The 288,358-nt window shown below is 40.3% G+C and overlaps 11 protein-coding genes, 10 pseudogenes and 10 gene segments (V, D, J or C); 21 read left to right on the top strand and 10 right to left on the bottom strand.

The window, feature by feature from the left end:
- The first annotated feature begins 1,720 nt into the window (after positions 1 to 1,720).
- LOC146609166 (Ig kappa chain V region K-25 pseudogene) lies at positions 1,721 to 2,211 on the top strand (annotated as a pseudogene).
- Positions 2,212 to 4,139: 1,928 nt separating this feature from the next.
- Positions 4,140 to 12,158, bottom strand: LOC146609167 (Ig kappa-b4 chain C region-like). The segment is given in 4 exon segments: positions 4,140 to 4,465; positions 5,732 to 5,839; positions 11,702 to 11,786; positions 12,096 to 12,158. Coding segments are annotated over 4 exon segments (582 nt in total).
- Positions 12,159 to 14,001: 1,843 nt separating this feature from the next.
- LOC146609168 (Ig kappa chain V region 2717 pseudogene) lies at positions 14,002 to 14,483 on the top strand (annotated as a pseudogene).
- Positions 14,484 to 15,918: 1,435 nt separating this feature from the next.
- LOC146609169 (Ig kappa-b4 chain C region pseudogene) lies at positions 15,919 to 17,311 on the bottom strand (annotated as a pseudogene). Its single transcript, XR_014905087.1, has 3 exons — positions 17,255 to 17,311; positions 16,886 to 16,967; positions 15,919 to 16,278 (listed from the first exon to the last, which is right to left on the bottom strand). The product of XR_014905087.1 is annotated as an Ig kappa-b4 chain C region pseudogene (transcript).
- A 3,839-nt stretch (positions 17,312 to 21,150) lies between these two features.
- LOC146609170 (Ig kappa chain V region K-25 pseudogene) lies at positions 21,151 to 21,641 on the top strand (annotated as a pseudogene).
- A 2,829-nt stretch (positions 21,642 to 24,470) lies between these two features.
- On the bottom strand, positions 24,471 to 128,379 carry LOC146609171 (Ig kappa-b4 chain C region-like). The segment is given in 2 exon segments: positions 24,471 to 24,826; positions 128,368 to 128,379. A coding segment is annotated over 1 exon segment (255 nt).
- On the top strand, positions 33,670 to 34,151 carry LOC146609172 (immunoglobulin kappa variable 1-16-like). The segment is given in 2 exon segments: positions 33,670 to 33,721; positions 33,829 to 34,151. Coding segments are annotated over 2 exon segments (375 nt in total).
- LOC146609173 (Ig kappa chain V region 3547-like) lies at positions 44,926 to 45,416 on the top strand. The segment is given in 2 exon segments: positions 44,926 to 44,977; positions 45,085 to 45,416. Coding segments are annotated over 2 exon segments (384 nt in total).
- LOC146609174 (Ig kappa chain V region 120 pseudogene) lies at positions 48,613 to 49,103 on the top strand (annotated as a pseudogene).
- On the bottom strand, positions 60,820 to 62,828 carry LOC146609175 (Ig kappa-b4 chain C region-like). The segment is given in 2 exon segments: positions 60,820 to 61,138; positions 62,797 to 62,828. Coding segments are annotated over 2 exon segments (351 nt in total).
- On the top strand, positions 63,144 to 63,625 carry LOC146609176 (Ig kappa chain V region K-25-like). The segment is given in 2 exon segments: positions 63,144 to 63,195; positions 63,303 to 63,625. Coding segments are annotated over 2 exon segments (375 nt in total).
- Positions 65,757 to 128,759, bottom strand: LOC146609177 (Ig kappa-b4 chain C region pseudogene; annotated as a pseudogene). Its single transcript, XR_014905090.1, has 2 exons — positions 128,731 to 128,759; positions 65,757 to 66,317 (listed from the first exon to the last, which is right to left on the bottom strand). The product of XR_014905090.1 is annotated as an Ig kappa-b4 chain C region pseudogene (transcript).
- On the bottom strand, positions 75,002 to 78,729 carry LOC146609178 (Ig kappa-b4 chain C region pseudogene; annotated as a pseudogene).
- On the bottom strand, positions 86,199 to 86,620 carry LOC146609179 (Ig kappa-b4 chain C region-like). The segment is given in 2 exon segments: positions 86,199 to 86,524; positions 86,596 to 86,620. Coding segments are annotated over 2 exon segments (351 nt in total).
- Positions 89,116 to 89,597, top strand: LOC146609180 (Ig kappa chain V region 3547 pseudogene; annotated as a pseudogene).
- Positions 94,284 to 95,638, bottom strand: LOC146609181 (Ig kappa-b4 chain C region pseudogene; annotated as a pseudogene). The gene is made up of 2 exons (XR_014905088.1): positions 95,503 to 95,638; positions 94,284 to 94,814 (listed from the first exon to the last, which is right to left on the bottom strand). The product of XR_014905088.1 is annotated as an Ig kappa-b4 chain C region pseudogene (transcript).
- Positions 102,525 to 103,015, top strand: LOC146609182 (Ig kappa chain V region 120-like). The segment is given in 2 exon segments: positions 102,525 to 102,576; positions 102,684 to 103,015. Coding segments are annotated over 2 exon segments (384 nt in total).
- Positions 107,766 to 108,312, top strand: LOC146609183 (immunoglobulin kappa variable 6D-21-like). The segment is given in 2 exon segments: positions 107,766 to 107,811; positions 108,005 to 108,312. Coding segments are annotated over 2 exon segments (354 nt in total).
- On the top strand, positions 110,286 to 110,767 carry LOC146609184 (Ig kappa chain V region BS-5-like). The segment is given in 2 exon segments: positions 110,286 to 110,337; positions 110,445 to 110,767. Coding segments are annotated over 2 exon segments (375 nt in total).
- Positions 128,760 to 142,566: 13,807 nt separating the features above from the next.
- LOC146609185 (Ig kappa chain V region 3374 pseudogene) lies at positions 142,567 to 143,057 on the top strand (annotated as a pseudogene).
- Positions 143,058 to 152,680: 9,623 nt separating this feature from the next.
- On the top strand, positions 152,681 to 154,345 carry LOC146609186 (E3 ubiquitin-protein ligase TRIM21-like). The gene has a single exon (XM_085346967.1). It carries the CDS (start codon positions 152,681 to 152,683, stop codon positions 154,343 to 154,345), a length of 1,665 nt encoding a protein of 554 aa, XP_085203093.1.
- A 5,249-nt stretch (positions 154,346 to 159,594) lies between these two features.
- Positions 159,595 to 170,190, top strand: LOC146609187 (uncharacterized). Its single transcript, XM_085345971.1, has 6 exons — positions 159,595 to 159,842; positions 161,318 to 161,440; positions 163,383 to 163,553; positions 163,795 to 163,961; positions 164,242 to 164,357; positions 168,662 to 170,190. The coding sequence occupies exons 1-6, from the start codon at positions 159,734 to 159,736 to the stop codon at positions 168,840 to 168,842; spliced, it is 867 nt and encodes a 288-aa protein (XP_085202097.1). The 5' UTR covers positions 159,595 to 159,733; the 3' UTR covers positions 168,843 to 170,190.
- A 6,280-nt stretch (positions 170,191 to 176,470) lies between these two features.
- Positions 176,471 to 182,018, top strand: gnb3b (guanine nucleotide binding protein (G protein), beta polypeptide 3b). The gene is made up of 8 exons (XM_085347007.1): positions 176,471 to 176,539; positions 177,432 to 177,577; positions 178,180 to 178,243; positions 179,058 to 179,214; positions 179,323 to 179,389; positions 180,320 to 180,521; positions 180,670 to 180,886; positions 181,912 to 182,018. The coding sequence occupies exons 1-8, from the start codon at positions 176,471 to 176,473 to the stop codon at positions 182,016 to 182,018; spliced, it is 1,029 nt and encodes a 342-aa protein (XP_085203133.1).
- A 3,572-nt stretch (positions 182,019 to 185,590) lies between these two features.
- On the top strand, positions 185,591 to 190,814 carry tpi1a (triosephosphate isomerase 1a). Its single transcript, XM_085345865.1, has 7 exons — positions 185,591 to 185,702; positions 187,021 to 187,144; positions 188,276 to 188,375; positions 188,549 to 188,666; positions 189,913 to 189,998; positions 190,456 to 190,543; positions 190,696 to 190,814. Exons 1-7 carry the CDS (start codon positions 185,591 to 185,593, stop codon positions 190,812 to 190,814), a joined length of 747 nt encoding a protein of 248 aa, XP_085201991.1.
- A 2,900-nt stretch (positions 190,815 to 193,714) lies between these two features.
- On the bottom strand, positions 193,715 to 203,824 carry eno2 (enolase 2). The gene is made up of 12 exons (XM_085346771.1): positions 203,740 to 203,824; positions 203,335 to 203,430; positions 202,445 to 202,503; positions 201,495 to 201,564; positions 200,222 to 200,355; positions 199,825 to 199,916; positions 199,499 to 199,629; positions 198,713 to 198,910; positions 197,117 to 197,318; positions 195,582 to 195,690; positions 194,723 to 194,781; positions 193,715 to 193,784 (listed from the first exon to the last, which is right to left on the bottom strand). Exons 1-12 carry the CDS (start codon positions 203,822 to 203,824, stop codon positions 193,715 to 193,717), a joined length of 1,305 nt encoding a protein of 434 aa, XP_085202897.1.
- A 15,472-nt stretch (positions 203,825 to 219,296) lies between these two features.
- On the top strand, positions 219,297 to 238,510 carry LOC146609191 (cell division control protein 42 homolog). Its single transcript, XM_085346499.1, has 6 exons — positions 219,297 to 219,334; positions 224,690 to 224,794; positions 233,363 to 233,435; positions 234,046 to 234,155; positions 234,435 to 234,632; positions 235,418 to 238,510. The coding sequence occupies exons 2-6, from the start codon at positions 224,690 to 224,692 to the stop codon at positions 235,505 to 235,507; spliced, it is 576 nt and encodes a 191-aa protein (XP_085202625.1). The 5' UTR covers positions 219,297 to 219,334; the 3' UTR covers positions 235,508 to 238,510.
- A 3,752-nt stretch (positions 238,511 to 242,262) lies between these two features.
- Positions 242,263 to 246,022, top strand: LOC146609192 (cell division control protein 42 homolog). The gene is made up of 5 exons (XM_085346544.1): positions 242,263 to 242,367; positions 242,804 to 242,876; positions 244,426 to 244,535; positions 245,148 to 245,345; positions 245,936 to 246,022. The coding sequence occupies exons 1-5, from the start codon at positions 242,263 to 242,265 to the stop codon at positions 246,020 to 246,022; spliced, it is 573 nt and encodes a 190-aa protein (XP_085202670.1).
- A 6,821-nt stretch (positions 246,023 to 252,843) lies between these two features.
- On the top strand, positions 252,844 to 257,430 carry LOC146609193 (cell division control protein 42 homolog). Its single transcript, XM_085346543.1, has 5 exons — positions 252,844 to 252,948; positions 253,577 to 253,649; positions 254,301 to 254,410; positions 255,942 to 256,139; positions 257,341 to 257,430. The coding sequence occupies exons 1-5, from the start codon at positions 252,844 to 252,846 to the stop codon at positions 257,428 to 257,430; spliced, it is 576 nt and encodes a 191-aa protein (XP_085202669.1).
- Positions 257,431 to 262,041: 4,611 nt separating this feature from the next.
- LOC146609194 (cdc42 homolog) lies at positions 262,042 to 282,137 on the top strand. Its single transcript, XM_085346473.1, has 6 exons — positions 262,042 to 262,077; positions 265,634 to 265,738; positions 266,416 to 266,485; positions 280,756 to 280,865; positions 281,038 to 281,235; positions 282,048 to 282,137. The coding sequence occupies exons 1-6, from the start codon at positions 262,042 to 262,044 to the stop codon at positions 282,135 to 282,137; spliced, it is 609 nt and encodes a 202-aa protein (XP_085202599.1).
- Positions 268,310 to 270,055, top strand: LOC146609195 (uncharacterized). Its single transcript, XM_085346472.1, has 2 exons — positions 268,310 to 268,651; positions 269,542 to 270,055. The coding sequence occupies exons 1-2, from the start codon at positions 268,392 to 268,394 to the stop codon at positions 269,810 to 269,812; spliced, it is 531 nt and encodes a 176-aa protein (XP_085202598.1). The 5' UTR covers positions 268,310 to 268,391; the 3' UTR covers positions 269,813 to 270,055.
- On the bottom strand, positions 273,505 to 275,248 carry LOC146609196 (uncharacterized). The gene is made up of 2 exons (XM_085346471.1): positions 274,907 to 275,248; positions 273,505 to 274,016 (listed from the first exon to the last, which is right to left on the bottom strand). The coding sequence occupies exons 1-2, from the start codon at positions 275,164 to 275,166 to the stop codon at positions 273,746 to 273,748; spliced, it is 531 nt and encodes a 176-aa protein (XP_085202597.1). The 5' UTR covers positions 275,167 to 275,248; the 3' UTR covers positions 273,505 to 273,745.
- Positions 282,138 to 288,358: the final 6,221 nt, after the last annotated feature.

Below are 288,358 nucleotides of genomic sequence, written 5' to 3' on the forward strand. Positions count from 1 at the left end.
AGCTTTGTGTGACAGAAATGAAGGAGGAAAAATGTCTTGTTGGTCATTCATTTCTTCACTCAAAGACAAGTATGACAGTGTGACAGTGTATATATAGATGTATTATATACAAGAGACAACTATTGTTCATTTAATATGTTGGCATTATTACATTTGGCTCAATGCTTACATACATGTGTAAAAAGAAAATGTACGAGCTGTGGTAACTGTGTCTGATAGAATGAAGAGTCGACTGATATAGTAAATATTCCTTTATTGGGTGAGAAAATCAGACCATGTCATAACTGCTGTAAGTCATACAGAATAGATATCAGAGCCTTAAACAGGCTGACTTCTGCTAAATGGGTCAAACTGGGCAGAAAGTCTACAAACACATAACATCCTTATAGAATATGATGTAACACTATAGATCAACTTAGCTCAGAATATATAAAGCATATAAACAATTACAGCAATATGATGCAACAAACACAGCAGCTACTGATCCAAAATACTCAAAGCTTCATAGAACTGAAACCAACATTTATTTTAGCTCCATTCTGCTGCTGATACAGACTTTAGGTTTCTGAACATTAAACTTGTTGCTGCCTTTCATAGTGTGTAACTTGAAGGCCCTGAGTACTTTCTCCCACACTGAAAACACTGGGATGATGAAATTATTTGAACATTACCTAATAAGACTGATTCAGGACAGACAGTTATGTTAAACTTTTCTAGCAGTCCTTCACAAACAGGGAACAGTCTGTCTATTCTCTCCATCTGTCAGCAGACAGGGTCAAAAAAATCAGATTTGATGCGCTTTCGCCTGCAGTGTGAACGTAGCCTTAGTTCTGTCCTTGCCATCCTCACTTTTGTTGTGTGTTTTCACCTGTTGGAATAAAAGCTCACTCGCATCACAGCCTGTGCCTGAATCTTGGGTCCTTCATTCATAACACCATGCAGCTTGCCTCAGAAACCGTGACAATAAGAATTATATTGGACTAAAAAATTAAAGTAATAAATATAAAATGGCCTGCATTTGTATAGCGCTTTTCTAGTCCCTAAGGATCCCAAAGCACTTCACACTACATTCAGTCATTCACACACTGGTGATGGCAGCTACATTGTAGCCACAGCCGCCCTGGGGCGCACTGACAGACGCGAGGCTGCCGGACACTGGCGCCACCGGGCCCTCTGACCACCACCAGTAGTCAAACATGGGGTTAGTATCTTGCCCAAGGATATTTGGCAGCCAGGAAGCAGCCTGGGATCGAACCACCAACCTTCTGATTAGTGGCTGACCTGCTCTGCCACCTGAGCTACAGCCACCCCATATAATGTATTTGTGATGATTCAATTTTTTTGACTATCCACTCTGTGCATAAGAAATGTTTAAACTGTAGAGATACAATCATTTTGCTGCTGTAAGATTAGCATTTTGTCATGTTTGAAATATTAATCTAATGTAATTTGTTTCTGTCACTTCTCCCCCTGCAACGTTGTGTCTTGGTCTCATTTTCTCTGTATCTCTTTGTACAACTTTATAGTGACAAAAAAAGGCTTTCTATTCTAACTTGCATGTTTCTGTCAGTCAGATGATTTCCATAGAGAGGCACTTTGCATCAGCAGCACCATGCTCCAGTGCTCTGGGAGAGTTTATAGTCCTGAGAGTTGAACACTGGATGACTGACAGCTGTCCTTCATCACAACAGAAGCCACAGAAATCCTCCTCATCAAAAACATGACTTTGATCTGCGTCCTCATCTGGACTCTCCTCTGCTGCTGCTTCACAGGTAAAGTCCAGAGAATCAAACTCCTCTCCTCTATCAACATCTGTCCCTCTGAAATGAAGCCCACAAAACCATGAAGCTGCTTTATGTTTTTGTCTCTGTGTCCTCAGAGTCCAGAGGACAGATCACAGTGACTCAGCCTGGAGCAGTGAGCTCTGCTGTGGGAGGAACTGTGAGCATCAAGTGTACGACCAGTCAGAATGTTTACTACAGCAGCCCACATCACTATTTACACTGGTACCAACAGAAAGATGGAGGGGTTCCTAAACTGCTCATTTACCTTGCTAGCACTCGGCAATCAGGGATTCCAGCTCGTTTTACAGGCAGTGGATCAAACTCTGACTTCACTCTGACCATCAGTGGAGTCCAGGCTGAAGATGCAGCAGTTTATTACTGTCAGAGTTGGCACTGGCTGAACAGTCTGTGGGTGTTCACACAGTGAAAAACAGTCGTACAAAAACCTCCCTCAGTCAGACTGAACAGAAACTGAAGTGACTGCTGCAGCTGGAAGATACTGCAGAGACTGATACAGTTCACTGAGGACACACACACACACACACACACACACACACACACACACACAGTGATAGAGTGAAAATGTTATTGTTGTTATTGGAAGTCTATCTGTATCTCAGTCAATCAAATTTTGACCTTTGACCTCTGATTCATAGCGGCTCAAATACATGTGAACCAATTCCTGAATATTGCTCATTATGAAAACATTTCTTAAAGAAAGAGAAAAACACAATAAATCACCAAAATCAGTGAGTCACAATTGTCTCCATAACTTATATAAATACTTCAAATAGAAACTTTAAGTCCAATTTTCTCAGGTTTGTAGACTTTTTTCTTTTTTGCTGTTCAATACTAGTCTGATAACTTTGTCTTTGACATTATGTTACAAATACCTATCTATATTACACCTGGCAAAATAGCACAATTAATATACAATGTGAAAACTACCACAGTACATACCAAAGTTCACTATCAGTCCATTTGCTGCACTCTTCATGTAATAATGCAAATATTTATTGTGATGCTTTCAGCAAGAAGGGAGAAACAAGTTCAACGTGACAGACAGTTTATGTTATGATTACAGTTGATTTGACAGTTGATGATTACAGATGATTACAGTTTATAATATTTACACATCACCTTGTTTTCATTTCAGTTTGACAGAAATATTAATATAAAATTTATGCAAACCTGGTTTAGTAAGTTTCCACTGGGAATATTCATATTACTATATGAATACAACATCTTTGTGATGTTAACATTCACCCTTATGCATATTTAATTTTTACAATCAGTGTAAACGTAATTTCAAATTCCAGTCTGTTTCCTGCACCAGTTATGTTGGTTACAGTGCTCCAGTACAAACAGTAACAAAAGCAGACAACACAAAAAGTAAGAAATAGCACAATATATAGAATCTATACATATATATAAGTCACCTACTATATATATAAGTAAGTCATGATCACTGTTTACTCACTATTGTTTTGAACCAATAGTTCCATTATTTAACTGTAACACTGCAGCATATATTAAGAGGTACTTATTAAAGCACAAAGTAACTAAACATTATGCCGGTAACACAAGTTTGATTGCTTGCAAGCTTCTGCACAGACAGCATGCTAATGCTAAACTAATCAAGAATCCAGGGTGATGTTAAGCTAAGTGAATGGATAGTGGATTTATATTGGCGTGAGGGACTGTAGCCTATAAGTTCTTATTGTTAAATGATAGTTATGAGATGGTGTGTTTCAGGTGATTTTACAGAAAAACACCAAAATAATGTACTTCATTACTTTAAAAAAGTACTTTGCATAATAGAATACTTTAAGATACCTCAACACTGATCATTTGACTCATTCTTATATTGTGCTTTTCTACTCCACCTGAGAACTCAAATTGCTTTATATAACAAGCTACAACATGCTGAAACATTCATTAAACAGCATGCAATGACTTTGCATGAATAACGGCGGTGTCGCTCAATATTCTCAGTAATAAAATCATAATCTCTAAGTTCTTATCAATTCCCCTTCGCACTTACTCTTTAACATAAACTTTGCTTTACTTCATGTATTCAAAGTGGCTTAATTCTACTGACTCATATTGACTACAGATAGCACACTGGTTTCCAATAAGAATCCTGGAAATCATTATTTAGAGTTTAATATTGACATCACCACAAAAGTAAGACAAACACTCAATTCTTATTTAATGTAGATTTTTTTTATTCTTTAAAACTTTAAACAAACTTTAAACTTTAAACAAAGCAATGAACAATGAGAGAAGAAATTGAAAAAAAAAAGCTACAGAATGCAGTGTGAAAGTAAGACCAGCATAAAAGTCACATATAGTTCAGGACTGGGAACACTGGTCTCTCCTGAGTGGCTCTGAGACCAGAGCCTGGCAGCCCTGGGTGGCCTCACAGGTCACAGAGCCCACCTTCATCCAGTGGTCTGCAGGGAGCCTCAGGGTGCTGCTCCAGCTGTAGAGGCCGTCGTTCTCCTGCACCACGGGGCTCCTGCTCTCCTCCCAGCTGATGCTGCCACTGCCATCCACCTTCCAGGACAGACTCCAGTCTGAGGGGAAGCCCTTGTTGGCCAGACACATGAGCGTGGCCTCCCCCTGTTTCAGCTCCTCACTGGAGGGACCCAGCACCTTCAGGGCGGGGCGGGCATCACCTAGGAAACACCAATCAGCTTAGAGGACAGGAACCACAATTTGATTTTCTCCGTTAAGAAGTTTCTGTCAGGTGTTTTTTCTGCTCCACCAGTCATTCACTCACACATTGTTTCACTTCCCTTTCAGAAACCTCTCATGCATATCAGCACAGAGAGAATCATCACACAGTTTGAGCTGAAATATGTTCAAACTACACTGGAAATAAAAGAAGCAGATGTGGAAACATTTACAAAACTATTTTAGCTTCAAATTCATCAGTTATCTATAACACATCACTTGTTGGAGATAAGAAACTTAATAGCACTACTTGAATGATGTGGATTAATTTCTTTTACTGCTTACATGATTTTAATGACATTTGAAATGATATCTGCTACAACAGAAACACCAGACGTGCTGCACACTGTCAAATGCCCATCTTTAACTTCTGGCAATAAAAGAAGCAGATATGGCAACAATTATACAAGATGTTCAGCTTCAAAAACCTCCGTTCTGTATAATACACAAGTTTTCTACTTACCTCATGTGAGTTTCAGTCATTTATTGTAGTGCTTTTATGATTTCTAAGCAAATTCTACATTTTTACTGACTAAGTAAAAGACCAGAAATCTTTATCTTCACTCTGTTTGACTTGAGGACAGTTACATTTAATTCATCTTAGAAACAGTGACTGTGATTTCAAACTAGAAAATAATCACAGGCTGATGACAGTTTATATTATTTACACAATGCATCGTCTTTATGTCAGAAATGTCGACATAAAATCTAATTAAAGCTGATGGAGTCAGCCTCCAGTGTACAATGGTTATAATATTACCTCTACATGAATACTTCATTGTTATAAAGCTAACATTTACACCTCGATGTAGTTTCTTTAAAAACATTATAATCTTACTTCCAACATCCAGTCTGGTTCCTCCACCAAAAGTCCACCACAGTGATACAAACTCACTGAGCCGCTGCACAAAAACCTCTGACTGTAGAGACACAGCTCTCTGACTCTAACAGACTAAATTAAAACCAAAAGCTCTCAAGAGTTAACCAGACATATATATATCTCAATAATCCTCAAGTCAACTCTGATGTTTTATATTATTTGTTAATATTGATTTTAACATTTATTCTGAAGCTAACTTTGTGTCTTCATGAAAATTGATCTAAAAACTATTTTAATGATTTTTGTTTTCTGGCACACTGAACAGAAAAGTCAAGATAACCACAAGAAAGAAATCTGATAAAATAAAAGAGGTTTAAGTTCGACTTACTTCCAACATCCAGTCTGGTTCCTCCACCAAAAGTCCACCACAGTGATACAAACTCATTGAGGCGCCGTACAAAAACCTCTGACTGTAGAGAGACACGGCTCTCTGACTCTGAAACAAACAAACTCAACAATATGAATTGTTTTCATCATAGCTTTATAACATATTAATAGTATAATTTTAAAATTAAAATAAAGTAAACACAATAAAATAAAGTTCCAAAAATATAATTTGAGAATTTACATTTTATAGTTGTTAAGATACATCACTACAAAAGCTCCCTGTCACAGCTGCAGGTTTTATTGGAAGGACCCAAACGCAGACTCAGATTCAGGGAGTGAGTTTTATTTAACGTAAGTGAAGCACATAACAGGAACGGGTATGGCGTGAACAAAACTTGGGGAAAACTACAAACCAAACCTGAAACGTGAGGAGACTGAGACAACACAGGGGATGGCCAGCAGGAAACGAGATGCGGATGAAACACCAGTGAGACGCAGATGCTCCAACAAAGAGCAAAGAGGCAAACACACACTAATACACACACAAGGAAACAAGGAAATGGCAGACAGGAGGAAGAGTTGATTCTAATTAGACGAGACTGGGAGGATGTAACCTGAAAACATTACCATAGAACCAAAAATACTAAGCAAAACACAATCGAGGAACAGAGAACATTAAACTCTGAACAATCACAAATAACCCAAAATAAACAAAACCACAGAATATTAATTAACCTAAAACATAAACATGGAGTCCACAGACTCCGGACCACGACACTTCCACCTTCTTTCTCAAAACTCTAAACATTAAAGTGAATTTTCAATCTACATTCACAAAACCTCAAACTGCACAAATACATCAAAACAGTTTTACGTGTTCTCACAAACACTCAGAGTCTTTAGATCAGTGGTTCTCAAACTCACAGTGAGGACCACCTCATAACATATGTCTCTTGAAGTACCACCCTTATGACCAACATTAAAGTACAGTTATAGGCCTATTTACAGTGGCTTGCAAAAGTATTCGAAGTTTTCCACATTTTGTCACATTTCAGCCACAAACATGAATCAATTTTATTGGAATTCCAGGTGAAAGACCAACACAAAGTGGTGCACACGTGAGAAGTGGAACAAAATCATACATGATTCCAAACATTTTTTACAAATAAATAACTGCAAAGTGAGTTGTGCGTAATTATTCAGCCCCCTGAGTCAATACTTTGTAGAACCACCTTTTGCTGCAGTTCCAGCTGCCAGTCTTTTAGGGTCTGTCTCTACCAGCTTTGCACATCTACAGACTGAAATCTTTGCCCATTCTTCTTTGTAAAACAGCTCCAGCTCAGTCAGATCAGATGGACAGCGTTTGTCAACAGCAGTTTTCAGATCTTGCCACAGATTCTCGATTGGATTTAGATCTGGACTTTGACTGGGCCATTCTAACACATGGACATGTTTTGTTTTAAACCATTGTTGGCCTGGCTTTATGTTTAGGGTGGTTGTCCTGCTGGAAGGTGAACCTCCGCCCCAGTCTCAAGTCTTTTGCAGACTCCAAGAGGTTTTCTTCCAAGATTGCTCTGTATTTGGCTCCATCCATCTTCCCATCAACTCTGACCAGCTTCCCTGTCCCTGCTGAAGAGAAGCCTCCCCAGAGCATGATGCTGCCACCACCATATTTGACAGTGGGGATGGTGTGTTCAGAGTGATGTGCAGTGTTAGTTTTCCGCCACACACAGCGTTTTGCATTTTGGCCAAAAAGTTCCATTTTGGTCTCATCTGACCAGAGCAGCTTCTTCCACATGTTTGCTGTGTCCTCCACATGGCTTGTGGCAAACTGCAAACGGGACTTCTTATGGTTTTCTGTTAACAATGGCTTTCTTCTTGCCACTCTTCCATAAAGGCCAACTTTGTGCAGTGCACCACTAATAGTTGTCCTATGGACAGATTCCCCCACCTGAGCTGTAGATCTCTGCAGCTCGTCCAGAGTCACCATGGGCCTCTTGGCTGCATTTCTGATCAGCGCTCTCCTTGTTCGGCCTGTGAGTTTAGGAGGACGACCTTGTCTTGGTAGGTTTACAGTTGTGCCATACTCCTTCCATTTCTGAATGATGGCTTGAACAGTGCTCCGTGGGATGTTGGAGGCTTGGGAAATCTTTTTGTAGCCTAAGCCTGCTTTAGATTTCTCAATAACTTCATCTCTGACCTGTCTGGTGTGTTCTTTGGACTTCATGGTGTTGTTGTTGCTCCCAATATTCTCTTAGACAACCTCTGAGGCTGTCACAGAGCAGCTGTATTTGTACTGACATTAGATTACACACAGGTGCATCTATTTAGTCATTAGCACTCATCAGGCAACGTCTATGTGCAACTGACTGCACTCAGACCAAAGGGGGCTGAATAATTACGCACACCCCACTTTGCAGTTATTTATTTGTAAAAAATGTTTGGAATCATGTATGATTTTCGTTCCACTTCTCACGTGTGCACCACTTTGTGTTGGTCTTTCACCTGGAAGTCCAATAAAACTGATTCATGTTTGTGGCTGTAATGTGACAAAATGTGGAAAAGCCACTGTAGCACCACACAGTTTACACGAGACAATTTTATTTCTTATATGAATGTTATTTATTTTAGCTGTCACAAACAGGATGTGACAAATGATGATAACAACAACTGTACTGCATTAAAACATTCACAGCAGGTGGGATATCCAATCTTTAAGTGATTCAATTCAATTCAATTTTATTTATATAGCGCCAAATCACAACAAAAGTCGCCTCAAGGCGCTTCATAGATACAGAGAAAAACCCAACAATCATATGACCCCCTATGAGCAAGCACTTTGGCAACAGTGGGAAGGAAAAACTCCCTTTTAACAGGAAGAAACCTCCGGCAGAACCAGGCTCAGGGAGGGGCGGGGCCATCTGCTGCGACCGGTTGGGGTGAGAGAAGGAAGACAGGATAAAAGACATGCTGTGGAAGAGAGACAGAGGTTAATAACAGATATGATTCAATGCAGAGAGGTCTATTAATACATAGTGAGCGAGAAAGGTGACTGGAAAGGAAAAACTCAATGCATCATGGGAATCCCCCGGCAGCCCATGTCTATTGCAGCATAACTAAGGGAGGATTCAGGGTCACCTGGTCCAGCCCTAACTATATGCTTTAGCAAAAAGGAAAGTTTTAAGCCTAATCTTAAAAGTAGAGATAGTGTCTGTCTCCCGAATCCAAACTGGAAGCTGGTTCCACAGAAGAGGGGCCTGAAAACTGAAGGCTCTCCCTCCCATTCTACTTTTAAATACTCTAGGAACAACAAGTAGGCCTGCAGAGCGAGAGCCAAGTGCTCTAATAGGGTGATATGGTACTACAAGGTCATTAAGATAAGATGGGGCCTGATTATTTAAGACCTTGTATGTGAGGGGCAGGATTTTGAATTCAATATAAGTTGTTTGTTGCTGGTTTTTAGTTTGTTTTTTGTCTGTTTGGGAGCTGACACAGTCTCTATGGAGATGGGTTTTTGGGGGGGTAGCAGGAGGAGAGAAGCTGCAGAGAGGCGTGTAAAACTGCAACTCTGCTTCCTGGTCCCAACTCTGGATAGTCATATTTTGGGGGGTTTAATAAATTTGTCCATATTTCTAGAAATGAGAGCTGCTCCATCCAAAGTGGGATGGATGCCGTCTCTCCTAACAAGACCAGGTTTCCTCCAGAAGGTTTGCCAATTATCTATGAAGCCCACATCGTTTCTGGGACACCACTCAGACAGCCAGCAATTTAAGGAGAACATGCGGCTAAACATGTCACTCCTGGTCTGATTGGGGAGGGGACCAGAGAAAACTACAGAGTCCAACATTGTTTTGGCAAAGCTGCACACCGATTCAATATTGATTTTAGTGACCTCCGATTGGCGTAACCGGGTGTCATTACTGCCGACGTGAATTATGATCTTACTGAATTTACGTTTACCCTTAGCCAGCAGTTTTAAATTTCCTTCAATGTCGCCTGCTCTGGCCCCTGGAAGACAATTGACTATGGTTGCCGGTGTCTCTAGCTTCACATGTCTGAGAACAGAATCGCCAATTACCAGAGTTTGACCCCCGGCGGGTGTGTCGCCGAGTGGGGAAAAACGGTTAGACACATGAACGGGTTGGTGGTGTACCTGGGGCTTCTGTTTAGGACTATGCTTCCTCCTCACCGTGACCCAGCCGCCCTCTTTCCCCAGCTGCTTGGGGTCTGCCAGGGAACAGCTAGCGGGGCCTACGCTATCTTCGGCTGCACCAGCTACAGGGGCCTGGCTAGCTATGGGTGAATGAAGGGTGCGAAACCGAGTCTCCAATTCAGTAATCCTGGCCTCCAGCGCTGCAAATATGCTACATTTGTTACAGATATCATTACTGCTAAAGGAGGCCGAGGAGTAACTAAACATCTGACACAATGAGCAAGAAAGTGCAGGAGGGACAGGTGAAGTAGCCATGGTGCTAACGAGTCGGCTACGAGCTAAGCTAAGCTAGGCTAGTGAAACAGTACAGAGACAGTGAGTGAATAGTTTGGCTATAAATTAGGTAGTGAGTACACAGAAAGTGTGCTTCGGATGAAGCACGTGAAGATTATACTATGAAAAAGAATGTATTTAAAAGTTGTTAATTAAATTGCTAAGCAAATAAGCTACTCAGAAACACCACTGTGTTTGAGCAGGAACAGGAAGTGATACTCTACCGCAGAGCGAGCGAACACCAAGTGATGACGTATGAACCCTGCTTCTGGATCCAAACTATTCTGGGCTTGGGTGAGCCTGAGTGCTGAAGATATCTACCTATTCGGAACCATGATAACAGGGTTCTGGCTGATCGGAGCTGGCTTGGCCCTGACTTATCGAAGAATTAAGAAAGCGGAACCGGCTGTTCAAACCCCCACAAGGCTGCCCGCTGGGATTGAAACGATGGGACGAGGCCTGAGTTTCTCAAAATGGGCTCATTGAGTGCAGCATGGATAAGATCTTGGAGAAGCTTACGGCTGCCGTGAATACTCAGAATAAGACCTCTGTGCACAAACTGGATCACATCTTGGAGCAGCTCACTGCGGTCGTGAGTTCTCAGAATCGGCTCTTTGAGCACAAGAATGACGACATCACGGAACGTAAGGTTGATAACATCATGGAGAAGCTCACGGCTCTCCAACGGGAGATTGAGAGACCAGTGTCGGACTGTTAGAGCAGCTTTGAAATTCATATGAGCTGTTCGCACTAAAGTAAAAACCACCATCACTTCATGCGGAGACCCCTTCTGTGCCAGCTGTGGTCTCAAGGCTGGAGCTGAACAACAACTCCCTGATAACGACTGTGTTTAGTCTGTTCTTCCCATTCCATGCAAGGCCACCTGGGTTGGCTGGAAGACTGTTTACTTAGCCTGGCAGGGCGAAGGACACTGTCTCAGCTGAACTCTGGACACGCACACACATACAGACACAGACATATGTACACATGCAGATGTGCACTCATCCCCCCTCCAAACGCCTTTGACGCTTATTCCCCTCTGATGCTGACGGTGGATCAAGGAGACCAGCGCACACAGGCCCGGATGTACTGTCTACACTAGCTGGCTCTCACCCTTTACCCTCCCCTGTTGCTTGTCATGTGTTTCTTTGGTGTATTAAGAGTTTTTTCATGTGCAGAGGTGTTTTTTTCTGTTCTCAAACTGATCTCCCTGTTGGAGCTCAGTCTGGGGGGAGTTATTTTTTTCTCCTTATCTTTCCTCATGTGGTGCATTTTCCATGTTATACCTCTCTGACCTGTCTTCCCCATGTGATGTTTTTGGGTAATGTATGTATGGTTGGAGGGTAAGATGGCGCTGCCATTGCGTGCAATACGTCAGCAGCCTTAACATGAAATTTCCCCTTGTGGGACTAATAAAGGTATCTTATCTTATCTTATCTTATCTTATCTTATCTTATCTTATCTTATCTTATCTTACGTTTTAACTGTCATGGTCCGGGTGAGTGCGGGGTTTTTCCACTCTACTGGGCTCCACCTTCAGGCGGAGACTCCCATCAGCCTTCAAACCTGACTGCAAGTCACCAGCATTTAAGACCAGCACTCACAACAGACCTCTGCCAGATCTTCAGCTAACCCACGTTAGTTCTAGGCCGCAAAGCTCTTGAGACTTTCCCTAACATCTGCATTTCTACTCAGTGTTTTCTCCCTGTCTTAGTACCTGCCTGGCTGTCATGCTTTACAAACAGGAGAGATGCATCTCTGTCTGGACACTGGGTTTCTGCTATCAGGTTGAACTCCCTTCATCGTGGCCCTTCATCAGCCTCCCTGCCAGGGCCGTTGCTCCAAGTATATTCCGGACTCTCTCCCCACCACTCCTCACCCGGACCCCCTGGACACCCTCCTTGTGCGATGCCTGCCCCTGCAATGCATAAGCCATAACCATCATAGTTTAATCAAATGGCTGTGATTCACTAGACTGCCACTGACTGGCTGTCTCTTCTCATTATAGTGACTGTGTAACTCCACCCAGGCCGCCGCCCCTTTTTCCCTCCCCAGGATCTGTACTTAAACTCTTGCATCTAGTCATAGCACACTGTCTGAGTTTCACGTTTCATAGTTCACAGTTCGTAGCCTTTATAGTTCCTGCATTGTAATTAAACTAGGCACTGTAGATAAAGCACTGTATTCACATCAGTTTTGCCTACTGTTTTGTGATGACCCTCCTCCGAGATCCCCTCCTATCAAAGGGAAATACACCGCTCTGAAGGTGCTGCTGCTGCAGCACTACTCCCCCTCCGATGCAGAGCGGGCTGAGAAACTCCTCTCTCTCTCTGGCCTGGGTGATGGTACCGCTCTCGAACTCATGGAGAGCACGCTGTCCTTGCTAGGAACGGATGACGGCGGATTCCTCTTCACTCACGTCTTCCTTGAGTTGGCCTTGACAACTCCCCGCTGCTGGGTGCGAAGGATTACCAGTCACTTGCAGAAGAAGTGGATCACATTCTCCTGGCTACCAGGAGCTTTGGCATCCAGACGATAATTCCCGACTCTCCCACGCCCCCACCGATTCTCCCGGGGGCCTCCAACTCATCGATAGTGGCTGGGATCGCGGTGTCATGGAAAAGGGTTGTGTTTTTACCATCAGCGTGACAGTGCTGTGCCGCAGAAATGAGCCCGCCATTTCCCTGGGCTGCCTGTAGCGGCTGTGACCGCTGGCGACAAGGAAAGGCTGCACTTCATGGAGGACTCATACTCGGGGAGACGTTTTCTGGTTGACTCCGGCTCCCAGAAGAGCCTCGGGAACGCTCGTGTCATCTTTGCATACCTCCACAATGGTATATTATTTAATCTTAAAAAAATATGGAGATTTCTCGCGTACCACCAGAGAGAGGCCAAGTACCACTTGTGGTATGTGAACCACAGTTTGAGAAAGACTGCTTTAGATCATGCACAGAACCAGTTAAAATGATAATACTGCTGAGCATTACACACTACATCACAAAACAGAAAATAACATGTTCAGGACATGAAAGTCGAGTCTTTCCAGTCTCACAGTTTGTCCTGTTATTCTACAAAACATTTTAACAAGTGATATCTGCGCTGTGGTCATGTTTAACTTTTCCAACCTGTGGTCAGCATCATGCATCAATGTGAATCACTGCAAGGTTTTTTGTACTGAGTGAGTTTTTCAAAACTCTAAAATAACTTTTACAAATTTTTCCTTTTTTTTAAATTTGTTTGAAATGTCTTTCACTTTTGAGGCCATGTTTACATGCACAGGTGTAGTTTGAAAAACATTGACTTTTCTATTTATTCTGGCCTATTTTTTAAATGTGAACAGCACTTTAATTTGTTGACAGGTCATTTTCTAACTTCTTTCAGGGTGAAGATTCTCAGAAACTATGTTCATAAAAGGGCCACAGGTTATACTCAAATCCAGGCTGCTGCCCCCTCCCATGACCCACTGAGCTAAACTGGCACCCTGCACAGTCCTGATTGGCCAACACTTGGATTGGGGTGAGGAAATCTCCTTTCCAAGAAAATCGTTCTTTTGAAACAAATTACCGTGAACATTGTGAAAAACTGATTAACTGATAAACAGCATCAACTATTTCAGCCAAGTAGCTGTTGTATTCAGTCAGATGATTTCCATAGAGGCACTTTGCATCAGCAGCACCATGCTCCAGTGCTCTGGGAGAGTTTATAGTCCTGAGAGTTGAACACTGGATGACTGACAGCTGTCCTTCATCACAACAGAAGCCACAGAAATCCTCCTCATCAAAAACATGACTTTGATCTGCGTCCTCATCTGGACTCTCCTCTGCTGCTGCTTCACAGGTAAAGTCCAGAGAATCAAACTCCTCTCCTCTATCAACATCTGTCCCTCTGAAATGAAGCCCACAAAACCATGAAGCTGCTTTATGTTTTTGTCTCTGTGTCCTCAGAGTCCAGAGGACAGATCACAGTGACTCAGCCTGGAGCAGTGAGCTCTGCTGTGGGAGCATCTGTGAGCATCAAGTGTCGGACCAGTCAGGATGTTTATGGCAACAACTATTTAGCCTGGTACCAACAGAAAGATGGAGGAGTTCCTAAACTGCTCATTTACTACACTAGCAGTCGATATTCAGGGATTCCAGCTCGTTTTACAGGCAGTGGATCAAACTCTGACTTCACTCTGACCATCAGTGGAGTCCAGGCTGAAGATGCAGCAGTTTATTACTGTCAGAGTGCTCATGTTATCAACAGTCAGTGGGTGTTCACACAGTGAAAAACAGTCGTACAAAAACCTCCCTCAGTCAGACTGAACAGAAACTGAAGTGACTGCTGCAGCTGGAAGATACTGCAGAGACTGATACAGTTCACTGAGGACACACACACACACACACACACACACACACACACACACACACACACACACACACACACACACACACAGTGAAAATGTGATTGTTGCTAAAGGAAAGAAAAGTTGGAAATATATCATTTATTTTTAACAAATCATTTATGACCTTTGACTTCTGCTTCATACCAGCTCAAATAAATCTCAATTTCTAAATATCGATCATTATCAAAAATCATATTTCTGTAAGAAAAAAAATCTAAGCTGCACATCGATGCGTATGGGATGCGCCGCATCCCCGACTCCTGATCATAAAAGTCTATGTTGCAGGACCCCAGTGGTGGAAGTAAGTCAGCCCCAGTTGTAAAGACCAGCAGCTCTTCAAACGTGTGGTCCACCTCTTGCTCTGTTAAAATACATACAACTAGTAAATAAAGCGTAATGTGTAGGTTCATGAATAAAAGATTTCTAATCAGTTACACTGACTGTTATGTAGAGCGGTTGCATTAATGACAATTTAGGAGTCAAAAACAGGTTGTTAGGCAAAACTAATACTGCGAAGCATCGTATAATGAAAAAGCAAAGCAATCCTGCCCTCCTAAGACACAGGACATTAATTTTTGTCCTCCGAGTCGGAGACCTGTATGTCAAGGACCCTTGACAGGTATTCATATACCTAAATGCCAAGAGAAAGAAAATATGTGTGTCGTCGTTAGGATAGGGATTTATGTTGGTGTGAGAGACTGTAGCCTACAAGTTCATATTGTTCAATGACAGTTATGACATGTTGTGTTTCAGGTGATTTTACAGAAAAAAAAACAAAACAAAATAACGTACTGAATACTTTTAACAAAAAAACTCTGTATATTAAATGACTTCTTAAAATACCTACCCCAACACTGATCACGAGAATAGACTCATTCTTGTACAGCGCTTTTCTGCTCCACCTGCTCAGTGTTTTATACAACAAACTGCAACATGCTGAAACATTTCATTACACAGCATGCAATGAATTTGCATATATGTAATGTCTTTAATATCCTGCTTAGTAATGGCAGTGTCTCTCAATTCCCCTTCGCACTTACTCTTTAACATAAACTTTGCTTTACTTCATGTATTGAAAGTGGCTTAATTCTACTGACTCATATTGACTACAGATAGCACACTGGCTTCCAATTAGAACCCTGGAAATCATTATTTAGAGTTTAATATTGACATCACCACAAAAGTAAGACAAACACTCAATTCTTATTTAATATAGATATTTTTTTATTCTTTAAAACTTTAAACAAACTTTAAACTTTAAACAAAGCAATGAAAAATGAGAGAAGAAATTGGAAAAAAAAAAAAAAAGCAGTGTGAAAGTAAGACCAGCATGAAAGTCACAGTTAGTCAGGTCAGGACTGGGGACACTGGTCTCTCATCAGTGGCTCTGAGACCAGAGTGTGGGAGCCCCTCGTGGCCTCACAGGTCACAGAGCCCACCTTCATCCAGTGGTCTGCAGGGAGCCTCAGGGTGCTGCTCCAGCTGTAGAGGCCGTCGTTCTCCTGCACCACGGGGCTCCTGCTCTCCTCCCAGCTGATGCTGCCACTGCCATCCACCTTCCAGGACAGACTCCAGTCTGAGGGGAAGCCCTTGTTGGCCACACACATGAGCGTGGCCTCCCCCTGTTTCAGTTCCTCACTGGAGGGACCCAGCACCTTCAGGGCGGGGCGGGTATCACCTAGGAAACACCAATCAGCTTAGAGGACAGGAACCACAATTTGATTTTCTCCGTTAAGAAGTTTCTGTCAGGTGTTTTTTCTGCTCCACCAGTCATTCACTCACACATTGTTTCACTTCCCTTTAAGAAACCTCTCATGCATATCAGCACAGAGAGAATCATCACACAGTTTGAGCTGAAATATGTTCAAACTACACTGGAAATAAAAAAACAAAAAACAAAACAAAGATGTGTCAACACTTTTAAAAGATGTTAAGCTTCAACATCATCAGTTCTTCGTAATAAACAGCTTGTTCTGGATAAGAAACTCAATACCACTACTTACCTAATGTGGTTTTTTTATTGCTTACATTATTTTAAATGATATGATACAATAAGAACACCAGAGATCTTTATCTTCACTCTGTGCAGTTTAACTTTTTTCATTGGAAATTGTCCTGAGTGTCTGAATATTCATTTCCAAAGCTGACTTTGTTTCTTAGGACAAAATTTATGAATAAAATAATTAATCAGTTTCACAAAAAGTTTCCTAACCTTTCATATTAAATGAAATTAAAGAAAAGAAAAGAAAATTACATTAAAAAAAAAAGCTCCAAGTCTGACTTACTTCCAACATCCAGTCTGGTTCCTCCACCGAACGTGTACCACAGTGATACAAACTCATTGAGCCACCGTACAAAAACCTCTGACTGTAGAGAGACACGGCTCTCTGACTCTAACAGACTGAATTAAAACTAAAAGCTCTCAAGACTTAACCAGATGTATGTATATGTAAAATATCCTCAAGTCCACTCTGATGTTTTATATTGTGTTTAATATTCATTTTAACATTTATTCTGAAGCTAACTTTGTTTCTTCATGAAGATTTATCTAAAAACTATTTTCCTGAGGTTTTTTTAGGCACATTGAACAGAAAAGTTAAGATAATCAAAAGAAAGAAATTTGCTAAAGTAAATGAGGTTTAAGTTTGACTTACTTCCAACTTGCAGTCTGGTTCCTCCACCAAAAGTCCACCACAGTGATACAAACTCATTGAGGCGCCGTACAAAAACCTCTGACTGTAGAGAGACACGGCTCTCTGTGTGACTGAACTAAACCTACAAGCCCTCAAAATACAACTTTACCATCAGAACTAGAAATAATAATGAATAATATGAAACATCCCAGATTTTCAGCGGAAATTGTCCTGAGTGTCTGAATATTCATTTCCAAAGCTGACTTTGTTTCTTAGGACAAAATTTATGAATAAAATAATTAATCAGTTACATAAAAAGTTTCCTAGCCTTTCATATTAAATGAAATTAAAGAAAAGAAAATTACATTTAAAAAAAAAAAGCTCTACGGCTGACTTACTTCCAACTTGCAGTCTGGTTCCTCCACCGAACGTGTACCACAGTGATACAAAGTCATTGAGCCGCCGTACAAAAACCTCTGACTGTAGAGAGACACGGCTCTCTGACTCTGAAACAAACAAACTCAACAATATGAATTCTTTAAATCATAATTTCATAACATATTAATATTATAATTTTTACATAAAAACAACGAAACACAATAAAACTATATTCCAATAATCCAATTTGGTCATTTACATTTAACAACTGTTAAGATACATCACTTTAATTTTTCCACCTTCTTTCTCATAACTCTAAACATTAAAATTAATTTTCAAGCTACAATCACAAAACTTAAAACTCATCAGGTAAAACCTGACAAATGCATCAAAACAGTTTTATGTTCTCTCACAAACACTTAGTGTCTTCAGATCGCGCACAGAACCAGTTAAAATGATAATACTGCTGAGCATTACACACTACGTCACAAAACAGAGCATGAAACTCAAGTCTTTCCAGTCTCACAGTTTGTCCTGTTATTCTACAAAACATATAAAATGTCAACCTAAAACAGATGAATGATTCTGAGCAGGGCCGTGCAGAGATGCTGGAAGGGACGGGTGCTCAAAGTTCAAAAGGGGCACATGGAACCAGGCTGAATAACAACAACACTGTTGCTGTTGAGGGGTTGCTGCTGCTCCTGCTGCAGATAGTGATGGAGGTCTGTGTTGCTTTGAGACTGTAGACAGTAAAAAGTCCACAGCAGAGATGGTAGCTGATTAAAGAAGTGTTATGAGATGATAATAAAATGCAAAGATTGGTGACAGCGCTCAGAAGCATTAAACAACAAAACTGTGGGAAATGAACTCGGCTCTGCCTGTGAGTCACTCTTCCATCTCCTCATCTCATCTGTCACTCTCCACTTGCTGTACATCTCAGAACAGGGCACACTCTGGTGTTTCATTAATCTATTATTTAATTATCCATACTTAAAAGCTCATGCACCTAATCCAAAATAAAGTAATGATAGAAAAATGTTATAGAACCAAAGCATTGTGTTTATTATTGTTTTTATACTTGAGCACCTCTGCTATACAACAACTGGTACAGGCGTTATTGTTCCCTGTTGTGACGGAGTTACACCGTCCCGAGACACATTTTTGGCTTCTAAGCCAGAGATCTTGCAACTGGCTTTTGGGCTGTGTGGGGTCTCTCTCTTCCGGAAGATGATTGAATAAAGAATTATAAATGTTTGGACCACTCCTGAGTTGGGTTTTCTCTGTTCTATCATGGGGATGAAAAAATCAGGTTTAATAGACAGTAATATATGATGAGTAATAATTTAAAAAATCCATACACATAAAACACACACACACACATACGGTGACATTTTATACCTTCTCCAGAATACTGTATATACTACGGCCACAAGTTTTCATCATGATGCTGATCCAGAATCCTTCCCTTATTATTTAATTCTAGTGCTATAAGTGTCATGGTCCTGGGTCATGTGACCCAGTGTTTTGTGTTAATTAATATGCTTTAGGTCATTCTGGTTATGTCTTTTGCTGTGATTTCTAGTTCCTAGGTTTGGTTCCCATGCTCCCTCTGTTCCAGTTCAGTCAGGTCTCTGTGTAAAGCCCGTGGCTGTGTCCCAATTCAGGGTCTGCACGCTTGAACTACGCGCACTACGGTGCGTACTATGAGTACGAGAAGTGCGGAAGTGAGAGGCTTGTGAAATGGGACGGTCTAGCCTGCGTCGCGCTGTTCAGGTTGCCTAGCAACCATGATACTAACCGCGAGAAACGTTACATACAGCTTTGTGTGACAGAAATGAAGGAGGAAAAATGTCTTGTTGGTCATTCATTTCTTCACTCAAAGACAAGTATGACAGTGTGACAGTGTATATATAGATGTATTATATACAAGAGACAAATATTGTTCGTTTAATATGTTGGCATTATTACATTTGGCTCAATGCTTACATACATGTGTAAAAAGAAAATGTACGAGCTGTGATAACTGTGTCTGATAGAATGAAGAGTAGACTGATATATGAAATATTCCTTTATTGGGTGAGAAAATCAGACCATGTCATAACTGCTGTAAGTCACACAGAATAGATATCAGAGCCTTAAACAGGCTGACTTCTGCTAAATGGGTCAAACTGGGCAGAAAGTCTACAAACACATAACATCCTTATAGAATATGATGTAACACTATAGATCAACTTAGCTCAGAATATAAAAAAAGCATATAAACAATTACAGCAATATGATGCAACAAACACAGCAGCTACTGATCCAAAATACTCAAAGCTTCATAGAACTGAAACCAACATTTATTTTAGCTCCATTCTGCTGCTGATACAGACTTTAGGTTTCTGAACATTAAACTTGTTGCTGCCTTTCATAGTGTGTAACTTGAAGGCCCTGAGTACTTTCTCCCACACTGAAAACACTGGGATGATGAAATTATTTGAACATTACCTAATAAGACTGATTCAGGACAGACAGTTATGTTAAACTTTTCTAGCAGTCCTTCACAAACAGGGAACAGTCTGTCTATTCTCTCCATCTGTCAGCAGACAGGGTCAAAAAAATCAGATTTGATGCGCTTTCGCCTGCAGTGTGAACGTAGCCTTAGTTCTGTCCTTGCCATCCTCACTTTTGTTGTGTGTTTTCACCTGTTGGAATAAAAGCTCACTCGCATCACAGCCTGTGCCTGAATCTTGGGTCCTTCATTCATAACACCATGCAGCTTGCCTCAGAAACCGTGACAATAAGAATTATATTGGACTAAAAAATTAAAGTAATAAATATAAAATGGCCTGCATTTGTATAGCGCTTTTCTAGTCCCTAAGGATCCCAAAGCACTTCACACTACATTCAGTCATTCACACACTGGTGATGGCAGCTACATTGTAGCCACAGCCGCCCTGGGGCGCACTGACAGACGCGAGGCTGCCGGACACTGGCGCCACCGGGCCCTCTGACCACCACCAGTAGTCAAACATGGGGTTAGTATCTTGCCCAAGGATATTTGGCAGCCAGGAAGCAGCCTGGGATCGAACCACCAACCTTCTGATTAGTGGCTGACCTGCTCTGCCACCTGAGCTACAGCCACCCCATATAATGTATTTGTGATGATTCAATTTTTTTGACTATCCACTCTGTGCATAAGAAATGTTTAAACTGTAGAGATACAATCATTTTGCTGCTGTAAGATCAGCATTTTGTCATGTTTGAAATATTAATCTAATGTAATTTGTTTCTGTCACTTCTCCCCCTGCAACGTTGTGTCTTGGTCTCATTTTCTCTGTATCTCTTTGTACAACTTTATAGTGACAAAAAAAGGCTTTCTATTCTAACTTGCATGTTTCTGTCAGTCAGATGATTTCCATAGAGAGGCACTTTGCATCAGCAGCACCATGCTCCAGTGCTCTGGGAGAGTTTATAGTCCTGAGAGTTGAACACTGGATGACTGACAGCTGTCCTTCATCACAACAGAAGCCACAGAAATCCTCCTCATCAAAAACATGACTTTGATCTGCGTCCTCATCTGGACTCTCCTCTGCTGCTGCTTCACAGGTAAAGTCCAGAGAATCAAACTCCTCTCCTCTATCAACATCTGTCCCTCTGAAATGAAGCCCACAAAACCATGAAGCTGCTTTATGTTTTTGTCTCTGTGTCCTCAGAGTCCAGAGGACAGATCACAGTGACTCAGCCTGGAGCAGTGAGCTCTGCTGTGGGAGGAACTGTGAGCATCAAGTGTACGACCAGTCAGAATGTTTACTACAGCAGCCCACATCACTATTTACACTGGTACCAACAGAAAGATGGAGGAGTTCCTAAACTGCTCATTTACCTTGCTAGCACTCGGCAATCAGGGATTCCAGCTCGTTTTACAGGCAGTGGATCAAACTCTGACTTCACTCTGACCATCAGTGGAGTCCAGGCTGAAGATGCAGCAGTTTATTACTGTCAGAGTTGGCACTGGCTGAACAGTCAGTGGGTGTTCACACAGTGAAAAACAGTCGTACAAAAACCTCCCTCAGTCAGACTGAACAGAAACTGAAGTGACTGCTGCAGCTGGAAGATACTGCAGAGACTGATACAGTTCACTGAGGACACACACACACACACACACACACACACACACACAGTGATAGAGTGAAAATGTTATTGTTGTTATTGGAAGTCTATCTGTATCTCAGTCAATCAAATTTTGACCTTTGACCTCTGATTCATAGCGGCTCAAATACATGTGAACCAATTCCTGAATATTGCTCATTATGAAAACATTTCTTAAAGAAAGAGAAAAAAACACAATAAATCACCAAAATCAGTGAGTCACAATTGTCTCCATAACTTATATAAATACTTCAAATAGAAACTTTAAGTCCAATTTTCTCAGGTTTGTAGACTTTTTTCTTTTTTGCTGTTCAATACTAGTCTGATAACTTTGTCTTTGAAATTATGTTACAAATACCTATCTATATTACACCTGGCAAAATAGCACAATTTAATATACAATGTGAAAACTACCACAGTACATACCAAAGTTCACTATCAGTCCATTTGCTGCACTCTTCATGTAATAATGCAAATATTTATTGTGATGCTTTCAGCAAGAAGGGAGAAACAAGTTCAACGTGACAGACAGTTTATGTTATGATTACAGTTGATTTGACAGTTGATGATTACAGATGATTACAGTTTATAATATTTACACATCACCTTGTTTTCATTTCAGTTTGACAGAAATATTAATATAAAATTAAAAATTTATGCAAACCTGGTTTAGTAAGTTTCCACTGGGAATATTCATATTACTATATGAATACAACATCTTTGTGATGTTAACATTCAACCTTATGCATATTTAATTTTTACAATCAGTGTAAACGTAATTTCAAATTCCAGTCTGTTTCCTGCACCAGTTATGTTGGTTACAGTGCTCCAGTACAAACAGTAACAAAAGCAGACAACACAAAAAGTAAGAAATAGCACAATATATAGAATCTATACATATATATAAGTCACCTACTATATATATAAGTAAGTCATGATCACTGTTTACTCACTATTGTTTTGAACAAATAGTTCCATTATTTAACTGTAACACTGCAGCATATATTAAGAGGTACTTATTAAAGCACAAAGTAACAACATTATGCCGGTAACACAAGTTTGATTGCTTGCAAGCTTCTGCACAGACAGCATGCTAATGCTAAACTAATCAAGAATCCAGGGTGATGTTAAGCTAAGTGAATGGATAGGATAGGGATTTATATTGGCGTGAGGGACTGTAGCCTATAAGTTCTTATTGTTAAATGATAGTTATGAGATGGTGTGTTTCAGGTGATTTTACAGAAAAACACCAAAATAATGTACTGCATTACTTTAAAAAAGTACTCTGCATAATAGAATACTTTAAGATACCTCAACACTGATCATTTGACTCATTCTTATATTGTGCTTTTCTACTCCACCTGAGAACTCAAATTGCTTTATATAACAAGCTACAACATGCTGAAACATTCATTAAACAGCATGCAATGACTTTGCATGAATAACGGCGGTGTCGCTCAATATTCTCAGTAATAAAATCATAATCTCTAAGTTCTTATCAATTCCCCTTCGCACTTACTCTTGTGGAGCAGGGAAATTATTTTACTGCTATTGTCAAATAATCATCATCATTACTATTGCATTAATAATAGAATCTGCAGCATTGATATTGTATTCAGAGGTTTAAACAGTGTGTGTCTTTCAAGAAAGACTAAGTTGCAGTTGACAGGAAGTTGCAGAGAGTTTGCAGGACTGAAACCGAAAGTTATTCTGAGGAGCAGGTTAGACGAGGCTATTTGAATTACTAGGTTATTCAAATTGTCTGTTATACTTTTATATTCTTTTACTAAGCTCTTAGTAGAGGTTCTTGATTAAAACATTTATTCAACATAGTACATGTAGTTTCAGTTAGGTTATTACACATAAGGATGAGCCTCTGGTCTGGTAAAAGGTCAGAAGTGCAACGGGTGAATTGAGAGAACAACACACACACACACACACACACACACACACACACACACACACACACACACACACACACACACACACACACACACACACACACACACACACACACACACACTCAGTTAGAGAGAATCATTTATAGGTGGAAGTTTAATCATGTTTTGCTTGGGGTTGCAAAAAGAGCAGTTTGTCGCAGAACTGCTGCTGAGGTGTCAAGATGACAAGAGAGCATCCGGCAGTGACAGGAAGTACCGGCCATGAAGATAGAAGACAACGTTCCTTTAAACTGTGTTAAAAGTCATTGTGGTTTTGATTTGACGTGTGTATATATTCTGTCTGTGACGTATGAAGGGGCGTCAGTAATTCAAACCCTGATGGTATAAAAATCTGTGTATGCTTTGATTAAGTCGAAGATTAATTCTTGTCTGCGTACAGATTATTCTTCCCACGCGTGTATTCATTAAAATCATTTGTTTGACCAAGATCTTCTGGACCTGGTTGTTTGTACTCTCCTTCCTCAATTTTTGAACCTTAACACTCTTTAACATAAACTTCGCTTAACTTCATGTATTCAAAGTGACTTAATTCTACTGACTCATATTGACTTTCTACAGATAGCACACTGGTTTCCAATAAGAATCCTGCAAATCATTATTTAGAGTTTAATATTGACATCACCACAAAGTAAGACAAACACTCAATTCTTATTCAATGTAGATTTTTTTTATTCTTTAAAACTTTAAACAAACTTTAAACTTTAAACAAAGCAATGAAAAATGAGAGAAGAAATTGGAAAAAAAGCTACAGAATGCAGTGTGAAAGTAAGACCAGCATAAAAGTCACATATAGTTCAGGACTGGGGACACTGGTCTCTCATCAGTGGCTCTGAGACCAGAGTGTGGGAGCCCTGGGTGGCCTCACAGGTCACAGAGCCCACCTTCATCCAGTGGTCTGCAGGGAGCCTCAGGGTGCTGCTCCAGCTGTAGAGGCCGTCGTTCTCCTGCACCACGGGGCTCCTGCTCTCCTCCCAGCTGATGCTGCCACTGCCATCCACCTTCCAGGACAGACTCCAGTCTGAGGGGAAGCCCTTGTTGGCCACACACATGAGCGTGGCCTTCCCCTGTTTCAGCTCCTCACTGGAGGGACCCAGCACCTTCAGGGCGGGGCGGGCATCACCTAGGAAACACCAATCAGCTTAGAGGACAGGAACCACAATTTGATTTTCTCCGTTAAGAAGTTTCTGTCAGGTGTTTTTTCTGCTCCACCAGTCATTCACTCACACATTGTTTCACTTCCCTTTAAGAAACCTCTCATGCATATCAGCACAGAGAGAATCATCACACAGTTTGAGCTGAAATATGTTCAAACTACACTGGAAATAAAAGAAGCAGATGTGGAAACATTTACAAAACTATTTTAGCTTCAAATTCATCAGTTATCTATAACACATCACTTGTTGGAGATAAGAAACTTAATAGCACTACTTGAATGATGTGGATTAATTTCTTTTACTGCTTACATGATTTTAATGACATTTGAAATGATATCTGCTACAACAGAAACACCAGACGTGCTGCACACTGTCAAATGCCCATCTTTAACTTCTGGCAATAAAAGAAGCAGATATGGCAACAATTATACAAGATGTTCAGCTTCAAAAACCTCCGTTCTGTATAATACACAAGTTTTCTACTTACCTCATGTGAGTTTCAGTCATTTATTGTAGTGCTTTTATGATTTCTAAGCAAATTCTACATTTTTACTGACTAAGTAAAAGACCAGAAATCTTTATCTTCACTCTGTTTAACTTGAGGACAGTTACATTTAATTCATCTTAGAAACAGTGACTGTGATTTCAAACTAGAAAATAATCACAGGCTGATGACAGTTTATATTATTTACACAATGCATCGTCTTTATGTCAGAAATGTCAACATAAAATCTAATTAAAGCTGATGGAGTCAGCCTCCAGTGTATAATGGTTATAATATTACCTCTACATGAATACTTCATTGTTATAAAGCTAACATTTACACCTCGATGTAGTTTCTTTAAAAACATTATAATCTTACTTCCAACATTCAGTCTAGTTCCTCCACCAAAAGTCCACCACAGTGATACAAACTCACTGAGCCGCTGCACAAAAACCTCTGACTGTAGAGACACGGCTCTCTGACTCTAACAGACTAAATTAAAACCAAAAGCTCTCAAGAGTTAACCAGACATATATATATCTCAATAATCCTCAAGTCCACTCTGATGTTTTATATTATTTGTTAATATTGATTTTAACATTTATTCTGAAGCTAACTTTGTGTCTTCATGAAAATTGATCTAAAAACTATTTTAATGATTTTTGTTTTCTGGCACACTGAACAGAAAAGTCAAGATAACCACAAGAAAGAAATCTGATAAAATAAAAGAGGTTTAAGTTCGACTTACTTCCAACATCCAGTCTGGTTCCTCCACCAAAAGTCCACCACAGTGATACAAACTCATTGAGGCGCCGTACAAAAACCTCTGACTGTAGAGAGACACGGCTCTCTGACTCTGAAACAAACAAACTCAACAATATGAATTGTTTTCATCATAGCTTTATAACATATTAATAGTATAATTTTAAAATTAAAATAAAATAAACACAATAAAATAAAGTTCCAAAAATATAATTTGAGAATTTACATTTTATAGTTGTTAAGATACATCACTACAAAAGCTCCCTGTCACAGCTGCAGGTTTTATTGGAAGGACCCAAACGCAGACTCAGATTCAGGGAGTGAGTTTTATTTAACGTAAGTGAAGCACATAACAGGAACGGGTATGGCGTGAACAAAACTTTGGGAAAACTACAAACCAAACCTGAAACGTGAGGAGACTGAGACAACACAGGGGATGGCCAGCAGGAAACGAGATGCGGATGAAACACCAGTGAGACGCAGATGCTCCAACAAAGAGCAAAGAGGCAAACACACACTAATACACACACAAGGAAACAAGGAAATGACAGACAGGAGGAAGAGTTGATTCTAATTAGACGAGACTGGGAGGATGTAACCTGAAAACATTACCATAGAACCAAAAATACTAAGCAAAACACAATCGAGGAACAGAGAACATTAAACTCTGAACAATCACAAATAACCCACAATAAACAAAACCACAGAATATTAATTAACCTAAAACATAAACATGGAGTCCACAGACTCCGGACCACGACACTTCCACCTTCTTTCTCAAAACTCTAAACATTAAATTGAATTTTCAATCTACATTCACAAAACCTCAAACTGCACAAATACATCAAAACAGTTTTACGTGTTCTCACAAACACTCAGTGTCTTTAGATCAGTGGTTCTCAAACTTTTCACAGTGAGGACCACCTCATAACATATGTCTCTTGAAGTATCACCCTTATGACCGACATTAAAGTACAGCAGTATAGGCCTATTTACAGTGGCTTGCAAAAGTATTCGAAGTTTTCCACATTTTGTCACATTACAGCCACAAACATGAATCAATTTTATTGGAATTCCACGTGAAAGACCAACACAAAGTGGTGCACACGTGAGAAGTGGAACGAAAATCATACATGATTCAAAACATTTTTTACGAATAAATAACTGCAAAGTGGGGTGTGCGTAATTATTCAGCGCCCTGAGTCAATACTTTGTAGAACCAGCTTTTGCTGCAGTTCCAGCTGCCAGTCTTTTAGGGTCTGTCTCTACCAGCTTTGCACATCTACAGACTGAAATCTTTGCAAAACAGCTCCAGCTCAGTCAGATCAGATGGACAGCGTTTGTGAACAGCAGTTTTCAGATCTTGCCACAGATTCTCGATTGGATTTAGGATATCCAATCTTTAAGTGATGACGTATGAACCCTGCTTCTGGATCCAAACTATTCTGCATTTTTTTGAGGCTGTTGTGTTTTTAACATGTCTGTTGTCTAAAACCTAAAAGAGGAATTATGGATTTGATCAATCTGGTCTCTGAATGCAATTGACACCCTTTTCTCAATGAGAAGTCTGGGCTCGGGTGAGCCTGAGTGCTGAAGATATCTACCTATTCGGAACCATGATAACAGGGTCCTTGCTGATCGTAGCTGGCTTGGCCCTGACTTATCGAAGAATTAAGAAAGCGGAACCGGCTGTTCAAACCCCCTCAAGCCTGGAGCTGAACAACAACACCCTGATAACGACTGTGTTTAGACCAGCGGTGCCCAACCTTTTTTGCGCCATGGACCGGTTTATGCCCGACATTATTTTCACGGACCGGCCTTTAAGGTGTCGCGGATAAATACAACAAAATAAAACTAGTACCGGTACCGAAAAAAAGAAGATTTATTCATAACACACCCAGGAAAACCGAGTTAACGATAAAAACGATAACAAAATAACGCTGAAAACCGATAAAAACCCTGAAAACCATATATTTCACACCTGAGCCTCAACTCTCGCGGTCCGGTACCAAATGACTCACGGACCGGTACCGGTCCGAGGCCCAGGGGTTGGGGACCGCTGGTTTAGACTGTTCTTCCCATTCCATGCAAGATCACCTGGGTTGGCTGGAAGACTGTTTACTTAGCCTGGCAGGGCGAAGGACACTGTCTCAGCTGAACTCTGGACACACACACATACAGACACAGACATATGTACACATGCAGATGTGCACTCATCCCCCCTCCAAACGCCTTCGACGCTTATTCCCTTCCGATGCTGACGGTGGATCAAGGAGACCAGCGCACACAGGCCCAGATGTGCTGTCTACACTGGCTGTCTCTCCCCCTTTACCCTCCCCTGTTGCTTGTCATGTGTTTCTTTGGTGTATTAAGAGTTTTTTCATGTGCAGAGGTGTTTTTTTCTGTTCTCAAACTGATCTCCCTGTTGGAGCTCAGTCTGGGGGGAGTTATTTTTTTCTCCTTATCTTTTCTCATGTGGTGCATTTTCCATGTTATACCTCTCTGACCTGTCTTCCCCATGTGATGTTTTTGGGTAATGTATGTATGGTCAGCAGAGGTGTGGACTCGAGTCACATGACTTGGACTCGAGTCAGACTCGAGTCATTAATTTTATGACTTTAGACTTGACTTGAAAAAATGTTCTAAGACTTGTGACTTGACTTGGACTTTTACACCAATGACCTGGGACTTGAATTGGACTTGAACCGGTTTACTTGAAAAGACTTGACATTTTACCCCAAATATAAAATTTAACATGCATATTATATAGAGATTGAAAATGTGACGTCATTCACGGGTAGAACCGCAAAGGATTCTGGGAGCTCGTGGCAAGCGGTACTAGCGCACGCAGGCTTTCAATTAAAATCAGTTACACAGCGATAAAAAGAAACACAAAAATGTCAAGAAGCCGTTGTATTATTAACTGCAATAGCCGGTCGCATGACAGCCACGAGAAGCCGACGGGTAAAGAGATCGGTTGTTATCGGATTACGTCGTTGAAGAGAAATTGTTCGAGCCATGTTTCCGAAGTAACAAAGACGCGACGGATGGCCTGGATTGCAGCCATTCAAAGATCAAATATAACGTCCCAGAACCCTCCAGCTCACAGGTTAGTCTGCTCCAAGCATTTACACGAAGGTCAGTCTGCTGTTGTAGTTAATGCGTCATTTTTCTTAACATAATTGGTGATATAGGTTACAAGCAAGTCTGGCGCTGAACAGAAATTGTCGCTTCTTTGTTTATTGTGCATAAATAGTGAATTGTCCTGACACAATATTGCGTTTCGCTTCTGTTATTATGGTACATTGACAAAAACATATACTTTTAGTCACAGGATAAAACAGTTGTTTTGTATCACTAATTGCCCAGTACGATTACAGCATACAGTATTATTGTCACTGCTACATTTCTGTGATGCTACCAGAAATTATTTCCACTGCTAATTAATTACCGTTGAGCTCAAAGGTTATATTAATAAACGGTTAACAAATCTGTATTTATGACGACGATTTGTGAGACTGGTAAACTTATGATACGTACGATGGTCTTTACTTTCTACACGGTGCATTTCAAGGTCCTGCACCCATCCGTCGGTAAACTGTACCTGGGCTTGTTGCAGTGACCTGAAGTTACTAAACTTCATGAGTGTATGCGCTCACTCCAAGAACCGTATGATTATAAATATGCATATAAATATGCATATAAATATGCTAAGATGAGATAGCTGACTTCATCTAACTAGCAAATGTTTTCCAGGCTACGTTGGTGATGCAGTTTTTTTTTTTAAATGATATTTAAAAAAAATAATCATTTATTTATGTATGATATTTTTGTCATGCGATTTTAAAGCCAGTCCTACAACCGCATCCAAGAATAACATGCAGCTTATCTCAGAACTGTCGGTGAAAATTATTCTTGGAGCTAGGTTTAATTGAGCTGCATTTTAAAGAGGTGCAATTTCACAATTTGTGTATATTTTCTAAGTTCACTATTTTGTCATGTGTTGAGAAAAACACAGATTTAAAAATTACATGGTCTAATATTTACATTTAGCATAACTGCAACATAATTTTTTTCGTTTTTTTTTAAAAGACTCGAAAGGACTTGAAATTCAAAATTTCAGACTTGTGACTTTACTTGGACTTTTACACCAGTGACTTGAGACTCGACTCTGACTTGCCTGACATTACTTGAGACTTGACTTGAGACTTGAGGATAAAGACTTGAGACTTACTTGAGACTTGCAAAACAATGACTTGGTCCCACCTCTGATGGTCAGAGGGTAAGATGGCGCTGCCATTGCGTGCAATAGGTCGGCAGCCTTAACATGAAATTTCTCCTTGTGGGACTAATAAAGGTATCTTATCTTATCTTACGTTTTAACTGTCATGGTCCGGGTGAGTGCGGGGTTTTTCCACTCTGCTGGGCTCCACCTTCCGGCGGAGACTCCCATCAGCCTTCAAACCTGACTGCAATCAAGTCACCAGCATTTAAGACCAGCACTCACAACAGACCTCTGCCAGATCTTCAGCTAACCCACGTTAGTTCTAGGCTGCAAAGCTCTTGAGAGTTTCCCTAACATCTGCATTTCTACTCAGTGTTTTCTCCCTGTCTTAGTACCTGCCTGGCTGTCACGCTTTACAAACAGGAGAGATGCATCTCTGTCTGGACACTGGGTTTCTGCTATCAGGTTGCACTCCCTTCATCGTGGCCCTTCATCAGCCTCCCTGCCAGGGCCGTTGCTCCAAGTATATTCCGGACTCTCTCCCCACCACTCCTCACCCGGACCCCCTGGACACCCTCCTTGCGCAACGCCTGCCCCTGCAATGCATAAGCCATAACCATCATAGTTTAATCAAATGTCTGTGATTCACTAGACTGCCACTGACTGGCTGTCTCTTCTCATTATAGTGACTCTGTGTAACTCCACCCAGGCCGCCGCCCCTTTTCCCCTCCCCAGGATCTGTACTTAAACTCTTGCATCTAGTCATAGCACACTGTCTGAGTTTCATGTTTCATAGTTCACAGTTCGTAGCCTTTATAGTTCCTGCATTGTAATTAAACTAGGCACTGTAAATAAAGCACTGTATTCACGTCAGTTTTGCCTACTGTTTTGTGATGACCCTCCTCCGAGATCCCCTCCTATCAAAGGGAAATACACCGCTCTGAAGGCGCTGCTGCTGCAGCACTACTCCCCCTCCGATGAAGAGCGGGCTGAGAAACTCCTCTCTCTCTCTGGCCTGGGTGATGGTACCGCTCTTGAGCTCATGGAGAGCACGCTGTCCTTGCTAGGATTGGATGACGGCAGATTCCTCTTCACTCACGTCTTCCTTGAGCTGGCCTTGACAACTCCCCGCTGCTGGGTGCAAAGGATTCCCAGTCACTTGCAGAAGAAGTGGATCACATTCTCCTGGCTACCAGGAGCTTTGGCATCCAGACGATAATTCCGACTCTCCTGCACCCCCACCGATTCTCCTGTGGGCCTCCAACTCGTCGATAGTGGCTGGGATTGCGGTGTCATGGAAAAAGGTTGTGTTTTTACCATCAGCGTGACAGCGCTGTGCCGCCTTTGCAGTTTTATGGCCCAGGGAAATGAGCCCGCCTGTGCTCTGTAGCGGCCATGACCGCTGGCGATAAGGAAAGGCTGCACTTCATAGAGGACTCATGCTCGGGGAGACGTTTTCTGGTTGACTCTGGCTCCCAGAAGAGCCTCGGGAACGCTCGTGTCGTCTTTGCATACCTCCACAATGGTATATTATTTAATCTTAATAAAAATATGGAGATTTCCCGCGTACCACCATAGAGAGCCCAAGTACCACTTGTGGTATGTGTACCACAGTTTGAGAAAGACTGCTTTAGATCATGCACAGAACCAGTTAAAATGATAATACTGCTGAGCATTACACACTACATCACAAAACAGAAAATAACATGTTCAGGACATGAAAGTCGAGTCTTTCCAGTCTCACAGTTTGTCCTGTTATTCTACAAAACATTTTAACAAGTGATATCTGCGCTGTGGTCATGTTTAACTTTTCCACCCTGTGGTCAGCATCATGCATCAATGTGAATCACTGCAAGGTTTTTTGTACTGAGTGAGTTTTTCAAAACTCTAAAATAACTTTTACAAATTGTTCCTTTTCTTTGATTTTTTTGAAATGTCTTTCACTTTTGAGGCCATGTTTGCATGCACAGGTGTAGTTTGAAAAACATTGACTTTTCTATTTATTCTGGCCTATTTTTTACACGTGAACAGCACTTTAATTTGTTGACAGGTCATTTTCTAACTTCTTTCAGGGTGAAGATTCTCAGAAACTATGTTCATGTGTTTGTGAGTAGATAAGTACAGTATTTCTTTTCTTTTTTATATGTGAACAAACTCAGATTGTGTCTTACAAGGACAAATGTGTGTGCTTTTATCTTCAGACAACACTGTCTATAGTTAGCATGTTTTTTTTTGGAATTTTTGGCATTTTTCCCATCATTGGATAGTAAAACAGTGAAGACAGACAGGAAAGTGGGAAACCACACAGTAAAGGGCCACAGGTTAGACTCAGATCCAGGCTGCTGCCCCCTCCCATGTGGCATGTGGTCACCTGCTCACCCACTGCGCTAAACTGGCACCCTGCACAGTCCTGATTGGCCAACACTTGGATTGGGGTAAGGAAATCTCCTTTCCAAGAAAATCGTTGATAGGTTTGTAGCTTGAACCTATTCGCTGGAACGTTGAGGACAATATAATTACACAGCAAGCAAGACACGAAGTAGGCAAAGTTCTTCATGTTTCTCGTGCACGGGAGAGAACCGGACAAACGCCGTTCCTTCGCTTGACCCCAGTTGCTCTCGTCCGTTCTCCCGTAACACTGCTCTTTTATTGAGGTTACATGAATATGCATAGGTTCATTAACATATGACGTCTACATAAACACAAAGAGTACCGTGTGTGTGTGTGTGTGTGTGTGTGTGTGTGTGGTTTGTGTGAGGTCAAGATGTGACCCTGTGAAGACTTCCCCAAAGCTGGTGCCAGGAGTCTAGCGGTCCATCTGAACAAAAGGCTCTTATACTTAAACAGATATACGTGTGTTTGCTAAACCATATATCAGCAAGAGAAGATACGACCTCTCCTAGGAGGTGTGTGATCTATGCCAGAACACTCTGTAGAGGAGTGAACGCACTCCCCTCTTCATGCTACACAGAGTTGTTACAGACCTCCTAGGATGAGACATTCTTTCAATCTACAAATGATTATATACTTCTAAGCATATATGAGTAAATATTTCTAAGCATAAATGACAATGAACAATACAAAACCTAACAATCGTTCTTTTGAAACAAATTACAGTGGACATTGTGAAAAACTGATTAACTGATAAACAGCATCAACTATTTGAGCCAAGTAGCTGTTGTATTCAGTCAGATGATTTCCATAGAGAGGCACTTTGCATCAGCAGCACCATGCTCCAGTGCTCTGGGAGAGTTTATAGTCCTGAGAGTTGAACACTGGATGACTGACAGCTGTCCTTCATCACAACAGAAGCCACAGAAATCCTCCTCATCAAAAACATGACTTTGATCTGCGTCCTCATCTGGACTCTCCTCTGCTGCTGCTTCACAGGTAAAGTCCAGAGAATCAAACTCCTCTCCTCTATCAACATCTGTCCCTCTGAAATGAAGCCCACAAAACCATGAAGCTGCTTTATGTTTTTGTCTCTGTGTCCTCAGAGTCCAGAGGACAGATCACAGTGACTCAGCCTGGAGCAGTGAGCTCTGCTGTGGGAGCAACTGTGAGCATCAAGTGTAGGACCAGTCAGAATGTTCATGGCTCCAACTATTTATCCTGGTACCAACAGAAAGATGGAGGAGTTCCTAAACGTCTCATTTATATTGCTAGCAATCGACAATCAGGGATTCCAGCTCGTTTTACAGGCAGTGGATCAAACTCTGACTTCACTCTGACCATCAGTGGAATCCAGGCTGAAGATGCAGCAGTTTATTACTGTCAGAGTTTTCACTGGCTGAACAGTCAAGCTGTGTTCACACAGTGAAAAACAGTCGTACAAAAACCTCCCTCAGTCAGACTGAACAGAAACTGAAGTGACTGCTGCAGCTGGAAGATACTGCAGAGACTGATACAGTTCACTGAGGACACACACACAAAATAAAGCCCTTCAACACAAATATGTGTCCCACTGCTATCTCATGCATGTTGTTTTCAACTTGCAAATATATAATTAACTAAAGAACAAACGTGGGCCAGTAACAGATACCAAGATGAATCTTAGTCATGACCTTTGATAACCGCAGTGGAACAAAGCCATAACATCTAATCAAGTGTCAGGGCTGTCGCCAGAGCGTGGAGTGAACCCAAAACAGACTCCGAGCTGTGGTGTGGACAATGACTTTATTTACAATGAGGTAGAAACACAACAGTAGTGAATAAAATGTGATCCGGGGCAAAAGAAGTGTAACATAAACTATTACCCACACAGTAAAATTGTTATGGCCCTGATCTGGCCCACACAAGGTGCTTACACATGGCCCACATACTGCAAAGAATGACGGCCCTTTGGTGGCCCAGATCAGGTTTGCCAGAGGTGGCCCACACATGGGCCAGCACAAGGCCAGCTGCAGATACAATGGTGGTCCTGTGCTGGCCCAGGAGAGTTTCAGCTCTGGCCCCAGATGTCAGCCTAATGCTTACCTTAATCAACCCATGTAATAACAACATGTGGCGGAACATAATAGTGCAAAAATAACATGATGAAACTCTGTTCAGTCTGTGGATTTTACCTCCAACAGCAGCTTTTATCCAGGTACATGTTCTTGAACTTAAAGTGTCTGTGATGATAACAGAGATTCTATCATGATGGGTTTTATTACTTAATTTTATTCATTTGAATAAAGCTGGAATTCAGTTGTGTAATTGTTTGTAATTTGTGATTAAAAAAACATCAACAGTAGTGAACAACGATGCTTGATCTGCCCCGCTGTTACATGTCACATGGTTGTGATCATAGCTACAGAAAGAGGTGTTATAGGTATTGGTGTCAGAGATAACAGCCTCGTTTAAAAGATACTGATTGTTTCTGTTTGTGTTTTATAAGAAGTCCTTTGAAGCAAAGAGCAGTGACTGTACCTCCACATGTCTGAGCTCCTCACTCTCTGAGACTAAGCTCAGCTACTCTACAGCATGAACCTGTGACCTCGTTAATTCATATTTTTAATTAATCGAGATATATTCTTACTAAATATTATGATAAACATGTGAATCCATCAATGAACCATAAAACAAAACATTTAAATAATAGAAAAATTTTTGGAATAAGAATATTCTGAAGAACAAACTGATATATCGGCTCAATACTACGATGGATTGAAATATTCCTGATAAACAGCATCGTCAGACTGATCCAAGTTTGACACCTTCAATCAGTAGCTCTTCTGTGTTGTTTTAAGTGCAGTACTGTACAAATGGCTGGTGAAATTCTCCAAAAGCTTTGCTGTTTTCAACATAATGTGTAATAACAGCCTCATTATAATATATCCATACTTTATATATTGTCATACCAACAGTTACCTGGGTTGACCAAAGAACACGTGTTGTAAATTTAAGCATTTGCTTCAAACGTCATTAATTCATCATCTCATAGCATATGGCTATTTCTCCCTCTGTGGATCAGTCTTCTGACAGACGTTTTCCTAGAAATAACTCCATTACATAAGCAGTCTGATTTGTTGTACTTCTTTAAGTAATAAAGCTTTTTATGAATCTCAATAAAAATAAAAATATTTTCATTTATTCAATGCTTTCATTCAATGAAGGCAGATGTTTTTGTGTTATTTATTTTAAAGAACTCAACTATTCTTCATCCCAGATAATCTATAAATTCTTCCTCTTTTACCAACTCTGCGTCATTATAAATTAAACAACATAATATATGTTTTCAATCAAAATAGCTTTCATTGGTCTGTGACCAAGTGTTCTGTGTTTAATTTATATTTCTTGATTATTGTTATTCATGGTTTTAGTTCTCTTGATGATAATTTGTTTTTCTTTTCAGAAGAGTGACCTTGTGTAAAGATGGACACTACGGATAATATTCATTACAGTTGATCATTTACTATTGACATTAATAAATGAATAAGCCGTTCTGTTAAACACTGAATGACTGATCATTCAGTTATGAGTCACCGATATAATTTCCTAAATTAGCTGTTGGGCCAACAAATTTATATATAAAAAAAAAGCATCAAATGAAAGTTATAAAAAATATTGATGATGTCACACTTTCTATTTCAATCTGTGATCTTATCTGACAGGATTCTGGAGAGGCTGGAGCTTTACCCAGCTGCCCCAGGGTAAGGGGCAGGTTACACATTAACTGTAACTGTAAACCATAAACTGCAAATTAAATTTTGATTAATTTTTAATATCAATTAATAGGAAACTAAGCAAAAACAGAAAAGACATCATTAATTCAGACAGAAAAAGCACGAAGGATTTCATTGTGTCAGTCAGATGATTTCCATAGAGAGGCACTTTGCATCAGCAGCACCATGCTCCAGTGCTCTGGGAGAGTTTATAGTCCTGAGAGTTGAACACTGGATGACTGACAGCTGTCCTTCATCACAACAGAAGCCACAGAAATCCTCCTCATCAAAAACATGACTTTGATCTGCGTCCTCATCTGGACTCTCCTCTGCTGCTGCTTCACAGGTAAAGTCCAGAGAATCAAACTCCTCTCCTCTATCAACATCTGTCCCTCTGAAATGAAGCCCACAAAACCATGAAGCTGCTTTATGTTTTTGTCTCTGTGTCCTCAGAGTCCAGAGGACAGATCACAGTGACTCAGCCTGGAGCAGTGAGCTCTGCTGTGGGAGGATCTGTGAGCATCAAGTGTACGACCAGTCAGAATGTTTATGTTTCTGGCAGTTCTCATCTTTTAGCCTGGTACCAACAGAAAGATGGAGGAGTTCCTAAACTGCTCATTTACTATGCTAGCACTCGAGTATCAGGGATTCCAGCTCGTTTTACAGGCAGTGGATCAAACTCTGACTTCACTCTGACCATCAGTGGAGTCCAGGCTGAAGATGCAGCAGTTTATTACTGTCAGAGTCAGCACTATCTTAACAGTCAGTGGGTGTTCACACAGTGAAAAACAGTCGTACAAAAACCTCCCTCACTAAGACTGAACAGAAACTGAAGTGACTGCTGCAGCTGGAAGATACTGCAGAGACTGATACAGTTCACTGAGGACACACACACACACACACACACACACACACACACACACACACACACACACACACACACACACAACATAAAGTGATTCGTCAAAAATGTCCTACTGCTATCGCATTGTGTTCAATACACCTGTGAATTAAAGATTTTTCTGTAAACATATCATCAAACATGAACGCGAGTGAAAAAGCTGTATTTGAACTCAAGGTGTTTCGTTTTTCAATTGTTTGTTCATATCATCATTCATTTAATCTTCTCCTTGTCACAGAACACGGAGTGTTCAGGTAACAGGACCCCAAAGCAGCTCAGAACTATGTACACAATTTTATTGAACTGAAGAATCTTTTAACAGTGTTAAAGAAACGAAAAACTAAGGCTCATGCCATGGGGGAAAACGAGGAGCGTGGAGCCCAGGAGCACCGTAATCGGGACCATGGGGAAACTGCAACAGAAAGGGGAGACACAGTTAACAGCACGCAGATTGTCAAAAAATGAACAGCTAGACTTCATAAGTTGCTGAGGCTTACAGGTAGAGCAGGACCGTGGAGCTTGGAGGGGAGAGGTGTCCAAGAAGGGAATCCTAGGGAGGGAGGCAGTCAGGCAGGATGACAGGCAGGCCACAGGCTTCCACGCCGAATGCTGGTCACACTGGGAGGAGACCTACAGACTGGCGAGGAGAAGCCGTCAGAGCTGGCTGAAGTAGTCCTCTGGTGATTGCCTCAGATAAGATGCAGGTGATTTGGAGGCAGCCCAGCCCGAGACTGTAGAGAGACACGGCTCTCTGACTCTGAAACAAACAAACTCAACAAATCATTCACTCCCTGTGTAATTCTGACAGCTGATGAATCATTCTTTAGTAAAATTACACAGCCTTTATTTTAATTTTTCCGTATTGTTTACTAATTTTAATCCTACGTATAAAAAATGTTAACACGTGCAATATTGTAAAAAAAAAAAACAAAAACCTGATCCATCGATCAACCATATGACAAAAGTAAGTAAGTCAGATTTTATTTATGTGGCACCTTTCAAGACAAGGATCACAAAGTGCTTCACAACAAAATAACAGAGCATTAAAGAACAAAGTTTACTAAATTCAAGTCTAATAACATGACATTTGGTTGCGTCTGCGTCCACAGATCTCAGACTCAGAGGGAGAGAGTTCCAGAGTCTGGGGTCACTGTGGTAAAAGCTCTGTCTCCTTTAGTTTTCAGCCTCGTACGATGTACAGTAAGCAGACCCTGATCACAAGAGCTCAGGGACCTGCTGTGGCTGTATGGCTGAAACAGTTTAATGATGTAAGCTGCTGCTTGCCCAGGAAGAACTCATGAAGACAGAGTCCACTTCAAGAGTCTGATTCTGAGTTCAACAGGGAGCCTGTGCAGCTGGATGAACAACACTGTGGACATTGGAGCGACTTTATTCTTACAGAAGTGAACAATTAATTACAGTGATGAAATAAATGAATAACAATTTCCAGTTCAGGGGATGACATAACGGTCCTTAACTTAGCAATTTAAGGGAAGAAACAAGACAGAACGAGAGATTTGAGATTTTAAACTAAATCAATGCAGAGTCAAGAGTTACCCCAAGAGTCCAGACTAGTGATGGTAAATTTGATTCTTTTTACCGAATCGAGCTTGAATGAGTCACTCACCAAAATGAATCGGGTTTTTTGAGTCACTGAGTCAGTTGCCCAAAGAGTGCAAAAAATGTACATTTTCACTCAAACTTAATTTGTTTCTCTTTTCATGTAAATCCTACTGCTAAGATGAGTGACTGAAAAAGAAAAACAACTATTTTTATAGAGCAAAAAAGAGCAAAAAAAAATTAAGATTTCTAAAGGGAACATTTATTTTATTTATTTTTATTTTATTTTATTAGTATTTTCCTCAAATGTGTCAAATAGCTATGGAGAGCATCCTCACACAGAACATCACATCCTGGTTCGGGAACAGCTGTGTTAAGGACCAAAAAGCTCTCCAGAGAGTGATCCGTACAGCAGAACGCTGCTGCAGGATTGCTCTCCCCCCGCTTCAGGACACCTACACCAGGAGATGCCGGACTAGAGCAGCACAGATACTGAAGGACCCGTCCCATCCTGGCAACAAACTGTTCCAACTTCTGCAATCTGGAAGAAGGTTCTGCATCATCCGGGCAAGGCCAGAGAGACTCAAGAGGAGCTTCTATCCCTAAGCCATCCGGGCCCTAAACCATAACTGGCTGTTGTTTTTTTCCCCACAATTTTAATTATAAGCTAGATATAATTCTACTAATGAAATTAGTTTGCAAACAGCAACAGGGATGAGTCAGTGAGTCAGTTGGGGTTGTGAATCATGATTCACGAGGCAGTAAAGTGATTCTCGAGTATTGAACGATTCGTTCATGATTCGCACATCACTAGTCCAGACACACGATTTAAATGTGATTAAATGGTGCAAAGGACTTTCATTTCACTGGGCACAAATCTGTCCAGGTTAAGTTAAGTTCAACCCCAAACCATTCTTCAAAAAATACTTATATTCAATAACATGTGAGCTGATAGATCCAAGTCCCTGTGTGAGTCAGTCAGATGATTTCCATAGAGAGGCACTTTGCATCAGCAGCACCATGCTCCAGTGCTCTGGGAGAGTTTATAGTCCTGAGAGTTGAACACTGGATGACTGACAGCTGTCCTTCATCACAACAGAAGCCACAGAAATCCTCCTCATCAAAAACATGACTTTGATCTGCGTCCTCATCTGGACTCTCCTCTGCTGCTGCTTCACAGGTAAAGTCCAGAGAATCAAACTCCTCTCCTCTATCAACATCTGTCCCTCTGAAATGAAGCCCACAAAACCATGAAGCTGCTTTATGTTTTTGTCTCTGTGTCCTCAGAGTCCAGAGGACAGATCACAGTGACTCAGCCTGGAGCAGTGAGCTCTGCTGTGGGAGGATCTGTGAGCATCAAGTGTAGGACCAGTCAGGATGTTTATAACTCCAACTGTTTAGCCTGGTACCAACAGAAAGATGGAGGAGTTCCTAAACGTCTCATTTACTTGTCTAGCACTCGAGATTCAGGGACTTAAGCTCGTTTTACAGGCAGTGGATCAAACTCTGACTTCACTCTTCACTCTGAGATTGAGAGACCAGTGTCGGACTGTTAGAACTGCTTTAAAATTCATATGAGCTGTTCGCACTAAAGTAAAAACCACCATCACTTCATGCGGATACCCCTTTGGCACCAGCTGTGGTCTCAAGGCTGGAGCTGAACAACAACACCCTGATAACGACTGTGTTTAGACTGTTCTTCCCATTCCATGCAAGGCCACCTGGGTTGGCTGGAAGACTGTTTACTTAGCCTGGCAGGGTGAAGGACACTGTCTCAGCTGAACTCTGGACACGCACACACATACAGACACAGACATATGTACACATGCAGATATACACTCATCCCCCCTCCAAACGCCTTTGATGTTTATTCCCCTCCGATGCTGACGGTGGATCAAGGAGACCAGCGCTTATGCTGCAGGCCCAGATGTACTGTCTACACTGTCTCTCACCCTTTACCCTCCCCTGTTGCTTGTCATGTGTTTCTTTGGTGTATTAAGAGTTTTTTCATGTGCAGAGGTGTTTTTTTCTGTTCTCAAACTGATCTCCCTGTTGGAGCTCAGTCTGGGGGGAGTTATTTTTTTCTCCTTATCTTTCCTCATGTGGTGCATTTTCCATGTTATACCTCTCTGACCTGTCTTCCCCATGTGATGTTTTTGGGTAATGTATGTATGGTCGGAGGGTAAGATGGCGCTGCCATTGCGTGCAATAGGTCAGCAGCCTTAACATGAAATTTCCCCTTGTGGGACTAATAAAGGTATCTTATCTTATCTTACGTTTTAACTGTCATGGTCCAGGTGAGTGCGGGGTTTTTCCACTCTGCTGGGCTCCACCTTCAGGCGGAGACTCCCATCAGCCTTCAAACCTGACTGCAATCAAGTCACCAGCATTTAAGACCAGCACTCACAACAGACCTCTGCCAGATCTTCAGCTAACCCACGTTAGTTCTAGGCCGCAAAGCTCTTGAGACTTTCCCTAACATCTGCATTTCTACTCAGTGTTTTCTCCCTGTCTTAGTACCTGCCTGGCTGTCACGCTTTACAAACAGGAGAGATGCATCTCTGTCTGGACACTGGGTTTCTGCTATCAGGTTGCACTCCCTTCATTGTGGCTCTTCATCTGCCTCCCTGCCAGGGCCGTTGCTCCAAGTATATTCTGGACTCTCTCCCCACCACTCCTCACCCGGACCCCCTAGACACCCTCCTTGCGCGATGCCTGCCCCTGCAATGCATAAGCCATAACCATCATAGTTTAATCAAATGGCTGTGATTCACTAGACTGCCACTGACTGGCTGTCTCTTCTCATTATAGTGACTCTGTGTAACTCCACCCAGGCCGCCGCCCCTTTTCCCCTCCCCAGGATCTGTACTTAAACTCTTGCATCTAGTCATAGCACACTGTCTGAGTTTCACGTTTCATAGTTCACAGTTTGTAGCCTTTATAGTTCCTGCATTGTAATTAAACTAGGCACTGTAAATAAAGCACTGTTTTGCCTACCTCTGTGTCTGCGTTTGAGTCCACACACACCGCCTGGCCCTCTCGGCCGTAACATTAACGCTTTTTATTTTGTTCCATTTAATCTAAACAAGCCCCTAAAAAAAGTCAGTGATCACTGTCGGCCTCTTTCGGTTTTTATCATCACAATTCATTTTAAAGCTCAGTTTTTTAAACCTTATAATGTAACTACAGCCCAGCCCATGCAGCACTATATTATAATAAGTAATATATTATAATAATGCATAGTTCCCATTATTTCTGTAAAGTTATTTATTTCATATTCTGTATAGTTTTTCATATTTATATCCTGTTCATAGCCTGTACATACTTATAGTTATAGAATATTCACAACATACTTCATACCGTGTACATTATAACATACCATAATAGACCCATTTCTGTAATATACTCACATAATTATATTATTGCTAATATATATTGTAATATATCTATATCATGGCTAAAGCACTTCTGGATGGATGCAAACTGCATTTCGTTGCCCTGTACATGTGCATGTGCAATGACAATAAAGTTGAATTCTATTCTATTCTATTCTAACCTTATATTGCAGTTGCAGTCCGTTAACAGCATCCTGCCATGCAGTTACATTTGTTCCTAACCATCGGGAACCCTCATCGAGTGAAAAAAGTTCATCCTCCAGCTTCACTGTGTTTATATTATGCTAACCATAGCTGTGTAGCTAGCCCAACTTCAGTAACCCTACAAACGCCACTGTTGTTTAGTTTTCTGTCTTCATTTATGTCAGAAGTGATAGCAAAGCTGTATGTTTTAATTTTTCTGTGTCAGTTAAGCTGCCAGAGTTTTAGCTTCATGACCCTCCTTCATGGTTTGTGCACGTCTAAACTCAGTTTACTCTTCATGGCATTTCGGCCGACAACACAAAATACTTGCTGGATCTACTGTCCACCCACCATGTGATGACCCTCCTCCGAGATCCCCCCCTATCAAAGGGAAATACACCGCTCTGAAGGCGCTGCTGCTGCAGCACTACTCCCCTTCCGATGCAGAGCGGGCTGAGAAACTCCTCTCAGGGGGGCAGGGATAGCTCAGTAGGTAGAGTGGCGGCCCCATGATCGGAAGGTTGGGGGTTCGATTCCCCTGAACAGCTACCCTGAGGTACCCCTGAGCAAGGTACCGTCCCCACACACTGCTCCCCGGGCGCCCAATGGCTGCCCACTGCTTCACTGAGTGAATGGGTTAAATGCAGAGAGGGATTTTCCCCACGGGGACCAATAAAGTACACTTTCTTCTTCTTCTCTCTCTCTCTGGCCTGGGTGATGGTACCGCTCTCGAACTCATGGAGAGCACGCTGTCCTTGCTAGGAACGGATGACGGCGGATTCCTGTTCACTCACGTCTTCCTTGAGCTGGCCTTGACAACTCCCTGCTGCTGGGTGCAAAGGATTCCCAGTCACTTGCAGAAGAAGTGGATCGCATTCTCCTGGCTACCAGGAGCTTTGGCATCGAGACGATAATTCCCGACTCACCGACGGCAACTCCCGCGCCCCCACCGATTCTCCCAGGGGCCTCCAACTCATTGATAGTGGCTGGGATTGCGTTGTCATCGAAAAGGGTTGTGTTTTTACCATCAGCGTGACAGCGCTTTGCCGCCTTTGCAGTTTTAAGGCCCAGGGAAATGAGCCCGCCTGTGCTCTGTAGCGGCCGTGACTGCTGGCGATAAGGAAAGGCTGCACTTCATAGAGGACTCATGCTCGGGGAGACGTTTTCTGGTTGACTCCGGCTCCCAGAGAGCCTCGGGAACGCTCGTGTCGTCTTTGCATACCTCCACAATGGTATATTATTTAATCTTAAAAAAATATGGAGATTTCTCACGTACCACCAGAGAGAGCCCAAGTACCACTTGTGGTATGTGAACCACAGTTTGAGAAAGACTGCTTTAGATCATGCACAGAACCAGTTAAAATGATTATACTGCTGAGCATTACACACTACATCACAAAACAGATAATAACATGTTCAGGACATGAAAGTCGAGTCTTTCCAGTCTCACAGGTTGTCCTGTTATTCTACAAAACATTTTAACAAGTGATATGTGCGCTGTGGTCATGTTTAACTTTTCCAACCTGTGGTCAGCATCGTGCATCAATGTGAATCACTGCAAGGTTTTTTGTACTGAGTGAGTTTTTCAAAACTCTAAAATAACTTTTACAAATTGTTCCTTTTTTTTTTTAAATTTCACCTTTGAGGCCATGTTTACATGCACAGGTGTAGTTTGAAAAACATTGACTTTTCTGTTTATTCTGGCCTATTTTTTACATGTGAACAGCACTTTAATTTGTTGACAGGTCATTTTCTAACTTCTTTCAGGGTGAAGATTCTCAGAAACTCTGTTCATGTGTTTGTGAGTAGATAAGTACAGTATTTCTTTTCTTTTTTTTATGTGAACAAACTCAGATTGTGTCTTACAAGGACAAATGTGTGTGCTTTTATCTTCAGGCAACACTGTCTTATAGTTAGCATATAGTTGTTTTTTTTTGACATTTTTGGCATTTTTCCCATCATTGGATAGTAAAACAGTGAAGACGGACAGGAAAGTGGGAAAGACACACAGTAAAGGGCCACAGGTTAGACTCAAATCCAGGCTGCTGACCCCTCCCATGTGGCATGTGGTCACCTGCTCACCCACTGAGCTAAACTGGCACCCTGCACATTCCTGATTGGCCAACACTTGGATTGGGGTAAGGAAATCTCCTTTCCAAGAAAATCGTTCTTTTGAAACAAATTACAGTGGACATTGTGAAAAACTGATTAACTGATAAACAGCATCAACTATTTGAGCCAAGTAGCTGTTGTATTCAGTCAGATGATTTCCATAGAGAGGCACTTTGCATCAGCAGCACCATGCTCCAGTGCTCTGGGAGAGTTTATAGTCCTGAGAGTTGAACACTGGATGACTGACAGCTGTCCTTCATCACAACAGAAGCCACAGAAATCCTCCTCATCAAAAACATGACTTTGATCTGCGTCCTCATCTGGACTCTCCTCTGCTGCTGCTTCACAGGTAAAGTCCAGAGAATCAAACTCCTCTCCTCTATCAACATCTGTCCCTCTGAAATGAAGCCCACAAAACCATGAAGCTGCTTTATGTTTTTGTCTCTGTGTCCTCAGAGTCCAGAGGACAGATCACAGTGACTCAGCCTGGAGCAGTGAGCTCTGCTGTGGGAGCAACTGTGAGCATCAAGTGTACGACCAGTCAGGATGTTTTTGTTTCTGGCAGCTCTCACTGTTTAGCCTGGTACCAACAGAAAGATGGAGGAGTTCCTAAACGTCTCATTTACTACGCTAGCACTCGACAATCAGGGATTCCAGCTCGTTTTACAGGCAGTGGATCAAACTCTGACTTCACTCTGACCATCAGTGGAGTCCAGGCTGAAGATGCAGCAGTTTATTACTGTCAGAGTGGTCACTATCCTAACAGTCAGTATGTGTTCACACAGTGAAAAACAGTCGTACAAAAACCTCCCTCAGTCAGACTGAACAGAAACTGAAGTGACTGCTGCAGCTGGAAGACACTGCAGAGACTGATACAGTTCACTGAGGACACACACACACACACACACACACACACACACACACACACACACACACACACACACACACACAAATAAATGCTTTTTATACCTTAGTGAGGACATCTAGTTGACATAATGCTTTCCCCAGCCTCTTACCCTAACCTTGAAAATGAATCCTGAACTCTAACACCTAGCTTAAATCTTAAATTAACTGTATCCCTTACACTAAACCCACATTTTGAGCCTTGTGGCTATTTACAGTTTTTTACAGACACTAGGACACATTTCCCAATACTTAGGTCACGTTTGCAAAACTCCTCACACAGTGAGCACAACAGAAGTCTATGTGGGCTAAACTGAGGACCAGTTATCATTGTTTTGGCACAAAATGCATTCAATGACTACATCTCTCAAATTTCATGAATTATCTTCTCACTCAGACACAACAACTGCCAAAAACCTTTGTACGTACAGGACATTTTGCAAGTGCTTACATACTGTTTTCAAAACTGTTAAACTCATGGTCAAAACAATAACACAATGCAAAACTTGAAAAGACAGCAAAATCCAACAGCAATATTTTATTGAAACATATTTTAAATCTAAAAATGCAGTTTAACCAGCCACAGCTGATTCTCATCGTAGATGAACATCTACACAGGTGTTACTCCTTCAATTCTGGCAGCCAGAAGATTCTTTCCTAGGTGTATTGCCCTGGATGACATAAGATGTGATGTGGATGAGAACCTGTGGCCAAATGGAGGAGACCGAGTAGATTAGCATTACTATTGTATGTGTATCAGTGGATGGTGTGTATACAAATTCTTGTATTTTGGGATTACTTAGTGCAAAAAAATAAAAATACATAAACAAATATTACCGAAGTCTGCATGATGTCTGATTCATTCCGGTAACATATATTGAAATTATGAACAGAGATGTGTCCTTGTTTTACACAGGAAAACACTGTGTAATGCTACATGTTGTTAGTGTTTTTTAGGTCATTGTTTTGTGGGTGACAAAGTGTGTTTGTCGGCTGTCAACCTTTGCTAGTGTTCTGGAAGAATGAGTTTATTTGAGACCTGAATGAAGTGTTTTGGTAGTTGTAGTGCATTTTGAATGTGAAATGAACTGCTTTGCCAAGCTGAGGGTCAGTTAGGAGAATTGTGTGAAGAGTTTTGCAAAAGTGACCTAAGTATTGAGACATGTGTCCTAGCGTCTGTAAAAAACTGTAATAATAGGAGACCAAAAAAAAGGTGACTTGACCATTTCTTCACCTGAGAAAGTCTTGGGTTGTCAGTGTTCTTTGGGTCATTATCTATTTGCACTGTGAAGTGCTGTCCAATGACTTTCCAACTACTCCAATGAGTAACATTGGCTCCAACATCTTTGACAGATGATGTGATATGCTTCAGATCAGTTTTCCTTCTTCATCATTTTCTTTTCCAATTATGCTGATAAAATTTCATCTTGGAACTGTTTCTGATTTTTCTGTGTTTTTCTGGCAAAGTCTAATCCAGTCTTCCAGTTCTTGAGTGTAACCAGCAGTTTGTAACTGGTAAGAGTTTCCTTTCATGAAGATGACTCTCGATCTCTTGGTAGTAGACTTAGACTATGATACAGCCACCTGGGGCTACTGTAGCTCAGAAGCATCCATCCAATGCATCCATCTCAGTCTAAATGTGTTTGAATGTTGTATAGAAAGTGTTGTGATATTTTGATACCATGGTAGCATTTACAGGATATTGTTTTATAGTGATATTATACAGGAAAACTGTTACTCAATAAGGCCCATTTACTAGTTGTCTTTCTCTTTCTCTGTGACCTAAGAATTAATGTGTAAGAATCACAGGCTGGTACCTCAAGGTCGAAAATACCACAGAGACCACTTCCTTATTCCCATCCTCCCTTCTTTATCTCTTAGAAAAGAGCTTGTTAAAGGCCAGGTGGTTTGTTTCAGAATTTACTAATGAAAGAACTCTGTATTCTATGTCTAGGAGTGTATTTTTGCTGGGATGATCCTAAATTGTAGCTGAACTGATAAACTACACAAAGGATACTTCTTTGCTCACAAGGCAGGAAGACGTTTCCTTATTTGGTCTGTACCGGTTTGAACTGAGAATCTGCTGACACACGAACCTTTTTTCCTCTATATAAACTGTTGTATGATGAATAAACCTTTGAGTTGGTTCGGGAAGGCAACCTGAAGCAGTCTGTGTTTCCTTGTTCTCCCAAGCTACTCCTGGCGCTGTAACTAACCTGCTGAACGGCATACCTGAGTGTTACTTTGAATAATTTTGAATCTTATAGGGTAAAGACAAAACTCTGCTTATCGGTGCCCACGCCTCGGAGGAAACCCGATCCACGGATGATCCGGGACGGAGATTTCTTTCAGAACGCATTCCAGTAGGAAAAGCATACAAATTGTTCTTGTATTTCTTTATGGGTGAATGAGCAGAAAAGCACTATAGAAAAACCAGTCCATTTCCCCCTTAGAGAGTATTTTAGACTAATGAATATGACGTGTAAAGTACTCAAAATTAAGCTGTGGTAGTTTTTTTCCTTAAACTATGAATTCTGTCCTCATTCGTCCTCAATTCCTCAGTTATTTTTGAGCCTCTGAAAAAAATAAGTAAAAAAAGGAGTATCCTTGTGGCAAAGACGTCCAAATGTTATCTGCTCCAATACAGGACCAAATTTAGAGAACTTACTTTGAATTTCAGTAAAATGTTAATTTGATTGATCCATTACTAAACAGCATTATTTGACTGATACAAGTCTGTGCTGACTTAGAGCCACAGCAACCAAAACAAAACTAGACCAGGGGATATTAAAATATACATTTCTGAATAAATATGAATCATATCATTTAGATGATTTTACAAATGACTCTCAAACCATGTTGACTGATCGAAATGACACCTGTGAATTCACATTGTGATGACTGCTTGTGATGTAATCCTGTTGAAGTCAGTCAGATGATTTCCATAGAGAGGCACTTTGCATCAGCAGCACCATGCTCCAGTGCTCTGGGAGAGTTTATAGTCCTGAGAGTTGAACACTGGATGACTGACAGCTGTCCTTCATCACAACAGAAGCCACAGAAATCCTCCTCATCAAAAACATGACTTTGATCTGCGTCCTCATCTGGACTCTCCTCTGCTGCTGCTTCACAGGTAAAGTCCAGAGAATCAAACTCCTCTCCTCTATCAACATCTGTCCCTCTGAAATGAAGCCCACAAAACCATGAAGCTGCTTTATGTTTTTGTCTCTGTGTCCTCAGAGTCCAGAGGACAGATCACAGTGACTCAGCCTGGAGCAGTGAGCTCTGCTGTGGGAGCAACTGTGACCATCAAGTGTACGACCAGTCAGAATGTTGGTGTTTGGAACAACAACCATCTTTTAGCCTGGTACCAACAGAAAGATGGAGGAGTTCCTAAACTGCTCATTAAGTATGCTAGCACTCGATATTCAGGGATTCCAGCTCGTTTTACAGGCAGTGGATCAAACTCTGACTTCACTCTGACCATCAGTGGAGTCCAGGCTGAAGATGCAGCAGTTTATTACTGTCAGAGTTTTCACTATCCTTTCAGTCAGCGTGTGTTCACACAGTGAAAAACAGTCGTACAAAAACAGAAACAGAAACTGAAGTGACTGCTGCAGCTGGAAGATACTGCAGAGACTGATACAGTTCACTGAGGACACACACACACACACACACACACACACACACACACACACACACACACACACACACACACACAAAATAAAGTGATTCATCACAAATTTGTGTCCTACACATGCATGCATGTTGTGTTCAACTTTCAAATATATATTTAACTAAAGAACAAACGTGGGCCAGTAACATATACCAGGATAAGTCCTGTTCATGACCTTTGACCTTAGAGCAAACACTGAATCTATATCAAGATAAAATAATCTGAATCCAAAAAGCTGAAAATGTTCCTGATCAGTGAGGCTCAAAATAAAAACAACACACCTGTGAATTTAAGTGTAAACATATCATCAAACATGAACATGAGTGAAAAAGCTGTTATTGAACCGAAGGTGTTTTTTCATATTTTGTTCATGTCATCATTCATTTAATCTTCTCCTTGTTCGTCAATGAAATTAAAACTTTGTTCTTCAGATTCTTTCTAATCACTCGCCTCTGTCAGTGCGCCCCAGGGCAGCTGTGGCTACAATGTAGCTTGCTATCGCCAGTGTGTGAATGTGTGTGTGAATGGGTGAATGACTGAATGTAGTGTAAAGCGCTTTGGGGTCCTATGGACTAGAAAAGCGCTATACAAATGCAGGCCATTTACCATTTACCATTTACTCCTTGTATTCGTTGACTCTCCTGTCTGTGAGTTCTCCTCAGAACAAACAGCTCATTAGAGACACTAAAGACTCTTTCTTCTTTAGACTTGCTTTGTAGTCTGGTGAGACTGTTTCCGTGGTAACCGGGTCCCAGCATTGCTTCATGAACCAGTCTGTCTGGTTCAGGTGAGCAACACCACCAACAACCTACCACACACATTTAAATAAACATAAAAATAACCTGAACAATTTTAAAACTTCTTTTTCAGCTTTTGCCAAAATGCAGATCTCCTTAATGGTTCTTTCAGCCTGTGTTTTATTTTACCAGTGTATAATAAAGACATCATGTTGGAGTGCAGAGTTGGTTTGAATTCTTCTAAATGAAACATATATTCATCAAGTGCAGGTTTGTAGATTTGAATAAAATTAAATGTCTGATTCAACCAAAATTCACTTTGCAAAACATCTTTATTACCTAAAACATGAATGTTGTCATTATGAGAAAGAAAATAACAGTTTTAGTCTTTATTTGTTCTTAAAAAAGAAAGATGGAGAGACAGTTACAGAGTTGAGAATGAGAGCATTAAACCAGTATCAGGTTGAGTCAGGTCAGGACTGGGGACACTGGTCTCTCCTCAGTGGCTCTGAGACCAGAGCCTGGCAGCCCTGGGTGGCCTCACAGGTCACAGAGCCCACCTTCATCCAGCGGTCTGCAGGGAGCCTCAGGGTGCTGCTCCAGCTGTAGAGGCCGTCGTTCTGCAGCACCACGGGGCTCCTGCTCTCCTCCCAGCTGATGCTGCCACTGCCATCCACCTTCCAGGACAGACTCCAGTCTGAGGGGAAGCCCTTGTTGGCCAGACATGTGATTGTTGCAGTCCCCTGCTGTAGCTCCTCACTGGAGGGGGGCAACACTGTCAGGACGGGACGGGCATCACCTAGGAGACACCAATCAGCTTAGAGCACAGGGAGCACACAGCTGTCAATCAAACCACAGACAGTCGGACACCTTTACTGTAAGAGCTGATTTTCTCCGTTAAGAAGTTTCTGTCAGGTGTTTTTTCTGCTCCACCAGTCATTCACTCACACATTGTTTCACTTCCCTTTAAGAAACCTCTCATGCATATCAGCACAGAGAGAATCATCACACAGTTTGAGCTGAAATATGTTCAAACTACACTGGAAATAAAAGAAGCAGATGTGGAAACATTTACAAAACAAGTTTAAAATCATCAATATTGTACATGACTGACATTAATATTAACTGGAAACAAATAAATAGAATAAATTAATTAATTCAGCGAAACGAAATGCTCTTCATGTATATCTAAAACAATTTTTAAAATTCACACAAACTCAAAGTAATTTCAAACAATACTTGAAAGTTTTTCTTCTTTATATTATTGTTAGATTTTTTTTTTCGGTTTTAATTTGACTGAAATGTAGACATAATATTTTGACAGAGCAGATCTGAATTATCCTCCACGACACAAGAGGATGATAAAAAATTCCAGCATCAAACTTATTGTAAAGCTACGTGCTTTTCTCTTAAAATCAGAAGAGAAATTGTTAAATGCACTTTAATAAAAAGACAGTATTTGATAGTAAACCAGAATAAACTTACTTCCAACATCCAGTCTGGTTCCTCCACCAAAAGTCCACCACAGTGATACAAACTCATTGAGGCGCCGTACAAAAACCTCTGACTGTAGAGAGACGCGGCTCTCTGACTCTGAGACAAACAAACTCAACTAAATAATTCACTGTTTGCACAGCAGCCATGACTCAGCTGATGTGACTTCTTCAAATACCATCATACAATGTTAGTTTAAATACAGTTCAATCCATGAGCTTTTGGACGATCACATTTTTTTGTCCTGTCCCGTTCGGCACTGAAGCAATCAGAATCATTGTCTGAAGGCCAAGAAAAATTCTCAACAGATTTATTTTCTCAAGTGAATCAGTGCCATACTGGTCCACTTGATTGATCTTCATTGTTATTATTATTATTATTTTTTTTAAATGATTAGAATTGGAACAGATATAACCCGGGGATCGTAAAGACAAAGACAGATAAGAGAAGTTTAAGAAAAGTAGAGGGAAAGAAAAACAGAGGGGAAGAGGGACAGTGAGAAAAGACAATGAAAACCCATGAGATCACCTGCTGGAAGAAAAAGAAGAAAACAAACAGAAAGAGAACAACACAGTAGGGAGACCACAGCAACAACCTAGATAAGCATAAGTAAGAGTAAATAATAAAGACTGAATGCTACTGAGCAGCACAAAAGACCGACAGCAGACGATATGCTTAGAGGCAGCATCCAAGGAAGACGGTGAGTGTCTGTGCACACCTGTGTGCGTGAGTGCGCTTGTTTCCAAAAGGTTTCTCCATGTAACTATCTAATAGTAATTGTGGGGAACCATAGCACTGCCCCCCAGGACATGGAGCAAGCATGGAGGACATCCAGGACCCAGACATCTAGATTCCCCCCAGAGCACAAGAGCCCAAGCAGGACCACTGGAGGGACAGCCGCCTCCCTCCTAGAAACAAGCTGGGGAGAGCCCCAGACGGGTGTGTGTGGGGGGGCGGTGAGATGGAGTCTAAGACCCAACCAGACATATAAACATAGACAAAGCTCTTCATAAAACATGCCTCATCCACAGACATTCGTATAAACACTAAATCCTATGCCTGAGTGCTTTCTATCTAGCATTGAGACAAATGTTCAGCATTTTACTCTCACCAGTCAGAGAGTCTAAAATATTTGAAACTGTAGCCTTTTGTGTTTGTCACTGATCAATATCTGAGTAATATTATTCATAATTGGGCACTAACACACATGGTGTCTTGATGCACGCTCAATCATCCAGGTAAGTAAAACCCACAAGGTTGATTCTGTTCATCTGGACGCAGCGTTTTCAGGGGGAGAAACGTTTCGTCACTCATCCAGGTGACTTCTTCAGTCTCAGCTGACTGCAGGTTTCTCCAACCTTAGAAACAGTGCATTTGCATAATGACTGAAACCAGCCCACTGAAGGAACAATGGGCTGGGAGGTCAGTTCCTTGATCATTAATATGCAAATTGTCATGACCATTAATCAACAGCCACTGATCAATGGCCATGAGTAACACACATGGTCTGGTGCAAAGATTCAGTATAAGTTCTGACGATGTGCTGCTTATGTTTTTAAGCTGTAATCTTTATAGTGTAGTACAGAGCACGATGAAGAAATGATGACTTTTCTTCGTGCAAATATTTACCAACTGTATTACCAGATTTTAAGTACGTCACAGAATAGCCTGCCCAATCCTCACAACCAAAGCTTGCTCAGCATAAGATGCACAATGTAAAACTTTGAAAAAATGCTTTTAAAAATAATCAACAAAACACAAATTGCTGATTTTATGAATAACTCAATGGATTAATTAAAAAGAGAAAGAGGAAAAAAAGATGAAATTACAGCAGACAGAAATACCAAATCACTGATTGTTGAACACAGAGTAAACCTTTTATAATGGACAAGGGCATTTCCATGATTTCCATAGAGAGGCACTTTGCATCAGCAGCACCATGCTCCAGTGCTTTGGGAGAGTTTATAGTCCTGAGAGTTGAACACTGGATGACTGACAGCTGTCCTTCATCACAACAGAAGCCACAGAAATCCTCCTCATCAAAAACATGACTTTGATCTGCGTCCTCATCTGGACTCTCCTCTGCTGCTGCTTCACAGGTAAAGTCCAGAGAATCAAACTCCTCTCCTCTATCAACATCTATCCCTCTGAAATGAAGCCCACAAAACCATGAAGCTGCTTTATGTTTTTGTCTCTGTGTCCTCAGAGTCCAGAGGACAGATCACAGTGACTCAGCCTGGAGCAGTGAGCTCTGCTGTGGGAGCAACTGTGAGCATCAAGTGTACGACCAGTCAGGATGTTTATGTTTATAGCAACAATCACTGTTTAGCCTGGTACCAACAGAAAGATGGAGAAACTCCCAAACGTCTTATTTACTACACTAGCACTCGACAGTCAGGGATTCCAGCTCGTTTTACAGGCAGTGGATCAAACTCTGACTTCACTCTGACCATCAGTGGAGTCCAGACTGAAGATGCAGCAGTTTATTACTGTCAGAGTTTTCACTATCCTAACAGTCAGCATGTGTTCACACAGTGAAAAACAGTCGTACAAAAACCTCCCTCAGTCAGACTGAACAGAAACTGAAGTGACTGCTGCAGCTGGAAGATACTGCAGAGACTGATACAGTTCACTGAGGACACACACACACACACACACACACACACACACACACACACACACACACACACACACACACACACACACTTATCTAAGACAAAGTGAGTCAATGTGTGATATGTAACATGTAATCCTAATGACTTTCTACCTCACCTACACCGCTTCTCTGAGATTTTAAGCACTTTCGGTCCCTAGTTATAACATATAGTTATTAAAGTTACATAATTTTCTCAAAGATCAGTAAACCTTTTGGCTGACGAAAACAAAAAATGTGCATGCTTGCACTCTCTGTAATGTACAGATTTCTGTACACAGTTTGGGAACAGGAATCAGTCAACCCAACCACTCAGCAGGCACCTGTGAGGGACGAGAGAGAAACACCCACACATACATCCTCTGATGGGAAGAGTCTGTCACGGCGGGGTGCGCCGGTGTGAAGAATGAGGTAGACCCAGATGCAGACACGGTGGAGACAAAACGTAGTTTCAAAAATAAAGCGAGCCTTTATTGCAGAAGAAAAAACATCAAACTAGGGAAACTAAGGAGACGATGAACACTGTGTTAACAGAAGGCTGTGACACTCAGTGAAAGAACTACAACAAAACTATGAACACTGAGTAAACTCGGACACACAGCGAAACAATGAAGTAAACCCATGAATACTGTGGTGAGGTTAACAGACCATCTGACACCGACTGAGCAGAAACACACGGATTAAGTACACATAAGGAATGATCAGGGGAAGCGGAATCACATGGGAAAACAGCTGACAGCAATTAACATAATGACAGGACAGGGGATGTGAAGCTAAATACAATAAACACAAAACACAAGGATCGTTCAAAATAAAACGGGAAACATAACGAGACCCAGACATGACTGGAACTAGACAAACAAAGAAAACTTGGACATGAAACATGACAGATAAACACACGAAGACTTAACACAGAAAACTTCACACAGGGATGAGACAAATGGGGAGCTTTAAAAATCATGAATTAAAACTGTAACCCAGGCATGACAGAATGTAACTCGATAAACTGAAATGAAACTAGACTGAAAGGAAAAAGAAAACATCAAGAAACTCAGAATACTGGGTCACATGACCCAGGACCATGACAGAGTCACCCAAATAAACACACACACATATGACCCACATGATTTTCGATCATAAGAGGGGTAGAAACGTGAAGGCCACAAGTTCAGTCTGTGGATTTTACCTTCAAATCCAACAGTATTAATTACTATTAATTACTCTCAGTACAGTCAGGCTGACACAGCTGATGACTTGGACTGGGGGCTTCCCAGAATCCCGGGATGGAATGAAACTAACAGCTGGTCCGTTGTCCGAATCGAGTGGGTACATGCAACATACAGTGCCGCAGCTCGGACGGGCCACAGAGCCAGCAGCCTCTTAGTCCAAACCTTCAGTGGGAGCTGAGTGCAGCTCAGTGGTTTTTCAGGCCTTTTTAGTATCATGCTGTCCAATGCATTTATTCCTTTTACGAATGAACCAGGTGGTTGATTCGGACAGTCCTAAAGTTTCTGCTCTTATGTTTATTTTGTTATTTCCTGTGGTGATGATCTCTTTGGACCTCATATGGAGAGTAATTAATTAACAATACATGCAATTATTTTACTTAAAATCAATCAATGATCTGTTTAATTAACAGGTCTTATCTGTCCATGAAATGGCTCTAAAAAACAAAGACGTATCCTTGTGGCAGTCTGTTCAAACACATTCCAGATTTTAGAAAACTGACTTTGAGACCTTTATTCAGTGGTATGTTAATTTGATTGATCCATTATTAAACAGCATTATGAGACTGGTCCAAGTCTGTGTTGGAGTCAGTCTAGGAAAAAAGTCACACCAAAAGGTTCATTGCCTCAATGGTGTCATTGATCACTTTTATAGCAGTAGCTGAATGAATGTTTAATTCTGCTTTTAATCCACATTACCAGATTGTGTATCAGGAGAAGGCTTAAAGGTCCTGGATAAAGTAATAAATAGAATAATAAAAAGCTACCAACCCAATTACATCTCAAAACATGTTGGAAACCTGTGAATTCACATTGCAAAGACTAATTATGTAGTCCTGCTGGAGTCAGTCAGATGATTTCCATAGAGAGGCACTTTGCATCAGCAGCACCATGCTCCAGTGCTCTGGGAGAGTTTATAGTCCTGAGAGTTGAACACTGGATGACTGACAGCTGTCCTTCATCACAACAGAAGCCACAGAAATCCTCCTCATCAAAAACATGACTTTGATCTGCGTCCTCATCTGGACTCTCCTCTGCTGCTGCTTCACAGGTAAAGTCCAGAGAATCAAACTCCTCTCCTCTATCAACATCTGTCCCTCTGAAATGAAGCCCACAAAACCATGAAGCTGCTTTATGTTTTTGTCTCTGTGTCCTCAGAGTCCAGAGGACAGATCACAGTGACTCAGCCTGGAGCAGTGAGCTCTGCTGTGGGAGGAACTGTGAGCATCAAGTGTACGACCAGTCAGGATGTTTTTCTCTCTAGCTATTTAGCCTGGTACCAACAGAAAGATGGAGGAGTTCCTAAACTGCTCATTAAGTTTGCTAGCACTCGACAATCAGGGATTCCAGCTCGTTTTACAGGCAGTGGATCAAAGTCTGACTTCACTCTGACCATCAGTGGAGTCCAGGCTGAAGATGCAGCAGTTTATTACTGTCAGAGTTTTCATGTTATCAACAGTCAGCATCTGTTCACACAGTGAAAAACAGTCGTACAAAAACCTCCCTCAGTCAGACTGAACAGAAACTGAAGTGACTGCTGCAGCTGGAAGATACTGCAGAGACTGATACAGTTCACTGAGGACACACACACACACACACACACACACACACACACACACACACACACACACACACACACACACACAAAGAGACATTTGAGATCAATCTAAAAATAGTTTCTTTCTCTTTTTCCTTTAAATTTAACTAAAAATAAGTCAAGATGTTCCGAAGTTGAGAACAGTTGAGAAAACTCTTGGTCATGACCTTTGACCTCAGTTTCATACTACCAGCACCACAATATCATCTATGATTTGTTAAATTTGAACAATCATCAGTAACATAAGACCTTCCTGTTAACATATACAAAATACAATCATTAAATATCATACAGCTCGACATAAAAAGTAAATTTTATTTTAAATAATCTAAACTTAAGTTTGCGGCTCAAAAACAGAAGTCATGAGTTGCTTTCATGATTAAATCACATGTGTCCATAACTACATATACATAACATCCAAATCATATGCAGTGACATATTTGTCACATGTATACAACCCTTACTCTGAGATTCAAAGTTCATCCTGCACTTTAGACTTTCAGATGAAACAATCTCACCTCGAGTTACAGTCAGTACCTGTTGAGGAGCTTTCAGTGACAACACACGATCAGATAGAAGCGTCCATTTATTATTGACATGTATGTGCTAAAAATAGCTTTTGTCCAGATTCACTGAGAAGTTTGTATCCCAATCTTTAAACACACGAAGGATCAAGCGCTAACACTTCTAATTTTAGCAGCCACACCACCACATGTAAACTGCTGCGTCCATCTGGATTTTGACGTGACCGACACAATGCATTATGGGACTGTTGTTCACGCCAATCTGAGTTTATAATGGAAAAAGGAGGCAGAGGTTGGTTTGGTGTTTTAAAGTTAAAATTTGGAGATTAGCTGCTCTGCTGCAAAATGATGCAGTCGCTCATCTGACCGAACAGAAGCATTTTATGGAGTGGACTAATTTTTGTGCTCAAAGCTTGGAACCATCAACAAGGCTCAGGTAGCAGCTGGAAGAAGAAAAACAATATTTCAGAAAACATGTTTTTGTGATCTCAGCTCTGTTGGTAAGTTATAATGCCAGCACATGTAACTGTTGTAGCCACTCATAACCAGTCTCAATCATTTCCGTCCAATTGCACTAACCCGTGTCATCACCAAGTGCTTTGAGAAACTGGTTCGGGGACACATCAAAACTGTCACAGGGTGCCGAGGCAGGCCGTGTGAAAATATAAACGGACCCAAAATGCAGACTGCTTAAGTTGTGAGTGAGCTTTATTAACGAAAGGGTGAAACAAACCGGGACGAGGAGGATGAAAACCAAAACCTAAGAATAAACTAAACTGGGAAAAGCTACGCAAAAACAAACCTGAAACCTTGAGTTGAGAAACAGCGACGCAGGGAGAATACACGAGAACATGGAGGGGAACAACACAGACGAACCAGCAACTACTAAGACAGAAGACACGACTTAAATACACTCAGAGAACACAGGGAGATTACACACAGGTGGGGGACACAGCTGGGAGTGATTAACGTGACGAGACAGGGGAGGCAACTGAAAACACTCACATAAGACGCAGACCTTCACAATAAAACAGGAAACACATACACGCACTGACACAACACACAAACTTCACACAGACTGGGGAACACAGAACATAGGAACATGAAACGTGAACAAGGAACGTACAAGAAACCCAAAATAAACAGAACCACAGAATAAACACGGAGTGGCAGACTCCGGATCATGACAAGAACCTGCCTCCCCCACTCTGCACCCACACCAATTCACATACCGGACTAACAGATCCACCGAAGACGCCATAGCCATTGCTCCCACACAGCACTGACCCACCTGGGACAACAGGGGAGCTATGTCAGAATGCTCTTCATCGACTTCAGCTCAGCATTTAATAAAATAATACCAGACATTTTGATAACCAAGTTAGCAAACCTGGGGCTCCTACCACCCACCTACTGTTGGATAAAGGACTTCTTGGTCAACAGACCCCAGCAGATGAAACTGGGTCCTCACCTCTCTTCCCCTCACACTCTCAGCACCGGCTGGGTACTGAGCCCGCTACTCTACTCCCTCCACACATCTGACTGCAGTCCCGTCCGCCCAGAGAACATCATTGTCAAATTTGCTGATGACACAAATGTGGTGGGGCTGATCACAGGGGGAAATGAGGCGGCTGACAGAGATGAGGTCCTGAGACTGGGAGAATGGTGTGCATCAAACAACCTGGCACTTAACATCACCAAGACCAAGGAACTCATCCTGCACTTCAGGTGGAACAGAACTGCCCCCCTGCATGTCAACAGAGAATGTATCGTGTGAGTGGAGTCCTTCAAAATTCCTTGGCGTCCACATCTCTGCAGACCTCTCCTGGTCAGCTAACACCACGGCCCTAGTCAAGACAACCCAGCAGTGGCTACACTTCCTAAGGTGCTCAGGAAGGAGCATTTAAACGCCCCACTGCTGGTGACCTTCTACAGATCCACCATCGAGAGCCTGCTTACCTGTGCAGTCGCAGTGTGGCACGCCAGCTGCATGGAGGCAGACAAGAAGAGACTGCAGAGGGTGGTAAACAAAGCATATAAAATCATCTGCTGCCCCCTGCCCTCCTTGTCTGCCATCAACAACTCCCGTTCTCTCAGCAGCGCCAGAAACATGTTAAAGGACACTCTCCACCCCGGCTACCATCTTTTCAACCTACTGCCCTCTGGCAGGGGCTTCATATCCATACGGGCCAGAACAAACAGCTTTGGGGAAGAAGCTGTCCCTGAGTCTATCACCATACTCAACTCAAACTTGCAGAAAAAGTAATCTGCACTGAAATATCATCAATTCTCTGCCTGTCTGTCTCTGTCATGTAATACTGTACTGTGTATTTATATTTATATTAAGTCTGTAGATAAATTGTTGTATAGTTTGTATAATGTGCTAAAGCACAAGTGCACTTTTATAGAGCTGTTTTAATCTTGTTATACTATATATAATGACAATAAAGGCTTTCAATTTCAATTTCCAATTAGTTACATGTTGTAGAGCTGTGGACGGCTTACAGAGATGAGACATGTCAGTTTAAACATTTGGGTCTTTTTTCCTAACTGAAAATAAATTAATAAATTAAGGGTTAAAATGTATAAAACAGCTTTTACTTGGGATGTTGGATGTAAGTTTCACAGTCGGGTTCCTCCACCAATCGTGAACCACAGTGATACAAACTAAAAAAATGAAAATAGAAGCAGTATCACACGTTTTCAACTCTATAGTTTAGGGAAAAAAATACAGTCGACTATTAAATATTTTTGACAAGTTAAAAATTTGTGATTTAACTGCTAAATTATTTCAATGTCAGTAGTTTTAGAATTTTGTCACAAGTCGAAAAAGTTGGAATCAACATATTTCAAAGAGAAAAATAAATATTATGAATACATGTAAATCCTATGTTATATAGAGAGGCTACTCATTTATTGCTGCACCACTGATAATTTTACACAGGCAGTTATTACAAGTACATAATAAAATGAAAGAAAATTGTTTGGGTAGATAATGTAAATATAAGGAGTGAAGTCATGTACCAAAGCCTATATTCCATAAGCATCAACTGATCCATTGATGAACAATTTAAGGTGGATTTTTCTCAGTAGTCTGCAAACTTTATTCATAAATTACACAAATACCAATAACAGATATCAATGATTTAAAATGATCATTAATATTTTGTAAGAGTGACAATAAATGTCCGTTTTGCATAAGACACAAACCTGCAGGAAATTTCCAAACGCATGAAAGAGTAAAGAAGGCAATAAACATGAAAATATTTGAATTAATCTTTATTGGGCTAATAAATTCATCAGCATTACAACAAGACAAAAAGAAAATAATCAGACCAAGAGGACAAAGAGAGAGCAGTATCAGAGTCCCTGTGAGTCAGCTCAGGACTGGGAACACTGGTCTCTGCTTATTATGTCTGAGACAACAGTCTGGGTGGCCTCACAGGTCACACAGCCCACCTTCTCCCACTGGTCTGCAGGGAGCCTCAGGGTGCTGCTCCAGCTGTAGAGGCCGTCATTCTGCAGCGCCCCGGGGCTCCTGCTCTCCTCCCCACTGCTGCTTCTTCCATCTACCTTCCAGGACAGAGTCCAGTCTGAGGGGACGCCTTTATTGGCGAGACACATGAGTGTAGCCTTCTCCGGTTTCAGCACATCATCACTGGAGGGGGCCAGTACTGTCAGGGAGGGGCGACTAAACCCACTGCAGAGAGAGAAAGAAAATACATTTTAAAGAAGTTGACAGTTTAAATGAAACTGGTCTTCAGTGTTTCACTTCCCTCTCTGAGCTCGGTAACCATGGAAACAGACAAGCATCACAGCTGAACCCTTGCAACAGACGAGTTACAGTACAAACAACTTAAAACATTGTGTTGTTTTTCAATATATCCCCATCTATAAACTCATTCTTAATCTAACAGTTAAAAAAAACAAACTACCTCTGATAAAACTACCAACATTTCTTATTCTTCTTATTCTTCTTACTTTCAACAAATAAATATGTGAAACAGACAGAGAACTAACAAAAATGAATTTTTGCTCCTTTTGAGAAAGATAAGTATTAACTGCACTGAAGTAGACAATAAAACTCTTCAAATCTGTTAAATATGTAATTATTAATTGAAATCTTTTTGACAGATCAAGATAAATGGATGACAAATAATTTGCAGTTACTTCCAGAGACAGAAAATGTCAAACATTTAGTTTGTCTGAAGTCATTAAATAACCAGCTCATATTTCATATTTTCATTTATATATAATTCATATTGTTCTAAAGTAGTAATTTCTAGAATCATAAAATGAAACTAAATAAAAGTAATTTACTTTCATAAAACAGTTAAACATATTTACAGTGAACATCCAGTCTGGTTCCTCCACCAAAAGTCCACCACAGTGATACAAACTCATTGAGGCGCCGTACAAAAACCTCTGACTGTAGAGAGACACGGCTCTCTGACTCTGAGACAAACAAACTCAACAAAATCATTCACTGTTTGTCCAGTTTGTCGGCCAACATGAAAACAAATATAAACAACAAAGTTTTATAAACAGTACATTTATTTAAATTCCAGCAACAGGATCGGGGTCGGACTTGAACCCAGGTTTCTGCACTGAGCTTTGTGTCAGAGGAGCTAAACTGGCTTTGAGAACTGGCTTTTAAAATGAGACAAATATTATCGACTGGTCTTCTAACAGGATATTCTACCCCCAAAATAAACCTTTTAGCACATTTTTAAATAAATAATTAGATATTTGGAAACAAGATGATATTTTGAAATAAGGCCGTAAATTGTGAATCCACCTTGTTGTAAAATGTCCCAAAAAACTGAAAAAGAGAGAAGCATGATGATGATGATCAAACAGAAGAACAAATAACCTGAACAACATGTTTGCTCTGGGTTAGGGTCAGGGTTAACCTCTAGGGTCAGGGTTAACCTCTCACCCAAAATTATTTAACTGTATATGAACCAGTATCAGAGTAAAGCCAGCGTCAGTTGCTGATAGTATTCCTATAACTAACTAATTTTTATTTAGGTTTTCTAGAATCTCTTCATTTATTTTAAATGTTTCACAAAATCAAAAGTTCACAATAACATAGTGAGTGGCAAAACTTTCTAGAATTCAAAAAATAAGTCCTTCATTTTCTTCTAAATTATGGGATTTTAAGATATAAAAGACTTTGGATAGTGGGATTATTTAATAAAATAAACACTCATAAATACTGAAAAAAAAAGAGTAGATATATTTCCAGTAGATCCCCTGATAAACGCAGACACAAAGGTTATTAAGCAATGTCGAAGGAGAGAAAAAGATCATTCAAAATAAAGTGTCTGATCACCTCCTCTGCATTCATGCTCTGACTCTCTGAGCTCGACTGGAAGGATGAAAACCATTCTTCCTTTCAATAAAACACATGCGCTGAGATTTGAAGGTGTTACCTACTGCTCACTGTGTCTGTGGACTTTGTTAATTCAATTTCCATAACAATATGTTTTGAAAAATTTGTTATTTATAACAAACATTTCGCATCATCAGATGGATCCCACTCCCTGCTGGAGTCAGATGATTTCCATAGAGAGGCACTTTGCATCAGCAGCACCATGCTCCAGTGCTCTGGGAGAGTTTATAGTCCTGAGAGTTGAACACTGGATGACTGACAGCTGTCCTTCATCACAACAGAAGCCACAGAAATCCTCCTCATCAAAAACATGACTTTGATCTGCGTCCTCATCTGGACTCTCCTCTGCTGCTGCTTCACAGGTAAAGTCCAGAGAATCAAACTCCTCTCCTCTATCAACATCTGTCCCTCTGAAATGAAGCCCACAAAACCATGAAGCTGCTTTATGTTTTTGTCTCTGTGTCCTCAGAGTCCAGAGGACAGATCACAGTGACTCAGCCTGGAGCAGTGAGCTCTGCTGTGGGAGGAACTGTGAGCATCAAGTGTACGACCAGTCAGGATGTTTTTCTCTCTAGCTATTTAGCCTGGTACCAACAGAAAGATGGAGGAGTTCCTAAACTGCTCATTTATGATGCTGACATTCTAGAATCAGGGATTCCAGCTCGTTTTACAGGCAGTGGATCAAACTCTGACTTCACTCTGACCATCAGTGGAGTCCAGGCTGAAGATGCAGCAGTTTATTACTGTCAGAGTTTTCATGTTATCAACAGTCAGTGGGTGTTCACACAGTGAAAAACAGTCGTACAAAAACCTCCCTCAGTCAGACTGAACAGAAACTGAAGTGACTGCTGCAGCTGGAAGATACTGCAGAGACTGATACAGTTCACTGAGGACACACACACACACACACACACACACACACACACACACACACACACATTTTCTTCCAATCTAAAAATAGTTTCTTTTTCTCTTTTCCCTAAAAATTAAGTAAAAATCAGTCAACATGTTCAACAAGTCGAATAGTTATAGACAAAACTCATTGTGACCTTTGACCTCCATTCCATACTAGAACCACCATAGTATCATCTATGATTTGTTAAATTTTAACAGTTATCAGTAAAATAAGACCTTTATGTTAAAATATATGAAAATAAAATCAATAAATATCATACAGCTCAACATAAAAAATAAAGTTTAATTTAAATAATCTAAACATAAATTTGAGGCTCAAAAACAAACACTCTGTTTACACAGTGAAAATCTGTCGTACAAAAACCTCTCAGCTGAAGAGGAACTGATCTGAAGCAACAGCTGCAGAACAAACTAAAAGACTGGGAGGAACGATTACTTTAATATTTACTGTGGAAGTTCATTTGTGTGCACTCACAGTTTAACATTCATAAACTTATTGAATACGTTGTTAGTAACATGAAAAAAGAAATGAAGTGGTGTCCCCGAATAAAAACATAAATGTTTAATGAGTCACAGAATACAGACACAACACTGGCTCCAGATGTTTAACACATTAACATTATTTTTAGATGACTGATGTTCTCTGCAGCCCATCAGTCTGACTCATTCTTAGTTTCTACATTTATAACAATAAGTTCAGATGAAAAGACGTAGCTGGAAGGTCCACAAAGAAAAAAAATGTTGTTTTTGCTCATTAAAGATTTTTATATTAATCCAAGTTGTAAAATATAACAAGCTGTCATTAGAAATACAAATACTGCTGTCAGTGTTTCTGCACTGATGAGCAGCTCTTTTCTATTTGTAAGCTGTTAAATATTAAACTGATGCTTCTGTGGAGCTCAGCTGCAGTCCTTCATCACACAAATCCAGAAAATCATTGTAGTCACATCACAACTAGTGTCTATAATATTCTGATATTCTGCTGATTAACAAATCAAGCAGGCTGTTATAACAGTGTTTGTAGGGAATGTGTTCAGTGAAGATTTAGCCTCATTTGGATATTTCCAGCACAAACGAATCACTGTTACTGTTGTAAAAACCTACAGTTATTTAGTCAGTTTCCAAAGTATTAATGTAGACAGAACAAAGAACTAAAATGTTTCTCTTTAAAATAATATCTTACTAATGCTTAAAAGTGTGACATTAATATAAAGTCGTACAAAAATCTGAAACCAATGAAAATAAGATGTTATCATCCTCCTGACAGACTGTGGTCTTTTTCTTGTGTTAAGAAGTTTAGTGAAGTGAGTTTCTCTCATTTTGCTGTGAACACTAGAAGAGATTAACTTCTATATAAGTTGATTAAAGCAGACCTGTAGTCTCTCATCTGCCTGCATTCCTGTGTTTGTTCTGTTAGTCTGTTCTTAACATCGTGTCCACTGTCGAGCTCAATTCTGTCGTCATTATTTGAGTCCAGTTATTGTCTCGCTGCCTTCTGTGAGTTACTCAGCCTCTGTTTTGTGTGCTTTAAATCTCCTTATCTCCACCTCATCCTGACAATTAGAGATCCTCAGCTAAGTCTCCACCTGCTTCACCTCTGCCACCACCAGCTTCTAGACTCTTCTCTGCTTTGTTGCTTCATCAGAGTTTCACTGCCAAATAGTTCATTAATCAAACTTCAGTAAATCTTCACTTAAACTTGATTTAAATGATCTCTGTTTAATCATACAGATGACACCCTGCTCTTTAATTTACTTATTAGGTTTTAGATCAGATTAAAATGTAGATCATAAAACAGCTTTGAGACTAGAAATTATGAAGAGCACACAGATAATCTATGGTTGACATGACCTCAACATCTTATAGAGAAATATTTAATATGTGGATTAAAAAATATATTTAACCATTTTCACTGCACATTACACTTGATGTGTCTGTTTACATTTTTATTTTGGTCTGTTTTACAAATATTACAAAATCTTAATTTTTTAATGTGCATTTATTAAACTCACAGAGTCAAAGAACATGTTTTCTTGGTACATTTTTATTCTTTTAAGAGTTTGAAATATCAGCTTTACAACAGACACAAAAGGATGAAACTAGAGGAGATTGTTGCTCTGATTGTTGTCATTATGAGATGGAAACATGACTGTTTGATGCTTTTTTAAAAATCTGCAAAGAAGAAGACTCAAAGACGCAGAAGAAAAACAGCATGAAAGACTCAGTGATTGACATCAGGACTGGGAACACTGGTCTCTCCTCAGTATCTCTGAGACCGGATTCTGGGAGCCCTGGGTGGCCTCACAGGTCACAGAGCCCACCTTCCCCCACTGGTCTGCAGTGAGCGTCAGGGTGCTGCTCCAGCTGTAGAGGCCATCATTCTGCAGCACTCCAGGAGTCCTGCTCTCCTCCCCTCTGATGCTGCTGCTGCCACTGCTGTCGCTCGTCTTCCAGGACAGACTCCAGTCTGAGGGGAAGCCCTTGCTGGCCACACACATGAGCGTGGCCTTCCCCTGCTCCAGCTCCTTGTTGGAGGGACCCAGCACCTTCAGGGCGGGGCGGGTATCACCTAGGAAACACAAATCAGCTTAGAGAACAGGAACCACAATTTGAATTTCTCCGTTAAGAAGTTTCTGTCAGGTGTTTTTTCTGCTCCACCAGTCATTCACTCACACATTGTTTCACTTCCCTTTAAGAAACCTCTCATGCATATCAGCACAGAGAGAATCATCACACAGTTTGAGCTGAAATATGTTCAAACTACACTGGAAATAAAAGAAGCAGATGTGGAAACATTTACAGCAGAAGTTTGGCTTTAAAATGATTAGAAGTCTAAATCATGGACGACTGAAGACATTAGTGGACACAAGCACAGAGCAGCTACTCATTCATGTAGATTTGAAATGTTATTGAACAGCTCACATGATTTCAAACTAAATCTGAAACATCTGACACGATAAAAACATCAGAAAGCAAACTTTGACTCATCCAAACAGCAGCTGATGTGGTGGAAATTTACAAACTAATCATAAGATGATGAAGTTTACTCTTGTCTACATTTTACTGTGACAGAAATGTAGATTAAACAAGAGAAACTCGCAGAGCTCATCTGAATTAGTCCAGTAAAAAGGACAAACATCAAACACTAAATTATTTTAAATAAAAAAAATACTTTTGTCTCATCTAAGCAGCCTAACAAATAGTTATTAAATAAAATGATACAATATTTAATAATAAACACAGTTTAATTAACTTACTTCCAACATCCAGTCTGGTTCCTCCACCAAAAGTCCACCACAGTGATACAAACTCATTGAGGCGCCGTACAAAAACCTCTGACTGTAGAGAGACACGGCTCTCTGACTCTAACAGACTGAATTAAAACTAAAAGCTCTCTAGACTTAACCAGATGTATGTATATGTAAAATATCCTCAAGTCCACTCTGATGTTTTATACCATTTGTTAATATTCATTTTAACATTTATTCTGAAGCTAACTTTGTTTCTTCATGAAAATTGATTGGAAAATTATTTTACCGAGTTTTTTTCTGGCACACTGAACAGAAAAGTCAAGATAATTACAAGAAAGAAATCTGTTAAAGTAAAAGCGGTTTAAGTTTGACTTACTTCCAACATCCAGTCTGGTTCCTCCACCGAATGTGTACCACAGTGATACAAACTCATTGAGGCGCCGTACAAAAACCTCTGACTGTAGAGAGACACGGCTCTCTGACTCTGAAACAAACAAACTCACCAATATGAATTCTTTAAATCATAATTTCACGACATATTATTATTATAATTATGAAATAAAAATGAATGAAACACAATAAAACAATTTTCCAAAAATGTAATTTGCATTTATTTTAGAGTTTTTATCCAGTTTTGGTCCTCAGTAACCAAAAGGTTATGGCTGTGATATATTGTGTATTTTAGAGTTAGAAAAATCTAAAATAGTGCTGTCAGCGTTAATCTTGTTAAAATGACGTTAACGCCATAACCACATTAAGATCAAACCTGCACCATTCTTTTGGTCCACTGCAGTGTAGTAGTCAAAAGAAAAGTGAAGTGGCCACAAATGGCCAGGATAGAGCCCAGAGGGTTAATGCATAAAATGTATAAAAATATTATTGATTACAGGGTAATACATTAATGTTAATAGCAACTGTAAGCTTTTTATTTTGAAGTAAGAAGTATAAACAATGCTGTTACTGCCACGGGACCGAGTGGTCTGTACTGAACTGAACTCAGGCGCAGAAACCCAGAGCAGAGACAGCAGATGGTTTAACAATAATTTATTAGGCCTAAGCGCTCCAAATGTAGCAAGGACAAAAAAAACCTAACCCTGCAATTCTGGCTTGGAGGCAGAATAAACAGAGAGAAAAACAGATAAACACCATATACACATTTAAGTTCAGGTTTTAGCAGAAATAACACGTTACAGTTAGCACCACAGGAAATTTATTTTGAGTGTCTTCATAGTTTTATTTTTGAAATACACCAATTTTTATACACTGCAGGAAAAACGAAAATAAATATTATAGTGCAAATTTGCAAAATAACAGCATATGCATCAAAATAAACTATTTCCAGCAGTGCAATATGAGTCTTAAGCATCCCAGAAATGACACAGAAAGTCATAAAGTCAAACATAACTTTTTAAAACACATAACAAGTAAAACACAAGCTCATAAGGCCCCGATCGTAAAAAACTACATTTCCGCAATATGACGTCACTTCCGGTTTCGGGCAGGTCATGCGGTCATGTGATAGTTCGCGCTGATGGACGTAGGAAGTGTTACAAACAGCTGATGGATCGGCGAAGCGTGTTTCTGGAATATCATGTTTTTGTTGCTGCAAGTGATTTTTATGCAGTTTTTGCAAAGCTATATGTGGAAGGAAACTGTGACCTAGGACAAGCTGATGGCATAAGATGTAAGTACAACTCCTCCAGTTTCATATGCAAAAAAAATTATTGCGCTAGCTTACTTGGTTGCAGAGCTACCGGGATTTAAAAATAGTTACGCAAAACAGAGCGTGCCCGCTCCGATCGGCTGTAAAGGGTTAACCTTCAGCCTTTCGGGTTGTGCCTACTACGCCTGGTGTATTATTGGTTAGTTATGTCACCCGCCTGTTAGTATATTTTATTTGTATTTTGTATTTTGTGTTTTGTATTTATTATTGCTCTAACTCGTTCTGAGAAGCACTTTGGCATAGCTGTGTTTTTTTAGATGTGCTATATAAATAAAATTGTATTGTATTGTATTGTATACAGGAGGTGATATGGGGAAGTGGGAACAAATGGGGAAACAGCTGACTGACATTAACATAATGACGGGACGGGACTCCTCTCCTCTATCAACATCTGGCCCTCTGAAATGAAGCCCACAAAACCATGAAGCTGCTTTATGTTTTTGTCTCTGTGTCCTCAGAGTCCAGAGGACAGATCACAGTGACTCAGCCTGGAGCAGTGAGCTCTGCTGTGGGAGCAACTGTGAGCATCAAGTGTACGACCAGTCAGGATGTTGGTGTTGATAGCAGCTACCATCTTTTGGCCTGGTACCAACAGAAAGATGGAGGAGTTCCTAAACTGCTCATTTACTACACTAGCAGACGAGAATCAGGGATTCCAGCTCGTTTTACAGGCAGTGGATCAAACTCTGACTTCACTCTGACCATCAGTGGAGTCCAGGCTGAAGATGCAGCAGTTTATTACTGTCAGAGTGCTCACTGGCTGAACAGTCAGTGGGTGTTCACACAGTGAAAAACAGTCGTACAAAAACCTCCCTCAGTCAGACTGAACAGAAACTGAAGTGACTGCTGCAGCTGGAAGATACTGCAGAGACTGATACAGTTCACTGAGGACACACACACACACACACACACACACACACACACACACACACACACACACACACACACACACACACACACTGAGGTGACACTAAAACATGTTTAAAATGAATGATTCGAGGAAATTTCTCTGCATCAGTTTCTCAGCATCCATCTCTGTCCCATCATGATCCCACATTTTATCTCATTTCCAAAAATATCAACATGAACTGAGCTGTGACACCTAATGAGAAAATGTTCAGTTCTTCACCTGAACTTCACACACGTCTCAGCTACTCACACTTAAAAATGACACACATGAAGACAAAGATCAGCATCAGAATCCTTCACAGTCAGCAACACAAAAACACAAGACGATGCTCAAAATGTCCTTTTATAACATTTATATTTATGGAAAAGAAAATCTCAGTGTCAACCAGAATCATATAGAAGCTAAAGTTTCCTCCTGTATGTTTAATAATTATTGAACATATTGTTTACTGTCAAAACTTCTAAACCTTATACAAGGACACACACAGATACAAACAACACAGATAACAAAAATACAAACAGCCGAACCTTTCAGTTTCCAGTCAGGACACAGTGTCACACATTTTTTTTTATTTCTTGTCCATATTGACTGTAAGGTTTTATATTTTGTCCTAAAAGAGAAAAATAAAAACATTTCTTTATAGATCACAGTCCAGCTGAAAGTATCCACATGATTAGCCTCATATTACACCCTTTAAACACTAATATTGAACCTTTAAACAGTCAGTGCAAAGAACTCATGAATGTTGATAAATATGAAGGTGATGATCCAGTTTATTGCATTGTTGCATTGTCCCTTTGCAATGACGGCTCATCGCTCGTGCTGCATTACAATGTAGATTCGACCAGTCGGCCCCAGTACAGGAAGTCTGGCTTGAGGAGACTCGCCCAGCTCTAAATGCTGGTCCTCTGAATGTCCACCCTGCTTCCACTGAAGGCGTGAACATACAGAGATGTTCTCGACCCATCACAGGAAACTAGAGGCAGAACTATGAGGCTCCAGAATGTGTTGTTTTTGTCATCAAGCATGAACTTGTTCTGTTTCCTCAAGAGTCCAGAATGATTGAAATATTCTTAAAGAAACACGAAGAGCTTCACAACACTCACATTGCTGTACACACATGTTAATATATAAACTTCAGACAAAGAAACATGTGAGAAAAAGCAGCAGACAGTTGCCTTGTCTTTGTCCTGGTAGGATTTTATGTGGTTTTATGTGATGACTTCTTCATTCTTCCCCCTACATGTAGGCAGGACTATACAGCATGACAGATATGGGAACACTTACTGAAACATTTTTCTCTGAGATCATTTAAAGTCTGGATCATACATGAGACTGAAGGAATTAGAGGAAACAAGTACTACAGCTACTCACTGCTATAAAATATATTTCATGTACTTTTCATTCATGACCAGAATAAATCCGAAGCAATAACTGACTAAATACAAATATGAGAGAGTTTATATATTTACAAATAAAAAGTTTTATTTGAATAAAGCAAAGTTAATGAACCCAAAGAACAACTAATGTGGTACAAATTTCAAAATGAATCATATGAGGATGTAGTTTTGTAATCTTGTTTACAGAAAAAAATCCGTTTGACATAAATGTAGAGAAAACAGCTGATGTGAGAGAGTCTCCGTGGTATACGAGGAATGAAGGGATGGAAATTATTTTTCCCAAACATATTCCCTCATTGGATGTGACAGAGAGCTCTGTCTAATACATTTGCATGAAAAAGAAGAGACTAAACCATCAGGATATAAATATGTAATTAGGGGATAGTGATGACTTCTTAGAGCAACTTTAATACATTTTCAGTGACCCTTCACTCTAAGAGGACAACTGGTTCCAAGTCAATGCAGCAAACTGACTCACAGCAAAAGAGTCAGATGATTTCCATAGAGAGGCACTTTGCATCAGCAGCACCATGCTCCAGTGCTCTGGGAGAGTTTATAGTCCTGAGAGTTGAACACTGGATGACTGACAGCTGTCCTTCATCACAACAGAAGCCACAGAAATCCTCCTCATCAAAAACATGACTTTGATCTGCGTCCTCATCTGGACTCTCCTCTGCTGCTGCTTCACAGGTAAAGTCCAGAGAATCAAACTCCTCTCCTCTATCAACATCTGTCCCTCTGAAATGAAGCCCACAAAACCATGAAGCTGCTTTATGTTTTTGTCTCTGTGTCCTCAGAGTCCAGAGGACAGATCACAGTGACTCAGCCTGGAGCAGTGAGCTCTGCTGTGGGAGCAACTGTGAGCATCAAGTGTAGGACCAGTCAGAATGTTTATGCTTTGTTCAGCATCCACTATTTAGCCTGGTACCAACAGAAGGATGGAGGAGTTCCCAAACTGCTCATTTACCTTGCTAGCACTCGAGAATCAGGGATTCCAGATCGTTTTACAGGCAGTGGATCAAACTCTGACTTCACTCTGACCATCAGTGGAGTCCAGGCTGAAGATGCAGCAGTTTATTACTGTCAGAGTTATCACTACCCTAACAGTCAGTATGTGTTCACACAGTGAAAAACAGTCGTACAAAAACCTCCCTCAGTCAGACTGAACAGAAACTGAAGTGACTGCTGCAGCTGGAAGATACTGCAGAGACTGATACAGTTCACTGAGGACACACACACACACACACACACACACACACACACACACACACACACACACACAGAGTGAAAATGTCATTGTTGCTAAAGGAAAAAAAGTTGGAAATATATCATTTATTTTTAACAAATCATTTATGACCTTTGACTTCTGCTTCATACCAGCTCAAATAAATCTCAATTTCTAAATATCGATCATTATCAAAAATCATATTTCTGTAAGAAAAAAATTCTAACACTAAATGAACTCAGCAAAAGTCAGTGAGTTATAATTATCTGTGTCATGGTCTCCGTGCCTGCCCGGTCGGCCCCACAAGGCTACATTTTCTGTTTCTGTTCTGCACAATTTAGCAAATAGTCCAAATCAGTCAAATGATCAAATTTCCATCTTTACTTTCTCAGGTTTTTAGATTTTCTCTTTTTTGCTCCTCAACACTGCCATGGTCCAAAGACCTGTTGACTTCCTATTCATGTTTTTTGATTATTAATATGATTCGTTTCATTTATTTTCTGTTTTCCAGTCGCATCTCTTCGTCCCTCTGTTCCTTATGTTCTGTCAACCCGTGTCTCAGAGCTATTCTCTGGTTCCCTGTTTTATTTGGATTCTGCGTTCTGTGTGAGTGTATTCGTCATGTCTGATGAGGTTCAGCTGTGTCTGCCTTCTGTGGTGTATTCCCTCGTTACCCTCTGTGTATATTAGTATGTGTTCTAATAATAGCACTGACACATGTTCACATTCCTCAAATTGAGTTATTAATATTTAAACAGGTTATAGTCAAAGGTCAGCTGCCAATCTCAGAGTTAACCAACTCTGACTTTAAACTTAGGAGTTAAAACTGCTTTGTTCCTGAAAGCAGTTGAACAAATTGAGTTGAGCTGGAATCTTGAGCTCTCAGTTTGAGAACAGATGAAGGTAAATTTATTGAACTGTTTACCTCGACTTAAGCACATACCTGTGTACTGAACAGCCCTCGTCAGTGGATCCCAACACCAGTATTTGGCAGTAACAGGTGAGCCTCAACTTTAATTGGTAAAGAGACACCATGAGAACTGACATTACAATACTTTTATTTTACAAAAGTCAGCGTCTTTCAGTTCAAAGTTTGTTAGGCAGCTATTGCACATTTAAAACAAAACAAAAAAAACAACAACAACACAAACACAACGCAGCAACAAGAAACTATGCAGTATATTATAACCGAATACTTAAACATGACTGCACAACAACCTTTCAAAAGAACATTTGTAGATGAATTGTTATTTTCCTTCCAATACTTGAAGCATTTTCTGAGCATCACTTTTTGGTGCATGGCTTGTTGCATGCATACCCCACCTGTCTTAACGGGACTATAAATACAACTATATACAGTCACATTTGTAAGAACAAAAAACTTTTATACTAAACACTTTTAAAATGTACAATTTTGAAGAAGCCCAGGAGCAATCCCATTTCAGAACACTTAGAATAACACAACTTCCTCCCAAAAGGCCACAGGTTTTAACCACAGCTTTCCAGCATCAGTTCATGTAAATGCAGCTACAGCTTTCCAAATCCCAGGAATGCTTTTAATGCAGTGTTCATAAGATCTTTAAATTGATCCTCGTATGCAACACGTCTCGGAAGATACAGGGATAAGCTGCACATCGATGCGTATCCCCGACTCCTGATCATAAAAGTCTATGTTGCAGGACCCCAGTGGTGGAAGTAAGTCAGCCCCAGTTATAAAGACCAGCAGCTCTTCAAACGTGTGGTCCACCTCTTGCTCTGTTAAAATACATACAACTAGTAAATAAAGCGTAATGTGTAGGTTCATGAATAAAAGATTTATAATCAGTTACACTGACTGTTATGTAGAGCGGTTGCATTAATGACAATTTAGGAGTCAAAAACAGGTTGTTAGGCAAAACCAATATTGCGAAGCATCGTATAATGAAAAAGCAAAGCAATCCTGCCCTCCTAAGACACAGGACATTAATTTTTGTCCTCCGAGTCGGAGACCTGTATGTCAAGGACCCTTGACAGGTATTCATATACCTAAATGCCAAGAGAAAGAAAATATGTGTGTCGTCATTAGGATAGGGATTTATGTTGGTGTGAGAGACTGTAGCCTACAAGTTCATATTGTTAAATGACAGTTATGACATGTTGTGTTTCAGGTGATTTTACAGAAAAAAACCCACCAAAATAACGTACTGAATACTTTTAACAAAAAAACTCTGTATATTAAATTACTTCTTAAAATACCTGCCCCAACACTGATCACGAGAATAGACTCATTCTTGTACAGCACTTTTCTGCTCCACCTGCTCAGTGTTTTATACAACAAACTGCAACATGCTGAAACATTTCATTACACAGCATGCAATGAATTTGCATATATGTAATGTCTTTAATATCCTGCTTAGTAATGGCAGTGTCTCTCAATTCCCCTTCGCACTTACTCTTTAACATAAACTTTGCTTAACTTCATGTATTGAAAGTGACTTAATTCTACTGACTCATATAGACTACAGATAGCACACTGGCTTCCAATTAGAACCCTGGAAATCATTATTTAGAGTTTAATATTGACATCACCACAAAAGTAAGACAAACACTCGATTCTTATTTAATATAGATATTTTTTTATTCTTTAAAACTTTAAACAAACTTTAAACTTTAAACAAAGCAATGAGAAATGAGAGAAGAAATTGGAAAAAAAAAAAAAAAGCAGTGTGAAAGTAAGACCAGCATGAAAGTCACAGTTAGTCAGGTCAGGACTGGGGACACTGGTCTCTCATCAGTGGCTCTGAGACCAGAGTGTGGGAGCCCTGGGTGGCCTCACAGGTCACAGAGCCCACCTTCATCCAGTGGTCTGCAGGGAGCCTCAGGGTGCTGCTCCAGCAGTAGAGGCCGTCGTTCTCCTGCACCACGTGGCTCCTGCTCTCCTCCCAGCTGATGCTGCCACTGCCATCCACCTTCCAGGACAGACTCCAGTCTGAGGGGAAGCCCTTGTTGGCCACACACATGACTGTAGCCTTCCCCTGTTTCAGCTCCTCACTAGAGGGCGCCAGCACGGTCAGGGAGGGGGGGACTCGACCCACTGCAGAAAGAGAGAGAGATGTTAGAGAAACTGGGAGTTTGGGTGAAACTGTTCTCCAGATGTTTCACTTCCCTCTCTGAGCTTGGTAACCATGGTAACAGACAGGCTTCACTGCTGTACCATGGCAACAGACGAGTTTCAGTACCAAAGATAAAAATATTAAACCGTTTCTTTGACTTCTGATGTTCTCGTGTGTGTTATGTTTGAATAATTTATTAGTTTTATAATTAGAAAACAAACAAAATATTAAAATGTGAGAATTTTGTCATAAACAATTTATTATGTAAAAAAGAAAGAAGCACCTGTTTTGCTCTATTTTGGAACAATAAAGATAACTGTACTTACTCACACTTTAAAATTCATAAACTCAGCAAACCTCAGACAGCAAACTGTTAATGTGTCGTTAATAATGTTAAATCGTTTAGAACTATTAATTTTAAATGGATGTCACATTATTTGCAGCAAAAGGTTGAAGACAAAACTTTTATGGAAATGTAAAATATATAAACTTTTTCTACTTTCCTTCAAGAAAAAAAAGACTTTTAAAAGTTTAATTTCCAGTAAAAATAAATGCACAAGACGATTTTCGTCTAAATTCAAAATTTACACTGATATTAAATTTTATATTCATGAGAAACATGAAGTATTTATGTAGAAGGAAATGAAATTCACCTTAATGATACAAGTTTTAGCTTCATAAATGAGTGAAATGTACTTACAGTTATTTTTTTTTTTTATTTATTTTTTTTTTTTTTTGCCTGTCCCATTTGGTTCTTTAGCCGTCAGAATTGTTGTCTGAAGACCAACAAGGATACTCAATGGATTTACTTTGCCAAATGGATCATCGCGGCATTGCCGTATTGGTCCATTTGGTCGATCTTTGTTTTTATTATTTATTATATTTTATTTTCAGATGTTACAGACGGGACAGACATGAGTGAGGGATAGGAAAGGGAGAAAGAAAGAGGAAGGAAAGGAAAAACAGAAGGGGAGAGGGACAGTGAGAAAGGGGGGGAGAAAAAAAAATAAAAATCTCCTGGATCACCTGTTGAGAGAAGAATAGAAAACAAGCAAAAAAACAAAGCAACATACTAAACACAACACCATCGCATTAATCTAGCTAAGTGTAAACAGCAGTAAATACTAAATATTCAATGTTGTTGTGCAGCACGCAGGACAGATGTGCTTCGAAGTAGCAGCCAAGAAAGGTGTAATTTAAGTCTACGAGCAGTGAACACCCGTGTGCATACCTGTGTGGATCAGCGTGCTTGTATTCCAAAGGTTTCTCCATGTAACGATCTGCTAGGGAGTGTGGGGGGGCCACAGCCCCGTCCTCCAGGGTATGAAGCAGGTATGGAGGAGATCAAAACTCCAGACATCCAGAGGCCCCCAGAACACAAGAGACCATGGAAAACCAACAGAGGGGCAGCCGCGCCACTGTCCCAGCAAGAGCTGAGGAGAGTCCCAGATGAGGGTTCACTCAGCAGCCGCGGAGCAGAAGCCAGGGGGGGTTGCAGTGACGCGCCCGTGAGCTCCGCTGGCAGCCAGCTGTGCCTGAGTGACCGAGCCCCAGGCCGAGAGGCCGGGGGCACCCCACCTCCGAAGTGGACCGAGCGAGCCCCAGGTTCCAGGCCCCGATAAGCGGCCGCCAAGGAGTGAGCCGGTGTGTACCTGGACGCCCACCCCCAGACACAAAGAACCACCAACGCACCGACACCTGAGGGAGTCCGCCACTGGCAGGGGAAGTGGTGATGGGTGGAGATAGGCCTCCAAACCTTGGAGGACCTGAGGAAATGTACTTACAGTTAACATCCAGTCTGGTTCCTCCACCGAACGTGTACCACAGTGATACAAACTCATTGAGGCGCCGTACAAAAACCTCTGACTGTAGAGAGACGCGGCTCTCTGACTCTGAAACAAACAAACTCAACAAAATCATTCACTGTTTGTATCATTTTGTCAGCTCGTGTGAAAACTGAAAATATTACAGTGCATCACATTTAAATAATGAATAATTTATTTGGAATGTAAAACTTTTGACTTTGATTTCTTGGGACTTTTTCTGATATCAAAATCTGAGAATAACACAGTGGATCCAATTTACAGAAATGTAAATGTTAATTAATATGCATCAGTGTAAATGAAGACTTTGTTGATTTCCTACATTTTTAGAGACTATATTCATAAATATAGAAAAATCAGATATATTTGTGTTTGATGCTCTGATAAACTGGCTGATCCACTCCATACAAAGATGCATATATATTGACAAAGGACACAAACATACAACGGTACTGAGCCAGCACTGAACAGCAAGACTAAGGCTACGTTCACACTGCAGGCGAAAGTGCATCAAATCCAACTTTTTTGACCCTAAGCGACTCATATCCGATCATGGTATGACAGAACAGCACAAATCCAATATTTTCCAAATCCGACCTAGTTCACTTTTGTCTGTGGTACTGAATCCGATACATATCTGACGTTTTAGAAAGCGACTGCTGTGTGAATGGTCATTGGTCACATGGAAGGGTAATACAGTTGGAAGCTGGAGGATCACTATATAAATATCAAATAAGCTTCATACAAGCTAGGTCGCTTAACGATAGCTGTTGAAAGCATAAAGTTGTGGTATACCAGCGGTCAGAACTACCACTGCTTTTCTAGTACGCCAATTATCTTAACCACAGTTTCTATTGAATGAACATCATGTGTCCATGTGTAATTTGACATTTTTGGGAAGCTTTTTCCTTTAATCATTATTGTTATCTTTTGCATATGGAAGTTTAGGCTATGAGGATAATTGGAGATGAACAAAAATGTTGATGTAATATATACAGAATGTCAGAAAAGAAAAGTCTGTTATTGATGTGATTAGCAGAGTAATCCAAAGAGTGGGAATGTGCTGGAAATTTCTTTTATTTTATGAATTTGTCACATGTTTTAGTAATATCACTCTTGGGTCACTTCAAGGTTCACATGTGGGGAAGCATTCAGCTTTAACTCTATTGCACAAAGTCAGGCATCGTGAGAAAGTTGGTGACACCCAGAGGGGGAGAATTCAACAGGTGGTGAAGTCTTTTGTTAATCAGGTCTTTGAGGATGTGGGGACGAGGCAAGGAGCAGTCTCTATGTGACACTGGAAGAGGAGACAAGGTTCTAAACTCTCTCGGACGGGACAAGGGTGTGAACAACAACTGTTTGACTGTATTTAAAGAGGGCTGTGCCATTCATCTTCAGGCTACGTCCACACTAGCCCAGATAGCCCAGATAAAACTGCGTTTTCATCTGAAAACACTCTGCGTCCGCACTAGGGTTTTCAGTTGTTTTCACAGAGTTGCGGGTCCAAGCATGTGTGAAACGCAGGAAGATTCGACCTGCTTCATTTCTGTCTGTCATGGTCCTGGGCCATGTTGGCCCAGTATTCTTAGTTTTTGTGTGTTTTGTATTTTGTTCCCTATTTATGCCTTGGTTCCTAGGTTATTTAGTTAAGATGTTCCTTATTTGGTTACCTCCTGTGTGCCCCTGTGTATCTGTGAGCCCTCGTCTCTCCTTGTGTTTTATTCCATGTTTTCCCCAGCCCGTTATGTCTGTGTTTTCCCCGTGCTCTCTCTCCTCCTGTCTGAACCTCCGTGTACTTCCTGTTTTACTTTGACAGTCTCTCGTCAGTATGCGTCATGTTGTGTTCACTCCTGCCCTGTCTCGTTATGGTTATCTGTGTCAGCTGTGTTCCCCGTGTGCTCCCACTTCCCTCGTTAACCCTCTGTGTATTTATGTCTGCGTCTTCCTCAGTTCGGTGTCACATTCTCCCTCATGCTGTGTGTGATTCTCCCTGTGTTTCTTGGTGAGCTTTATATTTAGTTTTTCCCAGCTTAGTTTTGTATTACCCGTGATCTGCCTTTCCAGCAATAAAGCTGTGCTCTCTGAGTTTATTCCCCGTGTCCCTGTGAGTGTGCGTTTGGGTCCTCTCCTGCCTGCTACACAGCCGAATCATGACACTGTCTGCCACATATTTACTTTCCAGCTCTTTAAACGTCGCGGCAAAATGTTGAGGAAAAGCACCGAGTTTTTTAAATGGACTAACAATGAGGTGGAGTTGTTGCTGCGAGTAAAACAAAAGTACAAAGTTGCAAAAGCGAGTAAGAGTTAAAGAATTTGAAGAAAAGCAATCTGGAGCATGTACAGACTGATATTAGTCTTAATAGAGCAAACAAAACAACTGCTGTATAATGCCCTCCGCTATCTTACTTTAATTGGTCAAATGACTGCATCACATGACTAACATGCGTCATCGTTTTAGAAAGTCTCTGTTTTCGCTGTCCACACTGCGACGCGAAAGCACCATTTTCAAATGTATGCGTTTACGAGAGCACAGCATTTTCCTTGAGCGAAAACGCTGTCTCAGTGTAGACGGGACGCCAAAACAGAGAGAAAATGATGTGTTTTCTAATGAAAACGCATTAGTGTGGACGTAGCCTTAGAGACTGCGTTTCAGTGCCCCACTGAATGTCCTCTCTCTCACCTGCTTGGGAATTAAAAGGTGTTGGCTACATCTCATCGTGTCTGTGGACTGTTAATGAAATTTCCATGACATCATTCTGCAGTGACAAAGTGAGGTAAGTAACTCACAACAAAAGAGCAAAAACTGAACAAGTGTTTGTTTACATTGTTGAGTCAACATTGATTATAAAACCTTCGGTGCTCTTTGGCACTGATTCTCCTGTTTTTTCTAAAGTCTTATCATCATCATTTATTTATTTATATAGCACTTTAAAAACACACCTGGTAGACCAAAGTGCTGTACAATACTAATATGCACATAGTAATAAAACCAGACATAGCAATAAAGTTAAAAAACAATAAAAAATGTCAGTTACCCACAGAGTTAAAAGCCAGGGAATAAAAAGTCTTATAATTATGATTATGTCCCCTCATTCAGTGTCAATGATGGTGATGATACAGGAGGATAAAGGTGAGCTCTAACACATCTGTTCAAATTCATACAGCGTTCACATCCCCTCACTGTAGGGGTCGAGTTATATTTTTCCCTAACACCAGAAAAAGTCGCCAGATTTGTCGCTAGTCGCTTTTTAGAAAAAAAGTCGCTAAGGGAGTCTGAAAACTTGCTAAAAACACGACTACAAAGTCGCTAAGTTGGCAAAACTGGACTGACGTTTAGTCCGTTTACAGCATCCTGCCATGTGATTGCATTTGCCCCTAACCATTGGGAACCCTCACATTAACTTTTATCGAGTGGAAAAAAGTCCTCCGTTAGCGTTCGTCCTCCAGCTTTACTGTTTATGTTATGCTAACATAGCTTTGTCGGGCTAGCGATCACGTAGCACATCATTATATACCAGGTAGTCCAACTTCAGTAACCCTACAAACGTCACTGCTGTTTACTTTCCTGTCTTTGTTTATGTTGGAAGTGATAGCAGAGCTGTACGTTTTAATTTGTTTCATAAATCTCTCAGTCAGAACATGGTGTAATATATTTAGATGGAAGTCTAAATATAAATTCTGTTTTCATGGATGCCCGGATGTTAAACTTAATTGTTATACCTGGTAGAGCAGCCACACTGATCATTTTATTAAAGATGAAAGAATTTATAAAGTTTTTTAACTCTCAGTAATACTGCAGTGATCATTTGACTTAAGGACCTGCAGCGGAGTTTGGGCCCAGACATGGCTAACGACTTAAAGACCGGATACACAACATGAGGCGAGAGAAGGAGAAAAAAGCTCCACCCAGACTGAGCTCCTGATGGGTGAACAGTTTGAGGACAGAAAAAAACCACCTCAGCACAAAAGCACATGAATCTTAATACACCATAGAAGCACATGACAAGAAACAGGCATGAGTAAGGGGTGAGAGTAAGTCGGTGTAGACAGCACATCCGGTCCTGCAGCATGGGCTGGGACTAGACCCGCCGTTCGACCTCAGCCTTGGAGATAAGCGTTCAAAGGTGTTTGGAATCCAGGATGGGGGACACAGGATGGGAACGAAGAGTCTACAGAGTCTGTCATCAGAAACAGTTTTTTGTTGGTCAGCTCCAGCCTTGAGACCACAGCTGGCGCCGATATGGTAGCCACATGAAATGATGGTGGTTTCCTTTAGTGCGAACAACTGCATGTCAATTTTACAGTCGATCTAAATGTCCATCAATCTCCCGTTGGAGATTTTGTGCTCAAAGAGCATTTTTTAACTGTCTATAAATTCTACAGGGTTCATGTGTGTCACATGCTAAATATGCTGTGAAAAACTTTTTTTAAACAAGTCCTGCTGGAGTCAGTTCATTTCCATAGAGAGGCACTTTGCATCAGCAGCACCATGCTCCAGTGCTCTGGGAGAGTTTATAGTCCTGAGAGTTGAACACTGGATGACTGACAGCTGTGCTTCATCACAACAGAAGCCACAGAAATCCTCCTCATCAAAAACATGACTTTGATCTGCGTCCTCATCTGGACTCTCCTCTGCTGCTGCTTCACAGGTAAAGTCCAGAGAATCAAACTCCTCTCCTCTATCAACATCTGTCCCTCTGAAATGAAGCCCACAAAACCATGAAGCTGCTTTATGTTTTTGTCTCTGTATCCTCAGAGTCCAAACCTCAGGTCCCAGTGACTCAGCCTGGAGCAGTGGGCTCTGCTGTGGGAGGATCTGTGACCATCAAGTGTAGGACCAGTCAGGATGTTTATAACAACGACTTTTTAGCCTGGTACCAACAGAAAGATGGAGGAGTTCCTAAACTGCTCATTTATCGTGCTAGCACTCGAGCATCAGGGATTCCAGCTCGTTTTACAGGCAGTGGATCAAACTCTGACTTCACTCTGACCATCAGTGGAGTCCAGGCTGAAGATGCAGCAGTTTATTACTGTAAAGGAGAATTCCCATCTAGCACTTGGGAGCTCTTCACACAGTGAAAAACAGTCGTACAAAAACCTCCCTCAGTCAGACTGAACAGAAACTGCAGTAACTTCCAGCTGCAGCAGAGACTGACACAGTTCAATGAGCACAAACACAATTTCATGAAGGGACTGAATTTTTCATCATATCACTCAGAAATCTAAAGTTCACTATTAAATGATTATTATGGTGGAAACTTCTTTCTACCCACTCAAAACTCAGGGAATCTTGAACTAACACAGTTGTTGCTGTGAATCTTTGAGTAGTTAGAAGATGCTTGTTCATGAACTTTGACCTCAGCTTCATAATGGATCACAGACACACTGTCTTTAAATAAAAGAAGCAAATCTCAATCCTCAGTCACCCTGAAGCTCAACGATTTCTAAAGATTATTAAAATGATTCTTTTTAAGAAAACAAACACGACTCTCAGTCAGTTCAGTGTCAGCGTGGTTCTCCAGTTTTCCTTTTAATAAATAAATCCAACTTTAAATGGAAAAATAAATAATTTCCAACCAGAAATCGAATCAGTGTAAAGTCAAATATATCCAGTTTTACATTCAGCTCTTATGAGACCAGAGTTTTTCATTTTTTTCTTGTCTTCATGTTCAGACAACAAACATTTGAAAGTGAGGCCTTTAGCCTGCATGTTAGCAGCTTTCAGCCAATCAGAGCAGAGTTCAGGATGAATAAAGTCACTTAGTGCATTAGTGTGAACTCATCTGCCTTCTGCAAAGAGGACCTTCTGTTCATTTAGATCAGCCACAGAAGAGCTCAGGCACACATTTCATAAACAGCTTCACTATCATTAGCTCACACACTGATGCTAAATCAGTAGCATTTCAAGCCAAGCAGCCATCAACAAGGATTCCTGTCACTCTGTTGACGTCAGAATGAGTCTCATGTCATGTTTTCTTTAGGCTTCCAAATTTCTATTGATGAGCTTATAAATTCACACAATTCTACCTTTGAGTTTAAACTGTCTTCAGCAGGCTTGACTCTAGAAAAATAATCCTTATCTTTTCACATAGATTGCGGCCAGAAAAAAAGAAGCGCTGTGAAGTGTGTGGACCCAATATAAATGCACCAGATACATGCAAGAAGTACATTTGCAATATACACACACAGTGAAACTCTGCCCCTCATGTGTGGTGTAGTGGTGTAGGTTTGTAGCTTGTACCTATCCGCTGGAACGTTGAAGACAATATAATTACACTGCAAAGCAAGACACAAGCAGGCTGGTTTACTCATGCATGAGGGAAATCTGGCTGGGGCCAAGTGTCGTCCCACCACCTAGCCTCCGTCAGACTCTCAGCCAGGTTCCCCACAGCACTCCTTTTATTGTGGTTACATGAATATGCATAGGTTCGTTAACATATGACGTCTACATACACACAAAGAGTACCTTGCGTGTGTGTGTGTGTGTGTGTGTGTGTGTGTGTGTGTGTGTGGTCAAGATGTGACCCTGTGAAGACTCCCCAAAGCTGGTGCCAGGACGTCTGGGTCCATCTAACAAAAGGCTCTTATACTTAAAGAAATATACGTGTGCTTGCTATACCATAAATCACTAAGAAAAGATAAACTCTCCTAGGGAGTGTGATTTATGCCAGGATACTCTGAAGAGGAATGAATGCACTCCCTTCTACACAGAGTTGTTACAGACCTCTTAAGATGAGACATTCTTTCAATCTACAATTGATTATATACTTCTAAGCATATATGAGTAAATGTTTCTAAGCATAAATGACAATCAACAATACAAAACCTATCAGACTCTCTGTGAAAACTTTGCTTCAGCATGCAGCCAGGTTCACCACAATGATGTTCTGCTATGATGGAGAAACTCTGAAACCAGCAGCACTGACCTTCTTCCATCTGTTCTCCGTGTTAAAGAAATGAACCTCGAATGTTTAGATGTTTGATCATCTTTCTCTAAACTTCTCCTATTTTTCATGTTTTCAGGTTCATCAGGAGAAATCATCCTGACTCAGACTCCTACAGCTCAGTCTGTTGTTCCAGGACAGACTGTCTCCGTCAGATGTAAAGCCAGTTCAAGTGTTGGCTCATGCCTCCACTGGTACCTTCAAAAGGATGGAGAATCTCCCAAACTCTTAATTTATTATGCTACCAGCCGTCAGTCTGGAGTTTCTGATCGTTTCAGTGGAAGTGGATCTGGGACTGACTTCACTCTGACTATCAGCAGAGTTCAGGCTGAAGATGCAGGAGTTTATTACTGTCAGCACTATAACACGTGGCCGTTCACACAGTGATACAACGCCGTACAAAAACCTCACACAGCTGGAGAGGAACTGAGAAAAAAGATCATCTGAACTGACAGCTGCTCAGAAACACACATTATTTATTTTTATAGAATATTTTGATAATTTTAAAAATAGGTTTATATGTTGTTCTAATACCATTTTATAACTGTTAACATCATCAGTTCTTTATGGCCAAATACATATTTATTGCTAAAATTAATTATCTTCAAATCAGAGAATATCGATACAAGCAATGAGTAAAAGCAATCATTTAAATATTTTATCTTTGTATTATGAAAGCTAGAAACAATGTTCTCAAACTGAAAAGACTAATGTCTAATTCAGCCTGCTTCTTTTTCTGCTTCTTCTTCTTTTTTTTTCTTTTTTTTAAGAAAATCACTTAAAAACCTTGAGCCCTTTTCAAACAGATCAAACATTAATTAATATGAAGTATTCATTAAAGAAAATCACAAATGAAAAATAATGCATCTACAACAATCTTTGAAAGTAGTTCCAGTAGGGAGCAGCTGATGGATGTGATTTTATTTATTCATTTATTGCCTTTTTCTCCAAAAGTTGATTCTGTTCATCTGGACGCAGCGTTTTCAGTGGGAGAAACGTTTCGTCACTCATCCAAGTCAACAGAAACAGGAGTGATACACCTGCTGCTGTCAGACCTGCAGGTATCAGGCTGTGATGTTCTCCTTTATAGTGGACAGAAATTATGTTTTTGGAGTGGCACAAATAATTTGTGTGGCATCGTATTGAAATCAGAACAGCTGATTGTTCTGTAAATAGTTTGAAATGGTTATTTAAAAAAAGGGTAAAAGGTAAATGGATGCAAATAACTTTGTTGTTTGTAAAACTTGTGCATATGATTTTAAAATTGACCATTTATATTTGCATTTAAAGTTATGAAATATGATTCATTAAAGATGTTTGTAGTTGTTACAGTAAAAAATATAACTTTTTCCACTCAGAATTTATGCTTTTTGTCTGATTTTAGATTAATTTTGTTAATACAGTTTGTCAAAATGAAAACATGACTGTATATTCAGGCACGTGAGGCTGTGCTGAAAAGAATGATACCAAACAAGGCAAATAAATAGTTTTTAAAGGTGAAATGTGGAGGGAAAATCAAAAGTAGTTAAAAATGGCCAATTATACCCTGGACCCCAGAGGGTTAGATGTTTTTGTTTGGGGTTTTTTTTTGGATTTTTTAAGTAACACAATAGTTACTTTTCAAGTAATTAATTACTTTTAGAATATTGTAAGTCAGTTACTAACTCAGTTACTTTATTGAAGAAGTAACTAGTAATTATAATTAATAACTTTTTTAAAAGCAGGGAGCAGCTGGTGGCTGTGTTTTTATTTATTTTTATTGTTTTCTTCTTTTCTTTTTCGTTAGTTCTTTTCATTTTTTCATTTAGGGTTTGAAGTGTAGAGTTACAGTGAAAATTAAATGTTCAGTGTATGGAAGCATCACTGCTGAACCTGAAGGATGATTATCAGACAGAAGAGCAGCTGAATGGAAACACATGAAAACCACTATTTGAAGACCTCAGTTTTTATTTGAAGTATTAAAACCATCAACAGTGCCACAAGCATGAAAACATGAAAACTATCAAAGCAATACAGACACAGAGGGAGCAGACTGAGAGAAGCTGCAGACTAAAGCCAGTATCAGAGTCCCAGTGAGTCAGCTCAGGACTGGGAACACTGGTCTGTCATCAGAGTCTCTGAGAGTGGAGTGTGGGAGCCCTGGGTGGCCTCACAGGTCACAGAGCCCACCTTCTCCCACTGGTCTGCAGGGAGCCTCAGGGTGCTGCTCCAGCTGTAGTGGCCGTCATTCTGCAGCGCCCCGGGGCTCCTGCTCTCCTCTCCACTGCTGCTTCTTCCATCCACCTTCCAGGACAGCCTCCAGTCTGAGGGGAAGCCCTTGTTGGCCACACACATGACTGTAGCCTTCCCCTGCTGCAGCTCCTCACTAGAGGGCGCCAGCACGGTCAGGGAGGGGGGGACTCGACCCACTGCAGAGAGAGAGAGAATAGATGTTAGAGAAACTGGGAGTTTGGGTGAAACTGCTCTCCAGATGTTTCACTTCCCTCTCTGAGCTTGGTAACCATGGTAACAGACAGGCTTCACTGCTGAACCATGGCAACAGACGAGTTTCAGTACCAAAGATAAAAATATTAAAGTGTTTCTTTGACTTCTGATGTTCTCGTCTGTAATCTGTGAACTATTTCTTAGTTCTACAATTACAATTAAAATAATCAGAAAAATACATTTGTCAGAATTTTATCATAACTCAAAAATTAAACAATTTTGTATATAAAAATGGAAAAAAACAAACTTATTTTTGGTATATTTGGGAAAAATAAAAATAACTTAATTACAAATTAAATCTCATAAACTGAGCCCAACGTGGTCAGCATGCTTTTAGAGCAGGGGTGGGCAACTCCAGGCCTCGAGGGCCGGTGTCCCTGCAGGTTTTAGATGTGTCCTTGAACCAACACAGCTGATTTAAATGGCTAAATTAGCTCCTCAACATGTCCTGAAGTTCTCCAGAGGCCTGGTAACGAACTAATTATGTGATTCAGGTGTGTTGACCCAAGGTGAGATCTTAAACCCGCAGGACACCGGCGCCCGAGGCCTGGAATTGCCCACCCCTGTTTTAGAGTATGGTTAAATGGTAACCATATGGCAGTATAGTAATTTTAAATCTTCATCAAAGGCGAAATGAAATGGATGACAAATTATTTGCAGATACTTTGGCAAAAGGTTAAAACATAGAAACAAAAATGTGCCATCTATGAACTGTTTTTGAAGAAAAATTTCTAAAAAAAAAAGTTTTAAAATTTAAGTTTCATTGAAAGAAAATGCTCAAAAAGATTTTAGTGTGAAATAATAATGGCATCATAATTGCATAATTTGTAGAAAACTGTGCACTTTTCTGTTGCACTGTCTTGTGTCTGTATCACTCCGTTCTGTTTTTGTAGTTCTTGTATACTTGCACTTTATTATAGTCCTATGTTGATTTACTGTTATATGTAGCACCAGGGTCTTGGAGGAACGCTGTCTCATTTCACTGTGTACTGCACCACTGTATATGGCTGAAATGACAATAAAGCCACTTGAACATGTTACATGTCAGTCGTGACTTGAGTGTGTTCAAAGCAAAAGGAGATAAAAGACCACAAATAAGCTGATTATCAGTAAACCGCCTGACATAACACAACACTCATCCACAAGAAAAACTGGCAAAGAACAACAACAACTGGTAAGCTGCCTGAGTCGCACACAGTGGAGTGCCCGCGGAAACATAAAATGTCTCTGTTATGGGTCGAATATTTCACATTTCTATCAAGTAAATTATTCCATGCTGTGTTTCAAATTAAACTGAAGAGTCGTGAGTTCATTAGTCTTTGGTGAATAAATAATGACATCGTCTAATATGACAGTGTCGTTGTTTCTCTCAAGCTATATTTACCAAATTTGGACTCTTTTAACTCTAACACATCGATCCAAATTCACCCACAGATGTTCAACTGTCTTAAAGTCTGAAGGACTTGAAGGACACTTTATATGATTTATGTCAAAGAACAAGTGGTGTCATGAAACGGCTGAGCAGGCAGGCAGGAAAAGACTCAAATGCAGACTCCCAGAAACAGGACGTAAAATCAAAAACCAGCTTTATTTGCTGAATGGAAATACAAAACAAAACTAGACTGGGGGAAGTATAAACTACAAACACAAAGAGGCACACAGGGAAACACAGCCATGAGGGAGGACGCAACACAGGACTGAGGGAGACGCTGACCTAAATACACAGAGGGATAACGAGAACACACGAGGAACCCAGCTAACACGAATAACCACAACGAGACAAACGAGACGACCATGGAAACACAAGACCTTCACAATAAAACAGGAAACATGATGCGGGAGCGGAGAAGAGGCAGACGAAAGGGCGTGAGGGAACACGAGGGAGAGAGCAGACACGACGGGCTGGGAAACATAGATAAACATGACGGAATGAAACACACGGAGGAGAAACAAGGCACAAGAACTCACACCACAATATAAACACAGACACACACAGGGAGACACAAAGGGCAACGACACAAGGGGAAATCTAATAACCAAATCTAAACAGAACAATGCAGGCATTAAAGAATGATCCTTAACATAAACAAGTAGACTTAACATAATACAAAAAAATGACAAAAACACAGGAAACGCAAACCGCTTGGTCGAATGAACCAGGACAATGACAAGTGGTCTTGAATCATTTCAGCAAAATGCCCCTGCAGGAGAAAAGCCTTCACATCTCCTCACTGCACGAGTAAATTTTGACAAAATTTCTCATCTGTCTATAAATCATGAAGGGTTCATGTGAGTCACATGCCAAATATGCCATGACAACTCTTTTTAGACACATCACATTGATCCAAGTCTCTGCTGGAGTCAGTCAGATGATTTCCATAGAGAGGCACTTTGCATCAGCAGCACCATGCTCCAGTGCTCTGGGAGAGTTTATAGTCCTGAGAGTTGAACACTGGATGACTGACAGCTGTCCTTCATCACAACAGAAGCCACAGAAATCCTCCTCATCAAAAACATGACTTTGATCTGCGTCCTCATCTGGACTCTCCTCTGCTGCTGCTTCACAGGTAAAGTCCAGAGAATCAAACTCCTCTCCTCTATCAACATCTGTCCCTCTGAAATGAAGCCCACAAAACCATGAAGCTGCTTTATGTTTTTGTCTCTGTGTCCTCAGAGTCCAGAGGACAGATCACAGTGACTCAGCCTGGAGCAGTGAGCTCTGCTGTGGGAGGAACTGTGAGCATCAAGTGTACGACCAGTCAGGACGTTCTTGGTTCCGTCGCTTTAGCCTGGTACCAACAGAAAGATGGAGGAGTTCCTAAACTGCTCATTTATGTTGCTGACATTCTAGAATCAGGGATTCCAGATCGTTTTACAGGCAGTGGATCAGACTCTGATTTCATTTTGACAATCAGTGGAGTCCAGGCTGAAGATGCAGCAGTTTATTACTGTCAGAGTCTTCATGTTATTAACAGTCAGTGGGTGTTCACACAGTGAAAAACAGTCGTACAAAAACCTCCCTCAGTCAGACTGAACAGAAACTGAAGTGACTGCTGCAGCTGGAAGATACTGCAGAGACTGATACAGTTCACTGAGGACACACACACACACACACACACACACACACACACACACACACACACACACACACACACACACACACACACACACAGCATTAACATTGAGTGTATTGCTGTAAATTAAAAGACCACCAAATACTTTGAACACACAGAAAACATCAGTAGATAAATTAAGTATTTATTAATTAGCTGCTGTAGAAATTTAAATAGTAAACTTTTGAATCCAGCATTCGTTTCCTCTTTCCCATCATTGCTTAGACTCCACTTTGTTAATTGCTTTATCAGAGCATAACTTTGAAATCTTTAAATGATTTTATTAGTTTGAATCTTAATTCTTAAATTTTAAAGCAACATGAATAAATAAGGAGCTACAGAAAAACCACTTTACTGCTCACAGACGTTCCTACATGATAGAGAACAAATAAGTTTAGAGTTCAGAGTTATCTCAGCACAGATGTGTTTACACATTTTAATATTATTTTACCTCAGACTGAATAAGAGCTGAGCTGACTGCTGCAGAGACTGATGGATTTCCTCCAGATTTACCTTAAACAGCATCATAACCACTCATAACAACACTATTAATAGAAGCAGTAATAAACATGCATTTCACTCTTTATACAATGTAATCAGAGTATACAATGAATGCATTGTAACTGTATTTGGTATCAATAAACACAGATTTGTGTGTGATTGTGATTCATGACTTCAACTTGGAAGCTGATCGTCTCTGAGCTGAAGACTCTGCCTCTCATTCCACTTTTCAAAGTCGTGCCAGGTGGTCCTTGGGCACTGTTCTCGGCTCGTGCTAGGACATCCGACTGATGCCTGTTGCCTCTGGTTCTCTGAGACTCTCACCCTTTGGCTCTGGGTGCCTCATCTGGGGCCTTCCTCCTTCTCCTGCTGTGGCCTCCTGGATCTCCTGGATCTCCTGGATCTATCGCTGTCTGACTGTCACGGACCCGGCTCTGGAGGACTCAGGGGTCCGTGAGCAGTGGTTATTATTATTGTTGTTATTATTATTATTATTACGACTATTATTTGGGGTCTGTCGTCTACTGTTCTGTCCACGTTTGTATGTATGTGTCTGCTTCTCTCTCTCTCTCCCCCCGTCCTCGGGGCTGTTGACGGAAGCGTGCGTCGTGGAAGAGGCGTGTCCGGGCGACTGTCGTCATCGGGAGTCGCTCTTTGCTGTTGCAGCTGATTACCTGACCAGCTGGTGGTGATCATCCCTCCCAGCTAGGAAGAGGTATTTAACCTGGACTCGCGGCGACAGTCGACGTGGGATTATTACTCTTGACCGGTATAGTCGGCTAGCGTGTGTGGCTTATTGTGGTTTTTCCTTCTTCCTCCAGGAAAGTCGGGCAAAGAAGCGAGTTGGGGAGCACACAAACTAAGCGAGCTACAGCACGGGACGCACTGGGAGCAAGGGATGAGCACCATTGGCAAATTACATCTCTGAGTTAATTGTTGGACTTACCTGTCTATTCACTGTAAATAAAGTGCACTGTGGCATCGCAGAGTCCTGCGTTTTGGGTCCTACTTTCCTCATCCCCACGGTCTGCCAGCCAGACCGTGACACTGCCTCTGACACCCAGGAGGGCATTATTGCACCTCCCTGCCCTCATTATTGTCTACCTTTTGTGACAATGACACACACCACAAAAAGATTGTTAATTTATGTATCTGTGCATTTTCATATCTTTGTGTTCCAGGTGCTGTATGTTTTTGTTCCCTTTGTTTTTTCTTACAGGTGCAGCAGTTGGTGACACATTGTTGGACAACACGACAACAGGCAGAGGAAACAAGAGGAACCATAGAGAACTTATAGAGCTGATCTTGCAACATGTTTTTGGCACCACAGTGCATTCAGATCATAATTCAGATTGCATAAACTGCCAGACATGACAGGATTAAACAACATATATTAATAACATGTTTCTGTACAGGAGTATTTGAGTAAAGTAGCTCAGAGGTAAGGCAGGACAAAACCATTTAAGAATTTAAAAAGAAACACAAAAACATCAAATTACCAGGACAATGTCTCTGTTTCCCATTTTAATATCATGATTCAAACAGGAATTAAATGCAATTTGTAAACATTTAGATATAAAATTAACTAAACTGAAGCAAAGTGGTAAAAAGTAAAATATTTATAGCTTTCAGGCTCTCGGACGCTAAAAGTTTAAATACACTGATATCCTGGAAAGATGAAATGGATATGGATATCGTGAATAATTAAATGAAGTGCTCACTCAGGTTAAAACACCATCACATGAGACACATCACACTTCTACATCTGGCTGGCTCTGTGTATACTAATGTTTGTTATTCAATGTCCTGTCATGTTTGCTGTATGGCAGGCAGCATGAAGGTTCCTGGATTCAGGATTCTTACACGGAAACAAATTTAAAGAGGCAGCTTTATTTGTTGGGAAATAATGCACAAAATAAACATTTACGAAAAACAAACCAAAACTTGAACATGGAAAATAAGAACTAGACTCTGCGGGACTAGAGACAGAAACACTAGGAAATAAGGAGCATGGAACTAGGAATGATGGACAGAAACATGGAGAAACTTACAGCACATGGGACAACACGACAACAGGCAGAGGAAACACACAAGGGAATGACACACAGGAGGAGAGCACAGATGGAAATAATCACACATAAGGAGACCAAGGGGAAGCAAAACTGAAAACTGAACACAGGACAAGGACTATCAGAAGAAAACAGGAAGCATGACGAATATGTAGATGCAGAAAAGACACTGTGACTGGGGGAACAAAAACAGAGACAGACACTAGACACTGAGACATGGAGACATGACTGCCTGTGCAACAGAGGGAACAATAAACATGGAGACAAGAGCTTATACACAGGCTTGAGATGGACACTGAGGGAGGGAGAACTAGGATCACTAAGAACTTAAGAAAAAAAGATAACCAAAACCATGAATAAAAGTAATCAAAGAATATAAATTAACAACACAGACAAAACACTGGGTCACAGATCCAGCACTGTGACATGTCCGCTTCTAAACAGGACTTTTTTTTACATACTTAGCATGCTAAAACAAAAGCAGAAGGACAAAGTATTGTTTAAAATACTCATTTAAAATTGATTTATTTCCAGACATCCAGTCTGGATCCTGAAAGAAAAGAGTTTGTATCATCATGATTGAGCTAAAACCTCTGAGTGTAAAGAAACACAGCTTTCTTCTTAATCGTACAGTTTGGTTGTCTGAAATCAAAAATGAAAAAACTGTAATAAATAAATGCAAAATAAGAAGGCATTTTACTATTTTGTTATTATATCCACATTATCACATGCTGATGATCTGACAATAATGATAATAATGAAACTATACATGCATCCCATCCTATTCCAGCTGTCTTAAGGTCAGAGGCAGGGTACACCCTGGACAAGTCAAATAGTGAAACTAATAAAGACTTTAACAAAAAGAATGAATAATTCAAATAATGTCACGATCTGCAGCAGCAGATTGTGTGGAGCGGAGAGTGAGAGGACCCAAAATCAGACACGTGGAAACAGGATGGAATTTACCAGAAAGCGAGGCGTTCATTGAGACTGCATGAAAAATACAAAGCAAAGGAAAAACAGGACTAAGACACAAATACCTAAACTGGGCAAAAACCAACACTGTGAATGTCGTGCATGAAGCATGAAACATGAAAGCTGTAACTTCAATAACTCTGATATTCTTTATTATTAACTGGGAGAAAAAGTGCCGACTCAGTCTTTTGTTGCAGGACAGACTGTCTCTGTCAGATGTAAAACCAGCAAGCGTCCTCCTGACAGACCGTGGTCTTTTTCTTGTGTTAAGAGGTTTAGTGAAGTGAGTTTCTCTCATTTTGCTGTGAACACTAGAAGAGATTAACTTCTATATAAGTTGATTAAAGCAGACCTGTAGTCTCTCATCTGCCTGCATTCCTGTGTTTGTTCTGTTAGTCTGTTCTTAACATCATGTCCACTGTCGAGCTCAATTCTGTCGTCATTATTTGAGTCCAGTTATTGTCTCGCTGCCTTCTGTGAGTTACTCAGCCTCTGTTTTGTGTGCTTTAACTCTCAGACTCCTGATCTCCACCTCATCCTGACAATTAGAGATCCTCAGCTAAGTCTCCACCTGCTTCACCTCTGCCACCACCAGCTTCTAGACTCTTCTCTGCTTTGGTGCTTCATCAGAGTTTCACTGCCAAATAGTTCATTAATCAAACTTCAGTAAATCTTCATTTGAACTTTATTTAGATAAACTCTGTTTAAACATATAGATGACACCCTGCTCTTTAATGTCAATTATAATAATTTTTCAACATTTTCAGATTAAAATGTAGATCATGAAGCAGCTTTGAGAGTAGAAATTATGAAGAGCACACAGATAATCTATGGTTGACATGACCTCAACATCTTATAAAAAAATGTGGGTTTAAAAATATGTTTAAATATTTTCACTGCACATTACACTCGCTGTGTTCTGTTGACGTTTTTTCTTTTGGTCTGGTTTAATAAATGTTACAAAATCTTAATTTTTTAATGTGCATTTATTAAACTCACAGAGTCAAAGAACATGTGTTCTCATTACATTTTTATTCTTTTAAGAGTTTGAAATATCAGCTTTACAACAGACACAAAAGGATGAAACTAGAGGAGATTGTTGCTATGATTGTTGTCATTATGAGATGGAAACATGACTGTTCGAAGCTTTTTTAAAAATCTGCAAACAAAAAGAAACAGAGAGAAAGAGGAAAAACAGCATGAAAGACTCAGTGATTGACATCAGGACTGGGAACACTGGTCTCTCCTCAGTATCTCTGAGACCAGAGACTGGGAGCCCTGGGTGGCCTCACAGGTCACAGAGCCCACCTTCCCCCACTGGTCTGCAGTGAGCGTCAGGGTGCTGCTCCAGCTGTAGAGGCCGTCATTCTGCAGCACTCCAGGAGTCCTGCTCTCCTCCCCTCTGATGCTGCTGCTGCCACTGCTGTCGCTCGTCTTCCAGGACAGACTCCAGTCTGAGGGGAAGCCCTTGTTGGCCACACACATGAGCGTGGCCTTCCCCTGCTCCAGCTCCTTGTTGGAGGGGGGCAGCACTGTCAGGGCGGGGAGGGTATCACCTAGGAAACACCAATCAGCTTAGAGGACACGAACCACAATTTGAATTTCTCCGTTAAGAAGTTTCTGTCAGGTGTTTTTTCTGCTCCACCAGTCATTCACTCACACATTGTTTCACTTCCCTTTCAGAAACCTCTCATGCATATCAGCACAGAGAGAATCATCACACAGTTTGAGCTGAAATATGTTCAAACTACACTGGAAATAAAAGAAGCAGATGTGGAAACATTTACAGCAGAAGTTTGGCTTTAAAATGATTAGAAGTCTAAATCATGGACGACTGAAGACATTAGTGGACACAAGCACAGAGCAGCTACTCATTCATGTAGATTTGAAATGTTATTGAACAGCTCACATGATTTCAAACTAAATCTGAAACATCTGACACGATAAAAACATCAGAAAGCAAACTTTAACTCATCCAAACAGCAGCTGATGTGGTGGAAATTTACAAACTAATCATAAGAGGATGAAGTTTACTCTTGTCTACATTTTACTGTGACAGAAATGTAGATTAAACAAGAGAAACTTGCAGAGCTCATCTGAATTAGTCCAGTAAAAAGGACAAACATCAAAAACAAAATTATTTTAAATAAAAAAAATACTTTTCTCTCATCTAAGCAGTCTAACAAATAATTATTAAATAAAATGATACAATATTTAATAATAAACACAGTTTAATTAACTTACTTCCAACATCCAGTCTGGTTCCTCCACCAAAAGTCCACCACAGTGATACAAACGCATTGAGGCGCCGTACAAAAACCTCTGACTGTAGAGAGACACGGCTCTCTGATTCTGAAACTAACAAACTCAACAAAATCATTCACTGTTTGTATCATTTTGTCAGCTCATGTGAAAACTGAAAATATTACAGTGCATCACATTTAAATAATGAATAATTTATTTGGAATGTAAAACTTTTGACTTTGATTTCTTGGGACTTTTTCTGATATCAAAATCTGAGAATAACACAGTGGATCCAATTTACAGAAATGTAAATGTTAATTAATATGCATCAGTGTAAATGAAGACTTTGTTGATTTCCTACATTTTTAGAGACTATATTCATAAATATAGAAAAATCAGATATATTTGTGTTTGATGCTCTGATAAACTGGCTGATCCACTCCATACAAAGATGCATATATATTGACAAAGGACACAAACATACAACGGTACTGAGCCAGCACTGAACAGCAAGACTAAGGCTACGTTCACACTGCAGGCGAAAGTACATCAAATCCAACTTTTTTGACCCTAAGCGACTCATATCTGATCATGGTATGACAGAAAGCACAAATCCAATATTTTCCAAATCCGACCTAGTTCACTTTTGTCTGTGGTACTGAATCCGATACATATCTGACGTTTTAGAAAGCGACTGCTGTGTGAATGGTCATTGGTCACATGGAAGGGTAATACAGTTGGAAGCTGGAGGATCTTTTTTTTTTTTTTTTTGCCTGTCCCGTTTGGCTCTTTTGCATCAGAATTGTTGTCTAAAGGCAAAGAAAGATGCCCAACGGATTTACTTTACCAAACTGACCATCCCAGCCTTGCCGTAATGGTCCATTTGATTCACCTTTTATTGTTCATTTTATGTTCACTTGCTGAATACGGGACAGACTTGACTGGAGGAAAGAAGGGGAGAAAGAAAGAGGGAAAGAGAAACAGCTGAGAATAGGGACGGGGGAGAAGGGCAAAAACCAAAAACCAACAGAATGGGCAGAAAAAAAAATGCATATATCAATCACCTGGATCACCTGTTGAGAAAGAAAAAAGAAAACAAGCAGAAGAGAACAAGAGTAATAGAATAAACAACATCACAATGATATATGGGAATATGACAGTAAATACTAAATATTAAACATTATTGTGCAGCACATAAGATCAACAGAACACAGTGTGCTTTGAGGTAGGAGCCAAAAAGGGTGTAGTTTGTGGGTGTGATCACCCGTGTGTACACCTGTGAGCATGGACGCGCTTGTTTTTAAAAGGTTCCTTCATGTAATGATCTGCTAGAGGGTGTGGGGGGGCCACAGCCCCGTCCTCCAGGGTATGAAGCAGGTATGGAGGAGATCAAAACTCCAGACATCCAGAGGCCCCCAGAACACAAGAGACCAAGGAAGACCAACAGAGGGGCAGCCGCGCCACTGTCCCAGAAAGAGCTGAGGAGAGTCCCAGATGAGGACTCACTCAGCAGCCGCGGAGCAGAAGCCAGGGGGGGTTGCAGTGACGCGCCCGTGAGCTCCGCCGGCAGCCAGCTGCGCCTGAGTGACCGAGCCCCAGGCCGAGAGGCCGGGGGCACCCCACCTCCGAAGTGGCCCGAGCGAGCCCCAGGCTCCAGGCCCCGATAAGCGGCTGCCAAGGAGTGAGCCGGTGTGTACCTGGACGCCCATCCCCGGACACAAAGAACCACCAACGCACCGATGTCTGAGGGAGTCCGCCACTGGCAGGGGGAGTGGTGGTGGGGGGAGATAGGCCTCCAAACCTTGGAGGGCCTGAGGTGTCCCCAGAGAGGTGGCGTCTGATACCCAACCTGACATATAGACACAGACATACAGGCACACACAGATACAAACATCCATTCCCACCCTCATGCTCTCATATGCACTTACTCCACACTCAACCAACGTGGAGACAGACATAAAGAGACGCTGTACACACGATCACACTCCCCAAGCGTACTCTACAAACCGGGTCTAGGTACCCTTGCCCCTGGAGGGGGGAACTGCACCCAGACCCAGGTGGTGTTACCCTTTTCCCTGTGGTGGGGAGAGGCAGACCGCCCCGACTCCGCAGCAGCAGGGAGGCCCCACACTCCAGACCGCAGTCGGACGGCCAACTCCTCCTCCTAGCCCCCCTGCTCCAGCAGGCCGCAGAGAATGGGGGTGAGAGAAGACTCCAAACCTCCCTCCACCCGCTCATTGTAGTGTTGATACATGTGTGTTCTAAGGTGCATTTAAAACCCAGGAGGGCATGGAGCTACCTGCCAGAGAGCAGCAGGTAAGCGCATAGTCCCTCCTGCTAGCCCTCAATGTCTACGTGTATTTAAAATCGAGAGGTGGGCAACGATGCCAGGGGTGAGGTGAAAAAAAAAAAAAAAGGAAGCTGGAGGATCACTATATAAATATCAGATAAGCTTCATACAAGCTAGGTCGCTTAACGATAGCTGCTGAAAGCATGAAGTTGTGGTATACCAGCAGTAAGAACTTCCACTGCTTTTCTAGTACGCCAGCTATCTTTTTTTTTTTTTTTTTTTTTTTTTTTTTTTTTTCTAAATGACATCAGAAACAGCAGTATGCGACATTACGTGATGGCAGAGCTTCAGTTCATCCTTTGTCATTTTTTTTTTTTTTTTTTTTTTTTTTTTAATAAATAGGACAGGGGGAATGAATGAGAGAAAGAGGGGGAGAGAAAGAAAGAAAACCAAAGGGGAGAAGAGACGGTGAGAAGGGGGGGAAGAGAGAGAAAAAAAAAAAAGAACTCCTGGGTCACCTGTATGGAGAAAAAAAAAAAACAAGCAAAAAAAACAAACAGAGGAGACAGCAAACAACAAAGAGCAACATAATAATAGAGAAAACAAAGCACCATCACAATAAACTAGCTAGTCATAGATATCAATATTTACTAAATAATAAACGATATTGTGCAGCACGCAAGATAGACAGCGCACAGTGTGCTTTGAGGCAGCAGCCAAGAAAGCTGTAGTCCGCGTCTGTGAATACCCATGTGTGCATACCTGTGTGGATCAGCATGCTTGCATTCCAAAGGTTTCTCCATGTAATGATCTGCTAGGGAGTGTGGGGGGGCCACAGCCCCGTCCTCCAGGGCATGAAGCAGGTATGGAGGAGATCAAAACTCCAGACATCCAGAGGCCCCCAGAACACAAGAGACCATGGAAGAACAACAGAGGGGCAGCCGCGCCACTGTTCCAGTAAGAGCTGAGGAGAGTCCCAGATGAGGGCTCGCCCAGCAGCCGCGGAGCAGAAGTCAGGGGGAGTTGCAGTGACGCGCCCGTGAGCTCCGCCGGCCCCCAGCTGTGCCTGAGTGACCGAGCCCCAGGCCGAGAGGCCGGGGGCACCCCACCTCCAAAGGGGCCCGAGCGAGCCCCAGGCCCCAGGCCCCGACAAGCAGCCGCCAAGGAGTGAGCCGGTGTGTACCCGGACGCCCACCCCCAGACACAAAGAACCACCAACACACCGACACCTGAGGGAGTCCGCCACCGGCAGGGGAAGTGGTGGTGGGTGGAGATAGGCCTCCAAACCTTGGAGGGCCTGAGGTGTCCCCAGAGAGGTGGTGTCTGATACCCAACCTGACAAATAGACACAGACATACAGGCACACACAGACACAAACATCCATTCCCACCCTCATGCTCTCATATGCACTTACTCCACACTCAACCAACGTGGAGACAGACATAAAGAGACGCTGTACACACGATCACACTCCCCAAGCGTACTCTACAAACCGGGTCTAGGTACCCTTGCCCCTGGAGAGGGGAATTGCACCCAGACCCAGGTGGTGTTACCCTTTTCCCTGCGGTGGGGAGAGGCAGACCACCCCGACTCCGCAGCAGCAGGGAGGCCCCACACCCCAGACCGCAGTCGGACGCCAGCTATCTTAACTACAGTTTCTCATGAATGAACATCATGTTTCCATGTGTAATTTGACATTTTTGGAAGTTTTTTCCTTTAATCATTATTGTTATCTTTTGCATATGGAAGTTTAGGCTATGAGGATGATTGGAGATGAACAAAAGGGTGGAGAGGAGAATAGTGAAGTGAGGATGCACATAGTGAAACCTCTTTGAGTGTACAATGGTGCTGATGTGATATACAGAATGTCAGAAAAGAAAAGTCTGTTATTGATGTGATTAGCAGAGTAATCCAAAGAGTGGGAATGTGCTGGAAATTTATTTTATTTTATGAATTTGTCACATGTTTTAGTAATATCACTTTTGGGTCACTTAAAGGTTCACATGTGGGGAAGCGTTCAGCTTTTACTCTATTGCACAAAGTCAGGCATCGTGAGAAAGTTGGTGACACCCAGAGGGGGAGAATTCAACAGGTGGTGAAGTCTTTTGTTAATCAGGTCTTTGGGGATGGGGAGAAGAGGCAAGGAGCAGTCTCTATGTGACACTGGAAGAGGAGACAAGGTTGTAAACTCTCTCTCTCTCTCTCGGACGGGACAAGGGTGTGAACAACAACTGTTTGACTGTATTTAAAGAGGGCTGTGCCATTCATCTTCAGGCTACGTCCACACTAGTCCAGATAGATTTGAAAACGGCGTTTTCATCTGAAAACACTCCACGTCCACACTAGGGTTTTCAGTTGTTTTCACAGAGTTGCGGGTCCACATTGAAACGGCCGAAAGTGTTTAAATTCCAGTACTGCGCATGTGTGAAATGCAAGAAGATTCGACCTGCTTCATTTCTGTCTGCCGCGTATTTACTTCCCAGCTCTTTAAACGTCGCGGCAAAATGTTGAGGAAAAGCACCGAGTATTTTAAATGGACTAACAATGAGGTGGAGTTGTTGCTGCGAGTAACACAAAAGTACAAAGTTGCAAAAGCGAGTAAGAGTTAAAGAATTTGAAGAAAAGCTATCTGGAGCATGTACAGACTGATATTAGTCTTAATAGAGCAAACAAAACAACTGCTGTATAATGCCCTCCGCTATCTTAGTTTAATTGGTCAAATGACTGCATCACATGACTAACATGCGTCATCGTTTTAGAAAGTCTCCGTTTTCGCTGTCCACACTGCGACGCGAAAGCACCATTTTCAAATGTATGCATTTTCGAGAGCACAGCATTTTCCTTGAGTGAAAACGCTGTCTCAGTGTAGACGGGACGCCAAAACAGAGAGAAAACGATGTGTTTTCCAATGAAAACGCATTAGTGAGGACGTAGCCTTAGAGACTGCGTTTCAGTGCCCCACTGAATGTCCTCTCTCTCACCTGCTTGGGAATTAAAAGGTGTTGGCTACATCTCATCGTGTCTGTGGACTGTTAATGAAATTTCCATGACATCATTCTGCAGTGACAAAGTGAGGTAAGTAACTCACAACAAAGGAGCAAAAACTGAACAAGTGTTTGTTTACATTGTTGAGTAAACATTGATTATAAAACCTTCGGTGCTCTTTGGCACTGATTCTCCTGTTTTTTCTAAAGTCTTATAATTATGATTATGTCGCCTCATTCAGTGTCAATGATGGTGATGATACACGAGGATAAAGGTGAGCTCTAACACATCTGTTCAAATTCATACAGCGTTCACATCCCCTCACTGTAGGGGTCGAGTTATATTTTTCCTTAACACCAGAAAAAGTCGCCAGATTTGTCGCTAGTCGCTTTTTAGAAAAAAGTCGCTAAGGGAGTCTGAAAACTTGCTAAAAACACGCTACAAAGTCGCTAAGTTGGCAACACTGGACTGACGTTTAGTCCGTTTACAGCATCCTGCCATGCGATTGCATTTGCCCCTAACCATTGGGAACCCTCACATTAACTTTTATCGAGTGGAAAAAAGTCCTCCGTTAGCGTTCGTCCTCCAGCTTTACTGTTTATGTTATGCTAACATAGCTTTGTCGTGCTAGCGATCACGTAGCACATCATTATATACCAGGTAGTCCAACTTCAGTAACCCTACAAACGTCACTGCTGTTTACTTTCCTGTCTTTGTTTATGTTGGAAGTGATAGCAGAGCTGTACATTTTAATTTGTTTCATAAATCTCTCAGTCAGAACATGGTGTAATATATTTAGATGGAAGTCTAAATATAAATTCTGTTTTCATGGATGCCCGGATGTTAAACTTAATTGTTATACCTGGTAGAGCAGCCACACTGATCATTTTATTAAAGATGAAAGAATTTATAAAGTTTTTTAACTCTCAGTAATACTGCAGTGATCATTTGACTTAAGGACCTGCAGCGGAGTTTGGGCCCAGACATGGCTAACGACATGAGACTTAAAGAACGGATACACAACATGAGGCGAGAGAAGGAGAACAAAGCTCCACCCAGACTGAGCTCCTGATGGGTGAACAGTTTGAGGACAGAAAAAAACCACCTCAGCACAAAAGCACATGAATCTTAATACACCATAGAAGCACATGACAAGAAACAGGCATGAGTAAGGGGTGAGAGTAAGTCGGTGTAGACAGCACATCCGGTCCTGCAGCATGGGCTGGGACTAGACCCGCCGTTCGACCTCAGCCTTGGAGATAAGCGTTCAAAGGTGTTTGGAATCCAGGATGGGGGACACAGGATGGGAACGAAGAGTCTACAGAGTCTGTCATCAGAAACAGTTTTTTGTTGGTCAGCTCCAGCCTTGAGACCACAGCTGGCGCCGATATGGTAGCCACATGAAATGATGGTGGTTTCCTTTAGTGCGAACAACTGCATGTCAATTTTACAGTCGATCTAAATGTCCATCAATCTCCCGTTGGAGATTTTGTGCTCAAAGAGCATTTTTTAACTGTCTATAAATTCTACAGGGTTCATGTGTGTCACATGCTAAATATGCTGTGAAAAAACTTTTTTTAAGCAAGTCCTGCTGGAGTCAGTTCATTTCCATAGAGAGTCACTTTGCATCAGCAGCACCATGCTCCAGTGCTCTGGGAGAGTTTATAGTCCTGAGAGTTGAACACTGGATGACTGACAGCTGTCCTTCATCACAACAGAAGCCACAGAAATCCTCCTCATCAAAAACATGACTTTGATCTGCGTCCTCATCTGGACTCTCCTCTGCTGCTGCTTCACAGGTAAAGTCCAGAGAATCAAACTCCTCTCCTCTATCAACATCTGTCCCTCTGAAATGAAGCCCACAAAACCATGAAGCTGCTTTATGTTTTTGTCTCTGTGTCCTCAGAGTCTAAACCTCAGGTCCCAGTGACTCAGCCTGGAGCAGTGAGCTCTGCTGTGGGAGGAACTGTGAGCATCAAGTGTACAACCAGTCAGGATGTTTATGTTCATAGCAACAACCACTATTTAGCCTGGTACCAACAGAAAGATGGAGGAGTTCCCAAACTGCTCATTTACTATGCTAGCACTCGAGCATCAGGGATTCCAGATCGTTTTACAGGCAGTGGATCAAACAAAGACTTCACTCTGACCATCAGTGGAGTCCAGGCTGAAGATGCAGCAGTTTATTACTGTAAAGGAGAATTTAATGTCAACTCTTGGGAGCTCTTCACACAGTGAAAAACAGTCGTACAAAAACCTCCCTCAGTCAGACTGAACAGAAACTGCAGTAACTTCCAGCTGCAGCAGAGACTGACACAGTTCAATGAGCACAAACACAATTTCATGAAGGGACTGAATTTTCCATCACATCACTCAGAAACCTAAAGTTCACTATTAAATGATCATTATGGTGGAAACTTCTTTCTACCCACTCAAAACTCAGGAAATCTCGAACTAACACAGTTGTTGCTGTGAATCTTTGAGTAGTTAGAAGATGCTTGATCATGAACTTTGACCTCAGCTTCATAATGGATCACAGACACACTGTCTTTAAATAAAAGAAACAAATCTCAATCCTCAGTCACCCTGAAGCTCAACGATTTCTAAAGATTATTAAAGTGATTCTTTTTAAGAAAACAAACACTGCTCTCAGTCAGTTCAGTGTCAGCGTGGTTCTCCAGGTGTCCTTTTAATAAATAAATCCAACTTTCAATGGAAAAATAAATAATTTCAAACCAAAAATCGAATCAGTTTAAAGTCAAATATATCCAGTTTTACATTCAGCTCTTATGAGACCAGAGTTTTTCATTTTTTTCTCGTCTTCATGTTCAGACAACAAACATTTGAAAGTGAGGCCTTTAGCCTGCATGTTAGCAGCTTTCAGCCAATCAGAGCAGAGTTCAGGATGAATAAAGTCACTTAGTGCATTAGTGTGAACTCATCTGCCTTCTGCAAAGAGGACACCTTCTGTTCATTTAGATCAGCCACAGAAGAACTCAGGCACACATTTCATAAACAGCTTCACTATCATTAGCTCACACACTGATGCTAAATCAGTAGCATTTCAAGCCAAGCAGCACCCATCAACAAGGATTCCTGTCACTCTGTTGACGTCAGAATGTCTCATGTCATGTTTTCTTTAGGCTTCCAAGTTCACACAATTCTACCTTTGAGTTTAAACTTTCTTCAGAATTCAGAAAAATGCATGAAACCACATATTTACTTTGTTTTTAATAATTACTTTGCTTCACTTCAGCATTTTTTTTATAATCTACAATTAAGGCAAGGCAAGGCAAGGCAAGTTTATTTGTATAGCACAATTCAACAACAAGGTGATTCAAAGTGCTTTACAGAGACATTAGAAACAAGAACAAATAAAAAGCATGATTTAAAATTGATTAAAACAAGCAAATAAACTAACTAACTAATTAATAAACAAACAAACAAACAAACAACAGTATATAAAATCAAAACAGATAAAATCAGAGATAAAATCAGTAGTTAAATGTAAGTTTTGAAATTTAAGCTTAAAGTGTGGATTTGGTGCTTTATTCCAATGCAGCTGAGAATAGGTGAGACTTCAACCTGGATTTAAATAAACTGAGTGTTTCAGCTGATCTGAGGCTTTCTGGGAGTTTGTTCCAGATATAAGGAGCATAAAAGCTGAATGCAGCTTCTCCGTGTCTGGTTCTGACTCTGGGAACTGATAAAAGACCGGATCCAGATGACCTGAGGGATCTGGATGGTTCATACTGGGTCAGGAGGTCACTGATGTATTTTGGTCCTAAACCATTCAGAGCTTTATAGGCCAGCATCAGAACTTTAAAGTCTATCCTCTGACGGACAGGCAGCCAGTGTAAGGACCTCAGAGCTGGACTGATGTGGTCCACTTTTTTGGTCTTAGTGAGGACTCGAGCAGCAGAGTTCTGAATGAGCTGTAGTTGTCTGACTGATTTTTTAGGTAGACCTGTAAAGATGCTGTTACAGTAATCAAGCCTACTAAAGATGAATGCATGGACTAGTTTTTCCAGGTCCTGTTGAGACATCAGATCTTTTATCCTTGAAATATTCTTGAGGTGATAGTAAGCTGACTTTGTTATTGTCTTAATGTGTTTTTCTAAGTTTAGGTCTGCATCCATCACTACACCCAAATTTCTCGCCTGGTTTGTGGTTTTTAGATGTATAGATTGAAGTTCTCTGGTGACCTGTAATCGTTTTTCTTTGGCGCCAAAGACTATTACCTCAGTTTTGTTTTTGTTTTGCTGGAGAAAATTGTGGCACAACCAGTCATTGATTTCCTCAATGCATTTACCAAGAGCCTGTACAGGGCCTCGGTCTCCTGGTGACATTGTGATATATATTTGTGTGTCATCTGCATAGCTGTGATAGTTTATTTTGTTGTTGTTTATAATCTGTGCCAGTGGGAGCATGTAGATGTTAAACAGAAGGGGTCCCAAGATGGAACCTTGGGGAACTCCACATGTGATACTTGTCTGCTCAGATGTGAAGTTACCTATTGATACAAAGTATTTCCTGTTTTCTAAGTATGTTTTGAACCAGTTTAGTACAGTTCCTGAAAGACCTGTCCAGTTCTCCAGTCGTTTGAGTAATATGTTGTGGTCAACTGTATCAAATGCTGCACTGAGATCCAGTAAAACTAAGACTGACATTTTTCCACTGTCTGTATTCAGACATATGTCATTAAACACTTTGGTCAGAGCGGTTTCAGTGCTGTGGTTCTGTCTAAAACCTGACTGGAAGGCATCGTAGCAATTATTCTGTTTTAAGAAGTAACTGAGCTGTTGAGAAACTGCTTTTTCAATGATCTTACTTAAAAACGGGAGATTTGAGATTGGCCTGTAGTTGTTCATTTGTGTCTTGTCAAGATTGTCCTTTTTCAGTATAGGTTTGATTACAGCAGTTTTTAGTGATTCTGGAAACACACCTGATAATAAAGAAAAGTTGACGATCTGTAACAGGTCTGACTCTAAAGTCTTTGAGACCTTTTTGAAAAAACTTGTTGGCAGGACATCTAAACAGCAGGAGGAGGAGTTCAGTTGACCTAAGATGTCCTCCAGGTCTTTGCTGTTAATAGGTTGAAACTGTTTCATGGTGTTTAAACAGTTTTTTGGTGGACATCCTGGATCTGCTGTTGATGTACCAATTGCTTGTCTAATTTTTTGGATTTTTTCAGTGAAGAATTTGGCAAAGTCATTGCAGGCCATGGTTGAATGAAGTTCAGCTGCCACTGACACAGGAGGGTTTGTTAGCCTGTCAACTGTAGAAAATAAGACCCGAGCATTATGGCTGTTTTTAGTGATGATGTCAGAGAAGTAGGACCTCCTTGCATTCCTCAGTTGTAAATTATAATTGTGAAGTTTCTCTTTATAAATGTCATAATGAACCTGGAGGTTTGTTTTTCTCCATCTGCGCTCAGCTTTCCTACACTCTCTTTTTTCATTTTTCACCAGTGTGGAGTTTCTCCATGGAGACTTCTTCCTTCCAGAGATAACCTTCACCTTAATGGGAGCAATAGTGTCCATTACATTTAACATGTTAGCATTGAAGCTATTGACGAGCTCATTGACTGACCCTCTGGACAGGTCAGGTGTTAATGGGAAGACCTGGTTAAAAATTGCACTACTGTGTTCAGTTATACACCGTTTTGTGATCACTGTTGTTGATATATTTGTGTGGGCTGAGATTTTACTTTCAAAGAAAACACAGTAATGATCAGACAGGCCCACATCAGACACAGTAACCTTTGAAATGCTCAGGCCTTTGGAGATCAGTAGGTCAAGAGTGTGTCCTCTATTATGTGTGGCCTCTGTTACATGCTGAGTCAGCCCAAAGTTGCCCAGAATGTTACTCAGGTCTTTAGTCCCTTTGTCCTGAGGGTTGTCCACATGAATGTTAAAATCCCCAGCAATAATTACACAGTCAAAATCAACACAGATCACAGACAGCAGTTCACTGAGGTCATTAAAAAGTCTGTGCAGTATTTGGGAGGCCTGTAAACATTAAGAAACACAACTTTGGATGGGGCCTTCAGCTGTAAAGCCACATATTCAAAAGACTGAAAACTTCCAGGAGACAGCTGCTTACATTGAAATGATTCATTAAATAAGACAGCAACCCCTCCTCCTCTCCTGCTCGCCCTGACCTCACTGATAAAACTGTAGTTAGGAGGGGTCGTCTCGATGAGAACAGCTCAACTGTTACTTTGGTCCAACCAAGTTTCAGTTAAAAACATAAAATCAAGGCTGTGCTCAGTGATTAAATCATTAATTAAAAATGTTTTCCCAGCTAGAGATCTAATGTTTAATAAAGCCAACTTAAGTGTTTTAGAGGTATTACTTGTCCCCTCGTGTTTGGGAGCAGTCTGTGGCACACAAGGTATGTTTACTATGTTTAAAGATCTTTTAGAGTGCAGCTCTCTGTGTTTTGACCAGGCCACATGTCTCCTGTCACCTAAAAGTACAGAAATTTTAAAACCTTCTAGTAAACAGGGTCCCAGCTTCTCCTGGGAAAAGTCATCACTGCCATAATCCTCACAGCCCGGACCCTTCACACATCACGCATCAGACTGCGGAGACAGGGCATGAAGAGGAACTAAGGGGGGCGAGGCTGGGCAATGTGACTTCGATTGCTCTGTTGAGGGTGGGGCTCGATGGCGAACCTTTGGCCGCTCTGGTGGGGGGTTTATGGGGGACAAAAAGGGATTGGGACGGGGGGTAGATCTGAGCCCAGCATTGACCCGCTCCATCATCTCCTCAGTGAATAACTGTCAGAACATTCGATGTCTTCAATATGTAATAATGTAAAGTGGAAATGGCTTCAGCACTGAGAAGGAAACAGCTGCAGCTGACTGACTCTGTGTGTTTGCATATGTGTCCTGCCTCTCTGCTCACAGCTGTTAAGAGGCCAGTGTTGATCAGTGGCTGTCCAGGCCTTTCAGAGCCACTCACACACCAGCAGCACAATGATGATGTCACTGACTCTACTGCTGGCCACCCTGGGGCTCCTTGTTCAGGGTGAGACTCTCTGTGAAAACTTTGCTTCAGCATGCAGCCAGGTTCACCACAATGATGTTCTGCTCTGATGGAGAAACTCTGAAACCAGCAGCACTGACCTTCTTCCATCTGTTCTCCATGTTAGAGAAATGATCCTCGAATGTTTGGATGTTCATCATCTCGATAACTTTTCTCCACTTTTTCATGTTTTCAGGTTCATCAGGAGAAAAAGTCCTGACTCAGACTCCTACAGCTCAGTCTGTTGTTCTTGGACAGACTGTCTCTGTCAGATGTAAAGCCAGTTCAAGTGTTGGCGGCTGCCTCAACTGGTACCTTCAAAAGGACGGAGAATCTCCCAAACTCTTAATTTATTATGCTACCAGCCGTCAGTCTGGAGTTTCTGATCGTTTCAGTGGAAGTGGATCTGGGACTGACTTCACTCTGACTATCAGCAGAGTTCAGGCTGAAGATGCAGGAGTTTATTACTGTCAGCAGTGTAGCAGCCGCCCGTTCACACAGTGATACAACGCCGTACAAAAACCTCACAGCTGGAGAGGAACTGAGCAAAAAGATCATCTGAACTGACAGCTGCTCAGAAACACACATTATTTTACATTGATAAAATATTTTTATATTTTGTTATAATATTTTTTTTTATAAATGTTAATATCATCAGTTGTAACATTTTCATTATTTTTTATTATTTTAATTTAAAGTTCTTTGTGTACAAAATTTTTATTTTATTGCTACAATTAATTATCTGTAAAACAGAGAATATCCATACGGGCAACGAGTGAAAGCAATCAATTAAATATTTGATCTTTGAATTATGAAAGTTAGAAACAATTTTCTCAAAGTCAAAAGACTAATGACTAATTCATCCTGCTTTAAATTCCACACAAGCACAAATATTTATGATTATCATGTAATCATCTTTAAAGCAAAAACTTCAGGCAACGTGTCTCTGAAGTGTTTTAGGTACATGCTCTATATTATATATTACTACATTTGAATTTAATTTATCAGTACACACTGACAGTTATAAATATTTCCATTAACACAGCTGATTTGAGAGTATTTATGTTCTATTTTAAATTATTGTTAGCATTACTGTCAGCAATGAAAATGGGATCATAGTAATTCACTGTAAGACAACAAGAGATACAGACTGTTTTCTCTCTGCTCCTGTTTTTGGTAAAGTTCTCCATGCAAATGATACCATGTACTTTAATTATGTCACTGAATCTCTTTATTAATATAGTTTTAATGTGATGATCAGAATCAAATGCAGGACAAAGAACTGCTTCAGGATGAGAAATTATGAAGAGCAGCTGGTTCATCGACTGCTGACGTGACCCAAACAGCTCGACTCACATTAGATGTGGACATAAGAACACATTCAACCTTTTTACAACACCTGATGTTTAACAATCTGCCCTGTTGGAACTTTTCACGGTTTTCTTCCTCCTTTTGCTTCCGTCTGTCCTTTTGGGAGGAGCTACATCCCCTTTATTAAAAGCTTTATTAAAAGACCAGCAGCAGCCTTGTGGCATCTCATCTCATCCTCTCATTCTTTGAGCCATAAATTTAGGGACTGCAACAGGATCAACAGATGTTCACATTTTAAAGCATTTTTTATACTTTTTTAAATTTTGTGATCATTTTGGCTGTCGTATAACTTGTGACATGGATTTTTGCAGGAAATCTTCTTTTTGGTCAAGTTTTTTGAAATCTGGTGTCTTTTACTTTTACGTGTCATCCGTACTCTGTTGATGCATTTTGCACCCTGTCGACACCTTTGTGGACAAAAATGTACAAGAACAGAATCTGGCATTAAATCGTCATAAAACAATATTTTTTCAGCTTTTTTGTTTTTCATGAAGAACTTAATAATTATGGAATCAAATCAGTTTTGTTGCTCAACTTTGACATGTCCAAGACACTAATAGACACTAATGTCCCATCCTATTTATTATATGGAAAATATTTAGTTTTGGAGAGTTTTTTCAATAAAGATTAAACTGTTTAAAGTGGCATTTAAAAGGTTTAAACTGTGAAAATTATTTAAATTGGAAAAGGGCTCAATTTATTTTTGAAGACAAAGGAGAAAAAATATTGCCATATGAGGATTTTATGGCAAATTTTTTGCATGTACATTTTTGTATATGAAGGTGTCGACATGGTGGGAAATTTGATGAGGGCAGAAGAGTTAAATAAAAAGAGACATTCAGAAAAATAATTTCCACTTAAATAAGTCTAATTGGATACTGAAATGAGCACCTTTGTTTCTGTCAATATCATGAAGTGTTTGATTCATTGACAAACAACATCCCTGCTGGAGTCAGTCAGATGATTTCCATAGAGAGGCACTTTGCATCAGCAGCACCATGCTCCAGTGCTCTGGGAGAGTTTATAGTCCTGAGAGTTGAACACTGGATGACTGACAGCTGTCCTTCATCACAACAGAAGCCACAGAAATCCTCCTCATCAAAAACATGACTTTGATCTGCGTCCTCATCTGGACTCTCCTCTGCTGCTGCTTCACAGGTAAAGTCCAGAGAATCAAACTCCTCTCCTCTATCAACATCTGTCCCTCTGAAATGAAGCCCACAAAACCATGAAGCTGCTTTATGTTTTTGTCTCTGTGTCCTCAGAGTCCAGAGGACAGATCACAGTGACTCAGCCTGGAGCAGTGAGCTCTGCTGTGGGAGGATCTGTGAGCATCAAGTGTACGACCAGTCAGGATGTTTTTCTTTCCATCGCTTTAGCCTGGTACCAACAGAAAGATGGAGGAGTTCCTAAACTGCTCATTTATGATGCTGACACTCTAGAATCAGGGATTCCAGCTCGTTTTACAGGCAGTGGATCAGACTCTGACTTCACTCTGACCATCAGTGGAGTCCAGGCTGAAGATGCAGCAGTTTATTACTGTCAGAGTTTTCATGAGATCAACAGTCAGTATGTGTTCACACAGTGAAAAACAGTCGTACAAAAACCTCCCTCAGTCAGACTGAACAGAAACTGAACTGACTGCTGCAGCTGGAAGATACTGCAGAGACTGATACAGTTCACTGAGGACACACACACACACACACACACACACACACACACACACACACACACACAAAGAGACATTTGAGATCAATCTAAAAATAGTTTCTTTCTCTTTTTCCTTTAAATTTAACTAAAAATAAGTCAAGATGTTCTGAAGTTGAGAACAGTTGAGAAAACTCTTGATCATGACCTTTGCCCTCAGTTTCACACTACAGACGCTGTAATATAATCTATGATTTGTTAAATTTGAACAATCATCAGTAAAATAAGACCTTCCTGTTGACATATACAAAATACAATCATTAAATATCATACAGCTCGACATAAAAAATAAATTTTATTTTAAATAATCTAAACATAAATTTGCGGCTCAAAAACAGAAGTCATGAGTTGCTTTCATGATTAAATCACATGTGTCCATAACTACACATACATAACATCCAAATCATATGCAGTGACATATTTGTCACATGTATACAACCCTTACTCTGAGATTCAAAGTTCATCCTGCACTTTAGACTTTCAGATGAAACAACCTCACCTCGAGTTACAGTCAGTACCTGTTGAGGAGCTTTCAGTGACAACACACGATCAGATAGAAGCGTCCATTTATTATTGACATGTATGTGCTAAAAATAGCTTTTGTCCAGATTCACTGAGAAGTTTGTATCCCAATCTTTAAACACACGAAGGATCAAGCGCTAACACTTCTAATTTTAGCAGCCACACCACCACATGTAAACTGCTGCGTCCATCTGGATTTTGACGTGACCGACACAATGCATTATGGGACTGTTGTTCACGCAAATCTGAGTTTATAATGGAAAAAGGAGGCAGAGGTTGGTTTGGTGTTTTAAAGTTAAAATTTGGAGATTAGCTGCTCTGCTGCAAAATGATGCAGTCGCTCATCTGACCGAACAGAAGCATTTTATGGAGTGGACTAATTTTTGTGCTCAAAGCTTGGAACCATCAACAAGGCTCAGGTAGCAGCTGGAAGAAGGAAAAACAATATTTCAGAAAACATGTTTTTGTGATCTCAGCTCTGTTGGTAAGTTATAATGCCAGCACATGTAACTGTTGTAGCCACTCATAACCAGTCTCAATCATTTCCGTCCAATTGCACTAACCCGTGTCATCACCAAGTGCTTTGAGAAACTGGTTCGGGGACACATCAAAACTGTCACAGGGTGCCGAGGCAGGCCGTGTGAAAATATAAACGGACCCAAAATGCAGACTGCTTAAGTTGTGAGTGAGCTTTATTAACAAACAGGTGAAACAAACCGGGACGAGGAGGATGAAAACCAAAACCTAAGAATAAACTAAACTGGGAAAAGCTACGCAAAAACAAACCTGAAACCTTGAGGTGAGAAACAGAGGTGCAGGGAGAATACACGAGAACATGGAGGGGAACAACACAGACGAACCAGCAACTACTAAGACAGAAGACACGACTTAAATACACTCAGAGAACACAGGGAGATTACACACAGGTGGGGGACACAGCTGGGAGTGATTAACGTGACGAGACAGGGGAGGCTACTGAAAACACTCACATAAGACGCAGACCTTCACAATAAAACAGGAAACACATACACGCACTGACACAACACACAAACTTCACACAGACTGGGGAACACAGAACATAGGAACATGAAACGTGAACAAGGAACGTACAAGAAACCCAAAATAAACAGAACCACAGAATAAACACGGAGTCGCAGACTCCGGATCATGACAAGAACCTGCCCCCCCCACTCTGCACCCACACCAATTCACATACCGGACTAACAGATCCACCGAAGACGCCATAGCCATTGCTCCCACACAGCACTGACCCACCTGGGACAACAGGGGAGCTATGTCAGAATGCTCTTCATCGACTTCAGCTCAGCATTTAATAAAATAATACCAGACATTTTGATAACCAAGTTAGCAAACCTGGGGCTCCTACCACCCACCTACTGTTGGATAAAGGACTTCTTGGTCAACAGACCCCAGCAGATGAAACTGGGTCCTCACCTCTCTTCCCCTCACACTCTCAGCACCGGCTGGGTACTGAGCCCGCTACTCTACTCCCTCCACACATCTGACTGCAGTCCCGTCCGCCCAGAGAACATCATTGTCAAATTTGCTGATGACACAACGGTGGTGGGGCTGATCACAGGGGGAAATGAGGCGGCTGACAGAGATGAGGTCCTGAGACTGGGAGAATGGTGTGCATCAAACAACCTGGCACTTAACATCACCAAGACCAAGGAACTCATCCTGCACTTCAGGTGGAACAGAACTGCCCCCCTGCATGTCAACAGAGAATGTATCGTGTGAGTGGAGTCCTTCAAAATTCCTTGGCGTCCACATCTCTGCAGACCTCTCCTGGTCAGCTAACACCATGGCCCTAGTCAAGACAACCCAGCAGTGGCTACACTTCCTAAGGGTGCTCAGGAAGGAGCAATTAAATGCCCCACTGCTGGTGACCTTCTACAGATCCACCATCGAGAGCCTGCTTACCTGTGCAGTCGCAGTGTGGCACGCCAGGTGCATGGGGGCAGACAAGAAGAGACTGCAGAGGGTGGTAAACAAAGCATATAAAATCATCTGCTGCCCCCTGCCCTCCTTGTCTGCCATCAACAACTCCCGTTCTCTCAGCAGCGCCAGAAACATGTTAAAGGACACTCTCCACCCCGGCTACCATCTTTTCAACCTACTGCCCTCTGGCAGGGGCTTCATATCCATACGGGCCAGAACAAACAGCTTTGGGGAAGAAGCTGTCCCTGAGTCTATCACCATACTCAACTCAAACTTGCAGAAAAAGTAATCTGCACTGAAATATCATCAATTCTCTGCCTGTCTGTCTCTGTCATGTAATACTGTACTGTGTATTTATATTTATATTAAGTGTATAGATAAATTGTTGTATAGTTTGTATAATGTGCTAAAGCACAAGTGCACTTTTATAGAGCTGTTTTAATCTTGTTATACTATATATAATGACAATAAAGGCTTTCAATTTCAATTTCCAATTAGTTACATGTTGTAGAGCTGTGGACGGCTTACAGAGATGAGACATGTCAGTTTAAACATTTGGGTCTTTTTTCCTAACTGAAAATAAATTAATAAATTAAGGGTTAAAATGTATAAAACAGCTTTTACTTGGGATGTTGGATGTAAGTTTCACAGTCGGGTTCCTCCACCAATCGTGAACCACAGTGATACAAACTAAAAAAATGAAAATAGAAGCAGTATCACACGTTTTCAACTCTATAGTTTAGGGAAAAAAATACAGTCGACTATTAAATATTTTTGACAAGTTAAAAATTTGTGATTTAACTGCTAAATTATTTCAATGTCAGTAGTTTTAGAATTTTGTCACAAGTCGAAAAAGTTGGAATCAACATATTTCAAAGAGAAAAATAAATATTATGAATACATGTAAATCCTATGTTATATAGAGAGGCTAATCATTTATTGCTGCACCACTGATAATTTTACACAGGGAGTTATTACAAGTACATAATAAAATGAAAGAAAATTGTTTGGGTAGATAATGTAAATATAAGGAGTGAAGTCATGTACCAAAGCCTATATTCCATAAGCATCAACTGATCCATTGATGAACAATTTAAGGTGGATTTTTCTCAGTCCTCTGCAAACTTTATTCATAAATTACACAAATACCAATAACAGATATCACTGATTTAAAATGATCATTAATATTTTGTAAGAGTGACAATAAATGTCCGTTTTGCATAAGACACAAACCTGCAGGAAATTTCCAAACGCATGAAAGAGTAAAGAAGGCAATAAACATGAAAATATTTGAATTAATCTTTATTGGGCTAATAAATTCATCAGCATTACAACAAGACAAAAAGAAAATAATCAGACCAAGAGGACAAAGAGAGAGCAGTATCAGAGTCCCAGTGAGTCAGCTCAGGACTGGGAACACTGGTCTCTGCTTATTATGTCTGAGACAACAGTCTGGGTGGCCTCACAGGTCACAGAGCCCACCTTCTCCCACTGGTCTGCAGGGAGCCTCAGGGTGCTGCTCCAGCTGTAGAGGCCGTCATTCTGCAGCGCCCCGGGGCTCCTGCTCTCCTCCCCACTGCTGCTTCTTCCATCTACCTTCCAGGACAGAGTCCAGTCTGAGGGGAAGCCCTTGTTGGCGAGACACATGAGTGTAGCCTTCTCCGGTCTCAGCGCATCATCACTGGAGGGGGCCAGTACTGTCAGGGAGGGGCGACTAAACCCACTGCAGAGAGAGAAAGAAAATACATTTTAAAGAAGTTGACAGTTTAAATGAAACTGGTCTTCAGTGTTTCACTTCCCTCGCTGAGCTCGGTAACCATGGAAACAGACAAGCATCACAGCTGAACCCTTGCAACAGACGAGTTACAGTACAAACAACTTAAAACATTGTGTTGTTTTTCAATATATCCCCATCTATAAACTCATTCTTAATCTAACAGTTAAAAAAAACAAACTACCTCTGATAAAACTACCAACATTTCTTATTCTTCTTATTCTTCTTACTTTCAACAAATAAATATGTGAAACAGACAGAGAACTAACAAAAATGAATTTTTGCTCCTTTTGAGAAAGATAAGTATTAACTGCACTGAAGTAGACAATAAAACTCTTCAAATCTGTTAAATATGTAATTATTAATTGAAATCTTTTTGACAGATCAAGATAAATGGATGACAAATAATTTGCAGTTACTTCCAGAGACAGAAAATGTCAAACATTTAGTTTGTCTGAAGTCATTAAATAACCAGCTCATATTTCATATTTTCATTTATATATAATTCATATTGTTCTAAAGTAGTAATTTCTAGAATCATAAAATGAAACTAAATAAAAGTAATTTACTTTCATAAAACAGTTAAACATATTTACAGTGAACATCCAGTCTGGTTCCTCCACCGAACGTGTACCACAGTGATACAAACTCATTGAGGCGCCGTACAAAAACCTCTGAGAGACACGGCTCTCTGACTCTGAGACAAACAAACTCAACAAAATCATTCACTGTTTGTCCAGTTTGTCGGCCAACATGAAAACAAATATAAACAACAAAGTTTTATAAACAGTACATTTATTTAAATTCCAGCAACAGGATCTGGGTCGGACTTGAACCCAGGTTTCTGCACTGAGCTTTGTGTCAGAGGAGCTAAACTGGCTTTGAGAACTGGCTTTTAAAATGAGACAAATATTATCGACTGGTCTTCTAACAGGATATTCTACCCCCAAAATAAACTTTTTAGCACATTTTTAAATAAACAATTAGATATTTGGAAACAAGATGATATTTTGAAATAAGGCCCTAAATTGTGAATCCACCTTGTTGTAAAATGTCCCAAAAAACTGAAAAAGAGAGAAGCATCATGATGATGATCAAACAGAAGAACAAATAACCTGAACAACATGTTTGCTCTGGGTTAGGGTCAGGGTTAACCTCTCACCCAAAATTATTTAACTGTATATGAACCAGTATCAGAGTAAAGCCAGCGTCAGTTGCTGATAGTATTCCTATAACTAACTAATTTTTATTTAGGTTTTCTAGAATCTCTTCATTTATTTTAAATGTTTCACAAAATCAAAAGTTCACAATAACATAGTGAGTGGCAAAACTTTCTAGAATTCAAAAAAATAAGTCCTTCATTTTCTTCTAAATTATGGGATTTTAAGATATAAAAGACCTTGGATAGTGGGATTATTTAATAAAATAAACACTCATAAATACTGAAAAAAAAAGAGTAGATATATTTCCAGTAGATCCCCTGATAAATGCAGACACAAAGGTTATTAAGCAATGTCGAAGGAGAGAAAAAGATCATTCAAAATAAAGTGTCTGATCACCTCCTCTGCATTCATGCTCTGACTCTCTGAGCTCGACTGGAAGGATGAAAACCATTCTTCCTTTCAATAAAACACATGCGCTGAGATTTGAAGGTGTTACCTACTGCTCACTGTGTCTGTGGACTTTGTTAATTCAATTTCCATAACAATATGTTTTGAAAAATTTGTTATAACAAACCACGTCATCAGATGGATCCCACTCCCAGCTGGAGTCAGATGATTTCCATAGAGAGGCACTTTGCATCAGCAGCACCATGCTCCAGTGCTCTGGGAGAGTTTATAGTCCTGAGAGTTGAACACTGGATGACTGACAGCTGTCCTTCATCACAACAGAAGCCACAGAAATCCTCCTCATCAAAAACATGACTTTGATCTGCGTCCTCATCTGGACTCTCCTCTGCTGCTGCTTCACAGGTAAAGTCCAGAGAATCAAACTCCTCTCCTCTATCAACATCTGTCCCTCTGAAATGAAGCCCACAAAACCATGAAGCTGCTTTATGTTTTTGTCTCTGTGTCCTCAGAGTCCAGAGGACAGATCACAGTGACTCAGCCTGGAGCAGTGAGCTCTGCTGTGGGAGCAACTGTGAGCATCAAGTGTACGACCAGTCAGGATGTTTTTCTCTCTAGCTATTTAGCCTGGTACCAACAGAAAGATGGAGGAGTTCCTAAACTGCTCATTTATGATGCTGACACTCTAGAATCAGGGATTCCAGCTCGTTTTACAGGCAGTGGATCAAACACTGACTTCACTCTGACCATCAGTGGAGTCCAGGCTGAAGATACAGCAGTTTATTACTGTCAGAGTTTTCATGAGATCAACAGTCAGTATGTGTTCACACAGTGAAAATCTGTCGTACAAAAACCTCTCAGCTGAAGAGGAACTGATCTGAAGCAACAGCTGCAGAACAAACTACAAGACTGGGAGGAACGATTACTTTAATATTTACTGTGGAAGTTCATTTGTGTGCACTCACAGTTTAACATTCATAAATTTATTGAATACGTTGTTAGTAACATGAAAAAAGAAATGAAGTGGTGTCCCCGAATAAAAAGATAAATGTTTAATGAGTCACAGAATACAGACACAACACTGGCTCCAGATGTTTAACACATTAACATTATTTTTAGATGACTGATGTTCTCTGCAGCCCATCAGTCTGACTCATTCTTAGTTTCTACATTTATAACAATAAGTTCAGATGAAAAGACGTAGCTGGAAGGTCCACAAAGAAAAAAAATGTTGTTTTTGCTCATTAAAGATTTTTATATTAATCCAAGTTGTAAAATATAACAAGCTGTCATTAGAAATACAAATACTGCTGTCAGTGTTTCTGCACTGATGATCAGCTCTTTTCTATTTGTAAGCTGTTAAATATTAAACTGATCCTTCTGTGGAGCTCAGCTGCAGTCCTTCAGTCCTCCATCAACAGAAAGATGGAGGAGTTCCAAAAATGCTCATTTATCGTGCTACCACTCGAGCATCAGGGATTCCAGATCGTTTTACAGGCAGTGGATCAAACAAAGACTTCACTCTGACCATCAGTGGAGTCCAGGCTGAAGATGCAGTAGTTTATTACTGTATGGGTGAATTTGATAGCAGCTACTGGGAGCTCTTCACACAGTGAAAAACAGTCGTACAAAAACCTCCCTCAGTCAGACTGAACAGAAACTGCAGTAACTTCCAGCTGCAGCAGAGACTGACACAGTTCAATGAGCACAAACACAATTTCATGAAGGGACTGAATTTTCCATCACATCACTCAGAAACCTAAAGTTCACTATTAAATGATCATTATGGTGGAAACTTCTTTCTACCCACTCAAAACTCAGGGAATCTCGAACTAACACAGTTGTTGCTGTGAATCTTTGAGTAGTTAGAAGATGCTTGATCATGAACTTTGACCTCAGCTTCATAATGGATCACAGACACGCTGTCTTTAAATAAAAGAAACAAATCTCAACAATCAGTCACCCTGAAGCTCAACGATTTCTGAAGATTATATCGAATCAGTGTAAACTCAAATATATCCAGTTTTACATTCAGCTCTTATGACACCAGAGTTTTTCAGTTTTTTCTCGTCTTCATGTTCAGACAACAAACATTTGAAAGTGAGGCCTTTAGCCTGCATGTTAGCAGCTTTCAGCCAATCAGAGCAGAGTTCAGGATGAATAAAGTCACTTAGTGCATTAGTGTGAACTCATCTGCCTTCTGCAAAGAGGACCTTCTGTTCATTTAGATCAGCCACAGAAGAGCTCAGGCACACATTTAATAAACAGCTTCACTATCATTAGCTCACACACTGATGCTAAATCAGTAGCATTTCAAGCCAAACACCCATCAACAAGGATTCCTGTCACTCTGTTGACGTCAGAATGAGTCTCATGTTTTCTTTAGGCTTCCAAGTTCACACAATTCTACCTTTGAGTTTAAACTTTCTTCAGAATTCAGAAAAATGCATGAAACCAAATATTTACTTTGTTTTTGTTGTTTTTAATAATTACTTTGCTTCAAGGAAAATTACCTTCAGTCAAACTACAAATGAAAACCACAAACACTTACAGTCACCAACAACTTTACAGATACAGTTTGGCTTGTTTGGTTTCATAATGTCTCACTGAACATCCAGAAATATCAGTTTGTCCTCATTTCTGTCCTTCAGCAGAACAAATATCATTCCCAAAATCCTCCAGTGGATGGAAACTGGTGGTTCACGTCTTTTCCACGTCCATGCAGGATGTTTCACATGTTCATAGTGTCAGTCTGTCCTTCTTTCACACTGTCAGGCTGCACACTGTGAGTCAGGCCTGTGATAAAGAGATTAACAGAAAATGTTAAAACTGGGAAGTTTAGTAAATGTTACTAACCTGTTGTACCTGCATGTGTTTGTAGATTACTCAGCTGCAGTCATCCATTCTCTATTTCCTGTTTGCGGTGCACTTTAACAAGTTTCACTACCCCTGCATGGTGAATCAACGAGTGTTTGCAGACAAGTCAGCGACTGCAGTGATCTGCTAGAAACCTAACCGCCGTCATTGCAACCGATTTGAGCCAGCAGTAAGAGTTTGTTGGCTCTGACTACAACCAGTAGGAGCCACAAACTCCAGCAACACCAACTGGTCAACGGAAACTTATTTTCCCCTCGTGACTGGAGGTTGATGGGGGGACACTCGGCCTGTGTGACTGAAGGCTGAGGATCCACAAAAGGTTACAAAATACAGCAGATTCATTTGTTTCTTTAATACTTGTAAATTCTGATTCTTGTATAAGAGATTTCTTTATCATTGTAATTATGTTAATTATTAAATGTCTGTTCACAGTAAAAGAAATGATCTTGATATTTAGAAAACAGGTTGTTCTTCCTGTAACCTCGGCCTGTTGGTAGTTTAATTCTGCAGTGGGTGACATTATGTAATAATAGTAATGTAGTAATGTTTTCTAAATGCTGGATTTAGCACTTACTAATATCTTACTAATGGTTTTTACTGTGTCAATATTAAGTGTTACAATTACATTGATGTTAGAACTGTGTCTTCTGTTCTGTTGTTCATTATGTTTCTGAATAATTTCAGCTTTTCTCAGGAGAAGAAATCAAAACTATTTCTCTCCACTAGATGTCATGAATTCTTTCATTATTCAGTCTCACTGAGGGAAGCTTTGTAAGCTCAGGACAGCTGCAGCTGACTGACTCTGTGTGTTTGCATATGTGTCCTGCCTCTCTGCTCACAGCTGTTAAGAGGCCAGTGTTGATCAGTGGCTGTCCAGGCCTTTCAGAGCCACTCACACACCAGCAGCACAATGATGATGTCACTGACTCTACTGCTGGCCACCCTGGGGCTCCTTGTTCAGGGTGAGACTCTCTGTGAAAACTTTGCTTCAGCATGCAGCCAGGTTCACCACAATGATGTTCTGCTCTGATGGAGAAACTCTGAAACCAGCAGCACTGACCTTCTTCCATCTGTTCTCCATGTTAGAGAAATGATCCTCTAATGTTTGGATGTTGATCATCTCAATAACTTTTCTACACTTTTTCATGTTTTCAGGTTCATCAGGAGAACAAGTCCTGACTCAGACTCCTACAGCTCAGTCTGTTGTTCTTGGACAGACTGTCTCTGTCAGATGTAAAGCCAGTTCAGGTGTTGGCTCATGCCTCCAGTGGTACCTTCAAAAGGACGGAGAATCTCCCAAACTCTTAATTTATTATGCTACCAGCCGTCAGTCTGGAGTTTCTGATCGTTTCAGTGGAAGTGTATCTGGGACTGACTTCACTCTGACTATCAGCAGAGTTCAGGCTGAAGATGCAGGAGTTTATTACTGTCAGCAGTGTAGCAGCTGGCCGTTCACACAGTGATACAACGCTGTACAAAAACCTCACACAGCTGGAGAGGAACTGAGAAAAAAGATCATCTGAACTGACAGCTGCTCAGAAACACACATTATTTCATGTTGATAAAATAGTTTTATATTTTTTTATAAATACATGTTAGAAATGTTAATATGATCATTTTGTGAATGTTTTTATTATTTTTATTTTTAAGCAAGAAGTTATTTATCCTATAAATAGAATTTTATTGCTACAATTAATTATCTGTAAAACAGAAAATATCGATACGAGCAACGATTGAAAGCAATCAATTAAATATTTTATCCTTGGATTATGAAAGCTCGAATCAACTTTCTCAAACCCAAAAGACCAATGACTAATTCATCCTGCTGTAAGTTCTACAGAAACACAAATATTTATGGTTACCATGTCATCGTCTTTTTTATAAATATTTCTTCACGTCATTATGCGGGCCACAAGTAGAGGTGAAATGGTCTGTGAGATTGAGACACAGAAATTAGAGCCTCTTGATGTGTGTTTTGTTTGTGTTTCCACCCGCCTGGAATCACCAAAAATAGAGAGGGCACAGCCGAACATATGAAACAGGAAAAGACCGACGTGGAAACCCTTTATTCCAACAAAGTAACTGTATTCTGAATGTCACCTTTTAAACGGTAACTGTAACGGAATACAGTTACTCATATTTTGTATTTTAGATACGTAACGGCGGTACATGTATTCTGTTACTCCCCAACACTGGTCTGCAGGGAGCCTCAGGGTGCTGCTCCAGCTGTAGTGGCCGTCATTCTGCAGCACCACGGGGCTCCTGCTCTCCTCCCAGCTGATGCTGCCACTGCCATCCACCTTCCAGGACAGCCTCCAGTCTGAGGGGAAGCCCTTGTTGGCCACACACATGACTGTAGCCTTCCCCTGCTGCAGCTCCTCACTAATGGTGTCTCTGTTATGGGTCGAAAGTTTCACATTTCTATCAAGTAAATGATTCCATGCCGTGTTTCAAATTAAACTGAAGAGTTGTAAGTCCATTAGCCCTTGGTGAATAAATAATGACAGAGTCTAATATGACAGTGTTGTTGTTTCTCTCAAGCTTTATTTACCAAATTTTGACTCTTTCAACTCTAACACATTGATCCAAATTCACGCACAGATGTTCAACTGTCTTAAAGTCTGAAGGACTTGAAGGACACTTTATATGATTTATGTCAAAGAACAAGTGGTGTCATGAAACGGCTGCAGGCAGGAAAGGACTCAAATGCAGCTACTGCAGAGACTGATACAGTTCACTGAGGACACACACACAAGCATATACATTGAGTATATTGCTACAAATTAAGAGACGACCAAATACAATACATAGCACTTAGAAAACATCACTAGATTAATTGATAATCCTGAACACGTACTTTGTTCACACCTGTTTCTGGACAGGAGTGCTTTAACTCTCAGACTCCTGATCTCCACCTCATCCTGGACAATTATCCTCAACTAAGTCTCCACCTGCTTCATCTCTGCCACCACCAGCTTCTAGACTCTTCTCTGCTCTGTTGCTTCATCAGAGTTTCACTGACATATAGTTCATTAATCAAACATCAGTAAATCTTCATTTAAATAGACTCTGTTTAAACATACAGATGACAGCCTGCTCTTTAATTTCAATTATTAGGATATTTTTTATCTATATTGTCCGAATAAAATGCAGGTCAAGAAACAGCTTTGAGACTAGAAAATATGAAGAGCACACAGACAATCTATGGTTGGACCTCAACATCTTATAGAAAACACTAAATGTGTGTATAAGAATATATTTAACCATGTTGACTGCACATTACACTTGGTGTGTCTGTAGACATTTTTATTTTGGTCTGGTTTAATAAATGTTACAAAATCTCTCTTTTTTAAATGTGCATCGATCAAACTCACAGAGTCAAAGAACATGTTTCCTCGTTGCATTTTTATTCTTTTAAGAGTTTGAAATATCAGCTTTACAACAGACACAAAAGGATGAAACTAGAGGAGATTGTTGCTCTGATTGTTGTCATTATGAGATGGAAATATGACTGTTTGATGAGTTTATTTTTTAAATCTGCAAACACAAAGAAACAAAGAGACAGAAGAAAATCAACATCAAAGACTCAGTGATTGACATCAGGACTGGGAACACTGGTCTCTCCTCAGTATCTCTGAGATCGGAGTGTGGGAGCCCTGGGTGGCCTCAGTCAGAGTCACTGTGATCTGTCCAGAGGACAGATCACAGTGACTCAGCCTGGAGCAGTGAGCTCTGCTGTGGGAGGATCTGTGAGGATCAAGTGTGGGACCAGTCAGGATGTTCATGTTTGGAACAACTACCACCTTGTAGCCTGGTACCAACAGAAAGATGGAGGAGTTCCTAAACGCCTCATTTACTTTGCTAGCACTCGAGAATCAGGGATTCCAGCTCGTTTTACAGGCAGTGGATCAAACTCTGACTTCACTCTGACCATCAGTGGAGTCCAGGCTGAAGATGCAGCAGTTTATTACTGTCAGAGTGCTCATGTTATCAACAGTCAAGCTGTGTTCACACAGTGAAAAACAGTCGTACAAAAACCTCCCTCAGTCAGACTGAACAAAAACTGCAGTAACTTCCAGCTGCATCAGAGACTGACACAGTTCAATGAGCACAAACACAATTTCATGAAGGGACTGAATTTTTCATTATAAAACTTAAAAATCTAAAGTTCACTGTTAAATGATTATTATTGTGGAAACTGAGATTTCCTGAGTTTTGAGTGGGTAGAAAGCATTTTCCATCATAATAATCATTTTACAGTGAACTTTTGATTTTTAAGTTTTATAATGAAAAATTCCAGTGTGGTTCCTCCAGCAAAAGTGGATTCTGAAACTGAACAGCCAATCAGAGCAGAGTTCAGGATGAATAAAGTCACTTAGTGTATTAGCGTGAACTCATCTGCCTTCTGCAAAGAGGACCTTCTGTTCATTTAGATCAGCCACAGAAGAGCTCAGGCACACATTTCATAAACAGCTTCACTATCATTAGCTCACACACTGATGCTAAATCAGTAGCATTTCAAGCCAAACACCACCCAGCCGAGTTACAGCATCTCCAACACCACCACCCTGAGCCCTGGAGCTCCTCAGGGTTGTTTGTTTCCTCAGCCCACTGCTGTTCAAGGTCAAGTTTCAAGTTTCAGGTTTTATTGTCATGTACAGATAAACAGTTTAGCCACATTAATCCATAATGAAATTCTTTGGCTCCTCAGCTTTACAAGAGCATATAGAGAGTGTGCAGTTATGTTAAGAAGAAAATAACAGAATTTAGCAGTAGTAACTGATTCTCCAAGACTCTGAAGCTGTGTCGTCCCTCTGATGTATTCATTTTTCATCTTGTTCGTCCTGATCACTCCCAGTGACAAGCTCAACATCTGCACCTGTGCCACCTTGAACTCGGCCTCCTGTCTTTTTGTTAGTGCCCTCGTTCCCAAACCATATATCACAGCAGGTCTTCCTTCTGTCACAAATCACCCCTGACACTCGTCTCCACCCACTTCACCCTGACTGCACTCTCTTCTTCACCTGCTGTGTGCACTCTCCGTTGCTTTGGATGGAACAGGACACAAGACTGTAGCCTTGTATCCTCACTGTAGGGGGTCAGCACCCATTGTAGAGAAAGAGAGAGAGAAACTGTTCAGTGTTTCACTTCCCCTGCTAAGCTCAGTGACCATGGCAACAGATAGGCATCATTGCCAAATCAGAACAAAGTTGTAAGCAGACATTTGGTTCATTTCACATATTTGTGTTTAAACAGTTAATTTAAAATATCAGATCAAAGAAGCAGAAATGTCTAAAATGATAAAAGTTTGAATCCAAATGTCAAAGACGGGAGGCCGGGGTGGAGGTGACAGAGATTTCCATTAGGAGTGGCCAGGATGGATAAGATTATAACTAAGCACATCAAAGATTAGAATGATTACACCTAAGAGAGCTGAGGTGATATGAAGCTTCCAGGCAGGAGGAAAAGAGGAAGATCTCAGAGTTTGTTCATGGATGAAGGAGGACATGCAGAGAGTTGGTGGGACAGAAAAAGATGATCTACTCTGGTGACCCATACAGGGAGCAGTGAACGTCAGACAGACGTGATGATCATGTCTATGTTGAGTCCGTCGGTCCATGATCAATTCTGGGCATGTAGTTGTCCAACTATGACAACCTGGACGTCAATGTGACCTTCAACATTTAAACTTTGGACTGGGTCATTTTTCAGACATCATGTGCACGTCTATTACAGGTAGTGGTCAAAAATCTCACGGTTGGGATCTGATCACGTTTTAAGTGATGGATCGGATCAATTTTCAGATCAGCAAAAAAAAGAAAAAAAGACAAAAATTTAACATTTACTTATTAACTTATTTAAGTATTTTTTGCCTATTAAAAAATTCAACTCAAGACTCATTCCACGCAATTATATAAAAACAAATTAAGGTACAGTATAGGGCAGTACAGGGCTTTGTATCTAACACTCTGCTGTGATATAACGAGCGGTCACGGTCACGTAGCTTTCTGTTGCCATGGAGGTCCACCCATTTGTAGTTGGGCAACAGAAGAGGACAGTTCAGCCATAGCTTTAAACTTTTCCTGCTCATACATGCCTGGGTACAATCTTGTCACTGAAGTGGACACACAACGGGATATCATAGCGTGGCTCAAGCATGTTCATCATAGTTTAAACAAGTGCTGTCCGCGTAAATCTCGTTAAAATGACGTTAATGCCATAACTGCATTAACGCGGCAAATCTCCGTTAACTAGTTACCACAGATCACACCGTGCGTGGGGCTGCACGGCATCAATGCGTCAACTAACGCGTTGACTAGTTGTTTTGCACAACGGAATACGGCCTCCCGTCTGCAGCTAAACACCCCGATAGCTTCCGAAATAGCTTTAGCCCGGTCGGATTGGGCAGCAAAGGGCTGCTTAAATACCACAAACTCCTCTGCTCCTCCACTTGGACTGCTAGCGCTGACCATACCCATATGGAAAAGAAATAGAAAAAACTTGCATCAGATGTGGCCTACTTCATATAGTGAATCATATAAGGCTTATATGATTTACTCATGAAAGTGGCCACTTTCATATATTGTTTTAGTAAGTATCCAAAACATACAAGGTTCATTTATATAATTTTTCTAGGGATCTTATATCTGTTTTCACTCTTGTATGCTTTCATCCCAGTTTCACACAAGACAGATACAAACTTTATAAGATTTATATATAACTTTTCCATATGGGTAGCTATCGCTTGACAGACTGACCACGCGCACCATACACATTCACATTCAACATTATGCACTCCACACTGTATATAAATGCCACTTGTTTTGCACATATTCAACTCTGTATATTTTATATATTTTATTATTATTATTATTTTATTTTATTTTTTTACTATTTAATTTGTAAAAATGTGTATACACACACACACACACACACACACACGTAGGAAAATATTTAGTATACACATCCAGAAATGCATACACTATTATATATTGTACATATATTTATTAGTTTCAGGTTGGCCATTCTTGTATTTTGCTCGTTTGTGTTGTTGTGTTTGCACATCTCTGTTGCTTGTGGGGCTCGCACACAAGAATTTCACTCGCATGTGCTGTGCCAGTGTGCCTGCACATGTGATGTGACAATAAAAAGTGATTTGATTTGATTTGATTTGATTTGATTTACACACACTCTTTCTTCTTTTTCGAATCTTCGGATCACATGTGTACCGAACCGTGGAGTGGGATCGGCTCGGATTACGGATCAACCGTGATCCGTTGCACCACTAATTACAGGTGCAGGAAGATTACATCATTAATAAATATAATATTTTTATTTACAAATATCATCATTGTTGTTATCAACACGATACATATGAATGCAGATTATTTACAAACAAACATGATTTACTGTGTCAGCCTGTTGATTTATGCAGTATATATTTTTTCATTCACATTTTCCTGTTTTTCTTTAACTGGTTTATATATTTTAATTAGTCAACTTAATTGTTTGTAACCAGATTGAAAATGTTATCTAATAAAATATGTTGACATTAAAAATGTAAAAATCCATGTTAATATATTTATACATATATAACAAACAGAAGAAATAACGAGGAATGTTTGGTTGAAAAATCTTTATTGCTGTAAAATCTTGAGACAAGTTGTTAAAGCAGGCAACTAAGAACTTAAGAATAAAGAGACTGAGATTGAAAAAGACTGCAGACTGAGAGCTGTAGCAAAGTTTAAAAAAAAAAACAACAACACCCCCCCCCCCCCCCAAAGAAAAACAAAACAAAACAAAACAAAACAAAACAAAACAAAAAAAACTGTATCATGCCCCCAGTGAATCAGCTCAGGACTGGGAACACTGGTCTCTCCTCAGAGTCTCTGAGAGTGGAGTATCGGAGCCCCTCGTGGCCTCACAGGTCACAGAGCCCACCTTCTCCCACTGGTCTGCAGGCAGCATCAGGGTGCTGCTCCAGCTGTAGAGCCTGTCTGTCTGCAGCGCCCCGGGGCTCCTGCTCACTTCCCAACCAATGCCGCTGCATCTGCGGCCGTCAACGATCCAGGACAGACTCCAGTCTGAGGGAAAGCCCTTGTTGGCCAGACATGTGAGTGTGGCATTCCCCTGCTCCAGCTCCTTACTGGAAGGGGCGAGCACCGTCAGGGTGGGACGGACATCACCTAGGAGACACCAATCAGCTTAGAGAACAGGTAACAGGTAGTTTCTGTCAGATGTTTTTCTGCTCCAACAGTCACTCACACGTTGTTTCACTTCCCTTTAAGAAACCTCTCAGCACAGAAATAACAGCAGTGAAATATGTCCAAACCACATACAGAAGGAAAAAAGTGCAACATTTTACAAAAGAGTGTTAAACTCACAAAAATCTGACTCACTCATGATTTTAAGTATTACTGGGAAATACGTTTAGAAAACAACTCAAACTATTTACTTCATAAACAGAGATATTTACTATACAGTTAACCTTAATCTGAAACTATCTAAGTTTAGTCTGTTTAATTTCATTTGAAGATTTTTATTCAAGTAAATGTTGTTTATCCACAACTTACCGTGAAGATCATATACAGAAAAATCACTGAAGGAACAGTTTTATCAACAGCAAGTAGGTTAACGTTTCAAACACAAATTTAGACATAAATTTCTGTCAGCCTCCTTGATATATCAGGGGAAAAAAAGTTTTTAAATGTTTTTCTCTAAGCCAACAGTCAACAATTGAAGCAAATAAAAGATCTTATTTTTACAACAGTAACTTACTTCCAAATTCCAGTCTGGTTCCTCCACCAAAAGTCCACCACAGTGATACAAACTCATTGAGTCGCCGTACAAAAACCTCTGACTGTAGAGAGACACGGCTCTCTGACTGTCAGACTGAACTAAACCTACAGGCTCAACCAGTTAAAGCAAATAATTGTAGTGCATAACCTTGTGTTTTCCAAATTTAAATAATTTTTTATGGTTACTTTTCTAAAAGTCAGTTTGTTTCTCAGCCTGCCAAAACCAAACCCCCAAAAAATAAAAAATAAAAATGCTAAACATAACTTGGACATTACTCAAGATATATATTTTTTCTAAAAAAAAAAAAAATAGGACATAGAAGTAACTTTGTTTTTGACTTACTTCCAAATTCCAGTCTGGTTCCTCCACCGAACGTGTACCACAGTGATACAAACTCATTGAGCCGCCGTACAAAAACCTCTGACTGTAGAGAGACACAGCTCTCTGACTCTGAAACAAACAAACTCAACAAATAATTTTTTTGCACACTTTATTAATCCTGTAGGGAATAAGTCCTCTGCATTTAGAATCAGAATCAGAAGCAGAAAGACTTTATTTATCATCTCGGGGCAATTAAGATACAACAGAGCAGCATGACGTTGAAGATAAGGACAGGGCATAAACAGGCAATAGAGTGAGATAATAAATACACAGAATATACATTATGTACACAGTTTTAAATTAAAGTGACTGAATAAGTAAATATATAACTGTAAGTGACTAAAAGTGAGTAAAGTGTCGGCAGTATAAAAAGAGTGTAGAGTAGTTTATGTTTATGGGTGTGGGAAATGTTCTTATTGGCTGGAGTTAAAAAGCAGAGTGGCTTTGGGGACAAAGGTGGCTCTCCTCCTCCTCTCAGTCCTGTAGGAAATGCAGCAGGGGCGTCGCCCAGAGGGGAGCCATTGAATTCCGGGGTGAAGAATGTGAGAGGGGTTGTTGATGATTTTGGCTGCCTGTCTAAGGGCCTGTTGGCTTAAAACTTGTGCCAGAGTTCTGACAGGCAGGCCAATGATTTTAGAGCACACTGATGCAGTGTGCTGCAGTCTGTTCCTGTTCTGAAGGCTGAGGGAGTGGAACCAGCAGGTGATGGAGAAGGTCATGATGCTTTCCAGGAAGGCATTATAAAAAGTCATCATGATGGCTGTGCTGACTCCAAAGGAGTTGAGTTTCCTAAGAAGGTATAGCTGTTGGTGGCACCTCCTGAGAATCTCCTCTGTGTTGGCAGAGAATTTCAGGAGGTTGTCAAAGATGGTTCCCAGGTATTTGTACTCCTCAACTACCTCCACTGGCTTCCCATGGATGGTGGTGGTGACTGAAGCAGCCAGATCCCTCTGCCTACTGGAGAAGGTCACCACCATCTCTTTGGTTTTGCTCACGTTCAGTTCAAGTTTGGAGCTGTCACACAACTCTACAAACTCCTGCAGAGTGGGCCCGTGGTGTCGAGAGGGCCTGACAGCAGTGACAGGAGAACTGTCGTCAGCATATTTCACCAGGTGACAGTTGGGCTGTGTGGATCTGCAGTCATCAGTGTAGAGGATGAAGAGCAGGGGGGAGAGCATACAGCCCTGGGGGGGAGCCAGTGCAGGTGGAACAGAGACTGGAAAGAGACTTGTTGAGCCGAACTTTCTGAGTCCTGTTGGTCAAACGGTCCAATAGCCACAGGATCAGCTGATCATCCAGGTGAAATCGGGAGGAATGTTTAGTGGCCAGGATATGAGGCTGCAGAGTGTTGAACGGTGGTGAGAAATCAGCAAACAGAAGTCTGACGGAGGAGTCAGGGAGCTCCAGATGTTTGTGGATGGAGTCCAAGATGAAGATTTTTGCATCATCGACACCTCTGCGTGCACGGTAAGCAAACTGGAGTGGGTCCATCAGGGGGTCAGTTGCTCTTACGATGTGCTGTTTTATGATCTTCTCCATGGCTTTCATCACAAGGGAGGTGAGGGCCACAGGACGAAGATCATTCAGAGACTTTGGGTTGTTTCTTTTGAAGATGGGGATGACTGTGGAGTGTTTCCACAGCTGGGGGACGGTTTGACTGCCAATTGAGTGTTGAAATAGAGTCCGGAACACGCTTCCTAGTTGCCCTGCACAGTGCCTCAGAACTGCTGATGTTGTCAGGGCCGGGTGAGCTCCTCTCCCTGGTCCTCCTGAGGGCTCTCACCACGTCCTCAGTCCTGAAGGTGAGTGCAGAGCTGCCAGGTGTGAGTGAGGATCTGGACTCCTCAAGCTGGGTGATGTTGTCCGTCTCGAATCTGCTGTAGAAAGCGTTAAGGTCGTCAGGTAGGGAGGAGGGGTTGCTGCCCTCCACCTGGATGGTTCTGGGGGTGGTGACCACAGTATTTACAGAGGCCATGGTTTTGAGGCCCTGCCAGACTGAGCAGAGATCCCCTGTGGTGAATTTTTTCTTCAACAGTGTTTTTATACTGCAGTTTAGCAGTTTCTATGGCCCTCTTCACCTCCCTGTCGAGGGAGAAAGAATGCTGTCCCAGTCAGTGGCTTCGAAACATCCTTGTAGGGTGAGGATACTTTCTGCTGCCCACTGCTTGATGTTTTTGGTGACCTTTTTAATCCTCTTGAGGGGCCAGCAGGATGGTGTGGTGGTCTGCTGAGCCGAGAAGGGGGAGGGCTTTAAGTGCATCTGGTACAGAGCCATAGCATTTATCCAGAGTCTTCCCCTGACATACCGTTGGTATCCTTTAAGCGAATTGTCAGGGGAACAGTGACTGAAATCACCCAGGATGAACTTGGGAGAGTCCGGAGTTAATTACTCTAGTTTGTACAGAGTGTTGATGAAGTACTTTGTGGTTTTAGCTGCATCAGCTCTGGGGTGGATGTAAACCAGTTTGATCGAAACCTGTGGGAATCCTCTGGGGACGTAGTAGGAGTACAGGGAAACAGCCAGAAGCTCGATGTCTGTAGTGCACAGCTTCTCCCTCACAGTGACTGTAGAGCACCAGCTGTTGTTTACATACAGACACACGCCACCGCCATGTTGCTTCCTGATGCGTTCGCGGTCTCTGTCCAGATGAAGGGGTGGTGAAAAGCCATCAATGTGAAGCGTGCTGTTGTCGTTGCTGTTGTTTAACCACGATTCTATGAACACCAGAATGGAGGCAGTTCTGTACTCATGCAGGTGGTTGACGCAGGCTTGCAGCTCGTCCAGCTTGGAGCGGACCGACCGCACATTAGCGAGGATAATGGACGGGAGTGCTCGTTGTTTGTGTGTCTCCCTCTTGAGTCTGGCTCTCACCCCACTCTTCTTTGATCTCCTCCTGGTTACCTTGTTATTGTGAGTTTTTTGATTTCCGTGTCCACGGAGTATTTCCTCGGGAAAGTAGTCCGTAGGAGCGGAGAGGAAAGCCGGACGCCGGGCTGCAGCTGCAGCTGGATGAGGGAGTCCCTGGTGTAGGTGAGACTTGGGGTCAGGGTCAGGAAAAGGAAAAAGGAAAAGAATACAAATATACCGAGCAGACGGTGAAAAACAACAACGAAAAGAGCATTCAAGTTAGAAAAAGAATGCAAAACTGCTCAGCTGACTGTCCGGTCGACCACATGAGCAGCGACCCGGAACCATTGCAACCCATTAAATTAGTGAAGTAGTGGGCAGCCGCCAATCCAGCACCTGGCGAGCAGTTAGTAGAGGGTACCTCAGGGGTACCTCAGGTGGCTGTTTGGTGGATTTAAACGCCTGACCTTCCGATCATAGGCCAAGCACACTACGGGGGGATCGTGGGTCAAGAGTTGGGAGTTCGCTTTGTAATCGTAAGGTTGCCGGTTCGAGCCCCAGCTTGGACAGTCTCGGTCGTTGTGTCCTTGGGCAAGACACTTCACCCGTTGCCTACTGGTGGTGGTCAGAGGGCCCGGTGGCGCCAGTGTCCGGCAGCCTCGCCTCTGTCAGTGCGTCCCAGGGTGGCTGTGGCTACAATGTAGCTGCCATCACCAGTGTGTGAATGTGTGTGTGAATGGGTGGATGACTGGATGTGTAAAGCGCTTTGGGGTCCTTAGGGACTAGTAAAGCGTTATACAAATACAGGCCATTTCCGTACTGAGCTATCCACGCCCTTTTTTTCTCTTTCCTTTTTTTTCGGTAGATTTACTCCTTGTGTAATTCTGATAGCTGATATGAAGCATTCTTTTGTAAAATCTTTAAAAAAAACACCCGATTTTTATTTTTCCATATTGTTTACTCATTTCAGTTCTATCCATATAAAATATTGACACCTGCAATATTGTGACAAACTGGCTAATCCCTCATTCAACTGCAGACAAAAGTAAATAACAGAGCATTGAAGAAAAGCGTTTACTAAATTCAAGTCTAATAACATGACATTTGGTTGTTTCTTAAGAGAGACCACTGCATCCACTAATCTCAGCCTCAGAGGGAGAGAGTTCCAGAGTCTGGGGTCACTCTGGTAAAAGCTCTGTCTCCTTTAGTTTTCAGCCTCGTATGACGTAGAGTAAACAGACCCTGATCACAGGCCTAACCCGCTGTGGACGTATGGCTGAAAAAGTTCAATGATGTAAGCTGGTGCTCGCCCATGATGATACATGAGTGAATAATGAATTACAATGAAGAAATAAATGAATAACATCCATCCATTCACTTCCGCTTATCTCGCAGATGTCTAAGGCTGAGAGGCAGGGTACACCCTGGACAGGTCGCCAGTCTATTGCAGGGCACTAAATGAATAACAATGAATAACAAAAGAGAGAACCAAAGATTTGACATGAAAATCCTAAATGTATGCAGAGTCGAGAGGTACCCCAAGAGTCCGTACACACGACTTAAATGTGATTAAATGACACAAAGACCTTTTATTTCACTGGCAAAAATCTGTCCTGGAAACAGACAAGAGCTTCCATTTTATCTTCGTTAAGTTGAACCGCTAATCATTCTTTAAAATACTTATATTCAATAACATGTGAGCTGATTGATCTAAGTCTGTGTGACAGTCAGATGATTTCCATAGAGAGGCACTTTGCATCAGCAGCACCATGCTCCAGTGCTCTGGGAGAGTTTATAGTCCTGAGAGTTGAACACTGGATGACTGACAGCTGTCCTTCATCACAACAGAAGCCACAGAAATCCTCCTCATCAAAAACATGACTTTGATCTGCGTCCTCATCTGGACTCTCCTCTGCTGCTGCTTCACAGGTAAAGTCCAGAGAATCAAACTCCTCTCCTCTATCAACATCTGTCCCTCTGAAATGAAGCCCACAAAACCATGAAGCTGCTTTATGTTTTTGTCTCTGTGTCCTCAGAGTCCAGAGGACAGATCACAGTGACTCAGCCTGGAGCAGTGAGCTCTGCTGTGGGAGGAACTGTGAGCATCAAGTGTACGACCAGTCAGGATGTTTTTCTCTCTAGCTATTTAGCCTGGTACCAACAGAAAGATGGAGGATTTCCTAAACTGCTCATTAAGTTTGCTAGCACTCGAGTATCAGGGATTCCAGCTCGTTTTACAGGCAGTGGATCAAACTCTGACTTCACTCTGACCATCAGTGGAGTCCAGGCTGAAGATGCAGCAGTTTATTACTGTCACAGTGTTCATGAGATCAACAGTCAGTATGTGTTCACACAGTGAAAAACAGTCGTACAAAAACCTCCCTCAGTCAGACTGAACAGAAACTGAAGTGACTGCTGCAGCTGGAAGATACTGCAGAGACTGATACAGTTCACTGAGGACACACACACACACACACACACACACACACACACACACACACACACACACACACATACACACACACACCAGGTTTAAATTAAACTACTAACATCTGTTCATTAGTAAGTTTGACTTCATTAATAGAATTTCTTAGAATCAGTCATATTTCTCCTTTAATAAAATATAAAAACAAATAAATACAGACAAAGGATCTTTTAAGGTGGTCACACTCTTCAGTCTCTCTAAAACATCTACAGCAGGGTTTTCACAAAGTTAGTCAAAGTTTGGATCCATGAGGAAGAATAGGTGCTTAGTCCTGTTTGTGGATCACAGGATCAGCTCTTTACACTTTTGAAGACACTCGAAGGTGAATGGAGAGTTTGCCCAGCAGTTCAGTTCAGTGGACTTGCAGATATTTGACTGCGTCCCCTGTAGTGTCCTGTGGGGAAGAAGCTGGAAGTATGAGCTATCAGACCTGTTGATGGGCTGTTCAGAGTTTTCCTCACTTTACTGAAGACTGATTCCTGATAGGCTGAACCTTTTCACCAATTCTGTTCATAACCTTTATATAAATGATTTATAGATGTGAGTTGATGTTTGATGGTCTCAGGATTATATTTTAATGTTTGTCATTTGTGTTCATTCTTTTTGTTCACTGACTGCTAAAAATCACAGATTCTGAAAAAGTGTTAAGGTTAAGATGAAAAGTTAGGGTTAGCTTTACTCTTCAGTGATGACTTAGACCACACGAGGTTACAGTGGAAGTGGGTTTTTTTTTATTATTAATATATTAATCTCTTCATGTATCAAACCAACAGTCTGGAGTTTCTGATGATTTCAGTGGGCATCAGTGTGAGACTGACTTCACTCTGACCAACAGCTGCACTCAAACAGAAACACTTTAGAAGTTAGCATTGATGCTACGATTATCATCCAGGACAGACTCCAGTCTGAGGAGAAGACCTTGTTGGTCAGACACGAGCATGATCTTCACCTGCTGCAGCTCCAACCACTGCTCAGAGAAGGACTGCCAGCTGTGGATTTCAGTAGAAGTTTCAACTCTGCTGATCTTTCATTTCCCACTCTGAGCTCAGTAACTATGGCAACAGACAGGCATCACTGCTGAACCATGGCAACAGAAGGTTTCAGTACTAAAGATAAAAACACAAACACTGACTTCACGTTTGACATTGTTTAAAATAAATACACAAATTCAAAGGTCAAAGGTCAATCACATAAAAAATACAATTAGATGAATTAGTCGACTTTATCTTTATCTCTCATCTTAATCCTCGAGCTCATTGGTTAATCTAATCAAAATATCAAGTTGTAAATAATATAAATATTGTGATGTTCTCAGCTCTGAGCTGTAAACAGCTGCAGCTGACTGACTCTGTGTGTTTGCATATGTGTCCTGCCTCTCTGCTCACAGCTGTTAAGAGGCCAGTGTTGATCAGTGGCTGTCCAGGCCTTTCAGAGCCACTCACTGGTGACTCTGTAAGTTAGTGAGAGTCTGTTTATATCTCCTGTTTTATTTCATCTTTTCCAAAGTCTTGATTTGACTGAAGAAAGCGAGGAAGTGTGTCATCATTAGTCAAATACAGGTTACAGAAACTCATTCTGATCTTTTACTGTTTCTGTTAAACCCAACAGATGAAGCCGTCACAGTCATACATGATGGAAACTACAACAAAGAAATTACTCATACCTGGGTGAAGCTGGTGGATGCAATTCATTGTTCTCTGTTATTCGTCACTTTTTATAAATAACCGAATTAACAAGAATTTGATGTAAAGTGAAAGAGCACATGTGAGTGTCATAAATGTGTGTCAGAGACAGATGTGCTGATCTGTGGAAACATCCTTACTGAAACCTCAGGATGGTTTTCAGACAGAACAACAGTTAAATTGAAACACATGAAAATCACCATTTGAAGATTTTTTATTGTTTGTTTTTTTAAATCATTAGCAATACTACAAGCAGTAAAACATGAGATTTGAAATCAGAGTGAAACAGAGACAGAGAGAGAACAGACTGAGGGCAGCAGCAGAGTCTCAGTGAGTCAGGTCACAAATGTGAACACTGATCTCTGCTCAGTATCTTTGAGACCAGAGTCTGGGAGTCCTTGGTGGCCTCACAGGTCACAGAGCCCACCTTCATCCACTGGTATGTAGAGAGCTTCAAGGTGCTGCTCCAACTATACAGGGCGTCATTCTGCAGCACTCCAGGAGTCCTGCTCTCCTCCCCGTCACTGCTGCTTCTTCCATCCACCTTCCAGGACAGAGTCCAGTCTGAGGGGAAGCCCTTGTTGGCCAGACATGTTAATGTGGCCTTCCCCTGCTCCAGCTCCTTAACGGAGGGGGGCAGCACTGTCAAGGTGGGACGGGTGTCATCTAGGAAACACCAATTAGATTAGAGGACAGGAACCACAAGTTGTTTGTCTCCGTTAAGAAGTTTCTGTCAGGTGTTTCTTCTGCTCCACCAGTCACTCACTCACACATTGTTTCACTTCCCTTTAAGAAACCTCTCATGCATATCAGCACAGAGAGAATTATCACACAGTTTGACCTGAAATGTGTTCAAACTACACTGGAAATAAAAGCAGATGTGGAAACAAGTTTTTCTTTAAAACCATGTAAAGTCTGAATCATAGACGATTAGATATCAATCATTAAGCATTTTCGATTCAAAGGCCCATCTGACACAATAACACTTTGGATTTTACACATTTTCTAATCCCCTTTTCAAATAAGAGTTATTATTTGGAAAGTTTAGAAACTAATCGATGGATAATGAAGTTTAATATTGGTTCCAGATAAAAATTTCCTTTCTCTGTGACAGAAATGTAGACAAAAAAACATCTGCTCTGAGTCACCTTCCATCATATAACAGCAGAATAACAAATATCAAAATTGTCATAAAAAATTAAAAATTAATCTTTCAAGCTCTCTAAGACTAATTTTAAGATCCACCTTTTTCAAATTTCATAATAAAAGCAGTTTAATTAACTTACTTCCAACATCCAGTCTGGTTCCTCCACCAAAAGTCCACCACAGTGATACAAACTCATTGAGGCGCCGTACAAAAACCTCTGACTGTAGAGAGACACGGCTCTCTGACTCTGTTAGACTGAACTAAATCTACAAGCCCTCAAAATAAAACTTTACATGGAAACTAGAAATAATCATTCATACTGTGAACTACCCCACTCTCAATTATTCACTGTAATAACCTTTCACATATAAATTTCCAAATATGACTTTTGGAGCAAAAATATTAATAAGAAAGCTAAACATTAACATTCAACATTTTCAATTAAGGAATAAAAATTAAAAGAAAAAATGAATAATTCAGCTTTATTTTTAACTTACTTCCAAATTCCAGTCTGGTTCCTCCACCAAACGTGAACCACAGTGATACAAACTCATTGAGCCGCCGTACAAAAACCTCTGACTGTAGAGAGACACGGCTCTCTGACTCTGAAACAAACAAACTCAACAAAATAATTCACTGTTTGTCCAACACACTTCATGCACAGACAGTCACAACAAAAAAAAGTATTATGTCTTGTAGTTGCAAATTTTCATGTATCAGTACATAAAAAATAAATTGGTCTTAAATTAGATATTGAATTACCCTATTTTTCGGACCATAAGGTGCACCGGATTATAAGGCGCATTAAGCGAAACAAAACAGTCAGATAAGTTAAACTTTACTCATCTCATTCTTCTTGCTTCCTACACATCCGTACCATTGACTCATTAATGTTGAATTCTCTCGCAGCTGCTCTATTCCCATGTTGTTGCAGTATATTAAGGACTAATCTCGTACTGTGGATGGATTATCTCAGTTGTTCTGAAGTTTGGTTTGTTTACAGCATCCTGCCATGCAATTGTATTTGTCCCTAACCTTCAGGAACCCTCGTGTTAACTTTTATCCAGTGGAAAAAAGTTAGCGTTCATCCTTCAGCTTCACTGTGTTTATGTTATGCTAACATGTGTCGCTAGCGATCACGTAGCACATCGTTATATAGCAGCTAGCCCAACTTCAGTAACCCTACAAACGTCACTGCTGTTTAGTTTCCTGTCTTCATTTATGTTGGAAGTGATAGCAGTGCTGTGCATTTTAATTTTTCAGACATCTCTTAGTCAGAACATACTATATCATGTTTATGTGGAAACCGGCGAGCTAACTTCCTGCTAACTTCTAACTCCGTTAAATTTGATAAATCTTGTTTTCATGGATGCCTGGATGTTAAAATTAGTTGTTACACCTGGTAAAGCAGCAATGTTGACCATTTTATTGAAGATGAAAGAATTTAGACAGTTTAAACTCTCACTGATGCCGCAGTGTTCGTTTGTAACCAGAGTTTGTAACCAGATTACTCAACATGGCTCCTGACTACAGTAGCCGTAATGCTCTGACAATCCATCAAGCAGTGCGGCTTCATAGCTTACCAAAGTCGTAGTAAAACATTTTTGAGCGCCGTGAAAATAAGCACAACCAGAATTCATACATAAGGTGCACCGGATTATAAGACGCACTGTCGATTTTTGAGAAAATTAAAGGATTTTAAGTGCGCCTTATAACCTGAAAAATGCTATAAGCTAACAGTGACATTTTGTCATTATTTCTTAACACAAATGAAACCAAAATGCATCAGTTTGTTAAACATTATGTATACAATTACTGCTTCTAAAGGAATTGAGAAAGTAAGTAGCTGCCAAATGCTTTTATTCAAATGCATTTTGTATCACCAGCAAGTGTGAGCAGCTCAATAAACACAGAAGTTTGGGTTGTCTGATGATCTGGATCATTGCGGTGTTTCTTAACATAATCTAACAAGTAAAATATCAGAAGTTGTGTTTCTGAGTGGAAAACATTCAAGACTTTCCAGGAGCAGACCTCCCAGAAATGTTCTGAAAGAAAGGTCAGACTGTGCAATTTTTACTATTGGTGTGAGGATCAATATTGAAATATCCATTCCTCTGATACCAGTTATTTATGTTCTAGAATAGATTCACTTATTAAAATATTGATATTTTACTAATTTGTGGAAAATTGATAGTTTATCATTAACAGGAAAAAGAAACTATATCATTTGGATGTCTAACTTGCAAGAAACTACTTCCTCTTCCGACTTTCATAGTCATATGTGTCGCAGTGCGTGCGCACTCACAATAATTGCTCAGCGTAAACAGAGTCATGTGTGTGTGTGTGTCATCTTTTTTACGTATTTTACAGATGCAAAGAGACGGTACTTGCAGAAAATAGCGTGCATTGGAAATGTGGAGCAGTATGAAATACGGCCGTGGAGTAGAAACCCTGAAGACCAACCGCTATTGACGTAGCTTGATATATTTTCGTACCTTGTCTGTGGCGTCAGCGTGTACAAGGTGAACCAGTTTCGCAATTATAAATCTCTGGAAGGACACATCTAAATCACCAAAGATTGGGTACAAGATTTGTGAGTATGTCGTCATTCAAAGGTAAGTCAACTCGAGTACTGCGAGTAAAATGCATTTGATTTTCCCCCAAACATTCGAATTAGTGCAAGCATAAATTCATTCATGAGGGGGAAATTAAAGTGAGAACATGTGGAGGCTGTTAGATTGATAACATAGTGAGTTCAGTGCATTGATGTGACATTGTCCTGAAGGATTTGGTTATTCTTTATGGTTAAAGAAATTCCAATGATTTATTCATATTTATTATAAATAATTCTAATTATACATCTTGCTTCCGTGTTTGAGTCCTGTGTCACTAAAAATACATTTTATTATAGTTTTATACATTGATTAATGACCTGCAGAATCTCCTTATCATATTAGGTGTCCATAATTGTCACTTAAAGTCAAACTTTATGCTTTCTCCATCTTGAAAGTGATTACATCCTTGCATTACATGCTTTAGGTTCATTTTCTGCAGGCAGGTTTCTGAAAGAGAACAGGCAGATTTATACTATAACATGCAGCGTTCTATAGGTGGATGCATTAAAAACTGAAAAATTACATGTATGTGCTAACTTTCTAAACACTTTGTTACATTTATGATGAAGTAGAGGGTGGGCCATTTATATGGATACACCGTAATAACACGGGAATGGTTGGTGATATTAAAGTCCTGTTTGTGGCACATTAGTATATGTGAGGGGGCAAACTCCTCAAGATGGGTGGTGACCATGGTGGCCATTTAGAAGTCGGCCATCTTGGATACAACTTTTGTTTTTTCAATAGGAAGAGGGCCATGTGACACATCAAACTTATTGGTAATGTCACAAGAAAAACAATATGAACATATTTAGAACTTACCGGAATGAAAATGTCTGGAGCACACCTACGGATATTTGGAGATGGAAGAGAACTGCATATCAGCTCATCTCACAGCTGCTATCCAGGCTAGACGCCTTCTTTTGGTAACATCCGATACATGAGCTGCCTCATGTTGCTTCTAGGTGGGGAAAGAATGAAAAGATAAACCATTTTCAAGCTTATTCCCTTGCCGGTCGTGCGATCTAACATTACAACGACCTCACAGCAAGTACAAACCATAGCTGGTGTTATCCGAGTGCTTTCGCTCTTCTTTCGTTAGCGCTTTGTTTGGCCCAGAAACATGATGCCTCAAACAAAAATCATGGCCACGCCCCTCTCGTGATATCACACTCCAAAGCCCTATAGTCTCTGGTCTCCTCCTCCTACACTAAACCCCCCACAATGGAAAAATGTTATTCTCATTATATATGCTCCCCCTAGGCTTAACCTTTGAAAAATATAACATTTCTTATCACCTCTATGCCGATGATATACAAATTTATTTTCAATTAGATGACGACGACATTGCTCCTTCATTGCACTGCTTCCTCGAGTGCATGAGAGAAGTCAGAGAATGGCTTTCAGACAATTCCCTTATCCTGAATGAAAAGAAAACGGAGATTGTGGTGTTTGGCAACCATATCCCTAGGGGCCTATTAGCTGATACCTTTGGTTCCTTTGCCACGTCTTTCTCTGACTCAGTTAGTGACCTAGGTGTCCTGCTGGATAGCTCTTTTAAATTTAACAAACAAGTGTCTTCAGTAATCAAATCTAGCTTTTACCAACTGCACCTTATTGCTAAGGCTAAGCACTATGTCCCTCATAAAGATCTTGTAAAGCTCATTCATGCTTTTGTGACTTCTAGATTGGATTACTGTAATTCCCTCTACTTTGGTCTTCACTCCGCTCTCCTTCACAGACTTCAGCTTGTCCAGAATGCTCTGGCTCGCCTCCTGACTGGCACTAGAAAGCATGCCTCTATCACCCCAGTTCTTATTGAGTTGCATTGGTTACCCATAAAATATCGCATTTAATTTAAAATATTGTTGCTCACCTTTAAAATTATAAATAATTTAGCCCCTCGTTATCTTGTTGATCTTCTTAGTCTATATGTCCCTGGACGAGCCCTCGGGTCTTCAGCCCAATTACTCCTCCAGCCTAGATCTAGACTTAAATCTAAGGGTGACCGTGCTTTTGCCCTGGTTGCACCGAATCTGTGGAACAACCTTCCTATCGCTATCCGTGCGTCAGACTCCGTTTTATCTTTTAAATCCCGTTTAAAAACTCATTTATTCAACATAGCTTTTCCATCTAGTTAGCATCCCTGTTTTATATTTGGTTCAATTTCTTATTTATGTACTTTATCTTTTAGCTATATCTGTTCTTAGTAACTTTGTTCTTATATCCCCTTTTATTGCTGTATAATTAGTGCCCTTAACCTGATGACATATGTGGTACTTTGTTAATAGTCTTTTTTTATTGTCTCAATTTTCCTGTTTTTATTGTAAAGCACTTTGGTGTACCGCTGGTCTTTTAAACGTACTATACAAATAAAGTTGTATTGTATTGCATTGTAAAACACTGGTACAGTGGCCAGGTGTGCTGACACCCTGACCCCCATCTCCTTTTAAGGTAATGTCCATTGACCATTGTCTGCCCCTCACCCTCAGTAACTCTTGCTACTGTCCTGGGGGTGGGGGTTAAATGCCCCACTGCCCTGCACCCCAGTTCTTTGTTTCCCTTCCAGGACTATTTTCTATTTTGTATTCCTACATCCTACAACAAAATCCTACTACGACACCCACTAATAAACTGCATTCCCTATGACCTCAATACCTAATAAACAATCTATTGTTTCTACAGCTCCTAAACCAGTGAAGAAATAAAGCTCCCCGCAGCTAAAAAATAGATCCTTATACTGCATCTTAGGGTTAGGTTTTTTAATCTGTTATCTGTGTATCAATGCCAGAGACAAGATTTTGATCCACTAAAACTCCAAATATGTTGGAAAACAACATCATCAGATCCACCCAACTCCCTGTGTGAGTCAGTCAGATCATTTCCATAGAGGCACTTTGCATCAGCAGCACCATGCTCCAGTCTCTGGGAGAGTTTATAGTCCTGAGAGTTGAACACTGGATGACTGACAGCTGTCTTTCATCACAACAGAAGCCACAGAAATCCTCCTCATCAAAAACATGACTTTGATCTGCGTCCTCATCTGGACTCTCCTCTGCTGCTGCTTCACAGGTAAAGTCCAGAGAATCAAACTCCTCTCCTCTATCAACATCTGTCCCTCTGAAATGAAGCCCACAAAACCATGAAGCTGCTTTATGTTTTTGTCTCTGTGTCCTCAGAGTCCAGAGGACAGATCACAGTGACTCAGCCTGGAGCAGTGAGCTCTGCTGTGGGAGGATCTGTGAGCATCAAGTGTCGGACCAGTCAGAATGTTAATTTTTGGAAGAACAACCATCTTTTAGCCTGGTACCAACAGAAAGATGGAGGAGTTCCTAAATTGCTCATTTACCATGCTACCACTCGAGAATCAGGGATTCCAGATCGTTTTACAGGCAGTGGATCAAACTCTGATTTCACTCTGACCATCAGTGGAGTCCAGGCTGAAGATGCAGCAGTTTATCGCTGTCAGAGTGAACACTGGTTGAACAATCAGTATGTGTTCACACAGTGAAAAACAGTCGTACAAAAACCTCCCTCAGTCAGACTGAACAGAAACTGAAGTGACTGCTGCAGCTGGAAGATACTGCAGAGACTGATACAGTTCACTGAGGACACACACACACACACACACACACACACACACACACACACACACACACACACACACACACACACACACACACTGTAATGAGAGATAATATAACTTGAAATAATTGAAATACAGACACAATTGAATACACAAACAAAAGGTATCAAGCTGTGTTGACTTTATCCCCAAAATTTGAATCTGGTCATCTGGCCATAGCGTCACTCATCCAAGTGACTTCTTAAGTCTCAGCTGACTGCAGGTTTCCCCAACCTTATAAACAGGACATTTGCACAATGACTGAAACTAGCACCACTGAATGAAAAATGGGCTGTGAGGTCAGTTCCTTGATCATTAATATGCAAATTTTCATGGCCATTGATCAGTGGTCTTTGATTATACTATAGTGTGGATGCAGTGGAGGAACCAGGTGTTACACAGAGTCAACATGAAAAACACAACTTTCCTTTTCTTTCTTTCTTGAGGTGAAACGTCTTCAAGCAACTCAAAGAAGTCCAGACGCTTTTCTTTCCAAGCTCCTTAGACCACGATGACCTTCACAGACATATTTTCTTTCTTTTCACTTTTCTAACACAGGTTTACAGGCCCGGAGCGAGGCTGCTCCAGAGGAGAAATCCTGAAATTATTTAAGAGACGATGCACTTAGCTTTGTCCCTTTTCTTGTTCTGCTAATTAAGTTAAATTGATGCATGGCAAGGACCTTTAACACCAGAGAGTGTTACAGCAAGAAGTCATCCCAAGGTGGAAACTCCAGATTGAGACTGGATGAGAAGTCTTCAAAAAACCAGTGAGAAGCAGGGACCATTCCAGTCTGACAACCCAGACAGAGGTTAAGGTGGAAGGTTGTGCCACTTGGGTTCCTAGCAGTTGTCACAAGATGTTTTCAGAACCACAGTAATAATCCAAAGATGGAAAGGATTCTTGTGTTGATGTTGAGGAAGACAACAAGGGTCTATGTACTTTGCCCTTTCAACCTAAAGCTGCGTTGGAACAGAGAGTGAGGGGTGAAAGAGCGCCCTCCTCCAACGAGAGAGTGCCAAGCTCCAACTGAGTAACGTGCAGAGAGGGATCAGCGATGGAATGTGGATAACACCTGATTAAACAGTCAGGCTGGTCTTGCCTGAAAGGTTCAGTGTGTTTTTAAGTTCTGGTGGTCACATTTTGTATGACAGCTAGACTCTATGACTCTAGTACACCAGTTATCTTAGCCACAGTTTCTCATGAATGGACATCATGTTTCCATGTGTAATTTGATATTTTTGGAAGTTTTTTCCTTTTATCATTATTGTTATCTTTTGCATATGGAAGTTTAGGCTATGAGGATGATTGGAGATGAACAAAAGGTTGGAGAGGAGAATAGTGAAGTGAGGATGCACATAGTGAAACCTCTTTGAGTGTACAACGGTGTTGATGTGATATACAGAATGTCAGAAAAGAAAAGTCTGTTATTGATGTGATTAGCAGAGTAATCCAAAGAGTGGGAATGTGCTGGAAATTTCTTTTATTTTATGAATTTGTCACATGTTTTAGTAATATCACTTTTGGGTCACTTCAAGGTTCACATGTGAAGAAGCGTTCAGCTTTAACTCTATTGCACAAAGTCAGGCGAGTTAACTTTCGTGAGAAAGTTGGTGACACCCAGAGGGGGAGGATCCAACAGGTGGTGAAGTCTTTTGTTAATCAATTCTTTGAGGATGGGGAGAAGAGGCAAGGAGCAGTTTTTATGTGACACTGGAAGAGGAGACAAGGTTGTAAACTCTCTCTCTGAGGGTTCAAGGGTGTGAACAACAACTGTGGAAATGCCTTCTTCTTGACTGTATTTAAAGAGGGCTGCTATTCATCTTTAGGCTACGTCCACACTAGCCCGGATAGATTTGAAAACACTCTGCGTCCACACTAGGGTTTTCAGTCGTTTTCACAGAGTTGTGCATCCACATTGAAACGCTTACATTCCAGTACTGTGCATGGGCTGAAGGAAGGACAATACTCGGTGTATAAATGCTCAATCAACAATCCTGTATTCCATACAATTCAACACTTTAAGAGCACAAACCATCCGGATGGGGAGACATGCATGAAGAGGGTCACAGCAAGTCTCAAAATGGTGGAGCGTTACCCAAAGCTTTTATAGCCTCTGTTGACCCCCACCTAGTCGTAAAAAGCCTAAACTTACCCTCTAACTCTCAGTGAGCCTGTGTTATGACCTTGGCACCCTGCCTATCTTCTTCCAACAAGGGGGTGAGCTCCTGTGGAATGTGCTCTGTGCTCTCTGCACACAGTATTCTCTTCTTAACTCAGCAGTATGAAATGCCATGAAACAGTGTAACTCACTCACAGTAAATCAACATTATAGGATAATACAAACCTATCTAATGAATTTAATGATTTTCACATTCTTTTGTAATTCAGAAGCATAGTGCAAACTAGAACTACAACTACATACTAATTATACTCTCTATAATAAGGAGTATGGTGTGGCTTACAGCAGTACAATGATTCACACAGTCTGTAATCAGGTACAGAGTTTTTTGTTGGTCAGCTCCAGCCTTGAGACCACAGCTGGCGCCGATATGGTAGCCACATGAAATGATGGTGGTTTCTGTTAAGTCTAATTGTTGAATGTTGCCATTGTGTTTCTTAAATTTGTGCAGTCTTAGTTTAAGCAGTAGGATCAAAGCCATTCCTTTGATCCTGACCACCTCTCCAGCCACTCTGTGCTGGGGGAGGTTTTATTGTAGATACATCCTATCTGAAAGATCTGTTTCTTCTGATGTAAGCTTCCTGGGTTTATGACCCTTTGATCAGCAGGAGGTCTCACACACACATTCTCACATTCTCACATAACACACACACACACACACATTCTCACATAACATACACACACACATACACACTCAGTGTATACATTTACATACAGTGCCTTGTCTTTGTAACCAAAGGGGGGTTGCAAGGGGAGGTGTTTTGTAAACTATTGTTTGAAGTTTGTCAATAAAAGGCAGCGAGAGGAGGCCACCAGTGTGGTCATTTCGACGTGCTGGACACGGATGAAGGCCTCCCTTGCGCAAGAAATCGATCGAACACTGTTGCTTTGTTTTTCTTTCATGGGAATAAGTCCTGGATACAGCGGGGTCTGAGTTTAGACCCAACAGTTTCCTTTAGTTCTAACAACTGCATGTCAATTTTACAGTCGATTTAAATGTCCATCACGGGTGTCTCAATCTCCCATTGGAGATTTTGCACTCAAAGACCATTTGTTAACTGTCTATAAATTCTACAGGGTTCATGTGTGTCACATGCTAAATATGCTGTGAAAAACATTTTTTAAACAAGTCATGCTGGAGTCAGTCAGATGATTTCCATAGAGAGGCACTTTGCATCAGCAGCACCATGCTCCAGTGCTCTGGGAGAGTTTATAGTCCTGAGAGTTGAACACTGGATGACTGACAGCTGTCCTTCATCACAACAGAAGCCACAGAAATCCTCCTCATCAAAAACATGACTTTGATCTGCGTCCTCATCTGGACTCTCCTCTGCTGCTGCTTCACAGGTAAAGTCCAGAGAATCAAACTCCTCTCCTCTATCAACATCTGTCCCTCTGAAATGAAGCCCACAAAACCATGAAGCTGCTTTATGTTTTTGTCTCTGTGTCCTCAGAGTCCAGAGGACAGATCACAGTGACTCAGCCTGGAGCAGTGAGCTCTGCTGTGGGAGCAACTGTGAGCATGGATTGTAAAATCAGTCATACTGTCATTAATTCTGACTCTGTTGAATGGTACCAACATAAACAAGGGGAACCTCCTAAACTACTCATTTACTGGTCAAACCGGCGAGCATCAAATATTTCAAGTCGTTTTACAGGCAGTGGATCAGACAAAGACTTCACTCTGACCATCAGTGGAGTCCAGGCTGAAGATGCAGCAGTTTATTACTGTAAGGGCAGACACAACATTAACAGTCAGTATTCATTCACACAGTGAAAAACAGTCATACAGAAACCTCCCTTCACAGACACGGTTCTCTGACTCTGAAGCAAACAAGCTCACCAAAATGACCTACTGTTCTTATATTATTGCCAGATTAACTGTGAAATACACTTATATAACTAGAACAAACTTTTAAAAAGGTCTTCTAAGCTGATCTATCTAAAAAAAGAAACTATTAACAAAAAAAAATTTTTTAGGAAAGCAAAGTTGGGGTGGGGGTTCATTGAACCCATCAACAGCAACAAAAAGAGTTAGTTACGTGCTAACAGTTGCTAACAGTTCAGATGTTCATTATCCTCTCACTGAGTTAAGATTAACCTAAAACATGCTAACTATTTATTTCTTCTAAATGCTGCTGAGAAAATATCATTGTCACGTGTATATTGGAATAGTTTTAACAACTACATTACTCCTTATTAGTAAGATAATAATGCCTAATTAGCTTCCATAAGCGAACAAACTTTCAGAAAAATTGGGTAACATTACCATAAAGTTAACTCTACTGGTTTATCTGGAGGCAGGCCAGGCCGTGGGGCAAGACTAAGAGTCAGAGGTGAATCATTGGGACAGAGGGGGGCTGAAAACTTTGGAGAAAAAAAACCTTTATGAAAATGTAACAAATATAAACCTTTTTTTAAGTTCTACATTTTCTATTTCCAGTGAGACAAAGATTTTACTCTGAAGACAGAATCAATAAACACACAGTCTCAATTTAAAAACAAATTCACTGTTTGTCCATTTTGTTGGCCAACATTAAGACTAATTTAAAGAACACAATTTTAAAAACACATAATCATTGAAGCTTTGCGAGTGGAGTTATTTGCAGGTGGAAATATTTACATAAAGCTGGAACTACAGTTACTTCCATAAATATTTGGACAACCTTGGTCTAATTTTGGTTCTTTATATTACCACAATGCATTTTAATTTTAGTAATCTTAAACACTTGTTTTGTCAAATCTTACTTACAATTACACGAGAAATTAGCAGAAAATTAACTCTCTGACTTCTCCAAAAAATTATGTCTTTTCCATTATTGCTGTTGTCTCAGGTTGGTGTCACGATGACGCCTCCTGTTGTTAAATGTGTTGTACTGTTACTACTTCTGCTACGTAAATGCAATTTAGATTATGACAGGTTAGTGCTGAACACTGAGGCGACAGCTATTTCAACATCAGTGTAGGTCTCACAATGTTACAGAGCAGGGAAGGAAAACTGAGAATTTCACATCTCTTTACAATAAATGAATCAGCGCTAAAGATTTTAATCAGTCACCTCACTTCCAGTGTTTCATTGTGACTTATTTCCTTTTATTTCAACCCTCAAGTCTGGGATTTCAGTTCATTTTAATGATAGAAAATCTGGCAAAATCCGGTCTGGATGGGACTGGGCCCCCTTTCCCTGGCGGGTCGCGGAGTGTGGGGGTGCCTACTGGGGTCAGCCCAGGGAGGGGTCACTTGCCCCTCCCTTCCTTCCCTCCCCATCTCCAGCTGCCTCCCTCTTCCCGCTCCACCACAACCACCCACACATGCAGGGCCTTGGAGTAGGGGTATGTCACCAGGATGCAGAGGAGGCTAACCCCCCCTCTGTCCCCTTCTGGCTGCCTCTGCCTCAATTTTATCCCACAACTTAGACATTCACATTACTCACACTCTCATTACACATACATATAGGATCTTGGGGGTGGGCACGATACACGGACTCCAAAAGACCATCAGGGTGTACACCTCACCCCTGGCGTCGTTGCCCACCTCTCAATTTTAAATACACGTAGACATTGAGGGCTATCAGGAGGGACTATGCGCTTACCTGCTGCTCTCTGGCAGGTAGCTCCATGCCCTCCTGGGTTTTAAATGCACCTTAGAACACACATGCATCAACACTACAATGAGCGGGTGGAGGGAGGTTTGGAGTCTTCTCTCACCCCCACTCTCTGCGACCTGCTGGAGCAGGGGGGCTAGGACTAGGAGGAGGAGTTGGCCGTCCGACTGCGGTCTGGAGTGTGGGGCCTCCCTGCTGCTGCGGAGTCGGGGCGGTCTGCCTCTCCCCACCGCAGGGAAAAGGGTAACACCACCTGGGTCTGGGTGCAGTTCCCCCCTCCAGGGGCAAGGGTACCTAGACCCGGTTCGTAGAGTACGCTTGGGGAGTGTGATTGTGTGTACAGCGTCTCTCTATGTCTGTCTCCACGTTGGTTGAGTGTGGAGCAAGTGCATATGAGAGCATGAGGGTGGGAATGGATGTTTGTGTCTGTGTGTGCCTGTATGTCTGTGTCTATATGTCAGGTTGGGTATCAGATGCCACCTCTCTGGGGACATCTCAGGCCCTCCAAGGTTTGGAGGCCTATCTCCCCCCACCACCACTTCCCCTGCCAGTGGCGGACTCCCTCAGACTTCGGTGCATTGGTGGTTCTTTGTGTCTGGGGATGGGCGTCCAGGTACACGCCGGCTCACTCCTTGGCGGCCGCTTGTCGGAGCCTGGGGCTCGCTCGGACCACTTCGGAGGTGGGGTGCCCTCGGCCTCTCGGCCTGGGGCTCGGTCACTCAGGCACAGCTGGCTGCCGGCGGAGCTCACGGGCGCGTCACTGCAACTCCCCCTGGCTTCTGCTCCGCGGCTGCTGAGTGAGCCCTCATCTGGGACTCTCCTCAGCTCTTTCCGGGACAGTGGCGCAGCTGCCCCTCTGTTGGTCTTCCTTGGTCTCTTGTGTTCTGGGGGCCTCTGGATGTCTGGAGTTTTGATCTCCTCCATACCTGCTTCATGCCCTGGAGGACGGGGCTGTGGCCCCCCCACACCCTCTAGCAGATCATTACATGAAGGAACCTTTTAAAAAAACAAGCGCGTCCATGCTCACAGGTGTACACACGGGTGATCACACCCACAAACTACACCCTTTTTGGCTCCTACCTCAAAGCACACTGTGTTCTGTTGATCTTATGTGCTGCACAATAATGTTTAATATTTAGTATTTACTGTCATATTCCCATATATCATTGTGATGTTGTTTATTCTATTACTCTTGTTCTCTTCTGCTTGTTTTCTTTTTTTCTTTCTCAACAGGTGATCCAGGTGATCGATATATGCATTTTCTTTTTCTTTTCTTTTTTTTTTCTGCCCATTCTGTTGGTTTTTGTTTTTTGCCCTTCTCCCCCGTCCCTCTTCTCAGCTGTTTCTCTTTCCCTCTTTCTTTCTCCCCTTCTTTCCTCCAGTCAAGTCTGTCCCGTATTCAGCAAGTGAAAATAAAATAAACAATAAAAGGTGAATCAAATGGACCATTATGGCAAGGCTGGGATGGTCAATTTGGTAAAGTAAATCCGTTGGGCATCTTTCTTTGCCTCTAGACAATAATTCTGATGGCAAAAGAGCCAAACAGGACAGGCAAAAAGAAAGGAAAAAAATAAATCTAGCAATAATGAGCAGTCACTTTATTAACAGTCACTAAGTGTTCAAAGTGAAAAACTGAAGATCAAAAAACATCTGGAATCTAATGCAGAGTTAGACTGTTCAGGTTTTTTTTCTCTGGTCAGTCATTTCTGCAGTGTTGCTGTAAAGTTACTCCCCAAGTGATCATATAGAACACAAATATAAAAATGTACATGGAGAAAAATGTCAAATGTTTCTTTTTCGCTACATTTTCTTACTTGAGGAGTTTTGCAGTTTAACAGGTTCATGCTTCCAAAGTGCTTTCACCAACACTGGCTCTTTTATGCTGCAAAAAAATCCCATTAAATGAGAACATTTTAAACTCTGCTTGTTTCACATGTATGTATCTGTGATCATGTCTGAACCTGCAGAAGGAAACAAACCTGAAAACAGAGGTGCAGTAAGAGGCGGAGCGAGACGAGACAGACGAGATTCACCTTAAAGTTTGTGGATGACAGAGCTGCAGTCGAGACACATCTCTGTGCTTCTCTCTGAAGAAAATCCAACTGAGTTCATATTTTATTTCCCAGCATCTGACCTGAATCTGATTATTGGTGAGTACACCTGATATTTATTGTGTTTTAACCAGAATTAACAGAAAACTTCCAGCTTTCATCAAACAGGAAGTTTCATTCATTTATGCTTATTCATTTTATTGTTATTTGTAGCGAAAGTCAGTGTCACAAACTACAGTTTTTATAGCCTAAAGTCGTTTTCTTTTCGCTAGCTGAGTCTGTAAAATCTGCCAAATGTGGCAATAAATACATAAAGTTGTCACGATCAGGTGTCTGTTGAATGAAGTTTGTAGTCTGCTGATGCAAATACAGAATGCAAGAGATGGAGGTGAACATAAAGCGAGTCTTTAATACTGTTTAGTCCATCCATCTATTTGCTTAGGCTTATCCTTTTCGGGGGGGGGGGGGCGGCGCTGGAGCCTATCCCAGCTGTCTCAGGGCGGGAGGCAGGGTAGAATTGAATAGAATAATCCTTTAATTGTCCCACAAGGGGAAATTTGGGTGTAACAGCAGCGAGAAAGACACATATACAAACAAACAGTACACAAGACACAGAGCAGAAACATACACAATTTTTACATATTTACATGAAGGACAATGGTTACCAAAAACTGAGTACTGTACTGTAATAAAATTAAAATACAGATAAGAGGCAAACCCTGGTTATAGTGTGAATCAGTTGATAAAATAGTGCAAGGTACAGCGCTACCCTGGACAAGTCGCCAGTCTGTCGCAGGGCTGACTACTGTTTAGTTCAAAAAAAAAAAAAAACAGTCCAAAAAACACAAGAAACAAAACCCAAAACCAGGAGCTTTAAGGAATAATACTATTGGAACTTAGGGAGAGAAAACACCAGGAAACACATGCCCAACAAGGAATGATGGGAAACTGAGACAATAAACACAAAAGGTAGAGAGGTAAGAGGAAACAGGTGGAGCAGGAACAAATCAGGGATGATGAGACAAGAGAAGTAGAACACAAAATAAAGCACAGTGACAAACGACTATCAAAATAAAACAGGAAGTAACTATTGGAGACAAAAGACTCAAAGATACAAAACTGACAGACCGGACACACAGAAGAATAAGGAAACAACAAGACGCTACAAAATAAGAGTTGAACCTGCTGAAAGCAGCCAAACACTGAAACAAATACTCAAAGATTAATGAACAATGAGACTGAGAACCAGAATGTTAAATAAAGACAAGAATTTAAAGTTTGTAATTGAAAACTGTGGATCCAAAACCCGGGACCGTGACACAGAGACAGAACAAATCAAAACTCAAGTATATCTGCAAGCATCATCAGGGGATATGCAGCTATTTGCATTTGTTGATCTCAGTGAGGTCATGAAAACACAGGATTTGAATCATCAACCTTTGTGTCTCTGCCAGAAAAAGTGACTCACCAGGAAGAAGTCTGGTTTCATTTCTTGCCTTGCTTTTCATCAAACACATTTTGAGTAAAGAGTTTAAATTACACAATTTAATTCATTCGATGTAAAAGACCCACAGAAAAAAGGAAAAAAGTATATTTGTTGTTAACGTGTACGGGAGATATTCCCAAATGTATATTTGCTAAAATATTCTTCTGACTTCATCAGAAAGCCATAATGAGACCAGAGGAGCTCCTAAACACCCTGGAAGATTTAACAGACGATGAGTTTGAAGGCTTTAAGTGGCGCCTGCAGCAGGGAGAAGTCCTTGCCAGTCGACCAACTATCAAAAAGAGCCGACTGCAGACGGCAAAAAGACGGGACACCGTGGACCTGATGGTGCACACCTACACTCTTCCTGGAGCTGTGGAGGTGACCAGGAAGGTTTTAGAAAGAATCTGCAGGAATGATCTGCTGCAGAGTTTGTCTGCCAGCTCAGAGCAACAAGCCGCCGTACCAGGAGAGGTTCCCTGTGACGTCTGCACTGGAAGCAAACTGAAGGCCCTGAAGTCCTGCATGGTGTGTCTGACCTCCTATTGTGAGGCGCACCTGGAGCCTCATCTGACAGCTTCACGTCTGAGAAGACATCATCTGGTAGAGCCCTTGGAGAACCTGGAAGGCAGGATGTGTATGAAGCACGATAAACCTCTGGAGCTGTTCTGTAAGACTGACCAGACATGTGTCTGCACGCTCTGCTCTGTTTTCAAACACAAGACTCATGAGTTTGTTCCTCTGAGAGAAGAATATGAGGGAAAGAAGGCAGAGCTGTGGAAGACAGAGGCTGAAATTCAGCTGATGATCCAGAAGAGACAACTGAAGATTCAGGAGATCAAAAAGTCAGTAAAGATGAGTAAAGATTCTGCAGACAGAGAGAAAGCAGAAGGTTTTCAGGTGTTCACTGCTCTGCAGGAGTCTGCTGAGAGAGGAATGAAGAAGCTCATGAAGGAGATCGAAGGCAAACAGAAGACAACAGAGAAACAGGCTGAAGGTTTCATCAAGGACCTGGAACAAGAAATCTCTGAGCTGAAGAAGACAAGCTCTCAGATGGAGCAGCTCTCACACTCTGAAGACCACCTACACGTCCTCCAAAGCTTCTCATCCCTGAAAACTGTTCTACCCACAAAGGACTGGACAGAGATCAGAGTTCATCCACCTTCATATGAGGGAACTGTGGTTAGAGCTGTGGCTCAGCTGGAGGAGAAACTCAGGAAATGCATGAAGAAGAAGCTGCTTGAGGCTGAGCTGGAGAGGGTCCAGCAGTATGCAGTGGATGTGACTCTTGATCCTGATACAGCAAGTTCGAGACTCATCCTATCTGATGATGGAAAACAGGTGCATTGTGGTGATGTGAGGAAGAATCTTCCAGACACCCCACAGAGATTCTCTCCATGTCCTAATGTTTTAGGAAAGCAGAGTTTATCATCAGGCAGATTTTATTTCGAGGTTCAGGTTAAAGGAAAGACTGCCTGGGATTTAGGAGTGGCCAGCGAGTTGGTCAACAGGAAGGGAAAAATCACGCTGACTCCTCAGGATGGTTTCTGGAGTTTAGGCTTGAGAAATAGAAATGAGTACAGAGCTTTTGCTAGCCCTTCAGTCCGTCTCTGTCTTCAGTCTGGTCCTGAGAAGGTGGGGGTGTTTGTGGATTATGAGGAGGGTCTGGTCTCTTTTTATGATGTGGATACTGCAGCTCTTATCTACTCCTTTACTAGCTGCTCCTTCATTCAGAAACTCCACCCATACTTCAGTCCCTGTCTCAATGATGGTGGTGAAAACTCAGCACCTCTAATCAACTGTCCTGTCAATCAAATCGAGTCAATCAACAGATTTTATTTGATGAACTGATTGATTTTTATTGAAGGGAACCAATGAACATGTTTAGTGTAAATACTCTACAGTTTCCATGTTTTCTATAGAATCTGAATATTGTGGCCTCTGATTTATGCTTTTGTTTGACTCTCGTGGGATTTGAAGCAAACAGAAGCAAAAAAATGAATCAGGAAATTTTCTCACTAAGTGATTATAAAATATCAGAGAATGAATCTCGGAAAGCTTCATTTAAGAATAAATGAACAGTGACCTTGTAACTGTTAACAAAATGAAGCATTACACTTTTTGGTCTTTTGAAACTGATGTTTGAGACTGGACTGTTTCAAACACTGAAAGTCAGATATCTTTACACTGTGTGTTGATTTGTTACCGTTTAATATTTTCTTAACCTCTTGTAAAGAAAAGATAACTGTTGTATGTAAATAATAGTGAAAAATACTGCACAAAACTACTGCTTATTTATGGCACAGTCTCCATCACTATAACAACTCAGTTCATTTCAATGCAGAAATCTTTCTTCTGTGAGTAAACAGCGCCATCATGTGTTGTACAAACATGACAAGAACACTTATTATTCAAATGTATTATGGAAGGAGATGTTTAGAAATTTCCAATTTCAAGATTTTATTTTAAATTGTCTAATAGAGTTTAAAAGTGATGCTAGAGGTAATGATTTAATAGCTAATCAGTACACCATATCAAAGAGTGGTTGAAAATGTAATTTTTATTTGTTTTCTGCAAACCAGAAACTTTTGCATGTGTAATTTTTTTAATGCATTTTATTAAAAAGACTGTCACTTAATCTCGCTGGTACATATTAATTGATCTTCTTTCAGTGCTTACAGCTGTGTATAGTAATTTTCCCATTCATTTGTGATTGTCTACTCAGATTTGACCATTTTATCTATGAATAAATATGTTTTCTGCTCTATGATGCAAGTTAGACCCTCTCTATTTTATACTTTCTTTGTGTGTATTAGCTTTTTTTTAATTTAATACATTTGAAAACTGACCATATGATATCATAAATATATTGATGGATGATTTTGTACATGTCTAGATTAGAAAAATCTAACATAAGATACTATTAAACTTTTTAATAAGTCAAAGAAAATTAAACAAAAATAAAATACATTTTTAAAAAAGTGTTACCTGCTTAAACTTGCTGCCTTTTTTAGCCGTACAAAGAAGATAAAACTAAACAGGGCATTATACCTCTGCTCCACAGGCTGTGACATCACCTCAAACAGATGTGGCAGGTCATCTCATCACCTTCAAATAACCACAGCAGGTCATGACGTCTGACCACCAAGAGTGCTGATGCTACAATCTGGGCTAGCTCCTGATATCATGCAGTGCCTCATATTAGAAACTTGGTGGTTTGAAAGTTGAGTAAACTGTGTAATGGTGACATCTTCTGGTCCAGTAATATCTTCACATATGATTAGAGAATTTTTTCAATGTGGCTGCAATTTGATGGGAAATAAAGCCATAGGTGGCCCAGCCTGAGTGATGAATATTTAACTCATGTCTAGGTAGCTTATGTGATCCATGGGTTGCCCCTTTTAAGCCACAGCAGACTTGATGCCCTCTCTGCAATATATCATTCTACAACTGTTTATAACTTGCATTTCATATTTCTCTATAGTTTTCCTACTTATATCCTGTTCATAGCCTGTACATACTTATATTTATAGCATATTCATAACATACCTTCATACCGTGTACATTATAACATACCCATAATGGACCCTTTTCTGTAATATAGCTGTATATCTATATTATTGCTAATATATATTTTGTAATATATCTATATTATGGCTAAAGCACTTCTGGATGGATGCAAACTGCATTTTGTTGCCTTGTACTTGTGACATGTGCAATGACAATAAAGTTAAATTCTGTTCTATTCTAAAACTACTGCGTTGCATTTAAGGACTGGATCTGTCCGTGCTGTTTAGAGCTGGGCCTTTGCCACCTGTAATATAATAAACTCACTTTTATGTTTTATTCTTACTGACCACTCAAAGTCACACTTTATATTTTTTACAGGCGATAAATTAATACAGGACTTTACCCTATGCACCTAAAGCACTTTATCTACCTCACATCCACATCCTTTCTAGAATTAAATTAACCTAACGTGTATGTCTTTGCACTGTGGGAGGAAGCAAGAGAAATGTAACGTGGTACATTTGCAAACTCCACCTATAAAGGAACCAGGAAGCTTCATGCTGTCAGTCCACCATGCCACCACATGTCAGGCTTCATGTCTGTGCCAAGGCATCCTCTCCTTCATCTTCACATGGTCACTATCCTTTATGTGCATCAGATATGATCACCCCTGTGCTGTTTTACTATCGCATTGTTTGGAGATTCCACCATGATCCTTCAAAGACCAGCAGGTTTCTGTCTCTGTTCTTGTGACAGTTCTTGTGACAGTGTCAAGGTCAGCTTTGAACATTAACATTGTTCCATAAAATATACAAACAGACAGTTTCCAGTTAGTTCACAGTCTCAAGAATCCCTATAATCACCATACTGTTTTATCTGACCCACACCAGTGGATCTAAAGTCCATCTCTATTGATACAAGTCCAACTAGACCAGGAACAGCCTCAGTGTACAAAGGTCTGTGCACCCATGTAAAATTGTAAACATTTTTGTCATGTGTATTTTGGGCCACTTTTTGGAAAAGTCATCAAATTACAGACTAAACGAATTTAATTAAGGGTATTTTAGTTGCAGTCATCCTATAAGGAGTAAATATGTATGTTGATAGATTCAAATTGTGGAACAAGATCAAGAAAAAAATCTCCAAGGGAAATAAATCATAAAGGTAAAATTTGTAACAGAAAACTCTGCCATTCGTCTGCAGCCAAACTCTTCCCGCGTCACCACATGCTTCTGACACAAGAGAACCGGCTCTTTCAGCTCCCAACCGGCTCTTCAGGTTGTTTTGTCACTTTAATTAATTTATTATCAACAACAATATAAAATTATGCACAAAAGGAATTACTAATGTAAACAAAAGTGGTTTTATTTATAAATGTTTATACAAAAATATATACGGTGGCCCCTAGAGACAAAGCACATACAAACTCCGAAACAAGTACAAACTCCAAAGCACGTACAGAGCTACCTAGATTACTTACATGACACAATTGAAAGCATATGTGTATTGTTTGCATTTTTATACACAAACACTCATATATATTCAAATAAATTTAAAAATATGTTCATTTACCTGTTACTACCACACACCAAATCCTGTTATACTTCCTGGCTTGTAGCCACTAGGATCCTGGAGCACTTCTATTGTGTTTTAGGGGCCACGTGAATATGCTTTATTTATTCACTCCACATAAAATGTTATAAATAAATTATAAAATACAAAAACAACTATTTATATTTCAACTTTTAACTATTTGAATTTTCAGCTTTTTCCTTTTAAAGAAATTTAAAGTGAAACAACACAAAACAATGCAAACCACAACAAAATAAAATATAAATTAAAATATGCAAAACAAAAAGAGGATGCACATTCTCTGTCATATGGGCCTGGGATGATTATTTGGGAGAGTGTTTTCCTGCTGGGAATTGTATACATAGGATTCACTACATGGATAAACTTTATGAATCCTTTATCATCCGCAACTGAAAATAGTTGTGGATGATTACTATACCTTTCTAATGTGATGATGTTGTCTCTGATTGTTGCCTCTGGCTCTCTTTCTCTCCCCCTCTGTCACGTAAAAATCCGCTATAGCATGCAAATGGTTCCTTAAAAAAAATCCTCAAATATTGTTAGAATTATATTATTTTTACACCAGAGAAAATGTAAACTATGGGAACACAGGAAAACAAATATGTTTCGTTTTAAATAAAAAGACTGCATTTTAATGGAAAGTGAAGTTTAGGCTTTGAATTCAAAATGTTTTTGGTTCTTTTAGTTTGAAAATATATATAGATGTGCTCCTTTTTTCTTTTTCTTTTTTATAAAACAGTATTGTGAAGACAAAAGACTATTTTGAAAGGTCGTCTTAGCTTCCAGCACATTTGGTTTGGATTTATGCCAGATGCCCTTTTTGAGTCTGTATTTTAGGCCACTTTAAGAAAAGTCAGCAAATTTAATGCTATAAAATAAGAGTGTGAAGGCCATAATAGGGTTTGGTGAACAACCGGGTGGGTGACACTCAAATGTCCTGCAATGTAGTCGTGACTCTATTCTTGACTTTAGAGTGTTTATTTGGTTCATTTAAAGAACATTTGTTTTTTAGTCTTTCTCAGTTATTTCACTTCTTGTTTCGTGGACTTAATTGTTTGTTTACATGTTTTTGAGGTCGAATTTAACCTCTGACTGGCCATTGCAGATTTCTGTCAGAATCTGCAGATTATGCAGTACAAATAAAATGTTAACGTTTCTCCAACGTTGTCTTCCCAGCAGTTTCACTGGATAGCCAGCAAGCGTTCGCGATGTCTTATCGGGCGCTTCTCTGGCGCTGATAATTGGCGTCTGTCTTGTGTCAGTGACGTAAAAGACGGATTTAATGCGACATGAGCGTTCAAACAGCAGTCGCTTTCTGAAACATCGGATATGTATCGGATTCAGTACCACATACGAAAGTGACCCAGATCGGATTTGAAAATATCGGATTTGTTCCGTTCACACTGTCATAGCATGATCGGATATGGGTCGCATAGGGTCAAAAAAATCGGATTTCATGCGCTTTCGCCTGCAGTGTGAACGTAGCCAGCAAGCACCGCTCTTCTCTAAAACAGCAATAAGGATAATTATTAGGTTATCTACATTATTATGGAAATAACAAAATAACTTAAAGCAAAAATTGGGAAACGTGAAGTCCGAAGTCTTTATATTAAGGGCCATCAGTCAAACAATAGAGCGTTCACACTAGAGCGCGTTTGCTGTCGCATTTTATTTGTGGTGTGAACGAGCAGACAAAAAAATCGGATTTGATCAAAAAATCGGAATTGAGCATTAAGACCTGCGGTGTGAACGTAGCCTTTGTGTACATATTGTTGCTTTATTATCAGTCTGTTTGCTGGTTATTTGGGCAGGGTTTTTTTTAGTTCCTCTGTGATTTTTGGTTTTTGTAGTTATAATAATTGTTATTTTTTTGTTTTGTGGGGGTTTGGATGTCTCTTTGTCGTCTTTTTAAGGATTTTCATAGCAGTAATCACTCGAGTTACCGAAAAGTCTTATTTTGAAAGTTATAACCGGAATCCCCCCTCCCCCGATGATTGTAGAAAGCAGTCATTTCTACAGTCATTGGTTTAATCCCAGCTGTTTATAATCACAGCTGTGGTGGAGCTTTGACTCAGAGCCTCACCCTCCACCAAGAACTTTAGTTTTCTTTAATTCTATTTGTCTTCCAGCGGTGAAATGTCGACCACCGGGAGCTCCCTGAACTGTGAGGGGATGTACTCCCAACTAATAGACGACGAGTCCTGTCATGACGACTTACCCCACAGGCCAGATGTGGAACACCGTGGTAAGCAGTTAAACTTTAACCCTGCAGATGTGCCTCTGTGGAGGAATGCAGACGGTTTCGTTTATCTTTGCTTTAAAATAACTGACTTTGTCCTGTAGACACGGTGTGTTATCACTATGGAGACAGCAAAATGTCAAACTGAGATTTGTTACCTTAACTTTTGTACATGTTTATCTTCAGGATTCACTTTGCAGCTTCTCACATGAAAGTGCTGTTTTTCTCGTATCAGTCATTTAATTTTCATAGTTCTGCAGGCTTTCACTGGTAATTGTTTACTTACAGGTTATAAGGATAATAAAAAGATAAAGGAAAAAAACATTTATCAACAGAAAAATTTTTAGATATATTATCAAAGTGCTTTACAAAGTCCCAAACTCTGTGTTACATAACAGACAGACATGATGGAATTCAATCTTTAAGGTTTACGTACTCAAGTATAGGGTTTTATACTCGGAGCCTCCTCCTTCCTCCTTCCGTGGGAACATTAGTGGTTTTCTTTGAACCAGCCCTGAGCTTTTAGATACTAAATCCAACTTTTATACACACTGGAGTCAGTCTGCAATAAGAATAAAAGACTAAAACTGTGAAGTCAAAATATAGTTTTATTTATTAATTTAATTAATTAAAATAACATGCAGAAACTGATTATGAGTTCAAAATGCAGCCATGGCAGCAGCAGGCTAAGCTCAGTCACTAGCAGACTGTGTGTCAAAGGGCCCAATCAAAGCTCTCATGTTTATTTGTTTGTTTTCAATTCAGTTTGTGGATTTCCTTTTTTCAGATGAGCTTTTATTCTTGTAACGTGTTCCTTGTAGTTTGGTTTTTGGTAACTACTAGAATAGCTTGCTTTCATGTTTTTGTGTGCATATTAAGGCCCTTTGTGATGGTTTTGTTTGCTTTTGTGTTTTTATATTATGGACATGGTGTTTTTTGTCTGGTGACATAATGCTTTTATTTTTAATATAAAAGTGATCATTGATAAATAATGAAGTAGAACGTTTAAAATCTATTATTTACTAACATTTATAATTTTCAGATAGATGAATATACATTAGTTGTAAGTCTTTCACTTACTCAAAAACAAATAATAAATTCCTACCTGCATCATGCTTTGTTAGATAATTAAAAATGTCAAATGCATCGCCGGGATTGCGTTCCAGCATGTTTGACATTTACAAGTCTGAGCAGATCAGAGTCCTCTGTGGACAAAGCGCTCCACTGCACGCACTACTTAGTCATCAAAAAGTGTGAATACTTTTATATGTCAGGTTAAAAAAAAGGTCACTGTTGTCAGTGTTGCAGAACAAAAAAATATTTTTTTTCTTAAAGGTTCTTACTATAAATTCCTGTTTAAAGATTATTTTAAATCTTGCAGAATCAACTGAAACTATCATCCATATATGTGAAAATAACTTCTCTAAATTGTGCTAAAGCAGGGTTTTAATAAACCGTCTTTCTCTTCCCATCACCTGCAGGTCATCCTGTGATGCAAATGTTCCCCAGGCCCAGTGGTCCCAGGCTGTACCGCCTCGCCACCATCTGCCTGGCAACGCTGTGCGCCGTCCTCATGATCGCCATCATAGCTGTCACTGCACAATGTGAGTACACAACTATACTGAAAAACCTTTGCACGCAATTCTTGTTTTTTAAGTCGTTAAAGATGTATGTTGTACAATCACTGGAAAAACAACCATTCAAAGAAATTCGATGAAAAAATGAAAAATGAATGCCTGTGATGAGTGTTTGTAAACCTCTGACCACATGTAGAAACTCGTGGTTAAAACCATAAATTGTAGAGTTTGTGCTCTGAAGTCACAGACCAAAAAAGACGTAGCTTTTTATTCTAGATTTTTATGCATCCAATTTATTTTTGGAAACTGGAGGAGTCATCCCCTGCTGGCCAGTGGGAATAATACAGACTCATGGCTGATTTGGTCGACTGATTTTTAAGTTACTGGAATCATCAGGTCAAAATTGTGTTTTGTTAAGTTCCTGTGAAAGAAATAACTCCAGGAAGAGTTTTTATTTCTAATCACAACATTCTAGCGTGCTGAGACTCTACATGGTGAACATGGAATCCGTTATACCGCCAAGCTAATAATGTCATTGTAACCATGTTAGCATTGCTGGTAGTACAGCCTCACAAACAGGTATTTTTCCAGTATGTTGGCTGAAAATTCACTATATGGTGTATAAGTATTCACTCAGCCATCCAAACTATTGAATCATTTGGATCACTTCCTTGGCCAACATTTGTGAAAGAATGGGTCGCTCTCAGGAGCTCTTCCATCGTACCATAGGATGCATTAGTGGTGCAATGACTCACTGTTGATCCGTGAAAGCTGTTAGAAAAGCTTTTGGGGTGTTTAGCTACAGACATAAGGCCGTATTCCGTTGTGCAAAACAAGGGGTTTAAACATATGATGAACATGCTTGAGCCACGCTATCATAATCCCGTCGTGCGTCCACTTCAGTGACAACATCGTTCCGAGCATGTATGTGTAGGAAAAGTCCAAAGTTATGGCTGAACTGTCCCAGGCATCTTCTGTTGCCCAACTACAGATGGGTGGACCTGCAGGGCAACATAAAGCTATGTGACAATTACTGCTGATTATATCACAGTGGAGTGGTAGATACAAAGCCCCGTACTGCCCTGTATTGCACCTTAATTTGTTTTTTATGAGTCTTGAGTTGAATGTTTTTTAATGGCCAAAAAAATACATAGATAAATAAATGACGAGTTACATTTTTCTTGTCTTCTTTTCTTTTTTTGCTGATCTGAAAATTTATCTGACTTAAAACTGTGATCAGATCCGAACCAACAAGTCCAGCTGTGAAATTTATTCACTACTAAATATTTCACAGTCAGCTGTTAGTGTTATTACAACAAAGTGAAAGTGATTGTGGATTACAGCCACGATCAGTGGATGCTGAGGTGCAGAGTCAGAAGCTACAGATTTCGGGTTTGGGATTTGAGAGCAGTGGGGATTATGGTGTGGGGTTGTTTCTCAGGAATTTGGCCGGGCCCCTTAGTTCCAGTGAAGTGAACTCTTAATGTTTCAGCATACCAAAACATTAAGGACAATTACATGCTCCCAACTTTGGGGGAGCAGCTTGGCCATGGCTCCTTCCTGTTCCAACATCACTGCACACTAAACACAAAACAAGGTCCACAAAGTCATGAATGAGACATGAATGGCCTGCAGAGAGTCTTGACCTCAACACGATAGAACACTTTGCAACGAGTAAGAGCGGGGTCTCTAATTCATTTACGGATGGTCAGTCACTGACACTGGAGCCAAGCCTCCAACTTCAGTTCACAAACGTGCTTCTGGAAAAATGGTCAAAAATTCCCATAAACACTCCTAAACCTTGTGGAAAGCTTTCTGGGCCCATGTTATATTAAACTCTATGGATTAAGAATGGTATGTCACTCAAGTTCATACATGTGTAAAGGAAGATGAGCAAATACTTTTGGCAGTATATTGTAATCCTTCAGCATACAGTACTGTATGTAACTTACTTTCATACTGCTAACAGATAAAAACAAACCTCAGGGTGGTGGTGAGGCATCCTTAGGGAAGCAGACGCAGGAGGCAAATGTGTCAGCTCTGACAGCGTCCATCGCCAAGCTGCAGCAGGAGAAACAACAGCTGCAGAAAGAGAAGGACGAGCTGCAGGCCAAGCTCGCTGCAAAGATGGCTACTAAAGGTAGACTCCTCATTTTTCTTTATCGTTTTCGTTCATGCATCTTTGTGAAGCCACAAGAATGAATCGTCTCCTCTATGAGCTGTCAAATACAGCCTGGATCCTATCAATAAGACTTTAGTCTGATTTAATTTAAGATTACATTTTTTGTAACCCATCTAACAAGCATAGTGAATCAGCTATTTACCAGCCGTTAAGTAAATATCTTTGGTTGCACCAATTTCCTTCTTTCTTGTCTCATCAGCTCCTGCTGTGGTGACGTCGGCTCCTATCGTCTGCCCCAACGACTGGCACCTCTTTAACAACAGCTGTTACTTAATCTCCAGGAACTCGCGGGATTGGCCAGAGAGCAAGTCATTCTGTGAGAGCAAAGGCGCTCACCTGGCCATCATCCACACACCTGAGGAGCAGGTACAGTTTGATAAATTTCATTGTGTTTTCCACTAAAGATGCAGTCATGCTGTATGCATGTGGTGCCAAGGAGGGATACACTGATTTCTGGCTTTTTTTCTTTGACAACAAGAAAACATTACTTCTGCCTCATTTGGGCTTTTGTGGAATTTTCTTATGTAAAGTTCCTGTAAACAGAGCAAGGAAAGAGCTGACTCTATAAACGCCCTTTACTGTATAAAGTCATTACTGATTAATGCTTTCTTGAATGTGAATGCTTCCTCTGTATGTTTCCTTTCAGACATTTCTTTGGAATCTTCTTCCCAGAGGACACTGGAACTCCTACTGGTTTGGAATAACTGATGAAAAAACAGAAGATGAGTGGAAATGGGTCGACGGCACTCCGCTGATCGGAGGGTAGGTCGTTTGTTTCTCTGCTTACCTTCTTCCCAACCTGTTCAGGACTAAAACTTAACACGTGGTCATGTTAGCATTGCCTTACAACACGATGCAATGTCCTAACAGAACAGTGAATGCAAAACAAGTTTGGTGCCAAATGAGTTGCTTCACTTATTGGGCAATATTGCAAAGCAGTTCGGCAGATTCATTTTTCCTTTGGTTCAGTTTCTTTTTTTTGGTCCTGCTTTGGACAATAACGCAACTATAGCGACAATAAACACAACAGTGTGTAAAAGTTTTGAATGCATTCTGATAAAACTTTGCAGGCGTGTCTTCAAGAGGTTAACTCAATGATCCATCGGTCAAAAATTAAAAAGAAGTCTTCTAATTTAGAAACTATAATTCTTACAAGTGCCGTGTGTATTGCCAACATACGCACAATCCCATATAAAGATTTAAAATATCATGCCACACCTCTGACCTCCTAAAGGCAATGATACACCGTATAAGGCTTCTGAATATCAGGCTACTTATATCAGGACTTCTGAACTCATCTTCAGATAAAACTTTTATATCTTTTATCTTTAAAACTCACTGTCTTTGTTTGTATTGGCACCATTTAGGATGTGGGGAGTCTAAATATCACATTATAGGTTAAATCCAAATATGATTTTACCTGTAACCTCACTTGTGATTGATTGATTTTGAATGCTGATTTATGATTAATTAGTGACTAATTAATCATTAACAAAAGGTTATACTTACATATATTATTATTATTATTATTATTATTATTATTATTATTATTATTATTATTATTATTATTATTATTATTGTCTCTGCCCCCGCAGTCTAAGAACAACTGGTATTCAATCATTCAAGGCCAACAGATTTATTTGACACTGATGCTCTGAAATATGCGTCTAGTTTTCTGTATGTCGACTTCAATAGGAGAAAAACCTGGAGCTCTTTGTTTGTAAAGAGTGACTGATTATCTTGTAGAGTAAATAGACAGTGTGTACTTAAAAAACAAACATGCAGCTGAACACTGACCTTTAACACACGCATGATTTTTACTCTGCACAGTGGTGGCTCCCAAGCTTATTTAAACTAAAAGACAAATGAAGAAATTTGGTGCAGGCAGCAGATAAAAACAGGGACATGGACAAAATGATATTCAGAGTTAGCAATTTGTGGTCTTATGAACCCTAAACTATTGCATGAATCAGTGTGAAAATTTGGCCCTATTCAGGTGGAATCTTAAGAACTTTTCTGTCTTTGATTTTTCATGTTTTGCTTTTTTACCAAATTTATATTCACTTGATTCGTTTTATCACACTTCAGGAAATGCAGCCTTTCAGTTTCAGTTTTAAGGGTTTAACGAAAGCATTAACATTTCAGAGACTGAAGATTAATTTGACGACTGAGTGGCCAAATCAACAATCTGGTACATTCTTAAAAAGAATGAATGTAGTGGTCGGCTCAGCAACACAGAAAGACCACAGAAGAAAACTAAAGGGCACAATGACAGAATCATTTCTATCATTGATATGACAGAGGTTACCAGTCTGACCAGCAACATCCCAGTGGTCAAGTCTAACGCTGCATGCACTGAACACTGGACACACTGTGACGCACTGCTGCTGTCCTCGTCTTGCCTTCGTGCTCAAAGTCACTAGACATGACCCTTTTCTAGACTGAGTTCCTTTGGCTTATTGAAAGTAAAGATGTTCAATAGAGAAACAAAAAGCGCGACAGACTCACTAAAGAGTTAAATGTTGTGCTGCAGCGCCACATGTCAGATAACAGCTGGAGGGAGAGCAGGTCAGGGCTGCCCGATTTGCAGCAAAGGTTGTTTTTCATGAAAATGCAAAGTGTGGTTTTCTTCATCTCCTGGTTATTGCAAAATGTTTCATTATATCTCTGAGTTGCTTCATTTGCTCTGGATGTTACTTCTGCTTCACATCACAGACTCACTGTAAAATTTTCCCAACTTGTGCAAACTCAACAGATTTTCTAAGAGCCACCTGATTTCTCTTCCTCTATTTGTAGATGACAAACCTGTTGACATTCCTGTTTTGTCCTTTTCTTCCTCTTTAGGGTAAATTTTTTTAGGTTTTATTTCTGTAGACGTTTTGACTCATGTAAGATATTTTTGTATAATTTGACGTTTTGTTTTATTGTTTCTGCCTTAAACTGTCCAGACTGTATTTCAGTACAGATGCAAAGAAAAATAATCTGCAGTTAGGTCCACACTCTGTTGCACAAAGACACACTTTTAGTAGTATAGTATGACTATACACTACCACAGTGTTTAAAAATAAAACAATTGATTGAACAATTAGCACATCGAGACAACTGTTATTGAGATTTGGTGGTGTATGAATAAAATTTTTTTGAATTAAATTAAAGTGCAGACATGCAGGCGAAGAAGGACAAACATCTTTGGACAGATGAAACCAAGATGAGCTTGCACCAGAAAGATTTAAGGACAACAGTATGGATAAGAAGAGAAACGACTCATGATGTCACATCATCTGTCAAACATGGTGGAAGTAGCATTATTGCATGACCACAGATGGCTGCCACTGGAACCAAATTCTAGTAATTATTGAGGCGTGACTGCTGATAGTAGGATGAAAGTGTACAGGGCTGCAGTCTCTGCTCAGGTTCAGACAAAGGACCCAAAGCATGTGCCAAAAGTGACCCAAGAGCTTCTCGAGGCTAAGAAATGGGACGTTCTACAATGGCCAAGTCAGTCAGCTGATCTCAAAAGAGCACGCCTTTTAATTGCTAGAGATAGCGCTAAATGTAGTTACAGGAAGCACAACTTTGAAGCGTAACTATCTTCAGCAGGTACTCGCATTCTTTGCACCCAAGAAAACAGGGTTATAAAAAAGCAGAAGCAGTTATGTTTGCATACGGACGTGATCTTTAATTGTTTTTACTAAACCCAGTGATTAATGTGAACAGTAAAGATCTGGAACAGTCTTTCAGCATCTTCAGTTGAGGATTAATTAAACCTAATAGCCAGTTTAATGTAGAATGCAGTCAATTTTCATGTGCTGCGGTTTGGTGGTCCTTTTAGCTGATGCCACGTTTAAGTCACCACACGATTCCTGCTTGCACGTATCCTTTTGTCAGTTTCATCCGTTCATGGTTACGATGTCATCAAAGTTTTCTTTGTGGTATTTCGACATCTAGCTCAGATTATGCTGAGTGAGCATAACATGAGCAGCAGGGAGTTTAAAATTCTAACAGCTCATGATAAATGATATATCATCATTCAGTATCATGACATCACTCTCTGAGATGGACAAAAATATAAAATACATTATTTCGATAAATGTTGCAACTTAAACTGTGTAGTCTGCAGTATTGTGGTTCAATTCTAGCGATAAACTATGTTGCACACTGTTATACCCTTGGGTACCACCAGAGACATCATAAGAGGAAGCCACTGCTAGAAATATAACTTCCAGTCTATTTGAGTGCAAAGCAAACTTGTAGGTGGTTTTCATTCGATTTGACAGGATATTTTGTACATAGACTTTTATTTGCCGCTGACCTTGAAAATGAAAGTTAATTTTAGTTAAAAAACTATAAGAGCTTAGATATGTTTAAATATGATTGCTGTGTCTGTGGAATTTCATCTAGATGGAGGCATTTAAGCTGATGAAGTAACAATTGTTAGATTCAACCATTATACTTAAAATTGTCTAAAGCAGAGGTGTCCAACTCCAGGTCTCAGGGGCCGGTGTCCTGCAGGTCTTAGATGTGTCCTTGATTCAACACAGCTGCTCTGCTACACCAGGACAAAGGGTCCAACAAGTCTTTCTTTCTTTTTAATTAACAATATTACAATTATGAGCCCATGAAGAAAAAAAAGTTTCCTGAAGGACTCAAACTATAATCTCTGGGGTAAGCAGCACGATGATACCTCCAGCTTCAAAATGTGGCATTTTAATTCCACGTGTGTGATGATCATGTTCAGGGAAACAAAAATAAGAGGGAGGAAAATGTAACCAGCCATAAAAATAGACTAAACATGAATTTAGACCAAAGTTGCTCAAATCTAAGAGATGAGCAGAAGCTGTCAGTGGATGCTGAAAGCAAACTGTCCAGTTTGAAAAATAATCTTAGGATTATAGTTAGAAGTGGTGGTTTTGTAAAGTACACTGCACTATAGGAATAAAACTGCCCTAGCTCTTCTTCTTGACATGTTTAACGTGAACCATCAGATCCAGGGTGAACATGAATGTATGTTAAAGGTTTTTATACATGTCGATGTGTTTCGCTCCCTTTCTCTCTCCGTACTGTAGTTTCTGGGAGGAGGGTGAGCCCAACAACCACATCGATGAAGACTGCGGCTACATCGTGAAAACACGTGTGATGGAGCGCGTGGCGATCCGGAGCTGGTACGACGCCCCCTGCAGCATGTACTTACCCTTCATCTGTGAGAAAGAGATGGGCCCCGGCGCGAGTACTGCCATACCACACTAAGAAAACCAGTTAGTATTTTGTACTGGCTGCTTGGGTTATCTGTCACAGTGTAGTCAGGTCATCAACACTTATTTACCTTTTTGCATTTAATTAACATGTGCCATTTGTGCTCACTGCTCATTATTTGTGACGTGTGTGTGGATAGTTTGCTCTGTCCACAAGCATGAACGCAACAGAGATGGAGTGTCAAAATACATTTACAGTGCTGTCAAGTCCCTGAAGTACCGTGTAGCAGTCAGGACTGCAGTAGGGACTGACAACCAGGTTCATGTCCAGATGAGGCCCTGATCTTTCAGACTCGTGCGTATCTCTGTGCCCTCATACAGACGGTAACACAAGGAAACTGGGTCTCTGCAAAAGCTTAATCATGTATGAAATAGTTTTGGTTTTGGTTTAGGTTTTGAAAAGTGGTGCGAGAAACTAAAACATTATAACTCTACTTTGGTAATAATACAAAACCTTCAGCATTCATTTATACTTAAATTAAAACAATCATTATGTAGAACTATATACATAAAAAAATTGCTGATTATTGATTAGTTGCATGTATCTCACTCTAAATGTAAGCTTTATAACATCACAGCATTAAAAATCCCTGGACTTTTATTTTAACATCTGCAGTAAATAATAACAAAAACTAAAGAAACTGTATGAAGTTAAAAAAATGTGTTTTATTCAAAGCATAGTGGAGTAGCGTACACTGGGCTCTCTGTGCTCAGTGGCATTAACAGGAATAACAGCCGCCCTCCTCTGGACCTGTCGCTGGCTTCTATTCAGTGTTTCTGTGCCTTAAACTGCAGAAATATTTTTATATATTTTTATATGATTCACTTTCAGACTTAAATCAGGGATTCAAGTTGAATCAAGATAAATGCTTTTAAATGTTTTATATTTGGAATCAGATATGTTATGTGTCAGATGTCTGTGTGTATATACTGTACATAAAATACACGTCATGTTTGATCTATACGTGATGTAGCCACATGTGTAACATTCCCCTCTTTGAAGATGTGCTTTGAGAAGTAAAAATGTTTGTTGTCCCGTGGCGTAAATAACGACTGTATTTTCTCCATGGGTGTAAGCTGTTGCTGTCACTCATATCTGCCATGTGAATACAAAACGTGCACCTATCCAGCAGCAGACATGAGCAGTCTGTTAACGATGAATCTATCTGTTCTCTTCATGAAACATGATGGCTTGTTTGTAACGTCTCCTCCCTGCACTGCTGTTGTTGCCCTGCAGGTGGCGCTGCTACCACAATCAGCCTGTCAAGATGTTAACAACAGAAGGGTCTGTGGACTAAAATTACAATAAATTAAAATAAGTCACTTAAAATAACTTATGTGTGTAATTTCTTCCTGCTAGGAAATAATTTCCTGTAAAGTTGCTGAAATTAAAAACAGTTTGAATGTTTTAAATTGTGTTTTTAGATTAAATCAGTTTTAGAGTCGTTCCCTGAGGGAAAAGTAATTCATTGTGATTTATTATTTTCTATCTGGTCAACAAAATGAGTATAAATATAATTTAGATATATAAGATCATGATGAAAAAGAAATCTAGTTATCTATTCTAATTCATTTTTATTTCACTTCTTCTTCACTATATCAGCTCTTTTATTATTATTATTATTATTATCATTATTATTTACATGTACAAAAAACAAGCCTCAAACGCCTCATTCCATCCTTGCCGAGCTGAAAGACCCACATTCCCTCATCTCGTCTGCTTCCTGTTAAAGTGGCCCTGAATGAAGAGTGTTTGCTGAGCCCTGCGCTTGTACTCCAGCTCCTGAGCTTGTTGCCACATGGAGTTTTCAGGAAGTCAATTAGCCCTTTTCTGTCATGGTTCATTAGCTTGGGTTGGAGGAACACGCTGACTCCTTACTGACACTGTTATAATAATGTTCAACCAGCAAATCACACCAGGAAGATTTCAAGAGATCACTGATGAAAATTATTATACAAAGAGCTCAAATAGCATCTACAGTCATCCAAACTGAACACTATGACAGTCATAATTTTTCTGTTTATGAACGTATTAGTATAAGTTAGTATAAGTCAGATTTTTTATTTTTCAGGAAGTAAGGTTATATAAGTAGGTAACGGTGCGTCATGGCTGTCGTCCACTTTACAGCTGAGAGCTCGTTTTGAGGTCACAATGTGGCGAGTATGTTGGAGCATAAACAGATCACATGACAGATTAACAAGAGGTGTTTTTGGTGGGGTTTTATTCTAGCTCGTGGTTTGCTTTATAATGAAGGGAACAGATTTCAGTTAGATAATATTTAATATAAAAAAATATACAAGTTGTATAATTTCAAACACCACACATATTTTCAGCACAAGTTCACTGCACGACACTCAGCGGCACGAATCAACATATTTACAGTCTGTTTCATCTCTATGACTACTCACACCATTCATAACAACTGTACTTTTTATATTTACCTCTTTAATAACTCACTCATTGAGTGTGGAAGTTTGCATTATTAGGGGGTGTGGCCTATTTCCACTCACTAGACTGGACCCCTGGTGTTGGTGCCTTCAGGAGCTCACAGATATTATGGATTTTTTATGGATTATTGTATTTGTAGATTTCATTTTAATGTTATTTTTATGTTATGTTGCACTAATTAGCAGGTTTCTGTGCAATGCACCTGCACCGTCTATGTTGATGTCCTCTGATAACTGAGCCCTGCATTATTTTGTAGTTTTGACTCAAAATAAGATGGTCAGTGTGATGACATTCAGGCTTCAGAACTGAGAATTAAAAATCAGACACTGACACTTTATTTTCTACACAGGCAGAGAAAGAACAAAAGGAGATTTACAAATCAATTTACAAATTCACCTCCAGCTGTGAGCACATCCCTGTAGATTTGTCTCAGGCGTCACGTCTAAATGGATTTAAAAGAGATCTGAAAAAGTTTACAAAAACATTTTCTTAAGTGCCGAGTGTATTCTTCATATTGCATATAATATACTTGATTATATTGTTCCTGAAAGGCTTTCCTGTCTTTCTTAAGGACACCTAGTGTTGATAGTTGGTTCACAAAGGCCATTAAAACTTTGTTTGACTTGTTAAGAAAAAACAAGCACTGCTGCATAACACTGATGTTGCTGTGTGACATCATCAGACCAGATCCTAAACCTGTTGCATCAACTGCTTAAAACAGGACACCGCCCGAGGTGAAGCTTAAGCTAGAAGTCCTCATTAGAGGAGGCCGTCGAACGTCATTGTTGATTTCAGCACGCACCTATGACCATAGAGGATGGATTACCTGGATATTTAACCAATAGGATGTGAGTTGCAACTTGGAGTGAAGTAACTGGACTACATTTGCTGAGCAGAGTTGTAAACAGTTTCCAAGTGTTTAAACATGTTCAGCAGACACTGGAACGCTGTCAGTAAGAAACAGCTGAGCTTAAAAGTGTCATGACAGGATCAAACTTCAGTCACTGTTTGCTGTGCAAATGACCGTCTGTCAACACACATGCTTGTTAAATGTTTTATAAAAACAGGCGTAAGCTTAAAATATTTCACATGAAATCACTTCAAGGGAAAAGTCAGTTTGGAAAGTGAATAATTGAAGTACTCATTTGCAGAACATCAAGCCCCGTGATAATAAAACATATGTGGTAAATAAGTAGTTTAGTGGCTTATTTCAAGTCAAGACAAACCATAAAAACAAACTACAGAATACAACGCCTCCCCGTAGCAGAAATAAACAAAACGTTTTGGTGTCTGTAGACAAAGTTATACATTTTAATTGTTGAGGATAGTTTTAACCCTGGCTGTTTGCAGAGCAAATCACTCATTTGTGGCATCAGTGCTGTTGGAGGGTTTTTAATTATCTGACAAATAATGTGGCTCGTTGTGCTGTAACTGGACAAGAAGTAAGAGATTAGTTCTTGTTTTATATTTGCATGTGTCAGTGTCACAGCTGTCTGCATCTGTGCACTGCATTCATACAGTTTACAGGTGATGCACTAGTTGACTATGTTAGCATCCCAACGTGGGCACAGCCCGTGTGCTCACTCTGACCTCTGACCTTCTTCTGGATTGAATGAGGGGACTGATCTAAAGGAAGTTTTCTATCCCCAGTTTTCTTGGATAAAAATCATGGAACTTTGCCCTGAAGCTGCAAGTCTAATTAAAAGATGCTAAGAGGGCGGAGCCAAGATCAGCTCACGTGGAAGACGAGTACCTGCTCTGCAGGACACGACCCAAAACCTCTCCCATGTTCTCTCTCAGTGTCTGCATCCAAACAGATCTAATGTCCTGCTCTCCTGCACGTCTGTCTACTGCTGATTTTATTTTATTTTTTCCCATATAGTAAAGGAGAAAGACTGCTTGATTTGAAGAATTGAATCTTTATAAGGAACTTGAATCTCTTCCAGTCTTGAAATAAAAATGCAGCATCAAAGTTTTAAATTTTGAGACAAAACCTTTGACTCTTGATCCACTTTCCGTCCGTGCCTTTGCTGTGTGTCAGGTGTGACGCGCGTTCAGCCTGACCTGCTCTAATTCCCTAATGAGATTGCCCGTCCCCGGATATCCTATTAGACCCTGATTAACTGGGCTCAGCTCATTAGCTCCGACAAACCAATTCACCCCTCCTGTAAACCTCCGCCTCAGTCCATCTCTCCATTCCTGCGCCCGCATCCAAAAACATGCAGTGCAATGTCAGGAATCAAGGCACCAATGTCACCTCTCTGCAACCACAGGGCATTCAAAGCATACGTACCAATGCACCAATTAATAAAACTACTTTGTGGATGGGTTAAAAAAGAACAAACAGCTGTGGAAATTAAAATGAACATTTTTAACTGGCGTTGCCTTATATTTTGTTGAACCTTTAATAGGATAAATTAAACACAAGAAGAAACCACTGCTCTGTTCGTGGAACCAACTTTGTGCTCTGAAGAGTTCCCATCTTCCTGCTTTAGACAAATCTCTGTGTTTGTCTTTCTTTCCTTTAGTTTACTCTTGTGCTATGACATCTGTTCCCTTCCTCTTCTTGTCTTGTTCTTGGATTTCTTCACCTCTTCTCATCTTTTGACCTCATAACCTGATTTTCTCCCTTCAATTGCTTTACCTACCACCTCTCGCCACGCTCCCTTTCCTTTTTCCTCTCTCTCTCCTTCCCTATTTCCATCATTGAGCCTTATCCCTTCATCACTTATCTCCTTCATCCCCTCCAATCCTCATCTGTTCGTCACCGTGGAGGAAGGCTCAGACTTTTTCACTAGTACAGCCACTAGCAGTCAGCCGGTGGGAGAGCATCAGAGGAGCCAGCGAGCAGGTTGTGCACCCTGTAGAGCTGTGGAAGCTGAAACGGCTCAAAGGGGGAACACAGGTGTCTGCGATCGGGATCTGCACAGGTGCAGAAAAAGAGAAAAGGTGAGTTTCAGCATTTCTGGTGCTTCTTTGTGACAGTTTAAAGTTAAGGAATGCTGCTGGGGAACAGTTGGAGCTGCTTTGAGTCAGCTGTGGGGACTCATCATCTTTCTTTGTCACCGTTTGAAGAAGAAAAGTGGAGTTCTGCTTTTTATTATTTGGAAGAACAGGAAGTGAACTTTTGCAGTGCTGTGCTACCAAAGCAAAAAGTGATCAGCAACTTTGGGGATTTTCTGTATTTTCTAACACATGATTTGATCAAATTCAGGATATTTGACCAATGCAACTTGAGTTAAGTCATCAATTTCTTTCAAACAACAGAATAACTTGTCACTGCATCCTTAAACCCTCTGAAGGTGATCTTTGGATTGTAGCAACTCTGCCAAAGAGGATTGGAGCTTCAGGTGGAGCAGCAGTAAGCTGCAGCCTGGTCGGTCACAAAGAGCTAAACCTCATCCAGCTCACTTTGTTTGTGGAAATCTTTGGTGGTAGCAGGTGGTCTGCTAATCAGATGGCTCAGTCCATGAGTGTAATGAGTCAACTCATGACTCCTCCAGTCTGCACATTAAAGTGTGCGTGCAAGAATAACACACTGACAGGAGGTTGTGGTGTTAAGTTGTCCTTATAGTGGTGGAGAGTGGTGTAATAAGGTTTCAGATTTTCACTGGCTTTAAGCTCTGGAAAATGGCCACATGTGTTTCATTCACATGTTGAACAATAAGTGCACCTCAAATGAATAAACAGGACAGTAGAGGAGGAGCAGTTTTTGGTCTTGACTCTAACAGAAGCTCCATTTCTTCTATTGTCCACGCCGCAGTCCCTCCCTCTCACTCTGATCTCAGGGTAAAGAGCAGTCAGCAATCAGATGACAGGAGATTTGACCGCTAAAGCTTCTCTTAAGCTCTCCTGCAGGGATTTAAAGTCCTGTAGAAACCCATCCCAAACTCCCCTCACCTCTGCCCCCACCATATCCTCGACCTTCCATAGTCTATGTGCAGCTGCTACCTGCACATAGACTGATGCAACCGATCACTTGTACTAATCAGTGGACGTTTATTCTTAATCATGTCTCCGTCTTCTGTAAAAGCTCCTGCATGTTCCTGTGTGACTACTGTGCAAGCTCTACTTATGGTTTGTGACTAACAAGTCAGGCAAGGTTAAAACTGTAGCACAACTCTGGAAGTTTTAATATTCCTCACTGGAATCTCTGTGTTTTGCATTAGCAGTAATTTTTACCTCACTCATGGGGGTTCAGGCTTTTAGCTCGATAGTTTGATGATGTGCAGAAACGTGCACACAGTTAATCGGTGTTCAGTTAGTCAGTCATCAGCATCCTGTTACAGAGTATTAGCCGAACACTTATTGTAAACACTAAGTTTCAAAGTAAAAGAACAAACCAAGAAAAACGATGACACTGATTGGAAATAACAGCTTTTCTTTTATTGTTGTTTGTTTTTTCAGCTTCTGACCGTTAACTTTTAGCTGTTTGACCTTGATGTTGGTGATGTAACATGATGTAACCTGAGGGTTTAAAGTTTTACACTGGAAGGGTGTTGGTGAGGTCAAAATGGACACTGAAGTTAAGGCAACCATAAATTCCTTACAAGGAAGATTCAACACTGATCCAACTCTTTAAAACCATAAAGAATAAAAGGAGTCAGTAAAAACTAAAGACGTGTATTTTATCCTCTAAATCACGCAAAAATAAATGTACTAAGTGCCCTTTAGACCTTTAGAGTAATGTAATTGCTTCCTTCTTTCCTAAGTCCTACACATCTATCCTTCATTCCTCTTGTCCTCTTTTACCCATTGTTGATTCTGTGCCGTCTTCTTTAATACTTCTAAACGGTTCCCTTCCTCTCTTTGTTCAGGGACGGCTGACACCTGAGTGTCTAATTGTTTCTGTAGACTTGGTGGTGCAACAAGAATCGAAGCGTTCCAGTTCAGGAATCAGGGTCACTGAGTGGTACCTACTTTATTTCACAGCAGGGTCAAACGTGAGGATACGTTTGGCTGGGAGTCATTCCACTAACAGCATTAACATCTTTCACAATGAGCTGCAACAAACATCCAAACATTGCTGTCTGTGCAAATATGTCTAGTCCACACGTGGACTTCAGAATATTTTCCAAGTAAATAATTATATTTTTTTTGTGTTTTTCCCCATTTCCTATTCCTCTCAGTGTCGCTTGGTTTTTCATCAGTAACATCAACAAACAACTCTCGCCATGGCAGCTGAGAAGGCTGAAATGGATGCACTGAAAAAGGAGTGTGATGGCCTCCGTGCACAGATTGAGGTGAGCGTTTCTTGTGGGAGGAAGTTCCAGGTGTTTTTATCTTCAACACCATAAAAACAATCCTGATTTCACCCCCGTGACACCATATTTTTCATATTATCTAGCGTGTATATTAATGTTATTGTATTTATTTAACACTAACCTCAAGTAATCAGTCTTTCTCCATCCGTCACGTGACAGATATGCATGTAATCTTTTGATATTCAATTCAATTCAGTTTTATTTATATAGCGCCAAATCACAACAGCAGTCGCCTCGAGGCGCTTTATATTGTACAGTAGATACAGAGAAAAACCCAACAACCATTTGACCCCCTATGAGCAGCACTTTGGCGACAGTGGGAAGGAAAAACTTCCTTTTAACAGGAAGAAACTCAGCTCAGGGAGGGGCGGGGCCATCTGCTACGACTGATTGGGATGAGAGAAGGAAGACAGGATAAAGACATGCTGTGGAAGAGATTAATAACAGATATGATTCAATGCAGAGAGGTCTGTTAACACATAGACACATGTGTATATACATACATATCTGTCTGTCTGAGTCACTGTAAGTTCAAAACAACAGGAAAATGTTCAGGATGGCCTTAATAATCATATTTATTTAAACATGTTTCACTAGACAGGTAAAAACTAATAATTATAGAGGATGGACCCATGGTGCTTATATTACCCTTGTGAAGAGGTTTCTTTTGATTGCAGATCTTACTTACTCTTAGTTTTTCCTTTATAATTTGTGGAGGTTAATTCGCCTTAGTGGAGGACTTAGTGGACCTCCTTCCTTTTTCCTAATGCTAGAATTGCTGTGATGCCATCACAGAGGAAAGGAGTGAGGAAAAACACCGACTACACAGTTTTTCTTTTTCCAAACCTGTAATTCTCTGTGTGACCAATAGGCGGCCCGCAAAGCTGTGAATGACGGCAGCATGTCTGCAGCAGCATCAGGGGTGGACTCAGTGGGTCGGGTCCAGCTGAAGCTCAGGAAGACACTCAAGGGTCACCTGGCTAAAATCTATGCCATGCACTGGTCAGCTGACTCCAGGTGAGGATGAAAGGGTGGCACGTTTGTGTAAGAAAAGAGCAGCTCTGTAATCAAATTCAACAATAGGTTGTATATGAATACTCGTTTCATCCCTTTACTTTTTAAAAACCTCTATTTAATGCTTAAAAAACGTAATATGTAAATATAACATCGCCTGTTTGACAGTTTGAAGAAAACACTTGTAATATTAAAGAAATACTGAAATTACCTGATTTATTTGTATGTGCTGTAATGAAAATGAATGTGTGTCTTGAAGATTATAAACTGCTGATTTTTATCCATATTAATGTGTGTGTGTTTTTAATATGTTTGTGACTTTGACATCAGAATTTGCAGGATGCAAACATTAGTTGTGATAACAGCCAAACTATTTCGCATGTGAACAAACTTTAGATGCAGAAACGAGATAAACTCCAGCATACAGTCAATCCATGTGAATTTAAAAGGCACAATAGTTACTGCTACACGACATCTCTTTTCTAACAGCCACAGAAATATTCATCATTAGTGAGACATTATCTCACTGAGATGTTTTTTAAATCTTTAATTTAATGAAGATTGAAGTGCTCTTCAAACACAGTGACACTTCCTTTCTCTCACAGGCAGATGGTCAGTGCATCACAGGATGGAAAGCTGCTCATCTGGGACTGTTTCACAGGGAACAAGGTAGGACTGCATGGGATATGTCATAATTAATCTGAATGTGCAGGCATGTTATTTGTGGAGTGCAATATATAATAGACCAAGTAAAACGAACCACACACAACCTGCAAAATAAGACAAAAACTGCATATTTACTCAATGAAACAATCAGTCATCAACTGCTAATTTCATTTAGTAAGTTAGTACTTTTTAGTTCATGTTCTTTTAGATATATCAACAATGACTAACACAAATGGATAATAACAGAAACTGAGAACAAGTGTTAAAAACAAAAGAAGAGAAGAACAAGGAGAAAATGTTCAATCTGAGCTTGGAGCTCAGTATTTATTTAGTACATCCCAACATAATTAGATTACCCAGTGAGCAGATTTCAGCAGTGAGCTAATTAGCCAATGGATGAGCAAGCTTCACAGTTTAAATTCATTTCTGAGCACCCTTCAAAGCACCCCTGTTTGAGGGTCAGTGCTTTACAGGAGTCCAGAAACAACTGGTCTGTTGTGATGAATCTTCACAAACATTTGTGAAAATCTCTTCATTTACATTTAGCATTTTGTGTGTTTTGACTCTACTTTGACTGTTCATCTGCTTTCCTGCGGTGACTCAGTGAACCTATTTCTAAAGCAGTAAACAAAGATTAATAGTGTCACGATAAGCTTGTTGTTGCTGTTGCAGTGGTTCCTCGCAGGCCTTTAGACCTGAGTGGAAGCACAGACAGCCAACAGGAACATCGTCTCTCCAGCCTTCAAACGCTGTCCATGCTTGTTAAACCGCAGAGCTGCAACCTCCTGGTTGTTTAAACTGAATTCCCTCTTCCCAGTTGGTTGCTGTTCCACTGAAGTCTGCTTGGGTGATGAGTGTCGCCTTCGCCCCTTCTGGTAACCTGGTGGCCAGCGGTGGTCTGGACAACATCTGCACAGTTTACAACATCAAGGCGGCCAGCCCCAAAACCCTCAGAGAGCTGGACGCACACACAGGTGAGGAGGGAGCTTCCTTTAAATGCCTTCAACTTACTTCACAGCATCAAAACCAATGAATGCATGCACAGCCAACCTGAGACGCTCGCAAAACTCTCTCTCGCCCAGGTTACCTGTCTTGCTGCCGTTTCCTTAGCGATAGTGAGATCTTGACAGCCTCCGGTGACACCACCTGGTGAGTTTAAAGTTTGTGTTTCTTAGTGTTTGATGTCAGTTATTTCTATCAACCCACCTAAAGTAGTGAACAAGGGAAAAAGAGCAGCTTTTAAATCAGTATCAAGGCTGTGCATTCTCCCATTAGCCTGAAGGTATTAAAAAAAACCATGACACTTGTTCACCAATCATGTGCTCTATGGTGTCTTCATATTACCACATACTATAGGCAATATTTCTAAAATGTAAAGGGGAAGTGCCTTAAACCTGCACTCTTTCTAATGACCAGTGGGGGGCGGAGCCAGTCGCTGCAAATTGCTGGCCCTCACGTAGCCTGGTTTTGTCCTGTTTTTCCTTCCCACTGTTGCCAAGTGTTTGTACATAGGGTGTCGTCTAATTGTTGGGGCTTTCTCTGCATTATTGTAGGGTCTTTGCCTTACGCTACAAAGCACCTCGAGGTGACTGTTGTGATTTGGTGCTATATAAATTAAATTAAGTTAAATTAAATTAAAAATAAGTCATATTTTATAAAAGTCTATAAGAAAACGACTGTAGTTGTCACTTCATTATGATCCCATGAAACTCTCGCAGTGTGTTTATTGACTAGAACATGTTGTATGGTTCAGAGAAAAATGGACATGTGCACACGGTGTCCTACAGGGCTCGGCCACCGTAGCTACCTGTGTGCATGCCGTGTATTTTATCAGGCAGATGTCTCTAAACAGTTAAGATGGAGATAACATTAATCTCAGATCATTGCTTGAAAATATGAATTAACAAATAAATTAATGTTATTTGTTCATTCATATTAACAAAGATACAAACGAACTTAGAGCTGTCATCAAGAAATTAGATTTGAGGTAAGCTAAAAAGACCTGAGACAGTTAATCAGAACGCCGTCTGGTCTAAAAACCTCTGATTTGTGTCTCTGTCTTCTTCCTCTCATCTTCAGCTGTCTGTGGGACCTGGAGACCGGCAAGCAGAAGTTCAACTTCATCAACCACATTGGGGACTGCATGTCGCTGGCTCTCTCCCCCGACATGAACACCTTCATCTCTGGAGCCTGTGACTCTCTGGCCAAGCTGTGGGATCTGAGGGAAGGCACCTGCAAGCAGACTTTCTCCGGACACACCAGCGACATTAACGCCATTTCTGTGAGGATATCCCAGAAACTCACGACACACACACACAAATCACACTATTTCTAGTCTATAGGGGGACAGTTGTGGTCTGAAGGCTGCCTTAGCAAAACTATTTCCTCTTGGTTTAAAACTCAAATGCTTCTTCTCGTCCCACTTGTAGTTCTTCCAAAGTGGTAATGCCATCATCACAGGCTCCGATGACTGCCAATGCAAGATGTACGACCTGCGCGCCGACCAGGAGGTGATTAGCTACCAGGACGCCAGCCTGAAGGCCGGGGTCACATCTCTGGCTCTCTCCAGCTCAGGCCGCCTTATCTTTGCAGGTTACGATGACTTCAACTGCCACATCTGGGACTCACTGAAGGGAGAGAAAGTCGGTGAGCAGAGTTTATTCAAAATTACTTAAATTTAAATATGTATATCTTGTGGATGGATGGATATCTTAATTTATAGACTTTTAAAAGGGAGCATAGGGAGTGACGTTTTCATTAACGTTGGTGCTCTTCCACATGTCACCTGTAGATGGTGCTGATGCACTATTTTTATGATCTCTTTGCTTCCAACGGAACAGTTCATTAATTTTTTTTCAAAAATGAATATTTTATTTCTTAAAAAAAGAAAATACATTTATTTCCTTTGCTGTTTCCAATTCGTCTCCTAAATTTTTTCATTTACTCTCTTTCCTTGCCGTCATTTTTTTCCTTCCCTTGCTTCCTCTCTTCCCGATGCTGTTTTCCCCTCTTTTTTCTTTTCCTTTCCTTTAATTAATCATTTCCACCATTTTCCCTTTGCTCTTTCTCCTTGTTCCCTTTCTTCTCTGCCATTCTTTTTCTATTTTTCTATTTTTGGTGTTGTTCTGACATGTTGTTCCATTTTGCTGTTTGCTTACACTCCACTCTACTTTCTACAGTCACTTCATGTTATTCCCTTTTTTCCCCAATGTTCTTTCTTCTCGTCTTTAATTCTCCTTCCTTTATGTGCTTCACTCGCTCATCTTTTTCCTTTACTTCCCGTCTTTTCTTGTCTGCTTCCCACTCTTTTCTTTTCCATGTCCTCTCCTTGAATTTCTTCTTTTTCTTTCGTCACTTTCATATGATTTTTTCCCCTCCCTGATTTTTTTGGCCATTTGCTCTTCTTTGCTTTCCTCATATACTTTGTTCTTGTGATGTCTTATTTTTGTTCCACACTTTCTCCTCTGTTTGTACTTTCCACTCTTTTTGTTTTTCATTGACTCATCTTGTGCCTTCTGAGCATCTTTTTTCCTTTTCTTTACTCTCCTTTTAATTTCTCTGTCATAATTACTTTTATTCACTCATCTCCATTGCTTACAACCATGACCTCTTACTTTTCCTTCACTCCTTCTGCACTCTTTCATGTCTTTTATCTTGTTGTACAACACCAGGCGTGCTCTCCGGTCATGACAACAGGGTGAGCTGCACCGGCGTCCCTGATGACGGTATGGGCGTCTGCACAGGATCCTGGGACAGCTTCCTCAAACTGTGGAACTGAGGCGTCCCTGCAGAGAATAACGCCAGGAGACGAAGAAGAAACGGAGCAGGATGAGAGGAGAGGAAAATAGTGGCAGAGAAGTGAGGCTGGAGATTTGGTGCAGATATTTGACCTTCCTCTCTTTCTTTTTCCCGCTCTGCTTCTTCCTCATACATGTATGCAAATTTTAAAAGGTTGCGAATGAGTCATATTGTGCAAATGGCATCAGTTAAACAATGCACGATGCATCCCACTGCATGTACAAGAAAGCTTTACTGTGGATTTATTTGCTGAAAAAAGTAAATCTTAAAAAAAATAGATTATTAATCAAAACGGAGCGGAAAATAAGCTCTTATTGAAAATGATAAAAATCTCTAGATTTTCTGAAAATAACTGAATAAAGAACAGTAAATAATGAAAATATGAAGATAGAGCTACAGATTTATTTTTATTGTCTTCGAGGTCTTTGACCTTTTAAAAGAGCACTGCAATCATCTAGAAGAAAAAGACTGACATGTATATTTATTTATATTTTATAGATTAACACATTAGAAATGTCTATGTACAGAGTCTCTTTGTTGTATCTGATCTGTTTGCTTTTTTGGCTGCACATATTCTGAGTGTGTATTTGTATGGTTGAGCTGCTTTCTCGGGTCCCATATTACCACCAGCTGACTTTGATCCAAGATGGCTGCTTTCCCCACTTCACAGGTAAAAAAAACACTGATGGGCTCGTGGATGATGGTTTGAAGGTGGAACCTGGCTGTGAGAGTGGCTGTAAAACACTCCTGTAAGCTTTCTTTACTCCTCTGGCTTCAGCTGCATTTTGTTGTACTTTTAAACTTGAGCAGTTCCTCTGTACAAAAAAATACAAGATTTCTGTTGGAAATCTTTCTAATAAACATAGAATTCTGCATTAAGACTATGTCAGAGTCTTTTTGTTTCAATGACAAGGTCTGACCTTTAGTTATGAGGGTTAGTTTTAATTTCTTACATTAACATGCACATACAGTCCTCCAGAATCTAGACTGGTCCCTGCAGCTGTTGCTCTCATCATCAGAGGGCAAAAATGCCTGGAGCGGAATCTCATTAGAGGTCAGCACACCTCAGTAATGTGAGTCATACCTGCAAACAGCAGCAGGGTAGACACAGAGATGCTGGTGCAGAAATGAAGCTCTACAGTGAACGAGGAGGTTTGAATTGTCTCCAGACAAAGTGCTGATGTTCTGCATCACATGTACTGGAATCAGAAAATAAGTTAAAGTATGTAACACTGATTTAAACAGAACTTTTCACTGATAAAAACTGCAAAGTGCTTCACAAAAACACAAGAAAAACACAAGTAGATTCATAACATAAAACATCAAATTAATTACAAGCTTGTAAAAGAGTCAGTGGAGTCTCTACAGCACAAAGACAATTTCTCAACTTTGACAGTGAAGCCAACGGCGACTTTTGACCTGATGACCTGTAAGCTCAATGAGGTTCCTCACGGTGACAGACATACCGAGGGAGTTTGACCATGTAGGACTGATAGGTTTGTAGCATAAACCTATTCGCTGGAACGTTAAGGACAATTTAATTACACAGCAAAGCAAGACACGAGTAGGCAAAGTTCTTTATGTTTCTCATGCACGGGAGAGAAGTGAACAAACGCCGTCCCTTCGCTTGACCCCAGTTGCTCTCATCTGCTCCCCCGTAACACTGCTCTTTTATTGAGGTTACATGAATATGCATAGGTGCATTAGCATACGATGTATACATACACACAAAGAGTACCTTGCCTGTGCGTTGTGTAAGTGTGTGTGTGTGTGTGTGTGTGTGTGTGGGGGGGGGGGGGGGGGGGGGGTCAGTGTGTGACCCCATAAAGACTTCCCTAAACCTGCTGGTCTGGAAGTCCAGCAGTTCATCTAAACAAAAGGCACTTAGACTAAAACTGACATATACGTTTATCCTACCATAAAACAATAAGAGAAGGTACGACCTCTCCCATGCTCCCAGGATGTGGGTGTGAATGCCAGAACACTCTGGAATGCACACAAAGCCTTTGCAGACTATTAAGGATCACACATCCTATCACTACACAATCGATTATACACCTCTAAGCATATATGGTTAAATATTTCTAAGCATAAATGACAATCAACAATATAAACCTAACAAGGACCCTAAAAGGAAAAACTAAAACTTTAAAGTAAATTCTAAAATGTACAGTCAACCAATGAAGACAACGACCTGATGGATGGATGACCATGATGAAGGCCACAGGCCGAAACAGCCTTGGTCAAATAATAAAGCTGTTCTTTATACTATAAGTGTTGCTGGAGCTTCAGACCCTTGTTCTTCTCTATGCACTTTGGGCGTCATTGAAGTTGTTCCAGAAAACCTCCATTCTCTTTCAGAAAATCAATGAAGAGAAGCTAAATTAAAAAATATATATATCATTCAAAAAGTTTAAAAAGCTCACAAAAAGACCACTGCTCACATTACTAAGAAGGTCCTGAGTTCAACTCGCCATCAGGCCAGGGTCTTTCAGTGTGAAGTTTGTGTGGGAACTCTCTGAGTACTCTGACTTCCTCCCATAGACCAAAGACTATTAGTGGGATTAGGCTAACTGGTCATTCTAAATTGCCCATAGGTGGGAATGTGAGTGTGAATGGTTGTCTGTCTCTATGTGTTAGCCCTGCCACAGACTGGCGACCTGTCCGGGGTGTATCCCGCCTCTCCCTGAATTGGACAAGCAGAAGAGAATGGATGGATTTAAGTTATTTAACAAACATAAACGTCATGTAAGGTACGAGTTTTCTGAATAGTCAAAAGTTTGGTACATAAAGGTACAATTTAGCAAAATGTATAATTTAGACAGAATATAATGTTACAGTAATGACTTGCTTGTGATTTTATGGTATTTTTTGGCATGATTTTCACAATAAAAACATCCAATTTTTACATATTATGATTGTAAATTTGGAAAATATATTTTCAAGGTATTATAATTACTGTGAACTGAATCAATTAAATATTACTGACCAAAGTAAAATATTGATAACTTTAAAGGAGGTCTGATTATTCCAAGTTCCATCCATTTAAATCCTGTGTAAACGGTTTATTTTACATGATCATCATGCCCAAAGTGATTCACAATAACAATATTACTGAAAATATAAATAACAATAAAATTGTTATATTGTCAACACTCATGTTTGACTTTGTGTCTTTTGTCTCTTTTTATTGGAAAAAATAAAACTGAAAGTAGAGACAACCAGAGAACAGAAACAACGAACAAAAAATGCCACGAGAAGCTTAATGCAAAATCTTAACATTTCTGAGCGGTTTCCATGAGAATACCCCGTGAATGTACGTGTACTTTATACTTTTGCATCCATGGTGGGAAGGACAACTTCTGTACAGCAGGTGGAGGTAACGTCCCGTGAAGCTCTGCGACTGCCTTCATAATCCCACGCAGAAGAAGAAGGACGTTTGCCGGTGTTTGGAGCTGATATTTCTGGCATCACCTGACCTGCACACCGGCCGGACTCCAGATCGACCTCCAGCTCCTCTCCTCACCGGCTACCAGCTAATATTCGCCGGCCATGGCGCTTCGCAAGTTCTTCGTGGGTGGAAACTGGAAGATGAACGGGAACAAAGAGAGTCTTGGAGAGCTCATCAGCACCCTGAACACCGCCAGCCTGCACGACGAGACCGGTAACAGCCCCAGATTATTGCCGGGACCGCTGACTGACTGTGTGTGGCGGTTAGAGGGGATCAATAAAAGCGATTGTGATTGGTGACGTGGGAGGGGCTGACAGAGGAGGAGGGGGGGGGGATGCTGCTGATGCTTCACAGGTGACACAGTGACATTGAAAGTCACGTGATCAGGAGGCGTCACATGAAGGCCTCATTCTCTCACTTCACTTTGAGGAATTAATTTTCTGCCTCTTCGTACTTTTCCCCATCAAATGGAACCTAAATCATGGTTTTTATTGCTGTGCTTGACAGCTGAGGTTAGTCCACTGAGTCTGTGAACAGTCCCTGTGTCTTCACACAGTTCACAGCTTGGGTTCCCTCCACCAGTCAGACATTTTTGAGGCTCATTTGTGTTTTCAGTTTGGTCGTTTTAGAGCGCCTGACTTAAAGTAGACAAAGAACCAAATACTGAACACCAAATCTTTGAATCAAGGATTTTTTTGTACTAATATGCTGTACTCTGACATAAAACTGTGTGATCCAGCAGTTTATTTACTTTTTACACACTGATGTTTTTTGTTGTTGTTGTTTTTTTGTTGCAAAAACAAAGTCTTTAGCCTGTCTTCACACACTCATTCATGCTCATGTAGGCTCAATTACTGAAGAACAAGCCTGCTGCATCACTGAACAACAACATATGCTTATGATAAGGGCTTGTACATAGGAGTGTGCAACTACTCAAATTTTATTCAAGGAGTTTTTAAAACCAGACAATTGAGATAAAGCACTTTTTAAAAATGAATTCTTTTCTTTTGCTTTCACGCAGTCCAGAACAGAACAGATACATATGCATGAAACGATGATTAAAACACACAGTTTCTCTGTGTTAAATAATTATTGACCAAAGTAACCGATTCTCTTTGCTATATTTAAGCAGCTCTGCATTAATTTATTTTCTCTTACAGTGTCTTCATGACTGCTTCTTAATGTCTTTAAAATGAGGCAGGCTGCTGGAGGCGGTTGGTGATGAAAGCAATCGTAATCTTCAGTTAGATGAAATCATTTCAGTCTCCAGCCAGAATCACAGTTTAGCTCTATGTCCATTTAACTGCCTCTCAGGGTCTCCGGATTGTTTCAAATGCAGTAGGTGTTTGTAAATGCAGAATTCAGGTTTTCCCTTCATTTATTCAGGTATAACAGTTGAAAACGATCAGAGCAAAGAAGCATTTACATCAACAATAATGCTCTTAGAGCTTTTACACTGGTTTAACTAATGAATAAAAGTAAAACTCAGACAATCATCACAGCAAACACCAGTCATTCTGTCTGATTTCAGAGGTGGTTTGTGCCGCTCCCTCCATCTACCTGGACTTTGCCCGATCCAATCTGGATCCCAGGATCTCCGTCGCAGCACAGAACTGCTACAAGGTGGCCAAGGGAGCGTTTACTGGAGAGATCAGGTATCTCTCCTAACTCAAATACTTTATATATAATGCTGTGCTCACAGGCATACCCACTCTGTGATCGGCCTTGGGGCGGATATTATTTAATAATAATAATAATAATAATAATGGATACTTTATTGATCCCCATGGGGAAATTACTTGTTTTTCTCTGCATTTGACCCATTCACTCAGTGAAGCAGTGGGCAGCCCACTAAGCAGGCGCCCGGGGAGCAGTGTGTAGGGACGGTACCTTGCTCAGGGGTACCTCAGTTAAGTGGATTCGAACCGCCGACCTTCCGATCATGGGGCGACCACTTTACCTACTGAGCTATCCCTGCCCCCAGGGATAGCTGTTATGTTGTACAGGTGCAAACACAGCATCTCCCATTTGTTGTCTCTCTTACACATACACAAACATGCACACACAAAATTTGTGTAAAGATAATATCAATAGAACCATTACAGTTTTTGATCAGCACCACGGACAGCGACCACAGCCAGAGGTTATTATTTAAGCTTGTGCTATAGACTCATAACATCAAGAAAGACAGCTGTAATGTCCATAAACATGGGGCAAAAGAGAGAATCCCATCAGCCACAGGTCCTCACAAACTGACGGGATGGATCACTGCATAACAAACACACTCATTAATAGAGTTTCTTATTCAACAATCAGTTCCAGTGGAGCAGCTTTTAAAGTCTCTCTCTCACATACAAAGTCCTGTTCTTGCTCCTGATTTTTCTCCTTCCTCCCCCTTTTTGTTTTGCTTGCTGAGCATAATTTAAACTAGTTGCTCTATGAGACACTCACTGGAAAACAAATTAAATTGTTGACGTCAGCAAGTTTGTGCACATTTTGCACATATGAAAGGAAATAATTTGTTCTTTATTTTTGACTGCTAGTGTTAACTCTTTCACTGAACTAACACAGCTAATCCTTCAACATGTTTGGACTCTCTGCTCACATTGCCTTCATATTAAATAATTTTTTGCTCTTTAAAGAACTTATTTTAACATTGTACTCAACAAAAAACAAACCATCCCTAACAAAAAAAGGAACTTCAAGAGCCAAATTGCATTAAAATTTTTCACGTCAATATACGTAGAGTTGACATGGGCTGTCCTACATGTTTCCTCTCCCTCCAGCCCAGCCATGATCAGGGACTGCGGGGCAGACTGGGTGATCCTGGGACACTCGGAGCGCCGTCATGTGTTTGGGGAAAGTGACGAGCTGATTGGCCAGAAGGTGAGAATCACAGAACTTTCCAATTATCTGGATTTCAAGGGCACATTTCTTTGTAAGAGTTTGCACAACAGAATTTTGTATCAGCATAAAACAGGTTCATATGTTCATCTGATGCCACCACAGTGATGGCAGCTTGTTCGCGCAGGTAGACTCTGACTTTGTTGCCGTTTCAGGTGGCTCATGCTCTGGAGAACGATCTGGGTGTGATCGCCTGCATTGGTGAGAAGCTGGAGGAGCGAGAGGCAGGAACCACCGAAGAAGTCGTCTATGCTCAGACGCAGGTCATTGCAGGTAAATACAAGAGAAATATTAACATTTTTTCTTTGTTTTTTGTTTTTTTATTGTAGGCTTTCATGATCTGTTTTTTTTTTTAGTTTTATTTTAGCTTTTCTGCTTTATATTATTTTTGCATCTTTTTTTATGGCTAAAACTTTGTTTTTACCTTTACAGGAAAAAAAATAAGTCATTCATTTCTCAAGTTTCTTATTCTAATGTTTTATTACTTTATTATTATTATTATTATTATTCATGATTATTGTTGCGCTATTATGTTTGTACTTTTTCTACATATATATGTAAAATTAAAATAATTAGTTATTTACTCAAATATTTCATTTAAACAAAGTTGTAATAACTAATAACGAGATTCATTACATAATATTTTGAAGGAAAACGAGCAGTTTGAAATAAATCGGATGTATTTACACCTTTTTTGTACTATTATGTTCTTTAGATCAAAAGTTTGGTTATTTAATGGTTCAAATGTTTCTCTGATTATGAATAATGACAAAAAAACTGTTACAGAAACATAAAAGTGAACTGCTGGATTCTACTCTGTTTTTATTCTGTGCATAAAGATAGAAAAACGAGTTCCTTTTGCTTCTGGATTTGTTCTGTCTGCACTGAGGCTTTACAAGACCTGATTGATGATCTTTTCCCTGGTTCCATCTTGGCCTCCTGTATTCTGCTTCTGTACTGAAAGTAGGCCACGTACTGATTTAAAATGTAAATAGGTCAGTGGTCTCTGCCTTCAACAGACACAGCTGCCTCTGTTAAAGCAGGCTTTGCAGCTTTAAAGCCAACAAAGGTGGAGAACTGATGGCAGCTTGCAGCCGTGGTCTGCTTTTAGGATGTTGCCTGATCAGAAAGGACCTTTTGAGTTTGCATACTAAGGTTTGCTTATTCTTTCTGAAAGGTAGGAAAACCTTTTAAAGAAGAAACACACCAGACAGATTTGTTTTTGAAGAAATGATAACCATGTTAATTATTAAGGTAGAGGTCAGGCATAATCCTGTTTTATGGCATTGTGATGTATGTGAAATGTGGCCTCTCGGCTGATAAACTGTTGTCTTTTCCACCATTATCCTTCCATATTCTTTATACAGACTTTGCAGGTCTTTAACATGATATTGCTGCAGCCCAAATGACTGGCTGCAGGTGGCAGCTGATAAAGCACCTTGAGAATGGATTGTAGATGCGGGTCTGCGATCACACCGTTACTTATCGGTGTTTATGCCTGAATGATGTTTGGTTGCAGAGAATGTAAAAGACTGGGGGAATGTCGTGCTGGCATATGAACCTGTTTGGGCCATCGGCACAGGAAAGACAGCCACACCTGAGCAGGTAATACCGCAGCCACATAACTACAAGGCCCATAAGTGAGCACATAAATAATCATAACTTCTCACATTACATCCAGTCCAGTGGGATGTTTAGCCCTATTTCCAATTTTTATCTTTGTCATGTTTTAATATCTAGTTTTACATAACTGCACACACGGGCAAATCGGCTGCACACGTGACATAATTGTTATATGATTTAAGTCTGTGCTCCGTGGAAATGAATCCTGGGAGTTGATTTTGAAGATGTGACTGTTTAATGATTCTGTTCATGAACACAAACTCATTTTTTTCTAGTCTTTTTAGTTTTGCAGTCACATGTGAAAAAGAGAGTTTACACAGGGTATGAAGTATTTTCTGTATGACTTCATCAGTCTCTCATGTTATTGTGCATTGCTTCAATTCATTGAGGTTTGGAGCATTCATTTATGCATAGGTCTCATTTTAATCAATGCATGCAGGCTCAGGAGGTCCACGAGAAGCTGAGGGCGTGGCTCAGAGCAAATGTCTCCGATGATGTGGCCGACTCTGTACGCATCATCTACGGAGGTCAGTGAGCATAACTAAAGCAAACTTTACAGTAGGATTGTGTTAGGTTCAATGATGGTGCAACAATTTCATATACATGAAATAATGGTGTTATTAAAATGTACAACCTCTGCAGACGTCACAGGTCGGTTTAATTTTGCCACTCTCTCCAGGTTCGGTCACAGGAGCAAACTGCAGAGAGCTGGCGTCTCAGGGCGATGTGGATGGCTTCCTGGTGGGCGGGGCCTCTCTGAAGCCAGAGTTTGTCGACATCATCAACGCACGTGCATAACAAATGCACAACTACTACAGCAGGATCGATGGAAAACACCCTGCCCTTTAGATCTGCACCGTGTATCACCTTGTTTCTGCAAACTGGGCTGACTGATCCAGTTAAACCAGAGGAGGTTTGCATTCATAAAACAAACCACATGTTGAATATTTAAACTACTAAATACCTTTAAGAAAAGATGTTTTTCACTCCATTCTTTATTTTCCTGACTTCAATAAATAAGGAAACTTTAGATAATTAAGATTAAAAACTGGAAATCCACTGAGGCATGTGATTCATGTGATCCATGTAAAGTTTCCTTTTAAATTCTTTATTTGCTGCTAAACTGAGGTGAACTTAGAGAATCAGGGGATCGGTCAGCCCAGGCTGCTTCATGTGTTTGACTTTGTGTCTCACCTAACTGCACTAACTGATACTTTAGGTCTTTAACAAATAAAGTTTCAGACAGAATTTACTTGAAATGATAAAACAAAGATGTCTGCAGGTACTGAGCTGTGAGGAGTTGTGGTTTAACACTGACTGAAGAAATCAGGGAAATAAATGATGCAAGAAGTAAAAAGACAAAATAAATAAATGTGGAAAAAGTGTATTTTATTTTGTGGTTTACTGTCCTTTTCAAATGCTTTTAAAGAAACCTAAATGTGACTTATGAGCAGTTAAAACAAGTTAAAGCATTTTTCCTTTGCATTTATATTTTTTTAGAATAATATTTGATTAGTATATAATCCTTGAAACTAGTACTTCATAAAAGGTTTTTTTTAAAGGGTCATATTGCGTTTTTGTTCTTCTTTTTTAACTCATCATGTCAGACACAAACGTTTTCACTGTTGGCTCTATCACGAGTTCACAACAGAGCTGGCTCCGTTATCATCACAGGAAATCGCTCTGCTTTCTGGGTCTGTGCTGACCGATGTCATATCTGATCAAATACATGTGTTGGTTGACAAGTTGATTGAGTCTGTTTAGTCACATGTATTGCTGCCCAGGCTGTTTTTAATCATTTAAAACTGGTTTTCTTCATAAATCCTCTTGATTTAATACATGTTTTAGAAAATGTAAAAAACTGTTTTAATCTGGTAAATAGCTTCAGTTCACTTAAATAAAATTTTTCCCCCCGTCTGCTCAGATTGAGCTCAGCAGGTCATCCTGAACATGTCAACATGCAATAAGTTGCTGCCATGTGATTTGCTCATTAGATATTTGTGTTAACACGCAGCTGAACTGATGTACCTAATGAAATGGCCAGAGATCGTAGATGTTCCATCAGGTGACATTGTTTCCATCCTCTCAGTGATTCCTCTGAATGGAGGCACTGCCCTCCAGGAGCTCCCTTCATGACTCCATGATAGCAGTCGTCACCAGAGGATAAAGCTGAGCTCTCAGAAGAAACGTGGACGGACTGGAGCAACAAAATAATGGCTGAACACCGTTGGTCCTTCAGTCACATGTTAATGGTACAATTTTAATTTCATGGAAAAAAGTCTCCTGTATTGTCGAAGGTATATTGATTATAAGTTCCCCAAGCAGATGCTATAGTTTTAAGCCAGTTTGCAGTTTTAAATATTATCACATCAAATAGCAAAATACATAACTTACTGAACTAAACTGGGACCTAAAAACCAGAAGATCAGTAGGAGCTCATATTCATCACAATTCACAGCTTTTGCGAGTATATCACCAAATGTGATCTTGATCTTCACAGTTTGAGTGATGACCCGTTAGTGATCAATGTGTGCAGGTTTGACTGCATTGCTCACATGCTTACTGTAAAATAAGCGGTGAATTGTGTGAATTGCGGACTGAGGGAAAACAGATGCCTCACCCTGGCAGAGCTCGTTGGCTGTTGAGCTGAACAAGTTGTAAAAAATACAAAAAAACCTCCACATGCTCATATTCTGACATTTCACTGAAAAAAAGATTCAGACACAAAACGACAAAACTCCTTCAGCTGTGTTTGAAATTGTAAATTACCATCTTTTTTATTTCACATATTTTCACATTATTTTCAATGACAAGCGTTCTCTTTAAGTGTTTTTTTTTCTTTCTTCTTTTTTTGATCACAGCTATTCTAAAGACATTCAGGAGGAACCGAAGGAACAAAGGGACTCGGGGTTCATATATTCTATCTTCTTTTTCTCTGAGAAAGAGGCAGGATCTCAAGCATGGACAAAGGACAAATAATCAGAATCACGTCTGGGCGAGAAGAAAAGGGAGCAACTGGAACCGAGAGACAGACACGACAAGAAGAACAAGGAGACGAAAATAGAGAGAAAGAAGAGGACAGAAGTGGGAGGAGTGCAGGTACTCGAGTGTCCAGGTAAGAGTGTGACATAGCAGAGTGTGTAAGTGTTCAGGTGTTTACAGTGTGTAGTTATTAGCCTCACTCCATCCCTGAAACTGCTGCTTTCCTTACAAATGCATCGTTCTCTGTCAGTTGCGAGCATTAGTCTTCATGGTTTTCTGATATCTTTACTCATTATTTTCTCTGTGTTTACAATGTTAATCTTTATTTTTGCAGGTCTGTCCTCTGGCTGTACATAAACTACTCCTTTAAAACTACAGTAACAGTGCATGTCTGGCTTATAAATATTCAGATTTTATGTTATTCCCCTGCATGTGCGTTACACGTGTTGCATCTGCTCACTGTGTGTGTGTGTGAGTGTGTGTGTGTGTGCATACAGTTTCATCTCCCTACCTTTAAGTTCAGTGCATAATTTATTTATTTAGTTATTTTTAGCTATTTTCTTTTGCTTATCTGTAATCTGTCCTTATACATGGCTCGTTCCTTGTGTGTGTGTGTGTGTGTGTGTGTGTGTATGTGTGTGTGTGTGTGTGTGTGTGTGTGTATGTGTGTGTGTGTGTGTGTGTGTGTGTCATTGCAAGTCATTCGTCAGTCAGTTTCACAGAGCGCTGGGGTTCCTGAAGTTATGGCCTGCAAAGCGAGCCTGGTCGCCCAACTCTTCCTCAATCCTACAGTGGCAGGAAGACAGAAACAAAAACAACATTTTTTAATTGTTTTTGAAGGAAATAATTTCTGTTCTTCTTCATAAGGTCAGCCTGTAACCAGGAAGAGTTTATATTCTTTGCACTGGCGACATGTGATCATATATATTGAAAATAATATCTGCATGTCCAGCACAGCCTTCTTACTTATAATCTGCTTTGCATAAAAACTTCAACAAATCAACAAAAATCTGACAAGCTGCCACGTCACTGCACCACAGCTGCAGGCAAAATAATCCATTTATATCCCTAGATAAAAGCAAAATAATCAACTTTAGAAGATCATTGGTCATATAAAAAATAAAACAGGATGTATGCGAAAATGCAAATCACAACTCAGTTTTTCCATTGTTAAAAAGCTCATGTTACAGCATCTACCTGCTGCACAACAGATTCTCACGTGTGTGTGTTCACGCTCGATTGCGCTGATTAGCATTTATTGCTCGTTAATGCCCCCGTTAAGTCTCTGCACCCTTAACAGGTCCTCAGCAGTCCAATGGGATTACACCGCTGAGCCGATCCAATCTCCCTCCCTCCTGTCTCCTCCTCCCACCTCCGCCTGCCACTGACTGGCTTGGGCACATGGGGTGACACCAGCGCTCCTGTCGCCTGTCATGTCAATTAGCTCTCTGATGGTAAGCACTAGGACAGAGCAGACACCTGAGGAGCTGCACTGTAATGCTGCCGCCTGATCTGGAGCTAAAAAAAGGGGCTACTAAACATTCAACAGGCCAGAGGACCAATTAGGAATTCATGAGTAAATACTGAAGAAAAGGACTGTTTTTGGAGTTATTTTAATTCTAGATTCAAAATGTTTTCACATTAAATACATACATATATATATACATATATATATATATAGAGAGAGAGAGAGAGAGAGACCTCTCTGTCTGCAGCACACTGACCTCATGAGCTGGTTGTACTTGGCCAGCCGCTCAGATCTGCAGGGGGCGCCAGTCTTAATCTGCAACAGTAAGATAAACATTATCCTGCAGGTGACCAACAGAATATTAAAATATAACACCAAGAACTCTCTGGACTTCTGGCTTCACAGGGAAACACTTGAATGATAGTTCAGAATGAAGCTGGACAGTTGTGGAGCTGTAGCCCAAAAATGTAAATTTAGTGAGGTGAACGAGAAGTTTAGCTAGAGGATAGCATCATTCAGCCACCCTAACCAGCTTCTTTGTACAAATATGGAAGTTTGTATTGTGGTGTACCTGCACTTCAGCTGTGTAATTATCAGCATGCATTAGCACAATGCTAATATTTTATGGGCTAAAGGTCATACTAAAGAATTAAGGTCATAAGAGAAAATTATTTAAATTGCTTATTGTTACTGTATTAGCAAAAGATAAAATAAAATGTGTGTTTCTGTGTTTAGAAGCCAAGAGAATTGATAATTATTTTAGACATTTAGTTCCATTCACTTATAGTCAGTTAGTCTAAAGAATAATACAAAACAATATAAGGCTGAAGTTAAATTTCTCATGAAGAAATGCACTAATATCTTTATTTTATCTTGTTCAGTTTACTTCACAATTTATTTTATATATTTAAAACAAACTTACAAAACTTAATATTCACTGTAAGTTTAGTTTACTGACATTTTAAAGGCAACAAGAAAAAAAACAATAGCTAAACGATTGTGGATTCTTACATCCTTACAAGGACAAAAACCTGAAACCTATATCTACATCAGCCATAACATTGACTTTGGTTTGGAGGAGAGACTTGAACGTTGGAGTCAGCTTCTAAACTTACCTGTCCAGTGCAGAGTCCCACCACCAGGTCAGCAATGAAGGTGTCCTCTGTTTCTCCTGAGCGATGGCTGACCATCACACCCCAACCATTTGCCTGAGCCAGCTTACACCTGAAGGACAAAGTTTGTTTCAAAGCACTCTGTTAGTCATTTTCATTTTCTTCCAATTGATAAAAGGATAATAATTGATAATAAAACTGTTCCCATAGACAAACCTCCCTTTGCTAAGAAAGATCTCTACCTGATAGCAAAGTTACATCTCCAAAGCCGTCATAATTTAAATTTTCTCTAACCAAAACTAGACAGCTACAAAAGACAGTCAGACAGCGGTTTCCCGGTGTTGAAATGTTCACTGGGTAACGTTTGACACTGTGGGACAAGAACATACAAAGCCGAGAGACAACATAATTTTAGCTATGCCTACAAGAAAGGCTAAACTCTGCTTTCTTTCAACCCTAAAATCCAACAATGACATAAATCCCTAAAAGCGACCACTAAGAGTCACTTTTTATTTAGGTGGACTACTGAAGAGGGTTGGATGCTAACCACTGTAGCACAGTACGAGGCAGCACTGAAGGTCGTGGGAGCACATAGTTCACCTTCCCTCTACACACTGATGCCACACTGTGCTGCATATATTAACTGCGCTGTGCTAATTGGACAAGTTAATTAATCTGATATAATTCATTTGTAACTGCGGCTCATCTCGCATGTTAACCTGCTAACAACATGAAGATTAAGACATAAAGTGTATTACCCCCTCGGGGTTCGCGTGAGCTATAAAAAAAAGTAGCTAATGTATCAGATTCACGATGCAGGAAGCTTTTCATGTGATGGATGTAATACATCACCTTTACTGTCATCAGCTCTGTGTCTATCATTTAATCTCCCTCCTCCCCTCCTGCTCTAATCCAGCTACACTGTTGTGACTGATGGCTTCATAACCCTGAGTGACAGTTTGGTAAGTCTGTTATAGATGATACACACATCCAAGACTGGAGCAAACACACTCTTCACAAATTTATCATCAAGTGTACAGAAACATACGCAGCAGTGCCAACCCACGTCAGCAGTATGTCTGACCGATAGCTGAACCTTATCCTAAACATCTTCTGTCACTTCCTGTCCTTCATTTATCCGCCATAAATGGAACAAGGCCAACATGGCTGACAGGTAATGACCGATGTGACTGACACTATAGCGACATCCACTGGGTATGTGTGTGTCTATATTTCCACATCTTTGACTGACAGCTGGACAGCTGTGCCTCTCTCTGTCACCTCAGCAAAGATTGAAAGCGCTGTTCGGCCAATCCGAGGCTTCGAGGTCACGGACCTGCCTGAGGGGGTGGAGGGTTACTCTGTAGCTCCAGGACAACACTGTGTCAGTGACAAATTGAATTTATGCATCTTTAAATACCCAATATGTAAGAATTTGTAACTTCTTTCATTTATTAAATGGCCTTGTTTTTATTTCCACAATGTGAATCGTGTCCACACTGAAATTTCTCATTGAACTGTGGACTAAGCAGACGTACGCCTGTATGGCCTCGGTGACAGAGCCGATCTGGTTCACTTTGAGCAGCAGGCAGTTGCAGGCTCGCTCCTCAGCAGCTTTCTCTATTCTCTTGGGGTTGGTCACCGTCAGGTCATCCCCAACAACCTGGATCCCCACCTGGGCCGTCAGGCGCGACCAGGCCTCCCAGTCATCCTGGTCAAACGGGTCCTCGATGGACACCACTGGAAGTGAAAAAAGAGAGGTCTGTTACTCATCAATAGAGGGACTGCTAGTGCTAACTAGTGATTTAATAATAATAACCAATAATGTAATTTTTCAGATAACACAACACAAGTCCTTGAAATTATTGGACAATTTCAAGATATCATCATTTAAGTGGTATAAAGGGAACTCTTTCAGCTGCCCTGAACTCCGTTTTTAGACTTTTCAAAGTATATCACATAGCAGACAACTCACAGGTCTTTTCAGGCCAGATCAGATGAGTGTTACAGAGTAAAAAGATCCCTACAGGAAGTGAGACACATGGCACAACTGGTTACACAGAGCTATTCTTGGAATCAAAACAACCCTTATTTATCTCTCTTCTCGCCCCATGAGAGTTCGGATTCGTAGAAGAAGATGGATGAATGGATCTGATTACATGTCCTCTCTCAATGACATCATACAGAGCTCGGCTCACAGGGATTACTTCTGCACTCACTGATTTTACCATTTAAGTCTTACAGTGTTTCATTTGAGCTTCTACCACTGAAGCTGTTTATATATGATAGATTTTATTTTTACATTTGTATTTATTGTATTTATATTGTGTATATTGTCTACTTTGTTACTTAACGTTCTGTTTATTTTTATCTTTGTGCACAGCCCTTTGTGACTGCCTGTCTGTGAAATAAATAAATCTTTACTTACATACTTAAATGGGGAAAAATATAATGGGTCATAGAGTGGACATTAAACGTTATTGCAGAGAACAGCGGCAGAAAAAAGTCAGCCTCATCTGGAGAAGGACTAATGCAACAGAGTTTAATCCAGTTTGACATTGATAGTAGTCACCCCTCCAAGTGACTTCTCTACAAACTTCATATCACCTGTAATACTTGTAAATCCTCCAAATCCAGTTGGCCTTATTATTGTCTTTATTATTGTTGAAGGGTTTCTGTATCTCTTCTGTATTATTTTAGGGAAAATAATAAAGCAGAAATATCCACCTAAAAGTACCCCGAAAAAACCCCAGAAATTTTACTGAGCCTGAGAGTAATCCACTAATGGAGAAAATGCTGAATTTTCACCGTCCCAATGCGTAAACAAGGGTGGAGATAAAAGCATTTGGCCCTGAAGTCCTGTGTTCAAATCATTAAGTCAGCTGAAAATGTCAGCTAGCTAAAAGGCCAAGCCGTTTTTCTTTGGGTTTCATAGAGTCAGCAACCTTGGATTTAAAAGCATGTCGTGTTTCTGCAGTCCAGCAACACTACTGAAGAAATAAGCATTTCACCTTTATGTCACATTAACTTATTTTATCACTAGATAAAGAACTACTTTTTTAACCATTTGACATTGACTGAACTGCATTGAACCAAACACTGGTTGAGTTTTGTACAAATTTAAATAAGCAAACCTGGGTAGCTGTTGACGAAGCCCTGGTAGATGTCAGCCAGTTCCTCTGCAGTGATGTGTCGCTCTGGATCTGGTGGGGATTTGAAGTCCAGGTCGTACTTCCCCTCACGGTAAAACTCCGAGGCGGCAACGTCCATCCCGACTACTACCTTTTCTGTGAAGCCAGCCTTCTCAATGGCTGTCTGCAGCAGATCCAGAGCTGAAGAACAAAGAAAGAGACAAGGGGGGGGGGGGGGGGATATAAAATAAGGAATGGAGTGAATCTTTTGCCCCCAGGCTTCTCGGGTAGGCAGGCATGTTTGCCCCAAATGTGGTCCACGTGGAAGGGCCACATTTAGCTTTGACTGACAGCGTTGACTCAGGTCCAATTTATATATGGGCCACATCTCAGGTATGTTTGGTCCATATTTGGCCACAACTGTGTGAGTACTATAACTGAGCTGTAAGTGCTGAAAGTAGGCCAGATTAGGCTCAAACGTGTCTTCTGTATGAGTTAGCTTCTCAGGCTGCAGACAGGCAGTACTGAGAGGTGGAAAACATCGAAAGCATTTCTGATGACTGAACCTATTAAGTAATATTAAACTTACATGTCAGTAAATATTCCATTTTAGATTTTGTTTTGTTTACCAATGGAAGTCAAGTAAAGATCATGTTTACAGAAATTTTCCATAATCAAAGCTTTCCCAGATCTATCTACTGATTCCCACTCCAGTTAAAGAAGGTGGCTTAAAAGCTGCTGCAAACAGACCCAAACATATTGTTAATTATTCAAATATCTGTTCCTCACCCTCACTGTTCTCCAGGATGTTGGGAGCAAATCCTCCCTCGTCTCCAACGTTGATGGCGTCTTGGCCGTATTTCTCCTGAATGACTCCTTTCAGTGTGTGGTAGAGCTCTGATCCTATCCTTAGCGCCTCCCTGAGAGACAGAAGAGATACCTGTTAATGACTGTGACAGGATGCAAGAACAAGGAGGCAAGGAGCAACACCAGCTGTGGTTTCAAAAACAACAAAGCAGGATGATTTAACGAGAAATGCATTAAATCAAATAAATCTAGCAGCTGAGAAATCAGACTTTTATGAACAGTCAATGCTTTTAAAGGTGAATTCCTACTTGAAAGATTCAGCCCCAACTGGCAGCACCATGAACTCCTGCATGGCCAGTTTGTTTCCTGCATGAGATCCTCCGTTTATCACATTAAAGGCCTGAAGAGAAGAGAAAAGAAGAGGAAAGGAAACAAAAAGGCAGAAAGAAGGCTTTAAAAACGATTAAAGGTCCTCGAATTCATCACTTTCTGTGTTTCTATAGCAGCTAATCAAAAAGACTTTTAGTAGAAACGTCTTGCCAGTGTGCAGAAGTATTTAAATGTGGTGTAAACAGAAGCATTAAATATATGAAATGTTACATTACATGGAGTTCTAATAATCCTTCAGTGACATACTGAACAACAAGGTGCCGTGTGAATGTTTCCACAGCACTGTAGGTGTTCTGCAGTGATTTAAATGCTTACAGGAACCGGCAGCACCAGCTCTGTGTTTCCAGCCAGGTCGGCTATGTGGCGGTACAGGGGGACTTCTTTCTCTGCTGCGCCAGCCTTACAGATGGCTAGAGACACTCCCAGGATGGCGTTGGCCCCAAACGTGGCTGTTTGAAAGGTCATAAGAGAGAAAGTGATGGGTGTTAGCATCCACAGTGTCTAGTGTCTCAGTTCACTTACCCTGAAAAACTATTTTAAGGAGTCGGTTCCTGTTAAAGGTCCAATTTTATAGCAGAAAAAGCATGTTTACAACCTGGCTACATTATAGGAGCGTGGCCTCTTTGACACACAGGTAGATGTGGGGGTTTTATGATGATTAATGCTGTTTTCTTCAGTAAACTTTAAATAAATAATGTTAAATGTAGATCGTATTTGGCATGACCAAGTTTGGCAGGTAAGATTCCATTTACAGCCATTTTCCTGGATTTTTCCTGGATTAAGCCTACATCCAGAAGTATCTGTCACCTTACGACTGTAGCTGCAACATTTTGTAGTGAGTATTGGATCCATTCAAATTTACATGATTTTTAAAGAGTTAAAAGTTAAACCTTTAAACTCAAACTTTAGCATTTCTGATATAGATTCCATAATTCAAATCAGATTCTATTTACTGACATTTTTTTCATGCTACCTTACATTTTGTTATTCTTTTGAAAAACACAATTTATTCCTCGATATGTTGTTGCTTTAAATTCTTTTATCTTTTGCTTTAATTTAAAAAGATTATCTCACTATTTTTTAACCATAGATTTAAAAAATGAGTTTAAATTTGTGTAGCTGTAAAAACTAAAGCAAAGTGAAATGCCACGGCTCTTTGGGTATAAGCATGTTTGTCGTTGAAAGCCGATACATTCAGCTGCAGTTCAGTCTGACAGGTTTCCATGCTGGCGGAGATTAATTTCTCCCAAACGACATTACTTTGAGGGCTGATTACACTGCTGCCTGAACATGATTTTAAATTATAATAAATGAGCACTGCATTTATTTATTAAAGATGTGAGTTTGCATTGATCGTGCCAAAGCTTGTTTGGAACACAAATCTCTTTGCTCAATCTGTATTTATGCCCCTCGTCGCTCTGCAAAGCGCTCTGTGACAAACCTTCGGCGCAAAGCATTTTTCAAAATGTGTGTGACTTCACACGAATGGATGCTGAGCTGCAGAAACGGGGAGATTTCCAGCTGGCTGCTAGACTCTGATGATGTGCTGTTAGTCATCTTGATTTGCTCCTGTCGGGTTTCAACTCACATTTGTTTTCTGTGCCGTCCATCTCGATCATCATGTTGTCCAGCTGCTCCTGCTCCACCACGCTGATGCCCTGCAGACAAAAGCAGAACAATAAGTGGTGATATTCACATATAGTCTACAGTCATACGTGTTACATACATACATTTAGTTGCAGTAAATGTAAAAGACATGAGATCGTTTTTCCATAATAAGACAAACACTCATTATGTAGGCTAAACTACCATGCTTTGTTATTTAAAAAGTGTAACATCCCACCAGTATGACATATTGGGAACATTTACCACATATAAAATCCACTTCTGGAGTTACTAAATAGTCAGTATGGTAATCCATCAGCTGTCGTCTGATGACAATTGTTTGTTCCAAGACAATTATTCACATTTTAAGTCTTAACATTTTCAGCCTCAATAACTCAAACAGCTAATTAATTAAGGCTATAAAATGTGGAGACACACAAACACAATGATTAATTAGAAGACATTCATAATGGTAATTAAATTTCCCTTTAAAGGGAACCTATTATATTTATTTCCAGCTCCATTATTTCCAACTAAAGCAGCTTAGTGTGATCAAAAGGTCACAATAATCATGATAATCAAGCTGTTTTGGATGTTTTGGCTATTTTCTTCCTTCTTTTAAGCCAACTTTTGTCTGATTGGCTGCTGCTCAGAACAGGATGTGGGTGGGGCATCTGTGTGTGAGATGACCATATAAAAGATATCCCCTTTCACTCCCATCATAATGGGAAAAAAGCAGAAATCCTTGCTTTAATGCAGATGTTTGCAGCTGTTGTTTCAGCTCACAGGAATCACAGAGTGCTTGTAGCTGAAAATTATTTTGAGCGGTCAGTTCGATTAAGAAAGTACTATATTAAACTGAGTACATAACAAAAAATAGGTTTAAGATTGACGTTAATCCTCTATAGTATAATAAGTGATGTGAGGACTTACAGAGGCTAAAAGGGCTGGAGCCAGAGTATCGTTGATGTGCCCAACTGCCTTCAAAACACCTAAAGTGACAAAGAAGGGAATCAGACGCACAGCATCACAAAAACGTGAGGTGAACACGTGAATTATCAATAACAAATAATGTTAAATTGTAGTGAAAACAGAGCACAGTTTTATCTATTAGTGTTCTTCCAAATTACTTGGAAATATTTTCATATCAGCACTGATTGCTTTTGCAGCAACTCTAGGGTGAGATTTACTGTGGATTCATTTGTTTGAGGGTTAGGTGAGCACCGCAGCCTTAATGGCTGTTTTATAGTCACTGAAGTGTCTTTCAGTGTTCGCCAGCAGTAAAAATGATTTGTTAGACAAATTTAAAATGCTGGACTTTATCAAGACTTTTGTGGCATTTTAGCGTCATATTATGAATAAAAATAAGATGTCCAAACATCTACACTGCAAAACTATTTGTGAGAGGAATACGTCGACAGGACAAAGAGTTTCTCAGCGTCACAAACACTGAATTAAAGAAAGCTTCTAGAAAACTGTAATTTATACTTTAAAGGTCTCTGAATGTTCTATATTTTTGTCATTGTCAACACATCTGGCTTATTTCTTCTTAAGTATTTTTACTTTTGTTGGGTATATAAAGCTTTTATAAAAATCTATATTATGTCTATTATGTTTTTATTTTGTTTTGGAGGGTTTTTATAAAATGTGAAGTGTGTTGGTATCATATAAATGCAGCACTAGTGACTGAAAACAGCACTCTGTTTCTGTTAGTCAGTGATCTCTTCATTGTTCGCCCTCTTGTGGTCATAAATACTGAATGCAGCTTTAAGTTCTCATCGAATGTAACGGTCTGTGCAAGCTCAGCTGATGCATCTTCATACCTTTGCCCTTGTAGCGGCTCTTGTCTCCATCTCGGAGCTCCAGAGCCTCATAGATCCCCGTGGATGCTCCGCTGGGCACCGCAGCCCTGAACAGACCTGGAAAACGAATTAAGAGAGAAAGAATTAAGGTTTTGATATGATAGATATTAGACAAGTCTTCATCTCAGACTGCTTTCCCTATGCCTTGTGTCATTTCTTAATAATCCCTGCAGTTGCTCAGCTTCATTTTACAGGCCAGCTGAAGGGGATTTGATGTCCCAAACAGCTGCTTCAAACTACCAAGCTCTGCATTTTTATTTTTATTTTTTAGCTTTCTGGCATGGTAAGTGTGAGCTGCTTTCCTGGTGGTAAAGATTGTGTTATTTTCTTCCTGTGACATTTTCAGACAGGCTCTTTAGCGGTCACCTTTTTCTGTGCGGAGGTCCACTTCAACAGTGGGGTTTCCACGGGAGTCCAAGATCTCCCTGGCAACTATGCTGACGATCGACATCCTGAAAGACACAGACAAGAAAAACAGCCCACCGTTAACTGTTTTTAACTTATAACTTCACCTTAACTGCACCAAGGAGATGAAACACAGAGAACTTCAGCTCCTGGATGAAAAGATCTATTTTTACAGTGAACACAAACACACGGCAGCCTGCCAGGGGAGACGGCGAGCAACATCAATGCAGAAATCAAAGCTCACTACAGAGGAGTGCATTGTCTCTCTCTCTCTCTCTCTCTCACACACACACACACACACACACACACACACACACACACACACACACACTGCAGTTACTTTTCTGTTTCTGGAAGCAGCAAAAAGAAAAACTTCAGTAGGAGAGAGAGGAGTTTTAAATAATGCATCAGTTCGTCGCTGCTTTTATCCAGACTGGAATCTGCTGATTTATTCTGGTTTCGTGGTGATGTGCTATATTTTTCTCATTGTCAACAAAACTAGCGAGGCATTGATCATACAAACAAGTACTGTGAATCAAAGCCTGATAGATCTTATTTTTTCTTTCTTCACGCCGATTTCTCCCTCTCTGTTTCGCTGGCTCACAGTTTCCTTTGTTACTTTGAAAGCTCTGTTATTTTACTCCTGCACACAGCCTCCTGCAGCCAGGAATATTCTCCACGGCACCAACAATCTGTTAATTTACTACAGAGAAAGCTCCCAACAAATGCAACATGCCTTTCAAAACATTTGCTAAATAGTACAACTCTGAGAATAGGTGCTATAATCACTGGGCTTGATCCTGTTTGAAATGTTTTAGTATCAGTTTATTCCTCACATCATGAATTTATGGCAGATGTTACATTAGAAGGTGATATATTTGTCATGTAGCTTGAGCAGAGAAGCTCCACCCACCTTCTGTTCAAACTTGCTGTTTATGGGGGGCAGCCAATCAGAGGAGAGCTTGTTTAAAGGTGAGGAGCTAAACTGGAATGAAATTAAAGGATGCACTGAGGTCCACTTTAAATCCAAAAGGATTATTTTGATCGAGGAATCATGCAAAGCTAATTTATTAGAGTCCAAGAAAAATATATAAAGTGGAAAATGTAATCAAACGAACACTGGTGCGACTGCGTACGGTATTACTTCTTTCCTTTCTTACAGTAATCTTTGAGTTTGTGTATTTTTCTGCATCATGATATATAATGAATACTTAATGACTGTGTTTGTATAAATGCAGTTCAGACAGTAAGACCCCCAACAATTAAACACATGTATACATTAATACATAAAAGAGATTGAAGTAAAAATGATGTTGCCTTCGTAGCCCTTCCGATCACTGATCTATTTAAGTTAATATACTTTGAAAACTTTGATCTCTTTCAATAAAGAAACTAGAGAAAAGGTTTTGAGCAGGGGTTTTAGCCATCAGTCTGACCTTGGCAAAGCTTTTTTAGGCTTCTACCGCTGCTGTTTACTGCTGCTTCTTGTATCCCAGGAGAGAGATCTCGGAAAATCTTTCAGTGCTAATGCAGGAAGGATGCTCCTCTGTGGGCAACCTGACACTTAAAGAAAAAACACAGCTTGACTACATGGTATTCTTCGAAATAGGCCACTGCAGCCAACACTTTTCTTCTGGTTGTTTCTGGACCTTTGTTCTGTTTAAATGCAAGTATTAAAACATGAAGAAAAAAAGCACGTGAACGCTAATGCTGTTTCTAAATCCATGCATGTTAAAAGTGGTTATGTGCATTAGATACAGAAGGAGTGACTGGACTATCGCTCAGAATGTGCCTATACAGTATGTTATACTGGTACAGATGCTATGTGCAACAAGACACAAACTCTCTTGGTATTTAACTTTTAATAGGTTGAAATGTTTGTTTTGTTGGTTTGTTTATTTGCTTTTTTAGTGCTTTTACTTGAATCTGAATTTAGAGGTCAACCTTCACACTGATGATTGATGCTTGTTGTCATGGTGTTTAAAAATCTGGCAATAAAGCAACAACTAAAGTAACACTAAATAGAAAAGCAGATTTTATCACCACACTGTGATGCTCAGAGATCAGCTGTGGGTTTAACAGCCTGTTGTTGAGGTTCAAAACATATCAGCAGCTTATGGCAGACAATGGCAAGCACACTTATAATTAACATTTACATGATGTGCACTGCTTGTCATTCATGTTGTTTGGTGTGATTAAGTTATTTATACTTCTGTAACCATCGACTGCGGGGTGACATTATCTCCTTTCCTTTCATAAAGGATGGTCTAGTGTATCCTCTGCTAAATGAGCTAATAAAGGAAGCATTAACCCTCCTTTATCAGCTGTCAGTATTACTTTTACACCTCATGGTTCGCTTTGTTTTTTATGTTAATTCTGTTATGGATAAGTTAGACCCAGACACAGACATGCTTTGAAAACCATCTTTTCAATTTTCAAACCCATTTTCGAGCCAGTGGAGAGAAGCCAGGATTGTGGTGATGTGATACCATCTGCTAAAACCAGAAAGAAGCCGAGCTGCTGCACTCTGAACTAGATGGAGGCGAGAGTTTTGTGACTTTTTGTGCAAACCATGAGGGAAGGAGGTTTCCTTTAGTCGAGCAAACGTTAGAATACGATTAAGATGATTTAAATATCAGCTTTTAAAAACACAAAAGTCAAAGATGGCTCACGAAGAACCAAGAGAGCCTCTTTCACTGGCCTTTCAATCTCTCGTGTACCCTTAACTAACTTAAAGCTTTCAAATTCTGTTTCTCAGCCAGAGAGACTGAACTCCACAGCACAAGATTAAAAATGTATTCCATCACTTTGATGTTGAATTTTTAATTTCTGTACCACTGTGACATTATTGCCATAACCTCAAGAGCATTTGAAGCTTTCATTAATTCTATTCTCCTGCGGTGGTGTTTCCCCTCTTCCTTCTCATTGACAGTCCAGGCACTCAGCGTTGTAACTGCAGCGATACATCAAAAAGGGGCTTTTTATGCCGTCCTCATCCCTCCGTACTGTATGAATACTTTATTGATCTGTGAGCTAAATCTGGCTCCCAGCTAGCTTGCAGAAACCTGGCGCCGAGGCTGTCCTCTTCAGATGCACTGACAGAAATATGGAGGCTCGGAGGAAGAGCTCATCCTCATATCTCTGTACAATACATCTTTTTTGGTTACAGACGTATAGATAAGATGTGGCAACATTGTTTTAGAAGTTCAATTGAATCCCAATAATGATAAGTCAGCTCCACGTTGTATGAATGCACAACAGAGGGTATGTCACTTTAATTTTCTATCTCTGAAATATGGAAGAAGCTTCCAGACCTAAAGACCAGCAGAGAGCAACTTTCTCTGGAAATCTTGAGTCACCCTGTATCTCATATCACACTCATATCACAGTCTTATTTAACACAATGTGATGATTGTTGTGTAAATTGTGGTCATATTAAGATTTAAATATGTTTCAGAGAGTATGATCTGGGATGAGAGTACTTTTCAAAAAAGTTGGGGTTGAAAAATGCAAATTAAAAAAATTGTACTTCCCCAAAAAGTTGGCTCCAAAAGTCTCACTGTAGCTCATTTCTGCTGATTGAATACTATGACACTGCCATAGCTACAGGCAGTAATTTGAATGTAAATCATAAATGGCAAAGAATTGTGGGAAAATATTGTCTCATTAAAGTAAGTCTTCACTACTCCAATTCCATTACATTTACAGCAAGGGAAGGTTTTTCTGTAAATGCCATTTAGAGTAACGTCACTGGAAATGATGCAAAGACAATGAAATTTGCAGTCTTCACAGGAGCTTTACTGTAAAAGGTTTACAGTAGCTTACCGGCTTCCAGCTGCCAGTGAAATTGTAAAACTACAGCAACCTGTCAAACAGACATGCGCAGACATGAAAAATAATATGATTAGAGCCTAGTACGATAAATGCTTTTAAAGCCATCACTGTTAGGATCACGGCCACTTTCATCGACCAGCGCAAACACAGGCAGCCTCTAACTGCGGATGAATCCTGTCTGAAAAGGTTTGTGCTCCACATGTGTCTGATTGTTGTGTTTTATAGGACTGGTACTTGGATGTAATTAGACTTAGTTGATCAGTTAGCAGGTCACCCTTTAGTCCAACTACGGTCACTGCTGGCTCCAGAAGAAAAACATGGAGGTGTTTAAAATGCTGATGTTAAGGATTCCAAACAACCAAAGAAACAGAGTCCTGCTGTTAAGCATGGTGGAAAATAATTGTATGAAATGATGGTGGCAACTAATGATTGTTTTAATTATGAGTTCATCTACACAACATGCTCTGAACTCATTGGTTAACTTTTTTTAACAGGTTATAAACCAAAGTCTGAGATTTAATATACTTAACATGTAATATGAGACCAAATCTCCCAACTGTAGAAACATAAACAGAAAAACGAGCCAGGTGAAATAAATAAAGACGGTCTCCTTGGCCTATCTTCATTCGTTTTATTGTCAAGTTAACCTGCCGGTGTTCCTGTGGGAGCACATTTTAAAAAGTGATTTCTGTCACTTTTTTCTATTTCTCTATATAATTTATGTCCTTGTGCTATCTTTCTTCTTCCTCTGTTATTTCCCCCGGTATTTATCTGACTCACATCCTGAATGCAAACCCTTTCTGCTTATGTGAATCTTTCCTGCAAACATCAGGCAGCGTTTGTTTCTTTTTTTAATTCCAGGTGTCACCTTCTTTCTCTTCCACCAGGTACACCATTTCCCTTGTGTGTTCCTTTTAACCCAATGCAAAGTCACATCACTCCTCTTGTGCTCTGACTCCTTCGCTCAGCACTGCTCTATCACGATTCCTCTGCGCAGCTCAGGGACATTATTTCCACCCATTTTCCCCTCACCATTGGTTTATTGTGGCATTTATGAAAATTTATGCTTATTCAGTTCTTACACTCGTAAGTCACAGGAGATAAAAGTGTCAGCATAATGAGTAAAGTGTATAAATGGTGCTCAGCAGAAGAGAAAGCAGATACTGTAAGGTGCCACCAGCATACTGAAGCGTCAGCTCACTCTGGATGTGTGGGTGGTTTAATTATTTCTTTTTTTAAAGTTTTGGTGCTGTTTGGAGCCCCACCCTGCCGTACTGCAGACTTTTCCAAACAGTTCCTCCCTGGGCTGGAGCAGCAGCGCATGAGATACCTCCTCAGAAACCCCACAATCCCCAGTTTTCATCTAAACTGTTTTAGTTTCACGAGGTAAAACTTGCTTTCCTAAGGCGACCGAGTGACTGCCTGGAGATTTAATTATAGCATTATTGTGTCAGGACTGTTCAAGGGCCTTGCAGATATATAGGTCTTGCGTCATCTGCTGTGTGGCCTCCCAGTCATGGTTTCACTCATTTATGCAGAGAAAAAATATTTCAGTGCCTCCTACAGCCTGCAAATGAAAAGAGACTTGTGTCTTAATGCATCGAGAAACCTAATTATGTTTATGTTTCATAGTCTGAGGCGATGCATTCTTTTAATATAAAGACATTTGAATGTAAGTTGTGCATTAATATCACTACTAACTGCATGCAGCAATCTCATATCCACACACATGTTCTTGCTTCCTGATCTGTCACTACCTTAATGGGATTATCTCATTACCCTCATTTCCATCCCTCTTTTCTCTCCTCGCTCTTGTTCTCTCTCCATCTCGCCCGGTGCTGTTTGGGCACGTTGCTGTGTATTACGTAAGCTCTACAGCAGCAGCAGCAGCAGCAGCAGAGAGGGATGGAACCCATGAACACACCACACCTACCAGAGACTGCAGAGCTCAGCAGAAAATGTACCAGCACCAAAAGAGGGCGTGCCAGAGAGGAAGTGAACGAGGAGAAGGGAGAGTGAGATGAGGGCACACAAGGAAAGGAAAGAAATAGAAAAACATCAACTCTGTGTGTCTCTGCATGTGGCTGGAGGGACAAAAGGATCAAAGGAAAAAGAGCAAGACAGATGTGATGAAAATCATCAGAAGAGAAGGAGAGAAATGAGCGAGAGGAAGAATACAGCCTATAAAAATAACACCACCTACCCATTTTACCCTCAAATTCTTCATAAACTCACAAAATATTTAAAACAACCACTTTCTGTACCTAAGATATTCCACATTTTGAAGCACTAAAAGAAACAAATTCCCATTTGAAAGCCCTCAGACTGCATAAATGAACAATGATCTAATTTAATGGTGCTCAAAATGCTCCACAATCCAAAACCTAACGTAACTAATGTTCTTCCTGCACTGCTAGCAGCTGAGGAGCTGAGGACTTTGATGGCTTTTCCCACTTCGCAGGAGCATTAGTTATTGCACGGTGCATGGCTAATGTGGCAAACGTTACCATCTGTTTCCTTCCCTCCTACTCTATGTGCCCGTGTAGACTGTACTTTAATCAAATGGCACCCATCAAGGCTGAGAAATAAAGGCAACGCTTAAGTGCCAAAAACTGCAGGTCCCCTGATGACCACTGGAGGCTGGTTCCAAACAGAGACATTCCCCATGGACTCCAATGTTACAGTGTTCAACTCGTTCATCTCTACAGCAGAAATAAACATGTTTACAATGATTTTGGTCTCTAGCTGTTTTATATGACTCATGAACTGACTCATGGCACAGACCAGCGGTGCCCAACATCCGGGCCACGGACTGGTACCGGTTGAGTCTATACCGGGCCGCGAGAGTTGAGGCTCGGGTTTGAAATTTATGGTTTCCAGGGTTTTTACCATAGCGACCAGAGAGCATTAAGGGGCAGAGAGGAGGATGTTAAGGACGCTGCTAATAAAGTTACACAATTACACGGTCAATTCATGTTTATTATTATATTTACAAAATACCGTTTTTGTCTTGGTCATTTTATTTTATTTTGCTGTATTTATCTGCGACACCTTAAAGGCCGGTCTGTGAAAATATTGTCTGTGGTGCAAAAAATGGTTGGGGACCACGGGCATAGACTTTATATAAATAGATGAATGTAGTGACCATGACATCACCCAGTAACTAAAGAAGTCCCACTATGAAGTCTCAGCTGGTTTGGAACTGGACAACATCTGGCTGTGCATGCTGCTCACCTACTGGTTAATGCCTTGTCAGTCACACTGAAAACATCCCCTGGTTCATCTCCCTTCTGGACTAATAGTAAACATATTTCTAAATGAACTTCAAGACATCTTTTTTATGTATAGTCTATGGTTGCAAACCAAGCTAGCTAGCATTAGCTAATTATGTAGCTCTCAACCAATTAGGATCACTCATTCTGGCACCAAAACACAAGGCGACAAAATGTCCAACTAAAAGCTTCAAACAGGAGTGCACAAATTACTGGGTGATGCAATTCATGCTGCCATCTTTTATATACAGCAAAGAGCAAACAGATGCAAAGGTCAGTATTTATTCCTGTGAGTGAAAGCCCTGATTATTTACAGTCTATTTTTAACACTTTCAGTTCATTTATTTTCATAAATAACACGTAAACAAAACAAATGAAAGCAGCCGTAGAAGGAGAGAAAAAGGCAAAGACAGAGGAACAAGTGCTAAAATGTGGCTTTAAATATATGCAAACTGAAAGAGAGAGAGACATAGGGAATGGCCAGGAGGAAGGAGAGAGGGAGGGAGTGATGAAGGACAAAATGGAGAGTGAGTGGAAATGAGGGAGGGCGAGAGAGCGATAGAGAGAGATAAAAAAAAAGAGGAGAAAAGAGGGAAAGATAAATAATTAAATGACTGTGTTTGGCTGGAGAACAGAGGGGAGATGGAGGGATGAAGGGGAGGAGGAGGAAGGCAGGGAACAGAAGGCTGATTATGGCACACACTTGGGAAGTGAAGCAGTCTCACACATACTGTATGTAATGCTGATAATGTGTCGACGTTTACACACATGTAGCTTCAGCTGGCGATTATCGCAGGTACTCGCGCACACTTAACGTCCGCCCACGCGTCACAGCAGGCAGCCGGAGATGCAGAAACCGAACACGCGCTGCTGTTACACCAGACCACAACACAATCAAGCGTCGGATCAAACACAAACGCACACGCATTTGACTCCTGCTGCCAACACACACACGCTCTGTACAGCCATTTTCCAAGAAATCAGAGACATGTTGGGTTTTTTTCAGTGCTGCCATATTAAAAAGCATCAGACAGAAAACACACACAGTAAAGATTGACTGTAGAATCACACAAACACATTTTAGCAGGAAATCACCCCACCAAGGAAAGCTGGAGACGGATTCTTGCATTCAGATTGATTCAACATATTTTTTAAAAACAAAAATAAAAGTCTCTTTAATATTTATTCATACAGCTGTATATGTGCAATGATAAAGAATCCATCCATCCTGAAATTTGAGATACACTCCCTAATTTCCTTCGGGATTAATAAAGTATGCTGATTCTGATTAAAATTTTCAGTAACAAATAGTCTTCCTGAGACACAAAGATCATCGTGCAATATGACTTCGATTCACAATCTCAGATCCACTCCGACCATAAGCAAACGAAGTGTTAATGATTCATGTTACAGAATCATGCCTCTTCTCCCTCAAGGGAAGTTGAGTCACTATAGTGTGTAAACAGATGCTATACCTTTGAGATAGATGGATGCACTTTTATTCATTCAGTCTAAAATTACAAAACATATTAAACAACATTTTTGTAAATGTGCCAAATTGATAAACTGACTGATGTGCTACTCCTAACCCTTGGCTCTTTGAGAGGAACAGCTGATGGTGCTTAGACTGTAGACAAAGACTGACGTAGCTTTTCTTTCTGGAAAGTGGAGTCAGCACAGAAGGCGGTAAATCCTGTGGTTTCAAAAAAAGATGTCTGGCTCTATAGAAGTCTGAGGAAATGACGCTACTTCTCACTTGACCTGTGATCTTATTGGATATATAAGTAAAACTGGCAGAACGTCATAGTGGCTATTTCCCAGTGTGACATGCTCAAGAATCATAAACCTCTGAACCTGGAGACTCAACTCAGGAAGTCACAGACTTCAAAGTGCAATCCCACAAAGGCCTCGAAGCCATTATATGTACATACAGTAAATATAAGATTTCCAAAGCAACCATGGCATCTCCCACTGGTTTCTGAAGTCCCGCTGTGAAGCCCGAAGCTGAGCCATGTCAGCTTTTTAAAACTAGCTGTCATGGAGCTGACTGTGAAATCGATGGACACTGCGTAGGCTAGCAACTAGTCGGTCACACAGCAAAGCTTACCCTCAGTCCTCCTTGGCTCTAATTGTTACTGAAATATACAAAACAGGCCTCATGTTGTATTCAATCAGCCTTAAAACTATCGACTTAAGATGGGACCATAAACTCATCAGGACGGTGCTCATGCTGGAAGCTCAAATGCACGAGATAGAGCTTCTTTCATTCTGAGATGTTCGCTGGTTAAAGGATGAAAAACAACAAACCAGCTGCAATAAAGAGAGAAGCTAGCCACAAAGTAAGACAAATGCATGATGCATTCATCCTTTTTGCTTGAAATGTGACATGCAAACAGCAAAAAATAAACATCTATCGCTGCTTCAAATCAATTAAAATCTATATCTCACTATTTTTTTAATCATATATACTTCATCCATCCATTTCTGTAGTTTACTGACAAAGCGTAGCTGGAACTTATCCCAGCTTTCATGCAGTAAGAGGTGAGACACACCCAGATCACCAGTCCATCACACACGGACACCTCACATCCACACCTAAGGCCATTTAAGCCAGCATGCACCACCAGGTCGCCCATATTCATTTCACTAGTCTGTAAAGACTTTCAAAACCCTTAACTTTCCTTTTTTCAGTTATTGTTTGTTACTTTTCCCTTGAGGACGCGTTCCTGGAATGATTAAATAATGATTCCTGCTGTAAAAGCTGAATGTAGGACAAGTTATGAAATATTGTTGTTTTAATACCATCTCATTGTATCTCATGTCATATCAATTTTCACTGCTGTACTTTATTTATTGATTAATATTTGTTGCTTCTGTCAACCCCCACTCATAAATGTACCTGCTGCAAAAGCACTAACACACACACACACACACACACACACACACACACACACACACACACACACACACACACACACACACACCTATTTGTGCCTCTCAATCAAACACATACACGGTTGATGTACCGAGGACTCAAACGTAATTGACTGCAGGATCATACACACAGACACAAACACACACACACAAACACACACACACACACACACACACATAGCATTCCTACAGCCAAGACTCACATGACCAAATACACACGCAATACACTTGACAGCCATTTTACAAGAAACCAAAGGAAATGCAGGCAGCAAACAGACACACACATTTTCTGTTAGATAGTTTGTCATAACACATCTAGCAAACACACACACACACACACTTACACTTCATAATGACAGTTGAAAGCTTTAACCCTCCTCCCCCTCTCACAAACCAGCTCACACACACAAAAAGCCATGACACACATAAATAAACCACAAATTAGTATCTAAAACTGCAGCTCTCTCACACACACACACACACACACAAGCTGCCACAAGACATCAAACCAATGCGTTCTTGCAAGAGGTTGTTCACACAGATTATGTGCATGTTGCCAAAACACACACAGACAAATACACATCATTTCCTTCCTCCTCTATACGCACACACACATTTTTGAAAGCCACAACAATGCAACATTTAGACACACATCTAAAACTGACGCTTACACACATCTTTCAGTACATGCACACACATGCATGACTTCCGGTCTTACACACACACACACATACACAGTTGGACTACGACCTCTCACACACACATGCAGTAAGACCTAAAACTGAAGCATTTCATTCTCGTGCACAACCTTCTGTATCCGCTATGCAGCACACAGAAAAGACACGCAATTACAATGATGCAGGAACACAAAGATGCAAAGAGGAAGAGAGGATTTCCTGCCTTTACCTGATGCCGGTGTGTGTGTGTGTGTGTGAGTGAGTTCTGCCTTTTACGGCGACTGAGAAAATACTGGAGAGGCAGAGCGATGAGAGAGAGAGAAACAGGAGGGGAGGAGGAAGAGAAGAGGAGAGAAGGAGGGGGTGATATATATGTGCGAGTGTGTGTCAGAGGGAGGAGGGGAGGGAGATGACTCAGAAGGGAGATGGGGAGAGGAAGAGGAGGGTTAATTAAAAAGGAGGAGATGGATGGAGGGATGAGGATGGGGTGCAGAGGCTCTTTGCCTGACAGAGGACGTAAAAATAGATGAAGGCAGGACCGGTTCTCGCGCTGCGTGTCTCCCTGCCTCTCTCTGGTGCTGCAGTGGGGTTCAGCTGATGTATATATGGTTACATAATTGAGCCTTCTCCACTATACTCACACAACATGATGCTCAGTGTGTGTAATGCTCATGTTGTAGGGAGATAAATATGACATAACAAGCAAAAATTGTGTGTTGCACTAAAAAGATATCAAGTGAAGTTGAACTATGGCCGTGCTGTACTTTCCTGTGATACTGATTTAACCTGTTTAACCAGGTGGGTCATTAAACACATCAACTGTTAGTTACAATGTTTGCCTGAAAACGGGAAAATCCTTGTGGGGACATGAGGAAGGACTAAAAAAGAAATTAAAGAAATTAAAGAACAGTAGCAACATACCGACTGACAAAATGCTGCCCTCTGGTGGTGAAAATGTAAAGTTTTCAGAGCGTAATTACCAAAAATCTGCATTTAAGCATATATAACCTAAATTTATGATGATTCAGTGCTTGAATAAAACCCCGAGCCTTAAATTGAAGCTGTTTATAATGAGGGCTGTCAGTTCCAGCAGCTAATTTACTGATTGTTTGGGAGTCTGTAAAAAAGAAAATGAATTGCCTGGATTTCATATTTTGTGCATCCTATTCATTTTTACCCAGCAGATGTTTTTCTTTAGTAGATATCCATGTGTAGGGCAGAAGGCTAAAAGCATGTTTACTCTTTACAGAATGAGAGATGAAAGAAATGCTCTTGAGAAACTAACCAGCTTTGTTTCTTCTGTTTTGATTTTTAGTTTTGTCCCTTTAATGCACGTACACGCTAATTTATCCACTTTTTACCACACAGCGAAGGTGCTTTCCATATTAACTTGTACTCATGATTTAACTAAAACTTGTATCTCTATATTTTCACTGGTGTTGTGTGATATTTCCCGATTTGTTTGTAACTTGGTTAAGTTATGGTGGTGTAACCAAAGACTCCAGTGATCTTTCACCAATAAAATTTTACTTTCACCAAATCAAATTCTGGCCTGCGGCGCAAATCCACCGTCGTGTCCTGAAAATGCTTCTAAACTGATGAGTTTACAGGAACTGTGACTGCGTTCTGGACAGAGCTCACCATAACTTCATTGTTCTTCCTTTGTTCTGTGCAGAATCGTGTTGAGCTGTGTCCTTGCTGCTCTAAAAACAGACCGGTGACGCTGCTAATGCTGAGAGTGACACTGATACACATTGATAGGGCAAAAGGGTGAAGCCAGTGTGTGCTCAGTGTGTGTCACGGTTGTCTATTATGGTGTGTCTTTGCCTGCATGCAAGAGTATTATCGGGCAGGTGCATACATCCACCTGTGCGAACGTCTCTGGGTGCACTTCTGTGTGTGTGCGAGAGTGTGAGATAATCTATAATTAAATTCCTGAGTTTAATGGGATTATCTTTGGGAGACAAGCGGCACATCGTCATTGGCATCAATCCCTGTGGTTAGCTATGGGTGAGCGACTAAGAGAAACATATATACAGAAGGAGAGAGAGAGAGAGAGAAATGGGGGCAGATGAGAAAAAAACATGAGGGAGCAACAAAGAGGATTTTTTTCCCCAAAAAGCACTGATGAGATCAAAAAGCAATGAAATGCATGTGAAGTGAGCAAAACAGCGAGGCCATCCAGAGGGACGGAGTAATAGAGGAGCACCTCGCATTGTAATTATCTCATTTTCTGCTGCATTATCGCTGAAGGTTGACAAGCCTTTCCCTCGGCGAGGTCTCCCTTCACCTCCAGCACATCAGTGCTGACCAGGCCAACCAAACAAACAGATTTATCCCTATTAAAGACATAATACAGAGGACCAGCTTGCATATTCACTCATACTCATCTACATGGCTATTTTTACAAGCTTATGAACTGTCCACATCCAATTCCTAACTCATTATCGACCAGAGTCTGATCATTTCGACACAGCAGAACAGCTCTTCCCTGACCTCACGCTGTTTTCCACTGCGGTCAAGGGAAACAAATTAGATTGGATTGGTGTAAGAACTTGTATAGTATACTATAATATACTTAGTTATTTCTTGGATGACTTAAAATGTATCATATAAATGTTTAAAATCTATTTTAAACTTTTTTAAAGGCATTTTTAATGACCAGCAGGGGGCAACACCTCTAGTTGCAAAAAGAAATCTGTTTGCACAGAAGACTATTGGAAAAAAGTTTGGACTCTTCGCTCTATTACTGCAGTAAATAATCATTTTCTGCCTTAGCCACTCATTTCAGGTCATATTGAATAAAATATTATATCAGGGAGTTTTGTTTTGTAAATAAAGTATAGTTGTTAGCAAAGATAACGAAGGCAAAAACTATCAGCATGAGACTCCAAAACAGGATTTCATTAACCGATGAGCGATTTCACAGTGTTACATCCATGCTGTCTATAGATTAAACAAGCAGGGCGCGCATTCAGTGGCTAATACTAATCATATACAATGAAATTTAACATGTTTTGTTAAACAGATACAAAAAATGTAGCACGTTACAGGCTGAATTGCTCATTTTAAAGGTGCCTTGAATTTGAAATCTTTTCCTAATTTTTTCGTTGCTCAAATGGAAATGTCAGCAAGTGTGGAGTGTATGAATCCATGGAGATTTCTGAAGTAGCAGAGAACACCAGGACGCTCTCTGGTTGTGTTAAAACGTGTAAAATGGCCCTTGAAAATGAGCATTGCAGTGACCCTAAAAAGAAAAACAAAAGTATCCTCAGTGTGTACTTTATCTCCCTCTGGTGATCACTGAGGAAAATCTGTCAGTCTATGTGTGGTTTTTACATTTTATTGAACTGGAGCCAGGTTATTAATGCGAATCTCTACTGTTAACCTAAAATATCAGTTTTAAATTCGATTATGTGGCTCTATGTTGTACCTTTTAATGCTAAGATGACCTCTGATTGTGCATCCAGGGACTGTTTTAGATTATCTTTTAAATCATTTTCTTCTCAACCAAAAATGGGTGAAACCACTTCTCTGTTGTCCTGGTTTTGTTTGATCACGATAAAACTGTTTTACTTTCTATTTTAGACACATGTATTTTAAAAAATCAGTGACAAAAAACACAATGAATAATAACAGAAAGAAGAGACATAATTTAACCACAAATCTCGAAGAAAGAAAATGTTTAAAGACCGTAGAATATAAGCTCTGAAAATTGAAAACTGAGCAGAGGATTAGAAATAAGCTTGTGCTCTAGCTCAGGTGGTGAATATAAGAACCTATTTACACCTGGTTGTTGCAGGGAGACAAAGTGACGACAAAGACAAAGTGACGTCACATCCGCAGGCACTAGCTGCACTGTTTTGGCCATGCTGACCTCCCAGGTTTCCTACCATTTTAGCAAGTGCCCCTGTTGCCACAGCCAAATTAAAGACACAAGTTTATGATCGTGTTGGCATTTACTGCAATGTTAATGAAAGAGATGTTGCAACAGTTTGAAACGATGAAACTTTAAAAATCTTTACTCCTACTCATGCTCTCACTGGGAGTATAAATGTTTCCAAGCTGTGACGATGTCACTGCGCAAAGCCACCAATGTGGTGAGCATGATGCCCTCATAGGCTTGGACAGGTGAAGGCCTGACTGGGTGTTTGATCATGTTAAGCAAATTTTTCTATTTTTCTGAGAAAAATATAAAATTAAAAAATATAAAATTTGCATTTCTTACAGATGCAAAATTTCTCAGTGATGTAAATTTCATAACGAGCAGACCTTTGAGTGCCTGCCTGTTTTTTGTGATTGCACAAGAATTTACATTACACCTGCACTGTAATGTAACTATAATGTAATACAGTGTTATTTTAATAAGATTTTTTTTTTAAATAATAAATACATTACCTATTACCTGTGGCCGTGTTGTTTTAAATCAATTACAGAATAAAAGACTAATAAAAGAAAGACTGAAAGATTAATAAAGATTGTATTTTACAGTGATTGGTTTAAGTACAGGAACGTGGTAATTTTTAAGCCATAAAAATTCTCACATACCTTCCACACAAAGCTTGATTTTTTTAAAATTAAAACCGGAAATAAAAACTAAATAAATAATGAATAAAAACTCATGTACCATAACTTTTAATTTATATATTTTTGTGATGTTAACTAAATTAAAGCGAGTTAGAATTAACAAACGCTTTTATACATGAAGAGTAATAAAAACAGAGGAACTTGAATATAACATGGGTCATAGTTCCGCCTTGGGTGAGGAGGGGTAGTTTACAGGAAGCACCTGAACGTAGCACCGCATTATAGCAAGTCCAGCGGCTGTGGCTTGAAAAGGTAGGCGCTGTAAGTGACGTTAACGATTTATCGGTGGTAAATACTGAAATATCCACAAAAATCACCGGGAGGTGTTGGGCTCATCTTTCCGGAGTTAAAACTGGCTGTTAGTGAGCTGACAGCTCACTCTCCTATACGGTAGTTGTCAAAACAAATGATTTCCTTGAGCTAACTTTAAGCTAGCTTCGCTGTTAAATCTCTGCCCAAAGTTACCGGTACGTTGTTTTTTTGTTTTTATATTTTTGGGAGGTAAACTACAACGTTTAACCCTCTTATTTATAAAGTTTACACACGCGTCTTTTAAGATTGTTTTTGTCATTATCTTTATGTTAAAATACTTTTAAGCAGGTTATTTTGCTGTGGGTGGGGGTCTGGGCGGATGTAACTTTAGGTTAGCTTAGCCTCATTTAGCGAGCTTCGAAGAAGTAAAACTTTTAATGATAAACTTTTAGCAGATTATTTCCGTGAAAAACTGTCAGCAGGTAGCGACGTTAGGCGTTAAAACATAAAGAAATCTGTACTCAGTTACTGTACAAGTAGCAGGCCTGCGATTAAAATCTTACTGTAAGTAAGTGGACAGCTTCACATGCGGAAGTGAGTGAAAAGCAGCAACACTTGAATGGATTTTTAACCATTTACAGCTGAAAAAGTTGCCATAAATAAGTTGAAGTTGTCGGTGTTTGCTCAGGGTTCTGTTGACTTTTCTATTTGACGAGTCGGTGTTATTAAACTGCTGTTGGTAGTACCTCATACAAAATCTATCTTAAATTTGACAACGAAAGTTGAAAGTGTCTTATATAAAACTTATAAACACTATGCTTTCCTTGAAGTTACCATTTTAAAATTTTTGGATATTTTAGCTTTTAAAGGCGATTCGATTAGGTTCAAATTTTTTTATATAGCATTAAATCACACAGTTGCCTCAAGGCGCTTTATATTGTAAGGTAAAGCTCCTACAATAATACAGAGAATACAGAGAAAATCCCAACAATCAGATGACCCCCTATGAGCAACCCTTTGGCCACATAGGGAAGGAAAAAACTCTGCATCTGCTGCAGCCGGGTGAGGCAACGGGATGGAAAGATATGTAGGATATAAAGCTATACTAGTATCTTGTTTTTTAGCATAAATAAACCATTATCTACATGGTTTATTCTTGCTCACGTTCATTTGAGTTGGTGAACTCCAGTTGTTAGTATTGTTATGGGATGCATTGACTAATTATCTGAACAAATGATAAAATTTATCAATGTCTGGTGCTGTTGTCTGTCTGTTGTTTCCATAGACCGTATAGAAAAGACAGATGCAACCAGCATCATTAATTTTGCATTCTGCTTAGATTTTTAAAGCCACAAAGTTGCTGTTTTGGCTCCTGCTGTTATTTTTAATGTAATTTTATTTTTAGAGTCAGAAGTGACTTTAAGTGGGGGAGTGCCAAATTATATAATAGATGTATAACTCTCTGTATCCCACTGTATTTCTATTAGCACGTTCCAGATTCCTGAGTACTACTGTGAAGTGTCAATTATGATACATTTCTCATCCTCTCCTCCTTCTTCTACACCCTCCACTAACGCTCTCTCCTCTCTTATCTCCATCTCATCCTCTTCACCTAAAGCCTGATCTCCTGGACTCAAGTCAGGGCTCTAGCATAGGAATGTGTATGTCGACAGGCATATTTATATGATTCATGTCAGCAGATCACACATCCAACTGTCCCATCTCTGGGCAGCTGACAATGAGCCGCCTATAACAACTACCGGATATAGGCTAATATTATGTCAGCTAATGGCTTGAGTGTGTATAAATAACACTTTTCCTCTGATAAACAACTTGATTATGTTCTTAAATGGTATGAGAGGCTATTTGCTTAGTGTTAGAGTCTGACAACTGATCCATTTCAAAGAAGCTTTCAGTAATACCAGGTAACACTGGCAAACGCAGGAGTGCTTACCGGCAGAAAGGTTAATCTCACCTCAGTATAGCTGTCATTGGTCAGAAGTGAGATTCACTGACTCATCGACTCATATCGGACTACTTTCACAAAGCTTTACAACCTCCTCCTGAGTAAATAGATGTGGACGCTTTACAGCCGGCATTTTAAAAGCTGTAGTAAACAGCAGGTTGATGGCCTACACTCACTACAAATGAGCGCCATCCAGAACCTTTGTGATAAATCAGGGGTAAAAATTTTAAATATCCCAAAATATTTAACACAAGTCCATTGCTTTATTTCTGATGTATTGCTAATGTTGATATTATTCAAATACCAAATAGTATGAAAACAAAATATTTTTACTCACAAACAGTAGTAGAAATGTGTCGGCCAGCCACAACCATTATTACAGTACAGATAGATAAAAGACATAGCTGTCGTGACATCCTACTCTAGTAAAAGTCCCGTCCCAAGCTTGCGTTTACCATCTTGGTGTGTTGAAACACTGCATTACAGGTGATGGGTGGATCTAAGTGTTAAACTGCAGTTATTGGCAAATGACTTATGATTGACAAGATGTTAGCTAATGAATTTGGCTAATTTTTGGAGTTGGCCTCAAGTGTAATTGAAGTTTTCTTCAGACATAAAAAATGTTATTTTTCTATAAAAACATATTTTCTGTTTTCCCATAAAAGCAAAGTAAACTGACAAGAATACAGCAGTTCAGTCTAACAGCAAGTCTTTTAAACTAACATATTTCAACAATAAGTATTTCGCTAGTCTTGAATAAGGACATCAATACGGGCAACCAAGAAAACTGAGCTATTGAAAGTTGTAGCAGTAGTTGCATCTTAAGGCAAACTGACATCCAAAGTAGTTTAGTATTTAGACGATTTGAGAATGTCCTTCAACATATATAGAATACTAAATATTAATTGTACATTATCTTTCACTGGTCTTTGTAGTCCAACTGAACTCTGCTAAATGGTAAATGGACTCGTTCTTATATAGCGCTTTTCTACTCTATCTGAGCACTCAAAGAGCTTTCTACAACAAATTCATTCGGCCAGTCACACCAATTCACACAAGCACCTTTTCTAAGCTGTTAGTGCCTATCTAAGATTCATGCACATTCACACTCCAATGGATGCGTCGGTTAGTATCTTGCCCAAGGATATTTGGCATGTAGACTAGGGGGAAGCCAGTAATCAAACCACCAATCTTCTGATCAGTAGATGACCTGCTCTACCGCCTGAGCTACAGCCCACCCCTAAGCTAAAATGCTTAGGGTTTTAGAAATGAGCCCTGTAATGAAAATTATCTGGATGCAACTGGGGCAGAAAGGGGCATTGAAAAGACTCAGCTAGCGCTAATTTCCCAAAACTATGTTTTGCTGACAAATGAATTCTGCAGACATAACTGGTGTCTTCATGCCTGCAAATGACTGGCCACCTTGTTTCTGACTCATCAGAGTTCAGCTGAATTCTGGCACTGCAAATTTACCCAAACAAAGAGCCAGTGATGAAGTGGCAGGCCATAGCCCTCTAACCATTGTCCTTCTTAATGAAGCCGCAGAGTGGGTATGAGAGCTGCTCGGCATCAGAGAGGTCACAGGTTCTCTAGTCATTGTGTAGTAAACATCGCGCCACAGACCAGGCAGTGTTTCCATCAGCCAGTCTCATACTGACTCTGCATTTTCATATCACCTGATGCAAACAGGCAGAGAAAAAAGGGCATAAAAACCATTTAATAATTCTTAAACCTGCAACTGAGCAGGTGTTTGGAAAAGTAATTTAATCTACATTTTGATCACCCATAAGCATCTATACATAGTAAATTAGTTAATGCTTCGCCCTCTTACTTGACACAACACAGTGGCAAGTTGAGCATAGTATCAAAACATAACTACATAGAAAATCTTGCATGTTAATATGACCCTTAAAGCTGTCCAGAAATGCATGTAGGTTTTGTCCAGGGGAGTTATAAGAAAACAGACCAAAGAGCCAGTGTAACAATGCCTACTGGCATTACTGTGTGAGATTTTGCTGGTGATATATCCCTATAAACTGGTGCTCAAAGTTGAAAAACAATTCTCAAACAAAATTTTGGCATGAGATTTGGACACTTGATTGATTTGAGTGATGTTTTTAACAACACCTAAATGTGTTTTTTAGCCCTGAAGATAAGGTGAAAAAATAATACAGATGAAACGACACAAAATATAGCCCGTTGTCTACTTTGAGGGCCTGCAACTTGGAAAACACTCACAGTATGAAGCTAAAATTTATACATGACTTCATTTGATATACTAAAGTTGTGTGGAAATTACATGTAGATAAAAATCATTTGATTAAGAGGGTGGTTGGAGAAGTCGTTTTCTCACATTTATTTGCTTCTGTATAAAATCAACCTGTTACAGAGCAGCTGTGTCTGCTTGCACTAAAACTTAATTAAAAGTAACTGGAAATTGTGTCGTAAGCATCGACTGTAATGACTGAAATCTTTTGTCTCATATTGTCAAGGCTTGTTTGTATACAGTTATGTTGCCATGGTTACCCTTCTGCACATGAAGCATTGGTGGGAGGTGCAGAATCAAGAGCAGGGCCTCACCTCGCTTATGGAAAGCCCCTGAAATGTAGCAGTTGCACCGGATGCTCAGTTTGATAATGACTGAAGTACAACTACAGCCTATTAATACTTTCATTCTCAGTGATTCAAGTAGATTAAACCTTAGATTATTCTCATAGATCCTTTTAGACTTGGTACAGATTGTCTCAAAAAGTTGCTTTTGTCTTAAAGGCAACACTCATCAGGTGATTTCCATTATGTATAACATATCTAATTACTTTCATTATGGACAAACACCTGATTAAGGTCTGTCAGGGGCTTATTTTGTCATTCCAGCAGTCTTCCAGAGACCCCACTTCCCTGTCTCACATCTGTTGTACACTTAGTTACTGATATGTCCTTTTTTCTTAACCAGCATATGCTCACTATGCTACTATGCTAACTTTTGTGGATTTAAATGTGGTGTTTTTAATCATGAAATTAAAACAAGAAGGTGTTTTCATAAGGTGTTGTAGGTGCATTATATCGGTGCACAGTTCAATTTTGTGGATAAAAATAAAATTTTGTGTGAAATAAAAATGATATGGTGATTTTTATAAGGTTCTGTAAGGTGCAAAAATGCGATAAATGAGCCATATCAGCCCATTGGTAGGTGGTTACTAGGCAACATGATGACGTTTAAATATATGACATACATAGGAACACCTCAGGGATCTAAGGTGTACCTGTGTGCCAGGTTTGGTAGCTAGCTCCTTGTGGTTTTAGGATCAGTTCAGGGATAAAGAAACAAACACACAGATGGAGATTGTGTTTGTTTTAATAAGAAGGTTTTCTACTTTTCTCCTCCTCAGATGCAAACTATAAAGTGTGTGGTGGTGGGTGACGGTGCAGTGGGAAAGACATGCCTGCTCATCTCATACACGACAAACAAGTTTCCCTCTGAATACGTTCCTACGGTGAGTAGTCTCAAATAACACGAGTAACTTTTTCACTTCCCCAAAGTAATAATACTTGAAATGACAGAGAGCTGACGCACAGCAGCAGCACGGGCCACTTTATTCCTTGTAACACCCAGGTCTTTCCTGTGGAGTGATACTGATAGATGGGTAAATGCTGTACGTAGGTTACATAAACGGGTTTCTGAAAAAAGTATCGTCAGTATCGACGGCACTGTATTTACAGCATGCACATACCTTTCCAGTTCAGTGAGAGAGTGTCACTCATATTTCAGCTTCACTTTTATTTTTAAAAGATGGGAATGGGTACCAAAACTTGGTAGTAGTACACTGTAATAAAACTCTGGAGTCTTTTAAGAACTGAAAGTACCAAGTTGGGTCGTTTATGACTCTTATATTTTGTACTGAAATATTTTTTTAATGGCTTTTGATGGGCTTCAATCAGTTCTATTAAAAATGCGTTAACACACATCACCTTCAAAGATTACATTTCATTTATATGTACATAAACGAATTGCATGTACTGCGGTACAAGTGTATCATTTTAATAAAAAAACAGGATGAACTTTACTTTGATCAATAACAAGTTTGAATCAAGTCATTGTAGTCAGGCTGTTTGTTCATCCTTTATTTTCATTATGCTGTGTAAAACGATATATAAGCAAACGGCTTGCTTGTAACTGTAACATTTCAAATATTTTGTGCAGATAAATTCAAAATGAAACGTGCTGCAGCAGTAACTCTCACTTCTCTAGGTCTGTTAGTAGTGTTCCACAGCAAAACATCATGTAGTGGTTGAGAAGTTGTAGAAGAAGTGCATTGGCAAATTAGTGATGTGAAACTTTCTTGATGTGAAGCACATATAAATATGTGTCTTTTTTTTTAATATAAAATCAACAGACTTCAGTAGTCATTTCAAAGCTTTCTATGTGTAAATATGTCTGAATGTAGAAGTAGAAAATTACAGGTCATCCAGGAATTGAATTGTTTGAGACAAGCCTGTAGTTTACTAATTTATGTGTTTCCTGATCTAATTGTGTATCATTGTCAAAGAAATCAAAATATGTGCAGTGTTTCTGTGATATAGAAAACATGTATAATGAGAAAAATATTGGTCCTAGCACAGAACCCTGTGGAACGCTACGACTAAATTTTGGTCAACAAATGGTCATAAATGATACAAAAATATGTGAAATTTCATCAGATAAGTTAAAGACCCGTCCCCTTTAGTTTACCTAGACCAATCATACTTACCTGTACCAGTCTGGTAAGGACAACTTAAGACTGAGTGCTGTAAATTTCTTCATCCGATGATGAACATGTGCACACATCCATGTCCCCTTAAATTTTCTGTGCTCACACAAGCTTTGCCCTCAGAGTTATTATATGTGCATCAACTATGCACGTGCCATTCAAGCAGAGGTGAGGTGGATTCAAGGAACAATAAAACACACCTTTTCAGACACTCAAACTGAAACAAACCTCCTTTTTGCATTTGGTCTCACTGTGTTCATTTATAGTAGGCAAAGTTTGTATGAGACGTTGATGTTTGGTCTCCAGATATATCCAGTGTTTTCTAATAACATTTCTAGTGTTATTATAACTCTTTTGGTCAGCAGCACCTTGAAATTACATCACATATATTTTTCTCAAATATCTTAAACCAGGGGTCGGCAACCTGCGGCTCTTTAGTCCTTCTAATGCGGCTCCGCGTGGTTTGGGAAAATAAATTAGAAGTATTTTGCTGAAGTGTATTTTATTTATGTTAGTTCTTTTTTTTAACTTGTAGTTCTAAATTGGAAGATTATTGTGATATTGAAATATAAAAATAAAATTATATTTAATATTTTTTCATCGCTCAAAATAAGCGTCACACTCGCGGAAGCCGGTGTACCCACCGAAACGCCATGGATTTATCGAGACTTTCAACCCCAGGCAGGCCAATTATGGATCTTCGGATCCACATTATGTCAGCAGCTGTTCTCCACCGCGAACTATGTTTAAAGACAAACACCGCTCACGCCCCACAGACGACAGCTTACAGTCCTGCGTAAAGATGAAAGTGACTGCGTACAGCCCCGACCTGCAGACGCTGTGCGCAGAGGTTCAGGAGCAGAAGTCCCGTTGTAAACATATCACGGCAGACCCGACGATGTTTCCATGAACACGCTTTTCAACATCTCTTTATTGACCACTTTTCACACACGGTTGCTGTACGCACACAGCCGGCTGTAGCGTTTCAGCCCACAGCCCGACACACACCAACAACAACACAACAGCATAGATGGCACAGACGTTAAGGCGGCGAAGCGTGATTGCGGGTGCCGCTCAGGTGCGTCCGCCTCCCCTGCAGTGGTGCTGCAGACCACGCCCCCCCCCCCCCCCCCCCCCACACACACACATTAACCAGGTAAAATACATATTTAGGCAGAATTTTGCAAATATCTATTTTTCATTTTTCAGCAGCACAGTGCTTTTTTTTCTTTTCTTTTTTCAATTATTTTTTAGTCAGGTCAAGGCTCCAAAAGCCCAAAGGCAATATAAGGTCAGTTGTCTTTCATGGAATATTTTTCTCAATATAGATTTAAACCAGTAATGGTCATCAAACATTTTTACATGGAATAACTTGGTTGACCCACTTTCCTCTAATCTTTATTGAAAAATGGTTCCTAAATTAAATTTGTGCTGATGTTACAGTTTTCAAGGTTGACACATGATCAAGCTGGACTTTTCTTTATACCTATAAAAACACGGTGAAAAAAAAACTAAATGTTCTTGATAGAGAGTAAGAAATGTTAGAAAAGGAGACACTACGTTACACTTCGAGGTCTGTTTCTCATACTGCTGAGCCAACAGAGCCAAATATTGATTAAGCTCCACCTTAGATTTAAGCTGACATCTTGATAAATGGTAAGTGGACTGGTTCTTATGTAGTGCTTTTCAGCTCTGTTTATACAACATGGCCCTTTCATACAAACACTTATTGTTTATACTTTAGTGCTTTCTATCCACCACACACACACACTGCTACTGCAATGAACGCATTGCAGATCGAACTTTGCGATTACAGATGAACCGCTCCTAACCTCCTGAGCTACAGCTTCTCCATTAGGCAGAGAGAGGTTGTGACAGTTCACACACAGAAAATGCTACAAGTTAAATGTTGCATATAAAAATGAAGGGCTTAAAAGTTTTTACAATACGCTTGTTAAATGATGACTTATAAACCCTGCTACTGGGTCCAAGCTCCTACTGCATTCATTAAGCTGTCCTCTTTTAATTTGTTACAGTGAATTGTATCTTGGTAGCAGCACCCTTTTGCACTCAAGCATGAAGCTGGATGATATTTTGGTAAAAAGTTCTTTTTCACACCTTCAAGAGTTTTTGCACATCATTTCCTGAAGTTGTAAACTTTCTAGCGCTCGCTGTTTGTTCTGATTCTTGTACACGTTTGTGTCGTTTTTGGTGCGTGCAGTCGGTGGTTTCATGTCTGTACCTGCAGGATTAGAAATGTGTGCTTGTCTCCTGACATCCTGTTTGATTCGTGACTATTCAAAAGTGTTGCGTCACGCTGCAGCAGCACGATGAGGAAGAAGCTTCGCAAGCTCTGCAGCGTGACACAAATGTGGTCCATGTGCGCCTCAGCTCAGCTGATCCGGCATTCTCTGACTCTGTGGTTTGTTGCCATCAGAAAACGGCTTGCTGAGCGTTGACAGGCTCTGCAGCCCTGCTAGAAATATCTGAAATGCCTCCTAATTGATGATGGGTAGGGTCTGTGAGTAGGGACTGCAAACTGATGAGTAATTGTCTTCTGTTTTCTGTTGGTGCCATTGCTTGATCTGTCAGCAGTCAGCACTGTTTGAGAATTGCGGAAGCAACAGTGCTGACTCAACTTTTATCTTTCTCTTCCTGTCAGACTGTCCATCTCACTCACCTCGCTTCCACTCCACTATTTTTAACTCTTCAGTACAAATGTCGTTCAACCAATTCTGTTTGAATTTTTATTACGATTTTTGACGGCCACCAATTACTAAAACAAGATCTTCTTTTTTTTTAATGTTAAAAAATGCACTTTTTTTTCCAGTATTAATACGGCTGTTACTGATTATTGTTGTCGTATAAAAGCACAACCTTCACATCTAGACTGTTTTGCAGCTTAAACAACAGTAGTATTTGCCATTTTACCTCTTTATGATTCTAAAACCTTATCAAGATCAGAAAGTACTTTGGTCTTTTAAATGCATTAAAGTTTAATGGGAAAATACCTAGGGAAAGAGAGTTAATGATAAAAACCCTGAAAACCATAAATTTCACCCCGAGCCTCAACTCTCGCGGCCCGGTACCAAACGTCTCACAGACCCTTACCGGTCCGTGGCTCACGGGTTGGGGACCGCTGCTTTAATAGGCTCGTTCTTCCCCGGGCTGTATGTTTGGCGTACCTCGTATATGCAGGAATGGTCATGTCAGTATCTATCTATTATTTGTTTATGTACAACTACTTTATTTCAAATGCATTGTTTAAATGCCACATTGTTGTTATGAGCTTTCCCTTTCATATTTAAAAATGCGCTCTGCTTCTTCTTAAACTCAGTCAACAAGAGTAGAAGTGAGGGCATCACGTGACCACCTCTGTTTGCCGAGACTGGATTGTTTGCTTTCTGTCTGCTCTTCTTAGTTTTCTCAGTCCTGTTTGAGCACTTTTATTAGGCTCAAACAGGACACGGTCACCACAGGGGTTTGGGAAGCGCATCTGTAACCGGAAGGTCGCCAGTTCGATCCCCGGGCTCTCTGTCCTGGTCGTTGTGTCCTTGGGCAAGGCACTTTACCCTACCGCCTACTGGTGTTGGCCAGAGGGGCCGATGGCGCGATATGGCAGCCTCGCTTCTGTCAGTTTGCCCCAGGGCAGCTGTGGCTACACCTGTAGCTGCCTCCACCAGTGTGTGAATGAATAGTGGCATTGTAAAGCGCTTTGGGTGCCTTGAAAATCACTATATATATGCAATCCATTATTATTATTATTATTATTATTATTATTATTATTATTATTATTATTATTACCCACTGAAAAAAATAATGTAAAAACATATCTTAACGTATTAGCTGTATGTAGTTTTCAGCTCGTCTGTGGCTTCCTACTAATGAAAACATTAGCATAGTAGCTCTTTGCTGTTAGCATAGAGCTCTTTTTTTCCTTATTAGCGCTACATGTAGGAAAACCTTTATATAAGTACTAAAGACTTAACTTTATTATCAAAATGCTGATTATAATTACTGTGATATTTTCAGAATAAAGGTGCTTTTCAAGACAGAAGTGGAAATACTTTCATATAAATGTAAAAAAGGGATATCAAGAACAAAGTTTTATTGTAAAATTTTACTTTCTTTCCTCATAAATGCAACTTTTTATGCTTATTATTTTTTATCATCCGTGAATAGTAATACGATTTTATACACCTCCAACATGATTCAGCAAAAGCTGTGTTATTTTGTTTTTATTGCTTACTGTCACATTGTTGTTATTCCTGTGCAACATCCTGTTCCTACCTGCATTCTCCTGTTGTTAATCACCGCCTTTTTACTTAATGTCACCAACGTACTTAATGAACCCTAATCTTTGAGACTAGTCATCATGCAGCATTAAGTTGAGCAATGTCTTGTTTTAGACAAAACACTTTATTCTCCTGTACGCTTTCTGTTTCATGTTTGCTCTGTGTGTGCGTGTGTGTGTGTGTGTGTGTGTGTGTGTGTGTGTGTGTTGAGCAACTATACATCAGTGCTGTATTATGTGTCTGCATCGTTTCCTGTCAATCTGCTGACTAACAAGCCACACAGTAAGAAATTAGGAGAGAGTAAGTCTTCTCCAGGAAGTAATTCCTCACCAACAAGTCACCTTACAGGAATCTGATGTCAAACCTGTCACATTTTACAAGGAGTGTGTTTATTGTTTAATTTCAGGCTGTTGTTTGGCTCTGTATGAAACTGAAACGGCATATAAATACAGTTATCGTAACAGCACAGTCGGGACACTGTTCGGCACAGCGCTTTCTTTCCCCACTGTGTCTGCTGTGATCTGTTTCCAGCAGCTTCTGTAGTCTGAGCTCCATCCAAAGCTCTTACCATCAAACCTGTGTCTCTTCTTCTGTCTGTGTGGTGGATGTTTGAGAGGAGGGGCCAGTTACTCAGTGTTTCTGTCCAAACTTGACCTGAAGGGCACTTCTGTCTCTGTTTGTCCATTTCTCTGCGTGTGTGTCGCACACTCTGAACTGTTTCATCAGTCTATCAAACGTCGGGTCAATTCTGCCTCTTTGTGCTCGGAAGAAAAATAAACAACCAACAAACAGACAAGTAGAAGAAATTTTGAACAGTTGTAGCAGCAGCTTCTCTGGACATTAGGTTAGCATTGGGTTAAAAAAAGATGGTAAACCGTCGTGTTAATGCCAAATCCTGTAAAACCAGTTAACTGGGATTTCTTACTGGCTCAGGATCTTTGAGCGTGATTACACATAATCATGATTTGTCTGCATATAACTAAGGCGAAAAGTCTGTGACTTTTCCAGACGTCAGTGCGTTTTCCTGCTATCCTCGGTCATTTGACTGAACTTTCTGTTAAGTTTCAGCAATTAAACAAAAACATTTTACTTTGATGGAAGACCAGAACCTCTGGTGGGTCCCAAAATGTTTTGCGTGCCAGAAAAGCTGTCGTCTGCTGACTCATCTCGCCTGATTCACTTTTGGTGGCGTGCGACCAAAGTGTTTTTTGGCTGTCTGCTTTAGCTGTTTCTCCCTCGACCTGTGGCTACCATCCAATTGTTCTGATGCCTCCAAGTCTGCTGTCACGAGGGTCTCGCTTCACAGCCGTCTGCACAAACAGACACAATGGAGGCTGTGGGCCAGCAGTGACCAGCAGCTCCCAAATAAGATGGGCTTCACGAGCACAAACACCCACTGGTGTGCACCCAACGGTCTGCAGGTCAATCAGCTCTGCCTGTTTAATCATTTCATTTGCAGTGTTTCCAATCTGAGTAGTATTTAAAGTAAACTCCTTGTGAAGACTCGTTGCTTTAAGTGACCGAAACGGTTTTCAGTCCAAGACGAGACTAAAAGCTGAGCCTGTATTTTTAAGTTAATGAATAATTGTGTTAAATAACATTACAGTTATAGTTCAAAATGATGCTGATTGTTTTGTGAAACAGTCGAGCAGCTTGAAACTCGCTGATGAAACATGTCTCTATGAAGATCGTCGTGCAACAAGCATTTCCAGTCAGCTACTGTGACCGTACCTTGTTTTATACTGCATGAGGTCATCACCGTGAACACTCCCTGCTTTAGCGCACGTCCGCCGAGCCAAGGTTAGCAGGCGTGTTGGGACTGGACTGTTTTATTGTACACAGCAGCAGCCTGAAGGTATGGCTGTGATTAAATAAAAGGAAGGACTGAACCAAGACGCAGCAGGTCTGTTTACCTGAACAACAACAAAACAATATTCAGTTTCCATCATTTCATGTAATTTGGTAAAGATCATGTATGCAATAAACTATTTAAAGGGCAGCTGTTTTACCCATTTCCAGTTCCATATCTTTATCATTGGACCCTACTGCAGTAGCTTTGCATGATTCACAGTTCACAATAATCCTGATTTCTTTTACACCAGGCCGAGTAGCTGCACCTCTCAAAAAGAAGGGTTGAACAGCACGTAGGTTGGATTTCTCTGGCCAAGATGGCAATTTTGAGAATAACAGCTCTGAATCACATCATACAGATCCAGACAGTGGTCTTAGATACAGCACACAATGTTAAGAAATCCACTTCACACGTTCTTAACACTGGAAATGATCGGTTTCATGGAGGTGAACGCCTGCGGTGTTTAGTCAGTTTAAATCACTTTCTCATTTTCCCTCTTGCTGCAGTTCGTTTGTGCAGATGTAAATATAATCGCACTCGAGTGCGGACCAAAACAACCGCACCGAGACCCTTTGGAGGACGTCTCTGTGCGGTTCCAAATGAACTCAGCAGTTCGTTTGTGGTGTGAACAGGATACGAGCTCAGTCAGGCCCAATTACCATGTAGATGTTGAAAGTTTGAGCTAAAAAAAAAACAACTTCCCGTAGTCACGTGCGGTTATTTCTTTGTATTCTGTGAAGCATGAGGTACTATAGATGTGCACAGGCTAGCAACTAGCCGCCCAACATAAATTGTTCTTTTTCAGTTGACACGTTTAGAAACTGAACTGATTCTGACCGGAGGAAATAAACTGTAGGTGTGAAACCGCTGATGGGTGCGCTCATCCACTGTTTAATGACTTAAAGATTTGCTTAATGGAGCATCATGTGCTCATATTTTAGCCTTTTTAACTTTGCACATTCAACACTGGAGTTGTCTGATTTGTATGACAGCGGTGCTGAACGTCTGTCAAACAAAATCACTAGGAAAGCACTTCCTTTTTCAACGATTTAACAACTCAAGAAGTCTTCTTCCAGTCTACACTTTACTTCCTTTTTTTGTTTTCTGCTCTCTCTGTCATATCATCCGGCTTCTGTTTTCTCACCTTTTCCCCTCTTTGTCCCCCAGGTGTTCGACAACTATGCCGTGACGGTGATGATCGGTGGAGAGCCGTACACTCTGGGACTGTTTGACACTGCAGGTAAAAAAAATCTAAAACCATTTCAGTTAATTCACTGTAGGAACACCGAACACACTCCCACGAGCAGTGACTGCCTAATATTTACAGAAAGGTTTTTTTAGTGGAGTTAAAAGCACTACAAAACCTAAAAATAAAACTAAGTCAATGTGCTAACCCTCTTCTGTCAAAAAGATGATGAAAACTTCCTGGGGGAAAAAAATGCATCATGAAATCTTAATTTTTGGCTACATCTCACCACCACTTTTGGTAAAACAGGAAGTCAGAGAGTGAGAGTTTTTGGTAGTGTGAGATGTTAGCTGGTGGAGGTGAGACCGAGTGGACTGCGATCTGCTCCACATTTACCTGTCAAATAAACAAGCCACACTCCTAAGATTAAACCTTTACAGTATCCATATGTTTAAATGAAAATACCCGCTGCGTCGTTATGGTGAAGAGGGTGGAAGGTTTTTGTTTTGTAGCACGCTGCGCATGTTCATGTGTGGTCCAAAGTTGGACACTTTAATATGGGCATTGACTCAGTTCTGGAGCCCACCTCAACTGGACCTGAAGCTTTGTTTTGTTTTTTTATCTCTATTAGCTTAATTTTGTCATCTCGTGCCTCCCCCTGCAGGTCAGGAGGATTACGACAGACTGCGACCCCTCAGCTACCCTCAGACTGACGTCTTCCTCGTTTGTTTCTCTGTTGTATCACCTTCATCTTTCGAGAACGTCAGAGAGAAGGTTTGTTTAGCTCTCTCTGTGTTTTTTGTTTCTAGATTAAGATTGACACATGTACATTTTACCTTTTTAAACAAGGGCTGTCAGAATAATCTGTAAACCAAATTATTTACTATGACAAGTTATTGTCTTCTCAGTAAAAATTAATTGAGAACACCATCAGCTTGGTTTTAGATCTAAATTTGTTCACAGTGTAACTTTAAGGACACAGAGGAGGGTTCAGGTCAGTTGGAGTTGCATTTAAAGTCCATCAAGCCTGACCTTGACCTTGTCTTTTCACAGTGGGTGCCAGAGATTTCACACCACTGCCCACGGACGCCCTTCCTGCTGGTGGGGACTCAGGTGGATCTCAGAGACGACAGCAACACCCTGGAGAAGTTGGCCAAGAACAAACAGCGAGCCCTGAGCTGTGAGAGCGGAGAAAAACTGGCTCGTGAGCTGAAGGCCGTCAAATACGTGGAGTGTTCGGCTCTGACGCAGGTACGGAGAAAGAAGTAGTCGTCTGAGTGGGAGAAACAGGCCTTTAGTATCCATGTGAGCTCAGGTCTGAAAAGATAAACTGATGAGGTCAAAGGAGGTTTCACAGTTAAGTCTAATAAGTGTGGCGACGTGTAGCTACAGAACTGTCTGTGTCCAGATGTGAAACTGTAAACGGCTCATTTCCACGTGGCTCCGTGTACTAGGCATGATTCTGGTTACAACTGCTAATCAGCTTTTAAAAAGCACTTTTAAAAATAAATCATCATCAGACAATTACCTGTGAGTATTAAATAGGAACTGAAACTAGTATTTGAACAAGTGTTTACCTGCTTTAAAAAAAGTCTTCTTAAATGTAATTGATTAGTTAAAAACAGAAGACTTTCCTCCTACATGTTAATCTACTTATTCTACATACGGTCATGTTATTTAGTCAAATTCTTTTATTTATTTTTATGTATTTTTTGGTAGAGCTAGACAGAAACCGCCTCCCCTAGCACATTCAGCGAGAGGACAGGAGCTCCGGTCATTAGAAAAAAGTATTTGTTATTTTACTTTGTTTTATTGCAAGTAAATTTGAGGCATGCAGAGATCTGTGGCAGAACTCCACCTCGGTCTAAAAGGATGGCGACGTCGTCTATTTTCATTTCTAGTTTCCTTTGTAGAATTTTCTTTCTTTTTAAATGTGAATTGAATTTTTGAATTTTGAAATTTAAATTTGAATTCAGTTTTTTTTTTAATTAATTATTATTTATTTATTTAGTAATGGGTTGTTTTTGTTTATTTAGAGGGGACTCAAGAACGTGTTTGACGAGGCCATCCTGGCAGCTCTGGAGCCTCCGGACACCAAACCCAAAAAGCGCTGCGTTCTGTTGTAGACGCCACGACAAGAAGAAGAAGAGGATAGGAGAAGGTGGAGGTGGACCAGGAGGAGATTATTAACCCAGATGGGAACTGAGGGGGGGAGGGTAGACGCATTTAAACAGTGCCTTCAGCCATAGTGACTTAACGTGGGTGTGGTGTTAGAACGGATAGGCGCTTTGTTTTCATCACCGTAACATGACTAACATGTTTGAGCAACACTCTTCGCTAACCTGGAAACAGGGTTTTAATAATCGCAGGAAGCAGATTGAGCAATAGTAGTTTAAACCTCAGATGCCTTGAAGATACAAACAATGGATGGAGTCACGTTAGCAGCTGAAACTTAACAAAAACTTTTAAAATCATTAAAAAAATCTACAAGGAACTGTATAAAATATCTGAAATAAATGTTGGGAACAATGTGTTGGGTCAGTAAACTGCTGCTTTATATTTGTGACACTTGTGTTAGTGATTGATCTGCTGTTGATTTCATAGCCTTGAAATAATTTGGTAATCAGAGTTTGAACGGCTGTGGTGTACAGTAGCAGTGACGGGCGCTACACTGTTGATCTCAACAATAGCTTTTTTTAATTTGTTAACTTTTCCACGTTAAAACAAAAAAACTTTGAGCAGTATTTTTCCCTTTTCTTTTGTTAACATAAAGATTAACTCTGTTTACAGATTTTGAATTTTTATTTTTAACCTTTAAACCAAAAAATCATATGCAGTTGTGCAGGCTTTGTGGATTTGTGTAAGACATAAGAGAGACACGTGGCACTCGTAGATTTTCAGCTGAGGACTCTCTAAATACAAAAAATAATAACCTACAGGAGAAAAAAGCCTATTTCAAGTCAAACCTGTAGAGCTGCTTTGATTAGATTTGACTGTTGCTTCTGTAAGTGCAGTTTTGATGTCCTGGTCAGCGGTGAAGTTAAAAGTATTTAAGGTAGTGCTTTAAAATAATTGTCCAGAGGTGTTTCAGCGTAGCTGCTGAGTGGCTGTGTTTGCTTCTAGAAAGCCTTTGTTGACATTCTCATCCTGTGGCGAAAAATCCTGTGAAACTTGAGGTAAAGGAGCTAGTTTGCTCTTAATGTATCCACAATACAATTCAAGCAAGTCCTTTTGAAGAAAGCAGGACATCTTTCCAAGCAGCTGTAGTTTGATCCCAACACAAGGTCAGATAAATCCTAAAGTAGATAAACCCATCCACCTCTGCTTAAACTGTAGATTTAAATGTAATCAAAAGTGTTGATCATAAGAAAGTCAACATTAGTGCTGTTTTATTCGGTCACTGGTTTCAAAAAAGCAACAAAAAGAGCATCAACAAACATCTAGCCGACACCTTTGGGCAGTAAAAAAAACCTCCTAGCTGTTTCCTCCAAACACTGAAAGAATGAGCGTTTAACCCAACATGCTGGAGTGAACTCACGCCTGCAAACCGACCAGGGGATTCAAACAAGGAACCTTCCTGCTGTGAGGCAACGCTGCTAACCGCTGCAGCTCCAGTAGCCTTCAGTTTAGGATTGTTTGAGAGCCGTGTCTCCTCCTTATAACGCCTCTGCGTGCTGTAGGTGCGAGTTCTGTAACTTGACTTCATCCGTGTCAAAAAGAATAACTGAGACTAAACATTTACTAACTGGGCAGAAGCTGCACGTTACAGGACAACACATGCATTGGTGTGCACAGTAGCTAACAGTGCCTCAATCTGTAGCTGAGAGAAGTTAGAAACTCGATGTTCTCATGTGGATGCATTGCTTTCCAAAGTAACAAAAATAATATTCAGACTCTTTAAGTCTTGAATTGTCTGAGATTTCTCAAGTTCCACCTGGTAACAGGACAAATGTGGGATATTCAGGAAATCTGAAGTCATGCAGTTTTCACCTGACCACAGAAACGGGAATGTTTTGCAAGAATTTGCATGCAACTGCACACAACATTATATAACTCCTAACAATAACTTTTAACTGTAAACATTAGTAGAGATATTGAAAAAGATTGGGCGAAATGTTCCTTTAGAACGAGTCACTGTGTGAAAACTGTGAGACGCGCCTTTTTTAAGTTTCTTAAATGTTTTCCACCTTATTAAACTGTTAAAGTCGACACAGACAAACGGCCCACGTGTGACCTCCTCTTGTTTTGTTCACTCCTGCTTCGCTGCTCCAGGCTAGAACCCGAGGTGGTTCTCTGGTGACTCGTTGGCTCCTCCTGGAGGCCTTAAAGGGGATTAGGCTGGTTTAAAGGATTCTGTGTGTCATTTCATTGGCTAAAATCAGACTGATCAGTGTTTGAGAAGTTAAAGTTGAGTCTTTTAAAGACATCAGTTCTACCTTCATTCATCTTCTAGCGGCTTCACAGTTTTTATATTTCATTTTACTACCTTTAAATAAGGAAGTGCTGCGCTGACCTTTAGAAAAAACCCTCCTCAGTGACTGAATTTTCCCAGTCATTTATTGAAACCTGCTGCTCTGACAGCAAACTTGGACTGAAAGAGTCGGTGCTGCTTGTTTTTATTCATCTTTCATAAAGTTAGTTAAAGCTACAATCAACAAACCTCTGATCTGAGGATGGTTTAAGGCGGTATGACTGGTGAGATGTTAAAGTTCTCTGACACTGATCAGGAGTCAGTAACACATTTGAAACCTTTAAACTGAAATCATTTCCCATTCAAATGAACTGAAATTCCACTTTCCCTCCTCTGTTTCTTTTCTATGGTTGATGATGGTTTATTCTGATTATGTATGGATGATTATAAGTATTATATAGATTTTTTTTCTTTATTGTTTCCTGGTGATTTTTTTTAACTTGGTGTTTCTGGAATTTTAATTCCTTTTCTCTTTAGACGTTTTTACTGACACTTGATGGTTGAGTGCCAACAGCTGGTTCGAGTATTGCTGGCCGGGTTGAAACTAAGTGATAACAAGCTTCTAATGGCAGGAGAGAAACATGAGAGCCGAAGCAAGAATTAAAGATGTTTTAAAAGATGAATGTTGGAAGTGGTGGGTGTTTGGAAATAATAAAACCAGTACTTGAATGTTTTTTTTTCACTGGGACTTTATTTGTTGAAATTAGAAAACTGCTTTTTTATCCGTGTGATTGCCAGGATCTTTTTAATTTGTTCATTTGAAATCAGACTGCCTCTTCATGGATGAAAGTATAAATATTTCAAAATTAGATGGAGGATTTGTAGTTGTTCTTTTCAAATAGTCTTAATAATCTGAATGTATAATCTTTTGCTCTTGTTTTTTTTAAAACAAACAACAACAAAAGATGTGAGGACAGTTAGCTTGTCTGAGAACTTTAGCAGAAGGAATATTAATTTGGTTGTATGAATATATCTAATTATTCCTTTTATTTAAAAAAAAAAAAGTGAAAGATGCTTTAAATACTTCAAAAGCAAAGGGCAGCGTAATTAAAGATATGACACTTTTTCTTAACTAAATAAAAGTAATTGTTTTCCAATTAGTAACAGACCGACATCCACACTCAACAGGCACTTTGTTAGGTCCACCTGCATGGCTACTTTAAGTGCAAACATTCATCAGCATAACTCAATAACTTAGACATGCAGACACAAGCAAGACATTCTGAAGTTCAAACGTCAGAAGAAAGGTGACTCATGGTTGTGGTTGGGATATGCCTGCACAACCATCTTTGGGGTTTACATAAAATTGTCTGAATGACAGAAAATATCCAGTAAGCAGCAGGTCTCTGGGTAAAAATTACTTTTTAGAGCTGATAGAGAAGCAACAGTAACTCCAAAGTCCTTACAGCCAAGATGAGCAGTAGAGCTACGGTAGAAGACCACACTGGTCCTGAGATAGACATATAGTTAATTAACTATTACTCATCGTAGGGAAAAAAAAACACCATAAACAGACATGAGAACAGGAAACTGAGGTCCTCACTCACACAGGAGATGAAGATATTTTAAATTATCTGCAATAATAACTGAATCAGTTTGCTCATTAAAGCTAGACTTTTAAAAAAGTGTTCAATTGGTTTGGCACATTTAGTCCTCCGTAAATACACGGTTGGTTTTCAATAATGCTGGTTAGTACAGGACCCACACGGCGCTTTCTCTGACTGACAAAGGAGCATGAACTGATTTCCTTTTTCTTTTTTTCGTTTTTTTAGATAGCGCTGATTGTAATTGTTTAAAGTCACTTTGGGCTTCTGGGCTCCAGGAGCCGATATGGAGCCGGTGATCCCTTTGGGCGGATGTGAAGTGTCAAAAAGGGATCGAGATCAGAAAAATCAGGCCAAGAGGACGAGTTATTTCTTTATTTTACTTATAACGCCTTTAAACCCTGTTGGCCACAGACTATTTACCAATACAAGCAAAGTTATTACACATGGGAAACACAGAAACATTGGAAATTATATTTTGGCACCTCGCGTTTTCTTAGTGGACTCTCAAAGACGCATTTTCAGTGGGAAATGTGTCGCGGTTCAGACTCTGTACCTGAAAATAATCAGAGCACAGAGTGTCTGCAGCTGTTTAAATTAACTCCAAAGTAAACAAAATCCGTTTTAGCGTCTTAAAGTTATTTAAGCCTCATCTTCACTCAAATATTTACATTATGTCCAAAATCCAACTGGGATATTTCGATTGATTCCAACACGACAAATGATTGATTATTGATCAATGTGTTCTGTGCCTTAAAAAAACCCTTTGCAAATGAATCAGCTCTTCTTCGCACTTTGGCAGCGGCTGTGAATGAGGAAATGAATCAGCTGGCTCAGGTACAGCAGGAAGGGAGGAGATAGAGGGACACTCAGTTTGCTGAAGAAAATCTGACAGCGAGCAGGATTAGTTCACGGGGTCTGTTACCCCGGTAACTAACTTGGAGTTGACGTTTACTCGGTCTGGAGCAGAAAACCCGAACTTGGCCTCAACCCTGGATTATCAAACTCAGAGCTGATCGCTAAACCCGCTCCCGGAATAAGACCTAGCGGTCCATCGGCTGTGAACAGGAAAGGTAGGAGCTGCCAGTTATTATAAACTGCGATTTACTGACAATAAATACTCAAATATCTTCAGGGTACCTGTGGCAACCAAGACATTGGAGATTTAAAAATGATGGTAATGTGTGCGTTTTAACTCAAATTGTTATTTAAATTATTTTTTATTGCCTGAACATTTTGAGAATACACTTCTTAAACTTCAGTAAATAACAAAATATAATTAAAATAACACATAGGTCATGTATTCAGTGGTGTTGTTTGTCTGGCCAACTTGAAATCAGATTATGCTGAAGTTAAATAGTTTCATTTTTAAAATGAGCTCAATGATGAAAGTCATTTGCTGCAGTCTGCAGAACAGGAGTATCTGGATGCACCTGATAAACAACAATGTTTGACTTCCCAGATAAGAAGATGACATTTAGAAAAATGTTGGCCTGTCACCTGAGTCATGATTACGGTCGACTGTGGAATCTTAGTGCAACAAAAGGTCAGATCAACTTTAAAATACTGATGATCCTCGGACGTTTACATAAAAAACACTTTTTGAGCACTTTTTCAGATACTGATCGTTACACGTCCTTGTCTCTGTTCGCCTACATCATTAAACTAGTGCATTTTTGCTGTTTAAAGTATCATAGTTACACCTCATGATATTTAACCCTGAAACCCTTGGTCACCCTAACCCTTGGTGTGACAGAGGAGGATATTGTGATAGGGTGCGATGTTGGCAGATGTGGTGACTCCTAAAAGGACCAGCCAAAAGAAGAAGATGATGAATGTATAACTGTCTTCACTGAATTAAAACAACAACAACACAGTCAGCTAATTGTGAGGGGGTCATGGGGAACTTTCTCAGATTTGACTGCTTTTGTATCAAATGAACATGGTTATCATATTGTCTGAGGTGTTCTGTTGCCACGGTTACCCCACCAAGGAGGCAGAGGCCAGAGGTGCAGGGCAGAGAGCGGGGAATAGTCTCCAAAGTGAAAAGCCCTTCAAACATCTCTGTGCTGCACTCGGCGATGGACATTTTAAAAAAGGACAAAATTACTTTAATGGTAAAGGCAGCGCACACACTTAACCAGTGATGTGTGTGTCCCAAGGTTCATGAACTTACCATGATTTAAGGCGTCAATGAGCATCATCACATGCTCTGCTCACCTCAGAATCGCCTTGTCATTGGGAACCATCAAACAATCAGAGCATAGTTGTGGTAGACTTAGGAGAGAGAAGTTCTAGGAGTCCAATATCAATATTTATATTATATTTCTAAATACTTTCAAGTTGTGCCAAGAGATTATGACACACTAATCTGTATCTCTTTCTGGATGCGCAAAATCAATTCGTGCCTGATGTGGAATAAGAAAAAAGAAAGAAAGAAGATACGTAGCCTCTTAAACATGAAGCAGTAATGTGTTTGGTCTAAACTGAATATATACCAATCAAGTACATTTGACCAGATTCATTTACATTTAAGATTTTACTCTGTAATTAAAAGTAATCAAATTAGTTAAAATCAGCATTTTTAGCATGAATATTTTCTTGAGTGTTGGTGGTCTGCAGTCTGGTCTTGTTCTGTTTGTACTGACATCAGTTCCAAATTTACAGTGACAACTTTTATTGTTTGTTACTGTAACCATAACTGTTACAGTATCATACATATAATAAGTCTATTTAAGCACAAGTGTCTAATTAAAATCAGCTGCATACTGTAGATGACACTCCAGAGACTCCCTCTGTTCCCCTGCCTCACATTTACTGTTCATTCATTCTTTGCTTCTTCATCATCTTCCATCCTCCTCCTCAGATGTCCACTATAAAGTGCGTGATGTTGGGTGACCTTGAAGTGGGAAAAACCTGCCTGTTCATGTCCTACACGGTCAACAAGTTTCCCTCTGAATACGTGCCCACGGTGAGGTGAAAGTCTGCAGACATGCAGCAGCATTCATTTCACTTTATTCCATGTAACACAGTGTACAGCTCTTGTGCTGTTCCAGGGTTTTTATGCATAGAAGAACTGTCAGCGCCCCCTTTCAACACTGTGATGAAGCTATTACTATTTATGAACCCATAATATTACACAGAGGAGTGTTTTTAATGGACCTATTTGTGTTGTGTTGTGTTGAAAAACATACAAGTTAAACACCACTTATGATGAAAAAGATTTTTTGTGTAAGGATCCTTGGTCAAGACACTGAAGCCCAAACTGCTTTGATAAATCAGTGTGAGTGCATGGAATAAATCCAATTTTATTATGAAGAACATCTGTAATCAAGTCCTTTTGGCGGGTTTACTTCCTTCCTGTTGTCTCTTTCTTGTTCTCATTCCTCAGCCTCTGTCTCCTCCAGGTGGTGAACACTTACTCCATGACGGTGATGATCAGAGAGGAGGAGTACACTCTGAAAATGTGCGACACTTCGGGTAAAGACAAACATTTCTGCTCTCAGTTTAATAACTAATGAAACTCTGTGTTGTATAATATCAATCTTCATACCAGCAGCAGTCACATACATATAGTCGGAGCAATATTTCCTATAATGCTCAGAGCTGATTGTGATGAGCAGTTTCCCCACCGCTGACGAGACAACCCACACGTTATTTTAAGATTCAAGAATTTTATTGTCATATAAACCGCAAAACACAAGTGGTTACGCAGAGCAATGAAATTCTTACTTTGCAAGTTCCCGTCACACAACTAAATAAACAGCTGACTCAAATAAAGAACAAACTTAACTCTGAACATAGAAAATAATACATAAAGTAAAACAAGTGCTTATGTAGGTTATGCGTGGCTGTAGTCAGAATTTGAGGTGGTGATATGTACAGAATATGCAATATTAAAATTGTTTATATTGTATATAAATGTACAAAATGCAAACATACAGGTCAGAGATAATCATCATTTTTGTTTTCACTGTTAGAAATTCAAGCGATACAAATTAAATAAACAAACCTATAATTAGATAAAAAGGTTTAGACTGCAGATTAGTGTTGACATAGCCTGTACATAAAAGATGGACATTCTTTATCTACTTGTGTACAGTCCTCAATGAACTCGTGATTTATTTACATCTCCTTGCAGATAAAATGGGGGGGAAACTTTAGGTTTTACAAATACAGAATTGATAGTATGGGCAGGCTAATGTCCAAACTGAAATAAAATGACACTTGTGTCTTTATTTTTCCCACTGTCAAGCTGATTTTACCCATGAAATGCATTCTTTTATCAGCGAGGCAAGCCAGCTGGAGGTGAGATAAGGACCCAGAACGTAGGCAGTGACTTAGATGTGAGTGAGCTTTATTCACAAGGAGAGCAGGATACAGCAGGAGTGGAGATGACATACACAGAAACCCTAAACTGGGAAATCTAATAAAACAGAACTAAAACCTGAATCCACAGGAAGCCACAAAGGGAGAAACTCACGGAGGAAACACAAAACGATGTGCGGGAGTACGCTGTTATCGCCCCGGCTAGCTATCGAGTGGTGGGTAACAGATGTCTCCAAAAATGTCGGAGCGCTTTTGCAAATATGTGATATCTTGATAAACCGATATTTGAAGTTTACCCAGCTACATTCTCGCCTGAAAATATCTTAAAAGTTTACTTTGTGACCCAGAAAGAGTAATAAGAGTCATTTTGAAACTGAAATTGGCTGGGCCGCGCTGTGAATTCTGGGATATGGTGGGCCACGAAGGATACTCCCGACCCATCCTTCAAATTCGGGAAAAGGAGAACGCATTTGTCGGCTGCGTTTGGAGGAGTCTACGCATTTGGACGGCTTTTGTCGCGTCGCTGTGACGTAATCGGCCTGCAAATGCAGCCTCAGGAGGATGTTTGTGTCTGTTGTGAGGTTGGACATTTTAGCATGTAGAATCTATGGGAACGTCCTCACTTGGGAGGCATTTTTCAGCCTTCATTTGTTCACACTATTTTTTGCTACTCAGACTCGTTTTGTGTCTCCCCCTGCAGGCCATGATGATTATGACAGACTGCGACCCCTCAGCTACGCCGACACTGACATCTTCCTCGTCTGTTTCTCTGTCGTATCACCCTCAACAGTTTATAGTATCAGAGAGAAGGTCTGTTTGGTTCACTTTTATTTTAATTGTTTCCAGAATAATAAGCAGACCACCTAAATGTTTAAATCGGTTCAAAGAATGTACAAAAAATTAATCCACTAGCTTTAAATTCCAAATTTGAAAAACGCAAAAAATGAGTTTTGATTGTGATCCTGTCGTGTTAGTCCCTCAAATGATTCCAATCAGCTTCAGGTTCCAACACAAAGCAGAGAATACCAGGAGCTGCTACATGACCAGGTTATTGTTCATCTGCTTACCTGAAGCAGAACCTGCAGTTGCACACAGCACGTGATCCTGCTGGCCATCAGGAAAAACAGAAATATGACAAACAGGTGGCAACTCACAAACAAATACTACCATTTCCAGATGCTTTTTTCACAATCCTGGATCAGCCCCCATTTGTTATTACTCCCAAGAAAAAAGCCGAAAGGGGAAAACAATGAGGCAAAGTTGGCAATAAAATGGTTGCTTAATAATTAATATTTAGAACTAACTATTAGAATTAATGGTTAAAGAGAGACTCAAGCTGGAAGAAAGAAAATCTGAATTTGGTACTAAAAAAGAAAGGCATAAAGAATAAGTGATCATAATCTTAAACTTATCTGTTCACAGTGGGTACCAGAGATTTTATTCCACTGTCCACGGGTGCCTTTCCTGCTGGTGGGGACTCAGGTGGATCTGAGAGACGACGGTGCCACCCTGGAGACGCTGGCCAAGAACAAACAGCAACCGGTGACCTTTGAGAGCGGAGAGAAGCTGGCTCATGAGCTGAAGGCCGTTAAATACATGGAGTGTTCAGCTCTGACACAGGTACAGAGAGGAGAAGAAGTCTGCTGCTGTGATCTCCTACGAGTCTCTGTCAGCCTTCAACACAAAAATAAAAGAAATGTGAAAGATTCCATTCCTGAAATCACAGGAAGTCTTTACAATTCTCTGAATTAAAAGCCTTTTGTCAAACGCTAGGGTAGCAACACATTTACCTCTGGTGTCCATCATCTGGTTCGGGGTTACCGCCATATAGCTGCAACTCTTTTACAACCAGAGGAGTCGCCCCCTGCTGGTCATTAGAGAGAATACAGCTTTAATGAACTTCTGCATTTGCTTTACATTTCAAACCCAGAAGCTTCAGCCTTCTTTTATCCTGCCCATGTGGTAAATGCAACAATCATTTTCATTCTCTTGAATGCTATTCAGTTTAAGGTGACCACAAATAGAAACCAGAAGCTTCTGGGACCCTTCCCTCCAGATTCTCAGTTTCTAGAGACAGACAACAGCAGCTGATCACATTTTACACATTTGCAATATTTGTAGTTATCCGAAGAAAGATTCTGTCTTTCCATTTGATTTATGGTGTTTCCTTTATTTCTTAAGCTGAGTGTGGTGTTCTCTCTTATTCTCAGAAAGGAGTTCAGAATGTGTTTGAAGAGGCCATCCGGGTGGTGCTGGAGACTCTACACAACAAATCCAGTCGCTGTGTCCTTTTATAGACATCACAATAAGAACAAATGGAGTAAAGGGCAGAGGAAGAGAAGCTGGAGATGTACGTGGACGTAGAAAAAGGACTATTAGCCTGGATGAGAAGAGAGAGAGGAAGGACATACATACATACATACATATACATACATATACATACATACATATACATACATATACATATATATACATACATACATATACATACATATATAAATAAAACTTTGGGTTACTCACATCTTAAGACTGTTGCAGAAAGCCAGAGTACAGCTGGTAAACCCTCTAGCTTTCATAGCTGCCTTGATGTGCCCATTCATTCATTTTCATTGTCCACACTGGATCATCAAATCAAATCTCTAATGCAACCAGCCAAGGCTGCTGCTGAACAGCAACAACTAGAAAGCAGGCCTCGAGGTTCAACTGTATTAATGAGCAGTAGGACAGGTGTACCTAATAAAGTGACTGCTGAATGTATGTAGTGTGACTTTAGTGGCCTGTACAGTATTTGGTCTCACATTCTATATATTGTCTTTTTAATGGTTTTCTCCATTTCAGCAATTATTCAAAGAAACTGTTTACACTTCATTTTTGTGTCTGAACACTTTTACTGTACATTAGGCCGATATGTTTGCAGTTCTCTGTCCAAAGTCAGGAAGTTTTTAATATTTTTTTTTTAAACTGTTATGAAAAATGCCTTAACCAATTTGAGAGCTGAGTTAAGAGTGGTAAGAATGACATTCCTTGTAGAGTATATATATACTGGACGTGTTGGGTATACAAGTGTGGCCTAAGTCTTCGGTCAGAAAGACTGCAGCAGTCCTGGAGTTTAGTTCACTGTCTTTAATTAAGCTTCACAGAAGAACTGGTTACAGCAGGGCTTGCCATGATAAATCCAACTGTGATGCAGCCAGACATGAATTTATAATTGTAGCAGATGCAGTATAGGTGACTATAAGCATGGTTGTCTGGAAACAGAAACAGGTAATACTATAGCTAGTAGGGTCAAAGATAACTAAGAAACAATCAGAACACATCATCTACTCAGACACAGCAATAGTTCACAATGTCCACAAGGCGTCGCTGTAAGAGCATAAGTTGGCTAAATAGCACATCTCTTCCAAGTTGCTAGTGGGAAGGCAAGAAGGTGGCAAGCTAACAACAATTAAACTAAACAATAAACAACAGAAAAATCCTTTAACCGCGGGATGTAATTATTGGAGGAGATTTAGGCCACTGGTATTTACTTGGTGCAAATTAATTAAATAAACCTACTAACATGATATCAGTTTACAGCGGCACAACTTTAGCTTTAACCTGCACAAACAACTATAACTATTATCACACCAGTTAACCTATCAAAGGTAATAACACTTACAGTTTCATTAACTCACACGGAATCACACAAAACTGCGTTACAACTGCTCTGCCGCTGCGCCTTTCGTCTCTCCCTCTGCGTGATGCGCATATGACAACTAATGCGCTCATTTGGGTGCGCTTGAATCTTGCCTGTAGATATCCTGAGGCCGAGTCAGCAGGGAATTTGTACATTCCTGTTGTGAGATTTGCAAAAAGGCGATTGAGGAAGCAGGGCTGCAGATACCATCCACTGGGAGCCAGCCAGTGATGCTTCGTGCAATAAGTGAGGAAGGGAACTTGAATGCATCACACCCCAGCAGGTGTGAACAGGTAGAACGAAAGGTAGGCGCTGTCAGTGACATCAACTACAACTTGACATAGTTTCGTTTTTGAAAAGAGTGCAGAACAGGACCGACTGGATGATCAAACAGTAGCACACTCAGAAGATTTCCTCTGAGTCACTATTATTACGGAGAGTATATTCTCGAGGCCAAACAACCTTCAGATCAGTGTTAAAATTGTGATGAAGCGTGACAGCACGAGGACGCTGATGCTGGAATTATACTGAAAAGCTCCTGACTGACCCGGAGAAGATACTGAGGTAGGCCACAGCCCACAAATCTCCTCTGTGAATATATCAGGCAAGCATCTGTTTGTTTTGTATTATTTGAATTCTGCATATTGTATTTTACAACCAGTTGCATCTTGTGTAGACTTTTATCTAACACCGTGCAGTCAGTCATCAGTTTTTGACTGACAAGATGAGTAAGATAATAGTTAGAGACTGAAATTAACTGGTAACCAAAAATCTTTACAACTCGTGCTCCTTTGATCTTTTTTCCCATGTTTTACTATCACTATACTTTGAAAGTCAAATGTATTTAAAACTAGCAATAAATTCAGTGACCTCTTATTTAATGTTGTGTTTCGTTATTTATTTGTTAGAACAGAAGTAATGCTAACTGTTCATCTCCTGTTCATCTGGACGTAGAAACGTTGATGAAATGCTGAGATATAACGTTAGCTGTCCAGGCTGCTGCTGAACAGCAATAACTAGAAAGCAGGCCTCATATGGGTTAACTGCACTAACAAGTGGAACAGGTTAGTAGAGCAGGCGTACCCAATAAAGTGGCTGCTGAAAGTAAATAGTGTGACTTTAGTGGACTGCACAGTATTTGGTTACACATTCTCAGACTGTATATATTGTCTTTATTATGATTTTCTCTATTTCAGAAATTATTCAGATAAATCTGTCAAACTTCACTTTTGTGTCTGAAGACTTTTACTGTACATTAGACCAATATGTTTGTAGTTCTCTTTCCAAGGTCAAGAAGTTTTTAATAATTTATTTTAAACTGTCTGTGTTGTGAAAAATGCCTTAACTGTTTTGAGAGCTGAGTTAAGAGTGGTGAGAATGACAGTGCTGTGAGATTTGCACAAAAGCGATTGAGGAAGCAGGGCTGCAGATACCATCCACTGGGAGTCAACGGGATGGACAGAATTAGAAATGAGTATAATAGAGGGAGACAAAGTTATAGAGGCGAGGATGAAGTGGTTTGAACATGTCCAGAGGAGGGATAGTCGATATATTGGACAAAGGATCTTGAAGATGAAGCTGGCAGGCAGGAGGAAATGTGGAAGGCCTCAGAGAAGATTCATACATGTAGAAAAGGAGGACATGCAGAGGGTTGGTGTGACAGATGATGCTGAGAACAGGGTGAGCCTCTGAGGGGAGCCGCTGAAAGAAGATGTCTTTTTCAGAAGTTTCTCGGGGAACATAAAAATCGAATTCTATACCCATGATGTTTGCTGCCTTCACATTACAGGAAGATGGAACTCCACAAATACACATCAAAGTGAGAGAAAATTTGAATAAAATATCTTCCTGAGAACCAAGGAAGAATGTATTTTCTGTTTAACTGTTGTGATTTCCTGCCTGTTTGGAGCTAAAAGAGTCCACCAATACAAGAGATATCATGAGATATCTTGTGTTCTATTGAGCGCATCAGGACTTAGTAGTGTAGCTTAAATAAGTCAATAGATATAGACCAAATTAATGTTCATTAGAAAGGACATAAATATAAAAGCTGGGACTCTCACTAGGATTTGAGTAACTAACCTGGATCCAGACTGAGCTCCTTCTGCTTGCTGTTGACACTGTTTCTATGAATCGCTCAACAGCGACATCTGCTGGATTTAAAAAGTCATTCCAGGAAACTTGGAGACAGACTGAAGTCTCCGTTCATTCACTTTGACTGTGGACAGCAACCGAGTCATGACCAGTAATCCTGTTTAGTTAACCAAGTGATGATAAAGTGCCAACTGGATAAAAGAGAATAAAACTGAGTAGTACAAAAATAATAATAACAAAATTTTAGATTTTATGAGTGTTCACCCAGGGCAGCGAACAGGCCAGGACCGCCCCTGCTTGTATGACCCTTATGGGATATTCACATAGAAATATTACCCTATATTACCCTTCCAGGACATGAAGCTCAGTAAAGCACCCCTCCAACAGCCAAACCCATCTGTTCTTTGATTGGATTGTTAAATTTGTAATTGACAGAAAAATTGGGTCAAAATTCGTACTTTTAAGTTGAAATAAATACAGCCAGGAAACCTGAGCGCAGAGTTTTACACGCAATTTTTTGCCTTAACAAAAAAAAAATTGTAATTTTGGGACTGGACCTAATTGGTTTAGGCCTTATTTGGCAGACAGAACTTTCTCTGTCAGCCTTCTCGGTTCCGAATCATTTTCTGCTTCTCTGTCATTCGGCGTCCCACAGGGCTCAATTTTAGGGCCACTGCTGTTTTTGCTGTATCTATTGCCTCTGGGTTCCATCCTTAGAAGGCATGGGATCTCTTTTCATTAGGATCTCATTATGCTGATGACTGCCAAATTTATTTGCCACTAAAGCAGGAGGATGGCATCTCCATAAAACCTCTCTTGACATGTCTAGATGACACCAAAACTTGGTTGGCTCTAACCTTTCTAAATTTTTATGAAAAGAAAACAGAAGTGTTTGGACCTGGTGGTCCCTGTGCGTCCTCTGTTGATTTCAGACACCTGGAAGTTTATTTTAATCCTGTTGTTACTGACCTTGGTTTTAAGTTGGGGAGTGATTTTAAATTTAAAGACAACCAAATCAGAACAGTGGTGAAGTCCAGTTTTTATCATTTAAGGAGAGCACCTTGAAACAGTGATTCATGCTTTTATTTCTTCCCATCTGGACTACTGTAATTCACTTTATGTGGGGGTGAGTAAGTCATTGCTCTCACGTCTTCAAAATGCTGCTGCGCGATTCCTAACAGAAACTCGTAAAAGAGAGCATACAAACGTGGACAAAAATTGTTGGTACCCTTCGGTCAATGAAAGAAAAACTAACAATGGTCACAGAAAAAAGTAATAATAAATAAAATTCTATAAATCCTAACCAATGAAAGTCAGACATTGCTTTTCAACCAAGCTTCAACTAAATTATTTAAAAAATAAATGCATGAAACAGGCCTGGACAAAAATGATGGTACCCACAACTTAATATTTTGATTAACCTTTTGAGGCAATCACTGCAATCAAACGATTCCTGTAACTGTCAATGAGACTTCTGCACCCCTCAGCAGGTATTTTGGACCACTCCTCATGTGCAAACTGCTCCAGCTGTTTCTGGTTTAAAGGGCACCTTTCCCAGACTGCATGTTTCAGCTCCTTCCAAAGATGCTCAATAGGATTGAGGTGAGGGCTCAGAGAAGGCCACTTTTAAATAGTCCAGTGTTTCCCTCTCAGCCATTCTTGGGTGTTTTAAGCTGTGTTTCGGGTCATTTTCCTATTGTCAGACCTGCAACTGAGACCAAGCTTTCTGACACTGGCCAGCACATTTCTCTCTAGAATCCCTTGATAGTCTTGAGACTTCATTGTACCTGCACAGATCCAAGACACCCTGTGCCAGATGCAGCCCCAGAACATAACCGAGCCTCCCCCGTGTTTCACAGTTGGGACAGTGTTCTTTTCTTGATATGCTTCATTTTTCCGTCTGTGAACATGGAGCTAATGTGCCTTTGCAAAAAATCCAATTTTTGTCTCATCTTTCCACAGGACATTCTCCCAGAAGCTTTGTGACATGTCAACATGTAGTTTTGCATATTCCAGTCTGGCTTTTTTATGATTTGTTTTCAACAATGGTGTCCTCCTTGGTCGTCTCCCACTTTGGCTCAAACAACGACGGATGGTGCGATCTGACACTGATGTTCCTTGAGCATGAAGTTCAGCTTGGATCTCTTTAGAAGTCTTTCTGGGCTCTTTTGTTACCCTTTGGATTATCCGTCTCATTGATTTGTCATCAATTTTCCTCCTTCAGTCACGTCCAGGGAGGTTGGCTACAGTCCCATGGATCTTAACTTTCTTAATAACATGTGCAGCTGTAGTCACAGGAACATCTAGCTGCTTGGAGATGGTCTTATAGCCTTTACCTTTAACATGCTTGTCTATGATTTTCTTTCTAATCTCCTGAGACGACTCTTTCCTTTGCTTCCTCTGGTCCCTGTTGAGTTTGGTACTCACCATGTCACCAAACAACACAGTGACTACCTGGAGACATACATACAGGCCCACTGACTGATTACAAGATTGTAGACACGTGTGATGCTGATTAGTGGACACACCTTCAATTAAAATTTCCATTCTTTGCTAGGGCAACCATCATTTTTGTCCAGGCCCGTTTCATGCATTTATTTTTTAAATAATTCAGTTGAAGCATGGTTGAAAAGCAATGTCTGACTTTCATTGATTGGGGTTTATAGAATTTGTATTCATTATTAATTTTGTCAGATTAAAGTTATTTCTGTGACCATTGTGAGTTTTTCTTTCATTGACTGAAGGGTACTAACAATTTTGTCGACGTCTGTATAACCCCTGTGCAGGCCTCTCCGCACTGGCTGCCTGTTCCTTTTAGGGTTCATTTTAAAATTCTTACGTTTGTTTTTAAATGCTTTCACATTCTTGCCCAACCTTACTTCTTTGAGCTTCTTCATCCTTACCCTGTCTCTCAAGTCAGCTGACCAGCTGCTCCTGAAGGTACCAAGATCCAGGCGGAAACCCATAGGAGGCGGGGCCTTTTCTAATGTCGCTCCAAAATTATGGAATAATTTGCCCTTGCATGTTAGAGGCCCCTTCACTGTACTCTTTTAAATCATGTCTTAAAACCCACTTATTCTTTGTCTTATTCTCAGTGAGACTTAGTTTCTCTTATAATTAAATTAGTTATTTAATTATTTTCCTTTTATTTGGCTTTTATTTATATCTTATGTAAATGTATTATATAGTTCCAATGCGCAGTACTTCGTGTCAGCTGTGGTTGTTTTAAAGTGTTTTATAAAGGTGATGATGATGATGATGATGAGACACAAATCAGTTACTTGTCTTTACAGTTTATTTTGTTCCCAATTTTCTCCTTTTTTAAAAATTGTTTTTCCTACCTCTCAGATGCAGACTATAAAGCTCGTCGTGGTGGGTGATCGTGATTCAGGAAAGCATGAATTGCTCCTGACCTATACAGGCACAGCCTTAAAGGAAGAACACATACCCATAGTGAGTAGGTTTAAATACCACAAATTATAAAAAAAAAAAAAAAAAAAAAAAAAAAAACACAACCCAAGATTTTTCTCTTCAGGAAACTCATGACACAAAAATCTGCAGACATACACCAGACAGATTTCAACTGCTCTTTTGTGTCACACAGGTTGTGATACTTGCAGTAACTGAACTCAACAGAACACTAAAGACAGACCATACAAACACAGTATTTACAGCACATACATGCAAAACCAATCGAAGTGGGTTGTGTATTGTGTTCTCACAAATACAGTCTGGACCAATTTCTGTTATAGTGTGTTTGAAGTTTGAAAGTAAGTATTCAAGTAAGCGCAGCAGCTGTAAAACACTCCCTGCATCCGCTCACATCCAGAGCCGAGGTTACCAGGAATGTTGGGATAAGCTGCTTGTTAACACACGTGGCAGAAGCCTGAACGTGAGTAAAGGGGAGTAAAGCAAGACATGGCACATCTGCTTACCTGAACAGCTGCAAACTAATATTCATGAAAGTGCTCAGCTCATTTCATAAATCAGTTTGACTCTGTTTAGTCATGCTGTAACGATTCTGCTGCATTTGCATGTTTACTTATCTTTGTTTATGGCTTTTGTTCCCTGTTTTCTCCAGGTGTTTGACAACTATGCTGTGACAGTGATTGTTGGTGGAGAGATATACAGTCTGGAATTAAATGACACTACAGGTAAAAAGTACATCGAAACTCAGTCTATTAAATACAAAAAAATCAGTTGTATAATGTCTGTGAAGGTTCTCAGTCATCTTAGTCTAAGGAGCTTAGAAAGAAAAACGTCTGGACTTCTATAAGTTGCTTGAAGACGTTTCACCCCTCATCCGAGAATCTTCTTCAGTTCTAAGGTCAAATGGTGGAGAGTCCCAGATTGTCCCAGATTTAAGCCCCGTGGGAGTGTCCCCCCTAATGATCCTCTACCTAATCACATGATCCAAGGTGTGAAAGCGGTTGTGCGTCACAATCAGCCAGGGTTTCAGGTGAGCTCATTGTGAAACCTGGCCCCACCCTATCATGTGATTTCCTGAGGTCAGATGGCCCAGGATGTGAGTGGGTGTTAAGGCGTCTGGGAAGGATCTCAAAACTGGATTATAGATGGCAGACAGTTGGTGTCGCCTCTGTTCAAAGATGGTCGCTCACAGTGAACATAGATGCTTCTTTCACTCCTCTTTGAAACCATCTGTCCTCTCTGCCCAAAATGTGAACATTGGCATCCTCGAAAGAGTGACCTTTGTCCTTTAGATGCAGTCATTTCCACTTGGAAATTCATTTTCTGGGGGAGGGGTAACTTGTTGTTCAGACACTTGTGTTGTGTTCCCCCTGCAGGTCAGGAAGATTATCATACACTGCGACCCTTCAACTACCTTCAGACTGACATCTTGCTTCTGTGTTTCTCTGTCGTATCACCGTCATCTTTCAAGAACATCACAGAGAAGGTTTGTTTAGTTGGTAACTGTGTTTTGTTTCTAATTTGACGGGAATTCAAAATACTGACTCTTAATTTAATGAGGTGATTCTCTTCACTGGCTGCCCTTTAAGTCCAACAAACTCTCAAAGACTGTCAGCTAAAGGAAACCTCAATATGCCTGTAAAAAACATTAATTTGTTAGAAAAAAAAAAAAAAAAAAAAAAAAAAAAAAAAAAAAAAACACGGACAAACAAACACAAAGTCTTCTTGTTCTACTCAAAAATAAAGTTTAAAAAATTCCTTATCGGAACATCCATCAACATGTTCCCATTGGCCAGTACTAAAATTTAAAAAAAAAAAAGTCATTTTAAATATATTTTTCTACATATCTATAAAATGACAATATTTATACACATCTTCCTATTTGCATAAACTCTGTAATGCCAAACTATTGTAATCACAGATGAAACCGAGGAGAAGAAAACAAAACACTCACCTGTCAGCAACGTTGTTGCTGCATTATTTGCTTCTCATTGTTCTCTGATTGTTAAAAATCAGTGTTTTTCGATACTTCTTTTAAATCTGAGAAGCAACCGACCGCAGTTGTAAAGACCAGATGTTAATCAGTTATGTGAAATCACCAAAACAAAATCACATCTTCTTCCAAAAGACCTTGACAAATGTGCTCATGCCTTCATGCCTAGTTTGGACCACTGTAATCCTCTGTGTTTAGGTCTGAAACACTCTTAATCGTTTGCAGTTAGTCCAAAATGCCGCTGCATGATCACATCACTCCACTTTTAGCAGGTTTTCACAGGCTTCCTGTCCATTTTTCTACTGGTTTTAAGATTTTCCTTACTTTTAAAGTTTTAAATGGTGTCGTACCCAGCTATTTAACCAACCAGCTCAACTTATTTAACCCCAAAAGAGCACTAAGATCTTCTAGCCAGATGCTCATAGTGCAGCAGAGGTCTCGATTGCGATCTCCAGATTGGGAGTTTGCAGTCACAGTTTTAAGACTGCTACTTAATAGTCATACTGCAGAATCAACATTATCTTTTAAATCTAGTTTTAAAACTCATTTTTCTACCTCAGCTTTTTATGTTGGCATCTGTATTGGATTGTTTTGGTTAATTAGTGGTCTTTAACCACTGGGACATCTAATGATGATGTTTCTAAAACAAATAACTGCAGTCTCTAATTCAAAACGGACTTCAGGGAGAGATAAACGTCTAATGAATATTATGTTTTCATGCTCACACGGGGAAGTTAATTGCCAAAATATTTAATAATCCAATATCAGATTAAGTTATGTAACATTTTTTCAAAACAGTCGCCTCAAGGCGCTTTATATTCTCAGAATCAGAATACTTTATTAATCTTGAAGGAAATTAAGGGTTACAGCAGGCAGCATGCTAATGGCGCATGTGCACTTTATGACAAAGTCACAAAGGTAATTTTGTTTGGTTTCTAACTTCAGAGATATTCGCGCACACACAGAGCTACAGGTCAGTTGTTGCAGTAAAAGCCCATCAAACCTGACCTTGATTTTTCCACAGTGGGTGCCAGAGATTTCACACCACTGCCCGGGGACGCCCTTCCTGTTGGTCGGGACTCAGGTGCATTTAAGAGATGACAGCCACACCCTGGAGAAGCTGGCCCAGAGAAACCAACACGCTGTGACCTTCACGAGTGGAGAGGAAGTGGCTCGTAAGCTGAAGGCAGTCAAATACGTGGAGTGTTCAGCTGAGACACAGGTACGAGGGAGAAGAAGTCTGCTGGTGTTTCTGCTGAGAAACAAGCACTGGTATCTATAAGTTTTTGGGTGCAAAGTTAAGAGAAATATGAACGTCTTCATTAGTGATAAAGGTACCTTAAAATCCAAGGTTTGTGCTAATTCAGCCAGCAGAGCACGAGTAGGTCAGGGTGGGTTAACAAGCGGTAGTGGAGCCCAGGGTTAATTATTGTATTGATTGCTGATGGGAAACATGTGTGCCTCTCCTGGGTTTCCAGAGATTGGTTAGTAGATAATCACATCCACACACAGATGAAGAAGAAAGATGAAAAGAGTGACCAGACTGAGGCACATGACACCCATGATGCTGAGTCTGTCTCGAATGACTGACTTCTTTTTTAAACAGTGAGCCCACAGGAAGATGACCGTGACATTTTATCACATAGTATCTCACTTTTCAGCCACTTGCATCTGCAGCTTTATTCTTTGAGTCACTACATGAAGCTCGTGACCATAGGTGAGGGTGTTGGTGTAGATTGACCAGTATATTGACAGCATTACTTACATGCTCAGCTCTGTTCATCACAACAGGTTGGTACTGTGTCCATGTCACTGTCGGTGTCACACCAATCCATTCTTCTTCCCTCACTCATGACACTGGGACATCTAAACTTCTCCACTCAGTCATGCCCATTCCTACTCATACTCAAGTGGGACTGGGCACGCTGCCCTTTACCAAATCACAGCCATGGCCTCAGCCTTAATGGTGCAGATTCTCATTCCTGATGCTTCACACTGGCTTTAAACTACCAACAGAAGCCAACAGATGTGTATATTGGTGTATATTCCCACTCAGTTCAGCTCGATCGATCTCTTTAACCCCGGAACACTAACAAGCAGGTTTTGTAAAATGTTCACATGGATGAAAATCACTCAACATTAGTATTTTAGAGTTAATTGAGTCATCTGGTTTAGGGTTTACACCCAGTACAGGCACCAGGAAAGTGTTTACTAAGGTCAAAGAGGGCTGTTTTCTATAGAACTGGAAGTCATTTTGGCACCAAGAGGAGCCTCTCTGTTGGGTCTGTGCCTCGCAGGCCCGCTGGTTCAAGGACTTATCACCCGTGAAGAAAGCAAGACAAACAGCTCAAATGGTTTTAACTTGCTAAACCTCTCTCATGTGTTTGTTTTGTTGTTGTTTTTCTTTTTTGTCTCTCTCTCAGGAAGGATTGAAGAATGTGTTTGATGAGGCTATTCTTGCTGCTCTGGAGCCTCCAGATACTAAATCCAAGAAGCTCTGCATCCTGCTTTAGATGCCACAAGAAGAGAACAAGGAGGAGACGGTGGAGGTGTAGATTAGAGATAAGAGAATATTAACCCAAATAAGACTAGAGGGTTAAGTCATAGTGATTTAACTTTGGGTTACTCACATCTTAAGACTGTTGCAGAAAGCCAGAGTACAGCTGGTAAATCCTCTTGCTTTCATAGCTGCCTTGATGTGCCCATTCATTCATTTTCATTGTCCACACTGGATCGTCAAATCAAATCTCTAATGCAACCAGCCAAGGCTGCTGCTGAACAGCAACAACTAGAAAGCAGGCCTCGAGGTTCAACTGTATTAATGAGCAGTAGGACAGGTGTACCTAATAAAGTGACTGCTGAATGTATGTAGTGTGACTTTAGTGGCCTGTACAGTATTTGGTCTCACATTCTATATATTGTCTTTTTAATGGTTTTCTCCATTTCAGGAATTATTCAAAGAAACTGTTTACACTTCATTTTTGTGTCTGAACACTTTTACTGTACATTAGGCCGATATGTTTGCAGTTCTCTGTCCAAAGTCAGGAAGTTTTTAATATATTTTTTTTAAACTGTTATGAAAAATGCCTTAACCAATTTGAGAGCTGAGTTAAGAGTGGTAAGAATGACATTCCTTGTAGAGTATATATATACTGGAAGTGTTGGGTATACAAGTGTGGCCTAAGTCTTCGGTCAGAAAGACTGCAGCAGTCCTGGAGTTTAGTTCACCGTCTTTAATTAAGCTTCACAGAAGAACTGGTTACATCAGGGCTTGCCATGATAAATCCAACTGTGATGCAGCCAGACATGAATTTATAATTGTAGCAGATGCAGTATAGGTGACTATAAGCATGGTTGTCTGGAAACAGAAACAGGTAATACTATAGCTAGTAGGGTCAAAGATAACTAAGAAACAATCAGAACACATCATCTACTCAGACACAGCAATAGTTCACAATGTCCACAAGGGGTCGCTGTAAGACCATAAGTTGGCTAAATAGCACATCTCTTCCAAGTTGCTAGTGGGAAGGCAAGAAGGTGGCAAGCTAACAACAATTAAACTAAACAATAAACAACAGAAAAATCCTTTAACCGCGGGATGTAATTATTGGAGGAGATTTAGGCCACTGGTATTTACTTGGTGCAAATTAATTAATTAAATAAACCTACTAACATGATATCAGTTTACAGCGGCACAACTTTAGCTTTAACCTGCACAAACAACTATAACTATTATCACACCAGTTAACCTATCAAAGGTAATAACACTTACAGTTTCATTAACTCACACGGAATCACACAAAACTGCGTTACAACTGCTCTGCCGCTGCGCCTTTCGTCTCTCCCTCTGCGTGATGCGCATATGACAACTAATGCGCTCATTTGGGTGCGCTTGAATCTTGCCTGTAGATATCCTGAGGCCGAGTCAGCAGGGAATTTGTACATTCCTGTTGTGAGATTTGCAAAAAGGCGATTGAGGAAGCAGGGCTGCAGATACCATCCACTGGGAGCCAGCCAGTGATGCTTCGTGCAATAAGTGAGGAAGGGAACTTGAATGCATCACACCCCAGCAGGTGTGAACAGGTAGAACGAAAGGTAGGCGCTGTCAGTGACATCAACTACAACTTGACATAGTTTCGTTTTTGAAAAGAGTGCAGAACAGGACCGACTGGATGATCAAACAGTAGCACACTCAGAAGATTTCCTCTGAGTCACTATTATTACGGAGAGTATATTCTCGAGGCCAAACAACCTTCAGATCAGTGTTAAAATTGTGATGAAGCGTGACAGCACGAGGACGCTGATGCTGGAATTCTACTGAAAAGCTCCTGACTGACCCGGAGAAGATACTGAGGTAGGCCACAGCCCACAAATCTCCTCTGTGAATATATCAGGCAAGCATCTGTTTGTTTTGTATTATTTGAATTCTGCATATTGTATTTTACAACCAGTTGCATCTTGTGTAGACTTTTATCTAACACTGTGCAGTCAGTCATCAGTTTTTGACTGACAAGATGAGTAAGATAATAGTTAGAGACTGAAATTAACTGGTAACCAAAAATCTTTACAACTTGTGCTCCTTTGATCTTTTTTCCCACATGTTTTACTATCACTATACTTTGAAAGTCAAATGTATTTAAAACTAGCAATAAATTCAGTGACCTCTTATTTAATGTTGTGTTTTGTTATTTATTTGTTAGAACACTTTTTCAGAAGTTTCTCGGGGAACATAAAAATCTAATTCTATACCCATCTCTATTTACTCCAAGGCTTTGTAAGTCAGAAAATAATCATAATGACAGACTGAAAGTTGTGCGGCTTCAGTAAATGGACTAAAGTTGCACATGAGAAATCAGCTGATTGGGGTTTTGTCATTTGTTAATGCGATAAATGGAGAGAGTATGCAATCAGTTCTGTTTGTGGGTTTAGTACAGAGTCTTAATGGACCATGTTCTGGCCTCCATTGCAAAGGTGGCTGGCAAGAGCTGCGGTCACCAGGCCATTGATGTTTGCTGCCTTCACATTACAGGAAGATGGAACTCCACAAATACACATCAAAGTGAGAGAAAAATTGAATAAAATATCTTCCTGAGAACCAAGGAAGAACATATTTTCTGTTTAACTGTTGTGATTTCCTGCCTGTTTGGAGCTAAAAGAGTCCACCAATACACGAGATATCATGAGATATCTTGTGTTTTATTGAGCGCATCAGGACTTAGTAGTGTCGCTTAAATAAGTCAATAGATATAGACCAAATTAATGTTCATTAGAAAGGACATAGATGAAAAAGCCGGGTCTCTCAGGAGGATATGACAAACTGATCTGGGTCCAGAGCTTCTTCTGCTTGCTGTAGGCCACAAACGGGCACTAACCCCATTACTTTTTCAAGTAACAAGTAATGTAAGGGATAACTATTGCAAACAAGTAATTTGATTACTGTTACTTTCCCGTAAGCAGGCTGTTTTACTGACAGTGACAGTGTACATCACTGTCACAACAGTTTGTTTTCATTCAAAGGCTTTATGGCTTTTCCCATAATACCTGGTGTGCCGGTCTCTAGTCAAAATGCCCGGGCCGATTTTCTGTCCCAGTCCAGCCCTGGGTGCAGCTATCTTTTTGTATGAACACTGTCATAAAGAAGCCATCTTTCTCTCAGCAGCTTTCACACCTTTGTTGATGAAGATTTGTCTTAAATTAAAACCTGATAGTTTAATGTTGATTTCTACAAATCAGCTGAAACACTGGATTTGTGTCAGCTGTAGGTTGATCAAAGTTCAAGTTTTTTTTCTGATACCGTAAAAAAGCTGAAAATGTTTTTAGTGGTTTTATGTTGTTCACACACACAAAAACTGAAGAAAGTCATTAACATGGGAATTATTCAGCTTTGTAGTTACCTTTTTTGTTATTTATTCACCTTTTTATGCCATTCAAACAAAAAATTAATGGAATAAGGGAGCAAACTAAAAATATATATATATATATTGGTCACTGGTGTCATTAAGTCCCATCTAATTTTTTCAGTATTTTAGTATTAGACAGCAGTGAGGTCTCTTAGAGCTCAATAGCTGGTTACTCAAAAAAAGATCCTGCCTTAGACATGGTTGTTTAAGAAATCATCGGTTCAACAACGCGTTACCAGCTGAAACATTAATCACTGCAGGAATTATTCTATAGAGGGCTTTTAACTCAGAAAATGGGTAAGAATTAATAGATTAGATTATGTATATTATTATATATAGAGATTCATCATTTTTCTTCTACTTATCCAAATCAGGATCAGCCTATCCCAGCTGTCAAATGCCGAAAGTCACAGTCACAAGTTCTGCAACAGGTGAGGAGTTGAATTTTACTGGAAGCAACTAAATGCAACACAATATCACCAGCCCTCCAGGTAAGGTAGACGCTCTCAGAGACGTAATCTGCAGTTTACACTGAAAAACTGACATTGTGGATATACTACTACTCCTAAAGAAAACAAAAAGTAAGTAAATAAACCAGTAACATAAAATATACATTATTATTTTGTAGCGTTTTTGGTTTGACTCACTTGGGATTGAACTGAAATGGTTTTGCTTTTAAACATGAGCCATATCATGAAAATCATTTCCCTGCCGCAGATCGCTGAACAGGATCGACTGGATGCACCTGACGGACCGCGCACAGTGAGATGACTTCGTAGACAGCATTTGAATCATGGTGAAAATAAATCTCAGTGCTGAGTAAAACATCAGACCTGATGATACTGAAAAGTGATTCGTGAATGATCGGGAGGAGATCCTGTGCTACGCTGTGCCCCACACATCTTCTCTGGGAGTAAGCAGGTAAGCATTCGATTATTTTCTATATTTGAATTGTGCAAAACGTATTTTTAGAACATAGTATAGTGTATCCAGTGATGTGCAGACTATCAGTCATTACATAGTCATTAATAGTATGACTAGTAATGACTTGTAATAGACATTATAAGTTATATTAGTATCTAAACACTTTTTAATATAGTCTGTGTGTCTCTAAACACAGTGTGCTCTGTTCATCTGTTTTAATTAAGCTTTGCTCACATTTTATGGATGTTTTGTGTTTTCTTTTGTAGATGAAGCCGGTGTCAGTCTGAGAGTTTCCAGCTTATGCCCAGAGGTGGTGGGGGCATGACATCACAAAGTGTAGGACTGAATTCACTTAAACCAATGTTAAACTAAGATTTTTCTGTACATATTCACTTATTAAAGTCTTTAATTTTAAGGTTATGTGCAGATCAAAGATTCCCATAAACACACTCAGCCTTCCCAGAAGAGTTGTTGCTGTTAGGTGCAAAGGGCAGGATGACATCATCTTAAACTCCTCGATAAATTCCGCTGCATTTATTGAGAACAAGAACTCTGGTGTCATGCACTGCATGTCAGGGTCTTTCCTGGCTAAACTTCAGCCTTTTGAAGGCCTAGCATAAGCATTATTGTCTCTCACACATAATATTGGAAAGGTTACTTTTAAAATGTATCCCACTACAGATTACAGAATACATGCCTCCCAACCGTAGTAAAGGGACCTCTGGCTAATACTTCGGGTTCCGTGTCGGGCTTGTAGCCGAAAAATAGCTTTACTTTGTTGTCTGGGTCAACTTTGCTAGCGAGAGACAGAGAGAGGCGTTGAAAGACTGCTCCAACGGAACTTATTGTTTCAGAGGAAAACACGAACACAGTGTACAGTCGAGTCTTAACAGCTTACTTACAGCTGGGCTCGTCAGGCTCTCTGTTTGGCTGCAGTGGTTATTATTATATTTACATGCTTCCAGCTCCCGTTTCTGCTCAGTGACAGCTCGTACTTTTCCACTCTCCTTTTTCTCCCTCGCTCACAGACACATAACGGGTATGACGGTCCATTCTCCCTGCAGCATGGACTACACTGCCCATGAGGCTACATGCATTAGGGCGATGCCTGTAACACTCTGCCTGTTGCCTTCATATTAAATCATTTTTAAAAATATTTCTTCACATCATTATGAGACGCGAGATTGAGACACAGACATTAGAGCCTTTTAATGCGCGTTTTGTTTGGGTTTCCACCGACGTGGAATGACCAAAATTAGAGAGGGCATAGCCGAACATATGAAACGGGAAAAGACCGCCGTGTAATCCCTTTATTTCAACAAAGTAACTGTATTCTGAATTCCAACTTTTTGAATGGTAACTGTAACGGAATACAGTTACTCATACAGTGCAACCCCGACTTACGCAATTAATTCGTTCCCAAGGGTCTTTCGTAAGTCGAAAAGTTTCGTAAGTCGAAAGGTTTCGTAAGTCGAAGCACCCATCGCGCCGTTTGAGCGAGGCGATGCTGAACGATAGGCTATAGGCTAATTACTAACTAGAACAACAATACATCGTTCAAGTGGAACAGCGAAGCACAATTACGAAAGCCAAGGGGTTGTCACATGATTCGGAAGGCATTGTGGGCATTGTAGGCTCAGCCAATCAGAGCCAGCAGATTTCGTAACACGGGCAGAAATATTGCTGTTCAGCGCCTTCGTAACTTGAATTTTTCGTTAAATGGGGTATTCGTAAGTCGGGGTTCCACTGTATTTTGTATTTTAAATACTTAACGGCGGTACATGTATTACGTTACTCCCCAACACTTCATACATACACAACACTTCATAAGCTTAACGAGAATCTTTGATGAGCACCAAGCTCATAATTGTCATAACTTAGAAGTAGGTTTGTAGGAGACACACACAGGTACGCGCACATATAGGCACTCACATGCTCACACATACATACACAAACACAGTGTTTTGGGTTTACAACACACCATGTGGGTTTTACGATGGGCTCACTTCTATAAAACTGTTGTAACAAACAAAGAAGTGGAGATCTGCAGAGGGACACCGGCCCTGTACATCTCCCCTTCTGGAAGCTGCATGTGTAACTGAAGATGAATACATCATACGGTTGACGACATCGCTAATTCTTTGCTGTCCATGTGTTCTTCTATTCTTGATACTGTAGCACCTATCAAAATGAAATCCTCTAGAACTCATTCCCAACATATGTAGATGCTGCCGAGCTGAGAGGAAATGGAAGAAAGATAATCTCCGGGTATCTTTTGATACTTTGGTTTCTAGCCGCCTGGAGTTTCAAATGCTGCTAAACGTGCTAAAGCGGCCTTTTTCTCTGATATTATTGTGACCAATGGCCATAACCCTCGATTGCTATTTAAAATCTTTAATTCAGTGGTTAATCCCTGCCCAGCTATTACAGAAGCTATTGGGGTGTTTAGCTGCAGACGGGAGGCCGTATTCTGTTGTGCAAAACAAGGTGAACCAGTCAACGCATTAGTTGACGCATTGACGCCGTGCAGCCCCACTCACGGGGCAATCCGCGGTAACTAGTTAACGGAGATTTTCCACGTTAATGCAGTTATGGCATTAACGTCATTTTAACGAGATTTACGCGGACAGTACCAGTTTAAACTACGATGAACGTGCTTGAGCCACGCTATGATATCCCATCGCATGTCCCAGGCATCTTCTGTTGCCCTAACGACAAATGGGTGGACCTCCAGGGCAACGGAAAGCTACGTGACCGTGATTGTTCATTATATCACAGCGGAGTGGTAGATGGAAAGCCCTGTACTGCCCTATATTGCATCTTAATTTGTTTTTATATAATTGCGTGGAATGAGTCTTGAGATGAATGTTTTTTAATAGGCAAAAAATACTTAAATAAGTAAACGGCGAGTTAAATTTTTGTCTTCTTCCTTTTTTTCTGCTGATCCAAAAATTGATCCGATCTGTGACGAAAAAAACATGATCCGATCCAAACCGTGAGACTTTTGATCCGTTGCACCACTAATGACGACATTGCTCCTTCATTGCACTGCTTCCTCGAGTGCATGAGAGAAGTCAGAGAATGGCTTTCAGACAATTCCCTTATCCTGAATGAAAAGAAAACGGGGATTGTGGTGCTTGGCATCCATATCCCTAGGGGCCTATCAGCTGATACCTTTGGTTCCTTTGCCACGTCTTTCTCTGACTCAGTTAGTGACCTAGGTTTCCTGCTGGATAGCTCTTTTAAATTTAACAAACAAGTGTCTTCAGTAATCAAATCTAGCTTTTACCAACTGCACCTTATTGCTAAGGCTAAGCACTATGTCCGCCATAAAGATCTTGAAAAGCTCATTCATGCTTTTGTGACTTCTAGAATTGGATTACTGTAATTCCCTCTACTTTGGTCTTCACTCCGCTCTCCTTCATAGACTTCAGCCTGTCCAGTATGCTGCAGCTTGCCTTGTGACTTGCACCAAAAAGCATGCCTCTATCATCCCCGTTCTTATTGATTTGCATTGTTTACCCATAAAATATTGTATTTAATTTAAAATATTCTTGCTCACCTTTAAAATTATAAATGATTTAGCCCCTTGTTATCTTGTCGATCTCCTTATGCTATATGTCCCTGGGCGAGCTGTTAGGTCTTCAGCACAATTACTCTTGGCTCAGCCTAGATCTAGGGGTGACCGTGCTTTTGCCCTGGTTGCACCGAATCTGTGGAACAACCTTCCTATCGCTACCCGTGCGTCAGACTCCATTTTATCTTTTAAATGTGTTGTCTCTGGAGGCCTGAGGAATAAAAAGAACTGGGGTGAAACTGCTTTACCTGACACAGTTAATTTGTTTCCCAACATTTCTTCTTTTCCTCCCTTAATTCTTTTTCTTTCTCTCAGGATAAGGGAATAAAGTGTGTGGTGGTGGGTGACGGTGCAGTGGGAAAGACCTGCATGCTCATCACATACGTAACCAAAGAGTTTCCCTCTGAGTACATCCCCACAGTGAGTAGTGTGCTAATAAATTCCAGTTTTATCAGTTTATTCAGTCCATGTCAACAACCTGCAATGTTTCTCAAGATCTTATTTTATTTTTTGAATAATTGTTTGTTTTTTTAATCCTCTCCTGTGTGACAGCTTTGCAATCACAATTATGATCTGAATGTTCTGTTGTGCAAACAAATTTTGCTTTTCCAAGATTGGCTCTATAAATTATTCATAGGCTTCTTTTGTTCAGGTGTTTATTTTATCTGTTTACTTATTCATTACAATTCCTGTTATTTCAGTTATTACATTATATGTGTTACAGTTTGAGAATGTGTAAGGCAGGACAGGCAGGAAAAAGGGAAGAGGGGTGACAATAGGTGAAAATATAATAAAAGAATAGAGTACAAAAGAAATGCACACTGTATCACCAACTGTAAGAAAAGACAAACACACAGCGCCTGAAATGAAAGCGTGTGTGTGTGTGTGTGTGTGTGTGTGTGAGTGAGGAGAGAGAGAGAGACAGAGTGAGAGACAGTGCCTGTGTCTTTGTCATGAAATGTACTTGAAAACGGAGGTGGGAATCCACAATAACGGCCCCCAGGAGCCAGAGGCAGACAGAGATATCCACACAGCCCAGACCTGAGGCACTGATCTTATAACCAACCTACGTCCTCCTTGCCCTCTGTCTCCCCCAGGTGTTTGATAACTACTTTGCTACAGTGACGAATGGTGAGAAGTACAATCTGGAACTCTGGGACACTTCAGGTAAAAAAACAAAACAAATCTACATTCAGTTTAATAAATACTAAAAATTTCAGTTAAGTAATATTTATATTAGTAGCAGCAGCAGGAGGAGATCAAACCTTTAGGGGCAATTATAATGTCATTCACAAAATGTATTTCAATCAACACATTTGTATAAGATAACGGTCTGTAAATTTCTCTTACTTCACTCGCATTTTGCAGAATGTATATTTGTTAATAATTTTGAGTTGAATTACTGTGAATACAGATAAGTGTAGGATGGGTAATTTAATTTTGCTTTAAAATCTTCTTTTAGTGTAATGTTTATTGCTAAACTGTATTTTCCCACTTATTTAATTTTTATGTACTGTTTTTTAATACACAGTCGTGCAGTGTGGGTTGTTGGACTTCTGCACTGTAGAGAGGCATTAACTAGCTGTGGAGTGAAACACTTTTCATACCGTGTCTGGTGCATTACAGGGACGTTCAGGCTAATTCCTGTGAATTCAGGATTGTGTGTGAAAATAAATGTTTGTATGTTTTTGTTTTCTACTACAAGCAGACTTTGAGGATAATTTCAACTGTAAAAGGGCACGTGTACAGCCTGAATACCGGCTAGTGTTTTCCATGCTAACAACATTAATAAAACAAGAATTGTTAATAAATTACTTTTAGTATTACTTTAGTAATACTCATACTTTTAGTTTTGAAGAGAGGTGAGAAGTAAAGAAGTCTGAATACTTCATTAGTGCACTTAATTACATTTTTTTGTAGTTTACCGCGGTATGTATTTTTCTGACAGGTTCAAGACATTTGAGCGAAGTGTTTATTTCACATCATTACATGCCTTCAATCATCAAACTGATGTAAGCCATCATTGAGGGAACAATAAGACATAAAAGACAACCCTGTTGGTGTTTCCATCACTGGGGCTTTTTCCAAAAAAGAGATGAAAGAATATAAACAGGGGAGGAATAATCTGGAACAGCCTTTTTGCCGAGAGACTACTCCAGGTTTTATTAAACATTTGATGACACTCTACTGTAAATGACGAGATACCACAGTTTTCACATTAAAGAACACTGTTCCGGTGACGTCACCATCCCGAATGGCAGGCTAAAGCAATAGCTCCCTCGCGAAAATAGTTATTTCGTCCCTTCAGAACATCAAATACTAGACCTACAAATAATACTCGAATAGATGAGAGGGGCAAGAATGGGGAAGACGCGTGCAAACAAAGAAACCACCGCAGCAGAAACTGCAGATGCAGAAAATTTGAGGAGCAGCTCTCTTACGAAGGGACAAGAAGGCGAAGCTAATGCTAACCCAGCTCTCTCAAGTGCCGACGTAAGTTTGACAAAAATCCTGGAGGAGATTCGGGACTTCCGAAAAGACATAAAAGAACAATTAACTGATATTAAATCAGAGATTACCAGCGTTAATCAAAAAATAACAGAGGCAGAGGTACGAATTGAAAAAGTGGAAGACCGTGTTCAAAACTTGGAACAGACTCTGAATAAGATGATAAAAGTCATGCATCAACAAGAAAATAAGCTACTTGACTATGAAGGAAGATCCCGACGAAAAAATTTAAGGATCTATAATGTCCCGGAAGGAGCCGAGGGCTCGTCTATGGTGGACTTTGTGGAAAAACTACTGCGGGACACTCTGGAGATAAACCCTAACGGTGTGTTCACACCGAACGCGATGGACGCGAATAAAACGCCCCAAATGCCCCTAATTTGACGCGTGTACATTCGCGTCTCAACGCGTGTCCAAGAAAAATCCATCGCGCGTCAAAATATGATATTTTGACGCGCGTGAACCGGAAATGTGGGAGGAATGTGGGAGGGAGTTGTGCCAGACCGGTATCTTTGCAAGATGGCAGCTATCGAGCTAGCGCTTGAAGAGAGAGTCTCCCTTCTCTATGTACTGTGGAGAGCAGAGCAGCAGCGTAAAAGACGTCCTCGCCGTACCTGGGTCCATCAGGTCCTCCAGAGGCATGAGCAGTTTGGTGAGTTTCACCACTTGCTCCAGGAGCTGCGCCTGGATGACGGCCGATTCCAGCGCTATCACCGTCGGCCAGTTTGAGGACCTGCTTTCCCTCGTCGGTCCCAGCATTGCCCGCCTAGACACCAACTACAGACGCTCAATCCCACCTGCAGAGCGCCTGTCCGTCTGCCTGAGGTTAGTAAAACTATTTAATACGGTAGTCCTTTATTGATATCTGTGCTAATATGCTAATCCATCCAGTTATACACTGCTAACATGGATGTGCTATGCTAACAGTGAATGCTGTCGGTGTTTACTGAAAGCAAACTGTGGTACAGAGACGACTCTTTATAATATTTCTAGTGATACTCAGAAGGTCTCATCAAGTCCCGATTTAATTCGATTTATGCTGTTATCAGTGTTTGCATGATAGCATGGCTGTGGTGTCACATCAATGTATGCGCTCGGTGTTTGCTGATATCAAACTGTAGCATTAGGACCACTGAGTTAACCTTGTAGTGATACTCACTCCTTTTTATTTAGACCTGGTTTAATTCTGGGATAGTTGAATATTTGTATATAATCCCTGCAGCTGTCAGACTCTATAGCAGGGGTCACCAGCCTTTATTAAAACAGAGTTAGATAAAACTGTGAACAGTTTGGTTCATCTCTAGTTACATGGTTCTATCTTGATAAGCTATGTCTTATCACAGATTAATTTTTCAAAAATATTAATGATTTAAGCAAGGAAAGGGCTACATGTCAACATACAACTCTTTATTTCTATTAATGTCTTACTTCATTCCTACCTGATTGACATGTTTAGGAATTATGAGTGATTGGCTCACTGTAGTGGCAAAAGTTGCTACCAATCAAATTATGATATGTTAAAGTTAAAACAAAACACAACTGTTTTAGATATTATCTAATATACATTTTGTAATTATCCTTATAATTACAAAAGGTTTTATGTAAGATTCATGTTTTGTGATTTAAATCTGACATCACAAAAGTATTTTGGAATTTGAATAATGTATTTTGTAACTGCAGTACACATAATACTGATTTTGAACAATTTTGTCCAGGTTCCTTGTCACCGGGGACTCCTTCAGGACCATCGCGTTCAGTTTCAGAGTCGGTGTGTCCACGGTGAGCCAGATCACCCCCAAGGCAGCGACGTCCATCTGGGACTGTCTAGTGGACGACTTCATGGCTGTGCCTTCACCTGGAGACTGGCGCTCCATCACAGAGGGATTCCAGGAGCGCTGGAACTTTCCTCTGTGCTGTGCAGCTCTGGATGGGAAGCACATCCAGACAAAGGCACCCCATATATCATATAGGAGACACACACATTGATATACACTAAATATTCATTTCATTTCTTTTTTGTGGTGCCCAAATTGATGCACCTGCTTGATTTTGTTTAAACAATTATTGCACACTTTCTGTAAATCCAGTAAACTTCTTTTCACTTCTCAAATATCACTGTGTGTGTCTCCTGTATGATATTTAACTGACATTTTTTATTGTAACAACCAACGATTTATACAGGAAAATAATGTCTATTAACAAGGTTGCCCAAACTTCTGCATCCCACTGTATCAGTATATTTTGTCATTAGTATAATATGAAATAAATTCTACATGTGTCAAGTCGTGTGCCAACATTTGCTGTGTAGTAGAACTGAGACATTAGTCATTATAAACATTTATTTGAAATAATATTAAAAGTCTCAAACAGAAAAACATTAAACATAAATATATAAAATATAAGAATTTACAGAGAGACAGGAATAAAAAGGACCAGCTGCTCTCCAGAGCAGGAACAAGGCTGAGGAGGAAATGCTCCATTGGAGACTGGTGTGGCCTCTTCAGGGACTCCAGGATGGCCAGCTCCACCGCCGATGGACCGTCCTGGGACCCGTCCCTCATCTGCCTCGGAGCCGTCCTCCTCTGTGGGCCTGTAAAACAGCACAAAACACAAAGAAATGAGAAGGCTGCTACTAGATTTTAATTTCAACATTGAAAAAAAAAAAAAACAATAACAGGATATAATCAGATTGGTTGTAGATATTTAGTAAAGGTGATCACAAGGGAATCCCACCGACTAAAAAGGTATCAGTGTTTGCTGTACATATCTGTGGGTGCAGCAGCAGGAGCTCAGGGACTGGGGATGCTCTGCTGCAGAATCAGTTGGTTCTATCAATACAGTATTAAATGTTAACAGGTTGGATATAATAATCGTAGAGTAGACAGTGGTCCCTCATTTATTGCAGGGGTTCTCAGAATAACTAGCCCCTGGTCACAGTTCTCACAATTGATTCTCAAAGTGCAAACCTTTGTAGATTGCAAAACGTAAAAGTATTATTATGCCGCGGTTTGTCTTCATCTGCCCGCCACTTTCGTGCGCCTTTTTCCCTCACGGTGCAGGTGTGTATTTCCGAATGAGGCTCATAGTTATGGGTGTTTTTGTGCTGTTTTTTCTATTGGACGCGATGGTTATCAAAACCAAACGTGATAAATTTGGCAAGCGCAGGAGATTTGTCAATCAGGCTGCAGAATGCAATGCTGTACTGTGCAATAAAAAATCAGCGAAAAAGCAAAGCAGTGACGGATGAACAGCGGGACCACTGTGTGCTGTTTATTAATAAACAATAAAATATATTCCTAAATGATAACATGCATAAAAGCAGAACGGTATTTGTACGTCAGTGGGAAAATAGCGGTGGCTTGCTAGCTTTTGTGCGGCTTCCCCGGGTCAGTGAAAACTTTCAAAAGAGAAATGAATGAACTTACCAGGTTGCCCGATCTCTTCACATATCTTCCTCCAAGCTCGGTCCTTTTTATTCCTGTCTCGGTACTGAAAGCAGCTGGTGTTGTACAGCTCCGAGTTGTTTGCTACCGCATTGATTAGCCTTCCCCTCCATTGAAGTATGAAAGGCTTTGGCTGGATCTGCCCCTTTGACCTAGGTAACAGCCACGTCACCAGGCTCCTGATTGGTTGTCGCGGCGCGATTTGACGCTGGAGTTCAGATTTTTCCAACTCGAGCGGTAGACGCGAAACGCGCGTATGCACAAAATGCAACACAAAAACTCACGCGCGTGGTTTTATTCGCGAGTCAAACGCGCCAGACGCGCTACACTGACGCGCGTTTCACGCGTTTTGGCGTTTTCGCGACGCAAATCTGCTTCCGAATTTTCGCGGGACCCGCAATCGCGCGTCATCGCGCCTTTCCATTGACTTTACATGTAAACCTGACGCTCTATTCGCGTCCATCGCGTTCGGTGTGAACACACCGTTAGAGCCAGCGCCCGATGTGCTCTCTCGATGCCAAACTCCTCGTTACGGTGTGTTCACACCGAACGCGATGGACGCGAATAGAGCGTCAGGTTTACATGTAAAGTCAATGGAAAGGCGCGATGACGCGCGATTGCGGGTCCCGCGAAAATTCGGAAGCAGATTTGCGTCGCGAAAACGCCAAAACGCGTGAAACGCGCGTCAGTGTAGCGCGTCTGGCGCGTTTGACTCGCGAATAAAACCACGCGCGTGAGTTTTTGTGTTGCATTTTGTGCATACGCGCGTTTCGCGTCTACCGCTCGAGTTGGAAAAATCTGAACTCCAGCGTCAAATCGCGCCGCGACAACCAATCAGGAGCCTGGTGACGTGGCTGTTACCTAGGTCAAAGGGGCAGATCCAGCCAAAGCCTTTCATACTTCAATGGAGGGGAAGGCTAATCAATGCGGTAGCAAACAACTCGGAGCTGTACAACACCAGCTGCTTTCAGTACCGAGACAGGAATAAAAAGGACCGAGCTTGGAGGAAGATATGTGAAGAGATCGGGCAACCTGGTAAGTTCATTCATTTCTCTTTTGAAAGTTTTCACTGACCCGGGGAAGCCGCACAAAAGCTAGCAAGCCACCGCTATTTTCCCACTGACGTACAAATACCGTTCTGCTTTTATGCATGTTATCATTTAGGAATATATTTTATTGTTTATTAATAAACAGCACACAGTGGTCCCGCTGTTCATCCGTCACTGCTTTGCTTTTTCGCTGATTTTTTATTGCACAGTACAGCATTGCATTCTGCAGCCTGATTGACAAATCTCCTGCGCTTGCCAAATTTATCACGTTTGGTTTTGATAACCATCGCGTCCAATAGAAAAAACAGCACAAAAACACCCATAACTATGAGCCTCATTCGGAAATACACACCTGCACCGTGAGGGAAAAAGGCGCACGAAAGTGGCGGGCAGATGAAGACAAACCGCGGCATAATAATACTTTTACGTTTTGCAATCTACAAAGGTTTGCACTTTGAGAATCAATTGTGAGAACTGTGACCAGGGGCTAGTTATTCTGAGAACCCCTGCAATAAATGAGGGACCACTGTCTACTCTACGATTATTATATCCAACCTGTTAACATTTAATACTGTATTGATAGAACCAACTGATTCTGCAGCAGAGCATCCCCAGTCCCTGAGCTCCTGCTGCTGCACCCACAGATATGTACAGCAAACACTGATACCTTTTTAGTCGGTGGGATTCCCTTGTGATCACCTTTACTAAATATCTACAACCAATCTGATTATATCCTGTTATTGTTTTTTTTTTTTTTCAATGTTGAAATTAAAATCTAGTAGCAGCCTTCTCATTTCTTTGTGTTTTGTGCTGTTTTACAGGCCCACAGAGGAGGACGGCTCCGAGGCAGATGAGGGACGGGTCCCAGGACGGTCCATCGGCGGTGGAGCTGGCCATCCTGGAGTCCCTGAAGAGGCCACACCAGTCTCCAATGGAGCATTTCCTCCTCAGCCTTGTTCCTGCTCTGGAGAGCAGCTGGTCCTTTTTATTCCTGTCTCTCTGTAAATTCTTATATTTTATATATTTATGTTTAATGTTTTTCTGTTTGAGACTTTTAATATTATTTCAAATAAATGTTTATAATGACTAATGTCTCAGTTCTACTACACAGCAAATGTTGGCACACGACTTGACACATTAGTATAATATGAAATAAATTCTACTAATGACAAAATATACTGATACAGTGGGATGCAGAAGTTTGGGCAACCTTGTTAATAGACATTATTTTCCTGTATAAATCGTTGGTTGTTACAATAAAAAATGTCAGTTAAATATCATACAGGAGACACACACAGTGATATTTGAGAAGTGAAAAGAAGTTTACTGGATTTACAGAAAGTGTGCAATAATTGTTTAAACAAAATCAAGCAGGTGCATCAATTTGGGCACCACAAAAAAGAAATGAAATGAATATTTAGTGTATATCAATGTGTGTGTCTCCTATATGATATATGGGGTGCCTTTGTCTGGATGTGCTTCCCATCCAGAGCTGCACAGCACAGAGGAAAGTTCCAGCGCTCCTGGAATCCCTCTGTGATGGAGCGCCAGTCTCCAGGTGAAGGCACAGCCATGAAGTCGTCCACTAGACAGTCCCAGATGGACGTCGCTGCCTTGGGGGTGATCTGGCTCACCGTGGACACACCGACTCTGAAACTGAACGCGATGGTCCTGAAGGAGTCCCCGGTGACAAGGAACCTGGACAAAATTGTTCAAAATCAGTATTATGTGTACTGCAGTTACAAAATACATTATTCAAATTCCAAAATACTTTTGTGATGTCAGATTTAAATCACAAAACATGAATCTTACATAAAACCTTTTGTAATTATAAGGATAATTACAAAATGTATATTAGATAATATCTAAAACAGTTGTGTTTTGTTTTAACTTTAACATATCATAATTTGATTGGTAGCAACTTTTGCCACTACAGTGAGCCAATCACTCATAATTCCTAAACATGTCAATCAGGTAGGAATGAAGTAAGACATTAATAGAAATAAAGAGTTGTATGTTGACATGTAGCCCTTTCCTTGCTTAAATCATTAATATTTTTGAAAAATTAATCTGTGATAAGACATAGCTTATCAAGATAGAACCATGTAACTAGAGATGAACCAAACTGTTCACAGTTTTATCTAACTCTGTTTTAATAAAGGCTGGTGACCCCTGCTATAGAGTCTGACAGCTGCAGGGATTATATACAAATATTCAACTATCCCAGAATTAAACCAGGTCTAAATAAAAAGGAGTGAGTATCACTACAAGGTTAACTCAGTGGTCCTAATGCTACAGTTTGATATCAGCAAACACCGAGCGCATACATTGATGTGACACCACAGCCATGCTATCATGCAAACACTGATAACAGCATAAATCGAATTAAATCGGGACTTGATGAGACCTTCTGAGTATCACTAGAAATATTATAAAGAGTCGTCTCTGTACCACAGTTTGCTTTCAGTAAACACCGACAGCATTCACTGTTAGCATAGCACATCCATGTTAGCAGTGTATAACTGGATGGATTAGCATATTAGCACAGATATCAATAAAGGACTACCGTATTAAATAGTTTTACTAACCTCAGGCAGACGGACAGGCGCTCTGCAGGTGGGATTGAGCGTCTGTAGTTGGTGTCTAGGCGGGCAATGCTGGGACCGACGAGGGAAAGCAGGTCCTCAAACTGGCCGACGGTGATAGCGCTGGAATCGGCCGTCATCCAGGCGCAGCTCCTGGAGCAAGTGGTGAAACTCACCAAACTGCTCATGCCTCTGGAGGACCTGATGGACCCAGGTACGGCGAGGACGTCTTTTACGCTGCTGCTCTGCTCTCCACAGTACATAGAGAAGGGAGACTCTCTCTTCAAGCGCTAGCTCGATAGCTGCCATCTTGCAAAGATACCGGTCTGGCACAACTCCCTCCCACATTCCTCCCACATTTCCGGTTCACGCGCGTCAAAATATCATATTTTGACGCGCGATGGATTTTTCTTGGACACGCGTTGAGACGCGAATGTACACGCGTCAAATTAGGGGCATTTGGGGCGTTTTATTCGCGTCCATCGCGTTCGGTGTGAACACACCGTAAGACCCGCCGGAGACAGGCAAGATAAAACGCGATCAATAATAGTCAAATTTCTCCGCTATAGGGTTAAAGAAGAGATCCTACGTAGAGCTTGGGAAAAGAAGAAAGTTTTTCTGAATGGGAAATTGATATTCTTTGACCATGACTACCCTCCAGTAGTACTGCAGAAGAGAAAGGAGTACGTAGAGGCGAAGCGGGTGTTAAAGCAGAAAAACATCCGCTTCCATACTCCGTTCCCGGCAAAACTACGAGTGTTTTATGAGGATGGAATAGTTCTGTATCAGACGGCGGAGGAGGCGACTACAGACATGAAGGACAGAGGACTTCCAGTTAATGTGACTACACCGAAGGAGAGTCTGGTCGAGCAGCTGTCCCGTACCGCCTGGGAAACCACGAGAGGTCCAACTCAGCGAGGGACAGACGACGAGCGAGAGAAAGATATCAGGGCGAGACTGCGAACCTTCAGAAGACAGATCATGCCCTCGCCAGAGGAGCTATAAGTACTGTCGGACGTTAAAATGAGGTAAAAATACGTGGTGTTAAATATATTTCAAGATGTTTTGTGAGAATATCTTTACCCCAATTGGATGAGACTACACAGATATAAGCGAGAGACACATAAGGACACACTTTTTGTGAAATGAACAACGACTTTGTTTTCTGCCGCCTCAAGTGCCATGATGGGGGCCCTCAGCCCATATATGGGAGAGGCTTTCCTCCACAGCTAGACGTTTTCTCTAGCTCTACACGGGGTCATTTCTTAGAGACCCCAGCCTTGGAATCACAGTTTTTTGTTTGTTTTTTTTTCTCTGTATTTGATGTTTATGTTTGATATGTTTGTCTGTTTAGGGAGTAGATCTGATAAGTTTAATTTTACTTGCTTTATGGACATACGCTGATTACATATGGCTAGTGATAAAGTAAAATTTATATCTTTCAATGTTAATGGGCTGTTAAATCCAATTAAACGTACTAAAATCCTAACTAAAGTGAAAGCAGAACAAGCCCATATAGTCTACTTACAGGAGACCCACATGACAGATAAGGAGCACGTAAAATTAAAGAGAATGGGTTTTACTAATCTGTTTTTTTTCTTCATACAAATCAGGACATAGGAGAGGAGTTGCAATCCTTATTTCAAGCAAATTAAACTTTGAAAAAGTATCTGAAATGGGTGATAAAGAGGGCAGATTTATTCTAGTAAAAGGGAAAATAGATGGGAATTTGATCACCCTCTTAAATGTTTATGCCCCACCAAAGAGTGATATTAGCTTCTTCCAAAGGATTATTAATATTATGGTAACAGAAACAGAAGGCCTTTTGATCTGTGGAGGGGATTTAAATATACACCTGCAGCCAAAATTAGACTCGTCTAGCAAGAAAACATACGATATGAAATCTCCATATATCAAAGTGAATGCACTTTTTGAGGAGGTAGGATTAATGGACATATGGCGAGACCTTTTTCCTAATAGAAAGGACTATACTTACTACTCTGCCCCACACTCTCTTTATACAAGGATAGATTATTTTATAACATTTGGTAAAGATAAGGATAAAATATATACTTGTGGAATTGGAACGATAGATATAAGTGACCATGCACCAATATATTTATCCATTGATTTTAACTTACGGTTAAAAAATAATACATGGAAATTGAACTCAAGTCTATTGAATGATTCACCTTTCAAGGCACAAATTAAATCAGAAATTAGTCTCTTTTTAGAGTTCAATGATACCGGAGAAGTACCACCTCCCATACTATGGGATACTCTGAAGGCGGTACTAAGAGGGAAAATTATAGCAATAGCTTCATTTAGGAAAAAAGATAAGAATAGAAAATTAGAAGAGTTGAGTAAGAAACTAAAGGAATTAGAAAGAAGACATAAAAGGGACTTAACACAGGATATATTAAGGGACATCAAAAACATTAGGAACGAAATTAACAATATAGCCACACAAGAAATCAAGAAAGATTTAATGTTTTTGAAACAGAGACAATATGAAAGTGGCATTAAATCTACCAAAATATTGGCGTGGAAATTGAAAAAAAAAGATAGCGGAAAATACAATTTATAAAATTAGGGACCCAAGTACAAAAGTGATAAAAAATAAATTAAATGAAATACAGGAAGCCTTTGAAAGATTTTATAAAACCCTATACTCTGAAGCCCCGGGCGGGACTGAAGCTCAGATGGATAGCTTTCTGAACTCTCTAGACTTACCCACTCTAGATGAAGAACAAAATCAAGCAATGACAATGAATATAACTGAGGAAGAATTAAAAGCTGCAATTAATAGGCTTAAATTAAGTAAATCACCAGGACCAGATGGTTACACGGCAGAGTGGTATAAAGAATTTAAAAAGGAACTGATACCTGTCTTACTGCCTACATTGAATTGGGTTTTGAAAAAGGCACAAATGCCCCCCAGTTGGAAGGAGGCAATTATTTCAGTTATACCAAAAGAAGGCAAAGATAAAATGGAATGTGGATCTTTCAGGCCAATCTCTGTTCTTAACGTGGACTATAAACTTTTCACATCTATCATGGCCAAACGGCTAGAAGAGTTCCTACCAACACTGATATGTAATGATCAAACAGGTTTCATACATCAACGCCAAACACAGGACAATATACGAAAGACACTACACATTATGGACCATATACAAAAACACAAAATCAAAGCAATTGTGATGAGTGTAGACGCTGAAAAAGCCTTTGACTCTGTCAATTGGAAGTTCCTCTACAGGGTACTATATAAATTTGGCTTTCATGATATGATTATTAAAACGATACAAGCATTATATGATAATCCTACAGCCAGGATCAAAATTAATGGATGCCTATCCAACAGTTTTACCCTAAAAAGGGGCACTAGACAGGGCTGTGCATGGTCACCGTTACTTTTTGCACTATACTTGGAACCACTAGCTCAATCCATCAGGCAAAATAAGGACATTAAGGGAATTTTTATCAAAGGGACACAATATAAACTGGCTTGCTACGCGGATGACATTTTGATTTACCTTGGACACCCAACATATTCTTTACCCAAGCTGATGCAGTCATTTGAACAATACGGCCAATTATCAGGCTATAAAATTAATATAGGTAAAACCCAGCTACTCTCATATAACTACAGCCCACCAGAAGAAATAAAATGTAGCTACTCTCTGGTATGGCAAACGGAGTGTTTTAAATATTTAGGCATAAATTTACCGAAAGACCTTACAAAACTATTCGAACAGAACTACCTACCCTTATACAAAAAAATAAAGGAAGATATAGTAAGATGGAATTTAATTCCTTTCTTTAGTTTTAATTCAAGAATTGATTCTATTAAAATGAATGTATTGCCAAGATTTTTGTATCTATTTCAAACCCTACCAATAGAGATTAACCAAAGTCAATTTAATGAGTGGGATAAAATGTTATCTAGATATATATGGCAAGGTAAAAGACCAAGGGTTCGCCTTAAAACACTACAGCTGGCTAAGCAAAAGGGAGGATGGGGCCTCCCTGACCTCAGATATTATTATTTTGCAGCGCAGATGAGAGCAATAATATGCTGGTGTAACCAATCATACACTGCCCAATGGAAAACCATTGAGGAACAAATGCTGTCTATACCTATTCAGGCAACTCTAGCTGACAATAACTTACAAACCTATATAAAAAATACTGATAACATGTGGGTGAAAAGGACCCTTAAAACATGGAGAACTATTATAAAGGAATATAAACTCGAGACCAATATTACAGTTCTTAAATGGTGTGCTTACGACTCAGAGTTCAAACCTAATGAACTGGATTCTAGATTCAAGGACTGGACAGGTAAGGGCATAACAGCCCTGTGCAGTATAATGAAGGATGGAAAATTGTTCAGCTTTGACATGCTTAGAAAAACATTTTCATTAGAAAAAGAAGACTTCTATCGATATCTGCAGTTAAGGCACTATGCCGACACGAAGATGAGAAACGTAACAATGATAAACACACGCTTGATGGAACTGTTTATAAAAAGCTATAACTCAGAAACTATTGATAGAATTGTATCATGTCTCTATAAGGGTCTAATGGATTTGAAACCACATTCGACTTCATATATTAGAACAAAATGGGAGAAGGAAGGAGGGATAAAAATATTAGAGGAAGAATGGACGGCAATATGGAGATATCAGTGGATGTGTACCAGCTCACAAAAGTGGAGGGAATTTGGCTGGAAGTGCCTAATTAGATACTTTATAACACCTTCTCAGAAGTCTCATTATGATGATAACCCCCCTGCTTGTTGGAGGAACTGTGGAAATCAAAGTGCAAATCATTACCATATTTTCTGGGACTGCTCAATCTTGAGGGATTATTGGAGAGAAATACATAATGCCTTACAGGATATCTTTAAACGTGAAATATCTCTCGAGAGTAAGACTATGTTCTTTGGATATATACCTCAGGAATGGCCTAAATATGATAAACATTTAATAAATATTTTATTGGTGGCCTGTAAAAAGAATATCACCAGAAAATGGTTATCCCCAGAGAGCCCAAACATAAGTACATGGATGGAAATCACAATGGAAATTTATAACATGGAAAAGATAACAGCTTCTGTTAACCACAAGCTGGAGAAATTTACATCATATTGGGAAAACTGGGTTAAATATATCACGCCTCATAGGCCAGATTTTATTATTACAAACCAATAATTATGATGTATGTATATATATTTATAGGATCACCCCATACCAACACATCCGTGTTTTTTTTTGTTTTTTGTTTTTTTGTTTTTTGTTTCTTTTTTTTTCTTTTTTTTCTTTTTTTTCTCTTTCTTAGGTTTGTTAGTTTTGTTTTTTGATTTTCGGATTATGTGATGGTTTCAATTACTTCTATCGTTGTAAGTATTCTTCCCTTATGACTTGGATGTAAATTAAAATACTATTTCAGTATTTAAGGCAGATAACCTAAGTATGAAGAATGCTTACATGATGTACATACTGTGAATGCCTGCTTTTGAAACCTTAATAAAAATATGAATTAAAAAAAAAAAAAAAAGAACACTGTTCTGAAATTGTTCCACAATTTTCAGATTGATGAACATTCTGAGAAACTGTGTCTATTAAATGTGCCTTTTATATTTTTAAATCCTGTTACTGATCTGTTGCAAATTAACCCAATCAGTTGGAAATATTGCTCCAGCTGTTTCTTTTCAAAAAATGTAATTTTCCAGCCTTTTGTTGCCCCATGCTAACTTAAAAAAAATTATTTTCCATTAATCACTTAAATGTTTCAGATAATAGCATTAATCTAACTTTTAATCAGGCTTTTTGTGTCTCACCCTTCAGGTCAGGAGGACTATGACAGATTGCGACCCCTCAGCTACCCACAGACCGACGTTTTCCTCGTCTGTTTCTCCGTGGTTTCACCCAAATCTTTTCAAGAGGTCACAAACAAGGTTTGTCTACTTGGTGTATGCATTTTTTTTCTAATAAGATCTACATTTATGCCTTTTACTTTCTTTTTACTTTCAGAATAAATAAGTACTTGGTACTTAAAAGTAATTTAGATTAAAATAATAATATATAAATTAATTATTAATCTATGTGACCTTGTCTTTGTCTTCACAGTGGTTGCCAGAGATTGCATACCACTGTCCGGGGACCCCCTTCCTGCTGGTCGGGACTAAGGTGGATCTGAGAGATGACAGATACACCCTGGAGATGCTGGGCAAGAAATACGAGCAAGTTGTGACCTTCAAGGACGGCGAGGAAGTGGCTCGTCACCTGAAAGCTGTCAAATACATGGAGTGCTCAGCTCTTACACAGGTACAAGAAAAGTCTGCTGATGTGTGTTTTTTAACTACTAAATGGATCAGTGTCTAGATATTGCAGGTTTTTAGGGTTTCTGAAGTAAGACTGATATTTCCAGGTGCTGGTCATGGTTTCACTATTGCAGATCTGTTTCTAAAAATGTGAATTAAAGGCAAATGTCATCTGAAAAACACAAGAATCATACTCTAGAAAAGTTGCAACCACCATAGCATTACTAAATGCCTTCTCCTAGACAACAAAACATTTAGGCAGGTTTTGCACACTCGCATGCACCCTTAATAAAGAAGATTTATTAAGCTGGTTCACTGCTCCACAACCACAACGCAAAGCATATTGTTCAACATGAATTTGAGTTTCAACCTATAGATTGACTCTCCTCTCTAGTGCCAGGCATAGACCGTCACGCAGTAAGTGTGATCCCCTACCTAAGAGCACACCCACTTCTTATAAAACAGATCCACGACCCCGGTTTGTTAAGGGAGACAAACTTTTCCACATAATGTTGCAAAGTTGGGTCAACCAAAACAGCCTTTGAGGTCAAATAGTACCTCTCAGCTACCTCTGAAGTCCCGCATGCTACACGTGCTCAAAAGGACTCCCTTTTCCTCCACTGTCATCCATCTGATTTAGGGGTTACAGAAAATTTGCAATTGCCTTGTTCTTTATTTGATTCTCATTATACTCGCTGTTCCATCTCAAACTAAATACATATTTTTTCTTATGTGTTGTTTTTATTGGTGTTTCTTTTTAGTTTTTTTCTTCTTCTTCTTGGTAGCTTTGAGTTTCCCTTTCTGTCTTGTTCTCAGATAGGAGTGCAGGATTTGTTTGAAGAGGCCGTCCTCGCTGCTCTGGGGAAGTCAAGTTCCAAACCCAAGAAGTGCTGCACTCATCTATAGATGTCACAAGAAGTAGAACAAGAGGAGGAAAATGACCTTATCCTCCTCTTGGAGAAGTTGGAGGTTTGACCTGGAAGAGAGTAGTAGCCTCGATGTGAACAAAGGAAGGATGCTAAACACGAGTTAGACCAAAAACAATATAAATATCTCTTTATTTAGCAAGCAGAGCTGAAAATGCTCTAAAAATAAAAATACAAAAGTATATTGTATAAATATAAATAATTTATGCAGATTTATTATTAATGAGTGCAGGCAAGTCTTTATATACAGTAGTTTAGGTTTTTCTGAACTTATGTTTACATTGTAATTTTTATGCAGTTTTAATTACTGTCATTCACTCGCTCATTTTTTTAATGGACACAAACTTCTATCAACTAATATCATTCTCAGCCTCTACAGCTTTGCATTGACCTGTTCATATGCAGCTTGTGTTTAAGGTACAACCATGTGAGCAGGAAACTGCACGCAGGAAACCATCTATTCCTTAGTAGGTTTTAAAATGATTTAATTACAACCGTAGATGAACAACAACACATGACATATTATTTATTTAACAAAGCTGTCACACGAAGAAGCAGTGTGTGATTTGGGATCATTTGGGCTGTAAAGTGGATCGGGGGACGCTGATGCACTTTACTTTTGCTTCCTTTGGTGCAAATGAAAGTGACACGAGGTTCACTGGAGAGGGAACAGGAAAATAGGAAAAGGGGAAAAAAGAGACTGGTTTTACAGATAGTAACCAAAAACCATTGCTCTGTCCTTACATCTGATCTTTTTCTCCAGTTCAACTTTTTGTTTATGTCCTTGTCACTGCTGGTAGCATGAGATGGTGCTTCCAACACATTCAGGTTGGAGAGGTAGAACAACTTCTCCAGAATGGCATATCGATGCAAGCTGACCTCTAGGTGCTCTCTATGCCCTTTGGTGTTTCTGAAACGCTTCACAAGCAGAGACTAATAAGGTGGGTTTTGCTTGCTCAAGAATACAATTTGGACATTTACGAGTAAAGGTGTGTCTTTACAATGGTAACTAGTGATCCACAGTGGAAGCAGGTGCAGGAAGCAAGTGGGTTGTAACAATAAGGACGCCTGATCAGGACACTGGAGTGTAGCGAGTATAACAGGAGGAACACTGACAGAGGCCTAAGGAATGGCCTCCGGAGTGCTCATTTGCATGTTTCTGGCCGCACACTATGAGAAACAGACTCCATCTGCTGGAATAAGGGTCTGACATCCTTTAGTGGGACCTGTGCTCACAGTCCCACGTCATGCATCACCAGAGTCTATCAGGTTCATACAGATGGATGTGAAAGAGTCTTGAGATGCAGTGTAGGCATTTTTCTGACTGCAGCATCATCCAGCATGACGGTTTGGCAGTGGTCAGCGATGGTCTGGGAGGCATATCCTTGGAGGATCATACAGATGACCTCCTCAGAACCATTGTGGATACGGGCATTGATACCATTGACTGTCTCTGACATTTTCCAGAGCTGAATCCAACTAAGAACTTCTGGGACACATTTTTTTACTCGCATGCCTGCAAAGTCTCCACCAAGCCTCTCTCATTTTCTCTGAATTGCTGCCTACCTGTCCACATGCCCTGTCTTTTGATTATACCTCTTTTAATAAAGCATCTAAACTATTTGTTGTCTGCTTTGCATTCATACTGAAAAGATGACAAGAGCATTATGTCAGTAAAGATTTAAATTTTGAATATTTCAGTTATCAAGATCAAATGTGTGCATTTCCTTGACTTCTTGAGATTTTTTTTCAGCATTGAAAATACTTTTACTTTCATACTGTTTAATCTTTCTTCATTTTTAGTTAAATTATAATTATCAGTGTAGGATATGCACATCTAACAGGTAACTTTTAACTTGGCTTGAGTATGTTGGTGCAGCGTGTCGCTATCTGAATACAAAGCACCATGTTGTTTATGACTGGCTGCATCACTTGTGCATCTTTGTGGCCACAGTTTCATGGATAAGTACAATTTTATGCTCCTGTAAATGATGAGCTCTTTGCTTTGCTGACTCTTGATGAGTGTGCAAAGTAATTCAGTTATTATTACCACCAATATAGTTTTTAAATTAGATTTCATCATTAACTGAGTTGTAATAAAACTGTCTACAGAGTTGATGTGGAGAATAATGTTTAACACAAGCATGTTGTAACGTCCCTCTGTTAAAATAAAATAAAAAAATTACACTAGCAGTTTGCAGTCCCACACTAACCCACACACAAAGGTTTCTAAACTCCACCTTGATTACACATTACTGGAAGGGCAGTTAATCTCTAACTTTTTGGTTATCTTTTAACCAGGCAATAAAGACTTGCATTGTACTGACACTTTGACACTTAGCATTGTTTTATTTACATTTTTTTTTTTTTTGCAAAGTATGATTAAACTCTAATAAACAGACAAAGAGGCAGTGGAGCTCTGTAGACCTGAAACTTGACTTTTGCACTTCTCAAGTAAGTGTTGATGATTTAATATCTTACTATGCCTTTATAAAGAAACATTTATTTTAGAACGCACTGTTAACATCATGTTTACATTTTCTATTAAAAGCTTTCATGTTAAACTTTACTTTGAAATCCTGTTTGAATTGCACTTTTTTCAAATAAAATAATACATTTTACTTGAAAGCGCCTTTTGAAAACACTCAAGGACACTGTACACAGCAGAATAATAAAAGCAACATAAAAGCAATCAGTTTACACAATCATAAAGGCATAAGACATAAAACAAATGTAAAATAGCAGAGTGGAGAAGATATTTGGGATAAGCTATTTTGTACAATTGATGTTTGAGTTAAGACTTAAAGAGAGAGAAGGAAGTTATATTTCTTAAATCAGGAGGTCGGGAACTCCAAAGTCAAGGAGCAGAGCAGCTGAATGCCCAGCTCCCCATGGCGGCAAGATGGGGGGAGGAGACAGAGAGAGAAAGAGAAGAAAATATCTGAGACTGAGATGGGATGGTGATCTGAACCAGATCAGACAGATGTGGCGGGGAGAGAACATGAATTACCTTAAATGTGTACAAGAGTGTTTTAAAAATGATACGATATTTGACTGGAAGCCTATGAAGTTGCTGCAGGACAGGAGTGATGTGATGGACAGAAGGGGTCCTGGTGATAATACGAGCAGCAGAGTTCTGGACGTATTGGAGCTCGTGGATGGATTTCTGAGTAAGACCAAAAAGAAGAGAGTTGCAGTAACCAAACCCGTCGAAGTAACAAGAATGGCAGCGGCATGTGGGGTGAGAAAAGGACGGAGACGATTAATGTTGGCAACTGAAAGTATGCAGACTGAGTAACATTGTTAATGTGTGAATTGAAAGATAAAGTACTGTCGAGGATGACACCCAAACTTTTCACAGAGGAAGAAACGAAGACCGGCGAGTTTTTGATAGTAACAGAGAAACTGTTGGTTCTGAATAATGTTGATTTAGAGTCGACCAAGAGGAGCTCGGATTTGTTACTATTGAGTTTGAGAAAATTAGAAGAGAACCATGAATTTAGTTCGGCTAAGCAGAGGGTGAGGAAGGATGGGGGAGAGCAGAGTCAGGTTTAGTGGACAGATAAAGCTGGGTGTCATCAGCATAACAGTGAAACTGTATATTATATTTATGAAAAATGTGTCCAAGCGGAAGAAGGTAGATAATGAAAAGAAGGGCCCCAGGACAGATCCCTGGGGCACGCCAGTGACCAGAGGAAAGGGCTGAGAAGTGAAGGATTTGAGTCGAACAAACTGAGTGTGATCAGACAGGTATGATTTAAAGCAAGCTAGTGTGAGTATGGGGGAAACCGATGGAGGCTAGCCTACTGAGGAGAACAGAGTGAGAAATGGTGTCGACAGCAGAACTCAGATCGAGGAGAATAAGAATAGAAAGTAAACCAGAGTCAGCTGCCATAAGAAGGTTAATGTGGATAGTGAGTTTAACTATACACAAATCAGTTACTGTTACTTGTCTTTACAGTTTATTTTGTTCCCAATTTTTATGTGGTTTAAATACCACAGATAAAATAAAAAATAAAAAAACATTTTTCTCTGCAGGAAACTCGTGGCATGAAAGTCTGCAGACATAAACCAGACAGATTTCAGGTTGCTCTGAACTGCTCTTTTGTGTCACACAGGTTGTGATACTTACAGACCAGTGACTGAACTCTACAGGACACTAAAGACAGACAGTACAAACGGACATACATGCAAAACCAATCGAAGTGGGTTGTGTATTGTGTTCTCACAAATACAGTCTGGACCAATTTCTGTTGTTGTGTGTTTGAAGTTTGAAAGTAAGTATTCAAGTAAGCGCAGCAGCTATAAAACACTTCCTGCATCCGCTCACATCCAGAGCCGAGGTTACCAGGAATGTTGGGATAAGCTGCTTGTTAACACACGTGGCAGAAGCCTGAACGTGAGTAAGGAGGAGTAACGCAAGACATGACACATCTGCTTACCTGAACAGCTGCAAACTAATATTCATGAAAGTGCTCAGCTCATTTCATAAATCAGTTTGACTCTGTTTAGTCATGCTGTAACGATTCTGCTGCATTTGCATGTTTACTTATCTTTGTTTATGGCTTTTGTTCCCTGTTTTCTCCAGGTGTTTGACAGGTATGCTGTGACAGTGATTGTTGGTGGAGAGACGTACACTCTGGGAATGTTTGACAAGGTAAAATTAGGTAAAAAAAAATACATCTAAGCTCAGTTTATTAAATTAAAAAATTCTACTGTACAGTGTGTGTGAAGGTTCTCAGTCATCCAGGTCATCGTTGTCTCAGGGGCTTAGAAAGAAAAGCGTCTGGACTTCTTTAGGTTTCTTGTAGATATGTCACCCCCAACAGGATCATGGACCTAGAGGATCCTATTGATCCTCTACCTAATCCAACTTTTAAACTTAAACAATATTGTCTCAGTGTTTAACCCATGAAATCTCAATTTTCTGACTTGATTTCCACAGAGCCCTATTCTCATCAGCACCTTTGATGAAGTCATTGGTGTGGAAAAATCCTGTATCAGTCAAACCTTTGATGACAGACACTGAGGAACACCAGTCAGTCAAAGCAGCCATTGTCCCAATTTGAATCACTGTCATCTTTCCAGAACGTCACAGAGGTTTGTTTAGCTGGTATCTGTGTTTGTTTCTAATTTGATGGAGATACTGACTTAATTTAATGAGGTGATTCTCTTCACAGGCTGCCCTTTAAATTCAAACTCTCAAAGACTGTCAGTTAAAGGAAACCTCAGTATGCCTGTTAAAAACATTAATTTATAAAAAAAAAAAAAAACAACAACAACAACACAACAAAAAAAAGTTTAAAAATTCCTTATCAGAACATACATCAACATTGACTACTACTAAAACTTTAAATAACTATCAAAATAATTAATTTATATATTTTTCTACAGATCAATTGAAAGTTGATTATCTATAAAATGACAATATTTATACACATCTTACTATTTGCTTAAACTGTCATACCATACCATTGATTGATTGATTGATTGATTGAATCTTTATTTTGAACATGTTGAAAAAGTACAAAAAAATAGAATTAAAAGAGACAAATGAACAAAGCAAAACAAAAGGAAAACGAGCAACCACAACTCCAAATAACGTTCATGTTCAAAAAGGAGCAGGAAGAAGCATAAGCTTATTTAATCCCACCCCTTTTCCACTATCTAGTATCAATAGACTACAGAAATACCTCCTTGCAATTATATTATATGTTATGTGTAAATTTTTTTTAATTTTTTTTTTATATATACACATATATGTTGAAATCACAGATGAAACCGAGGAGAAGAAAACAAAACACTCACCTGTCAGCAACGTTGTTGCTGCATTATTTGCTTCTCATTGTTCTCTGATTGTTAAAAATCAGTGTTTTTCGATACTTCTTTTAAATCTGAGAAGCAACCGACCGCAGTTGTAAAGACCAGATGTTAATCAGTTATGTGAAATCACCAAAACAAAATCACATCTTCTTCCAAAAGACCTTGAAAAATGTGTTCATGCCTTCAGGCCTAGTTTGGACCACTGTAATCCTCTGTGTTTAGGTCTGAAACACTCTTCTCTTTATCATTTGCAGTTAGTCCAAAATGCCGCTGCATGATCACATCACTCCACTTTTAGCAGGTTTTCACAGGCTTCCTGTCCATTTTTCTACTGGTTTTAAGATTTTCCTTACTTTTAAAGTTTTAAATGGTGTCGTA

The sequence above is a fragment of the Diplotaxodon limnothrissa genome, linkage group LG22 (genome assembly GCF_057381915.1).
Source record: "Diplotaxodon limnothrissa isolate DT_005_m linkage group LG22, D_limnothrissa_male_GT1.1, whole genome shotgun sequence".
Lineage (NCBI taxonomy): Eukaryota > Metazoa > Chordata > Actinopteri > Cichliformes > Cichlidae > Diplotaxodon > Diplotaxodon limnothrissa.

What these genes read in the sequence shown, in the direction of transcription:
- LOC146609186 (XM_085346967.1), top strand. Translation starts at nt 152,681, where the DNA reads ATGAGACCAGAGGAGCTCCTAAACACCCTGGAAGATTTAACAGACGAT.
- LOC146609187 (XM_085345971.1), top strand. Translation starts at nt 159,734, where the DNA reads ATGTCGACCACCGGGAGCTCCCTGAACTGTGAGGGGATGTACTCCCAA. An exon ending in TGCAAAGATGGCTACTAAAG is followed by an intron (nt 163,554 to 163,794) that starts GTAGACTCCTCA and finishes TTGTCTCATCAG; the next exon opens with CTCCTGCTGTGGTGACGTCG. An exon ending in TCCACACACCTGAGGAGCAG is followed by an intron (nt 163,962 to 164,241) that starts GTACAGTTTGAT and finishes GTTTCCTTTCAG; the next exon opens with ACATTTCTTTGGAATCTTCT.
- gnb3b (XM_085347007.1), top strand. Translation starts at nt 176,471, where the DNA reads ATGGCAGCTGAGAAGGCTGAAATGGATGCACTGAAAAAGGAGTGTGAT. An exon ending in CACTGGTCAGCTGACTCCAG is followed by an intron (nt 177,578 to 178,179) that starts GTGAGGATGAAA and finishes TTTCTCTCACAG; the next exon opens with GCAGATGGTCAGTGCATCAC. An exon ending in GCCTCCGGTGACACCACCTG is followed by an intron (nt 179,390 to 180,319) that starts GTGAGTTTAAAG and finishes TCTCATCTTCAG; the next exon opens with CTGTCTGTGGGACCTGGAGA.
- tpi1a (XM_085345865.1), top strand. Translation starts at nt 185,591, where the DNA reads ATGGCGCTTCGCAAGTTCTTCGTGGGTGGAAACTGGAAGATGAACGGG. An exon ending in GCGTTTACTGGAGAGATCAG is followed by an intron (nt 187,145 to 188,275) that starts GTATCTCTCCTA and finishes CTCTCCCTCCAG; the next exon opens with CCCAGCCATGATCAGGGACT. An exon ending in TCAGACGCAGGTCATTGCAG is followed by an intron (nt 188,667 to 189,912) that starts GTAAATACAAGA and finishes GTTTGGTTGCAG; the next exon opens with AGAATGTAAAAGACTGGGGG.
- eno2 (XM_085346771.1), bottom strand. Translation starts at nt 203,824, where the DNA reads ATGTCGATCGTCAGCATAGTTGCCAGGGAGATCTTGGACTCCCGTGGA. An exon ending in GGACGGCACAGAAAACAAAT is followed by an intron (nt 200,356 to 201,494) that starts GTGAGTTGAAAC and finishes CCTTTCAAACAG; the next exon opens with CCACGTTTGGGGCCAACGCC. An exon ending in AGCTGGTGCTGCCGGTTCCT is followed by an intron (nt 199,917 to 200,221) that starts GTAAGCATTTAA and finishes TCTTCTCTTCAG; the next exon opens with GCCTTTAATGTGATAAACGG.
- LOC146609191 (XM_085346499.1), top strand. Translation starts at nt 224,690, where the DNA reads ATGCAAACTATAAAGTGTGTGGTGGTGGGTGACGGTGCAGTGGGAAAG. An exon ending in CCTCTGAATACGTTCCTACG is followed by an intron (nt 224,795 to 233,362) that starts GTGAGTAGTCTC and finishes TTTGTCCCCCAG; the next exon opens with GTGTTCGACAACTATGCCGT. An exon ending in GGGACTGTTTGACACTGCAG is followed by an intron (nt 233,436 to 234,045) that starts GTAAAAAAAATC and finishes CTCCCCCTGCAG; the next exon opens with GTCAGGAGGATTACGACAGA.
- LOC146609192 (XM_085346544.1), top strand. Translation starts at nt 242,263, where the DNA reads ATGTCCACTATAAAGTGCGTGATGTTGGGTGACCTTGAAGTGGGAAAA. An exon ending in CCTCTGAATACGTGCCCACG is followed by an intron (nt 242,368 to 242,803) that starts GTGAGGTGAAAG and finishes TGTCTCCTCCAG; the next exon opens with GTGGTGAACACTTACTCCAT. An exon ending in TTTATAGTATCAGAGAGAAG is followed by an intron (nt 244,536 to 245,147) that starts GTCTGTTTGGTT and finishes ATCTGTTCACAG; the next exon opens with TGGGTACCAGAGATTTTATT.
- LOC146609193 (XM_085346543.1), top strand. Translation starts at nt 252,844, where the DNA reads ATGCAGACTATAAAGCTCGTCGTGGTGGGTGATCGTGATTCAGGAAAG. An exon ending in GGAATTAAATGACACTACAG is followed by an intron (nt 253,650 to 254,300) that starts GTAAAAAGTACA and finishes TTCCCCCTGCAG; the next exon opens with GTCAGGAAGATTATCATACA. An exon ending in AGTGTTCAGCTGAGACACAG is followed by an intron (nt 256,140 to 257,340) that starts GTACGAGGGAGA and finishes TCTCTCTCTCAG; the next exon opens with GAAGGATTGAAGAATGTGTT.
- LOC146609194 (XM_085346473.1), top strand. Translation starts at nt 262,042, where the DNA reads ATGCCCAGAGGTGGTGGGGGCATGACATCACAAAGT. An exon ending in GGGGCATGACATCACAAAGT is followed by an intron (nt 262,078 to 265,633) that starts GTAGGACTGAAT and finishes TCTTTCTCTCAG; the next exon opens with GATAAGGGAATAAAGTGTGT. An exon ending in GGAACTCTGGGACACTTCAG is followed by an intron (nt 266,486 to 280,755) that starts GTAAAAAAACAA and finishes CTCACCCTTCAG; the next exon opens with GTCAGGAGGACTATGACAGA.
- LOC146609195 (XM_085346472.1), top strand. Translation starts at nt 268,392, where the DNA reads ATGTACTGTGGAGAGCAGAGCAGCAGCGTAAAAGACGTCCTCGCCGTA. An exon ending in CGCCTGTCCGTCTGCCTGAG is followed by an intron (nt 268,652 to 269,541) that starts GTTAGTAAAACT and finishes AATTTTGTCCAG; the next exon opens with GTTCCTTGTCACCGGGGACT.
- LOC146609196 (XM_085346471.1), bottom strand. Translation starts at nt 275,166, where the DNA reads ATGTACTGTGGAGAGCAGAGCAGCAGCGTAAAAGACGTCCTCGCCGTA. An exon ending in CGCCTGTCCGTCTGCCTGAG is followed by an intron (nt 274,017 to 274,906) that starts GTTAGTAAAACT and finishes AATTTTGTCCAG; the next exon opens with GTTCCTTGTCACCGGGGACT.